The sequence below is a fragment of the Clytia hemisphaerica genome, unplaced genomic scaffold, assembly GCF_902728285.1.
Source record: "Clytia hemisphaerica strain Z4C2 unplaced genomic scaffold, Clytia hemisphaerica genome assembly, whole genome shotgun sequence".
NCBI lineage: Eukaryota > Metazoa > Cnidaria > Hydrozoa > Leptothecata > Clytiidae > Clytia > Clytia hemisphaerica.
The window spans coordinates 453115-711966 of NW_027104613.1; the positions used below are offsets into that span (position 1 = coordinate 453115).

The following is a 258852-nucleotide window of genomic DNA, read 5'->3' on the forward strand; positions in this document are numbered from 1 at the left end:
TTTGTCATTGGTGTGTTAGTAATGGTACGAGTTTGTTTTACATTACATACAGTAGAGGGTGTCCCGGAAAAAATTCTTGTGTCAGAACATGATTGCGAATAGAAAAATTCTTTCGTGGCACAGGACTTTTTCCGGGACACATTGTAGAGTCTCTTTAACTCGGACCTCTACAACTTGACTCGAACAAGTTTGCTCGACTCTTCAATTAATAATGCCTTAAAAACCTTACTCAAATCTCGAAATTTCCCTAACTCGAACAAATTTGTGTTCCACGTGTGAGTTCGAGTTACAAACCCAACTGCATGATCACTTGAGCTCCTTTGGAGTTGTGTGAAATCCTTGCCATACAGGGGGGTGACTAGAGGAAGTTCAAGTCGCTTGATTTCCTAGAGCTGTTTAAGCAAGCGACTTTCAAGGGCATAGCATCTTCTTCAAATTACAGGGGGTATTCTATACCATTTTTCAGCTGGAAGGAACGACGCTTTAGCTCGAATTACAGAAGGATTCAAATTAGGTCGGAATTAGAGAGAACTGGCTGTAGTTGAATGTTTTTGACGCATTTTTTTCATGCCATTTTCTTTTTTGAACCGCAAGGCTACGTCTATAAATCTTTTACTTCTCTAGGTGATAAACCAGAAATCAAGACAGCTGCAGCACGTCCTTACATCAAAATTACCGTGACCGATGAAGATAAACAACAAGAAGAAGGAGAAGGAAAGAAAGATCGTAGCGCAGATGCGAAGAAGAGTGTTCCCACAACTGAACTCTAAAAGAAATAACCTTGTCTAGATTTTTTCATGAAAAATTCTTTTTTCACTTTTCTTCATAACTTTTGAACAAGTAAAAGCAGTTTTATTTAAACCTTCCCTCTTTCAAATGCGACGAGTTTACTTTAGGTTCCTAGCTCAGGATCTTTTAATTCAAACTTTTGACTTCTGTAATGCCCGATATAAAAAACTGGTGGAGCCTTTTACTACTGATGTTTTTACCAATTCCTCAAAATAAATTTAAGAATTCGAGCTCTTTCTTAGATAATGTTCAATATATACCAATTTGGAGTTCTTTCTGAAGCCACTTTAATTCCTAAATTATTTGTTCACAAACGCTAGCCCGGGGGGGGGGGAGTCAGGCAAATTGAGAGACGGTTATGTACGGTGGTTAAGGGCATGTTTTTCAAGACAGCAGAAATGCATTGTAAGGATGGACTTTTGATAAATGCACAAAATAAGTGGACATTTCAGCAAATCCAGAAAAAAAGCTAAAAAAATTGTGATTTTTTTGCTAAAAATGAGTTGAAAATTTGAGGAAATACATTTTTAGGGTATGAATTTCACCGATTATGAAAAGGCCTTCATAAATTAATTTGAGTGCAACGACTGCCTCGTTTTGAAACCGTTACTAAGGCGATTAAATCCCTTCTTCTTCAAGTGTTACTTTTATAAATGAGCAAACTATGAACTCCTTTTGTTGCTTTTAACGTATCTTTTGAAAAGGTCTATTGAATCTTTTCAATCTTGTAATATATTGAATATATGTAGCGACTGTATAATGAATGTTATATAAAATAGTTAGTTTCATCTTCATCTTTGAAAACAAAAAACTTTTTGGAAAAATAAAAAAGTGGACCCTTTATGTAATTTCGGAAAATAACGTCCTGTTTAGTTTTTCCATACAATGTACCTTATTCTGGTACAGTCACTTTCGGTCGGGGTTGTGAATGGTGGCATTTTCCATTCTTTATGAAATTTGTCGTTCTTTTTGTCTATTTTTAGTAAATGTATGATTCTTTAGATAAACCCTCTGCCAAGGTTGTTAACAAGGGCACCTAGCAACCACTTTCTTAATAACAAAATTACCCAGAGTCCTAAATAATTTACCATAAATTCTTTACACATACATGAGTCGTTTGCGGTGTGAAAATGATTTTGCACATCACACGTTTTTTTATAAGAACATAATGCTTTCGGTGGCTAGAATCTTAACAACATCTTAAGGCTTTGTTGGCTCTAAAACACCTGTTTCGTTAGAAAAATGGACGAATGCTCAAAAAATGCTGAGAGTAAGAACATTTCTAGGCTTTTAATCTGAAAAGTTGAGACTATTTGAAAGTTTTAAAAATTTTGGATGTTCTTATAAAAAAACGTGTATTTGATTTCTAAATTAATAAATCAGTGAATCAAGTGAATAAAGTCAATTGGCAAAAAAAAAAAAAATCTCCTGCCTGAAATAAGTAAAAAAAGATTTTTTGTGAATGTTTTTCATGCACTAGAATGGTTTTCAAAATGGCTTCTCATCTTACTCGAATATTGGAATCCTGTATATTTTTCTTGTTATTATTCACAATACAACCAGCTACAACTAAGGTAATACATTTTGACTCTCTCTAGTTCGATCTTCTTGGGACAGAGAATATTCTTCAAATTAAAGGGGTATCATGCATCATTTTTCAGACGAAGGAACTGAAGTTTTATTTCGATTTACAGAGTTTCGAATTAGAGGGAGCATTAGCATTTAGCTTGTCTCCCATCATTCGCTTACATAGCATACTCTCTTTTTTTATAAGCATACGGGAAAATCGGGTCGAGGCTCAGTATGCTTAGCGAAATCTCATTTTCAGCCTTAATTTATGCTTATTTATATGCTTTGTTGATTTTCTTTGGGGTTCATGAACATTTCGAATTTTTAAGTAGGGACATTGATTCAGCTAAAAAAATCACAGTTATTTTGTAATTTGGCGCTGCAGGCGAAAATCTTTGGTCTAAGAAAGCTAAAACAGCTTTCAAAGTAACTCGAAAAAGATCAGCTTTTCAGAAAAGCTGCATAAGTTTTTTTGCATTTCAGCTTGAAGGTATGCTTAGCATTATGCTTATGTTTTGCCGAGTTTGAGCCTAAGTATGCTTACAAAAAAAGAGTGTATTAAACAAATTGTAGTCACTTCAATGATATTCTTTTGGGTTTGCAAGCTGACGGGTTAACTCAACTGGCACATAACGTTCATCTAACGTTATATAGACGTTGTGAACATTAGATGAACGTCGAATCAACGTTGTGTGCCAGCTCGGAACAAATTGTGTACCAGCAGTTCAAGTTATTAACATTTGTGTTATTTGAGAATTAAAGGTTTTATTTTTAGATAAGTGTTCCTGTTTCATATCAGACACATATTTCATATCAGGACAGTGTCTGCATATTGTCATATTATGCTGATATAAGGAAAAAATGTTTTTTTTTCCTCTTTCTGGTCAATCTTACTCTACAGCCGTATTAATCCGATGTGAAAAAGCTTGAAATTAAAATTGATGAGTAAGAAAACGATATCACTCTTATTTAAAAACGAAACCTTTAACTTGTGATATTTTTTCAGGATCCCAAAGATTTCCTTAATCAGATTCCTGAAAATTATCATGGCATCGAACCAATTGTGATAGTGGGTAAAGGTAAGTTTACTTCATTGCAACCTATCCTGTACTCTGTACCAGAGTGTATGTTACGTTTATCGCTTCGTAGCATTGCCTCTACGGAAATGAATTTTGAAATTAGCCGTAGATGGGTCTGTATACAGACAATCCTGAAGCAAGACTGCAAACACAGTAAATTATAAGAATTGATATTTTAGCCTTACAATGTATAGCAATGTGTGCGTATTTTAGCCTTATATTTTTTTGGAAATCAAAAATTAAATATAACTCAAGAATTAGTCGAACGTGCGTCGAAGTTCTCTGTACCAAAGTGTATCTCACGTTTATCGCTACGGCAATGAATTTTTTAAATTAGCTGTAGATATTGGGTCTGTGTGCGTCTAAGGCACGGTAGGGATGTACTCATATTTTTTTATAAAAGACCTTGTCTGTTTCCCAAATTTTAGCTGAAAAGATTTTACAAAGCGATAAAGAAGTTAACATTGGACGTTTATCACCTGAATGGCATGTGGAACTTCATTTCAGAATTGATAGTCTACTCTCGAGCCCTGATTGGTGCAAAGTCATGATGGTTACAAGCGGTAAATACATACCAATTTTCAGCTTGATGGGAATTTTGTCCAGGGTGTGGTGAAATTTTTACTACCTTATCGGCCAAAACTTAGTCGCTCTTAATTTTAGTCGACCTTAATTATTAGTCGGCCCTAATTTTAGTTACCTCGTCAAAATTTAGTCACTAAGGGCCGACTAATAATTAAGACCGACTAAAAATTATATATTATTATGATTGTAAATTCTTTGTTAAAATAATAGCGATATGGAAAGTGGGTTAAGGAAAGCTTGACTATAAACTTTTAATTTGGCCCAAATTTTTAGTCGACCCTAATTTTAGTCACCAAGCCAAGATTTAGTCACTTAGGGCCGACTAAGTTTTGGCCGATAAGGTACTAATTCTACCTAACTAATATTATTCAGACAGTGGATGTACCTATTGGAACTCCTATAATGCGCATGCGTAATTCATCGATTTTTTTTTAAACCGTTAGTGGTTAATCTCCATAATGTATAAAAAGTAGTGAATACCCTCAGGGTTGGGATGGCTAACTATATGTAGCTCTTTATTGTCGTTTTTCCTTGTCATTTCTCGTTATTTCTCGTTTTTATTCGTCTTTTTTCGTTTTTCTTCGTTTTTACATGCTCGAGATTATTTCTTTTTTCATCCCACGCTTTCAATTGCATCAAATCCTGTTCAAGCATAGCCATAGGCACTGGCTCTTACACCTACACACCTTGATTTTATCTCTTTTTTGTTCAAACAACCTAACAAATTATCCTTCGATTTGTTTTTGTTATCACCCTTTTCCCTATCTCTCTTTTGATCAAACCTAACAAATTATCCTTCGATTTGTTTTTGTTATCACCCTTTTCCCTATCTCTGTTTTATTCAAACCTAACAAATTATCCTTCGATTTGTTTTTGTTATCACCCGTTTCCCTATCTCTGTTTTGATCAAACCTAACAAATTATCCTTCGATTTGTTTTTGTTATCACCCTTTTCCCTATCTCTGTTTTGATCAAACCTAACAAATTATCCTTCGATTTATTTTTGTTATCACCCTTTTCCCTATCTCTGTTTTGTTCAAACCTAACAAATCATCCCTCGATTTGTTTTTGTTATCTCCCTTTTCCCTATCTCTGTTTTGTTCAAACCTAACAAATCATCCTTCGATTTATTTTTGTTATCTCCCTTTTCCCTATCTCTGTTTTGTTCAAACCATATAAAATATTCTTCGATTTATTTTTGTTATCTCCCTTTTCCCTATCTCTGTTTTGTTCAAACCTAACAAATCATCCCTCGATTTGTTTTTGTTATCTCCCTTTTCCCTATCTCTGTTTTGTTCAAACCTAACAAATCATCCTTCGATTTGTTTTTGTTATCACCCTTTTCCCTATCTATGTTTTGTTCAAACCTAACAAATCATCCTTCGATTTATTTTTGTTATCTCCCTTTTCCCTATCTCTGTTTTGTTCAAACCATATAAAATATTCTTCGATTTGTTTTTGTTATCACCCTTTTCCCTATCTTTGTTTTGTTCAAACCTAACAAATTATCCTTCGATTTATTTTTGTTATCACCCTTTTCCCTATCTCTGTTTTGTTCAAACCATATAAAATATTCTTCGAATTGTTTTTGTTATCACCCTTTTCCCTATCTCTGTTTTGTTCATACCTAACAAATTATCCTTCGATTTATTTTTGTTATCACCCTTTTCCCTATCTCTGTTTTGTTCAAACCTAACAAATTATCCTTCGATTTGTTTTTGTTATCACCCTTTTCCCTATCTCTGTTTTGTTCAAACCATATAAAATATTCTTCGAATTGTTTTTGTTATCACCCTTTTCCCTATCTCTGTTTTGATCAAACCTAACAAATTATCCTTCGATTTGTTTTTGTTATCACCCTTTTCCCTATCTCTGTTTTGTTCATACCTAACAAATCATCCTTTGATTTGTTTTTGTTATCTCCCTTTTCCCTATCTCTGTTTTGTTCAAACCATATAAAATATTCTTCGAATTGTTTTTGTTATCACCCTTTTCCCTATCTCTGTTTTGTTCAAACCTAACAAATTATCCTTTGATTTGTTTTTAGGCGCAAGTTTTGGGTCTCATGGGTCTAGGGTGCCCGCCTTAACACTTCAGCAACGCCCAAACATGCGTTTAGAAGTTGCAACAAGTCTTAATCACAACGACAACTACCGGACGTTAGAATCAGTTGCTCTAAACACCGACTACCACGTCATCATACAACAAAAATACGTCAAAAACGGAGTTTATGAGATGACAGCATTTTTGAACGGCGTTGAAATCATGAGAGCTGACAACACGCAACCGAGACAATTCTATAATGTAAAAGCGCTCGCTTCGACTAAAATGACGAACGCCTGTGACGTCACAATAAGCGATTTCAAAGTCACAAATTTTGTATAAAGCTGTAAATATAATGTATTTGTTTTTTTTAATTATCGATACTATCATATTATCTGGTCTCCAAAATATTTGGTTCTTCTTACAGGCGAGACCAATTTGATTAGTTGTTTTACGGGCCCCGACCAACCCTGAAATTCCAAAAATCGAAATAAAAATAAAATTCACTACATTTTTATTTGCATTGCTTTACAGACTCCCAAATTTTCAAAAAAATTTCACCAAGGTTTCGAGAATTTTATGTTCAATTTCTAATTTTATCCATGAATTCTACCTTTTTGTGCCTTTTTATTTTCTACCTCGCATTTTTGTCAAGGTGTAGGTAGTTTTTGTTGCCTTTTTAGGAGATTTTATAGGTGAAGTCCTACTTTTATTTCTATTTTTTCGCCGACCGACCGACCGACCGACCGACCGACCGACCGACCGACCGACCGACCGACCGACCGACCGACCGACCGACCGACCGACCGACCGACCGACCGACCGACCGACCGACCGACCGACCGACCGACCGACCGACCGACCGACCGACCGACCGACCGACCGACCGACCGACCGACCGACCGACCGACCGACCGACCGACCGACCGATCTGAGAGCAAAACAGGTTTTAGTTCGTTTTTTAGTTCGAATGATTTTGTGCTTAATTAATAATCTTTCTCTTTTATCACCCCTGAGGGTATATCTATGTACATATATATTACAAACGTTTAAAAATGTCGTTTTTAAAAGGAAAATGAACTTGAATAGTGGTCCTAGGTTATCGACAGAAACTACGGCCCCGGAATATAGAGCTTAATATAGACTTAAGTGTATGGACGAGAATTGTCCAAAAAAACACTACCAGAAAAATTGCCTTCTCCGGTCACATTGCAACTTTACCGAAAAAAATCATCACAATAGCATTTTATAATTCTATAAGGACGCCCAGGCTCCAACGGACATGATCTGTCCTAATCAAAGTGCCCGCACGGAAAATCTACTTGTATTGTGGATTAATGATTCATGACTCCACCTTCTTTCTTGTTTGGACATTGGAGCGCCGTTTCTACCAAAAGTATAAATGTCGCGTAGAGTAGATCGGATGATTCATCGAATTTTTTATCGAATATTTTATTGCGTAAAATTTTTTATCGATTATTTTATCGCGTCGAATTTTTTATCGAATAATTTATCACATCGAACTTTTTATCAAATTTTTTTATCACATAATCGAATTTTTTATCGAATGATTTATCGCATTGAATTTTTTATCCAATATGTTATCACATAATCGAATTTTTTATCACATAATCGATTTTTTTATCGAATGATTTATTGCATTGAATTTTTTATCAAATATGTTATCGCATCGAAAGAGATTATCGAATAAATTATTGCATAATCGAATATTTTATCGCATATGGCAGCTACGGGAGGAAAATCAATTATAACTTACAAAGGAATCATGACGAAGTCAATAGAATCGTGTTATTTCTATCGTATATCTTAATCGATTCTCTCCTATAGATGTAAACCCACCCATAGATTTAAAACAAAGACTTCTGACGCGTTCTCTAGGAGAGTTTAGTAAATTTTTTAACATGCGTGCACTTTTTTGTTCAATTAGGGTGCTTTTCACTACGCTAGATAGAAAAGTGGTTCTCATCAACGGTCCTTTTCATAAATTTCTAAGGGTTGTAAAAAATATACAATGAAGATTCGTGCTTAACATCAGATTTTGATCGCTTCATATCAGCATTCCAGATTTAACGTCGAAAATTGGTCATTAAACCTTTTGTTCTCCAAGAGAGGGGTAGACCTCTTTTGGCTTAATGACCAATTAAGCGAAAAAGGCAGCATAAATAAATTGGTTGCCATAAAAGTAGCAGAATGTGCAGTGGGATTCTTTTGTAAAAAATTGGTCATATGGGAAAAGTGTTTTCTTTCCCGATAGAGTTGAAGAGCAAACTTTCATATGTATTGATTTGATACAAAAGATGAGGAATCTTGTCACAGAAAATGTTCATTAGAAGGCTGTAATTCTAAATCCCTTGATATACGAGTTGATGATTTTTAATAAAATTTTCTTCAAATTCAAAGGGTTGTAAACGCTTTGACAACTGTTTTGGGAGTCAGCAATGCTTTCCTATCAATTTTCTTTGTTTCAGCTAATCGATTTTCGCCAGACAGTCTCAGTGAAAAAACACTCTTAGATTTTCGTCAATTAACATAGCAGACATTTAAAATAATGACTTTTGGCGTGATCTCAAGAGAGTTGAGTGCGTGCGATTTTTAATGACACTTCTTCGTGTATATTAAATGAAGCCAGTTACAATTTAGAGTTCAATGTGATGAGATGTTTCGATGCTGGCAGAGGAAACAAACAAACTTCTCTGCTGCCTTTCAGGTAAGGGGAACTCTTGTGTTTTTTTATCAATATACTTTTTGAAAACTTTTTACATTTCGATTCTTCATTTTATTGATTTTTCAGGATAAAGTTTGTATTTTGTTGTAGATAATGTAATTTCATTCTCAGCATTTGAGATATGATGATACACTTTTTTCTACAATGTAAGGATGCTTATATCGTGAGAAAAACTTAAAAAAAGAATCCGTAAAATCCCAGCCATAAACCGGCATCCGGAAAAATACATTTTTCATAGGATCAAGGTAATGCTTAGCATATGCTTAAATTTTTGCCATATCTGAGCCTAGATATGCTTATAAGTGCAATGCTTATAAAAGAAAAAAACATGTAGTTGAATTATCAAGAAGGGTTCGATTATTTTTCACAATTGGAGATTAGTTTTGTTTTTCTCTCTAAATATTTTGCTTATTTCAGACTTATGAAGTATCAATCTGATACTGGAGACACTGAATGGAATATGATTCATCCCGATCGAAATCCAAGTAATTTGACGTAGTCAACGCTAGGGGTTGGAACTAGTTACAACATAGAGCAGTGTATTCAAAAGGTAAATGAGCAAATTGAAGGTGATATCAAAAGAATCCAGCCGGGATGATACGTGTCGCCTCTATTATTAAGTGAGTTATTTTCTTATTTTCAAAAATTTATAAAGTAAAAAATGTTAGTATGTTTTATTTTTGAAAAGCCATCTTGTAATGTTTTGAGCATCAGTTGCAACTAGGATATACACTGAATATTCAATGCTGGACAAAAGGTTTGTAGACTTCTGCAATATTTGCAAAATACTTCAATATCGATCAAAAACAGGTTCCCAAGAGGCTTTGGGTGCTTTCCGAACCTATCCAAAGCTGTAAGTCTATCAAAGTCACCCACTGCAGTCTAACCGCAAGGGCAAACCACAAGGGCTTGGTTAACTGGCTTACACCAGTATCAAAACGCTGATTTTTTGCTTGTGGTTCCCTCAAAAGCAATTCAAAAGCAATGCAACGACTTCAAAAAGTGTTTTTCTTAACTTCCATCCCCTTTCAGACACATTGAAGAGTCATTTTGGGGGGGGGGGGGTTTCACTTTTACGGTACGACGGTATTGGGTCTTTTTACCACCGGTAAATCGGTATTACGAAAAAAAACCGACGGGATTACGGTATTTCATTTTCTACCGGTATCGGTAAATTGCCTCTTTTTTTGTCGGTATTTCGATATTTTTATCAATAAAAAACGGTATTTCGGTATAAAACTATTTACCTTTTAGTTTCTTCACGAGTTTCATGCAGAAAATTGTTCAAAAAAGATAGGTCTATTCCACTATTTAACCAGTAAAATTTTCTTGCTCGCTTCGCTCGCACAATCTTGGATGTCCTATTGACTTATTGTCATAGTGAGGTTATTCAAAATAAGCAAAAATTTACGATATCTAGCTAAACAAATATTTTCGTTATTTTTCTGCCGGCGCATTTTTTTAATGACAACTTTTGTGATGCAAATACTGCATCCAACGAATGAGTCTAGATAAAATTTTCTCCGTCAGCACTAAATGATATGGTCGTCTCTCCGTATTCACTTATATTGCTACTACAATACAATACACTGATACTGCATAACGTAGCATAATTAGTAAAAGTAGGTAGTTCTAAAAACATCTTGTGCAGCATCGAACAATTAAAAAATAATTCACATCATGATGCACATGATGCGTTTTCAGGCAATCTAGTCATTCTAAATTTTAAATTTTTTCTTGGGCGAAACTCTTGGAACGCCGCACCGGGTACGGCAGGTACTTTGCTCGCCGTACCATATTTTTGCCAACAAATGGTCAGTGTTGAATAAAATCAAACATTGTGAAGGCATACTTGGCTAACAATAGCGTATTAAGGCCGTTTTTCAATAACAAAGGAGAGCGAAAATTGTCGAAAAATTTTCTTTCCTCCCATAGGGAGGGGTTAAACTTTAGAATTCGCGTCCTCTAGTTGCACCACAGCACCACCTCTATGAAGCCTGTGTTGAAGTCTACGGCTTCTTAGACCATGATTGGCCCCAAACCTCGATTTTAAATTAATTCTCAATATAATAGACATCTTACGGGTCTGCGAGGAAGAAATTATTGGGGGAAAGGCTTAATTTTGCATTTGCCTCCAGTAACAAGCAAGTAACTTTGGCACGGCAGACCTAAGATATTGCTTTAAGGCCTTAAAAATTCGACGATATCGAGAATAAGGTCACAAAATAAGCAAAAAACTTTATATATTGGCGAAAATCTTTGGTATAAGAACAGGTCAATCTGTTTAAAAGAGACCATAAAAAGGTTAAATTTAGCCCAATAAGGTCACAATCGTTTAACCAAAGATGTAAAAGCAAAATTGGCGCGTGAACGTGAAAATGGTTTTTATCGCGCGTGAATACGTGAATTGGCAAAAATCTGTGCGTGAATACCTGAATTGAGGGTTGACTGGGGGGCCTCATAAAGTACAAGACTTGTTTGTACGGTTTCTAATTTGTTACTACGCAATAGATTTGATAACTGAAAATTCATTATTTTCGAAAAAAACATAAATATAATATCGGTATCGGTATTAGGCTTCCTTCACCGACGGTATTACGGTATTTGACCCAAAATTTTGTCGGTATGACGGTATTTAAGACCCCTGAAAACCCCCCCCCCCCCATTTTGCTCTATTTTTCATAATTTTTTACTGAAATTTCATTTGTCTACAACCTTTTGTCCGGCATTGTTGCAAGGGATGAGTGAAGCCTTCATATATGTGACTTTATCCACAGGGGAGGTACTTATGCAAAATTGGATATTGTGACGTGCCGCTGTTCACTGTCTCTTTTCTCGGTTATTATGGATAGTTCTCAAGGTGAGAATTAGAATTTTGGGCAATTTATCACCGACCTAGATCAATGCAACTAATTAAAAACAATGCTGTCATTTTAACTAATTTTCATAACTTATTTTTCAGTTCGGACTCACCACATGAAATATTTATCGCATTCAATGCAACAAACCTATCGGACTTTTTTACTACTCTACGTGTAGAGACGATTTCCAAACGTTTTGACATGTCGAGATTTTCCAATTCCCGATCTAAACGAGGTGATCTACTCTCCCTATCGAACCGGTTTGATGGCAGACAAAATCAATTTCCACACTGATATAATATTTTCTAACAACAAGTAAGTTTCTTATGTTTTTTTGTTGAGTTTAAGAAAAAGGGATAGGAAAATTCGTTCACAGAGGGTATTACAGCAGACAAACAAACACTACACCCCTGTGTCATAGACAGTGGCGGCCTGGCAGGGGGTGCAGGGTGTGCAGTGCACCACCCAGAAAGACCTGAGAGGGGCGCCAAAAAAGCTTTTCAAGGGGGCGCCAAAATTTTTTTTGATGTTTGGTTGGGCGATTTTGCGCCCTTTGACACGTTTTTAGCGCCTTCTATAAGTGCAATGTAAATTTTTTTTCGCCTGCGGCGCCTCGTTTTATTTTACGAATTTTTTCAAAACTACTATCAACATTGAATTGCGAAAAGTCAAAGCAAGAGAAGTGTTGTGTATCCACAAGGAGTTAAAGAGGATGCTCACTCCCAAAATGAGAGATTGATCGAAACTGATCGCTGTGGTTTTTGTGGTCTTATGCGGACTAACTTTCTCCTTTTTAGAATATCTTATAAGCTATTTGACCTTTCTTACACCAAATTTTTTTTGCCTGCGGCGCCAGAATTACAAAGAACCCTTATTCTTGCCAACTTTCGCATTTTTGGGGCCTCTTTCAGCCATTGATCTTTAATGGAGAGTACAGTAAGGCCAGGAAATAACAAGGAAATAGATATCAAATTATCATTACCACCACCTTCGTATACACGCTTTTTTTTATAAGAATACACTTTATAAGAATGTCCATGATGAAAATGGCCAAAAAATTAAGAATATGCTAATAATATCACCATCATAGAATTTTGCTACTCAAGCTAAGAATGCCATGTTCAGAGCATTTTCAATTATAAATTGTCAATTACCCCCAAGTAAGGCTCACCCCTTTCACAAAAATGCAATCTTATGCTTGAGACGTATGTACTAAATGTTAAGTCTAGTCTGAATTAGGATCCTAACCTCAGCATGCTGTAAGAATATTTTAGGATGATTTTCCCAAAAAAGTTAAGAATTTCCATGATGAAATGGATTTACACCATTCTTATAAAAAAAAGCGTGTAAATAAAACTTTGTTGACTCAAAGATTCCGGGCGTTACTTTCAACCAGTCACTGCTCTTACCTTAATAGTTTCACTTAATGGTATAGGGCACAAATAAGGACAAAGATACCAGGGGCGCCAATTTCATAGTTTGCACCACCGAGAAAATTAAGCCAGGCCGCTACTGGTCATAGACCCAGCCCCACTGAAAAAATTTGGCAAAAATTTCGTCCCCGGTGGAAAAATACCCTGGTATTTCAGCCCCACTGGGAAATTGACTTTGATTTCGTACCCATTCGAAATTCAATGTTTAAAAATTGCACTCCAAAATTTCTATCCCTATTGAGATTTCCCCAGCTGGCACACAACGTTGTTTCAACGTTTGTTTAACGTTAAATCGACGTTGTGAACGTTATATTAACGTTAAAATAACGTTGTGTGCCAGCTGGGTCAAAAGGAATTCATATTCCCACTGAGGAAAAAGTTCCACCGGGGCTGTGAAACAGGGTTGTAACACTTATTCGCAATGGGTTATGATCAATTAGGAAACGCTTTTACTATCTTTATTTACCATTTTTCGGAAATACTTTTCTGAGTATTTGGGGTATTTTTGGGAGTCAGAAATCTTTATTAAAAAAAATCAAAAATTTATGTTTTCGGTGCTTTTGAAACATTTTTATTTCAAAATTACTAATTAGTTTTGAAAGCTTTTCTTCTCAGCCATATTTTCAAAAATTTAGATTTAAAATTTGGTTTTTAATTTGTCACTACTTTGTGACAACAAAATTTTAAGGTATAAGGGAATTTTCAAGAGTTTAGCGTCATTTTTATGAAGGCTTGCACAGCCTTCAATCTAAAAGTTCCTTCTTTTTTGTAATTTAATTACTCAATGCTTAATTTTCATAAAGGGTTTTATCATTTGGGGTAAGAAATCTTATCCCCTCAGGGTTTGAGGAAGCCAAAAAGCATCCTAAGCGTCTTTAGAGTAGGTTAATAAAAAAAATTCTGAGTGACTTCTCAGTCCTGACACTAGCACCAACACTTTGGACAGACGATAGTATCTAACTAAAGTTTGGCTTAAGGGTTGAGGCGAAGACAGGTGAAGGCTAAAATTGCCCACGTGAGGAGGTTTTCCTCCTCCGTGGTTCATTTGGAAATTCCCTTGGGAGTTTAGAGAACAATAGAGTAATTATCTGAAACAATGCATAAGTGATGGTTTTTTTCTCTTTTTATAGGAAGATAAATAACACTCTGTTAATCTTTTTGATTTAAAGGTTTTATTTTTACATGAGTTTTCTCGTTTCATATTAGACGCGTATTTCATATCGGGACAGTGTCTTCCTATTATATGTTATACTGATATAAGCAAAAAATGTTTTCTTTTCCTCTTTTCTGTGACATCTGTGTCAATCCAATGCGAAAAAGCTTGTAATTTAAAATTTATTTAGTAGTTAGCCCGAAATATTCACATAAACCCAATATTACCTATTTGAACACATAAAGGACTGAGTATCTGTCTTTTATTGTCTCTTTGAAACCAGTTTTGTTTCCACCTTTTAAATTCGTCATTTATAAGCCGAACATATAAAACTCCGTTACTATTTGTTTCATTCAATATTGCTTTAAAAACTTTCATACAGCTTAAAAATTACTTGTATATTTACGAAGAAAGCTTCTCAAACTTGCTTTAAAGTTTGCACGGAGGTGTGCCGCTAAAGTTCGTGGTACTCGTTTTTTGGAAAAAGTGACCCCGAATGGGACTGAAATTCCAAATCTCTCTCATATGTAACATCCTAATCAAGCTTTAATCGAGTTTGTAAAACACAAGGACGGAGTAACTCTCGGACGGGAATTTTATTCACACCGAGCATATTCCTTATATCAAAACATATTAGAAGGGATGCATGCAGCCTGTTTCATCTTGTACACTTTCTTATCATAGATTTGGAGCAAACAACAAAACATTCGTTTTGAGGAATTTTGAAACAAATCGTTATGGATAAAATCATTTATACATACTGTAATATATGTAAAATTGAATATCGTATTATAAATAAAATTATATGCATGTAATAATATTATACAACAATAACGTCACAGCACTAACGTTATTTATCCACACAATCTCATTTATCCCAATCTGGTAAATTCAAATACCGCTTCCGGTATTCAGTACCGTGACTCTTTCAATCTTAGGTGTATTACGACATATTCTCAATAGTCAGTATTTCCTACCATTGATTTCCAAGCCCGAAGGGCTAGATTACGAGACTCGTGGATGGGAAATGCAGCCACTTATTTCCCAACCTTAAACGCGTGAATCGCATGGTTTTCACATACACGCTAGATTGAAATATACTATGATTGAAAGTAGAATATATCGCCAGATTTCGAAAAATATAGCGAGTGGTAACAATAAAGATATAATAGGGGTTGCGAAGCCCTCCGTCCCTCCACTCTGTTTTGCATAGCAAAGACATGTGGGAGGCGAGAGTGACAAAAACAAGCCCCATTTATAGCCCGTCCATGTCTATGCCGTCCAAGTATATGCTGTGCAAACTTTAGAACTTCAATTTTTCTTGCTTGAGAAAGGTCGACAATAGCCCCTTCGGGGAAGGGGGGTTTAAATTCAATAGCTCCTACTCACGGGAGGGGGGGGCAGTCTGGATATCTTAACGTTTCCAGATACAACTTTTGGGGCACAGTGACTATTTTCAAGTATAAAATGACGAGCAACCGTGGCGTTGACAGACCCGGAGTACTCTCAGTTTCAGGAATCTTAGAGCAGTAATATATATATATATGATATTCCCATATGTCTTATGGCTGGGGTTTTCAATTCTTTAGTTGTTAAGTCAGCAAATTCAGTAAGATCGGAAAAATAGTGAATAATTTCGCAGTGTATTTGATTATATTCAGTGGGGACGAAAATTGGAGAATTATTTTCCACCTGGACGATATTTTGACCAATTTTTCCAGTGGGAAGGGTTCTCAGTGGGTCTGTTAGAAGAGGGGGTGTTTCTTAAAGTGTTTCAGCTATGTTTTAAGTACACACGCTTTCGCATTGCAATGGTGGACTGACAGGGGAGCAATATGATCGAAAAGAGACAAAAATTGAAATACCTTACCGGGGAAAACTTCATCGGGGAAAAGTGACGAAATTTTGGCCAAGTGACGAATATTTTCCCCAGCCTTAATGCGTTTACCAACTACCAGCAAGTGACGAATATTTTTCCCCAACGAAAATTTTCCCCGATAAGGTAAATGAGTTAAAATGAACGATGTCATAATTTTTTCTGTGTATTGTATATTTCTACAAATTTTATTTACGGTTTTATTTGCAATGTTATGATATGATAATAAATTCCACCATTTCGCGATAAAGCTTACGCTTACTAGTGCCAATCCGATTCTTACATCAAAATTTCGAATCTACATTAAATGAAATGTTCACCATTATCATTCAAAATATTGTAAAACTAACCAATAACCATTAAAATTATCTATAGGAAAAGAATAACAAAGTCAAACTTGGACAATCGAGTTGTGATATGAATAATCAAACCTGAAATTCAAAAAAAAAGTTTTTTTGCCAGCTACCACTCAGGATTTTCCAAAACTTTTAATAAATCAGGTTTGCGTGAATACATTGAAAAAAAATTGCGTGAATGTGCAAATTCTACTATCATTTTGGCTTTGATTCCGCTTCCGGGACTAAAATCCAACAACCATTCTCTGGCGTGAAAAAAAGCCGGACTTCGACTAGTTGAAAAAAAGAGCTGCAAAATGTTATGCAGTTTCCTGAGCCAACACAAGATTTTTATACCAGTTAGCTCTGTAAAAAAAAGTGGAAATTTTCCGTGAAAGTCAGTGAATTTTTAGTCCAGGAAACCGTACTTAATTAGGGTATTCCTGTGGTTTAACTATACTCGATTTAGGAGCTTTTGATTGTCAAGGGAACTTTTAGATTTATTTTTTGAATTTTGTGTCCGCTGTTTTAAAATTGTTTAGGGGCGGTCCACATAGTATGTACGCCTTAGGGGGAAGGGGGGTCTTCTCAAAAGCGTATGCTTGCGTACAGGGGGGGTGGGGTCAAAGGAAAATGTACGTACGCAGAGAAAATTTTTTCATAGCCCTTTTTTGCTTGTTTTTTTTTGTCAACTTTTACGCTTGTTATACGCATCAAGGAAAAGAAAAAGTTTCTTGATAAACATTGAGTTTCATGTATGAAATATAGGTCTGAACCAAACGATTTGAATTCGAAATTTTCTTCAACCGAGGGGGGGGGGGTGAATGAAAAAGTACGTACTTACCAGAGGGTGTATAGCCATTTGCGTACGCTTGCTTACAGGGGAGAGGGGGTACTCGATTTTCGACATTTTAGTGCGTACGTACTATGTGGTCGGCCTCTTATGGGAAAACGTTTGTTTGAAATAAGTTTGAAAACAATTTAAAAATATTTCAATAAAAGATTTTGGTTAAAAGAGTCAAAATTTACGATATTAATTATTCGTCCTTTGTTTAAGATAATTACTATATTGTTCTCTAAACTCCCAAGGGAATTGCCAAATGAACCACGGAGGAGGAAAACCTCCTCGCGTGGGCAATTTTAGCCTTCACCTGTCTTCGCCTCAACCCTAAAACCAAACTTTAGTTGGAAACTATCGTCTGACCAAAGTGTTGGTGCTAGTTTCAGGACTGAGAAGTCACTCAGAATTTTTTTATAACCTACTCTAAAGACGCTTAGGATGCTTTTTGGCTTCCTCAAACCCTGAGGGGATAAGATTTCTTACCCCAAATGATAAAACCCTTTAATGAAGATTGAGCATTGAGTTTATTCTTTAATTCTTATCAAAAATAAAAGAAAGATTTGTAATAATTGAAGGTTGTAGAAGCCTTCTGACGACGCTGAATTCTTGAAAATTTCTTAGAACAAAAATTTGGTTTATCCCAAAGTAGTGACAAATTAAAAAACTTTCAGTTCCCAGTCTTTTTACCACTGGGTTAAAAGTTCCAAGGGGTCAGTGATTAAGAAAAAAAGTAAGCTTACCTATATTCGAAGAATAACATTCGAATGTCATCCTGCTTGGTTAAAACTATTCCCCTGCAAATTGGTAGCTGTTAAGGTTCGTTTAAAGTCTAGTCGTGTCCAGCCTCTTCTTGCTTATCGTTTTGTCACGTGACAGTTTCTTGTTCGAAGAAAGCTGGAAAAAGGATGTTTAAATTCATTCTCGTGACAGCTTTTCGTCTTGCACTATCCCGTCAGTAAAGGGTACAAACCCATAGGTCTCTCAAATAGTCCCAAAATCATTAAAACCGAGAATTCCCTTCACAAAGGATCAACATTTTAGAAAATATTTTGACAAAAATCTCTCAGAGAGTGCGAAATAAAGATTTATGGCGTTCATTTGACTTGAATACTTGAATTCTTACCATTTCTTACCGTTGATTGGATCAAAATCTTCAACATTTTATCAAGTTCAGTGCGATGATTTTTATCTTTATTTTAATATGCTTTAACTAAAGCATAAGCTTTTCTTCAATTGAAGAATATTAACTTACTTTCAATGATTGTTTTAGCATTTTTCATCGTCATTTCAAATCGTCTCGATTGCCCTCAACTTGAAACAGTCTTCGTTTAGACTCAACTACGTGTAGTATTTGGTTAGTTGGTTAGTTGGTTAGTTACCAGTTTTGAGCCTCGGTTTGATGTGACACATGTGTGATAGACGTGGATGATCAAATCTGATATTCCATTGTGAGAATTCAAACTGAAAAAAAAGACAAAAATTTTATAACACAGCTCTTACTTTGTCTCAAATCGTTTGGTTGAAGTTTAGTAAAGCTTGTCTTGCCCAATGTAGCGATAACCTACGAGGCTGTTATACAAACATTTGCACTAGTGTAAATCTCAAATTCCAAATCCTTAAAACGTTTTGGCTAAAAAAAGTCAAAATAATTTATACATCAGGATTTTACGCTCAATAAAGTAAAAAGATAGAAGCTTCCCTACCAGAGATTGGAGTAGGAAATTGATGTTTCAGAAGTTCGGCAAGAAAACTTTTCAACATTACTCCCAACTAACGTCTTATCACTTTGAACTTCAATTTTCAACTGATTTGCAGCATACACGCGTTGAATTAAGCCAAGTGTCATCGAAAAGTTTGTCCAACTCCCTAGAGGTTGCATTTTAGTGACATTATTTAAAATCTAAATACAATTAAAAAGTAATTTCAAGTCCCCCGGGTAGACGCAAAATCCTTTGAATCCTTTGAAAAAAATGACATCAATAGACCTTTTCATTGCGTATTACTTCCGAGACCTTCGTACCTAAGTGGATAGGGCACGTGTTCAATTAAAATCCGCTAGGATTACATTGTCATTATATTAAGTCGAAGGGGAGACCAATGTCTTTCTTAGTATTTTATAAAAACTTTCAATTCTCAGTTATCCGGCACCCAGATGGTGAAATCTTCATCCGATACGCTAAAGCTCTGAAGGTCGGGCAAATTTTCGACATCTGGAAGGTTAAGATTACAGAATTTTGCAAGACCGCGTCAAGGACTTCGCAGCGGGAGGTCCGGTAACCCAACCCTCGTTTTCGGGGATTGGTGGGTCCAACTGAAATATTTCTAGCTCATGCGTACTTGAACCCGACTCGGGGTGCGGCACATCAAAGGCCAACTATCATTCCTCTCCGATGGGAAATTGGCCGCCAATCCGCCATCGGAATATCAGATAAAGTTCTCAGATACTGGATACTAAAGCTTGTGTACGCATTGATTGTCAAATTCAATGAATGGTACTCTTTACCAAAGAAGAAGGAGCTCGAAGGGATCCCTGAGGTGTGCCTGGTCAAAGGAAATTCCATATTCAAGAAAATAAATTTTGATTGAATCGCACTAAAAAAATATTGCAGATAAAAATTGAATTTAAAAAAGTATAAAAATATTTATAAGAATAAAAAAGTGTATACGATTTTACGTCAAATTTCTGACGAAACTGACTGATTAAAAAAATTAAGAAAATTTACATGGTATACTGTGTCAAATCTTAATTTCTAATATTGTAAAATGGCAAAGATTTCCACAAAAAAGTTCGGTATTTTGCCGCGGTGTGATAATTGAGACCACTGACACAACACCACTATAGTGTATTTCAAAAGAGTGGGTAAGTTTTTATATAAAGTAATATCCTCAAAACTCTTGACTGGGCTTAAAATAATTGAAATGAGATCACAAATCCCTGTTCAATCAATAGACATTCAATCTTCAAGATTATGTAATTGAAATATTGAGTATACGTAGTTTCAATAATTTTCACATGCAGCTTTATATAAAAATTTGACCACTTTTTTGGACACACTGTATTACAGAACAAGATGAAGCGGCAAAAGCCGTTCATTTTCCGATGTGACGTGACGACGTCATTATTATATTCCGTCGAAGGATTTTCCTATTTGAAAGGTGCAAGAAGAGTTCCAACAGCCGTCAGAAACTTCATAGCTTCTTTTACAATTGGTCGGATTTTAGAATGTTTAGAATATAAAAAGCCCTTCTCTAATGAAATAGTTAGCGTCATTCATAGGGTCGTGTCCCATTTAAAACGAACGGCATATACGGTAAGGGGATCGTCGGCCCCGTGGGTCCACCATCTGGGACTGTAAAGAACACGAGAAGAAAAATACAGACCACCAGAACCAGAATACAATTGATGTGGAGAAATTTCTTGGCTGTTGGATCTTGTTTTAAGGAAATAACTTCTCTGATATGGTCTTTCTGCTCGTCCATTGATTTCCGCTCTTCGATGGGATCCTCCGAGAGGCCACAGATGAAATATAAAGCACGTTTACAACATGATGGGCGTGGCTGATGAACTATAACGTCTGCTGAAAAAAGAAAAATTTTTCTCAGCTTAAGATACAGTGTACAGACTCTCCATAACCCGAGCTTCTACAACCCAAATCTCACTCTATCAGATTAGCGAACGATTTTTAGAAAATTCTTCAGTAGCTCCTAAAAACCGTATATCAAAATCTTTACTCGGTATTTCTTCTATAACTTCATGAAAATTTGCGTTTACTGCGATTGTTAGACTTAAGGCTTGGGAACACGAGAAGTTTTTTTTCGCGTTGGTGCAATGCAACATGCTCCATCCCACCAACCTGAAGCGCTTTCTCGTGTCTCCACCTCATTTCTCTTTCTACCAATAAAAGTGAAATCTCAATTTTGTCCCTGGGACAATGGAGCAAAATTAAATCGAATCAATTTTGCTTCATTGTCCCAAGGACAAAATTAGCGTGTCTTTTTGGTATTTCCCTCACTTTTTATCCCATGAAACCAAAAAAGAAACCGTGAGACACGCACTTTTTTCTTGTGTTGGTGGAACAGAGCATGTTGCATTGCACCAACGCAAAAAAAACTTCTCGTGTCCCCAAGCCTTTATGGAAAGAAGATCATGGGTAGCTTCCAAAGTAGACCTTTTTCATGAATTACGTCACGAATATCACTTGCCTCGTATTCAAATCATTTCCATGGTGATTATGTCTCTTGAGACTTTAAATGATTATTTTATGAATAGGAAGTAGTTTTAATAAAAGTTTTTAATAAAGAGTTAATCACCATGGCAATAATTTCAAAACGAGGCAAGTAATGCCCGTGACGTAATTAATGAAAAGGTCTATAGAGCATCGCCTCTGCCTACAAAGATTCTCGAATCTTTATATATTAAAAGTATTAGAATTATTGCTTCATTAATGGTATTAGTAAAAGGTTAACCTTGATTAGTAATTGATTCATTCGAAGAATAGATTGTATGTGACGTCATTAATGGCACCCTACTATTATCATCACTATCTTTAGTTGTCGTTTGCCGTTCCTTCATTTCCAACGTCGCGCCGTCTGTTTCAGATCCGGTTGATGTAAAACGACGTCGGATTTCGTTTTGGTCGTTTTCTTCCATGTCATTTTGTTCAGAGAGTTCATCGGAGCGAATGCGCGAATCGTATTTTGTCCATACGGTTGTACGTATTATCTAAATTTCACAAATATGAAAAGGGTTTACAATCTTATAGGATACATAAAGTGTAAGGACTACAAAATGACAGTGGTGTTTACCTCTGAATTCACAAATACTCCTTCTGTTTTGCTTTGAACCATATTCATATAATTGAGAAAAATCTTTTTTACTGTTTTAAGAATATTTCTCACGCCCCAAAACCATATAAGAAGTTGAACAAGTGCTATTAACTCGAAAAAACAGCAACTGAATCAATTTCTGATAAAGGGAATTAGTTCGAGTACCGAGTCAAATAAATCCAAATGATTTGTAAGAAAATCCATGCCTTTTTCATGAAAAAATTTGGATCCGTTAAAAATGCTGACGTCATCAAATTATGGTAAGCAGTAAAGAAATTGTTTCTACGCAAGGTGAAGCTAACTAAAAACTTGTGAAACCTGTATCTGAGGGTCCCTGAAATTCTAGTAAAACAAGTTTTTTAAAGCATAAATGTGGTATAATATAAGAGGTGGTCAAGGCAAATTTTTCAGAAAATGAGCTAGAATGGTTAGCAACCCCAGCCCTAAAAATTACGTCTATTTACTTACCAGTTCTTCATCAGGGGGTTCGGTCAACAAACTTATCACAACACAAACAATCAAAGTCAACACAAACAACAACAATGCAACATAAAAGTAATGGAACAACAATTTCTTGATGATAGGAGGGCGTGTATCTTGGGCGGCATCTGAACATGAGGGCGCTGGATAAGTAAAATCCAATATCATGCGAGTTATACCAACAGCAAAACCAACCATCATCGCCCAAAAAGTACCCTAAAAATAATTAGAAGGACAGCAAATCCCTCATACTTGTTGGGATAAAAGAATCTGTAAACGACACTTCACCCTTCAAGCATCTTCCTATTTTTTAAATAGGAGAAGCATCTTTGGGCCCCTTAACCTTTTGTGTGCACCGTCTTTTTTGGAAAAGTTGAAATTTTCTAATTTGTTTTTTGAAACTCAAAACTTTAAAGTACCATAAAAGCTTGTAGCCTTTGATTTAGAAGATGGTTTTGGTACCATTAAAAAGCTATTTTCATACTCTATTGAAAAACATTCGGTCTAGCCACTTTAAATCAAGTGGTCAGGAGCTATGGCCTCAAGTCTGAGACTCAGTATTTTGTCTTATTTTGGACGCATATACGCATTCCTCATGGTCTAAGGGTTAAAATCTCAAGATTGACAAGTGCTATGACAATGAAATTTTGACCAGTGGGAGATATGAATAATTAACGGTGATTCGAAGTTTTGGTTCGGCTACACAAAAAAGGGCAATTTCGAGGCGGTCTGTAAAATACACGATACCAACCGGTGGCAAAAAATGTCCCTCTGTACCAAAAGTACATGTCACGTGAAATTGACATAATTTCTTTTCTTCGGCACAAAAGGTAGTACCCCTTGCCTGTTATGAAATATGTGACTGATATGAAATTATGTGCCTGGTATGAACAATGTGCCCAGTATGAAAACTTTAATAAAAGTGAAAACTGCTAGGAAACTACAAACCTGTTCATTACTGCGTTGCCAGAAGATTGCCAACAGATAGACAGCAGCTATTGGAGGTGATAGATAAGCTGAAACAGCTTGGATATAAATGAAGAGTTGACCCCCTTGGAACTCCTTGAGGACTGGTACCCATAATACACCAATCACGCATAAGATTAAAATGAACACCCTGGAAAATAAAAAACAAAAGGGCTACAGTGGGTTCTCGCTTATTCGAACTTTTATCATTCGAATCTTCCTATAATTCGAAATTATTCTCATCTCAGTTCCCGTCAAGGGGAAACCTTCATTAATTACTTTCTATAATTCGAATTTTTCTCAAATTCGAATAAATTAAACTCTCCCGTTCGAGTTCGAATTAGCGAGAGTTAACTGTGTTGGAGCATCTCTTGGGATTGCAATACGCTCACATAAAACTAGAGCAAACAACCGAAACCAATTTTTCCGATTCTTCGAAGATTCGAAAGACACTAATCATAAAATTATCGAAAAGGAACATTAAGGTTTTCGATAGAAAATAATGTTTTAGTAATCGTTGGACACGAACAGACTACGAAACCTAGTACTGAGAAGAATATAGAAGAATAAAGAGAAATTCATTTTGATAAGTTTGAAACGTTCAAGATAATGTTCTAGTTCTACAATCATGGTTCGAGACAAACACAGGAATTTGCAGTAAAAATGTAGAAAACAGACCCTCCTGTGTATAGCCCACCGTTCATTGCACATTACAATTGGAGGGGGGATAGATGGGAATTCGCTTTTGTCTCACAATTCATGTCCATGATTGTAGATGTTGACAGTTTTTTTAAGCTGTAACACTTCTTTATACAAAAGTAATCAAATTTGGGGCCAAAATTTGCAGACCAAACATTGTTATAATGCCTCCTAAATCTTACCGGCCAACAATCATAAGTTCTCTTGTTCCGGCTTGTTTCCGTATACTCCGGTACACGTCCATGGTGAAAATAGTGGAAGCAGAATTAAAGATGGAAGTCAAATCACTCATCAAGGCTGCCATCATGACTGCAAGCATCATACCACGAAGTCCTGAAATTTGTGATTCGTTTTAAATTGTAAATTTTTTGAAAAACTTAGGGGACACCCGGGTTTGAACCGGGGACCTCTCGATCTGCAGTCGAATGCTCTACCACTGAGCTATATCCCCATGTTAGACAGCTTAAGAATTATATAGCTTTATTATTTCATAGAGGAAATGGTCGGTCTCATTAAGCTTACTCAAATGAAAAAATAATTGCTTAAGTAGCTAATTCACTTCCGTAACATGTATTTTAATCAAGGACAAATTCCAACATACAGCATTCAAAGCATACCAGGCTGGCCGTAAAGCATATGCATATTTTCTTTAACATATAGCTTAGTTACCTATGCTTAAACTTTCTTTAAAAGGTCCTAAATCATTAAATACTGTACAATGTTCTGAAGTTTACTCGAGATCCCGGGGGTACTAGGTTTGCGAGATGACGGGAATGTCCGAGCCAAAAATCGACCCTTAGAGAGAAAAAAAATTGAAGTTTTTTGGACCATTTTTTTGTACCCCTTTGGGAGACTTTCGAGGGTGTGCGGGCTCGATACTTAATAATAACTCTCAGTGGCTGACCCCTAAAATGCTGGTCAAATTCATATTTTTTCCCTTAAACATGACTAAGTTAGACCTGCGTTGCCTTTCACCAAGCATTCTCGGGTCCACCACTGTAGCCTAAAAATTTAATGAAAACCAACCCGAAGGCATAATTTCCAAGACAAGTTTCGGAAGAGCGATATTTGTACATCCTGTCCGACTTTCACAGATAGCCATACACTTGTCCGGATCGACACACCCCACCTCATCTGAAATTTGAAAAGAGAATTTGTAGGTGAAAGTTGCTTTCAAGAGATATATCTTCAAATAAATGTTGTTATAATATTAAACATTTTCAACTTTTTCTTTTGAAATACAAAACTTCAAATTAGCATAAAAGTTTGTAGCTTAAGTTAGACAATGATTTTGGTACCCGTGGAAAGTTATTTTCATGCTCTTGTTTATGGTGATGTGAACTGTATATTATTAACAAAAACTACACTACATTATAATAAAAATAAAACGTAAACACAAAAGGGTTTTATATGTACAATTAGAATTTCCTGGGTCGTTACCCGTACTGTAATTTTCTACTTATATATATTGTTATATTTTTTCCCTTATATAAAATATTTACTCCATTCGTGGGAAGACTAGGGGAGTGAATGTTCCATTTTCAACTTGAAGTATTGTAACAGAAGGGTGTCCACCAATAAATGAGTCACACTTTTCCTTTATCGCAGCACATATTTGTAATCAAAGATGATTCAAAACTAAAAAGTAAATACAAAATGAAAATCAAAATCTAAACAAAAATAAATGACACACCTACTTTTATACAAAAAGTTGAGAACTGACCTAAATCCTTTAATGTCTACTTGAAATTGAACAATATTTGAATACAAAAGTGAATAGAAAAGTCTTGAAATCGAAATGTAATAAATATAATATATAAATGAATAATTACCAGTATGCCAGGAATGGGGAGCTGCAAAGTGTGAAGTTAAAAGTGAAAATGCAAACAAAAGAATGATGTGATTTGTATATTTGATGTTGACTCTTCAAAGTCTGAGTGACAACTGAATGATGATGTGTGTTGATGTGGTTTTGAAGTATGATATATAAACAAAAAGCAAAGTGGATAAATACTAAACATAGTTGACAAAATTGATAAATAAATATAAATTAATTAATTTCTATGCATAAATTATCATAAATAAACTTGAATTGGGATTTTTATTTGCAGAACAGAAAAACTACTAGAAAAAGGCAAAGTGGACATGCAATAAAATAATGAAAATGTAAATAGATCCTAAACTGAAAGCTGTGATCAAATTTGAGATGTGACTTGATCATTCGAAATTTTGCAGTCTTGAGAGTCAATTTTGCTCATGCAACAAGTATTCTTTCGTTGTAATGTCTTTTCTTCTCATGCTCTTTCCGTCTTTTAAAAAGCATCCAGTTTATGTCCGTTTGAAATCAAATTGTCAGACGTAATAGCCTTAATATTGGCTAACTTTGAAAGTATATACGCGTCATTCGGGCTTGAAAGGGTTTAAAGGATAGTCTTAACCGATGTTCAAAATATTGACTTAGCTCACGAGAAGACTTCCCAAATTGGGCTCTTCCAGAAAATGTTTGTATTGAAGGGTGAAGAATATAGTGTCCGAGGGTAGTGAAAAATCTACAAAATTTGCCTTGTACGGAGGGTAAATTTGCCTTGCTTTAGGTAATTTACTCTGTTTGAGGGTAATTTTGAATGTCCAAGGGTCAACTGATGCTTGTCCAGGGCGTTAGACCTGTTGTTTGGGGGTCAAAAATCACAATGTCCGGGGGTAAATTTCCCAGAAATGTTATATTCTCTACCCCCCCCCCATATTCAATTTTTTCCTGGAAAAGCCCATTAAACAATTACTCGCTTGGGAATAGAACAATTACTCACTTGGGAATAGGACACGTGATATCATTCCGGGCATGACCATAATAAACATCGGTAAGATTTTGATGTATCCCGCAAGAACTGCCCCGCCCTGTGCATGCGATAAACTTTTGGCTGCCAGAGCACGCTGAACAATGACCTGGAAGAAGAAAAAAAAATGGAAAAAGTTACAATCTCATAGATGGTCTTAGACCACGTCGAACTTATCAGAGGAAGATATTTGTAATGGTAATTTCATTGTTTTTTAACGAGCGTTGCACTCCTTTGCATGTTTCCGACGTACTTGCTCTATTATCTTAAATCCGCCAATGGATCTTCTATTGTTCGTGAAGAAGTGCCCCTGCCTTGTGCATGTCATAAACTATTGACTGCAAAAATACGCTGAATAATGAGCTTGAAAAAGGGAATACACCCCTGTGTCACAGACCTGCTGGGATCCCAGCCCCAATTTCGTCCCCGGTGGGAAAATACCTTAGAATTTCAGCCCCACTTGACTTTTTGTGTAATTATAGGCTTTATCTGCGGTTCAAAAGATTCTATTCTAGCTACTTCGGGGCCTCAAATTTATTGATTTGACGTTCATCATTAGTCAAAGAAATGTTTTTGTCTGAGAGGGAAAATGGATTTTAAAGGGACATAAAAGTACTGACGAAATTTGTAAACAAACCGTATGCAGCGGAATACAGAATCAAAACAGATGTTACATGTCAAAATAAAAAATAAAAACAAATATGGCTGATTTGATTGTTTCAATTGTTTTACAAGTTTGTTTTGGACTCGTGATTTTAATTGTTCTCTTTAATGACACGTGGTTCGCGCAATGTTTACATTTTATTACTTTTATGTCCCTTTAAACAGCAAATTATCACATTGAAATTTCGATGCAGACCTTTGAGACAGAAAAACCTCTTCATATCATTCACCGACACGGAAGAAATTTAGTTTGAGACTGGTAAATGACAAAAAGTTAACGTATAAGTAAGTAAGTCTGCAAACACAGTCGGAAGCGACCGGAAGGCTCCTCTTTCGATAGCTATCTACCCGAAGGTAGGGGAGGACGCCACTCTTTCTCCCTGAATTGCTCCACTTACCCTTGATCCTTCTCTTAATTGCTGAACATCAAGCATAGAGGCATCAAGTATCATTTTGGAAATCTTTGGTATGACCCAGCTGGGGATTGAACCCTCAACCTTGCGAACCGTAGCCGAATGCTCTACCACTGCACCACGGTCGCTTTTAGTTAACGTGAGATAAATTGAAAAAATCGCTATACCTGATCAGCGCACCAATACCAAATAGAAGCAGATGTTTGTCCAAACATGAATCCGGGCCATGGTAAATCGGAATCAATCGGATCTCTTAACAATCGGAATGAATCATGCCGTGGAATACCACAGGTTGTGTTTCCCAGTAACACTTCATCCGCCATTGCATTTGGGTATTTTGCGCGGAGGCCTGAGTACCAACCAATTTCTTTGAAACCTGATGAGACAAAATATAATGATCATTTCTATCTCTATTTGGAGTCTGCATTACATCGGGTCACTCTGTACACCCCTGTCTCACAGCCCCGGTGGAACTCATTTCTTCAGTGGGAGATAAAAACTCCTATTAAAATCTCAATGGAAATTCTATTGTTCCAAAGTTAAAGAACACAGTGGTTTTGGAGTGCAATTTTTAAACACGGAATTTCGAGTGGGGATGAAATCAAAGTCAATTTCCCAGTGGGGCTGGGGTCCCAGCAGGTCTGTGACACAGGGGTGTCTCTGTCAATCAAAAAGCAACAAATAGCCTCCAAGTTAGGAGGAAGACAATTGACTGAATAAAAAATGTGTTTACTGAGAAAATTTATAAGAAGAAAGAAAAGTTTTCATACCGATGAAGGTCATTATTGCAGCTCCTCCCACCATTACAAATGCCATTAATGTGTCCAGGTAGATAACCGTGGCCAAACCACCTAAAATTAAATAAGCCGAGAAATTAAGTAACTTGGCCGCAGTAGAGTCAAGAGTGACCCGAAGGCTTCTTTTTTACGAGCTAAGTATATGTTTTATTATTACTAGCTGTTACTCAATGGATTTAAAACACCATAAAAATCAGGGGGGGGGTAGGTAGTAAAATCTCAGACATAATGACGTTTACTACGGTGGTGGTGTGACGAAAAATCGAAAAATTTTTTTACTACCCAGGGTAGTTAAATACTAAAATGGGTGGTATCTATGTGTTAAATGTTGAAAAAATTTTACTACCTGGGTAGTTAAAACTGGTAAAATTTTTGTAATTCTTTTAATTTTTTGGATGACTTTTCTGAAAAAAATCTGAAAATTTTTATAACTTGAAAACATTTTCTGTTGGAAAGTTGTTGGCTGCAAACAAAAAATTCTCGAGATTTTTTGTCAATATAAAAAAAGACTTTAATTCTAAGGGCAAAACATTAATTTTTGCACAAAGTGAAAAATGTGTCACAGAAATAATCATTTTTTAGCTTTTTTTGTAAAATCAGTCCGAAAAGCAACCAAAAAATAGGTGGTCTTTATGACAAATTGTCCCAAAAACTTTTACTACCAGGGTAGTAAAATACCTCTTCCAAGAGTCTGGGTGGTGGTATGTAAAAATTCATAAAAATCCTTTTACTACTCATATATGTCTGAGATTTTACTACCGACCCCCCCCTGAAAATGGTAGTGTTAAAATTCTAGTATTAAATACTCTCCCGTTGAGGGATAGTATAAAACGCGGAAAAAATTTAAAGCACATTAGTTACACACAACCGCAGTCAGTAGTATTCGACGGAAAAATTAAGCAGCGCTAGAGTTTTGGACAAATATACAATATAAACACCACTCCATCTTAGGTTGTTCCCAGTTCTTAAAAGTATTCCTTTCTAAACTATATGCTCATGTAATACACCTCTTGATTCATTCCCTTTAAGGTGGATACTTCTTTTTGGTGGAATGTTTCTTAATCAAGTGAGACCACAGATGTCTTTAACATAACACTAGATAGAGCTATTCTGTATTTCCCAGGCAACGGCAGGTTAAGCAAAAAAAATCCGCCATCTTTGCTGAAAGTAGGTCACGGTTACCGTGAAAAGCACAACTCAAAATCATATATTTACGCTGTGCCGACGAATCGAGATTCTATTCATCGCGCAATCAGCGAAGACAAAAGTAACCATGACGACCATCCAAGATCTTGGATGAGCGTCATAGTCGATATTTTTATTCCCGTCGTTGAAAACACAACTTACAAAAAGTCATCAATGCTTTGTAAAAAGAGTCAGTGATAGAGAATCATAACATAAAGTCTGTCTATTATTTCGATTCAATTAAAGTGACATTTCCATAGTTAAAAGTTTAGTAATTACTGTTATACATTTGGGGATCATGTAAAAGATTTCTTTCGAAATAAACTCATTTCAACTACACTTGGAGGTTTCTGGGGAATTCGTAAATAGTAAACTGCATACTGATACAGTCTGCTAGACATTAATATGGTAATATTTGCTCTTCATCTTTGATTTTTTCTACAGTGATGAGATTGACACATGCGCGATAAAATTTCTATTATTTGTCTTCAGAGGTTACTGTTTTCTTTGAAAACTTAACCTCTGATACTCAGGGTAGGTCACGGTAGAAACTTTGGTTTTCACTGTTGAAATTTTTTTGACACTGCAATAACTTCAAAATTTCAAGGATCTCGCAAGCTAAATTGTGACGTCACTTCATCCAAGATGGCGAATTATTTTGCTTCAAATAGGGTAGGAAAAGCTCTATCTAGTGTTTTAGACCAAAGTATTAGCGTCGTGGTCGGGTTGATAAGGAACAATACTGTTTTCAAATTTTTCAGAAATGGCCCGGGAAAAAGTAACCTTTGTGTATAAACTTGTTCAGCTTTGTTTAACTCCCGAAACCAACAAATGGTGGAGAGAAACAAAATAAGCACGGGCAAGCATTTTGATAGCGAGCACCTCAGCAAAAACCGGGATAATTCATTCCGTTTCTTAGTGAGCTCCACTTTGACGATTTTTGAAAAATAGAAGCCTTTCAAGTGTATTGACGCAAATTTGAAAACCCGGGCTCAAAACATTCGAAAAAGTCGCAAAGTGGAATAGACGTTAATTGCGTACGTAGAAAAAAACGCGGGTGACGTCTAGTATAAGCAAGCATTTTGACAATTACGGGGAAAGTATTCCTACGTACACTTCACTTCTCTTTCTGCTTACAGTTACCTGTTAAGGTGCATATACCAGTCAACGCCAGGAGACCAAAGATTGAAAGATAGAGATTCCAACCCACTGATTGTTGGATGAATAAAGCACCGGAATACATGTTCACCTGGTGAAAAAAAATGAAAAAATAATAATTGACAAAAAACAAAAGTTGACTCTCTCAAATTCGACCTAAAACGTTTTCAAATTACAGAAAGTTTCAAATTACGGAAGGTGTTTTCTGACGACTGGCCAGCTAAGGGGGCCAACGTTTTATAACGAATTATAGGATTACGTTTATTATACAAATTACGTTTCTAAAACTATCGGAAGCTATATTCTTGTAAAAAAAAATAAAAGTGCATTCATTTAATCAAAGAAATTGATTTAATACGGTAATACGGTAAAGTTAAGTTAAGCTTTACCTTCGGAATAATCTCTGTCTTTTTAAATAATATACGCATTCTATGGCCAGATGTAAAATAGGCTTACCGAAATTTTAGTGAATATGTAAAGAAGCAAAGATAGAACAGCCAAAAAGATTCGAATTCTGTTCCCACCAAATCGCTTGTGGATGTATTCTGGCAAAGTGAAGACCTAAAATGAAAAGAGAGTTTTGTTTATGGAGTGATACCGAGTGGTCTGAAATGTAAGGACCACAGACCAGGGAGTCAGGTTCAAACTCCCCGTTCCTTCCCATGTTCCGTTCAGTTTTTCGTTACTCGACCCGGCTTGTCGTGGATCCCGGGAAATAATCGAAAGACTTCTAATAGCCCTATATTACGGGAAAATCTACTAAAAATATTGACTCTACATTTTTTGACAAAAATCTGAACTTGGGGAGACAGATCAAGTGTTGTGATAAGCTCAGGCTGTAATAAGGCAACAGAAATCTTTCAGGTTTCGGCAAAATCATTTAGCGAAAATCCGCCATTATACAAAAAGACACTGGAATGTTAATAGGTGATTGTTTACACAAACCGTAAGCTTTCTTATATAGAGAGTGATGAACCTTCCGATGAAGGGATATTAATTATCCAGGACAGCAATCATTATCCTAGGATAGGAAAATCATTGCGACTACCCGACTCTACCAACTCGTGCTCTTGACACATCGAGCTGCTGATGTATAGTAACTATACTCAAACGACTTGGGAGGACAGTGCATCCTCGCATGGTCGAACCTGATAAGCATAGCAACCACACCACGATGCCAGGCATATCTCCCCACACTTTTGTATCAGAGCTTTCTTATATAATGGCAAAAGTTATGTTACATATAGTTAGTCTGTAATTAGGCCATTTCGCAGTCGAAATGGATCATGGGTAATCAGGACTGATTGTGCCTCTGTAACGGCTTTCTGTTGGCTAGACATAAAAATCTTCAAAATGTTTCAAAACTTTGGACCAATAGTAAGTCGTCATTAGCGCGCAGTGGTCCTGATTACCCATTACGCTTTGCGACTGTGAAATGACATATGCACCGATGACTCGCTTTAACCAATATCCGGCATAGAGCATTCGAACTTACCCCGCTTGAGATGTACACAGGGAGAAAAACAAATCCAAGAAGCTGTAAAAACATCAATGCCTGCCAACGGAAGAAGAAATATTAATGTAATTTTTGTTGAAAAGTTAAATAGAAGGTTCTAGAGAAAGAAACAAAGGCTCAAAGGTGTAGTCAACATTAATTTCAAGATTTTTGATAAAAAAAACGTCCCTAACGTCCACATGACGTTAAAGATGTGTATCGAAACAAAGTTTTGCGCACAAACTCCGGTTAATTTTTAGCTATCGAAATTCTGCAAGTTGATATCGACTCCTTACTCCCTTACATTGAATTCAAATGCACCGACACTGATTCCAGCAGCAGCACCAGACCCTGATAAACCAATCAGATGCTCGCTACCAATGTTACTGGCAAATAATGACATCCCAACCTGAAAACACAAAAAAAATATGTTTCTTTTACTAAGAAACTTATCTGATGAAATACCTTGAATTCTAAGAAGCAGTATTTCAGTAGATTGTCTATGGCACTCCCAACTTATCTAATGAAATACCTTGAATTCTAAGAAGCAGTATTTCAGTAGATTGTCTATGACACTCCCAACTTATCTGATGAAATACTTTGAATTTTAAGAAGCAGTATTTCAGTAGATTGTCTATGACACTCCCAACTTATCTGATGAAATACCTTGAATTCTAAGAAGCAGTATTTCAGTAGATTGTCTATGACACTCCCAACTTATCTGATGAAATACCTTGAATTCTAAGAAGCAGTATTTCAGTAGATTGTCTATGGCACTCCCAACTTATCTGATGAAATACCTTGAATTCTAAGAAGCAGTATTTCAGTAGATTGTCTATGACACTCCCAACTTATCTGATGAAATACCTTGAATTCTAAGAAGCAGTATTTCAGTAGATTGTCTATGGCACTCCCAACTTATCTGATGAAATACTTTGAATTTTAAGAAGCAGTATTTCAGTAGATTGTCTATGACACTCCCAACTTATCTGATGAAATACCTTGAATTCTAAGAAGCAGTATTTCAGTAGATTGTCTATGGCACTCCCAACTTATCTGATGAAATACCTTGAATTCTAAGAAGCAGTATTTCAGTAGATTGTCTATGACACTCCCAACTTATCTAATGAAATACCTTGAATTTTAAGAAGCAGTATTTCAGTAGATTGTCTATGGCACTCCCAACTTATCTGATGAAATACCTTGAATTCTAAGAAGCAGTATTTCAGTAGATTGTCTATGGCACTCCCAACTTATCTGATGAAATACCTTGAATTCTAAGAAGCAGTATTTCAGTAGATTGTCTATGGCACTCCCAACTTATCTGATGAAATACCTTGAATTCTAAGAAGCAGTATTTCAGTAGATTGTCTATGGGGGGGGCGTACGGTTTTTCGGTATTGCGGAAATCGACCCTTTTTTCTTCGGAAATTCGGAAATCAGGCAAAATTCCTTCGGTATTTCGGAATTTTGAAATTGTTTCGGTATCGGAAATCCATGAATTTTAGCTTCGAAATTTCGGTATTGTAAAGTTTTTATCCTTTTTTTTCGGAATTTTGGGAAATTTGATGAAAAATTAGCAAAAAAGAGGAAAAATACCCAAAAAATTGGTATCGGAATTGCAAGTATTTTTTTACGGAATTTCGGAAATTTTGGCAAAATTATTCGGTATTTCGGGAATCACGAAACCCGTACGCCCCCCCTCTATGACACTCCCAACTTATCTGATGAAATACCTTGAATTCTAAGAAGCAGTATTTCAGTAGATTGTCTATGGCACTCCCAACCTATCTGATGAAATACCTTGAATTCTAAGAAGCAGTATTTCAGTAGATTGTCTATGACACTCCCAACTTATCTGATGAAATACCTTGAATTCTAAGAAGCAGTATTTCAGTAGATTGTCTATGACACTCCCGACTTATCTAATGAAATACCTTGAATTCTAAGAAGCAGTATTTCAGTAGATTGTCTATGACACTCCCAACTTATCTGATGAAATACCTTGAATTTTAAGAAGCAGTATTTCAGTAGATTGTCTATGACACTCCCAACTTATCTGATGAAATACCTTGAATTCTAAGAAGCAGTATTTCAGTAGATTGTCTATGCACTCCCAACTTATCTGATGAAATACCTTGAATTCTAAGAAGCAGTATTTCAGTAGATTGTCTATGACACTCCCAACTTATCTGATGAAATACCTTGAATTCTAAGAAGCAGTATTTCAGTAGATGTCTATGACACTCCCAACTTATCTGATGAAATACCTTGAATTCTAAGAAGCAGTATTTCAGTAGATTGTCTATGACACTCCCAACTTATCTGATGAAATACCTTGAATTCTAAGAAGCAGTATTTCAGTAGATTGTCTATGACACTCCCAACTTATCTGATGAAATACCTTGAATTCTAAGAAGCAGTATTTCAGTAGATTGTCTATGACACTCCCAACTTATCTGATGAAATACCTTGAATTCTAAGAAGCAGTATTTCAGTAGATTGTCTATGACACTCCCAACTTATCTGATGAAATACCTTGAAATTCTAAGAAGCAGTATTTCAGTAGATTGTCTATGACACTCTCCCAACTTATCTGATGAAATACCTTGAATTCTAAGAAGCAGTATTTCAGTAGATTGTCTATGACACTCCCAACTTATCTAATGAAATACCTTGAATTCTAAGAAGCAGTATTTCAGTAGATTGTCTATGACACTCCCAACTTATCTAATGAAATACCTTGAATTCTAAGAAGCAGTATTTCAGTAGATTGTCTATGACACTCCCAACTTATCTGATGAAATACTTTGAATTTTAAGAAGCAGTATTTCAGTAGATTGTCTATGACACTCCCAGAAGAGTTTGTTCGAGTTACACAGTAATGAGAGTTTCAAACTACAGAGAGTTTACTGTACAATATGAGTAGCCATCCCATCATTTGCAATTTACAAAAAGACACAGAGCGAGTGCGCCCCTTTTTCCAACGGCGGGCGGGCGTTCGAAAAGAAACCGATATTAACCCGAAAATCAATACTATGCGTGTTGCATTTTTTCAAATCTTCCACTTTTTTGCAACTTTTCGAACGATTCGAACGTTCTACGGACAAAATCACTAATAAGTACCGTGAGAGTGGGTAACTTGCATCAGTGGAGGCTAACATGCATAGACCTCAAATAAAAGACCTGGCTGGTCATTAAAATACAAAGTTAAATAAAAATAAAAATGGTAAACTAGAGCTGCGAGCGGAGCTGCGTAGTTGTATTTTAATGACCAGCCAGGTCTTTCATTTGTTGGCTATGCATGTTAGCCTCCACTGATGCAAGTTACACAATCTCACGGTAGTCATTTCATCAGTACCGGTAAAAATGTCATGAATCTTCCAGCCAAGAAATATCCGCTGACTGTTCCACGTTTGGATTGAAACATCGACTGTCGAGAGATAGGTAAGAATAAGTTAAAAGAAAAAGATTGAATGTTAATAACGTCCGCATTAATATGTATTTTATATGTTTGTAGAAAACATATCTATCTTTCAAGTCCATATAACCAATCCAGAATTTAATTTAAAGAACATTAAACATCTTTTTAAGAAAACGATCATATATCATGACATCATGATATTATCTATTCAATGAAATAATGACGTAGTCGATAGCACAGTGCCATATATTTTCAAGATGCGGCTACACGCTATACCAATGCTATACTATTCTCTGAAGTTCTTAAGCTCTTGTTTAATCGGCCCACTTTCACCCAGCCTATTCGAGCTGTTAGAGTTGGCAAGAGTAAGCTGAAAGTTGACAATTAAAATCCCAGTAGACTCTCGCTTATTCGAACTTCTATTATTCGAACCTTTCTATAATTCGAACTTTTTTAGCCCCGTCAAGGAAAAACCCTTTCAATATACTTTCCATAATTCGAATTTATCTGTAATTCGAACATATAGATTTCCCGTTAGTTTTTTTCCATTTTTTTGATACATACCCATACTCCAACAGCAATAACACTGACAATATACACAGCAATCACTGAAATATCGGCTACCGTAAGTTTTCCCTGGCTGGTCGTCATGGTGATATAAATTGTGTTTTCAAAATGGTGGGATATTGTATGTGTTGAAGTTTAGGCGACTGGTTTAACTCGTTAGCACATCAATTTTTTTTCTAGAAAAATAGAATGGATATAATATGACAAGTTGACTTTTCTTATCGCAGACAAACAGACTAATTCTTCAAAAATTCCATTGTTGTAGGCACTCCTCTCTCCCTCTGCTATAACATCTACATATACCTACTTTAGCAACATGCATTTCAAAGTGTTACATTTCTTGGAATTACTGCGTTTAGGAGCCTGAAAAAGTTGCTTATTCATGACATATTTTGTCTCCTAACTAAAACGTTCCCTTATTTTATAATTTTATGACTTTCTCTTCACTTCTGCGCGTGCAGTGGATTTCTCACCAATCATTTCCCTAATCCACACAAACATAACCCAGCTGGCACACAACGTCGTTTCAACGTTCTTCTAATATTCACAACGTCCATATAACGTTAAATGAACGTTGTACCCAATGTTGTGTGTCAACTGGGAAGCAAGAAACAGACAACTTTTACTGTATAGAAAGTTTATAAACTGGCTGTCAATCAGAAGATAATGGAATGGAAAAAATTTGCAAAAAGTTGATTCACAGATGAGATTGTATTGATGATTATAAAGTGCATATGTGATAAGATTAACAGACATACTACATAATATAAAGATAAGAAGTACATTTTGCTTTTGATTTGAAAGTGCACTTATCTTTAATTTGCTTGCATTTTTTAAACGTCACTTCTAACATATTATATGTACCGCTGAAAAGATCATTCAGAGCTAGCTAGTCCTCTACCTCTAAATGTAAGGAAAAAATCCAATGAAAATCTGCAAAACGGCGATTTCCAGCATTTTCAACCGGAAAAAATTTTTCCTCAAAAATCAAGCTCGGCCATTTTTTGAGCATTGCGAATACGCATCTTTCTGCAAAAAATCAGAAAAAACTAAGAATGAAAATTCGAGAAAAAGTCAAAAAACCGGTTTTTCCGGCATATTTCCGGCATTTTCGGCCGGAAAAAAATGGTTTTCGAAAATCGGGCTCCGTCACATTTTAGGTATTGTCATATTGCATCAGTGCGCAAAATTTCATAAAAATATATAAAGTACAGCTCGAGAAATTCAAGAAATACCGTTTTTCCGGCGAAAATAGGTTGTTCCGGCAATTTTTAGAAAGTTCCGGCTTTAAAAATCAATTTTATTGAAAATTTAAACATGCTTGATGGCGGGCGTTGCTATTAATAATGTTTTTGAATGAAAAAACAACCAATTAATTATGGAAAAAGTCCAATGAAAATCCAGAAAAACGGCGATTTCCGGCATATTTCCGGCATTTTCGGCCGGAAAAAATTATTTCTCAAAAATCAGACTCGGCCATGTTTTGGGCATTGTTAATACGCATCTTTGAGCAAAAAATCAGAAAAAACTAATGATAAAATCTCGAGAAAATGCCAAAAAACCAGTTTTTCCGGCATATTTCCGGCATTTTCAGCCGGAAATAAATTCTTTTCGAAAATCGGGCTCCGTCACAATTTAGGTATTGACATTTTGCATCAGTGTGCAAAATTTCATGAAAAAATATAAAGTACAGCTCAAGAAATTCAAGAAATACCGTTTTCCGGCGAAAATCGGCTGTTCCGGCGATTTTAAGAAAGTTCCGGCTTCAAAAATCAAATTTATTGAAAATTTAAACATGCTTGATGGCGGACGTTGCTATTAATAATGTTTTTGAATGAAAAAACAACCAATTATATGGAAAATTCCAATGAAAATCCAGAAAAACGGCGATTTCCGGCATATTTCCGGCATTTTCGGCCGGAAAAAATTTTTTCTCAAAAATCGGACTCGGCCATGTTTTGGGCATTGTTAATACGCATCTTTGAGCAAAAAATCAGAAAAAACTAATGATAAAATCTCGAGAAAATGCCAAAAAACCAGTTTTTCCGGCACGGGCTCCGTCACATTCTGGGCATTGCCATTTTGCATCATTGTGCCAAAAATCAGAAAAAACTAATGAGCCAATCCTGAGAAAAGCTGGTAACAGACGGACGAACAGACGAACGGACGAACAGACGAACGGACATCGGTTAATTTATAGGACCTCTACCCCACCGGGGTAGGTCCAAAAATTCCAATAGGGATGACTTTGGAGTGCAATTTTGAAACATTGAATTTCGAATGGGGATGAAATCGAAGTCAAAGTCCCAGTGGGGCTCAAATTCCAGGGTATTTTCCCACCGGGGACGAAATTGTTGCCAAATTTTCCAGTGGGTCTGGGTTCCAGCGGGTCTGTGACACAGGGGTGTAAAACTATACAACTTGAATCAAGAGGCTTTTGAGTATCATCTTCGTCATTGTTCATGTTAATTTTCTAAAAACATTTAATTTTTTTTTTCTCAAAAATTAAAGTGCTCTAGTGAATTATCTTTTCAACGGTATATGATATGTCAGAATTGAAGCATTCATTGGGAAATAGCAAGCAAAACAAAGATTACTGCACACACTACTTATAGCGAATGGACTTTAAAATTATAATATAGTGGAAATTACAAAATTTCTCAATTTTTCGTCAAAATGTTAAAATGGGAAAAGAAAATTTATAGATTTTTCTTTCTGACAGGGTCCAAGATTTACCAAATATTCTTATCTAACAGGGTTCACTTTTCAAACTCAAGCGGCACGCCCCTGTCACGACTTAACTCTGCTTAACTCAGTAAAAAATAGGAAGTAAAAAACTTGACAGGAGCATCAATATAGTCGTCTAGAATATTTTGTGCACAACAAACTTTTCATAAAAATTCTCTTTTTTCATGTTTTTGGATAACATTTTCAGGGGGTCTTGTTGGTTTGTTTTGGTTTGTTTTTTTTTCTTTCACTTAGAAATTCTCATTGGCTGAAATTTTTATTTGTTTATATATTTTGTTGTATATGATTGTTTTCTCACCCCGCAGAAATCTGCGGGCCCTGCTGGAACTCCCGTAGAGGAGCGTATTCTGAGCATAGGCGTGCGCAACTGGCAATGAAAATCTTAATGACTTTTACTCCATTTATTCTTGCAGGTATATTTATGGAAGTTATGTATACATTTACTTAAGATTCTAAAAAAATCTAAATAAACAAAAACATAAATGAATAAAGAATTGATTTATTGGCAAGTTGATCCAAACTAGATAATAAATAACATACCATTTCTCTTGCAAACAAACAGAGCGAATATGAAATCCTACACACATGCAAATCATAAATTCCAACCATAAACATTGATTTTTCTTTACATTACAAGATAGAGAAAAGTTGAATGAATGTAACTTGAGACTGGTGTTATCATTTTGAATGGTCGTCAAATTTTTCTTGTTGTTGATGGTTTGTCAATTCATTTGTTTTTGTGTTTAAAATGTTTATCTTGAGTTAGCTGCTTGTTCCTTGGTAACAACCATTAAATATTTCTGTTTTTACTATATTATATCTTTCATTAAAATATTTTTGTTTACCTGTAATAACAAAATAATACTAGAAGATTATTGATTCGAATTTCTGTAATGACCATTAAAGATTTCTGCAGTCAACTCTCTCTAATTCGAATTTTTATTTTTCGAAACTTTCTTTAATTCGAATTAAGTTATTGGTCCACTCAGCTGGAATTTAGTAAATTACTCTCTGTAATTCAAATTTTTCATTAATTTGTCACCTGAAAATCGAATAAAAAGAGTGTCAACTGAATATTGTTCATTGAAATTATATTTTTGTTAGAATTTTTCCTCCTGTAAGAACAATATTATACAAAAAGATTATTAATTCAGTTGGGTGCTTCAGGGCGGAAAAAAAGGGGCGGGAAAAAGGTTTGAGATAATACCGTTAGTACAACAGTGAAATGAGTGACAATAAATTCTTGGAATATTACTTGGTTGGGTTTACTAAACTATTTTTCCCGAGGGGTAAAATAATCAAATTTTCCAGAATAAAAGAAATCTTAATTTTAAGAATCCTCATAGGTCTTGAATGTAGAAGAGAGGGCCTGGTTCACTGAGGCAAAGACAAAGCCAATATTTCCATTGAAGTGGGCATTTTCATAAAAGAAGTTATCCCCTTTGTTGTCATATTTTCCGTCCAGGGGGAACTATCCTAACTCAAAAGAGGTTTGGGAGAACCCGACGGACTTTTGAATAACTAATTACTCCAGCATAAATTTTTTGAATGCTAACCTCATATAATTGATTTGTCTTTTACAACACAGCTGTTACCTGGTGACAAAATAATTTATCCCGTTTCTATGACTGTGGGAAAGTAATGTATGCTGGAGTAATTTGTTATTCAATACACCGTCGCATTCCCCTAAACGACTGTAACTTCTCATAAATGGCCCCCTTAATAGGGGAGCGATATTCAGTTTTGTTTTCGTTTCATTTATTTTGGTCACACGAGTCCATTTCATTCAAATTCACTCTCGACTTGGAATATAAATTATAATAAATTAAAATAAGTTAAAATAAATTACAATATTGACATAATTTTACAAAATTCACATAATTCATCTACACATATAAATAACTTCAAAAGGCAATGTCTGGCAGATTCCAAACTAATGATGTTGTAATCTAATTGAACGAAAAGGAGCCTTAGCCTTGCTCTAGTATTAGGTAGGTTTTGCATTTAAAAGAGGAGCCAAAAGGGGACAAACTCATACTTCTCAAAACAATAAGTCAATCTTGAATTGTCAATACGCAAAACTAAATAAGATAAAAAAGTGACGAAAACCGAACAACAAGGACTCGACTAGGACTATGACAACAAAAGTATGCGCACTAAGGAAAACCTTGGGATTGAATATTAGGCTTTGATTTACGGGCTTATAATTGGTAATACAATTTTTAAGAATATCTCCAATAACTTGAATGCTAAGAGATTTCTCAATGAAGTCTACAGCAAACTAAACAGAACCGCAAATACATATTTTGGTTTATCATAATCTCAAAAGAGCAAAACAAGTCTTCCCCTTTCATTTGCAGCACACATTACCATAATTATTGTAAACTTAATTACCGAACGAAGGAGATAATGACTTTTTGTCGTAAGAAACATGATCATTATCTTCACATGCATCGAAACACGTTTTGACCCTATCTAGCCGGAGGGGGGGGGGGGGCAAAACATTCCTACTCATTCCTACTTTAGATAAAGGCTGACCTCCAAAAAGGTCCGGACTAGATAGGGTTAAAAATCTCACGATGGTTTGTCTCTCAATTCTGAAACACTTTTTCAATTTCGTTTAAGAGCACTAAAAGCTTAGTAACTTTTTTAGTACAGTTTTGTATACCGGGTGCATCATGAACAAGTTAAAAACACTTTGGAGTATAATATATGGACTTAAAAATTTCTATGGATTTTATCAAAAGTTGCACCCGGTATATTAGAAGTGTAAAGCTATAAACGATTATAATCAAACATGGGCCGGTGCTGCGACCTCTGTCCTTTTATTATCACCATTCCCTACAAAGAATGACAACATCGTTGCAACAACACACAAAGTAATAGCAAGACCATTCACATAGGATGATCCAAAACTCGATAAAATTTCAGTTGCGACAAATGAGCTCATAGTATCATAAATCTGTGATGTTAACACCAACATGACTCCAATTGCAGATGCGGAGACATTGTCGGCTACTTGTGCTCCGTGTGCAAAAGCGATTGTGTAATATGAGGTACTGATGGACATTAACAGACTTAATATGATTGAGATTGCCAGGAAATTATGGATATACTCGATCGCTATATACCATAACGAGGCGAGAATTGTCGTTAAGAAGAAAACGATAAAGGACACTCGTCGGTAATGTCCCGTTTTATCAATTAAAGCACCGACGAGAATGTTCGTCGTAAAACCGAGAATGACCGAAACGAAACCGAGAATCCCGATCGCTCGTTCGCTACCGGGGAAAATGTCAATAAGCATCTCGTTTAAGAGAATTTCGTATAAGCCTTCAATGGACGCGACGATTCCTGAAATAAACAAATAGATTCTAATTAGGAACAATAGAAAGAAAAACAATAACTTTGATGGCGCTTGAATTGTTTTTAAAGAGCGGTCTCCACTTGTGCGCGCTTCGATCACACCTTTTCGAGCAATGCTGCCACGCTATTGGTCAAAAGAAAAATGAGGCAATTCCATTGGCGCGATCTGACGTAACGGTTGAAAAAATTTAAAATCTGTTCAACTTTTTTTTTCGAGCGCCCGCTACATTTTTATTACGTATAATCTTTTCTTCAAGCAAAAAGGATTGAAGCCAAAAGGTGCGATTGCAGCGAGGCACAAGTGAAGGAGGCGAACTTTCTGATGCAAAATTTGACATTGAAACTATATTCATATGGATAGTTTTAATCTATTTCAAAGAGAGACTGCTATTCAAATTTTACGATACGAAAGCATTCAAATTAGAACGATTCAAATTACTGTTTGAGAGGACTAAATTTTTTGTTTTTTAGGTAATATTGCGCATAATAGGTAGGGCCCCATCTTTACGAACCGAGACTTATTTAGGCTTACATAAGCTGGAAGAATCTTACATTCATGAGACATTTATTTTGTTATTTTGAGATTGAACCTTTTTGCCTTTATGATGACAATATCAGAATACACGTTTTTTATAAGAACATAAGGGCTTCGATGACTAAAATGCTAAGAACAAGTTAAGAACATTCTAAGGCTGTGTGGACTCTAAAACACCCGATTTCTTAGGAAAATGGACGAAAATACCCATAAGATGTTGAAAATAAGAACATATGTTAAGAATATTTTTAGGCTTAAATCTCAAAAAGTTAAAAACCTCCAAAGGCTCAGAAAAGCTTCAAAAATTTTGGCTGTTGTTAAAAATTTTTGTCTGGATTAAAAATGTGTATTGTCTGGATTGAAAAAAATGTGTATTGTCTGGATTAGAAAAACTTAAATTGAAATCAATTCACCTTGCATGTGAAAGATGAGTTGGAAATCCGTATTCTTGATCAGTTTGAATAAAGATGACATCAGAATACGGTGTTGTTTGATACACGGAAGACGTCGCACGTGCACTGGTTCAGACACGTCTGAAAATATAATAAGTAAGTTGAAAATTCAAGTCATGTAAAACACAATAAATGTATACGGCCACTAGTGACCCCCAACGGGAATTCCCTTTTTAATAGGATTGGACATAATAGAAATCTAATCAAATTCTCAGTGTGCATGCGATGTATCCGGAGAAATTCAATATTCAAAACATGAACAGTGCGCATATCCCGAAGAGTAGGCTAAAGTAGCCTATTCTAGACGTCACCCGCGTTTTTTACGCATTTAAACGAGTGAGGTGCTCGCTAAGGCTAAAGGAGCGATAACAAAAATGGTCAAACCAGGGGTCCGCGGTTCGAACCACCTCCCCCTCCCCCGTGTTCAGCTCGGCTTATGAAAAACCGAGTCTGATAACCATTGCCTTCGTGAAACAAATAAAAGACTGTCTAATCCACGTTAAATATCAATTCTACATATCGATGAAAAGAAGGGATCACTTACTTCCCTTTCTATCCAAGACCTGTTCAATGTCCAACAAATATTGCAGTTGCACGTGTTTTCTAAACATCTCATCACGTCTGATAGCAAGTTCTTTGAAGTTCGGTGGATGGGGAGGTCTTCTTCTCACGAACAACAAGACAAATAGAAAGACAGCTACCGATGGAATCAGCTGAGATAATAGGAACTGCTTGATGCTACCTTGAACAATGTAGGGGTCTTCATTTCCTTGAACGATGGTGGTAGCTAGTAAGAAGCCTACCCCGGTCCCTAAAGCGTCGAATGCTACACATAGGGATGTAGCCTTCCCTGCTTCGTGTTCCCCGAACCAAGTGGATGCGATGTCTCCTGGCAGGAAGAGGAAGCCTGCTACAGACAAGGCGTGAAATGTGTTACCACAGAGCAGGAACCAGTAGCCATGATCTGCATCATCTCCAAAATATTTGATAAGGGCTCCTGAAATACAAGAAAATCAATAACTTATGAATTTTCATATCAATACAGGGTGTCCGGAAAAAAAAGGAGAAAGTCGTTTGTGAATACCCATTGATCCAAAGTACACAAAATATTCTTACTTAAAAACGAGATGTTTTGAAATTCTCTTCTTCGACCTTCTAAAATTCATTAGGCGAAACCAATTTAATTTGTTGTTCTACGGGCAGATTGTTAGCAAAATATAGGTCGGTCGGTCGGTAAAATAAGAATAAATTTTTCATTTATCAGGGTTGGTAAAGTACCGAAAATGTTTTCCAAAAAATATATAGATCAAAAATTCACTTTTTTTTATCTTCGATGAAGATCATAATAAAATCTTAGTGTATGGAATGCTTGATTTTTTAAATTTTTCAATTTTTTGAATTAATTTTCAGCTTTATTCAAATTGATTCTTACAAATAAGTAGTGAGTAAAATATATTGTGGTGGCAATTCAATATTATTATTTTTTGATTTTAGCAAAAATAGGGTCGGTCGGGCCCGTAGAACAACAAATTAAATTGGTCTCGCCTTACTTGTCTATGTTCTTTTATTCTTTATTGGGGGGACAGGTTCAATTAAATAATTTTTAGATAATTGTTGCCAAAAGGGCACGCTTGAGATTCTAGAGTTCAAGAACCACATAATCGAACAACGGATACATGTGAACCGTTCTAAACTAATCATCTTGGTACAATCGTTTGCAATTAATCGTAGTAAAATAGCAAACCTGTTAAATTGAGAAATGCTGACGTCTGCATTACCACTGCAAGACCATATTTGTTCAACAGCAGTGCAAATGGTATGGAGAAAAGAACTAAACAGATTCCAAATACGATTGAAAGCATATTGATCGACAAGATGCTGATTTGGTAATATTCTCTTAAGATGTTGGATACTGCTGGAAAGCAAAGCCAATTTGAGCCACAGACCAAGGATAGGAGGCAATATGATGCCAGGACGAACCAACGTTGAGGATGAAGCTGAAATATAATATCCTCTTCTGGAGATACTGGTTGTAATGGTGGTTCTGGTGATTCTGTATCATCTTCGGTGATGATTGGGGATGATTGATGAATGTTGTTGAGATTGTCGAAGGATTCTTTGGTGTTGCTTGATGATGGTGGTTTTTGGTAAATAAATGGAGGCTCTGGTTGTTGTTGACACTTTGTGTTTGAGCATGGAGCCATTGTTGTTTTACAAAGTGTTTTGGTATGAGTTTGTGGATTTGATTGAAACCTTCTTTTGTTCTGTGCTTTTATTTGAAACACTCTCTTTTTCTTCCTATCTGAGTTTGACTGGTTATGTGGAAGGATCTCTTGGTTTTCTCTTTAGAGTCGATTAACTTTCCTTGTGATAGAAGCTCTTTGTAGACTCCAATAGTATTGTTTGGTTATATGGAAGAGCTCTTCTTTGGTTAATGAATTTTCCTAGTTGTACAAACTTTTTGTACACTCGAATGATGTTATGCGGTTTAAATCACAAATAACTAAGTCGGTAAATAAATACGATCCAATGTAAAAAATATACAAGTCAAGAGTTGATAAATCTTGATATACGGTTTTTACCAAATGTAAAATGATGAGCAAAATAATCCAAAATTTGAAAATAAAAAATTCAAAATACTGTGCAGCAATAAATCCGAAATGCAGGATTGAAATAAATATACAATATCGGTCAAGCCAATGTTAAAAAGTATTTACGTTGAAAAATAAATAAAAATTGTTGAGAATAAAATAAAGAATGTTGAATTTAATGTCTATTTGGTTTGTCACAATTCCTTGAACAGCGATTGCTGAAGTTAAGAGATCCTTCCAACAAAATTACCAAATATGCTCGTGTCATTCTGAAACCGGAAAAAAAGATGAAAATGAGGTATTAGTTCTTAGAAGTTTCATTTCGGCAGAAAATTGGCCGTTAAAATCTTTGTTTGAAGATATTGAATAAAGTCATTGCATTGACGTCAAAATAGAGAAACATATTGTCTTTAGACTTTCTGCCGGCTTACAAGTTAAGAGAAGAGAAGAAGAGGCAGGGCATAAAGTGTAAGGAGGGTGTGTGAGGGATGTGACATAAACTAAACAGTGCCGAAAGATAGAGAGCTCAATCTTTTTAAGCATGAATATAATTTTTTACAATTAATTTCATCATGCTGTGGTCTCCAGGTAATTAATGTAATCATGTAATCATAATACTTTAATGAAAGCATGTATCAATAGCATATCTTTTCCACACTTTTTTAACCTATGTGTTTTCATGTTTCAAAGAAATTTTTCTTCAGAAATTTCAATTATGAAAGGAATCTTCATGTAAGATTATACAACCTACATATAATAGAAATGCACTCCTACTAAAACACCTCTTAAAGAGTGTTAAAAACAAGACAAATTAAAGAGATGTCTGGACAGTATATTTTTCTACGAAATCTAAAAGAAATACAAGGTCAAAGTTAGATTAGTCTAGAGATAACATTATGACAATGTCCATTTTGAGCCATCCTCTTTCAACACAGAAAAAAAATACTTCAAAAAAACGTGACAAAGAAGAAAAGAATATATGTTTCTCGTTTACTTTTTAAATCATGTTTTTATATAGGACTGTAAATCAGTAAAAATACTCTCAACGACCATTTATGCTTTATTAAAAAGGTATACACTGTTGGAAGGATATCTTTGAGTAGAATAACCTAACCGGTTAAAGAGTTTTGAAATATTGAACAATATGAAAAATGAAGATGAAAATTAAAATAAAAATATTTGAATCTCACGAACTCCAAATCTATACCTAAATATTCAGATTTTTCATATCATCCTTAAGGGCTACATACACTACACAATATATTGTCAGGTAATATATTGAGAATATATTGCTGAGTCTCAGTCACCTGCTGCAAACCATATTGCTAAATATATTGTGTAGTCTAAGTAGACAGATCATTCAAATCAAAATTGAAAATCCTTTAAAGAAGAAATACTTTTGTTATGGGTGATTTTTTCCACTTTACCGAACTTCATCTGAATGTAGTAAAAAAATATTCATGAATGAGGATATCATTTTAAAGAGTAGAAAAAGCTTGTTTGCATTTATTCAGCTTCTCAATACATGCTCAATATATTAGCAGAGGTTTCTAAAAGGATTTTTTTATGTTTGTATGCCGGCAAAAATACTTGATCCAAATTTGATTTTTGAAACTCAATCTAAAATAGAAAAAATATTTTGTAGCAAAATTTAACTTTTTTTGTTGTTTACAAGCAAAAATAACTATTATTATCTACATCTACATATTTGAAAATTCAAAAAGATTTTCGGGAGCTGCAGCCTCTGAACATCAACCAGGGCTTTACCCTAGACCCCAGATTCATTCATGCACAGCTATTCTGAGTAGATGCCTCCCACTCAATCTAAATTTACAAAAATGGCTTCAGCTCAAAGTGCTTAGAACAGAACAATCTCTGATTGGTGCATCTCAATAATGTGTGAATGCTCTTTCAATCTTCTTGCAATAAAAAATGTCTCATTTTAGCTAAATATTGAAAGACTTTTCCGTTTTTTCTAGTTGTAAAGTTACCAAGCAAACAATCAATAAGGTGTTAAGCACCAGAAACTATGTCATATTTTGCAAGTTTTCGGAAATGTTTATTGTATATATAGAATAAAGATATATTGAAAATTTCAGTGTGAAAAAAAACCCTACAGTAGCAGAAATTTTAAGACTGTTGCCTACTGTCTCCTAGCACATTCTTTGTTTATGCGTGTTTCAATTCTGTGATAGTTAATAAGGAAGTAGCCAAAAAATCTTGCCCTCCTTTTTTCTACATTACTGTTGGCAAGAGAGCGTTATTACACCCTTCACACCCCTTCTCGTAACGTTATGAGTGTCATAAAAACGCGATAGTCTATTGAATGACTAATTACTACAGCATATCTTTTTGATGACAATATTTGTCTACTAACAACACAGCTGTTACCTAGAGACAGGATAACCTATCCTGTTTTTGTTCTGGCTGTGGGCAAGTAATGTATGCTGCAGTAATTTATTACTCAATAGAAAGTCTCGTTTTCCTAAAAGGTCTGTGGCAACCAAACTGTTTTGAGTTGTGTACAAAAATAATGTTTCCTTACTATGTGTAGCAAAAGTGTGTGACAACATCCACAGCACCATAACATTTTTATATGTTTTTATCAGATTTGCACGCGTGTGAAAATACAAAAGAAAGCTGAGAATGAGCAAAGTAATTTTCAAAACATTACGTAATCATAACCAGTCCTCATGCCAGGCACGAATGTTGATAAAATGATATAAAAATGTTTTGAAAAGAGAAGTGAGGAAAGTTATTTGTGACCAGTCAATTGCAGTTGGGTACACAGCGTCATTTTTGTTTCCATAAATTCAGCATTTAGAAACACAAATGAGCCAACATTTCTGCAACAGAGACCGAATGACAAATGAAAGTTCACTGTTAGCCTTGCCTTTTTAAATTTTTTGGTTTCCTTAAAATGGCTGACACCTATTGTAGAATCAGAAATCGCCCACGGGTAAACATCTCACCGCTGCAATATACTGAACAAATTATGAGCGTGTAATTCAAAGTCTTTAAGCTAAAGTTCCACAAAAGCAGAACAAAAATCATTTTTTTGAAGTTTGGAAAAACTTTGCTCAATCATCAAACCGCGCAAAATTGAGGAACTTAGCTGTGGTAGATCATTTTGATGGAAGTTGTTAGACTGTTTACAAGGTTCTTGACAGAAATCCTTTGTTTAGTTGTCAAATGATGACAATACTGTTATTAATTTTGTTAGATCTGACAAATTGATGTTTGTGAGTGCACTTTTATGCACTAAAACATATAGAAAATTGTCCATGTTTGTTTTTCTTGCGCAAACCCCTGTAACTATGTGGGCAGATGTTGGGTTGAAATCAAAAATGAAACCACTGAAAACAAAAGTAGAATTAGGCCACACTCCAAATCCCAAAGATAGGAGTCTAAACTGTTAAGGGAGCGTTTGGATTCTAATAGGTAAGTGCGGTAGACAGTTTCATAAGTAAACACAAGATTTTATGTACGTTTAGAAAAAACACTTTCCAATCTCATGCCGGTTATCTCAGCAAAAAGAAGGGGGAAAATTCCAAAAAAGTCAGTGGAATCTTAGTACAGAAAGTGGAATCTTAGAGACCAATTCCGTGTGACGTCAGTTATGATCAGTCATTTTTTCTAAGAAATGGTAGAACAAATATGTATAAACAAAGTGATTTAGTAGCACCTTGATAAATTTAAGTCTTTTAATATTTTCCATTCGGACGTGCAAATATTTTTTGTTTTTTTGGGTGAAATTTATGTCAGGAATAGGCAGCTTGCTTGAGTTTGCTCTCGAAGATAGTCCCTGACTGGATTTTGTTGAATCGGTCTATGCAAAACGAGGGTATTGAATCTTTAAACCTATACATAAACAAAGTTGCTGGGAAAAAAAGAGTAACTCAAGACAGAAGGTCTGGTTGTGCTGTTTTATGTTTTTATATCCTAGCTAAATAAAAAAAGTCTATTCTTTTATCATTTGTTTTCTTGATATAATTTTTGAACAAAATATCCAGTTCAATGGATACCGTCAACTGTTCTGCTATATATATGGGAGTCTGAAAGAGAGGCTAAATGGGAAATCTGAGCCCAACAGGGCAGACACACAAACCAAAACAAACTGATGTATCTAAACTCTGATATATATACCTTCAACTGCTCTAACTTGGGACGATTGGTCGAAACATGGTACTGGTTGATATCTGGCCTGTATTTTCACATACTTTTAAATCTCTTTGACAACAAATTTGTTTTGATAACTCCACCAAGTTTATCAATCATACTTCTTTGTTCCTCTTAGAGTGCACAGACACTTGCGTGTGTTCTACTACAGATTTTTTCATATTTCGATTTAAAAGCCTACTCGGTGCGAAAGAGAAATTGTGTATTTTTTAATACGCCGTTCATTAACTCAAATCAAATGACTTTGGAAGTTCAGTGAAATGGTGGACGAATTGCCGTCCCATGATTTGTCAGATAGTCCCAAATTAGAGCAGTTGACGGTACCTGCATACCGTGAGTGGTCCTAAATCCGACAGCCCTGCCTAAATCCGATGGGGTCTTTCAAAGATAGAAACTAAAATAAAAACAAACCTTTCGCTGTGATGCAATGAAGATACCAAAGTGTCAAATAAACTGAGAGATTTGATACACTGAACCAATTGAACCAAAACAATAATTGCTTCTTACAGTATACAAAACATATTTTTTATTACAAAATTGTTAACATTTAAACACGAGCAACGGATTCAGAATAATAGCAGGTAATTATTTTTACAACTCAAACTTTTTTTTATTACATTAAATTGACATTATTACATTTTAGTCATATTCTTACATGTTTTGTTTCAAGAGTTCTTACAAAATATTTTATTGTTCAACTTGGAGAGGGAATCTTTGTAAACATAGAATTTTGTTCATAGCAGTCATTTGGGGGGTCGGATAATTAGGCAGGGCTGTCGGATTTAGGACCACTCACGGTATATCAGATACCTACGGATTTTTTTCATATTTCGACTTAAAAGCCTACTCGGCGCGAAAGAGTATAGTGTATTTTTTTAATACACTGTTCATTAACTCAAATCAAATGACTTTGGAGGTTCGGTGAAATGGTGGCCGATTGCATGCCGTCCAATAGACCTTTTTTTAAAGAGGACGTCCTGTTGAATAATTATGTAGTCCAGCCATAAAAACAATGATAGAGCCATGCATAATTACTGTACCATGCATATTGTAATAATTATGCATGGTTTTATCATTATTTTTCTGCTGGACTAGATAATTATTCAACAGGGTGGCCTCTTTGAAAAAAGGTCTATGGTTTTGTCAGATAGTCCCAAGTTAGAGCAGTTGATGATAACTCAGTACTTAAATATGGTTTACTGTAAGATTGACAGTGTAGGAAATGCCATCATGCTATTTATAGGCCTAATGAATGTATGTTTTTGCTTACGTCTACGGCAGCAAGCTGCAGAAGGGACGCTTTTTATGGTTGGCAGACGATATCATACTCCAGGATGCAAGTGAAATTTTTCAATCTGCGGACCTAGACGGGGGTTCAGTTATTATCAGTTAGGGTTAGGGTTGGAGCTTGAGAGTCACAATATAAGGCCGAAGGCCTTCTTAGGGGCATTCGTACCCTGTGACTTAACTTAGGATCCCGTAGGGATCCTTGTAGGGGCACCGGTAGGGTTGGGAGCTTTCTTAATTAGGGTCTGTAAATTACACGCTATAAGTATTTGTGAATGACAGCTTTCAGTCGTGTCTCGTTGGCGTAAGCGGTTAGGCATTGGGTTAGTAAACCAAGGTTGCTTGCATTTGGTGGTTCGAGCCGGGGTCGGAGACCTGTTTCACCGCCAGACCCCCGCGCTCGATAGGATTATCGATCCTTCGTTGATCCATTATCGAGCTAGTATTTCAATCGAGTATATCGATTCGTCATCGATCGTTAATCGATTCGTCATCGATCATTAATCGATTCGTCATCGATTGTTAATCGATTCGTCATCGATCGTTAATCGATTCGTCATCGATCGTTAATCGTTTCGTCATCGATTGTTAATCGATTCGTCATCGATCGTTAATCGATTCGTCATCGATCGTTAATCGATTCGTCATCGATCGTTAATCGTTTCGCCATCGATCGTTAATCGATTCGTCATCGATCGTTAATCGTTTCGCCATCGATCGTTAATCGATTCGTCATCGATCGTTAATCGATTCGTCATCGATCGTTAATCGAATATGCACCGATTATAAATCGAATATGCATCGATTATAAATCGATTATGCATCGATTTTAAATCGATTATGCATCTATCATGTATCAATCATGTATCGATCATACATCGAGCCCGTAAATTAATTAGCGGGTTGGGGCTTATTATATTATAGGTACCCGAGAGTACCATATCGGCCATTTTTAAGCCGGCCCCCTCCGCTTTTTTAAGTTCGGAGCTAGGGCTCAGGCGAAATTCCGTAATCTAAACCTTCCAGCAGATGTTGAAAGTTTCTCCGACCTTTTCCCAGAGCTTTCTTAGCGTGTCGAAAGAAAATTTCTACATCGGGGATGCCAGATAAGTACCGATAAGTAAATCCGGTTTTGACGCCATTAGATCGGTATGGATCGATTAATCAATATAAAAAAACGGTCGATATTTTGATTGGATCGATAGAGGTGTCGATAGGTAATCGATAGGTGTCGATAGGTAATCGATAGGTGTCGATAGGTAATCGATAGCGAGAAAGATCGATTAATATTAGAGCTCGATTTTTAGAAAGAGTCGTTCGATGATAGATCGATAACTAATCATAAGCTTAAAAAAATCTTGAGTATCGATCCTCTATCGATCTCCTTTCCGGATCGATAAGTAATCCATCGATCACATATCGATCCGTCATCGAGCCGTTCCGATGATCGATCCTATCGAGCGCGGGGGTCTGGTTCACCGGTACCGGCAAATTTCAGAAAAATACTTAGAAAACAGTTAGAAACACTTGAGAAAGACAGAAAATCAGGATAGAAGATAGGAAAGTAGAAAATAGGAGGAAAATAAGAGACGATGCATCCTGGAGTAGGATATCGTTTGCCAACCGCTTTTTATGGCTAGCTGGAGAGGACGAAAAGTGGGAAACAAATAACTTACTTGGTTGCATCACAAGAAGCTGAAAATTATCCTTCAGTAAAATAGGTACTTAGTAGTGTTTTCAAATTAAAGAATGTCAGGGCCAATACAGTAGGTTTTCAGTTGCAGCTGCCTGGTCTCGTCTGGTTGCAAGATTATTGTCTTTGGAAAAATTGCAGTTTTTTGAAATTTTTTTACCAAAAAATCAAAACAAAGAGCGTGCGCGCACTTACGTGAGTAAAATCTGGATGCCCAAATTAAAATTGAAAATCTATGTCTGACCACGGGTTTTACTGGGATTTCCAGGAGCTCCGCAGTAACGGTGTAACGGTGCTTGCTTTCCGGGACACTAACAAGAGCCGCAACAATGCGAACGACCAACGTGCCCGCGCGTGCGGCTCAAAATTAGGCCTTTTGAAATTGGACCCTTACAGTGCATAAAAAATTTACTCAAATTTTAGTAAATTAGGGCGAAAAATCGATCCTTACAGTTAGCCTTACGGTTCACTTTCACGGAAATTTTGCTTTGGATCATTTTGGGCAAAATATGGTCAGCTTTTCCAAATTAAAAAGTGCCCTGTATGTGGGCACTTTTCTCATCTTTGCTCATTTCAACCCTTCTGTCTGTGCACTTTGGGAAGCTTCGAAAAAGGACTTTTAAGGGTCACACGTAACATAACTCGCACGTAAGGTAGGTCGTTTGCCTTGAGTTACTGTGAGTACAATAGAGTATTCTCCTTTTTTACAGAGGAATTAATAAACTTAGTTAGTTATCAGCACATTTAGTTTCCTATAGTTACTGTTGAAATCTTCAGTCGTAAATAACCGTAAAACTTTAGTATTCAAGCATTTACTTACAAAAATAAAATATGAATATGAATAAGTTGTAGTTGTTTGAACATATTAATACAATAAGACTTCAATGTGAGTAATAAAATATTTTTCAAACGAATATCGAAATCGACAGAAATCGGGAAAAAATTGAAAGGACAGCGTATGAGCATGGAGGTATACAGAAAAACAGGAGTTGGATGTGTCGGTAATTGGTCATTAAAGTCTTTTGATTTCTTTTATAAAATGTATCAAAAGAAATTCTAAGCTCGCCCGATGAAATAAGACTTTTTAGTAGAACTCAAGTTTGCTCTGAACATTCTAATTATCAGTATACACTCTTCTCGAGATGCATAAATTTCTTGCTGTCCTCGTTTTCAAACAGATTTCATTGCTATGAAATTATACATTTAAACCAATTTAAATTCCCAAAAGGCAAACATTAACTCTAAAACAAAAGTACTTGAAATTCAAAATGTCTCATGAGGTGTAAACAACACAATTATCATTGTGAATATGTAATTTTATAGCAATGAAATCTGTTTGAAAACGAGGACAACAATAAATTTATGCATCTTGAGAAGAGTGTATTGAAGATTCTATAACCTTTTAATATACGAAAATTAAATAAAACTTCCTCCACGACACAAGTTTATGTTACATTTCGTTATCCGTTCAATTTTGTTTTGAAAAGATACTTTTTAAGCAAGAAAATGAAAAGTTCTTTATAAGCACACACAATTTCAGACTCAATTTGCAGACATAAAGTCGCTGGAGAATTTTGGAGAAAGTATCAAGCAATAGAGTTCACCTTAAAGAAAACATTGATCGAAAAATCTTATTATTTGACGAGGGATTGCCAAGTTTACAGGCCTTTTTTAGTCCAAATATTTTCTTACACTGATGTCAGAAACAATGAATCTCGTCTCAACTAATTTTTAAAGCTTCAATTAGCCAATAAGATTTCACTAATGGATAAAAGAGCTCATTAAAAATGCACGATATAATGAGATTTTGAGCATACATACATCGTAACTTTTTTAATCGTAGGGCGAGCTTGGTTACAATAGCATACTTCTCCTTTTTCTCCATGGTATGAGAATTAGCATATGAATAATATGGAATAATGAGTGAGTGCAAATAATATGATAAGATAAAACATAGTTCAATTCGTAGTTCAAAAAACTACTAAAACTGTAAAAGATTCCTAAAAAATGCATTCATTCAATTGGTTATGTATTATTATAGTTCAATTTAATTCAATTAATTACATATATGGTAGTTTGAAATTGTATAAAACTCGCGATGATTGCGAATTTGCAATATATATAATATTGTTATAAAGCTAGAATGAACCACATTAAGCTTTTCTGTTGGAAGAAGATTTTTCTTGGTATCGTCTGCAATCTTGGTCAAAATAGAATAAGAATTTTCGAATTCCTTGTTTTTTAGCAAACACTTTATCAAAGCTCGGGCGAGAAAGTCGCTTTTTGGGCTATTTGTTGAATTTAATCGAATACTTCAATTCGGGAGGGGTTTATAGACTTCCAGGCTATATTCTGAGCCTTATTGGATCATTCTTAAACTTTTGGATATCTTCAGATCCTAAGGTTTTGTAAGTCTTAAGTCTAATGTTAAAACTTAGAGTTGAAACTCTACCCTTCCAACCTAAGTTAGAGCGCTTCCAAATCATTTGTGGCAATAAGACTTCGTGTAAATTGCCCTTTTTTCTCAAATATTAGGACCTTCATTGTGGATTCTTGTGGCCTTCACCAGGCAACTTGCCAAAAGATTTTCTTGAAAAGCTAATCAAATAGCATACATTCAAACAAAAACGTCGATAGTCTTTTCCTGTGATCAAATGTGTATATTTCTCTTTCATTGCAATGATAGTTAATCCAAGGATTTATTATACACTGGATATACAAGTAACAGATTTTTGCCGATTTCTCGTGTACTAGCTATGTCCGCAGTAATGATATTATTGTTCACTCTCCTTCCCTTATTAAATGATTTTTCGAAGCATTTTTATTGCATTTCTTATCGAAAATCACTCATCCAATTCCCAAAAGAGACTTCAAACTTTCCTATGAGAGTCAGATTCTTCCACTTAATTGCTAATTATAAGTCGTTATGACGTTTCAAGCTGTGAGAAAGATGCAAAAGACGTGTTGTGTAAAAGAAATTTAATGTTGACACCGGAAATTTTCAAATTTCAACCTCAAAAAAACCACCTTGCCACCACGTGCCTCCAAAGGATTTTCATACCACAGTGGAGCCAAGACACTCAAGTCTTATGTATGTTAATTTCAGCTCTTCTGGGGACAGTCTTGGAAAGATATTTCCAATTGAAAATTTCGTGTCACTATAAGCATTTTGTCTGAATTTCTTGTCTAATGATGTTTTTCTCAAATTAGATCTGATAAGCATATTTTTTAAATCAGACATCTTCAATCCACCATGACAGTTGTCCTTTGCGGACAAAGCTAGAACATCAATTGTTTTCAGAAACAAAGAAAATACAATGAACGCGCTCCATCGTTTTATGAGTCGTTTATCCAGTGTATAATAAATCTTTGGTTAATCATATGAATCCAAGCTTGAAAATTCTAAACACCTTTTTAGGGAAAAGAGTTACTACTTCCGTTTAGGAATTAATCAAGCCAGTACTAAACTCGTATCAAATTCTATTTGTAGTTTTGCCATCTCTTGTTGTCATATTCCTTACCTTTGTTTAGTACTGTCTAAACGAGGGAAAAGTATTACAAAAGGACGTGAAAAATGAAAACATCGACAGTCTTTCCCTGTGGTTTTGGAGTTGATGTTGTTGCTGCAACATCTGTCGCTCACATAGTAAGATTTCCATCAACCTCGTTCCCTGCGTATTATTAGCTTTTTGATGCATACTGATAGAGCTAGACAACACCAGTGTATTCTCTGGCGTCAATCAGTAGCGTAAATAAAACCTGGGATACACGGGGACGAGGTTGGATCTCCATAACTTGTAAAATGTTAAGCATGATTATTTCATAGAGGTCGGTGCTGCAAACCTGGGAAATATATTACTGTAAACAAAGGAGCATTTCATATCCAGGATAACGGTGAATCAAGCTGATAAGAATTCACCATCAAAATGACTGTTCTTTATCCCTGTTGGTGATGACGAAGTCGGTCCAAACACTTGGTCCATTACATATGCATCATTTGTTTGATTGATGACGTAATTGTGATTATGATTGATGACGTCACCATTATGTTGCCTGGTCGATGTTGTTCGGTTTTGTGCAACATACGGATTAGATATTCGCTCCTCAGATCTTTTAGCCTTTGAAATGAATAAAGTTAAAATTATGATTTTTTTTACTGCTTGTTAGTATATATCTGTTAAACTTGAGATAAGCTCTGCTAAAATTCAGGAGGAAAGATACTTGCAACTTTACTTGGCGCTTTCTAATTTGACTCCATTATGCAATAATTTGAAAATCATTGTCAACAAGAAACTCTTCTAAGCTCTAACACTCAATGTGCACCCGTATTTAATGAAAATCCAATGCCCTTTAAAAATGGAACTAGAGAACACCAACTATTTTTTTAAATACATTAAAAACTAGGATAAAAGCATCAAATCAAAGACCGTAAAATCAAGCTAGTATAAAATATGTTCATTAAAGAAACACATGGTACCGGTAGAAAAGACTTGATCTACGATTATATTATAGGTCAACCCCGTCCCAGTGTATTCCAGGCTTTATTTATGATTGTCGCCAAAGAATATTATCTAGCGCTATCATTAAGCATAAAAAGTGGATAATGAGGGAACGAGGTTGATTAAAGGCTACCTGTTCATGAATTTGGATAACCGTCAAAGGATAAATCACGCATATCACAATATCTTCAATGACGTTGCCTTGGATACCATCTCGGTGCCGTAACTTCGTTCTCAGCTGACTCGTCATTGTGACGAAACCAATAAAGAACGCCCATCCAAGATTGTTGATATAGAGAAATCGAAGCCGCAAAAATAACAAGATAATGCACAAATAGAATGGAAGCGCGTATTTTACATATTTGAAAACTCTTTTCGCTCGGGATTTCATTCTCCTCTCATTGTTTGCGATGTTACCAAGGAAATACCAAGGGGCTATGGTTGCTATCGAAACGTTTTTGAGACGTTGGATGGAGTTAATATTTCCATAAATCATAGCCCAATGGTTGAGTTTGTCATACGACCAGTTTGGTTCCAATTTCAACAGTCTAAGATAAGTGGATGTAAAGGATTGCAAATCTTAAATATTATTTTTCTAAGACCCTTTCTTTGGTTGACAGTTGTAATGTTATGGTGTGGGTGAAGTATATATGCCCCCAGCGGTTTGCGTGAATGCGTGAAAATTTAAAAAAATTGCGTGAATGCGTGAATTGGAAAGCTTTGCGTGAATAAAAATTGCGTGGTTAATTTCGAAAATATATTGCGTGAATGCGTGAATTCGGGAATCTTAGAAGACTTTACCACCAAAAACAATTTTCCTATAATCAAAATTTATTTTTTTAGAAAGATTCTATTTCAAAATGAAGGAGAAACATTTTTACTTAATCCTGCATAAATGTATTTCTTAAGTCTTCCATGGTTTGCACCAACTCATCTCAAGAAAATATTTTTAAGGAAATGCCTAAAGCTAAAACCAAGTTTTTTTCAATGTGCCAGGAGCCCGATTAAATTCCCTCCTGTCTCGCTACCCCTGTTTATAAAAGCTTTATCAAGACATAATTCAATACAGTGTCTAATCGTATCTTGAACCATGTTCAGATGTCACGGCTTTATATCGCTCCGAAACGAAACGGCTCCGAAACACTGTGTGAATATCAAAACTCGAAGCGTCAAAAAAGAAGACATTACAAAGCAAAACAGATCGAAACAGTTTCGATCCACTTTTTTCATCGGAGCGGGACTGCTCCGAAACGTTCCGAAATCAGTGTGAACACTTCCTATTCGTAACTAACACCATATAAAAACAATACGAAAACTTAACTTAGACTATGCTCAGACGTTACGGTTTCGTACCGCTCCAGTGTTGTACGTGTCCGTTCCGGAGCGAAACGGAACGTAGCGTGTAAAGGTGGTCTGAACATGGCCTTGGTAACAGAATAAAGAACTCACCTCCATAATGCGACCGCAGAAAGACACAACAAGATAGCGAATGGCAGACCGGCTAGGATTGTAAATCCAGTGATTTCTGCCCTCCCAACTCTTTCTTCGTAAATGAGAAGAACTGATGTCACAGCTGCTAGAGTGATGCACCAAAATATTCGTTGGATCAGAGGAGGCTTCTCTTCGCCTTAGGAGAAATAGTTGGAAACAAAGAAATAATAAACAGGTAGAGCTTTTAACTTAGTGAGTCGGAAGGGCTTATTTCAAAAAGTAACTTGGCGACGTACCGTCGTTTTTTATAAGTCTCCCATTTCTGCACTAAGATTTTTGTCACTTTTCCGAAATCTTTATGCTATTTTTTCCGGGATAACCGGAAAGAGATTGAAGGGGGTTTGTTTCTAAAATTGCGGAAAACCTTATGCTTACTAACTAAACTGCCTAACTTTCCGAAGCTCATTTTTTAACTACCCGAAGTCCTGGTCTTTTTCCAATGAAAATATGGCAAAAGAATCTTAGTGCGGAAATGGGAAAAGGACGGTACTGTAAAGATCCATTGTGTATGTGTAGATTTTACTACCATCTAAGCTCAATCAGGCTATATCTGTCAAACTAAATTTGCCTCTAACAAAATATGATTTAATAGCATACCATAGTGATTCTAAAAATAGACATCAAATTTACTGTTTGTCCGAGTTTTAATCCCATCATCCTTTTGATTTCGCAAGTCAATTACACTTATTGGCGATACAAAAGTAATAGCTTGCACGCATTATACGAATCAAGATGAAAAGGATTGTGGGATTGAATTTCGGTCAAATGTTAAAAGTAATAATTATGACGTTTGCATAGCGGTGTGCTATTCGAAACTCGCATATCAATAAAATATGTATGAAAAAAAATGTCGCACCATTGCTGGAGATACTCCCCATCACCAGGGCTGCAGAATCAAAACTTGTGATGAAATACAGTAAAGTGATCAACAAAGCGATAATCTGCAGAATGATTTTGATATCTTCGTACTTCTCCAAAACAAGAAAGAAACGTCGGTTTTCATCTACGCATCCAAGCCGCTGCACCCAGGTTGGAATTCCCAAATTTTGTCTTTCAGCTCTAAAAAGAATATTTAGGAATTCAGACATAGTATGTATAAGTAAGTCTGCGAACGCAGTCGGAGGCAGCCCGGAGGCTCCTCTTTCGATAGCTGTCTACCCGAAGGTAGGGGAGGTAGCCACTCTTTCTCCCTGGATTGCTCCACTTATCCTTGATTCTTCCCTTGCTTGCTGAGCATCAAGCAAAGAGGCATCAAGTACCATCTTCAAGTCTTTGGTATGACCCAGCCAGGGATTGAGCCTATGACTTTGCGAACCGTAGCTGGATGCTCTATCTTTAAGCTATGACCGCTATAAAATATAGTGTATATCATGAATGCGTATATATAGTCCCTATAAAAAACACCGGTTCAGAAGCTTTTTGTTACTTTCCATTGTTTCGTACTTGAACTTGCGTTGAGAAATGAGTTTGCTTTGCTCACTTTTTGATCATGTGATTGAATCTTAAACCAACCCCAAGAGGAGTACTTGGTAACGTGATCAAAAACTTAGCCTGGATATCCAGACCGTAAACTATTTCACCGTCTAGTTTTTTTATAATCTTGTCTCTGGTTTACGGTCTGGTCGAAGTAACTCGTCTGCAGGGATATCTGTCCCTGCATATGCGAGTGTCTCTAATTGGTCAGTAAGCGCCCAGACACTGAGCAGAATTTTCGCGGGGTTTTTGATATTTTTCGATGCGCGCGCATAATTTATGGAAAAAGCTGACCTTGCAAAAAAAGATAAACAAATGAAAAAGAAAACACAAGTTCATTTCTAAACAAAATGGCCGCTGGAAAGGAGCCTTTATGAATGTGGCTGATGCTTTGATGTACTTTAAAGTGGTTTTGAAAGTTTATTGAGTTTGTAAAAGAGGTTTTATGGTAAGTAATTATGTGTGTCTGCCTGGGTTTCCAAAGTTTTGAGATTCTGTCAACAAGGGTTTACTCACAGACTGTGTCATTCAAAACTGTATCAGACTTTTTTAGTTGCACCAGACTCTAAAATTTTAGAAACTTTGTATGTTGAGGTAAGAGTTTTTTTTTCTGAAATTTTGAGTCTGGATACCCAGGCTATCAAAAACTGTGCAAATCGATTTTTATCTTTTGATATTAACAAAGGAAACAGCTAACAAAAAGTTAAAACGCTTCCAGACCAGGGTTTTTTATAAGAACTATGCTATCGACTAGAGTATAAAAACATTTTTTCAACCAGTCGACTCGTATGCTTGGTACTTGATGCCTTCTTCTACTTTTAGGCAGACAGCCATGAAATCGCCCTCGCTCTCGATATAAAGCTAAGCTCATGGACTTCCGTGCTAAGTTTGATTAGCTAGATTCTCCATATTCTCCACCTTCAAGCGTAAAAAGAATTCAAATTTGCCTCATTTTCCCAAACAAAAATAACAGAGGTTTGTATAGGAAACATACGTTGTCATCCCACACTGGAGATTCGCATCAATCGCTTGATTCTGCATATCAATGGCCACTCCACCGATCACAACAAACCAAATGAAATTACAAAGAATAGGTATGAGGAATCCAAATTCAACAACATTCTTGATGGTTCGGCCTTTACTGATTCTAGTGGCAAATATAGCAACCAGTGGTGCCCATCCTAGCCACCAGCCCCCTAGAGATTGGTGATAGAGGTTGGTGAATAAATAGAAAAATTTCATGTCTTTTAAACTATGAACCCCTTCTTACCGACCCGGTGGGATTTTTTCAGCCAGTTTGGGTAAGAATATCGGACCAAAACTCGATAGGGATAGATATTCCCACGTTTTTTATGGCTGGGGATTGACATTCCCATGTTTTTTTTTATGATTGGAGATTTGAATTCCATTGTTTTCGACCTAGAAAATTCAGGAGAAAATACCACAATATTTTGCAGTGAGGATTTTCTTATTTGATGATTTTCAGCAGGGACAAAAATATATAATTAAATATAAGTATAGTTTTCCATTGGGGACGATATTTTGGTCAATTTTTCCAGTGGGAAGGGGTCCCAGTGGGTCTGTGAGAAAAGGGTGTAAATTTACTTTTTCATCCAAACAAAAAAATTACTGATTTGCTGAAACCCTTTGCTGATCCTTGTGGTGAACATAGGGACTAGCCCCATGAAATAGTTAATGTTAAATATTTTTATCCAAATTTGACCAATTTTTATAGTTCGTTCTTAACCAATTTTTGTTGCAACGGCGTTGTTATTGAGATGTCGAAAATCTGCGAAGAGATGACGCAGGGAAACTGATATCAAGCTTCAAGACAGAAACCACGACTATTGTATGTGAATGAAGGTAGAAAGTCTATCGCCATATTTCCCGAACACCCTGCCTGGAAGAGCTTGAGATTCGAACACAGTCCATTGCGGTGAAAGTCTGTGATCGAAACCTTCAAACTACCAATCGGCTTAGTAAAGCTCAAATTGCAGATGTAGAATGATAAACTCGGTATACACGACTATTGTTTTTTAAATGCTTTTCCTGGAAAATTGTGAGCTCTGTCTGATTGTGATATTATCAAGGTCTTTTAAGAAAATGTAACACGGCGTTAATAGGGCTGGACTTCAGAAATATTTTAAGTGATTCTTAGAGCATAATCTCCTTATAAAAACCTTTTTTCTGAAGACAAGAGACTGAAAACATCTTACAGTAAAACACAGTGTCTATCCATTATTTCCATTATCATCGTTAAATTCTGACCTCTCAGAGTCACCATTTTTCGACCTGTTTACCCCCTGTTACCTCATTTTACCCCATCTCGCCCTTAGTAAGAACGCAAGCTACGAAATCTGTGACCATGCATCCAGAAGGCGGGACCTTACCCAGAAAGACGGTATCTAAACACGAGGGATGAGACTGAAGAAACAAAAGCATTGTCAATGATCCTCGGGAACTCACTTTAATAAAAGAAGACAAGAGAAAACAACTTACAGTAAAACACCGTATTTTCATGCATCCAGTTAATCTCAACATCTGTTTTCCCAGGATAATTTCCTTGTTGAAGAAAAGCACCAGTAAAAGTGGAAGTTCCCACAAAAAATTGAGTATAATGACCGATAGATTGGACAGCCAGATTTAACAAGTAGAAAATGTTGTCACTTAACGCTATTGTGATAGTAAACAAAGCTCCTACAAAGAAAAAGTAAATTGTCAATTTCTTTAATGAAGAGGTTCAAAATTGATCATTAAGAGGGGTTTTTTTATAAGGCTTGAAATCTACAACAGATACAAAGATCTGTTAAAATTAATAGGAATTCCATGGGGGTAACTTTTTAAATCCTTCAAAAATTCAGAATTCAAGAGAGGTTTGAGCCTTAAATTGCCTGGAATTTCAAGGGGTTACAGTATTTCTAACAACAAAACTTTGGACCTCCTCAACAAGTGGTAAACAGTTCTTTTCTGGAAAAGCCCATAAAATAAGAACGATGTCAACTATACCTGTTAAGAAACAAAGTTGAGACATTCTTCTGATGCCGATTTTAATGCCACTTAAGGCTGAAATCATGGATAACCCGGTCACAGCCCATAATGCAATGAACCTGAAACATTGCAAGAAACAACGTTGGACGAATGCGTTAAAATAATTGTACGTTCCAACTTTAAGTTAAGGCGCTTAAAACTACTTGCAATTGTTAAAATTTTGCAGGGAAATTCCCTTTGTGCCAAATATAATAGCCCTAGTCGTAAATACTAAAGATCAATAAATAATTGAGACAACACCGCGCGGGTTACAGGCAGTGATTGTATACAGGTTCACCAGTGGACGTTTGGCTGAAATAAAAGCTGCGTATGACCGCGTGGAAAAGTTGGCGAGAGGTGCTGATTTTAGCCCTTCCAACCGACAATTCTTTTTTCTATGCAAACCTAGCTCTTGCGCTCGCTTTTCCTGCGTGATATCTTTCCAGCCCAACTGGTGAGCCAGTCTATTTTCTATAGTATTTGTTTATTTCTAACCTTGTTGTTCGATTGTTTTCCAGTTCAGGGACGATACTTTGCAGACCGACGACCAGCATAATGGCGCCAAGAATGAACGACGTGGACACGCCGAAACCGATACAAATTAACGACACGCTGTCGACGATATCTCCGAGACGTCCGAATATCTTCTTTCCGAAGACTGGGTATAGTGATGAACGCATGGTCAAAGGTAGACCTTAAAGAAAACAAAAAATCGTTGAATTGAAACATTAGATATCCTGGAGCTACAATCAAAGTCATAATATTTGAGAAAAAAAGGGAAAACCCTACGAAATCTTACAACCACAAACGATTTGGAAGCGCTCTAAATTAGGTTGGACAGGTAGAGTTTCAACTCTGAGTTTTAACGCTAAACTTATACCTTAGGATCTGAGGAACTAAAAGTCCAAGAATAGTCCAATAAGGCTCAGAATATAGCCTAGAAGTCTATAAACCCCTCCCGAATTGAAATATTCGAATAAATTTATCAATTTGCCCAAAAGCGACTTTTTTGCCCGAACTTTAAAATTGCTGAAAACGAGGAATTAAGCAAAATTCCAAATATATTTTGACCGTGATTGTAACATCTTTCAACATCTATTCAACTGTCTTACCGTACTTTTTTTTGTATATTATAGGTGACTTACATAAATTAAGACGGTTACCATATAATACCACGCACAGAAAGTGAAGTTGTGAACAAAGCAGTCTTTTGACCTACACTCAGACCTTATTTTTTGCTAAATATCTAAAATAACTGTGCCTTTCTTATGAAAGAATATAATGCTATTAACAAAGTGATCTCTATAATAGCTTCCAGAACATATAGCATACCCAACCTCGCTTCCAGCGTTGTATTGGCTTTTTGATGCTTACTGATAGCTTCATTCCAAATAATAATACGCGCCCATCAGTTACCGTAAGTTGGTCTAATGTCGACATTCCTCTTCTAATTCCGACACCCTTCTTTAGAGATGGGAATAATATGGAAGGTTGGGATCACTTATAGACAAAATATTTTTCTTCTCTGATTGCTAAGTAAAGAAAATAGTTTCCATCAGCGATTCCAACATTCTGATTATTCCTATCTTTAAAGAAGGGTGTCGAAATTAGAAGGGGATATCGATATTAAGGCCGGTCTCTACTTGCACGCGGTGCGATCGCACGTTTTGGCTTCAATCCTATTTGCTTGTAAAAAAGATTACGTCTTAAAAATCTAGCGCGCGCTCGAAAAAAAGTTGAACACATTTCAACTTTTTTCAACCGTTACGTCAGATCACGCCAATGGAGTTGCTTCATTTTTCTTTTGACCAATAGCGTTGAAGCTTTGCTCGAAAAAGTGCGATCGAAACGCGCGCAAGTGGAGACCGGCCTTTAGACTAATTTACGGTACGTAAATAAGAGCTGGGGTACAAAGACTGACATTGTATACTCACCCTTTCGGTAACAAAGAACGGATAGTAGAAGACATGGAAGTATGTAGACACTGAATCCATGAAATCCCCAATGAAGAAGAACCACATTGAGAGAGTTCTGTGCTTGTGTGATGTGATTGCTCCTGAAAAAAAGAAAGCATCATCAATAACCTCGTTCCCGTGTATTCCAGACTTTATTAACGTTAATGATTGACGCCAGAGAATATTATCTAGCGCTATTAGTAAGCATTAAAAAGTTGATACCTTATCGGCAAAAACTTAGTCGGCCCTTAGTGACTAAATTTTGCCTTGGTGACTAAGATTGGGGCCGACTAAAAATTTGGGCCGACTAAAATTTGGGCCGACTAAAAATTTAGGAATGGCCAAAACTTAGTTATTAGTCGGCCCTTAGTGACTAAATTTTGACGAGGTGACTAAAATTAGGGCCGACTAATAATTAAGGCCGACTAAAATTAAGGCCGACTAAGTTTTGGCCAATAAGGTAATACGCAGGGAACGAGGTTGCATCATCTTGAGATCTTTAGCGGAGGAGACTGGTAACAAAACTTAACGAGCAAAATTGTAGAGTACTGGACATACTTCGGTCTAAAGTGAAATATAATCTTTACTTAACGAATAACATTGTCTAAAGCATTGAAATATGTCTGAACTCTATAGAGGTGTAAAGACGTATTGAATTTTCTGAGGCACAAAGACAGGGGTTTCTAAACCACTCATAGATAAGGATGTTGAAAAACGATAACACGGAAATAGGTGTATCTGAGACAAAAAAACATTAGTTTTGAGGCACAGAGAAGAAAATTGGCGAGAGATGTCTTAGCTCTAGTTTAGACGGCTCACCTTTCACCCTGCCTATTCTAATTGTAAGAGTAGGCACAAAGCGGCCACAAAGTGGGCAGTTAAATAAATTACTTTGAATTGAATTGAATTGAATAAATTCTTTACTTCAAAAAGGTTGAAAGAAGACATTGACGTCAAAAGAGGGCAATGCATTGACTTTAGACAGCCTACTTTATGCTCATCTTAATTGGTCAGCCTAAGCTGAGCATTCAAATAGGTAAAATTTTCTTCTTCTACTACTTCTTCCACCATAAGACGGCAAAAAAAAATCCGATTTCCCGATCTCACTTTGATTTCTAAACTTTCTTCCGATCGGGTTAACTTTTTGGGTACTTTTAGCGTGCGTTGTTTTTACAGATCATAATGTGGTGTTTCAAGATGGCGGCTCAAGCGATAAGTCAGATGTGATAAGTCAGTGCTGTACCAAAGTATTTCCAGTGTAAATCTGTTGCAAGCTTCAATTTCTGTCATTTATTTTTTTAACTCGGCAAATCAAACACATGATTTTCATCAAGGGGATTCTTTTTCTACATCTTTTGAAGGTTTAAAGCCGTTTGCTCAAGTTTTTGTTTATGATGAATTTTCTGATACTTTTTATTGCTGCTTTTATCAGTTTTTGCAATAAAAACATATTTTTCTTGTTTGCCTCTAGGTGGGATTGATGGTGTTATAATGTTATTGGAATTTGATAAAGTTTACAAAAGTACAGCTACTGTCTAAATTTGATAAAGACTGGATGTAATTGTGCTTTTTTGGACTAAGGCGAATCGCAGAAAATTGTTTGGTTCCCGTCATTTCTACTTTAAAAAGTGGGGGTCATTCGGTTGAAAATATTTTTCTTTTAAGAAGCAGCTACTTATTGTTGAAAGGGAATCCGTCGTGTGGACTGATCCGAATTAAGAAATTGAGAAACCGTGGATAAACTGGTTTTCGGTTTACTCTCCATTAGCATGTGGCTCGCTACTTCGATTTGAAAACTTGTAAACACAGAGCGTGCAGAGGTCGACAGTGGAAATCCAGCAAAGCAGCGGAAAAGCTTTCCGACTCTCCAACTCTACCTGCTGACCGTAAATCAGGGTCGGTCAGATGACGGGAACCAAATGATGACATCACATTTCCTATTATTGGACTTGCAAAATTATGACAAATGGTCTTTGGAATTTGATCAATTATATTAATATTAATATATACAGTTCTTGTTGAAATTGATCAAACTATTTTTCATGCAGTTCCGGACGCAGATTGTGTTTTTCTAACCTTTCCTAACCTTGGAGCACCTTTTGACCGAATAATGGAATGGAATGAATGGCGATAGTTTATACATATCTCTTATCAGACTTGCAAAAAGCGGACTGCAGAAAGTTATGAAAAATGGTTTCTAGAATTTAATGAATTATACCGCCAAGTTACACAACATGCACACTCGTCACAACTTGCACAGCCATAACAAACAGATCCATCTGGTCTTCATTTAACATTGTTTTAAAGTTTAAAAAACACTGCCAGTGCTTGGCACAGAAGAGAGGACTCCCAGTTGAAATTAATTGCTACTCCGCTGCCCTGTTGAATTTATTTATTATGCTCGTGTGTTTATTCCGCCAAGGCAGTAAAGCGATCGCCCAAATTCATAGACCAATTAAAAGTGAGTTTAAAGCAAAACGGGGGAAAAATGAGCTTCCCCGCATAGTTATGAATTTTAAGTTTTGCTTTCGATCATCATTTGCGACCGGCAAAGTCTTCAAGATGGTTGTGTGCATGTTGTGTAACTTGACGGTACTAAACTACAAAATTTATTTACGCAGACTGGATGCAAATTGTGTTTTTCAAGATTTTGTGATTTTGCTTCAAGTGCAAAGTAGATATCTTTATTTTGGTTCTGACGTTTTGCGGCAATTTTCTTATTTATTTCTAGCATAACACTAACACTTTGGTCAGATATGGATATTGTCTACATCCAACAGAAAAAATGTATCATAAACTGACTGTAATGAAATTAACAAAAAGTGCAATTACACTATGTTTCTCTTTTATTTTACAGTAATGAACTATAGCTTAATTGTTTGATGTCATAGAAACAGTGCTACAATGCTATAAAGAGAAATATACTTTGAGCTTCTCGTGGCGGATGTATTTGGAGGAGCTCTCAGGCTTGTTTTAAATCAAGTTATCAAATGTTTCACATTTTGTACATTATTCAACATTTTTAGTCTACTCTGTTTCAGTACATCTCTTACATCTGTTAACCCACTTATTAAAGCTATCTAGCTAAGCTCTATTGGCTGACCTTCCAGCCTCGGCTGGTTTATTCACAATTAGAAGAGGCAAGGCGAAAAGTGGGCCGTCTAAACTAGAGCTTACTTTCCACGATAGATGAGCAAGTTGTCTGTGGTGTTTCGATATCCCACAATGGGAGCGTTAGCACCATCATAGAACAATCCATTGCATATTCCGGTGGTGAAAATCATGGCAAAGTAATCGAAATTCCCATATTCTGGTTTGTCTGTGGATAGTCCTGTGATGAAATTAGAATAAAGAATATGATATCAAGTACTGTAATAGTTTAGACGGCCCAATATTTTTCCTGCCTATTCTAATTTTGAATTAAAGTAGACAAAAAGTTGGCCGTTTCTGGTCTAAACTCTTTTGACATTAATGCAATGACTTATCTCAATCCTTTTCAATTTAAGATTTCAACTCCTTGCCTCTTTTTGCTAGCTTTAACGATAAGAATAGACAGGAGAGAGTCGGTCGTCTAAACTAGAGCTAAGTCAATATAATTGAGTTGAATTTGAATTGAAGGTCGGATTGGTTTTTTCAATACTCTTTTCATGGAGTTGCGATACAATCTTGACGACTAACAGGAATTGATCATTGAAAGTCTATATGTGTGACACACCCAGCTGGCACACAACGTTGTTTCAACGTTCGTCTAACGTTATATGGACATTGTGAACGTTAGATAAACGTTGAAATAACGTTGTGTGCCAGATGGGCATAATATGTACGTTTTGTATAAAGGTTTGGCCCACTTGCTAGATATTTGGTCTCCTCTTATGAGACTCTGGAATTACTCAAATTAACCTCCCATTTTATCGAACACCTCTGTCTCACAGCCCCGGTGGAATATTTTTCCTTAGTGGGGACAAAGATTGCTATACAAGTCCCAATGGGGATAGAAATTCAATTCATTTTAGAGTACAATTTTTAAACATTGAATTTCGAATGGGGATGAAATCAAAGTGAATTTCCCAGAGGGACTGAAATTCTAGGGTATTTTTCCACCGGGGACGAAATCTTTAGATAGAGTCGATAATTCACGTGAACAGTCCAGTAATCTAGGACTTTTAGACAGTCTTTTGATTGTTTTCACGGGGTCCACGGCCATCCGACTCGGCTATCTATGAACTGAACGGAACAATGGAAGGAGCGGGGATTTGAACTGCGAATCCCTGATTTGAGACGCTGACGCTTTTGACCACTTGGCCATCGCTCCATATTTGCCAAATTTTCTAGTGGGGCTGGGGTCCCAGCGGGAATGTGACACAGGGGTGTTATTGAGTTAAAACTTACCTAGTTTGAGTTTTCCATATTTGAAATAAACGTAGAAAATGACAATCACCCAAATCAATTGGCTGCTTATGTAGAACCTATGGTAAACGAAATATTAGATTGATTCAACCTCGTTCTCGTGTATTCATTGTTACTGTTTTGACCCCTAAATTGCTTGTAATTTCAAGTAAGCGATTGTACCCTCCAAGAACTCATTAACTATTCAAAGAAATTCTATTTTTAAACTATTTGGGATGTCTTTTATTTTCGTAGAGTAAATATTAGAAAGACGGGTCGGCAATAAATGTTCAAAGGTCTTTTTTAGGTCTGAAAAATGGTTCAAGATACGAAAAAAATTACAATTCGACGGTCTAAGAATTTGGTTCGCCACCTCAAGTACATATTCAAGCTAATCAATACAATGGACTTGCTAAGAATAGGCCGGTCTAAAATCTATAATTTGCCGAAGTTAGATTTTTCATTCAGAAGTCTATCAAAAACAAAGAAAACCCGACCTGAATGTTAGGGGCTGAACGCTGAAATGAGTTAAAATTTGTTATCAAATTAAAGAATTAAGTCTACACCTCAGACAAACGAAATTCTTTATTCCTCAGTCTTTAATCCTCAGGTGTCTTACTCGCATATTTCTGTAAAGCCCGAACGGCTAGATGGAGCGCTTTGGCTAAAAAGTGTGCCGTGGTAAGGTAGGAAATCCTACTAAAGTTACGTGACATTACAATAGGATTTCAGCGCCTGACCAATCAGAAGCTTCGCGCATTTTCAAAAAACAATATCAACAATATTTTTTGCCATATTCACTTTTTTTTTTTTGGAAAATCTTAAAGCATGCCATCTAGCCTTCGGGCTTTGAAATCTGTGATCCCTGTGTGCCAGCTGTGTTCTTACCACGTGCACTTATCAGTGATCCATCTTCTAGCAATATTGAAATGATCCAGACTAGTTTTCCAATCAGCGATCGCCCAGCCTATAACAAGCCATAATACTAATGCGCCAAGCAGAGATGACAAAGGGTTGAAATTGAGATGGATTTTACCAACGCTGAATTTCAACCTCAAACAACTGTAGACAAAAGAGAATTAAAGAAATTATCAGGAGGGAGTCACCAAGCTCTGCCAAGCGCAAATTTCAGTTTTTAATTGATTTTATTAATTTACGAATCCATCTTCACGTTTTCTAGTGTGTGGAAGTCCACCAACTATTACACAAACGAAATGTTTTGGCATACGGCCACAGATATTAATCCTAAATTTTACATTTTTCATTAATAATGAAGACATAACCCTGTGTCACAGACCCGGTGGACCCATAAGTGGAAATTCTATCAAAATGTGGCCCTTGCGGGAAATATTCCCTACAATTTCACCCCCACTGGAAAATCGACTTTAATTTCTCATTTGAATTCCAATGGCAATTTTCCGAGCTGGAAACTGATGAATTTCTCCATTATTCGATATAAATTTGAATCCCAAAACTGTCGGAAAAAGTTTCACCGGGGTAGTGATCCTAGCTGGCACACAACACAACGTTGTTTTAACGTTTTTCTAACATTCACAACGTCCATATAACGTTAGATAAACGTTGAAACAACGTTGTGTGCCAGCTGGGGAGACAGAGCCTTACTTACAGTGACATAAATTCAGCTTTTCGTCTCACGAGGTGTTTTTCATCCATTTCTGATGGCTTTTTATTTGTTCCTTCTATTTCCATCATGGATAACTTTTTTATAAGAATAAACTATATGAGAACATAAGGTTTCGGTGGCTAAAATTATATAAGAACAAGTTAAGAACATTTTAAGGCAATTTACACCAAAACACCCGAATTCTTAGGAAATTGCACAATAACACTCACAAAATGGTGATGAAAACATTATAAGAACATTTTTAGGCTTCTCTAGTGTCCTTATAAAAACGTGTACATCTGAAATTTTAGTAGTAGTCAAGAACAAAACTTCATTGCATAAGAATTGATGTTCAGACTTTAGACCTACTGTCCGGGATGGTCAAAATTCACAATGTCCGGGGTAAATTTAAAAAAAATGTTATATCCTCTAACCCCATATTCAATTTTTTTCTGGAAAAGCGCAATACTATTTCTCACAACGTTTTTAGATTTTTTAACATCTCGATAAAACGGAAGAAAATACGGAAAAGAGCTGTAAAATGGTATGCTTAAGGGCTCTGACCATAGTGAATTTTTCATAATTGCCGTGTTTAAAATGTGTTTTCTGATTGATGTAACCAATAAAACTATGGCTTGTTATACATTTTCTGTTAGACAAACTATTCCTGAATCTGAAAATTCAAAAATTGCATTGAAAAAATTTGATGAAGAAGAAAATGAAGACTTTTGCGAGGAAAAGTATTTCAACTTTGAAGAGCTTAGTTTCGGCGAAGAAAAAATATTTTGAAAAATTTTTCGCAGTAGATGGTGTATCTTTTACTGAACAATAAAAATTTTTGCGGAAAATTTTTGTAAATGCTTCTTTGTCTCGAAATCTTCAAAATAGTGGTTTTTCATCAATTTTTCATCTGGATTTTGCTTAAAAAAACAGTCATAACTATTGACACACCTTTTTAGAAAAAATTTCCGCAAAATTTAAAATAGTTCAATTCTTTGCGGACAGTGTAAAGAAATTTTGAAACAAAAAAGTTAATTACCCATTAAAACTAAGCACTTTTTGTAAAAGAGGGTGATGCAACATATTATTAACATCTTTTTAAAGTTCATAACGTCATTTTTGCAATTAAGTTCTTAATTACTCTTAAGGGATTCGATTAAAAAGCAATTTATAAAGGCAATTCTTTGTTAAATGTGTTAAAGAACCTGAAATATAACTTTTATGTTCAAATACCAAAATCAATTTTTGGACTATGGTCAGAGCCCTTAAGATAACTAGATCATTGAATTTAAAGCCAAAAAAGCTAGAGAGGAACCTTAAACCTAAAAGAATGATGTACATGAAACGTTTAAGTAAAAGTAATAATTACCTTTATTTCTTTGGCGTACAGGGGTTTGAAGCAGCTTAAAATGTTGTAGCAATGAACTTAAATTAACAAACGGTTCAAAATACAACGAATTCACGTTGTTATACACACTTCAAGGATTGTTTTCTCAATGATAAAAGTATTGTTTTACCATCAACACAAAATCAAGTTGTTTTTTTTTTGGCTTGAAGTTTGCTTGAAATACTGTACGATCACGTAATTGTGCAAAGTTAGATAATAAGAGACAAAGGAGAATATCGTGCAATTCTTTGTCCCATATTTTCAAGCACCAGTGTGAATACACCTAGGCTGCTGGCATCCACTAACGGATTCAAGCTTACTTCTATACTACTTAGAGGTTTGCGATTCAGACTAGAATACACCCTAACACCAACATTCGCCAGTACACTAACGTTTCCTTGAAGAGAAATTTCTGTGCAGTTATATTTCTCGAGGAGATTGCTTTCTAAGAATAATCTTATATTAAAGCAATAAAAATTGCTGTATTGCAGTTTTCTTCTCGTAAGATGGTCGTAAAGCTTTTGTCTAACAATGATGCAAAATCATTTAATCTCAACGTATTTAATTGCACTTTTTAATGATATGTTTGAGGTTTCTTATAAGCATATGACAATCCTATGATTAATGTTCTTATCAATTTGAAACTTCTATTTGCAGAGTAGAGAATACAAAAAATGTCTTTATGTTTGTGACAGACGAATATTGTTAAATGTGTACAAAAAATGCAGTCAAAACAGTGACTTTAGTAGACAATCTTATTGGATTAAATGATATGACTGATTGTAGCCAAAATTTTAGCATTGCAACCATTGAGTTTAAAGCCCGAAGGGCTAGAGGAGAATCTTTAACCTTTCTTAGGCAAGAAAAAGTGAAGCCTTAAAACATACGCCGTATTTTCGATGACGGATTGAATCTAGCAATTCCTTTGTTTTCGTGAGATATTTTTTTCGAAATTAAGCGGTAAATATTAGTTTCAATCTGTCATTTGTGTAAAAACCAGGTGGATCGCTCAAGGCCGAGCAACTTTGGTAGGATTTGTTGGCTTCAAATCCTACCAAGGAGATTCGATTCTAGCCCTTCGGGCTTATATTTCATTGACAGTTATTCTTTCTTTAAAACATACACGTTTTTTATAAGAACTAAATATGTGCGAACATGAGGCCTTGATGGACAAAATATTAAGAAAAAGTTTAGAACATTTTACGAAGGCTTTGGACACTCTAGCATATCAGATTTCTTAGGAAATTGCACAAAAATACTCACAAAATGCAAATGGTGAAAATAAAAAGATTTTAAGAACATCTTTAGGCTTAGAACTCATATAAAGTTAAGAACATAAAATCAAAATCTAAAAAAAAATTGGAAGCTTTTATAAAATAAATGTATAGAATTGGACAGCAATGGATGGGCAAAGAAAAATTATGCAAAGAAGTAGCTTCAAATAAATGCTCGAAAGTAAATCCCCTTCGCTTTTACTTTCAATTCGAAAACGAAACTAAATTTACCATAAAAGATAATTCATTGATTGATAATTGAAAATAATTGCATGGGACATCATTATGTCACTGACCCGATTAGACCCCTGCCACCACTACTGGTAAACTTGGCAGAAATATCGTACCCTACTATTTCAGCCCAAAAAAAATTGACTTTCATTTCATTCCCATTCGAAATTCAAAATTTGCATCCTAAAACCTTTCCTACTGTTTTTTAGCTTGGAACAATAAAATTTCTATCCCCATTTGGATTTTGATAGGAATTTTTATCCCCGCAACGGACAGAAGTTCTACCGGGGCTGTGTATTAGCAGCACATAAAGGGAAAACAACTTTTTCGTTTTCATAATCTCTTGAACATATAAGGCAACTGTACTAGACTAGCAAACTAGTCTGTTAATTAATCATGTCAGAGGGCGGGAACATAAAGGCGGCGGGCGTTTGCTAGAATAGGAGCTGCTTACCTAACTCCTACGCTCACTTTTCCCGCGTGATACCGCTCCAGCCCGACTGGCGTGCCAGTCTAAAACTGTACTTACGGTCTTAAAGCATTACTTATACTTAAGGGATTTTCTCTTTATCTTTGTTTTCTAGAATTTTACATAATTGAATCTGTTAATGGTTCTTGGAGCATCCTTGGCACACTCCTGTATCGCTGACCCAATTGAACCCTGCACTACTTATACAAAAGGAACTTTCTTTGTTTTCTAGAAATTTTCAAGTGTATTATTGCAAACTTTTCGAACGAAATAATGATGCTAGATACAAAAGTTTGACTTGCGTGAATGCGTGAAAATTAAAAAAAAATTGCGTGAATGCGTGAATTTGGAAGCTTTGCGTGAACAAAAATTGCGTGAATTGCGTAAAAAAAACATTGCGCGATTGCTTGAATTGAAGGTCCGCTGGAGGGGGCTCCTTAAGCACCATCCTTCGTCCCTGGGAACCACCGAATGATCTTCTATTTCATCTCCATCCAAAAGTAAATTGGGCCAAAGAACCTGTCAAGAACTCCTGAACTCCTGTTTTCATTTAAAGGAAGATATGGGATCCCATTTTGATAACTTTAACTCGCTCAGTACTTCAATCTCGGTCAAAATATATTGAGAATTTTGGTTAATTCCTCGTTTTTAGCAATTTAGAGTTCGAGCTTTTGGGCTGATTGATAAATTTATTCGAATATTTCAATTTGGGAGGAGTTTATAGACTTCCAAGCTATATTTTGAGCCTAATTGGAACAATTTTGAACTTTTGGATCCTCAAACCATAAGGTCGTAAGTCTTAAGTCTAGCGTTACCCTATTCAACCTAGGCTTTTAGGGGCGGTTCAGAACTAGGGGGGGGGGGCTTTTCCTGTACCACCCCTTAACTTTTGATCTAGTGGGTCTTTTTGGATGAAATTTGGCACACAAGATCTTTGTGACGTAAGGTAACTTTTGACAAAAATTTTTTTTGATGACGTCACTCATCATGCCCAAAGTGAGCAAAAACCGAAAATTTCCTTTGTTCTTATAAATAGCTATTGTATTCTAACAAAGGCTTTAGAAAAAAGTTGCCTGAGTTTAAAATGCTTATTTTATCCTAAATATTCAATGAATTACGGTTTAAACGATATATTTGACAATGAAAATAAATTTGTATTGGAAAAGTGTAAATTTTTGTGACACCTTACTGTCAGAAATGTCATCATGCTCAAAGTGTGAAAATATTTAGGTGTCAAATTTTTTTTTATTTTGAAGCTAAATAAAAGTTAGGAATTTACAGAAAATTTCACGGCAAAAGCTCTATTATTTCAGGAGCTATTAGCAATAGTTTGACCTCCGAACAGAAAGAGCCCCCCCCCCTAGTACGAATAGGGTTAAAGCTCAGAGTTAACTCTTCCCTTCCAACCTAATCTAGAGCGCTTCCAAATCGTTTGTGGTTGTAAGATTTCGTGGGAATTTCCCTTTTTTCTCAAGTATTCTGAATTTGATTGTACCCGTTAAATTTGTTTTATTTATGAACAATTCTTTCGGATGCCGATAATTTTGATCAAGAATTTAATTTAATTCCAAAAGAATGGCACACTGAACCAACAAAACAAAACATGATCTATTTAGCGTCCTATAGTACTGAAGGAATAAAGGAAGAAATTTTGGAGGATTTCAAATTAATTTTTCTCCAACATTTATTTTTTGTGCCCTCCACTAAATGAAATTTCCACCACAAATTTATCTATTCAATGTTTTTTTCCAAATTCGAGCTATTACAGGTATTTTTGTTTATTTAATAACAATTTTATTCGAAAATTTTTCTCTACCACCAAATCAAATTCCTATCAAATTTATTTTTCCGTATTTCCGTCAAAATTGTCATCACTCAAATTAAATCTCCGCCACAATTTTGTACCCAATCTTTAAAAAATCAAGATGCACCTAACCATTGCCTATAAACCCCAGGTACAGAAAAATGATCTTGAAAGAGAGGGAATACTAAAAAGCCCGAGGGGTTAGTTATAACACAGCTAAAACTATTAGAAAATAACGGTAATGAAATTAAAATTTATTAAATAAATCATAGACAAGACGAAGGTTAAATGAAAATTCAAAATGAAAATGTTAAACTATTTAAGATGTTGATCTTTAAAAATATTACGTGCTGATAAAGTCAGTGAGCCAGATGTGAGAATTATTTTATTCCAGAAATTAACAGAGTGCAAAACCAAAAGATAAAATGGAATACAGTTAATGCTCTCTAATTCGATCTTCAAGGGGAATTGGATTTTCATCGAATATGGGAGGTTATCGAATAATAGAGCGTTGTTTATGAGAAATCTTGATGACTTGGGCTTTAAATTTTATCGAATAAGGAAGCGTATCGAGTAGTAGAACGTCGAATAAGAGAGCATCAACTGTACTTTAAGATAATTCTATGGCAGGAAGATTTGATGTTGTAATAAATTATGACGTCATTTTGTGTTCTTTATTTTCCTGTATTTTTCCTGTTGTTGTGTTTGCTTAGATCGCTTAGTCTGATGATTTGAACTTTGGGCTTCTTCTTCTTTGACGTTTCTCTTCGGACGCGGTCGTGGTGGAATGGGAATGAGTCAGCTTCTGATTCTTCGACGAGAACTGGAATTCGAAGTGGTGGGCGGGCAGTGCTGGCTGCTGGTGCACATTCTAAAAGGAGGAGATGGAATAAAATTATTTGTTAAAAGAACATAATTAAACTTATACACGTTTTTTATAAGAACAAACTATATAAGAACATAAGGCTTCGATGGCCAAAATGTTTAGAACAAGTTAAGAATATTTTAAGGCTTTGTGGGCTCTAAAACGGCCAATTTCTTAAGAAAATGGACAATAATACTCACAAAATGGTGAAAATAAGAACATGCTAAGAACAATTTTAGGCTTAAAAAATCTCAAAAAGTTAAGAACATCCGAAGGTTTCAAAATTTTTGGATGTTTTGTAAAAAAACGCGTATCTCCTACCATTTGCAAATATCAGTGCTTTTCAATAAAAGAAAGGATGCGAGAATCGGTACTGCTCCATGCTGTGTGTTAAGTCATGAATATCTCTAAGCTACCATAAATTAGGACCTCAACCCTCATCTTTAACTGGGGTCTGGGGAAAGTCTATTTAAAAAACCACTCCAAGTGAGAAAATAGCCTGGCATCTAGACTATGCTATCGTCCATTACAGTCATGTAAAGGCGGGAAAATATGGTGGTATGGCGTTATGGTGGTATCTTCGAATTTTGCGAATCTTCTTCGGCTTTGGGCTTATTTCTTAGATAGTGATTTGTCTTAGACTTTAGTATAGTCCCAGCATAGTCTACCTAATATCTTACATCCCCCGTAAACAATAGAATTCGAAATTCCCATAAATTTAAACAGGCGATTCTCCGCAATCAGTATTTGGCTCCTTCGATCCATCCACAACGTTGTTTCAACGTTTTTCTAACATTTGCAACGTCCATATAATGTTAGATAAACGTTGAAACAACGTTGTGTGCCAGCTGGGTTGCTAAACATTTCGTTCTCATTTTCTAAATGAGACAGGGAAGAATTACCCTCTTCACAAAAAAAACTACTGACCGTAAATTGATGCTGCCAATAACAATGCGAGTAACAGGTACACCTTCATCATCTGAAAAAGAAAAAGAACCTGATATTAAAATTGATTCTCTCTAATTCGATCTTCAAAGGGAATTGGATTTTCATCGAATAAGGGAGCGTCGCTTATGAGAGTTTCTTGTTGACGGGGACTTTCAATTTTATTGAATAATTGGAGCCTATCGAATAGTAGAACGTCGAATTAGAGAGCGCTAATTGTAGTTCTTTAAGGGAGTCAGAATTATTGAATCGCCCCAGTTCCTGGAGATTTGTTGGCCTTGTTTTTTAGTGATTCACGCTAACTTGATCCGAAAAACTGTATGTAAGTGTCTCGCATCTGGCAGGCAGTATAAACTACAGCGTAAAAAGATAATAACAAGATGACTCCTAGACAGCTCGATACAAAACCGGGCATCATGTAAAGTAACCTGAGATCAGATTGTGAATGTTTTCTGCACACCACGTTGAAGCTCTAAAAGGATGTGTGGAAATATAACAATCTGACGAATATGCTATCTCGAAATCGTAAGGACCGCGTTCGTCTAAAAGGACTTGGAACGACAACAAAGTTGCGTGATTGTGTTTATGAATGGGGCGCCGTATCTGTTTTTGACTTTCCGGCGCACAACAAGATTCTTGTTGTAGAATCTTCCGCGACAGCTGTTATCAGGTTAATGTAATGTGAATCTAACCATCATCACTGATGGTAAATTCAGTTACATATTTCTGTGTTCAGGGAACTATGGTATGACGGAGAACGATCTAATTTTCACTGAATTTTTCCTACCAATTACTAGTACATACTGTTTACCAAAGGCAAAAGCTTCTTTGTGAAATCGTCATGCTTTTGTACGCTTTGAAAAGATTGTTCATATTCATTGGCTCAAAAATCACCAAATTTTGTTCCCCAATCAAAAAAGGGAAAAGAACTTTCCAAGATTCTGCTGAAAAATCTTTAATCAATCTGATTGTTATTCTAGCCCGGGGTCCACTTAAAGCTTTTTTTATAGACTGGATGGCGTGATTAAGTGGTCCGGTAGTATATGGTAATATGCTTTTGCTTAGGCGAAACAGTCTGCCAGATTTTAGTTGTTTTTGGAAGGTAAAAACAGTATAAAGCAATGTTTTTGTTTGAGAATAAGGGATTGCAAATCTGATGTTTGTTTCTCATGTTTGATTGTATCTTCCAACTCCAAGTAGTTATTTGGATTTTTTAACATTTTCTCTCAAAATGGCGACTTCGCCAAACGCTCCTAGTCTAATTGGTAGTCTAGTAATCTAAGCGATAAACTTTGTACAGGGTCTAGTTTATTAATGCTTTTGTTGCTGATCTGAAATTTTAGAATTTTGTAATCTGAGTTTTAATTTTTTAATTCTCTTAAATTTTGAGCTTGAATTCCAAGGCTATTTGACTGGTAGGATCCTCTGAATTCATACGTGTTAAGACTTGTTGATTGGTCTAATGACATGTTGACATCCATCATGTAATTCCGTCACCCTTCAAGATAGGATTAAAAGGAAGGTCGGAGTCACTAATTGAAAATAAAGATGTTTTCCACTCTGACCGTTTAGTTGCGATTCCTATTAACCCTTTGTGTGCGGTGTTTTTTCGAAAATGTTGAAATTTTTCCTAAATTTATTTTTTGAAACTCAAAACTTTAAAGTGCCATAAAAGATTGTAACTTTTGATTTAGAGAATATCCTTGTTACCATTAGAAAGCTATTTTTATATTCTTTCTTAAAACATTTGGTTTATGCATCTTTAAATCAAGTGGTCAGGAGCTATAGCCTCAAGTCTATGACTAAGTATTTTAGCTTGTTTTTGACGCATATACGCGTCCCTCGTGGTCTAAGAGTTAAAGAAGGGTCGGAATCATATGAGAGATGTCGACATCAGACCAACCTACGATATTTGATTGGTCTAAGGAAATGTTCTTTCTCTTTCTCTAATTGGTCTAGCGTTGAACCAATCAGTGGTGTTCAGAAAATAGATTGGAAAGTCGAGCAAATTCACGGTACATATAGTCAAGATTTTAAGTATAGTTTTTAAGGATATGTATATCATTTGCTTAGTTGTTTGGTTCAACGTTCAACGTTCTACGGACGTTGTGAACGTTAGATAAACGTTGAAACAACGCTGTGTGCCAGCTGGGTTTGTTGTTTGTCTGATTGGAAGCGTCAAAACGAGCCGCGCTGAGAGTTGTTCGTAATCAGGAGTTTCTATAAGTGTTGTCAGGGGGGCACCCGAGGGATACTTACTTGATTTTTGGATTTATTTCCAAAAAAAAAGACCACCACCCTTTTTAGTACACTGTATACTAACTTTCTTCCATGGTCAGGGCTTTGAGACCACCTGGAAATATCATGAAAATATGATGTTTTAATGAATTTCAGAATTGAAAATATCTTGAAATATGATATTTCCACAACTTTGGAAATATAGAAAAGACATATTTCCATATTTACAAAAGTATATATGGAAATATCATATTTTCAAGATATTTCCAGGATTGGAAATCTCTTATTTCGCCCAATGCATTGTAGTACTTTCAGCACACTGTACTAACTTTTCTCCAGAAATAAGGAAAAATATACATGGGAATTCGCTGGGTTTGTGTGTTTTTACCACTGAAATTAGCACAATGTACAAACTTCTCAGTGTGTATCAATTCAGAACACCACCATTTTTAATACAATTAATGTACTAACTTTTTCATTGTTGTTTACTAAGAGGACCACCCTTTTAGTACATTGTACTAACTCAATTTAACCTAAAAAGTACACCACCCCACCAGCTATGGGTCAGTACACTGCTCGGTACCCCCCCCCCCCTGGTGTAGTGATAACTCGTTTAAGGGAGTTTCATATCATGTCTGACATGGTTCTCTTATCATGGTTCTACATTTTCAATAGTTACACAAAACTTACAAAAGTTGTGATGATTAGGCGAAACAAAAAAAAATTCTTGTTTCCTGAAACCGGCCGGGTGAAAAAATTTTTTTTTCTGACCCGGCCGCAAATTTTCGTTCGTTAGTAGTCCGTACTTGTTGTAATTTAGGGCATAATTTATGCTGTGTTTATACATAAAAATTATTCTTAAACTCTATTTCAATGAGCCATAAATTATCAAAAATAGCAACAAAAAAAATATTTTCCGGCCGGCCGCATGATAACTTTTTTCCTTCACCCGCATTCCGGAAACAAAACATTTTTTATCATTCGCCTTATGTATTGATTTTTACATTTCCTAGATCAGGGCTTTATAGCTTACATGCGGTATGAATAGATAGGGGAGTCGTTACACGACAGATTAAGTTAGAATAAGGTTTGTTTGAATGTCTTACCCGACAGAAATTCCAGGAAGACAAGAAATTTCATCATGACCTATTTAGTCGGTCATTCTAGGGAATTGGTCATTGACGGTAAGATAAGTGTGCAATCAGCTTTTATCAGCACCGGTCAAAATGTTAGATTGATAGAAAAAATAAGTCTTACCTTCCAAGCTAGGCGGTTGTCTTTTTAAAAAGGATTGACTTTTGACAACTTTCAACTGAACGTCTTTCACCAAAACCTCCACGTATGACAAATAAAAATTGAAATTGATAAAAAAATCGTCTCAAATAAGATGTAATAAAATGCCACAGAAATGCTGTGAGACAACAGAACGGTTTTATTATAAAAAATATTGAAATGATGAACAAAAAAAAAAATTTTAGGTTTTTGAACAGACACGGAACATTGATATAAAAACTTATGGTAAACATTTTGTAACATTAGTATTACAGAGCTTTGCACGTTTTTTATAAACACAAATATGTTAGGGACTTCGATGGCCAAAATGTTAAGAACAATGGTTAAAAACATTTAAACCGTCTCTAAAACCCGGATTTGCTTAGGAAAATCTAAAATGCTAAAAAAAATGGTTAAGCTCATCCAAAATTCCGTAAAGATCTTTGGCGTTAAAACTAAGTTAAAACCCACGGCAAACTTTGTGTTCTATCAAAGTTCGCATCTCAGTTTTGAAACAAAGTGGTCAAGTACTTCGTACGATAGTAAAACCATAAATATTTATAAGCACTTATCTAACTCAAATCTTTATTCAGCACTTTTTGTAATGATCATGCTCCGCCTGTGGTTGATAAGAACTCTCGGTGCTTTATACTGCAAAGCACCTCTGACAAAAAACAATTTTTTTCTTTTGACTGTTCCAGGGGTGCTTGAGCTGAGCTTGAATTTGACGGAATTTGAATGGTAGATTTGAATGGTAGAAATAATTTCATAATGCTTTTAACTAGAAAAAATTTTCTTCATTCTTGATTTTTCGATACTTCTTGCATTTAACTAATCAACAAAGAATATTTTTTTGTCCCCTTCTTTCAAATTATAGAACGCAGCGATAAGGAGGAATTTAAGTAAAAAGGCTCCTCAATCAAAATTTATATCATCATTTCCTATAACTGAAAGCTTTGTTGTCAGACACTAGCGCGCGCAAACATTGTCGCAATTTTACTTCTACTGCGCAAACGCAACAGTTCTTTCAACGTTTATCTAATGTTCCGAACGTCCATATAACGTTATATGAACGTTGAAATAACGTTGTGTGTCAGCTGGGTTGCTTCTACTGCGCAAACGCAACAGTTCTTTTATTCAACAGCCCACCCACAAGACTCATCGTGACGTGATACTGGACACAACAGGGGCTTTTTAATAAAGTTCGCTGCGTCATACTACCCAGCCGGCACACAACGTTGTTTCAACGTTTATCTAACGTTCACAACGTCCATATAACGTTAGATGAACGTTGAAACAACGTTGTGTGTCATACTAACGTTAAACCCCACGTTTCTTGATGAAAATATTTTCATGTTTTCCTGTTTGAGGATGAATCACATCATGTATTTTATTGCTACGAAAAAAAGTTTTTATGAACAAAGACTCTTTTAGCTGTGGAGCAATACACCTTTTCGACCGTAGCCGTCAATTTCCGTGCGGGCATTTTTTAAACCGTCCCAGTCTTTTTTTCGCACGGCAATTGGCGGCTAAGGTCGAAAAGGTGTATTGCAAAATATCACCTTTATTCGCTAATATATCAATGTTCTCTAAGGTCCCGAATAGTAGTGGGTTTTTTCCAAAATATAGATAAAGGGGAGGGGGTTCAAAATTGCAATTCTAAAATACAAAACTCCAAAATAAGATAATTATAAGCAAAAATTTGGCTATTTAAAGTCATTCAACTCTTAGTCTTAGTAGCCGAAATATTTTCAAAAATAAAAAAAAAGGGTAGGGGTCCCAATAAGAACGGAGTCGTCCGAAAAATTGTCCAAAATTAATAACCGGGGGGGATATGTTTATTCGGAATCTATGTAAGAATGTCACAGAAAATCATACTTACAAACGTATATTTTGAACTGAATATTAGAAGAATTCAAAACGAGGCTGAATGCGTGATGCGTCAAACAGGATATAGACTAGCAAGCGTCTGCCTTTTCCTTGGACACAGGAACGCGGGAATAGTGCTTATAAAGAGTCCTTACAAATAAAAATCGCCGCGGGAGAGTGGTTTGGATAGCGAAGTTGTATTCAGCGAGCTACGTAAACCCATTGCAAGCGTAGGTTGCAGCGAAATACAACGACGTGGTTTACTAGTCTGAACAGGATATGATACACATTAAACAAGCAACATGCTGAATGGACCTACCTGATGATGAAAGCTAGATAATAAGGCAATAAGGAGAAAAATAAAAACAATCAGTCAGACGATATAGCGTTTTGCAAAAATGCATAACACATTAAATCTTATCATTTATTGTTGATGGGGGAAGAGGGAAGGGGACTAGGGAAAATAGAAATAGAAAGTTCCGGTTGCAAAAATCAGTTTTATTGACAATTGAACCATGCTTAATGATGGGATTTGTTATCAATAATGTTTTTGTGTGAAAAAACAAAGAAATAAGGAAAAAGCCAAATGAAAATCTGCAAAAACGGCGATTACCGGCATATTTCAGGCATTTTCAGCCGGAAAAGAATTTTTCGCAAAAGACAAACTCGGTCATGTTTTGAGTATTGCGAATACGCATCTTTCTGCAAAAAATCAGAAAAAACTAAGGATGAAAATTCGAGAAAATGTCAAAAAACTGGTTTTTCCGGCATTTTCAGCAGAAAAAAAATGTTTTTCGAAAATCGGGCTCCGTCACATTTTGGGTATTGTCATCTTGCATCAGTGTGCAAAATTTCATAAAAAAATATAAAGTACAGCTCGAGAAATTCAAGAAATACAGTGACACCTCTAATTAGCGGACACCATCGGGGAAAGGGGTTAGTGTCCGCTAATTAGAAGTGTCCGTCTTTTAGAAACTTTTGATCTCGGAGCTCCAATTTTGAAATTAGGCCACCCCAGGGTATCGAAAATACTTAAAATTGGGGTCTAAAGTACTTATCTGCAGACACTAGGCTATAGAAGAACAAGAGAAAGGTTATTAAAACGCAACAATTTAGTTTTTAGCAAATAAAAGAAAATCTAGAAATATAACACCAAAATTGAAAATACAATTCGTTGAATGGGTCAAGGGAAAACCGGAAATTTGTAGAAATAATTTGAATAATAAGAGTAATAAGTGCTTGAAATAAAAATATCTATCAATTTTTTTTTCGATTTTGGACGTCTGTGACCCGTTTGATATTCAATGTCCGCTAATTGGAGAGCTAAAATAGGGGTTTTGGCCATTCGTGCGAAAAGATTTGTCCGCTAATCAGAGGGTCCGCTAATTGAGTGTCCGCCTTTTAGAAACTTTTTTATGAGGATTTGACTAGGAAACGGCCGGGGAAAATGAAATTGTCCGCTAATCAGAGGTGTCCGCCTTTTAGAGTGTCCGTTAATTAGAGGTTTCACTGTACTGTCTTTCCGGCGAAAATAGGTTATTCCGGCGATTTTTGAATAGTTCCGGCTTCAAAAATCAATTTTTTTGAAAATTGAAACATGCTTGATGGTGGGCATTGCTATTAATAATGTTTTTGAATGAAAAAACAACCAATTATAAGAAAAAAATCCAATGAAAATCCAGAAAAACGGCGATTTCCGGCATGTTTCCGGCATTTTCGACCGGAAAATTTTTTTTCTCAACAATTGGACTCGGCCATGTTTTGGGCATTGTTAATACGCATCTTTGAGCAAAAAATCAGAAAAAACTAATGATAAAATCTCGAGAAAATGCCAAAAAAACAGTTTTTCCGGCATATTTCCGGTATTTTCGGCCGGAAAATTTTTTTTTCGAAAATCAGGCTCCGTCGCATCTTTATGCCAAAAATCAGAAAAAACTAATGAGCCAATCCTGAGAAAAGCTGGCAACAGACGAACGGACGGACGGACGGACGGACCGAACGGACATGGGTTAATTTAAAGGACCTCCACCGGGGTACCCGGAGGTAGGTCCAAAAATGAATGATTATTAAAAGAAGTGCTTGACAACACTGCGCGACCATGAAAATTTAATAATCAAGGCTTTCATAGTTCAAAGTTTATGGACCTGTTTTGATGGACCTGGTGAGATCCATCCTAGTGGATAACCCGGGGAATATGACACAAATGACCTTATTATTTTAAACCCTAGTTGGATAAAGCGTTAAGCCCGGTCAAAAGTCACTTTGATAAAACCAGACTCACCAATGTTCCCGGTGAAAATCGAGTTTACACAATGAATTATAAGCCCGAAGGGCTAGAATGGAATCTTTAAAATTTCTTAGGCAAGAAAAAGTGAAGCCTGAAAATATGCGCCGTATTTATCTTTTTCGAAATTTAGATGTAAATTTTAGTTTCAATCTGTCATTTGTGTAAAAACCAGGTGGACCGCGCTAGGCCGCGCAACTGTGGTAGGACTTGGTAGGCTTCAAATCCTACCCAAGAGATTGGATTCGAGCCCTTCGGACTTCTCCTTCATTGAGTTTACACCCGCGACTTTATAAACTTTATCATCGTCGGCTATGTAACATTAACACGGGGTTCGGTAACGACTCTCTTCTTTCTTATCTTACAAATAAAGCCACGTGCAAGTTACAAAAACCAAAACCAAGGAATCGACAAGAGCCTCGACAATAAGAAAAAAATAAGGAAAGAGAAATTCCAAAAATGTTATAAACTCGTTACAGCTTGACACATAGAGATTTCCATTTCAGATAAATTGGATTAAATTTGTGATAAGATAACAAGTATCACAGTAGACGAGACAAACGCTTTCTTTCAACCTTTGTATGCATTGATTGGGCTCTTCTAGAAAAAATTGAATATGGGGGGTGGAGGATATAACATTTTTTGGAAATTTACCCCCAGCATTTTGACTTTTTACCACTTGGACAGCAGGTCAAATCTCCCAAACATGGTAAATTTTGTAAAATTTTCACTACCCCCATTGTACGAACATTTTCTGGAAGAGTCCATTCTAGCGCCGTTATCGAAGTAAATAGAGTAAATTTAAAAAAAGTAATTTTTGTACTTCTTTGCAAACGAAATTCTAATGCTGGAGAGCCTAGAATATCACATTTCGTAATACTCCTACAGGAAAGAAAAATTGAGAACACAAATATTTCCAATTTGAAAATAACATTAAATTATATTTTAGGGCGTGTATTCATGAAGTAAACTATTGTAAAAATTTTTTAAAGTTGAAGTTTGCTAAAAAATATCTACTGTTACCTGGATTTTAACTTCCACTATTTTTCATTCAAAAATTTTATAATCATAATAATTCGTCTTACAGCGGAAAAAAGCTTCTTTAAAACTTATGATAAATTTGACAAATCTTCAGACTACTTAAACTCTTGTCATGCAAGAAAGAAGCAAATGTTTTCTAAAACCTGTACATACTACCTATATGCTGCAGAACGTCAAAAGAAAAGAACATTGTCGACTTGAGATAGTTCATAGTTTGATAAGGGATACTTAGACTAGCTGAAGGGAAGAAATTTTCGCGGTTGAGAGAATTTTTTGTATACAATAATTTAACAGGCAATTTTCTTTAATTCTGAGAATATTCTTGTTTCGTGGAATTTAATTTCGCGAATTCATCAAAAAACCGCGAAATTAAATTCCGCGAAAATTTGCCCCGCAAAAATTTGTTCCCTTAAAGTACGCAATTATATTGGTGAACAGGTATTTGGGGACGGTACTCGCCAATATTTTGTCTTACAATGTTTTGTGTCGTGTATGCAACCCCTTTAAACATTCGGTTCTCTGCACATTCCATTAGACCAGATTTTCATTCGATTTAAAATTGTAACAGAAACAGAAATATGCAAAAGAGGCCAAAAATGCTTATAATTTAAAAGTAAAAAAATAATAATAATTATTTAAAAAATTCTCTTTCCTTTTCGTTTAGTTTGTGTTCATGATTTCTTCGTTGGGATTTTGAACTCATTTTACGATCGATCGTTTAGACTTTCATACCCATCTTGGCGTTTGTTGCCTGGAAAAAAATCGTGTAAAAAAGATGAATAGATAGTTTGAGGATTTTAACTTAATTAGATTATTCCCTTCTACGATCTAAAGAGATATTTGGTTTTACTCAACGCCGTAGAAGAGCCTTAAAAATTTATCATACTCGATACTGCAATTTGTATCCGTTAATATCTGTTAATATAATAATATTCAAAGAAAAAGCCACGTTTTCTAAGATAATTCAAATTGAAATACATTGCAAAGAAAGAATCGAGGAAAGGTTAACTTTAAGTACTTGAGCACAGATCTCTGGGGTGATTGATTGCATTAAATGTAAATACGTGACAGAGAGTACTGTAGAAGACTCCATTTCCCGCACTGAGATTCCACTACCACTTTCCTAGCGAAAACCAGGACTTCGGGTAGTTAAAAATTAAAGTCTGAAAGCAAATAACGCTTTTTATGTGAAATTTTTACGAAATTTTTACGTGCTTGTTGCATGACATTTACTTCTGATTGGTTCGAATTTTTTGACACTAATAAAGTTATCAGCTGTAAATTGTAAAGCAAGTAACATGGGAATAAAATCAAGTGAACTTTTTCGAGTAATCACATGTTTTGACTGCATTGATATAATTTTGCAACCAGTGTATTAACACAAGATTTTCCGTACCTTTAGAAGAGAAAACCTCTTCCAATCTCATGCCGGTTATCCCGGGAAAAATAGCGGAAAAGTCCTATTGAAGTCAGTGGAATCTTTACGCAAAACGATGGTATTAACCTACCTGTAAGATACCGACGATGACTCCGAAAAGACCGATAGCACTCCCGAAGATCTCCACGACTAGAACCTAGAAAGGGAGAAACGAAAAGATTATAATATAACTGTCGAGTTTACAGTTATCTGTACACAGACCCAGTACAGTATAAACGGCTAATTTCAAAATTCATTACCGTAGAGGATCTGGTGTCATTGTCTTTTCTCATTTGAGATTTTTTAAACCGACTACTGCGATGGAGTGTTGGTGAGAGAGGGGAGGCGATGAGAGAAGCGTGTTATTTATAAATCATACTTCATCGCAAAGGTCTCCGTACGGGAATTTTTTTATCAAACAGACAATGCGCACAGAGTGTACTACGAAGCGATGAACTGGTGCAGAGTAAGTTTACAGGGGCCGAGTACACATCGCTCGAGATAAATTAACAGCATTACAGGCCTCGTTTAAAATTAAAATGGGCCTCATTAAAACTCGAAATAATTACTTCAAACGATATTAACACATGTCATGTTTTCCCAAAAGACTGTTTTCAATTTTGAGACGAAACCGCAAACGCTTGCAAACATTAACGACGACGTTGAAGTATCGTAGCAACAAGACTTTGATAACGAGGTTTGAAATTGTCAGAACTATTTCATAGTCACGGATATATAAGGTCTGCCTTCTATGCCACAAGATTTTGATTTTTTCCTCGTGCAAGATTTAATATTTTCATTTTTAATGAAATTTTTTGTATAATAATTATTTTCAACATGGAATGTACGAGATTGAGGGAACACCTTGTGCAATTTGAGGTATATCACTATTTTAGTTCATATTGTGGTTTTTAAGATTCTAACCACACTCAATTTTACAACTATTCTTCAAAGTAAAAAGCTCCTCTCAAGTCGCTAATATGAAAAAATTGAAAATAGATAAGACGATCCCAGGCATTCACCCAAGAAACAAGTCTGTCTGATTTCACCCACACCCATGGCGTTCCAAATTTAGAACGCCATGGCCACCCTGATCATTTTTTAATCTTCAAATTACCACAAAGTATTCGAAACACAATGAAACATAAACAGATGGAAAGAGAAACAGGCAGACAAATAGACAGACATCAGACAGTCTTGTCGAATGCTGAAAACTTCACTTTTTGATCCATAAAATTAAAAGTTCCATTTTCGGAACTTTTTTTGATATTAGATCGACACGCGATCTGTAATTTGTAAACAAATTTCACTATTCACCACTAATTTTCAAAAAACCGTACCAAAGACGAATAAAACCGTACCTTTCAAGATTTTTGATGGCTTAGAATTTTAAGGCACTGTCGTTAGTTTTTTGAAAAAGGATATCTTTTTTTCACTAAAATTGATTTGAAATGACCCAAAGTTGCAGCAAATCCAGGCAAAAAGTTTTTGTAAATAAAAAAAAGTTCCGTTTTCGGCATTTGACTAGACTGTCAGATTCTAACTAACTCTGCACAAACTAAGAAAAAAATACCTTGACAAAAAGTGAGCCATTTTGAGCATCAGCCAATGCTGCGCCACTGTAAAAGAAAATAACATGAATGTTTAACAAAGCACCATCTATCAGTCTTCAAGATAGCCTAGCCATACTCGACTATGGAGGTGAAAATTGGTGTGCAATGCTTTCCATATTCGACTATGGAAGTGAAAATTGGTGTGCAATACTTTCAATATAAGCAAGGGAACTATAGTACAGTGTATCCCAAAAAAGCGGACAAAGTAAAATCCTCATAATATCATGCAAAGTTTTATGACTTGTATATGAATATTTCAATCTCAAAAGCCTATTCAATCATCTCAGGAATTGGATACCTATTAATTGAACAGAGAATTTTAGCGTTATTTCAACTATTTCAAGTTCAGTTTAGATAGTGAGTTTTGAGGATTTTACTTTATATTATACACTGTATCATAGGTAGGAGAATGGAGAATATAAGTGAACCCACTTTAAATAATGAGTTTTGGGAAATTTATTTTTTGGGATATACCGTACATAAACGTTCTTAAGTTAGATTTCAGTTTGAAGAAAAAGTTCATCAACTACCAAGGCTTGGCGAAAAATTTCATACACGCTTTTTTTTATAAGAATAACTTCTATAAGAATATCAGGGTGAGATTTCAGAGTTAGAACAATAGGCATATTGTTTAAAAGAATAGAAAAATAAGAATAATGCTCACCCTCAGCCAAAGTACACTATTCTTATATAAAAAAGCGTGTAGTGGCACATCACCCTTTAAAATTAAAATCACCACCACCTACCTTCCAACGAGGCCAACACACAAGCCACAAAACAAATTGGAAAAGCCGACAGTTAACCCAGCTCCAAAAATCATTAGACCTTAAGAGACGAAGAAAAAATAACGTGTTCTAGTGAAAGTTTATAAAATTTAGAACTATTCATGTCTTTAAACACATTGCTTACCTGGTTTGCAGAAAACACCACACCACACCACACCACACCACCTCGAGACTGCTCGAGAGGTGAAGTGTTTTTGGGAAATATTTTTTGCTAAAAACACCCAAAAAATCATGAAAGGTTAAAAAAAAGTGTTTTAGACGTGTTTAGAAGTGTTTTCAGGGTTTTCGGGACTTTTTTGACATGAAAGGTTCAGGCTCTTAGCAATGAGGAGTTTGAGAAACAACAAGAAATCAAGATATGCATCCCTGCAATGTCTTCAACATCATACCGTAAACCCAACAGCTGATTGGTTGAAAGTGACGTAAAATCAGTCAATCTTGAAACATTTAATATATCTTGAACTCTGCGTAATATTATCAAACATTTAAATGAGCATTTATTAAGCGTAGATAACTCTGTAAAAGCAATCAAAAGAGAAGAAAACATACCAGCAGAATAGTTCTTTTGAATTTTGATGGGGTTGTCTTTCAATAATGCTACCTCGTCGAATCTCTAAAGTAAAAAAGAACAAAAACATGTTTAGAATATCATATCATAGATTTATCAAGACCTTTTAAGACAAAATTTCTACACTCTGTAATTGCACAATATTATCAAAGCAGCGTGAAAAAGCTAAGACCTGGAAGGTCTGAGTTCTAATGAGAAAGAAGAAGAATATTTTTAAGAAAGGCGAACGAAATGATGATATACTTTTACAATAGATATCTTATATAGAACACTAGATAGAGCTTTTCCTATCCTATTTGAAGCAAAATAATTCGCTATCTTGGATGAGTTACTGTGACCCACCTTCAGCAAAGATGACGGATTACTTCACTTCACCTGGTCCTGCCGTTGCTAGGGAAATATTGAGTAGCTCTATCTAGTATTTTATATAAGATATCAGTACTTTCATGTGAATAAAATAAGAAAAAACTTACTTCAATGGTAGAGTACAAGACAATAGCCATAATAATTCCATAAATGGCTACAGCTTCACAGAAAATGATACTATAAGTTAGAAAAATAAGATAATTTACATCAGACTTTCTGCCAAGAGGCAGTGCTGTGAAAGCCAACCATCTACTAGGCTAAATAATGTTCACATGCCAATTTTGATAACAGAAGCGGTCTTTGGCTAAATATTTTTTTTTATTTGGTCTTTGGTCCTCGTAATTACCCAAAACATTTCGGCTTAAATATTTCATAAGTCAGGATAGTTAAGACTAAAAAGTTTAAAAAGTTTTTATCTGAAAAAGCTAATTAAAATTCAGAAAACGCGTGTCAAACTAAAAATCAAAAACATTCAAACAGAGCGAGAAATCATTTTCACCAACTTAACGCAACAAGGACAAAAGTTGAACCAACAAAACAAAACAGCGACAAACCTTAAAACCAACAACAATAACAAAATAAAAACAAAGAACCAAAAAGTAACAACCCACAAAAAAAAAAAAAAAAAAAAAAAAAAAAAAAAAAAAAAAACAATCTTACAATAGACAAACAATCAATATAAATCTACAAATTTAGCGGAGAGAAAACCGGTAAGTGAATTTAAAGAAAGTTGAGAAATAAATAGAAAGCGGATAGATGAAGACCAAAGTCTGGCATCAGGTGTGGCCATGAGTAAGCTTGCCCTGCTACTCTAGAGTCACCCGTCATCTAACGAAAGGTTAGAAAGTGTTGCAATCACAATCTAGAAAAGAAAAGATTTAGAAAGAAAGACGCATAATCGAAGAGTTTGAAAAGTTGGCCCAGAGCCCGGTTCGGCGTGCCGTATCCGAGTGGCCGTACGAAAGGAAAAGAAGAAGGAAATGAGGACTTCAAACAAAAAACACACAAATTTATATCAATACGCGTGAACTTCTTTAACCAAATTTTTTTACTAATGTGAGTTGCTAATTCACATATCCTGCAAACAAGTGGAGCGCTACCAACCACTAGACTTTCTAAAAAGTTCAAACGAGACATTCACAATTTTCAAACTAAAAATGTTAAAATAAAACGACAAATCCGATAAATGTTTTAGATGATGATGATAATTAAATAAAACTAGAGAAGACTTTCTAAGAATAGTGTTATATTGCTAGCAAGGGGATGGAATACCTGCTGGCGTCCATATATTTTTTTCAATGTCTTTTGTAAACGAAAGACTCTTCCGCCTTGTTTCAAAGCACGGTCCATTAAAACTCTACCCGCCAAGCTAAAATTTTCCAAAGATGAACTAACCCGTGCTATCCGGATGATTTCAGCACCAAAACAAGAGTAAAACATGGTTGAAGGCAAATTACTAGTGCAAAAAGGAAGACGTACAATCTCAAAGGAAAAACTGTCCCTCCCTTTTATCAAAAAGTCTAACATCTAGACGACCGTTGATGTTTCTCAATTCAATGTCTAAAAAAAGTAATTCGATCACCAGAACTTTCAAGATTTAATTTTAATTCTGGAGGATAAATTGACTCAAAATTTTCCAAGAAGAGATTGTTATCGTTGATGGTAAGAAGGTCATCTATAAAACGAAATGTGTTGCTAAATCGTCTGGCTTTTTGAAGATTTTCTTTTTTCAAGCTCTTGATCCACTTCGACTCAAAATGATAAAGGAAAAGATTAGCCATAAATGGGGCTGGGTCCGACCCCATCGGTATCCCAATGATCTGACGAAAAATATTAACCCCAAAAGTGAAATAACAATTCCCCATAAGATATGAGAGGGCCTCCTTGAAAAGATCTTTTGAAAATTTTACACCGGCATTACTTTTCTTTGTCACCCATCTTGCACTAGTACCAGAAACAGAAATTAGACTTTCAGCTTTGTCATATCTTGATTTTAGAAAAAAAGAGCTAAAATCTTTGGAGGTTTTTCCCGAGGACTGAAGATGGTTTATTTGTGTCCAAAAAATGTAAAAAGGACTTGTAACAATTCACAGTTCAATACACGACGAAATGAAATGTGAATTGCTTACCTAACTAGATTTTTGGTTTTGATTCTTGGAGCTTTGACACCACCACCAACGATGCTTGCACCAGTAATGAAGATTCCACTGAGAGAATAATTATGCGAGAAGTCATCAACTCAAAAAGTTTCACAACTCACTACAGTTTTGTTTAGTTCTACAGTAACTCTCTCTAGTTCGAGCCTCTATAAGTCGAATCTTTAAACTGTAATTCGATCTAAACCAGCTTAAGATTCTCTGTAATTCGAACCTTTTCCTTATTCAAAGAAAAATCTTTGACCCTTTGACGTTCGAATTAGAGAGAGTTGAATTTGTTTGGCTGTACAAAAAAATAAAAACTTGAATCCATATCAGGGCTTTCACTAACCACTTTTTTCGGTATTGGCAAATTGAAACCGCAATAAAGTGAGCCAAAAATTTGTGTGGGATTGATGCATTATTCATATGTTTACATGTCATGGGTATTATTCTGCTGCAAAATGATGCTTTTTGGTTAATTTTGGATCTTATCAGATCTTATATTCATTTCTATTATTTTATCATCATTGAAACAGAATCGTAATGCAATAAAGTCTGGTATTCAATGTGAATGTTTGGTGTGTGTGAAGTTTAGAAACTTGAAACTGTATGATTAAAAACCAGGCAAAAAATACTCTTGACTTACAAAGCAGCTCCAATAACAGAAAGAGCAATAGCCAGAGCGATCCCAATGGAGGCCCACATATAAGGTGATGTACGACCTAAAAACCTAAAAATTGTATAGAAATCCAATAAGAATGAATCCAATAAAATCCTGCATTTTTTGTGAGAATCACTTAAACTAAACTTAACAAGGTTGTACATAACATTCCGCTTACTATGTCAGTATGATAGCGTGGCAGGAAATCTAATGGAGGCCAGTCCTGGCCAGTCAAACCAATTTTTGCAATAATGGTTATTTAAAAAAAAAAATGTACATTCCAACCAAAGTTGAAATGTAAGGATTCTGGAAAATCTAGAGCACCCTTGATGGCTAACAACTCATTCCTTCCAGGTACTTTCTCTTTGGTGGCCAAAAAGGGGACTTTTTCCAGTGTTTTTCCACTAAAAAGGCTGTTTTTACCAATATTTTAGTAATTTCAAGAGAGGTAGCGTCTGATAACCGGCCGCTTAAAAGACATGAAAAATGGCTTGCCTTAATCATTTTTGTTATTGTATAATGTCAAGCTTTACCCATGATACGTACAACAACTTGTAAGAGGTTAGGTTAAAATATTGTTCGGAAAACAAAAATGTGCTATGTTCCATATTACAATAGGTATGTTCACTTACCAACCAATATCAAAACGCCCTCCTTGGCCAGTTAGTGTGTAATACAAACCTACAAAGAAATATAATGGAGAAGAAATTATTCCAGAGAATATTTATCTATTGTCAACCCAAAAAAATACCAGCGTTTAGATTGGTCAAGAGCATCGAAATATTTGCGTTATTTCATTTTTTTTGTGGTATTTCATAATTGTGACGAAAGTATTCCAGATAAAAAAAATTACGAATCAATTTATATAAGGTAGATTCTTCATTTTTTCTTTTACTAGACACTAAATTTATCCTAAAAGTTCAAGGCCTTATCTATTTGCCTTAAACTTAAAATGTAATTTCTAATCGTGAACAGACTATGTATTCTAGAATCACAGGCCCCCATTCAGCACTTGTGGCCAGAACCTTGTGTCTGTGTCTTAGTGTTTCTATAAACATGGCTGTTTTTACTGCAATTTTTGCTATTTCAGGAGGGGTTTGCATCAAACAGCAGGATAGTGAAAAATGAAAAATTGTCTAAAATGAGATAGCCGCCAAGGTATTGTTTTAAGACCAATATAAGGTTCAACTTCAAATTTTCTGGTTTGGACATTTATTTTGTAGTTACAGAGATAGCCTGGAGATCCATGCTTTGATTTCTTATTTTATATACTGATGGCGAAATATATAGCATGGTTAGGAGAGAGAATTTGAATTTCCCAAATCCGAATGACGGTTGAAAACACAGCCAATCAAATTCTGTTATTCTTTCACTGGTCACTTTCTTAGAGAAAACGCAAGTTCCGAAATTTGGCTTTTATTTTAGTCAGTGAGGACAGCGCTAAATTCAAATTTCCCACTGTAAATTTTTTGAGGCAGAAATCTGTACGTTTATATTGGTTAGGGTCAGGGTTGGAGTTCGAGAGTCAAAATAGGGTTGGGAGAGTAGCATTGGTAGGTAAATAAAGGGCCCTCTAGGCCCTGGCAAGGATACCCCTAGGGTTGGGGCTAACCCTGGTATGTCAATATATATAGGTCTGTAGAATTTACACTATAAGTAGATTGTGAATTCGAATTTGAGCCGTGACATCGTGGTCTAGTGGTAGCATTAGGAGCTCCTGAACCGAAGGTACTTTTCATGTGTGAGTATCCCACACGAAACTCAACTTTGGCAAATTTCAAAATATCAAACTGAACTCTAAAATTGACTAAGTCCAACTTAGAAACATCCTAAAGGTTCAGAAACTCCAGAAAACTGCAGATCAAAGATAGAAAAATACAAGATCTACTCACACCAGTACGAAGAAGCCAGAGAACCACTTCAAATACAACAGCATGTGTAGATAGACAGGAGGGCACACACTTGTATTTTTGTGTCCATAAACTCAGTATTTAATTTAACAAAATCAAGCCAACATTTCTGCAACAAAGACCATGACAAATGAAATTTCACTGCTAGTTTGCCCTAGCCGATGCTGATTGAAGAATTACAAAGCGCCCACCTCCCCAATATAATGCACACGTGTTCCAAAAGGCAAAACAATGGAAATATACGTTCAGCTAATCAAAATGATACAAAAAAGACAAAATGACTTTTTAATATCTTTTTGTTTGGTAAAGCAAAAAGATATAGCCAAACAGAATTTCCTTTAGCCTTTACCAAAAAATTATATTAAAGGTCAAATTTCGGCCATTTTCGGCCAAATTCAAATAACCGGAATACTAGACGAGCAATAAAAAGTTATGCAAGAAAAACCATCATTTCCACCTAAAAAGGTAACTTTCCTTGTCAATAACTTTTAATAGAATTGTTCCCCTAATTTCCCAGTTTCAGAAGGTCTTCCTTTATCTTATGTGCTTCAGAAAAACCAAAGACATTGTCTAAAAGCTTAGCCTTGCAAAGCCCCAACAGTATAGACTTAAACTTGTATATCAAGATTACAGGACTTCGAGTACGGGCCGATTTTACTTTCATTTTCAATTTCAAGCCAACATCTTAGCAACGAGGTGCTCGCCCATATAGTTACAGGGGTTTGTGCAAAAAACTAAACATAGAAAATTTTCCAAATCCCCCATTTCGATTAATGCAATGAAAAATGAAACTTTTCTATCTTTCACTTTTTTGCACCTATTCTTCAAAATGAAAATATTTAAGATTTTAAGTTCTTCTTTTATTCAATGATTTTTTACGGCACTTTGTTGACAATCTAACTCTCGAATCAAATTCTCGCTTTCTTCAGTAAATTAAAGATGAGAAAAAACCTAAGCCACGGATCACGGATTGAAACAAATATATGAAGGGTGGGATTTTACAGCCACCCGTCGTGCAAGGCATTGAAAGGCCACAGGTGCCAAAAAGAAGGGCCGTTTGAAATGCTGCAACCTCATTGGTGGAAATTTGATAAATAGCTGCGAAGGAGCGCTGGGAAGCAATCAGTAGAAGAGACCACCTTCATTTTTGTTGCAGATTTCTATAAAAACTTCTCTCAGGGATTACCGTGAGTGGTCCTAAATCCGACAGCCCTGCCTAAATTGGACCCCCCAAATAACTGCTATGAAAAAAAATTCTATGTGTACAAACATTCCCTCTCCAAGTTGAACAATAAACTATTGCAAGAACTCTCGAAACAAAACATCTAACAAGATGACTATAATGTCAAGAGGTCAATTAATGTGATCAAAAAAGTGTGAGTTGTAAAAATAATTACCTCTATTATTCTGAATCCATTCAGTCTGGCACATCCTTGCCATTGCTCGTGTTAAAAACGTTAAAAACTTTGTAATAAAAAATTATGTTTTGCATAAGAAGCAAATATTGTTATTTGATTCAATTGGTTCAGTGTATCAATCTCTCAGTTTAGTTGACACTTTGGTATCTTCATTGCGTCACAGCGAAAAGTTTGTTTTTATTTTAGTTTGTATCTTTGAAAGACCCCATCTGATTTAGGCAGGGCTGTCGGATTTAGAGACACTCACGGTACTTGTCAATGTACATGTACACATGTGTTATGTCAACTTGTCAGCATTGTATTGTTGTAAAGGAAAAGATAAAAGAGGTAAAACTAGCCTAGTTTCTAATCCTTATTTATATAGAAGTTTAAGTTTAGACTGCCCAACTTATAATATAACCCCCTTGTTGAATCTTTAACAGAACAAACAGCCATTCTTCAAAAATTTGCTGTCACGTGACTTTTTTATGCTCACTGTGCTAATCATGTGAAAACTAACTGCACACGCGCGTATTTAAAAAAAATCACTATAAGACTATAAGTATTTTATTTGACCAAAGTCCATCTTCTGGGGACAAATATTTTTTGAACTTGTTGAAAATCACTTGCTTCGGAAGCACTGGAAGAGCTCCGGAACTTCCCGGAGAGGAAAATAGTGTTTTTTTTAGCTGCTTCGGAAAACCCTGGAAGTTTCTGGAGCGCCTGGAGGGTCCTAGATTCAATTGCGTTTGACAATTGAATCGCAATTATTTGATCGCGTTTGATTACATTTGATTGATTCGATCGCAATTATCGTTCAAACTTGTTGTTTGATTGACACTGTCTGGAAGTTACCTGACTTCACGGTAGAATTACCAGACAATCTCAATCGAACGAAATCAACGATCGAACCAGTCGAACCAAATCGAACGCAATCGACCGATTGAAATTCGATTGTCGAACGCAATCGAATCTCAATCGAATATTACCGCAATTTTCAGATTCCATTGATATTCGATTGCGATTGACCCCCGGATTGTTCATCGCATAATTTCTACGGGAAATCGAAAGTAATTTCATTCGGCTTGTGATGTTTGAGAGCTTGGATGTTGGGAAGCTGCAAGAATAAAGCCAGACGATCTCAATCGAACGGAATCGACGATCGAACCAGTCAAACAACAATCGAACCAATCGAATATTACCCAGAATTTTGACGTTCGATTGAGATTCGATTGCGTTCGACAATCGAATTACAATCGGTCGATTGCGTTCGATTTGGTTCGACTGGTTCGATCGTCGATTCCGTTCGATTGAGATACGACCCACGGCATGGCCCGAACATGTTCGGGCCTGTTCGGACCATGCTCGGGCCACAAAAAAGTATTATTGAATCGGCCTGAACATTTTGTTCGGACCATGTCCGGGCCATGTATTTTTATTTACCTTTCCTGGTTTATCATCATCCATTGTTAAATATTTTCATTAGACAAATTCAAAGTTCCAAATACCAGTTTGATTCACAAAGTTGTATAACAGTACAAAAAACGATCCAGAAAAATTCTGCTTCGAATAGGAGAAGACCACGAGAAAAGGGAACGGGATAAAGAATAAAAAGAAGACCATATTATGTAAGATTCAAATCATTCTTTTTAATAATTTTCCTTAAACTTAATTGGAAAATAGATGATTAACTTCTATATTTGAACAATATATATTTGAATAAAGATGAAGATTTTTAAATTTGTTTGCTAAAATATAAATATTGGGTCCTGAAATTATATTACACGCGCGATCGTAGCAAGTTTTCGAAAATCTGGCCCGAACATGGTCCGAAACTGCGCGGACGTAAAAAGTATTAATCAAGAGGCCCGAACATGTTCGGGCCATGCCGTGGGTTGTATTGAGATCGTCTGGCTGGGAATTAAGACAGAAAACTTTATATTATTAAAATCAGCACTCCAAAAAATGATTATTGATTTAAAATCTCTGAAGGTAGAGCGTCAGATACATTTTAGTAGCTTGATTCAGTAAGTTGAAGGCTTTCTCTACTTTCTATCAAGGCAAAATAAAATAATGGGATTTAATAAAGATTTTTAAAACAAGAATCTAAAAACATACCTGCAGCAGCCAACAAAAAATACACCTATCGTATAAACGTAACCATAATGTTGAGCATACCCCATCCTTCTAAAAAGGGTCAAAGGTCTTTTTCTACTTCTCTAAAACAAAATGTATTCTACCCTTGACTTCTGCCAGTAGTGTTGTCCCAGCTTCCAGTGCCCAGCTTCAACTTTTAGCTTTTTTGGTCTTGTGAAAACAAAATGGTGTCTATCGGGATGATATTTTCTCGGAGCAAATCCCGTTCTAGGCTGGTTTCTATATAAGAGCAAAACCTTTAAGAAATCGCATTTTCAATAACTTTCAGCAATAGAAACCGGAATTCAACCAAATTTAGTACTGGGAACTAATTTCTCGGAACAAAGTTGAAATGGAAAGTGAAATCATTTTGCACAGCAAGCACAGCAAGCACGACAAGCAAAGCAACTAAAACACAACTGACAACCCACACAGGCAATCAGAGACTTATCAATCATGTCAAGATATTTCACTGATATTCTAATTGATATTGTAAGTATTTTTTCTCCTTTCACGTTTTGATCGAGTCTATCTATGATGAAGTGAAGCCAATAACAAATAAAGTCAAAAGTTTGTCAAATCTTGTTGGTTAATAAAATAGACCTTTTTTCAAAGAGGCCACCCTGTTGAATAATTATGTAGTCCAGCAGAAAAACAATGATAAAACCATGCATAATTATTACAATATGCATGATACAGTAATTATGCATGGCTCTATCATTGTTCTTATGGATGGCTGGACTACATAATTATTCAACAGGATGTCCTCTTTGAAAAAAGGTCTATGATGCAAGATATGTATGGTTAGACCACAGCACAGCAGTGCTGCAAGTAAAGAAATTTCATTTGGTTGGTAATTTTGCGTGGGTGTGTGAATAATTTGAGCAAGAGAGTGGGGGTTATAGGAGACAGAGCCCCCTTCAGAAAATTATAAAGCCTAAAATAATTGGCCAAACAAACACACCTATTTTAATTTAAAATATGTTCTTCTTGTAATTAGAAGCGGTATCAAGTGCAAGACGGTACCAATCGAACGTTCAATTTTATCGGTCATCGAATACCGTGAAGTTGAGTAACTTGCATCAGTCACACTAGCATCCCGCCGAAATGTGTATCAAAGATTAATGCTGCGGAAGCGCTAAATCGTTTACTTGACTTGCAGGAAAAATAATGCGCTGCAAAACCAGGCAAAACTTCTTAAGGGATTCATGAAAAAAATAACCTGGTACTTTTTAATGAAATTAACATTTTCAGAAACTATGAGAAATTGTCTAAAATTTGATGAAAAAATGAAAATTAGATGAAAAAATTAGAGCCAAGCTAACCTTGAAAACTAATTTGAAGATCAATTTCGCAAGGAAAAGATCTGTGGGGGGAGACGGAACCCACCTAGGTCCGCGCACCGCTGGATGATAGGCTATTTCCCAGAAATTTAAATTTTATTTAACCTTACACAGCGATCTGTTATCAGATTCAAAATTTTGTTGGTTGATATTCTGGCTGCTGCACGTTCGCAATCGGTCATTTTTTCTCATTTTAAGTTTTCAAGTCTTAATCAATTGTCTTGGGAACTTGAACTTGATTCAGGTAACTCTCATCCTTGTTATTACAAATACATCCTGTAGATGACTGATGTTGTTTTTTCTGAAAGCTCCATTTCCTAGTGTGATTAACTGTCGTCAGTGGAGGGAAACTTGCATAGCCCTCAAATGAATGACCTGGCTGGTCATTAAAATACAAAGTTAAATCAAAACAAACCTGATTTACAAAATTTGCGGGTGGTAAAATGTATATCTCCTAATCATAAGTGATGTCATGCATAGTTATACTCAATATCATTACACATTTTTTTTTTAAGAAACACACTTTTAAGAAACATGAGGCTCAGAATGCCTAAAAACTAAGAAACATCTAAGAAACATGCTGAGGCTGCAGAATGAGAAAATAAAATTTTTTAATTTGGTTTTTTTAAGAACCTTCCAATCCAGCCTTTCACGAGGCTGATTATGTCAAAAAGTTTAGAAACGTGTAAGATAACATTTAAGGCTCAAATAGCTGATTTTTTAAGAAACATTGAGGCTGCTTGGTATATAAAACTAGTTTCTTAAAAGAAAAAACGTGTATTAAATTTGAGTTTACACCTCCAGCAGCCATTCAGAAACGTCTGAATTTCCTGAAAAATTTTTCAAATTTATGATCTTGTATGATTTTTTATTATCCAACCAGCCACGCTGTTTTATTCACCCCCCAATTCTGTCGCTGGAGTAACTAAAATTTCTCATATTGCAAATATGAGATTCTAAAATGGTAGAGTAGAGCTGCGAGCGGAGCTGTGTAGTTCATTTGTTTTGAAATTTTGCTGCATTGATTGGTCAGTCATTTGATGGTTATGCAAGTTTCCCTTCACTGATGCAAGTTACCCGACTTCACGGTACTCACTCGACTCCAGATTATGGCATTTTCTTTGACCATTTTAGATTTGTTCAATCATTTCAATTACTTTTCAATTACCTCTGATCATATTGAATATCTTTGATTGTATCAAATACCTTCAATTTTATCAAATATGTTTCCTGTAGCAGCATGTCAAATAATCTGAATTCGAGTTTATCTTGCCCAATTAAAACACACAATTCACGCTCGAAAACCACTTTTGTTTTCTTCGACCAATCAGAATGCGGGATTTGAGTTACTTGCAGAAACCCAGGGGAAAGGCACACAGAAGAGCGGAAAAATAACTGGTCAATCTTATGGCCGGCGCTTCTTTTTGTGGTTTGGTTTTAGGTCAATGTTTTTGGTTTTTCTTAAATATATATGATAGTAATTGGTTATCGAAGTAATGTTTTGGACCTAAGAGTGTATTCTAGAAGCTTTTAACCAAAAGAAAAACAACCCTCAATTTAGTAGGGGAAAATTTATTTTTTTGAGGTTGCTTGATTGTTTTGGTCAAAGTACTTGTTATACATTTTTGGAAAGCTAAGGGGTAGGGGAATCAAAATCACTTAATAGGTTACAATTTTTTTTTCGGACACTTTACAGAAATCACCTATACTTGCAATATATCTCTAATCTTAATTTTTTGAGAGCTTTCCAAAAATATACAACAGGTCTCCGTTTTCTCAAGCTAAAATTTTCATTAATTTTTGACCCTATGATTTTTGCCTAAGACCGTCATATTTGTCCAAAAATCACACCAAAATGTCCAAAAAAAATTGGAAATAAAGTAATTTTGATTCCCTTACCCCTTAAGGCCAGGGCAAACCGATCCAACATTTCATCCAACATACCTTTTTTCTGATGTTGGATGAAATTTTGGACCGGTTTGCGTCAATTCAAATTTTTGGGAAAAAAATGAAAATTCAAAAAAAGAAGAAAAAAATTCTATTGGACGGTGTTGAATGAAGTTTGATCGCCATCAAACATTTCATCCAACATTTGCGGCAAGATCAAAGAAGCTCCCTCATTGAATTGTGTAATTTTTCGTGTTGGATTGGTTTGGTGCTACTTTTTTCTTTATTTTTTGAATTTTCATTTTTTTCCAAGTCATCTCGGATGAAATGTTGGATCGGTTTGGCCTTGGCCTTGATTTTTGACCCTAGCCTTGATTTTCGCTTCATCCAACGCAAGTTTTTCCATCAAACATTTCATCCAACATTGGAAAATCATGTTGAATGAAATGTTGGATGAAATGTTGCATGAAATGTCGGACTGATTTGCCCTGGCCCTTAGCTTTCCAAAAATGTATTACAAGTGCTTTGACCAAAACAATCGAGCGATTTTACAAAATACCCTCTACTAATTGATAAATTGAAAAAAAGAATCATCAAAATTGATCAGTACGTTATTTCTCAGGCTCAACGACAGCATCCACCTTCATTGTGAACATGGTCCCTCTGTTTTACCTTGGGTGTTTAAGTTTTTAGACATGTAAATGTACCTTAAAGCCTTATTAAAGAATAATTAAAGATTGCACTGATGAAACTTTCTGAAAATCACTTTGTGGAATCTTTTCTTTTACTTTTTCCAATGGTAGTGTTTGGAATTTGTGCTGATTTCACTGTTTCTAGATGTTAGCCCTATGACTTAATAATGACATCAAAATAGCTTTATATTGGCGTCCCAATTAGAATAGTTGAACATTATCTGATTATGCTGTACAATGTCCCTAATATCTAGACAACTTCAATCTAATCCCTTACCTCTTCTTATCAGGTGCTTTCAGCACTTTTTATTTTACTTATATGATATTTGTTTTTTGCTAGGCTCAACTCATGCTAGATAATTAGAAAAACTCTGGGATCAGAACAATAACACATTGTTGCATGATTATTATTGTGTGCATTAAATATTTTCTTATCATTGTTTTAATGCTGGAGGTTTTAATTATCTGACATGACATCACGCCCAGCAAAAGGTCGATTCGTTTTTTGCACCCAAATTAACTGCGATCATTATCTGATTATACTGTAAAATGTCCTAATGTAGACAACCTCAATCTAATCTCATCAGCTTTCTTATTCTTAGATATAGGAATTATGAAAAGGTCATAATTTCAATCAGCAATGCTGACCTTTCTATTATTCTTGTCTCTAAAAAGAAGGCTGATAAAATTAGATCGGGGTTGTTGACGTAATGTCATGGATCTAAGATATAAAGGTCAGTGTCCAAAAAGTTATTAAAGAAAAAAGAGGAAATTTCGTAGTGACTAACAAGAAGAAGACCACAAACGGTATTTCCTCAACCAAAAATTATGTCGCCAAAAAACTGATTATGGTGCTGAAAAGCAGAGGCGTTGGAAAAACCGTCCGAAGTCCGAAGCTATTTTTTTTTTTGCAGAGTTATTCAAGACAAGATATTTTCGAAAAATCCATTAATCTCTAACTACTTTTGAATCTACCTTCTCAAATTAAGAAGTTTTTACAATATCAGAGTCATGTAGTCTGCCATAAACATTTTTTATTTCAGTGAAGTTGTAAATAAACATTAAAAAGTATTAGCATGATGGATGGACTCATCCGCTCTGCAATTGGAATCGCTGCTTTGCCTAAATATCTAGTATACACGTTTTTTCATAAGAACAAACTATAAAAGGGCATAAGGCTTCAATAACCAAAATGTTAGGAACAAGTTAAGAACATTTTAAGCTTCGTGGAATCTAAAACACTGGATTTCTTAGGAAAACGGACAAAAATCTCAAAAATTGCAAAAATAAGAACATGTTAAGAACAAAAAACTCAAAAAGTCAAGATCATCAGAAGGCTTCAAAAATTTTGGATGTTCTTGTAAAAAAACGTGTATCTCACTACTAGAATATCTCACTGTAGACTTTATTAATTTCGCCTTAGCGAAAGTATTACAATAGGCATGGTGCGGCGATATCGGAAGAAAATTTTGAAAACGAAAGTAGGGTGGACGAACTCACTAAAATCAATTTACAAATTACACGCTCGTATAACCACGGAAGGTTTTCTTTGGATTACGTCATTATATCTTTGTGTCTTTAGCTTCACAGTTTTGATTTTTCTTTATTTTCTTATAAGCATATACTTTATAAGAATCAAATCAATAACTCTTGTAAAGCGGTGAAATACCTTTCGGTAATCAGTTCTTACAAAGTAAACAAGGAATGGGGCACAATATGAGCATATTTATTTTTGTTAAAAGCATTTACTTGATAAGAATCAAATCAATAACTCTTGATAGACGGTGATATACCTTCCGGTAATTAGTTCTTACAAAGTAAAAAAGGGTTGGTGTACAATATGAGCATATTTATTTTTCTTATAAGTATTTACTTTATAAGAATCAAATCAATAACTCTTGATAGACGGTGATATACCTTCCGGTAATTAGTTCTTACAAAGTAAACAAGGGATGGTGCAAAATAAGAGCATATTTATTTTTCTTATAAGCATATACTTTATAAGAATCAAATCAATAACTCTTGATAGACGGTGATATACCTTTCGGTAATTAGTTCTTACAAAGTATACAAGGGACGGCGCACAATATGAGCATATTTATTTTTCTTATAAGCATTTACTTTATAAGAACCAAATCAATAACTCTTGATAGATGGTGATTACCTTCCGGTAATTAGTTCTTACAAAGTAAACAAGGGACGGCACACAATATGAGCATATTTATTTTTCTTATAAGCATATACTTTATAAGAATCAAATCAATAACTCTTGATAGACGGTGATATACCTTTCGGTAATTAGTTCTTACAACGTAAACAAGGGACGGCGCACAATATGAGCATATTTATTTTTGTTATAAGCATTTACTTTATAAGAATCAAATCAATAACTCTTGATAGACGGTGATATACCTTTCGGTAATTAGTTCTTACAAGGTAAGCAAGGATTGGGGTACCATATGAGCATATCTATTTTTGTTATAAGCATTTACTTTATAAGAATCAAATCAATAACTCTTGATAGACGGTGATATACCTTCCGGTAATTAGTTCTTACAAAGTAAACAAGGGACGGCGCACAATATGAGCATATTTATTTTTCTTATAAGCATTTACTTTATAAGAATCAACTCAATGACTCTTGATAGATGGTGATATACCTTTCGGTACTTAGTTCTTACAAAGTAAACAAGGGATGGCGTGCAATAAGAGGATATCAATTTTTTATAAGCATATACTTTATAAGAATTTTTAAAAATTAAACAGCAATTGTTCTTAAATTGGTCTTATTTTTTTAGCGATTTTAAGACTACTTGTTCATGTTGTAAAAGTGTTTCATCAAGGCTCGATGTAAAGTAGATTTCAGATTAGCTTCATCTACTTCTTGTTTTTCCCATGTAGTTCTAACTCTAGGCGAAATTTTCGACTTCAAGTCGTCTTGTTTTGTTTTGTTTTAGTTTTTATACAGTTTGGTGATAGTGGGATGGATATTTGTCATTTATGCTGGACATTACATTGGAATCAACCAACTGGGAGATCTGTGAATACTAGAAGTCATATCCTAGAATATCAAAATCAACCAAATGATGATTCAATTGTTTCTTTTGCTGAACCAAGTTTTTGTTCTTTACACTGATTACATTGGAAAATGATGGGGAAAGGCTTGTTTTATAATTTTGTTGCAATGATGCTGAAACAAACCAAATAATAATTCAATTGTCTCGTTTGCTGAACCAAGAGTTTGATAACATTGGAATCAATGGAAAACTTGTTTTACCTGAAATTTTGTTGTTAATATACAAGATGCCATTGTAAACAAATTTGATGAACAGTGAAATATAATATGGTTATTACGATATTCCATGATGATAAAGCTACAGTACCATTGGCATTACAGAATATTTTTATTTTTGGTATTATAATAATTGATACAATAATTCATACTAAATCATATTCAGATTGATATTTCTCTTTAATAATAAAAACATAACCATCAATGTCCAAAAGTCATAATATTTGAAATAAAAACCAAAACTGACTTTTTAAAACTACATTCTTGAACCTTAAACCTGGAGGTACTAGGGTTTGAGAATGTCAGGTATCTGCGGGTCGGATCTGCGAAAACCGACCCTTGAAGGGACTAAATTTTTATGTAAAAATTACCCTTAGAAAAACAAAATTTAGGCAAGAAAATGACCTTTAAGGAGACAGTTTAGACCCTAGAGAGATTTTCTTATTATGGTTTTCGTACCCTTAAAAGAAACCCAAAAGGGGGAAATACCGATCCTAAAGTACCCAATGTTAAACTCTTTTTTTGAAGTTTTTTTGAAATCTTTTTGTTCACTTAATATTTTATGTATACATGATGAAGCTGACGACTACCAACAGCTAGCTTTCAAAGCTCGTTTTTTGAAATCATTTGCTTTTTGTAATTTTCTGAAATTTTCATTAAATTTCTATGTGCTATATTGGAAGATTTGAATGCCCAACTATCCAGATCAAGCAGTATCCATTCTGAAACTCACACTTAATTTGGATGTGCTTATAATTTTATCGCTTTTTCTATGATCTTCATTACATTTCTTTCAACCATAGTGGCTCTTTAAAAAAAACTGGTGTATCAGTTTCTATGCACAAATTATTCTAAAGAAATCTGCATAAATTTGTCTACATTGAGTTATATATCAATAATTTAAATAATTTCTCATTTTTCATTTCATATACAAAAAAATACAATAAAAAAAATCTTCATACATCGATATTGAATGCAGTTTACCCTGAATTGAAAGATAACTGAAAAAAATTTGTTTGGAGTTTTTGAATTGGTTATACTTGAGAGAAACCACATGAAGATTTTCGTGTGTTTGTTACATGGAACTGTATGTATTCAAAAATGTATAATAACAAAATGGGATATCGAAGCGTCGTGGTAGCTGGTGTATTTAAGATATGAAGTGATATCAATTTACTGGAATGGTGCAGGGTTGGGTTAGAAGATTGAATTGAATGATTGAGGAATAAAGGACATCATTTCAAATTTGTTGGTCAGGAAGGCAAAAAAAGGTATAAAATTATGCAAAAATCCTTTTTCCTTTATTTACAATCCTCTTTATGGGAGATTCTTTATTTTTGCAGAAGTTATAACTTTCGATACTTTTTGGAATACACTCTTGACATTATTCTCTATGTAGTTTTCTTTTTATCTTTGTTTTTTGTTTTACGAGGAGAAAACTGAGTCCACTGCATTCAGGCCTCTACATTCTTATACAGGAAGTGTTTTACAAATTTTTTCTTTAGTTTGGTATCCAAAAAATTATTTTAACCTTATGAGAACATAGGTGGTTTTAGACCACGTCGAACTTATCAGGGGAAGAGATTTGTAATTGTATTTTCATTGTCTTTTAACGAGCGTTGAACTTCTTCTCATGTTTCTGATGTACTTGCTCTATTGTCTTACATCCGCCAATAGAAAAAAAGGGGACTAGAGAGTGATATTCGAAAGATTACTTTGCTACCATTTTAAAGGTTTTTGACTCTTATTTCACACCTCGAGATATATATTATTCTGATTTGACAACTAATATGGAAACCGAGAATATTGGCACTTTGAAAAAAATCAACGTTTCGAAGTTTTGTGACAATCAAGAAAGTCGTAAAAGTCTGATGTTATCTTAATTGTGTTTTTCAGTAAAAAAATTGAGTTTTTTATTAACAATTTTTAGAGAGATGTAGATACTTTTTTTTTTGGAAATTTGTTTCTTGTTTTTTGCATCGTCTTTTGTTCTTTGCATCTAAACCTAAGAATACTGTAAGAATATTTCAAGATGATTTTGTGTTCGAAAATTGTCACTTTTAGATTTGATGAACTCTTTTACCATGGTTGACTGATATACACTTTTTATAAGAACAAATTAATTGAGAAGATCTAGCTTCAATGATTAAAATATTAAGAACAAGTTAAAAACATTTTAAGACTTTGCAGACTCTCACTGCAGATGCCCAATTTATCATGAAATTGCAAAATATTCTCACAAAAAAGCGAAAATAAGAACATTCTAAGAACATTTGTTTCCAGGCTTAAAACTCAAAAAGTTAAGAAAAACCGAAGACTTTGGACATTCTTGTTAAAAAGGTTTATCCTTCAACATTTATTTTGTCTAGCTTGTTCAGCTATGTAAGATAAGAAAAGACACGACAAAATCAATTAAGCATTTTTTGCTTTTTATTTTTTTTTTCTCAACAACTTATCCCATAGTGACTTGTAAGCTGATAATCAGCAATAAGTGCTCAGACAATATGCCTTGAATGAGATTTAAACTCTATTTACATTGGAAAGTAGTAACCTCAAAGACTGGGTTCCGTGTTTCCTTGCAATGGCAGAAGCTCTGGCTATGTACTACTGGAAAGTCATAAAACTGAACCATTGGTGCGCTTAGACGATCGAATGTATCATCTCACTTTTCTGATGACATTCTCTGTATTTTCTAATATTCTTGTTGTATTTGCATGTTATTTTTATAAGAAGATCCAAAGCCTTCATATGTTCTTAACTTACTGAGTTTCAAGCCTTAAATCTTCACCAATTAATGAGTTTTTTCATCAAAAATCAAAATCAAAGTATATTTCGAAACCAAAAAACGTTTAAGTTTTTTTATGAAACTTCCTAAAAATGAGTGTTTTAGAGTTCGCAAAGCCTGTTTTTTTAAGAAAATTGACAAAATACAAAAATACAAAAAATACATAAAAACTGAGGAAAATAAGAGCATGTTAACCCTTTAAAGCTAAAAAAATTAAGAAATCTGAAGGCTTCAAAAATTTTGAATGTTCTTATAAAACAAGGTGTATTAAGCTCTATGTTCTTAAAGCCTTATTCTTCTTCAAAGTTGTATAAAGCATTAAGTTATGACGATGACATTACATAATCACCTAGTGTAGAAAGAGGCTTAAAATTCAGATAGAGAAAGTAAATCAGAAACATGCCTTGTTATCATTAATCACGTTTGGTTTCTCACGTTGAAGTCTCGTTCACGGTTTTGTCATGGCTTTTTTTGAATGTTGGTTTGAATGGCTTGGTTTGAATATGGTGCACGGTAAATCTAAAATTAACCATCTGAGGAAAATAGTCCTCCCGCGGAAAGTTTTACAGCAAGAATCTTGTTGTGCGCCGGAAAGTCAAAAACTAAATTTTCCTGATATGGCGCCCTACTTTCAAACACATTCACGCGACTTTGTTGTAATTCCAAGTCCTTTTAGACAAGAGATAGCATATTTGTCAGATTGTTAAGTTTTCACCCATCTCTTTAGAGCTTGAGCGTGGTGGGCAGAAAACAATCACAATCTGATCTCAGGTTATGTTAAAGGGCAGCTATTTCAGACTACAAGGAAATTTTATACAGCCAGCTCAAAATGTTTTCCAGTCATCGACCTTTATGAACCCTGCACTAAGCTCACTGACCTTTATATACCATGTACCAAGTTTCTCAATCCCGGCAAAGCAAAATCTTTGATTGAAGTTTTTTGAAAAGTGGTACCCTTATGATGGCGGCACTACTCAATAGCGGTGTGAATGCATCGAGAGCGCTAGATCTACTTTCCCTCGAAAACTTTTGATGACGTAGTGCCGTTAGACGTTAATTTTTAACACTGCAATTGCTTCTTCTCGGGTACCAATTTAAAAAAGCTTCGATCAAAGATGGCAGATATAGCTTGGTCCTGGGAAATATAAAGGTCAGTGACTAAGCTATATCCGCTATATTTTTGAAAGTGGTACTCTCGCAAAGCCATAGTAGTGTTAAAAATTAACGTCAAACGACGCTACATCATCGCAAGTAGATCTAGCCCCTCCGATGTATTTACACCACAATTGAATAGGGTACCACTTTCTAAAAAACTACGATCAGAAACTTGGCCAGGATTGAGATGCTGTCTCCAGGGTCTATATGAAGGTCAGTGCTTCCGACGAAAACAAATATTTTAGCTTACATTCCACCTATGTATACATTGTTTTGACGTCATGAAACCCTTGATGCATGGAAAGTTTACATCAATTTCGCCTCGATATACCAACTCTATTGTTTTGTTGTCTCATCGAGGCAATTTTATTTGAGATTGGCTTGCGTTTGCTTTGTTTCAGGCTCGAGATTATTATAAAGTTGAGTTTGTTAAAGTTTTATTGGAAAATTTTTCGAAATAGACAGTAAAAACAAACTTGAGATTCAAGAAAAGGAATTAATTTTTCACTGTCTTTCATATTGCATCGTCTCATAACAGAATATTCATTCTGCCACCACGGTCGGTCAGGTTGTAGAGCCAATGCGCACGTGTGTCGTGTACAAAGTAATCAGGATTTGCTCGGAGATTGGGTTTATATGAAAGACTTTTTTTGTCACCTCAACACAAAGTTACATGAACGTTGTATGGATATCATTCTGACGTTCTGTGTCAGCTGAGACTTTTCAGGTTCGCTTTCCACCGGGGTATTTCGAACCACCTTTTTTGACATTCAGCAGGTAATTGTATTGCGTCTATAGTTGGTTCTTTTTAGATGGTCCAGGCTGGCTTCTAAGGTGTTGTGTTGGTTAAACTTTTCAACCACGCAACATTCTCTCAACGTTCATCCAAGGTTATGGACGTACGATGGACATTGAGAGAACGTTTCTGCAGTTTGGCATCGAATAATCTTCTCTTGACCTACTACAAATTATAATCATAAGTATTTTAATATATATGTCTTGTCTTGTTTGACCAGATGAGAATCAAAGCATTTTCTTAGAAATTGACGTTAGGTAATCGAGACAAGTTGTTTGTTTGAATAGTAGTGAAGAATAAGAATACGAAGAGCGGTGAAATTTTTGTTGTTGATTTTTGCTTTTGAGAGGTATTTTGCTTCTCTTCTTCTCTTTCGTCTAATGAAAGATTCTTCTTTTTTGCACTTTGTTGAGATATACGTACGGTATGTATGTATTATGGCGATATTGATGATTGGAAATATAAGTGTTGTTATTTTTATATTCCATTTCTTCTTAAGTTGCTTATATCTTTCTCAGCAAAGAGAGTGCTTGACCCGGAGGAAGCATTTTACACAATCAATCGAAGTTGAGATTAAAATTGTTTGATTCTTATCTCAACTGCAATAAAGTGTATATTCCATTTTGGTAGTAGTTTTTGGACTAGTGGATGTTCTTACCCCTCATCTTGGCTTCTGGAACTGTCTGATCTTCTATTCATGATATGCACCATTGCAATGTCTTCCATTCCACCCAATAGCTGATTGGCTGAAAGTGATGTATTGGCTGATTTTACATCACTTACGACCAATGAGCTGTTGGTTCCGTGATGTAATGTCAGAAGACATTGCAGTGGTGCATATCATGAATTCTGTTTTTCCTTTTAATTCGCAAAAAATATAATTCGTCCGAGAAAAAGTTCGAATTTTAAAGAAGCGAACTCATTTGTCAAAATTGACGTCATTTCAGTCTTTGCTGTCAAACAAGGCGAGGGTTAGACTAGTAAATTAGTCGGTTATTACTTATAACCTTATAATAAAACTGTCAATCAAATAATGTAAACACTAATTAAATATTCAGCGCGCGTGAGAGAAAAGGAAAATAACCGACTAGAAGCTACTTCCAACGCCTTTTTTCTTCACCTAAAATCGTAAGGAGAGACGTACAGATTTCTGTATGTCTGACCCGTGCGGGATTGCATTTGTTTTTCTTTCTGTTTGTTGTATTTTTGGAAATACTCATTTATTTATATGCTCCCATGTTTAATATTACTATGAAATATCATTTAGTCAAAAAAGTTGGATGGATTCTCAAAAACCTAAAAAAGGTAAATAAAAATCAGTTTTTATTTGACGTCAGTTAGTCAACACGCATTTTGTGCAGTTCTTCAAAAATGGTTGAAATTTAGCAAAATCAAAAACATGAACGAAAAACCCGACAAAAAGCAAGAAAAACAACCATTTGAAGAAGCTAAACAAAACCAAACATGCACTCCCACCTCCTGCTCAGATGACGATGACCAAAACCGTCTAAAATGCCGAAAATGTCACCGCATGGTACACTACGAGTGCACACAATTACCGCTTTATCAGCTGCAAATTTTTGCCAACACTTATAACGAACAATATCTATGTCAGAATTGCGTGCGGATAACACGATCTCTAATGAGTAAAATAGGTGAGAACTCGTATCATATGATGCAGAGGGAGATTGAGAAGAAGGACGACGTCATTAAAAAGCTCAAAAACCAGCTAGCCAAGAACCGCAGCCTTAAGAACGATATCGAAAACATCTTAACCAATAAGATGGCTGACTTTGAAATAAAAACCCAGCAGATTATAAAAGAAGAAAAATAAAGCAAACGACGAATTACATAGAGAAAACATCAGAAAAAAAACATACGCTGAAATAACTAAGAAACACAAGGATAATTTCAAATCAGCAGTGAGAGAACACCAACAAGAAAACAAGAATGAAGAAAGAGACATCGAATCAAGAAAACGAAATATTATTATACATGGAATGGTGGAATTAGAGGTAGACAACAAAGAGGAACAACAGGAACAGGACAAAATAGATATTGAAGGTATACTAGGTAACATTGGCGTTCAAGATATCAAACCGTCCCACCATCATCGCATTGGACAAAACCAAAAAGGGCTACATTGGCGTCCAATCAAGTTGATCTTAAAAAGTATAGAGGAAAAAGAACGGATAATGCAAAATCTGCATAAGCTGAAACGATTCAATGAAATTGGTGGCTTTAGCATCACAGACGACTTCACCATCAACGAAAGAAAAATCATTAAAGATATGTGCCAAAAGGCGAAAAAAATGAATTCAAAAAATGACGATTTCGTTTGGCATGTAAGAGGAAGCCCTAGAACAAACCTTCGCCTAGTTCGAAAATCTAGGACAAAGACCAAAACAACGTCTTCTCTTCTGTCCATATCTTCTGACGACTGGACGACAGATGAAGAATTAGACAATTTATAAATCTAAAATTATTTCGTAGAGGTCGATAGACCTGTGAAATATAATTCTATGAATAAATAGGTTGTAAAATTAAACAACGTTTTTTGAGGGAAGAAGCTTCTAGTCGTTGAAATTCAGAAAAGACACGCAACCTCACCTCTTCGGAATTTTTTGTATATGGGTCTGTTTTCAACGACTAGTTTACTAGTCTAGGCGAGGGTCAACCTCGTCCCCGTGTATCCCAGGCTTTATTTACGTTACTGATTGACGCCAGAGAATTACGTAATCTTACGCGTTCGAAAACCAGCCAATGCCAGGGTATTATCTAGCGATATCAGTAAGCATCAAAGAGGCCCCCCAGCGGTTGGCGTGATGGCGTGATGGAGGGTTTTTCATGGCGTGATGGCGTGAAATTTTGAAAAAAACGGCGTGATGGCGTGAAAATGAAGTGCCGGCGTGATCGTGAAATCGACGTTTTTTAGGCGTGATGGCGTGAAATTTGCAGTTCAGCGTGATCGTGAAAGTTATATTTATTATTTGAATCGTAATTCTATGTCCATTTTAGCCAATTTAGAGGGTTTAAATTTCAAAATTTTCTTGGTCGGCCCCAACTATGGTGAGCCTCCTATAGCTCTCATTTTAAAACATAAAAGAAGCGGTGCAAACAGTTTTAAACATCTGCCATTTATCCTTGTAGCATCCAATTGTCTTTAGCAGTTGCTAGCTAGTCTTCAAAATAAAGCGAATGCTATGAGAGGCTCAAAATTTAAAAATTTTCCCGTCGGCGCAAACCATGGTTGCGTTTCCTCCGTAACTAACATTTTCCTCTCTTTCTTAGATGCTTATTCTTAGAAGCATCAAAGACATCAGGTCCTTTATTTATTTTCCTGAAAATTTCAGGAAAATATCTATTTATAGCAAAGCCTTAAACAGAAAGAAGCAACAGGTTTATTATGAGGTGTTATTTTGAGCAGATTGGCATTGATCAAAGGAATCCTGTGATGTTTAAACCATATTTTGGAAAAAGAGAGTAAACGAGGGGGATTGTAGCCATACTAAATTGAAAATTTCTCCCGTCGGCGCAAACCATGGTTTCGCCTCCTCGTTCCCCATTTGAAAACTATTCATGCTAATTCACAATTAATGCCCATGGGTCCCGTCAACAGGGGGCCAGAGGGGGCATGGCCTCTCATGTTTTACCAAAAAACTTTGTACTTTTAAAAGATTTCCATTATTTTTACATGAATCATTTTTCAAATTGAATTGAAATGGGTCCTAAAATAGCACTTTGAACCCTTCAAAATTCAAAAATTTTCTCCGTTGCCCAACCATGGTGGGCTTTGTCAATTTGCTCAAATATACCTCAGCCCTAAAAACCAGGGCCCTTTGATGTGACCCACCAGTTGTCAAACAATTTTTGATATGCATAAGTCACGATTACGTCATTATTCCTATCGGAAACACCCGAAAAAACTTTAATTTGACCCCTGTGTATTACTAAAAGTGGAAAACAGGTCAAATTCCTTCCAGATTTTTCGGGTGTTTCCGATAAGAAAAATGATATATTCTTGACTTACGTGAATGAGAATGCCAAAAAACTGATTGACGATCAAACACATACCTATTTATGGGCAAAAATTAAGTTTTTATAGCGGCATTTTATCCATACCAATGGGTCTAAACGTGGTCTAAAATAAAACTGAATCAATCCAGAGAATATGAGCGTGAAAACTAAATTTTCTAGGCGTAATGGCGTGAAATCGAAAAAAATTGGCGTGATCGTGAAAATCAAATTTTTCAGGCGTGATGGCGTGAAATCGAAAAAAAATTGGCGTGATGGCGTGAATTTGGGGTCCGCTGGGGGGGGGGGCTACATTTTTTTGAAATCTAGAGATAGATTTTAGTTTCAATCTGGCATTTGTGTAAAACCTACGCGCGGGCGTTCTGGATGGGAAATAAGTGGTTTTATTTCCCATCCAGGAATCTCGCCTCTGGCCCTTCGGGCTTGAAGCTCAACGAAAAAGGTATCACGGCCAGCCTATTTGGTTTTCTTATCACCATTTAAATACCATAATTTTTGATTTTGTCGAATGAGTTGCATTATTAATGGACCCTGCTTTCCACACCGCCCAAAAGCAGAAAAAGCTGCTATGGGTTAAGTGAAACAATAATCTGTAATACTTCTTATCTAAGTGCAAATTATAAAAGTGCATGGTTTTGACAACATATTCCCACTCCCAAAGGGTTTTTGTTGTACAGTTAACGCTCTCTAATTCGACATTTTATTATTTGTTTTGCTCCACTTGATAATAACGAGTTTATGTGTCGGAGGATATCGATGGTGACGGCGAATCGTGAAGTCGACGCAAAACAAAGTCGATAGTTGCTATACGGCTGGGCTGTATATAGCCTTTGCTCTACTAAAAAGACGACGGTGTTTTGGTGTTTTTACCGTCGCCGAGCAAAGCGAACTGCGATTTTAACCGCATTTCAACTTTGCTTTATACCGTCTCCTTTGATCTCTTGGTAATTTTGAAGTTCACCGTCAACGAGAAACTCTCCTAAACGACTCTCTACTATTCGATACGCTCCCTAATACATTGGGCTTTTTTTCCAGAAAAAAATCGTATACCCCCTGTTGAGGAGGTCCATTTCCGTTTCAAGGGGGTAATGTTTGATATGTGCTGGAATTCAATAGGGAGATACAAAAATCTAGCAAAAACAACTGGAATTCCATGGGAGTAGCTTTTTAAATCCTACTAAAATGCAGAATTCCAGAGGGGTTTGAACCTAAAATTGCCTGGAATTCCAAGGGGTTACAGCATTTCCAGCCACAAAATGATGGACCTCCTCTACAGGGGGTATACGGTTTTTTTCTGGAAAAGCCCATTCTTCTCGAGATGCATAAATTTATTGTTGTCCTCATTTTCAAACAGATTTCATTGCTATAAAATTACATATTCACAATGATAATTTTGTTGTTTACACCTCATGAGACATTTTGAATTTCAAGTACTTTTGTTTTAGAGTTAATGTTTGCCTTTTGGGAATTTAAATTGGTTTAAATGTATAATTTCATAGCAATGAAATCTGTTTGAAAACGAGGACAACAATAAATTTATGCATCTCAAGAAGAGTGTATTCGATGAAAGTCCAAACCCCTCCTCGAAAATCGCTAACGTCACGTGTCTTCTAAACTTTCCAATAACTGAAACTGTTCTCTAATCTCTTAATCTATACGGTTGTCTATAATTGAAATGGTTGCAATAGATAAAACTGTTACATAAACATTACGTTCTTATTACATAAGTTATGGTGACTTTTTTTGGATACAGTTGACCCTTGCAAATTCAAATTCGAACTGTTTGATCGAATTACAGAGAGTTAGTTCGGATAACGGGAAGATTCGAAAATGATAGAAGTTCGAATTATAGAGATTCACCCGCATCAGTAAGATTCTTTTTTTTAATGACGTCATTCTCTTTATAACAGTGTAAATGACACCTTAGATAATAGTCTAGACAGGGCCTTATTAATATTATATTATCTTAACTTATACAATAATAAAAGCCGGAGGCATTCCCGGTACGCTATAAAACAATTCTAATAAACTTCTTTTAAAAATAGCTAGTTTGGGAAATTTAATAAATAAATAAAAATTTAGAAATTAATTTTGGAAATTGCTTCAGCAATTTCAATGTCATTTGATTCAGTGAGGTTTTGGTCTCTCAATGACCGTGAACCTCTAACACACATGATAATACAATTGTTCAGGGCAAATGAAATCTTTCGATTTATCCAATTTGTCACGATATTGTAGTTAATTCCACGCTTATCAGCAATCATTTGGCTGAGTCTCTGATAAAATTTTCTACATTCGCGTCCTTTACCTCCATTTGAACAGAATACAAGGGGCGTAAAGCTCCCATGCTCAATCTGAATCACACGCTCATTGTATGCCCTCTTCTTCTCTTTTTCGTTAATTTCGTGAGCTTTCTCGATATCCATATTTCCATAACGTCCGGCTATATCGAAAAATGCCTTCTGATATGGAATCCAGAAATCCCTAGCACTCACATCCAATCTTGCTTCATTTGACTTTTTAGAGCCTTTTGACATCTCTTCACCAGTGATCGCCTGAAGCGGAGGTTCAATTCGTACGTCCTTACAGATCTCAGTCAGAAGATTGGCGGTGATGTTTCTTAAGATGTTATGACGCAATGTAACAAAACCCCCTTTCTTACAGGATAAGGCATGCTGAAGATCGAATCGTGCACCACATGAACATGTTTCGGGAAGTCTGCTTAGCGGTTTCCCGTAGCGTATCTTGATGAGATCCCAAAACACACCTTTGTCGAGTTGGTAACCCTCCTCTTTGAGTGGGAGAGTCGAGAGCCAGATTGATGCTCCTTTCGTCGAGTTTATTTCGTGTAAGCGTTGCTGCGTTGTTGTCATGTTCTCGAACACGTGATCTGCCTTCGTTCGATGGTTTTCTCTGCGACAAGCCTTGATGTTGTTCTTTATTTTTCGCTGTTCGTTTTGATCCAGATTATATGATCGTTCTTGGTTGGCTATGTTGTTAGCCAGACTTTGTGTCATCTCAATTGAGTTTTTGAACTCGTTCTTGGCTTCCTCAGCAAAGATAGGTATTCCCAGCCCACCCATGCTTGGTGGAAGAGAAAATAGCTTTCGTTCATTGCCTGTTGGCTGGATACCACCAGTGATGTTTGGTATGAAAAAGCAACTCTGTTGTAATGATGTTATCGAGCTGGTGTAGAAAATCGTCAATGCCATCTATTGTTCGCATAAAGTACGTGATTTTATGCTTGTAGCCATTTATAAAGCATGCATAAGCTTCATGTGGAGCGAACTTTGCAATGTTAGATAGCGTTCTGATTTCATTTGACCAATTAGCGATTTTCTCCATCATGAAGTCTCTGCGGAATTGAAGAGAGCCAACAACTGCGCCAAGATGTTTACGTCCATTTGTTGTGATTTTGATATCTGAACCAACGAATACAGTTTGAGCTAGGTCAACATTGTGAGGTTTAACGATCAACCATGACTTTGAAGGTTCAGGAAAGTATCCATATTTAGGACCAAGTCGGCAGACTTCATCCCAATAGAATCTTAAGGCCAACCAGCTTGCCAACACCAGCAAGATCATCTGCGAATGCTGCAATCTTTGCATCGGCTGAGATTGGTTGGATTCTTTCGACACTTCTCAGGATCAAGGGAATTATAGCAATAGCATATATGAACATTGCTATGGGATCTCCCTGTGTGGTTCCCTCCATTGACTTGATTTCAGCACCACCAATGATGAACAATCTTGCTTGGTATTGGTAGCAGTTGGTGACAAACGTTGAGAGGGACGGACAAATGACTTTGGCATTATGGATGAACGCCATGCGGTTCACGCTGTTAAATGCATTTGCCGCATCGATGAGCAGAACAGCTTCGGTTTCTTCATTGGCAAATATTTGTCTGATTGCGTGAACAGCAGCTTCCGATCCAGCTTCTTGACCAGCGCAGACTTGAAGGGAACCAACACTTTGAAGGACATCGTCTTTAACGACGGAAGCAATGACCTTTCCAATAATACGTCGCAGTACTTCACCAACACCAATCGGGCGGATGCCAGGGTTTTTGTTCAACGGGATAAGACGACAGGCTAAGATTGGCTGAAGTGAGTCTTCAGAGTGAATTTCTGTACAAATAGTTCTAGCAAATCTCGCCAATGCTTTGCACAAATCAGTAGACTCTTGACCATATTGTTTGGATGTCAGCAATCTCTTCCAGCCATCTCCATCCATTCCAGAGGGTCCAGAGCCACCTTTAGTTCTTGCTGCTGCTTGACGAATTGCATCAGCATCGATTTCTTCAAAGATAACAGGATGGACTTCGATTGGTTTGTCTGTTAAGAGAACATCGTCTTCAGCTTGTTGTGGCTCAGGATGTTTCTGACGAAGTATCTCCAGTGTCTCATCATTCAAAGGGACGATACCATCGACCATGTTATCACTTAGAAGTTTGATGGCACCATTGACATTGCCCTTTGACATCCGCTCAATGAATTTTTTCGATGTTGATTTTATCGAACTCACAGTCTTTTTTGGCGATTTTAGACGATCTTGAATCGTTGATCCTTCTTTAAGAAGATCAAGGATGAATCCTTCACTCCATTGTTTCATTCTTCTTTCCAGTGCTGCTTTGTGGTCTTTCGACTTCGACTTTTTGGATGGCTTTTGAAGGAGAAGCGCTGGCATTATCATGATGGTCTTTAGGGCGATACTTTTCAGTGGTGAGTTCTCTACCCATGCATTGATCAGCCTGGTTAATTCGTGGATGTATTGTTTACCAGCAGCACCTTTTGGAAGAAGAAATATGTTTTTCTTCCAGTATACAATCTTCTCGTACGAATGGTTCACCTTTTTTTCAAATGAATCACCATCACAACTTCCCCATTTGAAATCATAAGGCTTCACTGGATCTGGCGCAGATGGTGGTGGATCAGGAGGTTTTGGGGGCAGCTTGTTGGTATCTGTTGTGGCTTGTTGAAGGACCTCGTCACTGATTGATGTCATTGTTGTGTTTGTGGTCTGAACCTTGGTCTGGACAGTATCTACTTCTGGCGGGGTTTTTTCCTTGCAAGCTTTTGACTGCATATGTCTTTTCAGCCCTCCAGTGGTTTTGCAAATTTGTCCACATTTTTCACATTTTATGGTTGTTGAGATCTCTGAGTCTTGACTGGATGCCATTTCTCCTGTCTTCTCGTAAAACACCAGGTCTTGATGTATTCTAGACTCTTCACTCTGTCGGAGAGACGCGTCTACCTCCTGGCTGCAGAGGATTTTTCTTCTGGCTATATATTCGAGCCAGTCAGTCTATTTCAACTGACCTTCTGCACCCTTGACTACAGGCGTCTTTTCTTCGAGGTAATTGTTCGCCCTCTCACTCCGGCTACCTTGCAGCGGCAGTCTTTTCTTCAGGATTTTTCGACCTTATCTAGCACCTTGACCTGGGTTGAGTTGGTTGAGTTTCGTTGTTTTTGTGTTGAAACGGTTATTAAATTGTAGCTTACAGTAAGTAGTTTCCTTGTCAAGCAACTTTGTAGAAGAATCAGCTTTCTTTTGACTTTACAATCGCGTTCTTCTTTACATGTTTACTTCTGCGACATTTTTACTTCCGCCATCTTGAACCGTCAACCGTCAAGAAAATTTGAGGCTGCAGAGTAGAGATAAGAAAACAAATAAAATGAAAACAATACGTCACTGTATTTCCAGGCGTTCAGTAAGATTCTAGCGCTTTAATTGGTCAAAAGACATCACGTGGAGGTGCGATATTAATCGCGTTCCATTGAGAGAAAAAAAAGAAGACATTGCATATTGACGAATGCGCTTTCGAATGTGTCGATCGAGATTCGAATGTTTTGTTTTGAAAAGACTTGAAATCGAAATTGAAATGGTCGGGGTTGAGAAAAACAACAAACTGCAAACTTTTCTTGAGTTGTTATGGATACAGCAAGACTTTTAATTGCGATGCTATAAAATGTCACTTTCACAGACCCCTCTTTCACAGTTTGATTTTCTTCGTAGCTCTTTGATGTAAGTATCTACTTGGAGAGTTCTGAAAGTTTTTTTGCTTTTGGAAAACATGCAAATAAGGGATTTCAACGGGATAAATGCGTTGCAAGGGGGTTGCAAGATCGTCTCGGGGTGGGATACGGGATATACAGGAATCAAGAAAACCGTGTAACTAATAGTATTTTATACTACTCTCCATCCGATAGAACCAATGTGTTAGTTGGAATTACAGAAAGATTCAAATGATAGAAGTTTGAATTAGGGAGAATCCACTGTAGTTTTAGTTTTTCTAATAACAGAGAAATTTGCTCAACGAAGACAGATTAGAAAGTCTCTACAACTAGACAGCCAATCTGTTTGAAAATTACGAAGAATATAATAGCAAAGCGTATTATATTGTTATAAGGAACAACCCTCTTTTTTCATACTTTAAAGGACTAGGAGGGGAGAAATTTCTTTGCTTTGTAATAGTATATATTTTGATGGAAAATAAATGAAAGCTTACCAAACTTGAACTATTTTATCTTAATCTGATTGAACTCTAATTTCAGGATTAGAAGGCGCAGCTTTAAAATTAAATACCTTATCGGGGAAAAAATGTCAGAGTTTTATTTAGTCGGGTTTTTTTTTCGTCGGGAAAAAATTTCGTCACATTTTCGTCACTTTCCCTCAACCAAAATTTCAAAATTCGTCACTTTTCCCGACGAAATTTACAATTTAGTCACTTTCACCCAACTAAATTGTCCAAATGAAACGGTTTCCTTCACTAGCTCGAAAAACAATCTTGTAATTCGACTCCAATTTTGGTTGGAATTTAACCCTTTGAGTGCCAGGGTCCTTTTTTCTAAGTTTTTTTTTAAAAATTGCTAGTTCAAACTTTAAGGGCTTATATCTTCTGATCTAGAATGAATTAGAAGCTCGTATATAGCTCGTTGGATAGCTTAGAGTCTCCTCTTTCTTTTGGGCGCCTTCGGCGCCGCCCGATTTAGGAAGGGCGTGTTGGGCGGCGGCCCAATGGGGGGGGGGTAGGTTAGGGAATTAAAGCAGTCAGGCCCGCTGCGCGGACCTGACTGAACTGATGGAAAGGTGCCCAGTGGTAAAACTTCAAATCGACTCACTAGAAGACAGAATAAAGTAAAACAGGGCCAAATTTGGAGGTTCTTGGATCACTCGTTGACCAAAAATAGTCAAAAAACGGTCAGAATCTCAAAAAAGTGAATTTTTGTCAATTTTTTTGCATTTTTTTGACTTTTTCGCTTAAAATCTCGCTGGAAAAAAGACTCACCTTTTGAAATTTTTTTTGCTTGACCATAAAGGACAATCTAATTCCTACGAGTTCGACCAAAAAACAAAATAACGATTTCTAAATCAAACTGGGCATTACAGGAGGGCTTCGCCCTCCTATATAGCCCATGTCGTATATATACGACATCGGCACTTAAAGGGTTAAACAAAGTGAAAAAAAAATTTGAAAATGTGATTTTTTGGTGTTTTTCAGCATTTTTGAGTGATTTTAGGCCAAAAATTGAGAAATTTAAGAAAAAAAAATAATTTTTGCAATTTTTCTTTAACCCTTTGAGTGCCAGGGTCCTTTTTTCTAAGTTTTTTTTTAAAAATTGCTAGTTCAAACTTTAAGGGCTTATATCTTCTGATCTAGAATGAATTAGAAGCTCGTATATAGCTCGTTGGATAGCTTAGAGTCTCCTCTTTCTTTTGGGCGCCTTCGGCGCCGCCCGATTTAGGAAGGGGCGTGTTGGGCGGCGGCCAGGGGGGGGGGGGGTAGGTTAGGGAATTAAAGCAGTCAGGCCCGCTGCGCGGACCTGACTGAACTGATGGAAAGGTGCCCAGTGGTGGTAAACTTCAAAATCGACTCACTAGAAGACAGAATAAAGTAAAACAGGGCCAAATTTGGAGGTTCTTGGATCACTCGTTGACCAAAAATAGTCAAAAAACGGTCAGAATCTCAAAAAAGTGAATTTTTGTCAATTTTTTGCATTTTTTTGACTTTTTCGCTTAAAATCTCGCTGGAAAGACTCACTTTTGAAATTTTTTTTGCTTGACCATAAAGGACAATCTAATTCCTACGAGTTCGACCAAAAATAACGATTTCTAAATCAAACTGGGCATTACAGGAGGGCTTCGCCCTCCTATATAGCCCATGTCGTATATATACGACATCGGCACTTAAAGGGTTAAAAGATCGGGTAAAAGTTTTGGTCGGGGATAAAAAAATCGGGTAAAAGTTTTGGTCGGGTGATAAAATATTGGGACAAGCTGGAGTTTTTACAAGCTCTTATTTGATTTGGTTGGTTGTTAACCAGTAATAAAACAATTTTGTTACTTTTTCTAAAGAACGCGTCATCTCTATCAATTCAAATGACCAATTAGTGAAGTATCTTATAAAAGCTCATCCCAGAATATCAGGGAAAAAAATCGTCGGGGGAAAATTTCGTCACCCCCTCAAAATTTTCGTCACTTATCCCCGACATCTGAGATATCTCAACATCTCGAAGGAGCCGGGGGGGGGGGGGGGTACTTAGGCAAAATTGGGTACGGACGTGCCGCTGGTCAGGATCCCTTTTTTAGGCTCTGCCTTGTTTGTACACGTTTTTTATTAAGCATATGGTTTATTTGAGGCTAGGGATATACTTAAATTTCTATTGTTCTATAACAATGGATTTGTCAGGACCAAATGTCAGTCTGGCTATGCGTTGCGTTCTGTTTTTAAAGGAAAAAAGTGCATTAAAATACTCAGAACATCAAGGCTAACTTCCGGCATCTTAACCCGCTCCATTTTGAGCTCTGGCTAATTACGGAAAATCAGATAAATCTGGACAATAAATCGCTATTCTCAAACGTGTAAACCCGGGTATTCTAGTCTTTATTTTTCAGACCCGTGAATTCTTTTCAATGATAAAAATAACAGTAATCTTGCTTAACATAAACCAAGATAAAACTATTTCGTTATCTTAGATTATGATTGTTATACGAGAAAACTTTCCTGTTATTTTGTTCTCCTTTCACTCAAATTTATTATAAAATACATTTTTCAATCAAATACTTTCGTATTTATGATTTTAGTGGTCATTATTACTGACGCTTAATGTCGAAAGACAGGGCTTGAGAGAGATAGTAAAGTAATTTGGAATCTTGTTGAGGGCACTTTGGAGCTTTATCAACGTGACGAGGAAGGGTTTGCAATATAAGCTAACTTTTTTTATCTTAAGAAACACCTCCAAAGTTTTTGACACAAAATACACGTACGTAAAGACTGTGTAAAGACTCATTTTTACTCAGCTTTGGAAAAAAATTGGGTCAAAAGATTTAGACGTGTCTCTCTGGACAATGAAAGGTATCTCTAAGCCAAATATCAAAAATCATCTGATAATCCCTTTTAACTATTAAGCTTTTGTATGGAAGGTGAAAAAGGGTATACAGTTGACTTTCGGGATGACATGATTAAGGGAACTCGACGAGTAGTAGACTCTTAAAATCGAAAATTGACGTTTTTGACCCTAAGAGAGACTTTAGAAATTTTAGTTCATTTTCAATCGATTTTTTTCCAAATTTTGTAAAATCACGACCCTTTGAGAGAGGAATTTTTTAATTTCGTGAATTTTGGACCCTTACAGTTAGAGAGACTCTCGATGGTGTGAAAAAGGGACCCGGGTATCTAATTGGCCTCTGCATCACTGAGACAGGGGATGAATTTAGATTCTTTCTGAAAATATGTCCAGTTTGCAGAGTACATTTTTTTATAAGCATAACGCTTATAAGCATATGAAGGCTCAGATTTGTAGAATTCCTAAGCATAACATAAGCATATGTGTCAGCCTGAAATATTTTTCAAGTTGTCATTTTTTATCAGTTTAAAATGGTTTGGTTGAGGTCAAGTAAAAAAGAAACATTCCACGGCTACCACTGCTCCCAAATCTGAATAAATTTTTACAAAATTTCTAAAATTTCACTTAAACTTGGCTCGAGGTGAATTATAAGCTTGATTCATAAGCTTATAATAAGCATAATGGGCTCTTCCAGAAAAAATCCGTTCATGGGGGGGTGGAGGATGTATTACTTTTTTCTCTCATTTTGATTTTTAACCCCCTGGACACGGGTTATACCCCTGGACAAACATCAAATCAACCCCGTGGACACAAAAAATTACCCCTGGACATTGGAATTTACCCCCTGGACATTGCAATTTATCGGCATTTTTTCAATACCCCTGGACAATTCATCCTTCCCTTCATGGGTGGCCCCCATGAACGGATTTTTTCTGGAAGAGCCCAATCTATGCCTGGATGCTTTGAGAACTTAAGCATACACGAGCCTGACCAAGGGGCATACACTTGCTTATAAAAAAACAACATTGTATGACAAGGCTGCACTGGAAGAAAATTTGGAAATACCAAGTTCCGCACTGGAAGAGCGCACCTGATAAGTTTTGGTGCGGAAAAGGTACACCTATACCTAGCAGATATTCGCTTAAAGGCAAAAAATGGCTAAAATTAGCTGCACCTGAAGTTAGAAAACCGTCTGCACTTGCACCTGAAAACCTCAAATTTTGCACCTGCACTTGACTTTTTCCTAGTTGTGCACTCGAGATCTCGAGCTAAGGTGCCACTCTCTGCAAACTGGAAATATGTGTGGATAAGCTAGATTTCTCGATCAACTTAATCCGATTTGAATGACAAACGGGGTGCAATTGTGTTGGTTGTTTGACTTGACCTCATGCCTGTTCAAAGGCTGTACAAGAAATCTTTCTGATGATAAAAATTAATTTGTATGACCCCAACTGGCACACAACGTCTTTTCAATGTTTAATTAACGTTCACTACGTCCATATAACGTTAGATGTACGTTGAAACAACTTGGTATGTCAGCTGGGACAGTGTATGACTCTGTTGCTAAACAGCAGGGATTTTAATTCGAAATACTTTAACTGTTTCATTTTTGTAGAAGTTTGTTAACTTCCAATATTCATTTTTGAGAAATTCGTTTAGCATAAGTAAAAGTATTGGTAAACTTAGCCTGGAGTTCACTTAAAGCTTGACTGCTAGACTGGATGTCGCAATTAAGTGATCCGTTGGTATATGACTGGACTGTAGAATAGTCTACCAGAGTTTAGTTGTTTTTTTGGAAAGTTAAAATAGCATGAAGCAATGTTTTTATTAGAAAATAAGGGATTCCAAATCTGTTATTCATGTTTGCTTCCCATTCTTAATTATATTTTTCAACTGCAAGTAGTTTTTTTGTTATTTGGAATTTTTGTGTGTATTTCTTTCAAAATGGCGACCTTGTCAAATGCTCCTAGTCTACTTTAATGGACTCAGCGTCATAAAAAATTGTCAAAAAGCAAAGTTCAGCCATAAGTAGACTTCAGTCTATGGTAAATTCGGTAAACGTGTATTTAACAATCTTTTGATTTAGTAAGACCCAAACAACAACTATTGGAAGGATTTACGGAACTCTTGACGTCAGGGGAGGGGACAGCCGTATTCATAGAGGTTGAGAAGGCTTTCTTGAGTGTCTTGTAAGGGTTGGTCAAAGATTAGAATCTGAGCTCATTTGAAGGCACTTAATTGCGCTTTTCCAGAAAAAAAAACCGTGCACCCCCTGTTGAGGAGGTCCAATCTTTTGTGATCTGCCCCCTTGGAATTCCAGGCAATTTTAGAATCATACCCCTCTGGAATTCCGAATTTTTACAAATTTTCAAATATTACCCCCTTGGAATTCCGCTTATTTTTGACGGATTTTCGTCTACCCTTATGGAATTCCACTGCATTTCAAACCTTACCCCCTTGGAACGGAAATGGACCTCCTCAACAGGGGGTGCACGATTCTTTTCTGGAAAAGCCCATTGCGTGAATTTATCATTTACTACTGCCAGAATTCGAAAAATTAAAACCCAGCGCTGACGGGAAGTTTCTCTCTATCCTACGGCTTGAAACTCGATGCGTATACTTGTCCGAACAGCTCATACCTCTTCATTTAGATAGGCATAATCGAATCTTTTTTTTAAAAAAGTATGAAAAAACCTTTCAAATATAGTACCAATCCATTGTCTAGCTATTTTATATTTTGATTTAAAAAAAAAAATGAGATTTTTCAAAATATTTTGGGCGTTTAAAAGTTACAACCTTTCCAGCGTTCAACATTTCTTGTAAAATGTGAAAATTTTCAACTTTTTTTTGAGATTCAGAATTTTAAACTGGCATAAAAGCATGTAACTTTGGAGTTAGACAATGGTTTTGGTACCATTGCGGAATGAATTATTTGCGGTTGAAACCTACTTTGTCAGTAGACTTTTCCTTTCCTATAGATTTTTATAGATTTTCAGTTAGCAGAACAGACCAAAAACCGCAATAATTAATACCCGCGAAAATCTCTTTCGCGGAATTCAATCACCGTGTAAATTCTACCTTACTCTTGTTTTTTTTTTACAGACTCTTGAACAAAAACAAAAAGGGGAAACGTTAATGAAAAGTAACCAACGAATTCACATTCCTTGGTTTAACAGCCCAAAAATACCCAAGATGCATTTCGATAGCATCTTTCACAATCAAAATATCAAAAAACAACATCAATCGTAATTCTGAGTGAGACCAAGGATATGGAATCTCAACAAATAGATCAACAAGTCACAGCTTTCCATGGTCCAACACTCCATGATCAAAGTCAACCAACTTATCATGACTGGGCGGAAAATAATGAGGACCCTGAATTTACTTCCCAGAACGAAATTTCTGGAATTGATTCACCAAAAATTTTGTGTGAAAGGAGCATTTCTAAGGACAGAGAGACAAACTCGGAATCACCGTCTACTGTCTTTAGTGTCGAAAGCCAAGCGTCACCGACTTTGAGTATTTCCAAGACCAGAATTTCAGTAATTGACTCACACGTAACCTCTTCTTTGATTTTGAAATCATCTGGTCCTTTAAATACACATTTAATCGAATCAAGTACTGGACCGATTCTATTATCCAGTGAAGAACTTTCTCCTTCCCACAGGACTTTGCGAGCTGTTTCTGATCCACCAAGACCATGTAATGAAAATTCCTTCATCTACTCTAAATCTGATACAAATCCACAAATTTCTGGTGAAGACCATGCATCTAGCAGTGATTCTATTATTTCAAAAATATTGATTTTCTCCTCGACAAAACAAGATAATGCAATTAACAAAGACAATGATTTTTCAGATTCATCGAAAGTACATTTAGCCAAAAATGGCAGAGGTTCTGGGAGTTGCGATGGAACAAATATTTCCGACATCCCCGATAAAGAGAACAGTTTAAATAATCAAGATCATTTATGCTGCATATCTTCTCAGGATGAAACAATAAGTGACAAGACCCAACATATTATTGAAGAGCCTCTTGAGAAAACCGATAAAGGATGTTCAAATTATCAGTATAACTCTTATAGTGGAGACCGCAAAACCGTATCTGATTCAAGCGAGGAATCCTACTTATATAGAAATCAGCAAGGAGGAGGAGATCCTTATATCAACGAATATGGATATGTGAAAAATCGAAAACACTCCTACGCAGATGTTCGGAAGACTGTATCTGACTCCAGCGATGAGGTGAGTCTTGAATTGAATTGAATATTTTCTCTACAACGCAGCAGGATAACCCCCTACAAAAAAATAGATTGCTCTAATACAACGAGGAACCGAGTACCTAGAACCGAGAACCGAGAACAAGTCTATAGTCTCATTATCCAGTTTTCCTATTTTGCTTTAGAGGTTTTAGTTATGTTCCAGGAGTAGTTTATCCCTGATTTGTTTAGTAGCATTAAACAATCTTCACTATCCCGCCTCCGTTTCTAAGCTTTGCTTACAAAAACACTCCTTTGCGGGGATAAAGTTTTTTAGTAAGAACAGGAAGAAGTTTTTACTGCAGTCAAAAGATACCCTTTTCTAAAGTTAAAACCAATAATTTTTATCCCTCCAGGATCTTGTAAAAAGCAGCCTGTACGTCTGGTACATGCAAGGGGAGGGGGCGATACGGGAAGCGTAAGCCATCCTTTTAGGTTGAAACTCTATTCATTCGATACCGTGCTTTTTTATCTGTTTGTGTAAATCTTGATGATACACCCCTGTCTCACAGCCCCGATGGAACTTTTTTCCTCAGTGGGGATAAAAATTCCTATTGAAATCCTAATGGGGATAGAAATTTTATTGTTCCAAGGTTTAAAAACCCAGTAGGGATGGTTTTGGGGTGCAATTTTTAAACATGGAATTTCGAGTGGGGATGAAATCAAAGTCGATTTCCCAGTGGGGGTGAAATTCAAGGGTATTTTCCCACCGGAGACGAAATTTTTGCTTCTCTTTCTAGTGGGATGGGGTCCCAGTGGGTCACAGGGATGTGATGATAAAGACTAGTGAGCTTAGTTTGGCTTGATTTTGGCTTGGAGTTTCATGAATTTTAGCTGTGTTTTCCTCAGATTTACAAAAATTGACCATACAAAGGAGATAAACACCCCCTTCTCACAGACCTGGTAGGATTTTTTCAGCCAGTGGGGGTAAAAATAACGGACTGAAACTCGATGGGGATTGATATTCCCATATTCTTATGTCTGGGGATTTCAATTCTTTTGTTTTCAAGTCAGAAAATTCACTAGTAGGGATGGGGAAAATAGCATAATATTTTGCAGTGAGGATTGGTTTATTTGCAGTGGGGATGGAAATTGGAAGATATAATTTTCCACCGGGGACGATATTCTGGCCAATTTTTCCAGTGGGAAGGGTTCCCAGGGTCTGTGAGAACGGGGTGTAGATGAGGAGGACTGATGTTTCTCATTCTCCTTGATGTTTTTATGATTCGTGGGTGTTTTCTTATAGATTATAAAAAATCATCCATGTGAGAGAAGGCATAACGAAAAAAGGCTATGTGGAGGAGGATTGGTGCCTCTCCTTCTCTTTGATGTTTTAACGATTCGTAATTGTGTTTTCCTTAGATTTACAGAAATCGACCATGCGAAGGAGAGCATCACGAAAAAGGATATGTGGAGGAGGACATAGATGAAGATGAGGATGAAGTATTTCAATTACGTCATTCAAGACGGAGACGGATTCAAAGTTGTGTTAGTCTCACGTTGCACAATCCAAGGGTAAGTTTGTGTATATTTTTCTGCTTCAATTGGGCTTTTCCAGAAAAAAACGTATATCCCCTGTTGAGGAGGTCCATCCCTCTATGGCTGGAAATGCCGTAACCCCCTTGAATCCCAGGCAATTTCAGGCTCAAACCTCTCTGGAATTTGCTAGGTTTTTGTATCTCCCCATGGAATTCCATCACATATCAAACCTTACCCCTTTGGAACGGAAATGGACCTCCTCAATAGGGGGTATACAGTTTTTTTTGGAAAAGGCCATTTCTTCCTTTATTTTCAGATAATATTCTACTCCTCCTCTATTTTCAACAAGCACAAAACCGCTATCTAATTTGAATTCTATCAAAAGTTACAGCCTTCTCTGTCTCCGACGCAGATTATATTGAGAAAGACTTTAGCAAGAGCGTCTTCCTTTCCTGGTACACAGGAACGCACAAATAGCTTGTGATATAAAGAATACACGGGTTGCAACAGGTTGCAAAATTATAGCAGTGCAGTTAAAAACATGTGATTACTCGAAAAAGTTCACGTGATTTCATTTCCATGTTACTTGTTTTACAACTTGGCCGAGCAAAATCTTTGATTGGAGTTTTTTGAAAAGTGGTCCCTAATGGCGGCACTACTCAATAGCGGTGTGAATGCATCGAGAGCGCTAGATATACTTTCCCTCAAAACTTTTGATGATGTTGCGCCGTTAGACGGTAATTTTTAACACTGCAATGGCTTCTACGGGTACCAATTTATAAAAAACTTCGATCAAAGATGGCAGATATAGCTTTTGGTCCAGGGATACAAAGGTCAGTGGTTGTCCACTAGTAGATTATGCTATAGTCTAAGACAAATCACTATCTAAGAACAAAGCCCAAAGCCGAAGAAAATTCGCAAACGGTGTTTTTGCCGAAATAAGTTTACAGTCGGTAGAGTTCTTCGAAAATCTCCCGCCAATTTTTTCTCCGTTTACCGCCCTAACGCCATTTTCCCGTCTTTACTATCACTGTAACGGACGATAACATCGCCTAGTCCACTAGTTAACTAATTTATGAAAAAGGCTCACACAGGATTTTGTATCACATTGTATGTGACGACAAATCAGGGTTCTATCAACGCGTTGAAGGCCGTACCAATCAAATCACGAATAGAAATCTTCTGAAAATTATGAAAGAAAGACAACCCAAAACATAACACACATTTAGGATTTGATTAAACTAATTTTGAGGACTGAAAATTTATTAGCATGGGAGTCAGGGAAAGGATTTCATTAGTCCCGGATTATAAAGAATAGCGCAAAACTAGACATATGTAATAATTCAATCTGCTTTAGCTTAACATGAGGATATCTGTTTTCATAGACTTCGATAAGTAATTTAAGTTTTTTGATAAGTAATCTGATTGAGACCTCGGAGGGGGGGGGGTACTAGGGTTGTGAGCTGACGGGTATGTGCCGTCCGACGTTCGACCCTCGGATCCTTAAAGGAGAAAAAATAGGAAAATTTTGCGATTTTTACGACCCTTATTGAGACTAATTTGACCAAATTTTGATATTTTAAGGAGCAAAAGGTAGAAATTTTCCTCTTTTTTTGACCCTTAGTTGGACTTTAAGATCCCAAGAAAGGCACTCTTAAGAGCGGGACATACCTGACCCCCTGGGATTGAGACATACGTGATAAAATTCTAATTGTCTGTCTCCACAGGTTGAATTTCAAAAAAACTGTGCGCTGAAGGCAGACAGAGAGCAAAGCTCGACTTGGCATTTTCGAAATTTGATTCCGAAAACAGGATAAAATGAAATGTTGAAGACTTAAGTTTCAGCAATACTCTTGGTACCTAATAAGTGTCCCCCTCGCTAATTAATTTTTCAAAAATTTTCCACCCAGGACATTCTTATTCCAACCCCCCTACTTATCAATTTTTGGGAAGTTTTTTTTGAAAGTTCCCTCTTTTACCCTAATTCTACTGTATTAGCCTCCTTTTCAAAATTATTCCACCCAGAACATTTTAACCCAGCCCGCTTTTTAAGTTTTGAGAATTTTTCCACCCACTTCGCTTATTTCAAACCCGAGGTACCCGAGAGTAGTCCTTCGATATTTGTCCCTTTTCGCGTTGTTCATGAAATTCGTGTTTATCAAACAAAATACTTTAAATTCTGATGCTTTCTTATTTTCAATAAAAATTTAATAAGTCTCCCTTGTAATTGAGTTAAAGAGCAGTTTCAGTGCTTCCACTTTGCTTCATTGGATTTTTCAATTTGGGAGGGGTTAAGTAGCTTCCAGGCGATATTCTCAACCTTATTGGAACATTTTTGAGCTTTTAGATCCTGAGATCCTAAGCTCTTAAGTCTCAAGTCTAATGTTAAATCTCTACGTCCGAACTGAACTTCAAATCACTTAAAAATCACTTGCGGTTTTAAAGTTTTGAGGGAATTCCCCTTTTGTGCCAAATATTTCATAGCTTGGTCGCGTATGCCTGATATGCTTATAAACCCAATGGTTTATACTCTACCTCTCTGTATACTCCGTGAGTTTAAGGAAATTATCTCTTATGGTCCCGAGAAAAATAAACCTCCAAATTTTTTTATCTCATAAATTTCCTATCAGAAATTGGGTTCTTACACTACACGATTTTACATCAAAATTTCATGGTTTTAATCTGATTAAAAGCATACTAAAAGTAACAAAACTTGAGTAAGTCGCATAGCTAGAATGTAGAGAAGATTTGAACTAAAACATTTGGGGCTTTTGCTCAGGATCATTGGCCATAAAGAACCATCTCAAACCAACGAACTGACATGAAGATATAACACATTTTTACATCACAGATAGATGGATAGATATGAGCCCTCCGAATGGCATTCGGGATGGGTTCTACCCACGAAGGAGTAGGAATCACGGCGTTGACAGACACTGCGACTTGACAGACGCGAGCTGACAAACCATGGCGTTTACCATGACACTCAAACGAACACTGGAAGAGCGATGCTCACGCAAGGCCGAACCTTATGAGTGCCACGGCACTTCACAATGTCTGTCTCATCTACCCACACTCTTGTATCAGAGTAATGGTACCCAATTCCTTTCACATGGCATGGGTTGACCCGGGCGAAGGTATATTCACTTGCCAAGTGAATCAAACTCGGGCCTCCCAGGCGGGACTCAAGGATGATAACTACTATACCACTACGCCTTCTAACATCACAAACAATGAATAAATAATTGAGAAGGAAGTTCTGTCTAGACCTTCATAACAGAATGCGTGATAAATACATTCTTTAATTAATTATGACAAGAAGGATCGAAACGGGCAATGTTCATATTTACCTACCTGTCACGTAATTCGAAAACAAGACCTTGCAATTTTATTTCAGGCGATCATTGTATAAGGAGTTAGTTCATCTAATGTTGCCAGCTCATCCAAATAGAGACTTATATGCATGCGTAATTTACCGTTCTTTTCAACCAAATGCAGTTAATTCAATCAATCTGTAGGGGTGGTACAAGTCACTTTCGGTCGGGGTGGACGGGGTTTGTGGTGGGCGGCGAAATATGTCGTTCTTTGATAGTTAGGGTTTGTCGTTCTTTTTGTCGCTGTTTTATAGTTATTTGTTGTTCCTTTTTAGATGGTCTGGAAACGTTAGATGAACAATCTCTAAATATTAAGAGTTTGTGAGTAAATTGAGCAGACTTAATCTTTTGGGTTAAGACATCACGCGAAACGTTAAGTTAGCAAAAAGATTGCGTAAAATTCTACGTAAAACTTCTTTTGTTATAAACCGGGCAGGAAGAGTTCCGGATATGGACTCCGGTTATTTTTAGACAACCGGCTTCCCGCGCGTTTGCGCGTGTAGAATTTTTCTGTTCAAAGCGCATGCGTCGATAAACAAAGTTTTGTCTGGTCTACAAATTTGTAGCGAGTAGTAAAATATTTGGGATTGAGGATCTGTTTTGAAAACAGGTGGCTGTTGTCTTGGAGAGTCTAAATTGTCAAACTTTGAAAGGTTTGCTCTCTTGGTTACAGATCAATTTCTCTGTCGATACTTTTGTCTGTCTGCTTTAAATTTCTTTGCTTTTTTTTTGGGAAAATATCTTATTTTTGAGAATTTTCCCCAATTTCCTGGCTTTTACCCTCATGGTGATCGTCAGTGATGACAGTGACTCCCTCAATCATTATATACCAAAAATTATGTATGGAATGAATTAATCAGGCATTTGCTGATTTGCCAACTCTGTGTGATGTTTTGTCAGTTTTACATTACACTTTACATTACTCTTTGATTTTATAAAAGCTTCTCATTTTTCCTCTCTGTTGTCCTGGGATACTTTTTTCTATTATAAATTCCATTAACACAACATTTTTGAATGAAGTAAATTATTTTAATTTTAGAATAAAATAAATCTTAATGTACGAGGCAGTGAGAACAGGATAGGAAAGAGGTAGTGTGTGTATAACATACACCACACTGGTGGGACTTGTTGCGTTGTGACTGCTGTGCTCATCATCCTCTCAATCGAAAGGTTTGAAAATTGCAACTTGAAACAAACTACAACAAAAATCTAATGGCTGTGTTTTGATTTATGTACATACCCATTTTTGGCTTTGCGAAATAAAAGAAGAAGACTGGCTGGAGATTTAGGATTTGTGAAGTTGGATTAGTTGAGATTTGCTAATTTGTTGTTCTTTTTTTAAACAATGTTTTGAATAACATCTTGATGGTTATATTTATCAACAATTAAAAATCCTAAGACAATATTTCATAAGTAGTCAAAGAAAATATCTTAAAGCTTTTATAAACATCAATTTAGTAACTTCCATAAATTTTAGAGAATACTTTTGGTGTTGAGTTCATTTTTGTTGAATGAATGGAGTATTTGCATAACCAGAGGGTAGACAAGAAATTTAACTGAAAATGGAGATCATGTCTCACAAATCACAAATAATGAAATCGTTATCCTCACCATAAAACTTTGAATAAAGCTTGAATCACAAATCAATTTTGGAGCACTTGCACTTTTCACACATCTTGCCAATATGGATTTTTCACAGTATAACTTTGAGAAGCCCAAAATCACATCAGACATGATTCCAGGTCGGAAAGATCTAGTGGATTTCTTTTGTCGTAAAGGTATCGATAAATACCTGGAGATCTTTCCCAAGACCGTAAATTTTGCTTATTTCAAAACTATGGATGGTGACGATTTTGAGGAATATGGTATATCCAATCGTGAAGATATGGATATTTTGGTAAGTGCAGTCAAACAAGCACAAGATGAGGAAGATGCTGAAGAGGAAAACTGCGGAAATCAAGATGTAAGGATTTTAACATCTTAGCATTGTTTTATAGACTTTTTGCAAGGGGCGATGTCAGGTTGGATGATTAAAAACTCCAACATCAAAACAATGATAAAAAATATTTAGCACACAGGTTTACTAGAAAAGCCTTCATGTATAATTGTTGCTTTGCTGGAGTTTTTAATTATTCAGCAGACATTTCACCCAGCAAGACGTTTATTAAAACATGCCTATATGGGTGGACCTGAGTAAGCCATGACTGTCTTTTAATAGAAATTCTAACATAATAATGAAATAGTTAACATTGGTAAAACCTATTAGGTCAGCTAATAATTGTTGAAATGTGCATTTTCATTGAGTGAAAAAAAGTTTAAGAACCACAAGTTGTATGAAGGGCTATGCCTTTCAAACAACTTTCACAACTGATTTTCTAAGTAGCAAATTTTGGTAAAGCACCATTCTGGCAGCAGGTTCCAATAGGCTTTCACTATAGTAATTTAAAAGTTGATTATGCTTAATATCACGTTTTGATCAGTAGTAAATGCTATAATAAAGAGTGGACACAATATCTAAGTTTCAAACTCAGCACCGATCATCAGTGAAATGAGATGTATACGCTAGAAAATACAATATATTGTCTTCAAAAAATGTTTTTGACGTCACGTTCAAACGTCATCAGGTGTTTCAAATATATCAAGCTGAAATTTTCGTCTGTGTCTACATTTGGCAATAATTTCAGATCTCTTATTCAGTAAGTTCTTGCCTGGGTAGTTTGCAATCTCAAATTTCTCGGTTAGAAAATGCAGTGCATTGTTGGTTTTTGCATCTTGAAATGGATTAGTTTTCAATTTTTAGCTAGTAAGCTATCCAAAAACTCATTTGATCCCTGAGTACCATCCTCAAATAAACATAATTAATTTTATAAGGGTTCATAATTATTTGAGAAATTGAAGGTTTTGTTTTTATTTTGTAATTATCAAAAAGGCTTTAGTTCACCAATGGAACCACATCATGATTTCAGGGGAGTTTTTAGTTTTCCTTTCATAAACACTTTTTTCTTAACTCAAAATGTTCTAATTTTTCCCTGTTTTCTGTCTTCTTAGACATCCTTTTTAGCATAATATTAACTCCTTTTACATATAAAACACACAATGTGTGAAAAACATTGAGAATAGAAATATTGAAACATAAGTTTGCTTTTTTGTTTGCAAGAAATGAAATATGTACGCCTACACCCTTTGATAGCACCCACATTATACTGAAAAGCTGGCTTTCTTAGATTTCTATTTTGTTATAAACAAAGCTGAGTTCAAATAGCAAGTGAGGCTGAATGAGGATTCCTTTTAGTTTTCAAGCCTCCTACTACTAATCATGTACAGAATACAGTTTCCTCCCCTCCATTATACAACATTGGGTTTTCAGTATTTTTCTTACTCTTTTCTCCTTATTTCATTATAACAAGTAATTTACCTGTTTTTCTTTCTTGATGGTATAATTAGTTATCTGAATGTAAGAGAAGGATTTCTGTTCCCATTAGGACAATTACTGATCTAATATTCATTTTATCTTTCACTACACAAAGGTTTATTTCTTATTGAACTCAAAGCCAAGGTTTTTCCCATTTTTATCAAAATTAAATTTATTTTAAATTTACTCAACGTTTTCCTCTTAAGAAATTTATCACTTTAATTGGAAAGTCAAAATGTTAAATTTTTTTTCCCATCTGCTCTTTCACATATGAAATTCCCTTGAAACAAGCTAGTTCTCAAACTGAAATCTGGATCGAAAATATCTAATCCTTATTTTTCCAATTTTTCATTGTAAATTGAACTTCAAGACTCAAAAACTTATTTTATTTGACAGCAGTTGACAGCCCTTTTAATTGCTAAACCTGACTAAACGGCCATTGTTTATCTGTATGAATCAGGATCAAGCGATTCCTAGGTTATTCAGGATAAAGAATATTTAGAAACAATGATTATTGAATTTCATACGTAACCAACCATCCAGTCAAAAATCTTATCAACAAAAGGTTTAAAAAAAGTCTACACAGCTGGCAGGCATTAATGGCAATAGCCGAGATAACTGGATGTTTGGAAATTTCCCTAAAACCAATTCTTTGAGATTTATCAGAGAATCTTTGGTCTGTTTTATTTAGAATTTTTTCTGAACAACTTGAATTTCAAGACTTGTTAAGGCTATCCTATTCACTGACTGAAAAAAAGATTGTGTTAAATTCCTAAAAAATCTCATTTATTTTTTAAATTTCTTAACGCTGGGTTGGAAATTCACCTGCAAAAACCTGTAGGTAGACAAAAAATAAATTAAAAATCTAATTGTTCTTTTTCGCAACAGAAAAAAAAATAAGCGATAGAGAATGAAAATGTTATCAGTCAATTAAGTCCAGTCTGAGATTAGTCCAAGTGTTTAAACGACACTTCAAAATGGATGCTAAGTTAACTGGGCGTGTCTTTTAGTAAATTTTTACCACTCATTTACCAGTTTGTAAAAGACCGTTTAAAGACCAGTCTGATTTTCAGGTACTTAAAACCGCTTGAGAAGTCACATTAATGTGTTCCTGAAATAGGTTGAGTTATCCCAAAATTTCAAATCTGGTACTGTATATAAGGTTTTATTATGAGAACAATTCAGCTTGTCGTTAAACCATGTGATAGCACGCCCACGCATCCACACACCTAAAATCTCTGAGGACTGCGATCAACCACCACCATAAATTTAGATTTAGATTTTGCTATTAAATATGGTAGCCCATGTCTAAAAAAACCTGGGATTATTGTAGGATTGTGATTGACTAAGGTTTCAAATGACAAAGCCTGCTTAAACCCCATGTATTTGGGGAAAACCCAAAAAATAAAAAACAATTTAATTTTTTGAAAGTTTCTGATTTAACCAAAAATTAATTTTAAAGGGCTAAAATGTCTACCTAACCTCTTATTATTGCCAATATCTTGATGAAGTTCAACACTGCTTTTTGATAATTTGTGTCATGCCAATTCCATTGTTATTCAATAATTCACAGGTTTAAATAATCATTTTTCAAAAAACTCAGTTCCTCAAGGCACTTAAGTCAATTTAAAGGAATTAAAAAATTGTGTTTCAAAAGTAATTCCTACGTGTTGAATTTTCACTTGTTTCAAATTTTAAAGAATTCAAGCCATTTTTGTTGAGAGTCATTCTGAGTCATTGGCAATCTTTCGGGAATGAAAACAATTCTTGTGTGTTACAAGGCTCGAAATAACGATTTCAAGTGGGTCGGACAAAATGTCCGATCAGGGTTGCTTTTGCTTGAAAATTATGATTTTTGGGTCGGACATGCAGCCATTTGGGTCGGACAATGTCCGATGTCCGACTGTTATTTCGAGCCCTGGTGTTTTTTTTTCAGCAAACTGACGGAGGAAGTACTACATCCTCCCCAACAACACCTCAACACCGCATCTTACAAATCATTGAATCTAGTGGAGGAAGAAAATCATCTCTGTTTGGTCGTGCGACAAGTTATGATCCTCATGCGTCATTCTCACCTATCCGCTTGGAATCTACAGAACCAGGCTCCAATTTGGTTCGGATGCGCACAAATACTCTTGGAAATTCTGACCCTTCGCTTTCTTCTAGCTCAGTAAGTCCATATACGATTATGATCTTGAAATTCTTATTCACATAGCTTCGTCCTGAGATTGGGGTCGAAAAATATTGTATACTCGATGCTGTAATTTCCAAAAGGGATTTAATGGAAATGTAATTTTTTCTTGTTTAGCTATTTCATAATCGCCATTTGCTACTGAGCTTCCAGGTTATACTTTCTTCCTTAGTCAAATTAATGTGACATTTAACAAGGTTTCTGGCAATTCAGCACTATTAACAGTGGAAGTCATATGTTTGTTTTGATAAAGTACAAATTTTATTCAAAATTTTAAAAATTTCATTTTTATTTTTCAGAATGACATCGCTATCAGGAAATTCAGGTATTTTATTTTTTATTTCTCTATAATACAGTTTGATTTTCCTCTAGTGGTTTAAAAAATCTCTCCTCTTTCTTCAATCGCATCTGGGTCGAGTGACTGAATTTTAACCTCAGATTAGCAGGAGGCAGAGGTGTTTTCAACCCTTTAAGTGCCACTGCCATTTTTTTCTAAGTATTTAAAAAAAAATCACTAGTTCAAACTTTAAGGGCTTACATCTCCGGATCTAGAAGGAGTTAGAAGCTTGCTGCGCTGAAAAAACTGAAAAATGACCATTGCTAAAACTGCATTGAAGGATATCTCTGGCCAGAGTTTAAAAAAAGTAGTGTTTGTTTGTAAGACCATGAAACTAAAAATTTACAGAATACTTTTGTACATAGTGTGTACCCCTTCTGGAGGGAGTGTTGAGGATTTTAAGATTTTTAGAAATAGTTGGGGGCTTGGTTGATGAGATTTTTCAGGGTCAGGGTGACATTCTTCAGGTTGGGGTTGGTGTTGGTGTTGGTGTTGGTGTCGCCTTCTATGCTGTTTATTCCAGGAAAGCATTTTAATCTTTGCATCTTTGTTCTTTATTTCAATAACATCTCGTTTCTTCGATGTATTCTGAATGATCTAGAAACATAGGTGTTTTTTTTTTGGAAAAGTTTGGTGAAAATGAGGACAAAAGCCGTTTGCTTCACCATCCTTGAAATCCTTAGTTTTTATCTTTTTTATAAAGAGTTTGTTTTCTGCAACTCTTTCTTTTCTTAACGGAAATGATAATAAAAATCTGGATTAAGTTTTAGAAATAAAACCATTTTGATTGGCATTTGATAAAGTCTCTCTTTTAAAAAGTTCTGTAATCAGTGTCCCACTAATTATTGAAAAATCGCTGTAGATTAAAAAGAGATAATTGCTTTTAAATTAGCTCTCATTTTACAATCTTTAACCACATACCTGTTCATTGTTTTCCATTTTGTACAACTCTGTATTCCTTTCCAAGTGGTGGCCAAATCAGTTCAGTTATATCAGCCAAATTCGAATGAGTTACAATGCAAACACAAATTTGTCAAACATCACCCTTTGTGGGTTTGTGTAGCAATCAATTCAATAACGGCCATACGCGAGGCCAATCCTTATGAGATCAATCCCTTTATACAGTGCAGAGTGCAGAGGAAATTTAACCAAATATGGGTAAATTTGTCCCGAGTATCGACCATTACGGTGCATTTTCTTGAAAGGTTTTGACGATTTTGATGCAAATAACGGTCAGATTTTCCAAACTTTACACCCTTTAGTTTATAGAGTTCACTTTTTCTCATCTTTGCTCATTTCGACCCTCACAGTGAACTTTGGGAAGCTTGTACTGACTGCTAAACAACCACTGTTGTAATTTTCCCAAGCGTTTCACACTAAAAGCTAGTCCCCGCTGCGTAAACATTCCAATTAGCCAAGAAGAAGACACTGGTCATAAACTCCAAGAACTGCAGAGAGCTATTAAAAAAAAACGATATAAAAAATCAAGGCTCGAAATAACGATTTCAAGTGGATGGCATTCAAAAATTGTGTGAGGTTTTCAAAAACAGCAAAAAAAAAAGAAATTTGAATATCCTTTTTAAAAATAACTCTTTTCAAAGGAAACTTCACAATATTGGTTCTAAAGTAGGTTGAAAAAAAAATTTGTAATATGGGCCAAAATTGCGGCACAAATCAAGAAAAACACTATGTTGATAAAACAGCAGCCACAAATTTGTTCAATGAGTAAAAATCATTTTTTTCAGATGAAACTCGTAGCAAAAGGGTTCATCCACAAAATATCAAACATACCAAAATTATTGGGTCATTGGGCTAGAATTGCGGCTCAAAGTTGACGATTTCTTTTCATATATGCTTTGATTGAAGCCACATTTCAAGCCCATTGAAAACCCCGCAGCCACAAATTAAACCCATAAGTATCTTAAGACCTTAAACTACCAATTTCAAGAAAAACGGTTAAAAAATATTCAAGTCTTAAAGCAGGACAGCACATAAGCCAACCCTAAAAATGCCAACTAATACCTAATGTAACAGCTCAGAAGGTTATTTACAAAAAATGGTATTTGCAGCCACAAAATGTACACTCTTTCTTAAAATAACACTGTATTGTGTCAGATTGTGTTTGTTTTGCTTTAGGCTTTGCAAATATTCATGTTTCGAAAACAAAACCCAACCTGGAATGTGTAAATTGATAAATTAGTGATTGAAGTATGAAGTATGATTGAAGCCACATTTTAAGCCTATTGAAAACCCTGCAGCCACAAATTAAACCCATAAGTATCTTTATCAGACCTTAAACTACTAATTTCAAGAAAAACTGTTAAAAAATATTGAAGTTTTAAAGCAGGACAGCACATATAAGCCAACCTGTTGAGTGAGCCACATGACATACAGCCACAAAACCTGCCCTCACTTTGCCATCTTATATTTCAAGACTGAATCACTCAACTTCAAAGAGGGACACATTTTTGGAAAGCTCATCAATTTCCTTATTTTATGGAATTTTGTACTACACAGCAGCCACAAGAATGTCAACGCTGTGGGCTAAAAAGTGGTTGTGATTGAAAACCTCACTTTTTGGGGTTCTATTTTTGAATGCAATCAGTGGGTCGGACAAAATGTCCGATCAGGGTTGCTTTAGCTTGAAAATTATGATTTTTAGGTCGGACATGAAGCCAATTGGGTCGGACAATGTCTGATGTCCGACCATTATTTCGAGCCCAGAAAATAGGACGTTGTTAGCTTGACGAAGTAAATAAACCGTGATGAATAGACAAATCAAATTGACATTTTTTGAACTTTTATATCGAAAAGTCAGGAAAGGGTTTTACCAACAGGGTGTTTTAAACGACAACTTACTATGACCTTTTAATGAAGGAAAATTAGTTTTACTTTTCACCTCTCACGGTTAAATTGTTTTTTCAAAACACTTCTGCTATGGTAACTTTCGAACCCCAATAGACTTTTTCATAAATTACGTCACGAACATAGCTTGCCTCGTATTCAAACATTTTCCAGATTATGTCCCTTTTCCCTTGATTTTTTAATGAATGGAAAGTAGTTTTAATAAAATCCGCTGGGAGTTAATCACCATGGCAATAATTTCAAAACGAGGCAAATGATTTTCGTGACGTAATTTATGAAAACATCTATTGAATGCGTTTTTACCTTTTAGACCTTCAATCTTATTGAAGAAGACATTTTAACCTCAAAATGCCAAAAAAATTCAAAATGAAATGTAAATTTTTGAGTGAAGTCTTTTATCTTGAAACCAAATTTCGGTTTTCTGTGTAAATGTTAAAGAAAGAGAGAGAGGGGAACAACCCTATCGCCTTCAGTGGTTGTTACTACTTAAATTTATTATACAAAATTTCTTTCAAAGATTTTTATCATCATAACTTCCTCCTTTGATAAGAAAATACCAAAGTTAAAAAAACGGTGGCCTAGGTAGGGGTTAAAATCATGTTATTCTTTATGTTTCAAATGTAACGAAATTATTATATAAAATTCTTTATATATGAGCCGTATCAAAAAAAAATTGATAGAGGGCTTAAAAATAGTTACAAATTATCTTGTTGAGCTTATTTTTTGACTCAGCTGGAAGCAGTTTTATTCTCTTTTGCGATTAAACCTTTCTTTTTTCTAACGAAATATGCTTGAGAACTCTTTATGAGAAATACTGTTACAGGACAAAATCTCGTGCTTTTTCTGTTGAATGAGAGAGCAGATAGAGGATTTGCTGGAATGATATTATGTTTTGAATTAATTTGATAGCATTGCTATTTACGACACAGCCACAAGATATTATATTTGTACTGGGTTTTTTTGTATGTTTTTTTGTTAGTTTGACTAAAATATGATGAAGGCCAAAATGATAATTGAGAAAAATTATTTGAACAAATTACAGATGATGCTCTCTATTTCGATTTTCAAGGGGGATCTTCATCGAAAAAGGGAGCGTATCGAATAGTAGAGTAGTGAAAGTTTCTTGTTGGACGTCGAATTAGAGAGTGTCAACTGTATGCATTATTCGATAAAGGCGAACAACCTATTAATGACGTATACTTGTAAAAATAATGATTGGTATCCAAGAAGTGTCCAATGTCTCCGGTTTAGATTCTGATTTCGTTGGAGTTGGAGTTGTTAGCATTTCATCTTTTTTGTTGACATCATGGCATTGGGTATTAACGATCTTGAGCAAATGTAAGCATTGGGTCATTTTCATTTTATCCATATTTTATCCATAAATCCAGGGTGGTGGGCGAACATTTCCGTGGGGTAAAAAGTTATCCTAAAAGGGGTTAAAAGACTAATTTTAATCCGTCCACCTACACATCATTATCACTCTGTTGCTCTGGGGTGTCCACACACATTTTCATGAATTATATTTAGCTTATAAAGGTTCCTTCACCCCCTAGCAGGCCATTTCTTAAACCCTCTTAGCGTCAGGTTATCGGACGCTTCCCTCCTGAAATCACTAAATTTTTGGTAATGCAGTATTTTTAGTGGAAAACACCAGAAAAAGTGCCAACGGACGCTGCCCTGTCTTTCTGAAATATTGCCTGAATGGATATTAAAAGTAACAGCCCATCTTTTCATTCTGGAACTTTCAAAATGGTAGCAAGAACAGTTATCTTATTGGCTTTCATACTACAAGTTACTATATTTCTCTATCAATTAACATTAATGACATATTGCCGACAAAATTATATCAATAAAAATGTTTGAAGTGATTGATCGATTTTTCTTGTCATTGGATCAGTAGCCGAAAAATGATCAATTCTGTCTAGATTTTATACATTAGTAAGGATATATTAATCTTGTGTTTGTTGACATTGGAATCTTATGGATTAAAATTCTCTAGACGTCACCTCTTTAATTCCATTTCCTTATCATATGATGAAGATCACCATAAAGTGCTATTTGTTAATTTTGAATTAGAAGTTTTGCATGTAATATTCACAGGCTCTGAGGGGCAATTCATATGGAGGCGGGCTGGCCCGGCTAGGTGAGGTGGGATAGCTTTTCGAACGTCACGTGATCTATTTTTAATTTCGCCTAGCGAAAGTATTGTTTTCAGCGTGTTTCTGCGGCGACGGCGGCGGTTAGGAATTTTTTTCGGGTGTAACGGGAGGAATGAGGGCGTCACATATAGGGCGTCCCAGGATACTTTGCTAAGACAAGGCCCTGTCTATACTTTAACTTGAAATAAGTAATGCTAATTACCTTGGGATTTATGATGAAATGTAACACGGGTCCAAATCTATCGCTATTCCCCAAGCTTCTGACCGCTGAAGTACAAATTAATAGATTATTATGTGTATGGCTGAAAATGATCCTGTTTTGTATTCATCATTGTCAGATTTTTTACAAACATATCACTATGAGAATTCAATAAAGGATACTAAAACACAATTCCTGTGTAAATTTGAACAAGATTGGAGAAATCTTCACAGTTCAGTGTTATGGTTGAAAATTATCGTTTTTGGACTTTGTCGTAATTTCATCGTGACTGGCGACCGTTCCTTTTGATTTTTCAAACCCGACACAGATTTTTTACATACATATCACTATGAGAATTCAATAAAGGATACTAAAACACAATTCCTGTGTAAATTAGAACAAGAGTGGAGAAATTTTCACAGTGCATTATGGCTGAAAATGATCGTTTTTGACTTTGTCAATTTTATCGCGGCTGGCGACCGTTACTTTTGATTTTTCAAACCCGACACAGATTTTTTACAAGCATATCACTATGAGAATTCATTAAAGGATACTAAAACACAATTCCTGTGTAAATTTGAACAAGATTGGAGAAATTTTCACAGTGTTATGGCTGAAAATGATCGTTTTTGACTTTGTTGTAATTTTATCGCGGCTGGCGACCGTTCCTTTTGATTTTTCAAACCCGACACAGATTTTTTACAAACATATCACTATGGTAATTCAGTAAAGGATACTAAAACACAATACCTGTGTAAATTTGAACAAGATTGGAGAAATTTTCACAGTGTTATGGCTGAAAATGATCGTTTTTGACTTTGTTGTAATTTTATCGCGGCTGGCGACCGTTCCTTTTGATTTTTCAAACCCGACAATGATTTTTTACAAACATATCACTATGGGAATTCAGTAAAGGATACTAAAACACAATTCCTGTGTAAATTTGAACAAGATCGGAGAAATTTTCACAGTGTTATAACTGAAAATGATATTTTTTGGACTTTGTCGTAATTTATTGGCCGGGGCGACCGTTGCTTTTGAAGATTTTTCATAACCGGAAACAGGTTTTTTCCAAATATACCACTATTTATTACATACACACTATTGTACCATTTTATTTGGTTTATCCTACTCTCCTCCAAGAATTATCCCAACAGAAAAAATAATGCTTAGCTAAAAGCCGTGGCCTCTAATTAGGCTATTTTTCTCCCCAAAATTTTATCCGGACAATCAAATTAACGGCGCATCATGGCTTAACTATTGGCAAGTTTAGAAAAAAATAAATTTATAAGAACTTGAAGGTATTAACTCCTAAATGTTTATCTCCTTTAGCTCCAATTGAGTGGGGGGGGGTGGGGTTGGTTCTTTAGGCAAGAAAGTGCATGTGTAATCACTTAGAAGAGCTAAACTTTCAGCTGTTTTTTTTTATATTCGTTAAGATTATTTCTCATGCTCGCCCTGGCTCGCCCTGTAATAGAATTATTACTTTGCTTTATGATTTGTTCTGATTAGTAGTTTGTGGGCAACGTTCTAACTCAACAAACTCATCTTTCACATCTTTTAATCTCTTTAAGCCGGAGCTTCCAGCGCAGCCGGCGCAGCTGGTTTATTTGTGTTAATTTCAAATTGTAAAAATTTCATGACTGTTAAATACTTGACTAATTATATTTGTGTAATTAATAAAGTAGTTTGATTTAGCGGTTCAAATTTCTGCCATGCTGGAAAAACGGACAAATGATGTCCACTAATTGCACAAGTTTGAGAGAAGACTGTTAAATTTTTGCGAATTCGGCCTATTATATTTTTGTCTCTTCGGGGGAGAGGCACGAAGAAGAGAACTGTTTATCTCTCTGCAAAAAAAAAAAAAAAAAAACAAGATATACACAAATTCAATTAATCGTTTAATCTATACTCTCGGGTGCCTAATAAACGTACAGACCAAGATAAACGTACAGGGGGGAAATAAAATTGGAATTAATAAACGTACAGGCTGAAATAAACGTACATGCGAGAAATCAGACCTAAAATAATTAAACGTAGAGGCTAAAATAAACGTAGTACATCATTAGTACAGTATGAATCGGGCGATATTGGGTCAAAATAAATAAACGTACAGGAGAGAATGAACGTACAGGTGGGAAAATTCTTAAAAATAATTAAACGTACAGGTTCTAATAGGGTGCGTACAGGCGGGAAATTTGACACGAAAAAAATAAACGTACATGTACGTTTATTAGGCACCCGAGAGTATTTGCATTAGCATGCCTACATTTACTCATATATTACTGATAGTGTATAATATCATAAAAGATGCTAACAAAGTTTTCCAATCAGCTGAATGATGAAAGAGATTGATTGAACCACTGCGTCGAAACTCGGAACTCTTGTGAACATTATCCCATAACCACAAAACGATGATTGTAGATTTGCACATGAAAAAATAAAAATAAATTAATTAAAGATAAACATCAATCAGTCCCAAAATGAACCTGAATCTTTAACCTTTCTCAGGCAAGAAAAATTGAATTCTTATATTTTTTACGCCGTATTTTGACGAGACGTATAGGATTTAGTGATTTCTTTGTTTTTTAAATGGTATATTTTTTGAAAGCTAGTGGGAAATTTTAGTTTCTATCTGTTATTTGTAGAAAAACAGGCGGGTCGCTCAAGGCCGCACATTTTTGGTGGGATGGGAAGGCTTCAAATCCCACTGCACTAAGGAGATCCAATTCTAGCCCTTCGGGCTTACTTCATTGATCAGTCCCGACTCAGGGCTGTTTTTAAGAGTGAAATGCATGCAGGGATTGGATTTGTTTCAAAATAATCACACAGGTGTGTTTGAAAGTCTTTTGTTTAAGCACTTTATTAGCGCATGTACCTCATATTTATCGATATACAGTATTTATAATTATCGATACATATTTTCAAGGCGAAATTTTCGACTTTTCAGTCGTCTTGTTAGCCATTCGATTCGCCAAAACATGTGACGTAACGTTCGAAAATCCATCTCACCTCACCTGAATTCAGCAAAATTTGAGCAAATTTGAGCGAAAAATCGACCCTGAGAATAGAGTCAGAAAATCCATCCCACCGCACCTAGCCGGGCCGACCGCTTCCATATGAACAGTCCCTGAACGACTCTTTATCTGGTAAAAGAGCCAGATTACACAACCCTTCTCATAACACTACGAAGTGACACAATTATACCGGGTGGGTAAAAAAAACGCCCCTATTTTTCGTTTTTTGACATACAAATTTCTATCCAACAAAGACAAATGAACTTTTTAGGGAAGATTTGAGATTTAATTTTTTACCCTTGGCGAAAATTATACATTTGTATGTTCATTTAAAATGACTTTATGACTTTATGACAATTGCGCTGACTTACGTCAATTTTTCACTGTTCATAGATTTTTTTAGTTAAATTTTCCCGTATGGAACAAGAAACCAAAGTACGCTTCGTTTTACCCTCTCATTTTGTCTCGCACTTTTAAAACATCAAAATGGCATTATTTTTTCATTTCATAGGTTAAGTTTTGTTCCAAGGTCAATAATTGACTCACCCGCCGGTAATTGATTTTTCGTTCAGAAGAGAGTTTTTGTCTTTTCAACATAATTGTTTTCTTCAGATTTCTAAACCAATCAAATATATGGGCGCATTATTTACCATGTCTGTAATGTCAGTTGTTTGGCAACAAAAAGTTTTTTCCAGGCCTTATTTACGGTCCCTCCCTTCATTCATCTACTCTCTATTGCGTCCCACAAAGATTTATGAGATATTTTTTATTGCAAGTCTTTCGGATTTAAAAAAATAATCTAGACAGACATCGAAAGAGAGATATTTTCCTGTTCCTTGTTATCAAAATAACGATTTGATATCAATCAACTTCTTTAAGAAACCCCTCTGTTCAGACTCCAATAACGGTGGTCGAAAGTTGGCTTTGGTGCATATAGTGAAAAAATCTGCGAAGACTTTCAGGAACCTTCCCTGGTTCTAATAAATTGTTCTTAAATTGTTCTTATATTTTGGTGTTTTTCAGCTTTATTGTTCTTATGACATTGTTGTGCTGGTCTACCCTACACATATCCTGTCAGATGAAAGTATTTCAAAAAGTCCTGTTGTGATAGCAATACACGTTTTTTTAATAAGAACATTCAACATTTTTGAAGCCTTTGTGTTCTCAACTTTTTGAGTTTTAAGCCTAAGAAATGTTCTTTATACATAGTATGTTTTTATATTCACTATTTTGTGAGTAATTTTGTCCATTTTCCAAAGAAATGGGTTGTTTTAGTTCATCTTAACTTGTTTTTAATTTTTGGCCATCGAAGCCTTGTGTTGCTAAATAGTTTGTTCTTATAAAAAAACATGTACATAAAGCTTGCACCTTGCATTTATTGATGACGTCACCAATTCGGGTGATGTTCTTTCTCACACAGATTTTGTGATATTTTTATAATCATATTTTTATGTTTATGTTTCTCTAGGCTCCTGTGTGAGACTTTCAATGTTTAATCTATGATGGCTTTTTTAATTGTACTTATTCTGTTTTCGTTAAATGTTGAGAAATCAAGATATTATGTGTGTACTCCAGGTTAATCTGAGTGGCGGCTTTACAATCAAACTAGACTCAGTGAGTGAGCGATGTCAGGCTACGAATACGAAGGGGACGTGCTTAGAAAGCTAGGGATGAAGGACCTAATCTTAACCGTAGACTACAAGACCGAGCAGTTACAATGGACATCTAGAATATTGAGTAGCATGACATTCATAGTGGGCGCCCTCTTGGATTCTGGGGGGCGGGGCGGGGCGGGGAGGGGTTGAGTACCTTTTTAAAAATGGTGGGGGGGGGTTGGGTTGATGAAAGATTTTAGGTGGGGTTCTTCTTTGTAGGTGGGTGACATTTTTCAGTAGGTGGGGGGTTGCTGTTTGATTTTGTACAATTCTGTCTTTTAACAGATACTAGAGAAAAATAGAAAAAACAATGTCAAAAATTGTGATTTAGATTAAAAGTTCATCTGCTCCCCATTCTTTTTGTTCTCCAGGTACAGGTCCGAAGATTTTTAAAATTTAAATGGAGGTTCCTGATTAAGGTTAGGTTTAAGATTGATAAGAGGCTTCAAGTGGGTGTAACCCTATGTTATTGGGGGTGACCTATTTCAAGGGGGGTGGGGGTTGGGGGGTGCTGCCCACTAATCTCATTCCCTTCCTAACTATAAGATAAAGATCATACAGCTAGTCCGCTGCCGATCGCTGCTGAGTGAGGACGAGGATGTTTGAAGGGCATTAGATGAGTGAGTGGTTTAAAGATATAGTCGAAGAAAGTGTCTGTCCTGTCCGAAAACCTCTGGGCAATCTACAGACGTCAAAATGGTCCGATTTGCCTGAAGTTTGACGGACTTGATTCTTGACTATCTGTGGGCGTTTTTTTCGTTAGTTTTTGCACTTTAAACAAAGAAAGAATATTTTCAGACAATTAAACGTCTCGAAACCCCAGACTTTGATCAAACTCAACTTTTGGCCTAGTGATGCAAATAATACTGAAGTTGAGCCCAGTACGCTTCGCACGTTCAACCTTTGTTCAGTTCTAATTTGATAACAAGAATAGAAAATCTGAGCTTTTTACCTTTCTCAGTTGACTGGCTTTTGGATGATTTGTTTTTGATGGTTTGTTTTTGTATTCAAAGATGGGTGTGGTCTCAAAGTCGTTAACATTTTTTTTTGATTTGCTACAAATTTATTTTTATTTTGTATTTTAATACAGGATAAAATACCTTATCGTATCATAACATTCTACACGTTTTTTTAAGAACAAGTTAAGAACATTTTGAAACTTCGCGGATTCGAAAACACCAGATCGATTTTTTAAGAAAATAAATAAAAATGACCACAAAATGGTCAAAATAAGAACATTTTTAGGCTTAAAACTTAAACAGTTAAGAACATCCCAAGGCTTCAAAAATTTTGGATGTTCGTTTATCGAAATGTCTACTTTGGAAAAGTAAAAGACGGGTGGAGTGTTGCACCATGACAATAAGAGTTTCATTTTCATGTTGGTTTCGGTTTTCTTTTCAAATTTTATTTTAAGCAAATAGAGAATAGTCAAATTCGTTACACTTCAGGCGTTACATGTGTAAAGATTTCATCATAATCTCGACTCTGCTATTCTTTTTCAAGAACAATGCCGAAAAAAATAAGAACTGTTAAAAAGAACAATAATAAGCCTGACTGAATTTTAGACAAATTAAGGATCAAGTTAGTAAAAGAATAGTACAGTGCTAAGATAGATATTGTCCTAAAATAACAAAGAAAACAAGAACAATTTTAGCCTCAAATTGCCGAAAAATAAGAACATTCAAGCCTCAACAAAAATTTATTTGACTCTTATAAAAAAAAGAAAAGAGTTTAAGGAAAGTGAAGAGAAATCAAGCTATATTAGTAACATGACACACTAGCGAAGTAATTGATAAAAATGAAGAAAATTGAAGAAATGAAAAAAAAAGAAATTTTGAAGAACTTGATGATTCACATTTTATGTATCAATCTTTCTCTATTTAGAGACGTCTGTTGAAGACATTTTTTCATCTCATCTCTATCTTTGGATATTTAGTTCTTTGGGTATATAGTTTTGTGAGATGGCTCGATGTTCTACTGACGTTGAGGTTTTGTTTTCATTTTTAGTTGAACTAGAATCTGACTACACGTTTCTTTTTATAAGAACAAACTATATAAGAACATAAGGCTTCGAGGCCCGAAAATCTAAGAACATTCTAAGAACATACTGAGGCTTTGGAGACTGAAAAACATGCAATTTCTTAAGAAATTACATCAAAATGCTCAAAAAATGCTGAAAATAAGAACATTTTAAGAACATTTTTAGGCATAAAATCCAAAAAAATAAGAACATCCGAAGGCTGCGAAAATTTTTGACGTTCTTTTATAAAAAAAAAACGCTTAAGTGTCTTTGGTTTTAAAGAGTTTGGCTTTGGTCAATATTGGCTGAAATTGTGCACATTTTGTTTCTTGGTTTAAAATCTGAGCTTCTTTTTCTATTTTCGAAATTTCTTATAATACCTTGCTGCTAAAATTCTTCCACTCAAAATCATAGTTCCAACGAGGCCTGACGAGGCATTACTTTTCTAGTTTCCTTTTTTTACTTCAAGATCAAAAAAGATTTATCACGATATACCGATTGAATGAATCTATATTTCGTTTCGGAGCACTTCGACTTCGACCATAACCAAAACATCGACATTATACCCGACACGCTCTTCCAACCTTGAGCAATAAAAATACCCACACACTTTCTTATAAACTTTTTTTTTCATAAGAACATCCAAAATTTTTGAAGCCTTCGGATGGACTTTTTGAGTTTGAAGCCTAAAAGTGTTTTGAACATGTTCTTATTTTCCCCATTTTTTATGTATTATTGTCCAATGTTTTAGAGTCCACAAAGCCTTAAAATGTTCTTAAATTGTTCTTAACATTTTGGCCACCGAAGCCTTATGTTCTTATATAGTTTGTTCTTACAAAAAAAAACGTGTCGTTAATAACATAGTCAAATCCCCTAAACCACTTTAATTTCTTTTTATCATTTTTCATTTTTCATTTTTTTGCTTCAATTATTTTCTTTCCTCCCTCATTTCTTTTAAGCTTTAATTCTTTGTATACTATCTGTTATAAGAATCCGAATTCGTCCCTCACTTCATGTTTAGGGTCAGGTGTCGTTAATATTTCAACTATAATTGCTTAAAACCCAAATCGGTAACCGTTTTAATTTTCTTGCCTTTGCTGACCAATTCTTGTCAATGGATTCAAGTGTGAAGTCTTTTAGTTGTTTCAAAGTTCCTCACTCAATCTCAATAGCTTTTTGAAGTTTTCTTACAAAGATGAAATTTTTGAACTTCACTGTAAACCTTGCTTTACTCACACTGAGTGGAACGAAAAACATTTTTAGTAGGGTTGTTAACAACACTGACTCTGTGAACATTTGAAAAACTTTTTTTCTGTATATGTTATGTGTAGTAGAACAGTTTTTTTCACCTTCTTTAAAAAAAATATACCTTATTACACAAATAATAGTAGGCAAGCATTTAACGGCCTTGAAATTTGCACGATCTGAAATTAACACGAATTTTTCTGCCTTTCAAGAACACCACGGCTGGTTTAAATTTAGTTTTTTTTATTTTAACACAAAATTTTTCAATTCGTGTTAATAAAAAGACTAGTGATATTCGTGTAATAAGGTATTTTTTTTAAAGAAGGTGAAAAAAACTTCGTAGCACGTTTTTACTTTCAAATTGTGTAGTTTTTTGGTTAACATTTTCTAAGATGGAAAATTTTGTTGTTTTAAACTTTAAATCCTGATGTTTAAATTATATGCTTAGTAGCCAGTGTAGTGAATGTGGCAAGGGCTACTTGTATCATTATTAGGATTGTTAGAAGCAAATTGCATTGAACCATTCCATTGTATCTCCATACAGGGGGTTGGAGGAACATTTCCAGGTGGGTAATCTGAGGAACATTTCCAGGGGGTAACCTGAGAAGAATTGAGAAAAAAAAGGGGTCCAAAGGATTTCTTTTTTCGTTTTCCAGCAGGTAAATAGTTATTCTATAATTTCCAGGAGGTAAAAGACAGGTTTTAGTTCGTCCACCATCACTTTAAAGTATTAAAGAAATTTTCCGAGGGTTTTTTTGCAAATTTTGCGATTTTCCAGGGGGTATCCTCACATTTCGAAGAATTTTATTTTGACTTTAAAAAAGGTTCGTCCACTCCCCTGTATGGATTTTTAATGAAACAGCCCATTTTGAATATTTCAGTGAGTCGATGTAGATAAAATAAAGGGTCGCAACTAATACACGCTTTTTTTATAAGAATACACATTATAAGAATGTCCATGATGAAAATGGCCAAAAAATTAAGAATATGGTAAGAATATCACCATCATGGAATTTAGCAACTGAACCTAAGAATACCATTTTTAATGCATTTTAACCTGTAGATTGCCAATTTCGATCTTAACCTAAGAATATCGTAAGAATATTTTTAGATGATTTTCGCCAAACTATACCTTCTGATATATTTTGATATAAGGGATGCTCGTCGTGTATAACATTCCCGTCTGAGATTTACCCCCGTCTTTGTGCTTTTGAATTTTAGAAACACAAAGTTCAAGTTCGAGTTTAAGAGACTTGATAAGCTTGATTAGTAAGTTTTATATGAGAAATCTTTTAATTTCATTAAAGACTGGAATGGCTAGAGGTTAAATAAAACCGTTGGGGCTTTAAAACATTTCCAAGAAAATTGAAACAGGTTACCCAAAAATTAGGGTAACTCTCGGACGGGAATGTTGTACTTGATACGATCACCTATATCAAAACATATCAGAGGGGATGCGTGCATCTTGACGACTAAGATGATGGTACACGTTTTTTTTATAAGAACAAACTATATAAGAACATAATGCTTCGCTGGCCAGAATGTTAAGATCAAGTTAAGAACATTTTAAGGCTTTGTGAACTCAAACACCCGATTCTTCGGAAAATGGTCAAAAATATTCACAAAATGGTCAAAATAAGTTACGAACATTTCTAGGCTTAAACTCAAAAAGTTAAGAACATCCGAAGGCTTCAAAAATTTTGGATGTTCTTATAAAAAAACGTGTATCTTTCGTTCCCATCCTACCTTATATTACACTCAAAGTCTGTCTGAGAAAAAAGCATATCTCAATATTGTTTTTCATTTCATTTGACCCCTCCTCTTATTAACATCAACTTGCAAAAGTGACTAAACAAAATTACTGACAAATAATGAAGCATTTTAATTGGTTCTTTTAAGTGAACTTTGCCTTCTGATTGGCTCAAAATGATGTAATGATATATGTTATGGGTTCGGTCAGACTATGCGAAAATAAAATGTTATTTTATAACACATTGTCTCATAATTTTAATTTTCAGTCACTTTGATCGAATAAGTGATTTTCGACATTTCCGTAGCACTTGAGTATTAGGCAGTATTAAATTCTACCTAGCTTAATAACATAAATTTTTATTTACAGGGCTATTGCAGTAAAAAAGTACAGGGGTGCCGTAGCGATTGAGTCTTTAAGTAGTCATTCTGTTCGGCTTGCTTGCTTGAAATAAGTATTTGCAGGAAAGAAAGTACAAGTACAAAGAGAATGTTGAACAGCGAATCCAAAATCAGAATCAATTTTTATTACCCCCTAAATTTCTTTTTTCAATTTTCAGTACAAACATATCTGGGTATTATGGTAATGCTGAGTGATTAAAACGAATGAATATAATTTTCCTTGAATAAAACGACTTTATTAATTTCAGTCGAAGAAACGGTGTCAATACGAACAAATCTGGATCTGAGTGGGATACTATCAATGAAGTATAAGCCCGAAGGGCTGGATGCGAATCTCCTTGGTAGGATTTGAAGCCAACAAATCCTTACAAAGTTGCGCGGGCTAGCGTGGCCGCCTGGTTTTCACACAAATGGCAGATTTAAACTAAAATTTACCGCTAAATTTTGAAATAATATCACTTGAAAACAAAGGAATTGCTAGATTCAATCCGTCGTCAAAAGTACGGCGCATATTTTGAGGCTTCACTTTTTCTTGCCTGAGAAAGGTTAAAGCTTCGCTTCTACAATCATCCACTAAATAGCGAGCTTAAGCAGCGGCGGCGGTGAGTAGAGGGAGGCGGTCGTAATTGAACACCGCCTTCAAACAACCACCCTCGTCCAAAATATGTTAAGCTTCGAAACATGGCGGAGCTTAAAAGAGGCGCGAAAAAACATAAACAAATTTGGCAGAGTTCAATATTCGATTCACATCATAACCATAATGCCAAGTTTTAGAGAAATTAGAGAAGCTCTTTTATTTGGTTACTATGATAATATTTTAGATGATCAAGAATTTTTGTTGTTGTATGACTTACATAGATCAAGAAACCCAGATTTTCCATACTGGAGACATGCTGAATTTGACTTGGATAAGCTAAATGAAGATGAATGTATTGCTAACTTCAGGTTCAAGAAAAATGACATTTATATTTTGAAAGAACTTTTTCAAATACCAGATGAAGTAGTTTGCTATAACAGATCAAAACTCGATGGTATTGAAGCGTTGTGTATTTTTTTGGGACGATATGCATCTCCAGTAAGATATGGATCCATGATACCAATTTTTGGAAGGTCAGTTCCTGAGTTGTGCATGACTAATTATAACATTTTAAACCATATTCATAATAACTATGGCAGACTTTTATCAGGATTTAATCATCCATGGATGTCTCCTGCATCTCTTGAAGAGTATGCTCATGTCATCCATAATAAAGGTGGTGCTTTAGATTTTTGTTGGGGTTTTGTTGATGGTACGGTGAGACCAGTTAGTCGACCTGGACAAAATCAAAGAATTCTCTATAATGGACATAAACGTGTTCACAGCATTAAATTTCAAAGTGTCGTTATCCCAAATGGACTTATAGCAAATTTATTTGGACCAGTGGAAGGGAAGAGACATGATGCAGCTATGCTGGCACAGTCTGGTCTTCTTGGGCAACTTCAGCAACATTCCCATGCTACAGATGGACGTATACTTTGTATATATGGAGACCCTGCCTACCCTTTGAGAAGGCAACTTCAAGCACCATTTAAAGGACCTAGATTAACAGCCCAACAAACTGGTTTCAATAAAAGTATGAGTAAAGTTAGAGTTTCTGTGGAATGGGTTTTTGGGGATATTGCAAATTTTTTCAAGTTCATTGACTTTAAAAAGAATCTCAAAGTTCGTTTGAGTGCTGTTGGTAAAATGTATTTGGTGTGTGCCTTGTTGCAAAATTGCAGGACATGCTTATATGGAAACATAACGTCTGGTTACTTCGATTGTGATCCACCAAATATCAACACATATTTAGCTTAAATATATTCGCTGTTCTGACCTGTTTTATTAACTTGGATCTTATCATTTGTACATTTTATTTACCACTGTTATTAGAAAAGAATCCTAATGTTCAACTTTCACTTTTTTTTAAAAAGACATCAAATAAACATAAATACATACTGCGATAAAAATTAGATAAAAAATACAAATATTAACATAGTAAAGCAAAAAAAATTCAATAAAACACAGCTTTGGCTTTTTACTGAAAATTGATAAATCAATGAAATCAAAACAAGAAACACAATCTTTTCATAGGGACTGATAGGGACTAAAAAATAACCCTAAAACATCTTTAAGTCTCAGGACTTTACAGCACTAAAAATTATGGCAAAATCATGGTCTGCACTTCTATCACATACATTCAAGAACCATTTCTTAAAAAGTTGAGAGCAGTTTTTCAAAAGAAAAGAACAAAATAAAACAATTTTTCTTAAAGCAAGATAATTTATCTAATGCTGTACTGGCACTTGTTCTAAGCGTCAAATGTGGCCCCAACAAGTTAAAAACAGTCTGACAGTTATAAACAACTCAGAGCTTAAAAACTACGTTCAAATTTTAGAACAACTGAAGTAAATGTCAACAATAAAGAATAATTTCAACGCCAAGAAATTCCATTACAAAACCAACAATACAGTAATCTATTGGTTTTTTGTGTCTCTAGCCATCAATAATTGGAGCATTGTCTGATTTTGTCTTTGCTGCTGATCTAACAATTTTTGCAAGTTTTCTTCACGTTTCGCAGCAATCTCAAGTTCTTTCTCCCTCAAAGTTTTATCTATATTCATTTTCTCTCTCATAAAACACAACGTATCATCTCCTGATCTTCTTGTTCGTTTCGTTTTTGAATTTGATTCCATTGCTGGTTCATCGCCTTTTCTTTTGGTCGTCTCTGAGTGAGTCTCCATGCATTGCCTTCGCATTTCAGTTGCAGTTTCGCGTTCTTTTTCTGCTGCCTGATTATTCTCTTCACGTTCTTTTAGTGTTAAAAGCTCAATTTCTTCGAATTTTGATACAATGTCTTCCATTGCAACCTCAAAATCAGTTGGTTCTTCTGGAGCTATTCCAGTTGCTTTTTCCTCATCTGCTTTTTTGCGCTTGAAATTTTTTTCCATCAATCCATATCGTTCTCGTACAGCACGGTGATTAACTGTAAACTTTGGGTCATCTAAAGTATTTAAAGTCTCTGCAATCAACTTCCACGACTCACCTCGCTGTGTGGTGCCACTCTTGTGATTGTAAGGTTCATATGTATATATTTCTCGTACCAGAATCTCCTCGTGTTGGTGAGTCCAGATCATGGGAGACCTAAGAATAGAATAAAAGAAAACTAGCAAGAATACCAGAAAACAAAGACACCAAAATCAAAAAAAAGTTGTTTTTGGGACTAAGCGATTTTGTTTTGTTTTGATCTTCAGCTGTCTCGTTTCAAAAAGGGCAAAACAAAACAAAAAACAAGAAAATAGATGAATGAAATGAGTAAGGCAACTGAAAAAAATCAGAAATTATTAAATACAAGTTGTGATGAGAATGTATACTAACTTTCTTTTTTGTTTTTGTTCAGCTGCTGCAACAGAAACTCCAACTTGTTCAGCCATTTTGTTTGAATTTCTGCACGTTTTCAAGAGAACGTCATTTCAGAGAATTGAAGTCTCAAGATTTCGTGGAACGGCTTTCGCAAGGGGTTTCCCCTGTTCTGAGCATGCGCAGTGATTATTTTTTCTCACGAAGACCGCCCACGAACGCCACCGCCGCCGCTGCTTAAGCTCGCTAATATTTGAGACGAAGGGGAGTTCCCGGTGTAAATTTTGAACATCACAATTGATTTTTAAGCGCCTTAAACTACAGTTGGAAAGTAGAGTTTTAACTCTGAGTTTTAACATGAGACTTAACACTTAGGACCTTAGGATCTCAGAATTTAGAAGCTCAAATTTGCTCGAATGAGGCTTGGAATATAGCCTAGAAGCCACCAAACCCCTCTAAAATCGAAATATTCAATGGAAGAAAGTGGAAGTGCTAAAATAGCAATTCTCGCCCGAACTTTAAATTCTGAAAAATGTTCTGAAAACCTTCGAACTTATAAATACTTCATTGGATACTATATTTGGGAATGTAATGTAATCTTTCTTCTTCATTACTTTAATATTTTGAGTAGAATTTACTACTGTCGTATAAGAGATTTGAGTACGTGGGTGGGGCAACTTATGTTATTTTGGGGGAAATACGGAATAATGAAGTGGATTTAAAAAAAAAGAGCTTTCTTTTTTTCTCCTATGCTGATACGTTTTGGTTTTGTAGTTTTTCTTTAAATCTGCTTTTCAGATTCTTTTGGAGATGTTATTTTTCTGGTCCAAATCTAGTATTTTTTTTTGAGTGATATTGAAATATTAACAATCGACTCTCTCATTTTCATAGACTAGCAAAATAGTCTGTCAATTAATCATGTCAGAGGGCGGGAACATAAAGGCGGTGGGCGCTTGCTAGAATAGGAGCTGCGTAGGAGAACGAGCAAAAGTTGGTGAGAGGTTGCTGATTAACAGCTTTCAGCCCTTGCCGCCGACAAAATTTCTTCCTATGCTTACCTAACTCCTACGCTCACTTTTCCCGCGTGATACCGTTCCAGCCCGACTGGCGTGTCAGTCTATCTAATTCAGAGAATCTTAGAATTAAAGATTAAAATTACAGGGAGTATCGTATATCATTTTTCGGTTAAGGGACCAAGGGTTTGGTTCGAATTATAGAACGATTCGCATACAGAAGTTCGAATTAGAGAGAACTTTCTATTATTCGAATCTCTCTCTTATTCAAACGGATTGAACTTCTCGTTTGAGTAACCAGAGTTTCCATGCTTGAAAAATAAACACAAATCTTTCTACAACAACCGGTTTGTATTCTATCTACAGACATTCGTATTTTCCCTCCCTCCCTAGAGTTTTGGAAAGAATTACCTCGTTATATCGGCTTCTACCAAACAACATCCTAATAGTTGTAATTACAATTATTGAGATTTGTTTATCGTTGCTGCAGTTTCTCTATCAAGATGTAGCATTAGAAATTGAATTCAAGCAAGCAAGACTTTAATATTATGAAAACTGTATATTTAGAGTGATTAAAATGAACGAATAAAAGTTTTTTGTTTGTCTATACCGATATTGGATATTCGTCAAAAGTTGAAATGCACTTTCTTGATTAATGATCGATGTGGGTGTACCTCGAAGCTCAATGTTGGTACTAATGACGTCATACTTTGACGATTACAACAATAACGACGTCATACTTCGAAGAAGTCCAATGAGAGAACGGAATTTCACATTGTATGTGTGCTTTTATATCAATTCTCAAAATCGATCAGTTTACAGACAGACAACTAATATTCATGATAGCACCACTGCAATGACTTCACGAAATTATTCAACTTTTCTGTTTTTGTTCCACCCAATACGTCACTTTTTCTATTGTTTAAGTGACGTATTCATGATATGCACCACTGCAATGACTTCACGGAATTATGCAAATTTTCTGTTTTTGTTCCACCTAATACGTCACTTAAAGAAATAGAAAAAGTGACGTATTGGGTGGAAAATTGTAAAAGTTCTCTCCAGTGGTGCAAAATTTTTGATATTTTTATAAAAAATGTGTATGACCTTTAATGAATTTACTTTTGAAACCTAAAAATAATCTTCCAAGAAAAGACTATATGGATAAGGAACCATTGGATCCCATCAATCAATTTGTCATGCTCTTTTTGGATTTGTATTGTAGGGATTTTGATAAATGATTATCATCTTAGACAAAAAAGTTAAAATATAAATTGTACTAGTGCAAAATATGAGAAGGAAGGTTTTGAAGAATAGACGATTAGTATACTTAAAGAAGACTTTTGTGATTTTATTTGTGTACGTTTTGATGTCCAAGGTGGCGAGATTCTCACGGTACACCTTTTCTTTTTTATAAGAACATCAACAATTTTTGGAGAATTCTTATGTTCTTATAACCTTTTGTTAGCCTAAGAAGCCTAATGCTCTTAGATTGTTCCAATTTTCGTGCAATCTCGTAATAAATTGAGTCTTTTAAAATCCATTGCTTTAAAATGTTCTTAATATTTTGGCCATCAAAGCTTTGTGTTCTTATATAGTTTGTTCTTATGAAAAAACGTGTATCAGGATGAAACCTTTATAACGAAAATGAATATAAGTTTCTATCTGGTGATTTCTTCACTTGAGGGTAAATGTTCTTTTATCGTAGTTTCATATCTTTCTTCTTAATATTACCTCAAATAATTTTCTTGTAAATGAATAGGTGTTTTTTTTGGTGCTACAACAAACCTATTGAAATCCTTCTTGTTTTAGATTTGCTTTTTGGGTTTTTTGAGTTGTTGTCATGTTCAAGAACAAACAATATAAGAAAATTTTAAGGCTTTGCAGACTTTAAAACATTCGATTTCGAAAAATTTTGAATGTTCTTATAATAAAACGGTGTATATCGAAGAATCTTCTGAAATGGCTATACTAAGCCGTCTGTCCATTTTACCATCCGGGACTTTGTCTCAGTTCAAAAACTGGGACCTAATACGGTGAGGTTTTTATAAAGCAGCAGTTTCCGATTTTGTTGATTTTCTTTCCAGTTTGTTCTACGCCTGCGTAATTTGTCGTTTTTTAACATTTTGTAGTGAGTCTTTGTAATAAAGAATACGGAGTCAACCATTGGGTGAACAAACTATTCGGGTCGGGGCTGTGTATGACGAAATTTGGCGTTCTTTTAAAATCTGTCGTTCTGTTTGTCTATTTTTAGTAAATGTTTTTAGTTTTCTATAATTATGTTTTCCCAAATCGATTTTCATGTAATTTCCAACAGTTTACTTTTTCTCATGCACTAAAGAATATTCAAATTCAATTTTTTTATTTTTGATTGTTTCGAAAGAAATGTCTATATTTGTTTTCTATTCATGATATGCACCATTGCAATGTCTTCCATGGACCCAACAGCTGATTGGTTGTAAGTGACGTATTGACTGATTATATGTCACGTACAACCAATCAGCTGTTGGGTCCGTGGTGTAATACCATGAATTCATGATATGCACTAGTTGATCGCTAAATGGTTTTCCAGTGATTTTACGGTTGGCTGATGGGTGAACATCTCAATATGTTATAATGCTTTCATTCGATTACATTCACAGGTATTCACTTAGAGTTGGAAATATATTTAAAAGTGGATTATCGTTTTACTTGAAAAACGCTCTCATCTCCAGATTTGGTCTAAGAAAATTTTGATAACAGGAATGCCTCGAAATCGGGTCCCCTACTATGTCATACATATTTTTAATAAGAATTTCCTCTATAAGAATATTCATGATGAAATTGGTCAAAAAAGTCTCCCCCTCCCAAGTAAGGCTCAAAACTTTTTGAAAACGCCATTTTTCTGCCTTGTGTATGTATTACATGTTAAGTTTAAGTTGAATATAGATCCTAACCTCTCACGATACCGTAAGAATATTTCAGGATGATTCTTCCCAAAAAGCTAAAAATATTCATGATGAAATGGAAAAATATACCATTCTTATAAAGAAAGTGTGTACAGTATCAATTTAAAACATCTCTTTTTGTAGCTAAAACAAATTTCCTCTAAGCGTGCTTCCTTGCATTTCAACTTCCTATACCAAGAGTAGTTTCAAAAAAAACCTAGACGGGACGCCTATCTCATCACATTTCTCCATATTCATTAATTGTGGTTTTGTTAAGCCTCTTCTTAAAATCAACCACACCTATTATTCAAATATAAACCTCGCTAATATTTTAATTATTAATCTGAAGAAGTTTTTTACTTTCTTTTTCATTTTCTAGAGAAGTTCTTCCTGTATTTCATTACTTTTGATTCTTTTATTCAATCATTGATAGTGTTCTATTTTTCTGTTATTTTTTTTGGGTTGAGATGGATATAACATCATTCTTAGCAAAGTATGGCATTAACCCTATGATTCTAGCTCTGAAACCTCGTCTTTTTCAATGAGCATAACTGGAATAAAGTTTATTGGTACTTTGGCTATGGTTTATTGCGGCTTTAAGAGCATCAGAGCATTTTTGGCATGCTTAGAAAGAGTATTTCAAAAAACAAGAATACGAGGGATAATTTCACTGGACGTGTTTGAGTAATGTTTTTCTATTTTCTTTACTCGTCTAGTACATGTGGAATCAGCCCACGTCGCCCTCGAAGTTTGCTGCCTCACTCTCCATCGCCTCCCCGTGCACCTTCGCCTGCTGCTCTCAATGGTAAGTTCAAATATCAACTCATTTATTGAGTCACTCACTCGAACTTTGTTTCCTCATTATTCCCTCACCTCTCCTTGCTCCTTCGCCTACTACCTTCAATGATAAATTATTCCGAGTTATTCCGAGTATCAACTCATTTATTGAGTCATTTACTCGAAGTTTACTTCCTCACTCTTCCTTGCTCCTTCGCCTGCGGCCCTCAATGATAAGTTCTTCCGAGTCTTTCACTCATTTATTGAGTTGTTTACTCGAACTTTACTTTTAACCTCCTTCGCCGTCCTCCCTGAATTGTAAGAAATGTTGAGGCACTCGTAGCTTTGTTCGGATTGTTTACTTTGATTAACTTGTATTTGGCCTCCTCATCTTCCGTGTTTCTTTGATCTGCTTGTAAGATGTAACCAACTACAATTATTGACGCTCTCTAATTCCATCTTCAAGGGGAATTGGATTTTCATCGAATAAGGGACCTATCGAATAAGGGAGCGTCGTTTATGACAGTTTCGTGTTATTGGGGACTTTCAATTTCATCGAATAAGAGAGCCTATCGAACAGTAGAACGTCGAATTAGAGAGCGTTGACTGTACTACAAACTGTTATATCGGTGTTACCCTTTTTTCACGCTATGTTCATTTTCAGATTCGGAGAATAGTGGCAAACATGTTTCTCCAGTCAGTTATTCCGCCCAATCCGCCCCAATTGGTTTCCATAGTAACAAAAGGTAAATTGACCCCCTCACATTTAGATATTTTCTTTTGTTGAAAAATTTGCCTGTGTAAAGCAGTATTGGGCGACCTATTAGTCGTTCAGTTTAAAGAAAATGTCATAAGACAGTGACGTCAAAAAATAGGCGTTCTCTTTTTTCCACTTTCCACAATTTTTGACGTCAGTTTATCCACGTAAGACCCACTCTTTGTTTTCCTTAAGGCCGGTATCCACTTGCGCGTGCTTCGGTCGCACTTTTTAGAGCAAAGTTTCCACGCTATTGGTTTTATTATTTGATTATTGGCTATTGGCTTGATCTGACATAACGGTTGAACAATCTTGAAAATGTGCTCAACTTTTTTTTCGAGCGCGCGCTTCATTTCTATGACATAATCTTTTTTCAAAGCAAAAAGGATTGAGGCCAAAAGGTGTGATCGCAACGCGCGCAAGTGGAGACCAGCCTTAAGGCTTATTGAACTTCGTGTTCTTATAAAAGTGGTAACAAGAGACCGGCCTTAAGACCTACTACTCTTTCTTTTCCTTACAACGGAATCTTTTTTTTTTTCAGTTTTCAAAGTGGGCGTCGTTGGTCGGTGGCGTCCTCAGGTTACAGCACAAATACGCCGTGTTCTTCTGGCCTCTCCGTAAGTTAACTTTTAGACACTTTCCTTTTCCTAATTTGGATATGCATAATAAGGTCTCATAGGGTTTCTACTCGACCATAGTATATGAGGCATTGTAATAAACATTTATGAAATAATACTACTTTGAGTTTTTCAACCAAACTGTGTCACTTTTTTCTAAAGCTTTAAAGTTTTTTTGTAGAAACCTTTTGCTAGATTTCGAAGGTATTACCGTGCTTTAAATTACATGAATATTCCTTTAATTTTGCAAATCCACGATTTATTGGTTTTATGACTTTATCTCAAAAATGTATTTTCCCTTACTCTTATACTTTCATTTATTTTTTTCTAGTCTCGCACTTCATCCCAAGAGAAACTCTCTCAACTGGTAAGCTACGTCTACTTGGTTACAAACTTTTTGTTTATTTCTTGAAAAAGCACGTGAAGCTGCGTGAAGCCCTTTTTTATCCTTACTCTTAGGTTCTAAATAAACGCCCCCCCCCCCGTTTGTTAATTTTTCGAAAATTTTCCAACCCCCCCCCCCCCCGAACCTTATTAGGACCCTCCGTTTATTAATTTTGAAGAATATTTTCAGCTGTCAAAGAGAGTCCCTTTTTTTACTCTAAATTGCCTGATTTTAGCTTATATTTACCTTGTTTTGGGGTTTTCAGAAGCACAATTTCCACCCCCCCCCGGCAATTAGCAATTAGCCCCCCCCCCCCGTTTAATAAAATTTTGAAAATTTACCCCCCCCCCAGTTATTTGGAACCTAAGAGTATGTGACTTAGACATAAAAAAGATTCATTTTGATGGCAATTTTAAGGCATATCAGAGAGTCTTAACTTACAATTTTCTCCCGTTTGCACAAACCTTCTTTGTCACTATGGTATTAGCCCTCCGCCCTCGAAATCAAGGTGTTGGCCCATGGCGTTCTAATTCATGATTTAGAATTAACGATTTAGAACGCCATGCGTTGTCCCTAATTGTTGACCTTTACATCTTATCATTTCTCAAACTCCAATTTTATTAAATGTTTCATTTATTTCAGATGTTCGATGATCCACCTTTTTGTCGGCAATATTCTCAAGACTCAACATACTCTGATATTGATGATGATGTCCTTATACGCGCGCGCTCGCCCAAAGCCTTCCGCGGACGCTCGCGCAGTTTAAGGTAATACACTCAAGTCTCCATAACTCGAACACTCACGGGGAACACTAATTTGTTCGAGTTAAGGAAATTTCTAGTTTTGGAGTAAGGTTTATAAGGCATTGTTAACTGAAGGGGTCATAAAATTTGTTCGAGTTATGGAGACATTCAAGTTATAGAGGTTCGAGTTAAAGAGACTCCACTGTATAAGGATTATTTATTATATAAGGCGCTTCAAATTTAGGTCTTGCTCCATAAACTTCACTTCATGGACTTCCCATTAGCGTGGTAAATTCTAGCTTCTCACATTTTAGACTTTTGCTAAAATTTTGAGCTCCACTTGTTCATCAACAGGAGTAATATTATTGTTTCTTTTTTCTCCAGTCCAACACGCAATGAGAATGAGATCGCCATTTTGACTAACATATACAAAGATCGCTTCCCAAAGGTAAAGAACATCTTTTTCGGACGTCTGTGTATTAAACCAAAACTTGAATTCGGTTAGTGGATCATTTCGATGATGCTTACAAGGACTATTGAATCTATTCAGTTTTTAAATGTATTAAAATGGTTTTCATTTCTCTACAATCATTGTCATAAAATTTGGCACAAAAAGGAAATTCCCTCAAAACTTTAAACTGCAAGTGATTTTTAGGTGCTTTAAAGTAAGGTAGACAAGTAGAGTTTCAACTCTGAGTTTAAACATTAGACTTAAGACTTTAGGATCTAAAAGCTCAAAAATGTTCCTAAATGGCTGAGAATATAGTCTGGAGGCCACCTAACCCTTCCTAAATCGAAAAATGCAATGAAACAAAGGGGAAGTACTAAAATTACAATCCTCGCGTAAACGAGTATATTTATATAGTATATATTTCGGCGCTGATTGTAGTTAAAACCCTTCATCTGTATTTCATTCCACAGGCTAAACAACAGATGGAGGAGAAGCTAGAAGATTTTATCGAGAAATATTCAGACGAGAATGTGGAAAATAAACCGTCAGACGCAGCCATCAGTTTCGTTTCGCATCAGGTATTTTACTTCGTGCCCCCTCCCGCCCTCATCCTTCGAAATGCTTAATCAAAATCCAGTTTCGTAATTTATACACCTATATGTTGTAATCTTGCTTGTAAAATTATAAATCTTCCAGAAAATAGCGAGATTGAGTACCCTCCTTATCGAGGTTATAATAGGGAGTTTATTTAATGGGGTTTCGTTTCGCTAAAGCATTGCTGAAGTGCGCAAAGAGACAAAGTCGATATTATTTCGCGCGGGGCGTGTCAGCTTTGCTTCCCGGTAAGTTAGCCTGGCGCCGAAGCGTAAACGAAGGCTATAAGAACTCATTCAGTCTTCTGATTGATCTCCCTTGCTAAGGGTAGACCAATTTGATTTGTTGTTCTATGGGCGCGACCAACCCAGCATTTGCTGCAAACGAAAAAATAATAATATTGATTTTCCTATGCCACAAATTTCTAATACTACTTAGTCATTTAAAAAATTTACACTTAAAGTAAGTTGAAAAGAATCTAGAATCATGAATTCTTTGCACGAAAGATCTTATTACAAACTCCATCAAAGATGAATGATGAATTTATGACCAGGATTATTTGAAAATATTACTTATAGCCTGATTACCTTCCTTGATTAATGATAATCTTATTTTTATTTTACCGACCGACCGACTCATATTTTGCAAACGATCTGTCCGTAGAACAACAAATTAAATTGGTCTCGCCTAATAAAGGCAATTAAAGGAACAGTTCAATGACAACTGATACAATGAAGATACTGCAAGCCCCTTTTTGCTCATGTCTATCATTTTCATATTTCTTTCAGATGGTAGAGTTGGCACGAACGGTCTTGAAAGTTTCTCTGAACCCTGGCGGGCCGATCAATAGCGAATTCTTCTACACAATTTCCGATTCGGTTGAAAAACTGCTTTTCGGGGTAAGTTTGACAATTTTTTGATTTTGCACCATAAACTTCTACTTGTTTTCGCGTCTTGAAAATACCAAGTTCCATACCTTGGGTCCAAGCTCCCTATGACTTGATTTAAAGAGGCATAAACCGGATGCCATTAGTAGTATTAAATTACCTTTCAAATAGTACCAAAACGATTGTTTATAACTCTCACCTCCTACAAGCTTTAATGCAACTTTGAAGCTTTGAGTTTCAAGAAGAAAATCATGGAAATTTCTCTAGATTTTCAAAACTACTGCGCGTTCAAAGGGTTAAAATACCTTATGGGCCCTTTTTAAGCCGGCTATAATTTAACGCCGGCCCTTATTACGCCACAGTCTTATTTTGGGCTTACGCCATTAGGGCCGTTAATAACGCCAAAATTTGTAAAAATGACTACTTATACTTAAAATTAATAGATAATGTTTAAAATTTACATTAAAATGTCATGTTTCGGTAGTAAATTGTTGAAAATTCCATCGAAATCACCGAATTTCGTGAGGTCTTAGATATGGAGTAAAACAATGGATAATTTTTGTTTTCGAATCATACCTAAAATCCTTTCAATTGAGAAATAATGATCGAAAATTAACGCCACTTTTTGGTAAAAGTTGCAAATTCTTGGCCCTTTTAACGCCGGTCCTTATTACGCCACGTGCCCAAAAATAACGGCGTAAAAAGGGCCGATAAGGTAGTTTAAGCACTAGTTCTGACATTCTGTGAAAAGCTATGTCACATACTTTAATCGTAGAAATTTTAGCGAGACTAATTTTAGCGTATATTACCGAGTCAGGAAAATCTTGATTTTTTTTGGATTTATTTTAGCGAATCACGATTTCAAAAAATTTTAGCGAATACTCGTATTAGATTATTGACTGAATTCGTTTTCTAGCATTTCTTTGCACTGAAACCCTTCCTATTGATAAAAATATATCAAGGCAATATGACCAGAAATTTCGCGCGGATAAATTTTAGCGATCTGTCGATTCAGCGTGTTTATTTTAGCGAAAATAGGGAAAACTCGCTAAAACGCTAAAATTAGTCCCGCTAAAATTTCTACGATTAAAGTAGTGAAGTGAATCCAGTTTATGAATTTTCGTTTTATTCCAAACTTATTCAGGTCAAAACAAAGACGACCAGTAAAGAGTTGGATCACATCAATAAAGTGGCAAGCGATCTCCTCATGATTCTCTCGCGGCCCGCGCGGCTTCTTGAATGCTTAGAGTTCAACCCAGCGGAGTTTTACACGCAACTTGAATTCGAAGAACAATGTTTAACGCAACACAAAGAACAGAATACAGACGGCGTTGAGATTGAAATGGGTGACTACATACGGAATAAACTCGGTATCAAACCGCCGGAAAATGAAGAAAAACCGGGCGAAGGAGAAAACGGAAATGATGAAAAACCGGCAAATAGAAAGGTACTTGACTTACATTTTCTTTTGAATATAGAGTTTAGAATTAGAATCTGGAGTCTAGAATTGAACTGAATTATTTCTCTTTTTCCGTCAAAGATTTGCAGCAGATGAAGTATTTATCTCTCAATTATCGGCTCTTGTTTTATCCATTTTCTTTTTCATAGCAATCAATACTGGTGGAACCGAAAGAAGAAGACTTCACCTACATTAAACTCATCAGTAACGGTGCATATGGGTCAGTGTTTGAATATATAATAATATAAAAAAGTCGACTTTTTCTAATTCGTTAACCTCTATTATTCAAATCTTTCTGTAATCCGAGCTAACTTATTGGTCCCCTCAGCTGAGAAAGTGGTTTGAATTACCCTCTTTAATTCGAATCTTTCTCTAATTCAAATAAAATATTTGGCCCCTCGAACACCGAATTAGAGAGACCCCATAATATATCCATTTCGCTTTCATTGGAAAGATAGTTCTGTAGTTTTTGAAGAAAATAAAACATAAATTCACAAGTCAACAGCTCTGTCAGTTTTGTTTAGAATTAAAAGATAAAGGATTTAATTTTGAACAACAGTGAAGCCGGTTTTTTGTTTCTTGAATTTGTTTACTTTGTGATGCAAATAGGCTTTTTCATGAATTATAATGAGTGTAATGACTGCCTCGTTTTGAAACCGTTACTAAGGCGATTATATCCCTTCTTCTTCAAGTGTTACTTTTACAAATAAAATAAACTTCTTATGAACTCCTTTGGGAATCAATTACCATGGCAATATTTTAAAAACGAGGTAAGCGTTGCTCGTGACGTAATTTACGAAAATATCTATTGTAAACCCAAAATTTATATCACGCTTATCCATACTATTTTAACAGGTCTGTGTACTTAGTGAAACATAAGACATCGAGACAAAGATACGCCATGAAGAAAATGAGCAAACATCACCTCATGCATAAAAATCAGGTAACGTCCATATAACGTTAGATGAACGTTGAAACAACGTTATGTGTCAGCTGTAGAAATCTGCCTCTTGAAATCCCTAGGAACATTTTTACAGTACCTTTTGCTATGTTCACAGAAAGTTGGCTGTCTACCAACTCACAACCCACTTTTTGCCTACTCTAACAATTAGAATAGGCAGTGCAGAAAGTCGGCCGTCTAAACTAGAGCTTTAAACTTGGTATAAGGTTGGCTGTATAAAGTCAATGAATTGCCCTCTTTTGAGGTCAATACAATTACTTCATTCAATCTTTTTTCCAGCAAAGAATAAATGCCAACTTTTTGTCTACTTTTGGCCTACTCTAACAATTATAAAAACTAGAACTTTCATTAAATTTTGAGTTTTCCTGATGAATTAATTTTTTCTCTGTTTTTTTTCCCCACAGGTTAATCAAGTGTTCACGGAGCGTGACATCATGACGTTCGCTCAAAACCCTTTCGTTGTGACTTTGTTTTGTACTTTTGTTACAAAGGTAAGACTTCTGACCATTCAATTAGTGAGTTTGTGTAACTGCCCTTTTGAGTATCGCAGAGTGACTGAAACGATTTGGAACAACCCGTAGTTTTGATCTGAAAGCAAAATCGAAGTGCGAATTTACTCAGTTGGGACGGGTGAAGATCTATATCAAAAGCTAACTAATACACTTTCGAGAGCCATTCTTGATAACTTACTAGAAAACAATGGGATTTCCTCTAAACGTTTTTAGCTTCATTTGCCGAATTCCACTCTTAGCATATTCCTACTTTTTTGGCAAATCTCACCATGAATATTCTTACAAAGTATATTCTTATAAACAAAAGCATGTAGCTTGTGAATCTATTATTTTTTTTACTTAGAAATATCTATGTATGGTAATGGAGTTTGTCGAGGGTGGAGATTGCGCTTCGCTCCTGAAGAACATCACCGTTTTTCCGTTCGATCTTGCAAGGCGGTATTTCGCGGAAACACTCCTCGCGGTGGAATATATTCATGATTACGGAATCATTCATCGGGATTTGAAACCGGATAAGTAAGTTGTGGCCATAGTTCTTCTATATGGTCCTGCTACAGGTGCCTCTGACAACTATAGACGCTTATAATAGGCTCTCAATCAGCACCTTGTTGTACCAACTAACCAAGGGTTGACTGAGAAAAGTGACCTACTTTCAGAAGCTCATTTTTTAACTAGCTAGGAAACTGTTCTTTTTTCGATACAACGTGGCAGCGGAATCTTAGTACGCGAAGCGAAATCTTACCCAAACGGACGGTAGACTGTGATCGTTTTAAAACGTTTTCAAAATTGATTCCTTCCCTTTGTTCCAGTCTATTGATAACGGCTATGGGACATATCAAGTTGGCAGATTTCGGACTCTCAAAAGTTGGTCTCATTAACAGTAAGTCAGTATGTTGTTTGTTTTCAATGCCCATGTTACCATGCCAACCTATTTGGTGATGCCTGGAGAGTCTTCTGAGAACTTTTAACATTTTCCACCCAATACGTCACTTAAACAATAAAAAAAGTGACGTACACTACTAACCCAATCACCATTCCTCACGGACATCTCCATTCCTCTTCTATTCTTCACCATTCCTCAGCGTTCCTCGAACGTTCCTCAGGAATAGAGATATTTCAACTTTGTTTTAGCATTCCTCATCCATTCCTCGAACGTTCCTGAGGAATGGACATTTCTGACGTAATTTTTAGGTGTTCCTCACTCGTTCCTCGAACGTTCCTCAGGAATGGACTTTCATGACGTTATTTTCAAGCGTTCCTCACTCGTTCCTCAGGAATGGACATTTCTGACGTTATTTTTAAGCGTTCCTCACTCGTTCCTCAGGAATGGACATTTCTGACGTTATTTTTAAGCGTTCCTCACTCGTTCCTCAGGAATGGACATTTTTGACGTTACTTTTAAGGCGTTCCTCACTACTTCCTCGAACGTTCCCCAGGAATGGATGACGTTATTTTTTAGCGCTCCTCACTCGTTCCTCAGGAATGGAGATATTTCTTCTTCACTTTATCGTTTATCATCTTTTCCTCACACGTTCCTGAAGAATGGGCTTTCATGACGTTATTTAAAAGTGTTCCTCATTTGTTCCTCAGGAAAAAACATTTTCGGAGCTGTTAATACATTTTCATGGATAAGATATTCAATATCAAAAACTTTTATGTTGCTTAAAATTTTAGGCTCTTCCTCCAGAGAAAAAGAGGGCTAGAGAAATACGTTTGTCCTTTAGAACACATTAGTAACGGAAGCTCACAAACAACTAGGGCTTTTTTTTAATCCTGTGTTTTAAGTTCATTGGAAATCCCAACCCGATGGAGGTCCTATAAATAAACCCATGTCCGTGCGTTAGTTACCAGCTTTTCTCAAGATTGACTTATTCAAAGTTTCTGATTTTTGCACAAAGGTGCATGACTATAAACCCTCGAATGTGACAGAGCCTGATTGGATCATGATTTTTTGCACGAAAGTAGGGTATTATCGTAGGTAAAAGATGGCTGAAGCAGATATTTTTGCAAAAAAGATTTTTCGGCTCATGAGGAACAATAAAGTGAAAAGGAAATATTTCCATTCCTGGGGGGCCTTCCTGAGGAACGTTCGAGGAACGAGTGAGGAACGCTTAAAAATAACGTCAGAAATGTCCATTCATGAGGAACGTTCGAGGAACGAGTGAGGAACACCTAAAAATTATGTCAGAGATGCCCATTCCTCAGGAACGTTCGAGGAATAGATGAGGAATGCTGAAACAAAGTTGAAATATCTCTATTCCTGAGGAACGTTCGAGGAAGTAGTGAGGAACGCTTAAAAATTACGTCAGAAATATCCATTCCTCAGGAACGTTCGAGGAATGGATGAGGAATGCTAAAACAAAGTTGAAATATCTCTATTCCTCAGGAACGTTCGAGGAATAGATGAGGAATGCTAAAATAAAGTTTTGAAATATCCATTCCTTAGAAATGTTCGAGGAACGCTGAAGAATGGTGAAGAATAGAAGAGGAATAGTGAGGAATGGGGATGTCCATGAGGAATGTTGATTGGGTTAGTAGTGGTATTGGGTGGAACAAAACAGAAAAGTTGCATAATTTCGTGAAGGCGTTGCAGTGGTGCATATCATGAATAGAGCCTACTTCACTTTCTTAGTTTTTGTGATGACGCTGAGTCCATCCAGTGAAGTAAACTAAGAGCAATTGACGAAGGCGCCATTTTGAAAGAAAAGACCAAAAATTCGAAATAACGAGAAAACTACTTCCACTCAAACAAATGAAATCTTCAATGAAAAACAACATGAATAATAGATTTTCGGTACCCTAGACAACTAGAGTCCAACGTACTGTTTTTTACTGTATTACGTTCAGCAAAGCTAGGAAAATGATAGCTGCAATATTGAGTTGGGTCATAAAAAAGGGTATCAAGGACATAAAAATTGTAAACACACAGAGGATTGGAGTATCCACGGAAGAGAAAGAGGAGGAAGGGAGGTATCGACCAATCAAGGTAGTTTTCGAAAATAAAGAAGACAAGAACAAAGTCTTGAGAACCATCACGACATACAAAGGCCCTCCTTCATCCTATCGAGCAACAGAAGACCTCACAATTATTGAACGATTGACAATCAAAGAATTTAGCAAGAGAGCACGCGAGCTCAACGCTCAAATGAAAGACAAAACTATTCAATTTAAAGTCAGGGGAAGCCCCAGAACAAAATTATACCTAAAGAAAACTGTAACAACAAGCGTTTGTAAAAAGATAGGTTCTTAGAGGCCCACCGCGAGCCTTGAACCTCAATCCTTCAATAAATTTAATCGCGCCATCCAGCCTTAAGTGGAAGCCGGGCTAGCCATGGTACAGCTTTAATTAAATGTTTGAAAGTTACCAAAATAAAAAATGAAAAGAGAAAATTTAAAAGTTAATTCATAATTATAGTGAAGTTATACCGGGTGACCCACGAAAAAATTCAGACGTTTCTCGACTTCTTGAGGCCGAACAAATGTCCCAATGTGCTTGGAGTTTAGATATTTAGAAAGTAGATATCCTAACTTAAAATTTGAGCTATCACTTTTTAAATTTGATCAATTTGTTCTCTACTTATGAGCTTTTAAAGTCAAAATTCACTTTACGGAAAGTGTAAAAAACACGTAAAAAAGGGGTATCAAATTTTTGATATACAGTTTTTGAAAAAAATCTGAAAAATCTAAAAAAGCGCCAATTTTTATAAAAACCAGCCTTGTTTTAAACAAGAATTACTTTTAAAGGTGTTTTTATTAATTATTAATGTCATAAAACTCGTTAAATAAGTCAATTTGTAAATGATTTTCTAATTGATTGCATAAATTTAATACCTCTTTTTTACGTGTTTTTTACACTTTCCGAAAAGTGAATTTTGACTTTAAAAGCTCATAAGTAGAGAACAAGTTAGTCAAATTTAAAAAGTGATAGCTCAAATTTTAAGTTAGGATATCTACTTTCTAAATATCAAAACTCCAAGCACTTTGGGACATTTGTTCGGCCTCAAGATGTCGGGAAACGTCTGAACTTTTTCGTGGGTCAACCGGTATACACTGAAGAAAATACAAACTAGTGACTAAAGGCTTGGGGGCACGAGAAGTTTTTTTCTCGTTGGTGCAATGCAACATGCACCGTCCCACCAACCTGAAACGCTTTCTCGTGTCTTCACCCCATTTTTCTTTCTTGATAAAAAAATGTAAAAGGTAAAAAAAATGTTCCAGAGTCAGACAAAGATGTGACATATTAGAAATGCTCAATCAAACACAAACTGAAGCAACTCAAGAATTGAAAAATATTTCTTCAACTTTTTTCTAGTGACAACGAACATTTGTGAAGAGACCGTACAACAGTTCAAAGATGTTCAAGTATTTGGCACTCCGGATTATATCGCACCCGAAGTTATCTTACGGAAAGGATACGGTAAAGATGTTTTTTTATAAACACAGAGTGTTAAAGCCCATCTATGATCTATTAGAGTAATTCCTACGAGATTTCTATTGTAATACTCCCGAAACAATCCCACAATACATCGCTTTTTTAGAAAAATCAAAAACTCCGATAAGATCTATTGACTAATAATGATGTATTATACCAAAGTTCAACTCCGATAAGATCTATTCCGTTTTATTTCCAGGTCCTGCTGTCGACTATTGGTCTCTTGGGATTATCTTGTACGAATTTCTGATTGGTGTTACTCCGTTCTTTGGCGAAACTGTCTCTGAAGTTTTTGATATGATTTTAACTGGTAAGTTGCCAACATTACACTTCGATTAAGAAGGGAGTTTATCTAAAGAATCCTGCATTACTAAAAATAGACAAAAAAAGAACGACATATTTCGCCGTCCACAACCCCGGCCGAAAGTGACTGTACTCCGACAGATTCATTCCTCTTTGTTTATCACGGGAATTAACTACATGTGGTTTAAAAGAACGACAAATTATGCATGCGTGTTACAATGCAGGATTCTTTAGAGGAACAGACTGGAGGGCTGTGATGAAGCTGTACCATTTTATTTTACGAAATTCCTCGACTTACAGCCAGTTATTATAGCTATTCATGAGTCTGTTTGCTTATTCTGCAAAAAACATTTCACAGCTCCATTAAAAACGCAGACAATTCATTTCAATTCTTATTCGACACTTTGAAGTCAAAACATTGTAAACTCTTTGGTCATTAACACATTGAAGTGTTGAATCGAACAATTCAGTTACGTCACGCGCTATCTTTTGTTTTGATGATTGGTTGAATAACTGCAATCTTTATGCAAGCTCAGCGTTTTTGTAGCAGCGATTCAAACTTCGGAAAACATAATGTCAATCTGGCTTTAAGTTGCAGTTCACAGCCCTGACTTTCTGCTTTTGGAAATTATTGAAATCGAAGAATCGACAATAAGTATGAGATTCTTTGGGTGATAAAAAATTTGTTTTCATTATTGATATTGAGATCAACAGCAATCAGCTACACGTTTTTTTATAAGAACAAACTATATAAGAGCATAAGGCTTCGATGGTCAAAATACTAAAACAAGTTAAGAACATTTTAAGGCTTCGTGGAACATTCGAAGGCTTCAAGAATTGTGGATGTTCTTCTTTCTGGTTATTCTTAGCGAGTGTTTTATGCTTCTATATGAGGAAGATTAAGGTTCTAATCGTTTTAAGAGACAAACAAACAAACAAAGTTTCTTTAGTCTAGCCTTTGGAAAAGTTTTCGGAATAAAGACTTTGTTTTTTAGTGAGAGTGAGATCGTTTGCTTACTCATCAATTTCAATTTCAGTCTACAACCTTTTTTACTTTGAATTGACACGGATGTGGAGCAAAATTGGGCAGAACAAGGAAAAGAAAAATTTGTTTTTGCTTATATCAGCACAATATAACAATAAGCTGACACTGCCTCGATATGAAACATGTGTTTGATATTAAACGGGAACACTTGTGTAAAAACTAAACCTTTAAATTATACATTTCATGATAACTCTTCTCCCTTTTCAGGTGAAATTGAATGGCCTGAGGGTGACGAAGCCTTACCTGACGAAGCAACCAATATCATTAAACACTTACTGGTTCGTCAAGCGACCGAACGTCTAGGAGCGAACGGAGCGGCGGACGTCCGCGCGCATTCCTTCTTTCAAAACGTCAATTGGAATTCTTTGTTACGTGAGAAAGCAGAGTTCATCCCAGTGTTGGATAATGAAGAGGACACGAGTTATTTCGATAGTAAGTATCATTGGGTTCGATTCACAGATATCTTATATAAAACACTAGATAATGTTATATTGTCTTCAGCTGAAGCAAAAAATTTCGCCAACCTTAATAAGCAGACCATCGAGACTGCTTTGTTTGAATGAATTGCCGGTACCGAACTGTGGTCTAATTTCAGCCAATATGGATCGTTACAACCACATAAGATCGCGTCAGCCGCTAGATCACATTATCCATAGTAACCTCTGTTATTTCTCATTCTAGCGCGCGAGGATGGTTACAACCACTTAAGATCGCGTCAGCCGCTAGATCATATTTCCTATAGGAACCTCTGTTATTTCTCATTCTAGCGTGCGAGGATGGTTACAACCACTTAAGATCGCGTCAGCCGCTAGATCATATTTCCTATAGGAACCTCTGTTATTTCTCATTCTAGCGCGCGAGGATGGTTACAACCACTTAAGATCGCGTCCGCCGCTAGAACATATTTCCCATAGTAACCTCTGTTATTTCTCATTCTAGCGCGCGAGGATCGTTATAATCACTTAGTATTCTCATTGAGCTCACCTTAGGACACCTGCGTTATCGTTTGACAGATGTGCCGCCCCAGCCCGCGTCAGCCGCTAGATCATATTTCCTATAGTAACCTCTGTTAATTCTCATTCTAGCGCGCGAGGATCGTTATAATCACTTAGTATCGCTTCAGCCGCTAGATCATATTTCCTATAGTAACCTCTGTTATTTCTCATTCTAGCGCGTGAGGATCGTTATAATCACTTAGTATTCTCATTGAGCTCACCTTAGGACACCTGCGTTATCGTTTGACAGATGTGCCGCCCCAGCCCGCGTCAGCCGCTAGATCCTATTTCCTATAGTAACCTGTGTTATTTTTCATTCTAGCGCGTGAGGATCGTTACAATCACTTAGTATCAGACGAAGACGAAGAAGATGACGACAATGACGTCGACTTTCTCAACTTTTCCACGTGTTCACCAAGATTCAGTCGACTCATATCAACGCATGAGAATTCCAAAGACTTTATCAATACTTCGCAACTCAAAGATTTGAAAGAGCAAACATCAAAAGAAGTCAGTAGCGCTGATAACTGTTCAGACGATCAACAAGATGACGAGGAGACTAGCCTGGATTCCTCAACAGTAAAAAGTGAGGCTAGTGCAACACAGTCTATTGATATCCCGCCTCCGAATTCACCAAGCGATACCGTCCGTATGAAGTTGGACGCTATTTTGTTGAGTTCCGATACTGCGACTGATTCCGGAAATGATTCCGGAACTCATACATCATCCGGTAACAGTTCTCTAAATAATTCGATGAATACAGGATCGCCGAGAAGTCCGGGCGGCCGCGTGGCGACATCGTTGCTGAAGCAAGTTCACGTGGACGTGATGAAAAGACAGGAAGAATCGGACAGAGATACTGAGTATGTTTTTTGGACCTTTTTTTTCAAGCCCCGTTGTAATAGCTTGGACCGTACTGTTTGTTTTGTTTTTCTACGTTATTTAAGTTTTTTTGTACCTTCGTTTAACTTTGATTTTCAGTTGACGTCATTTTGATTTTGATTTTGATTTTGATTTGATTTAATTTGAATTTGATAGTAATTCCGTTACTCTTAGGTTCCAAATAAACGCCCCCCCCCCGCTTGTTAATTTTTCGAAAATTTTCCAACCCCCCCCCCGGACCTTATTAGGACCCCCCGTTTATTAATCTCTAAGAATATTTTCAGCTGTCAAAGAGAAGGCCCCTTATTTTGCTCTAAATAGCGTGATATTAGCCTATTTTTACCTTATTTTTGGGTTTCAGAAGTATAATTTCCAACCCCCCCCCCCCGGCAATTAGGTCCCCCCCGTTTATTAAAATCTAGAAAATTTTCCAACGCCCCCCCCCCCCGTTTATTTGGAACCTAAGAGTACGTTTCACACGACATTCAAATCTCCGTAAATTTTGACTCAATTTCTTTAAATGTCTCTCCTTACCAATTTTCTCTTCCTCTCTCCAGTGCCAGTACAAGCAGTTGTGACGTTTCTCCGCGCCGCTTCTTGTCGGCCTCGTTCACTGCGACGCGTGTGCCAAGTCCGAAGCAGCCATCTCCGCTAGTCCTCGATTCTCTCTCCATACAATCAGACGATTCCGCTTCAACACAGCCATCGCCGAACAGCGAATCGATTGTCTCTGAACCGAGCACGCCTTTACTGACAACTCAATCAGCTGAGAAAATAGACGATAGAAATCGAACAGGTTTGTTGAAATTCAGTGGTTTCTCCATAACTCTAACACGCACGGGGAACTCAAATTTGTTCAAGTTGAGAAAACATTCGAGTTATAGAGGTTGGCGTTGAAGAGACTCGTCTGTATTCATATTATATTCATGATATGCACCATTGCAATGTCTTCCATTCAAACCAATAGCTGATTGGTTGAAAGTGACGTATTGACGGGTTTTATGTCACTTACGACCAATGAGCTGTTGGTTTCGTGATGTAATGTCAGAAGACATTGCAGTGGTGCATATCATTAGACGTCAAGTAACATAAACTCACAAACCAAGATATGGTCGTTGTCAAGGCAACAACGGCAAAAGGGCAAATTTCAAAATTAGTATCTTAGGAAAATGAGAATTTTTTCTATAAGATAAATCTTTGACAAAGAGATTCGGCCTTCGGTCATGCGGATGAATCTCTCCTCTGTAAAATGAAAGGTCCAATTTCATTGTCAAAGGGTCATCTTATAGAAAGATTCTCAACATGCTAAGAGACTCGTTTTGAGATTGGTCCTTCTGCTTTGACAACGAGGATATGAAATTAAAAATCTTAGTTATTTTTATGTTCCATCAAAGTTAAATTTTGTGGCTTTAATGAGACTTTTAACGGCAAACAAATAGAATGTAGGCTACGTCATGTCTTTCTTCGATTCCAGAGTAAAACTCCTACACTTTGAGATATGTGCACTGCTCTTGTTTTGAATATTGAAATTCTCCGGATACATCGCACGCGCAGAGGTTTTAATGAAACAATAGAGAGTTTCGAAACCTAAGCCAATCAGCTGTGTTTTAAACATTCTTTTATTTTAAATCTCTATTGATAACCTTCATTTGTTAAAAATTTCTATTATGTTTAATCCTATTAATAGGTGAATTCCCGGTGGAGGTCACTAGTGGCCGCCCATAGCAGTGCCTGTAGACCAAGAGTAAGGCCTAAAAGCCTGGTTTCATTTTTTTTCACAGGGGTAGTGCGGACACGGTCAACTCCACCTTGTATCGATTTGAGCAAAATCTCTGTTGGCGTACCACGATTAGAACTTTCTGGTAAGTGGGAATATACTCTGATGATTGAGTGGTGTAGAGTGGTCTTGGTTAGATAGAGTCGATATTTTACGTGGATAGCCCAGTAATCTAGGACTTTTAGACAGTCTTTCGATTGTTTTCACGGGGTCCACGGCCAGCCGGCTCGGCTATCTATGAGAGCGGGGATTCGAACTGCGAATCCCTGGTTTGAGACGCTGACGCCTTTGACCACTTGGCCATCGCTCCATGTTAACCCTGACAAGTAGTATATTTGGGTTTTTTGTTTTATTTTCTCATTTTAAGGTCCCTTTGTCCCGGTACAAGAGCTTTTCATTTTTCGATACAGCCAGTCATACGTCCTTGATGATCATATAGGTCATATAGCCAAGTAAAAAACTTTTCTACGAGAAATTCCAATTCTTCTTTTTTGATACTGTAGCTTCTGAAGATGAAACTTCTTTGAAACGAACTCCACGGAGGAGGCCACGAAACTCTCTTTCTACAAAGAAAAGACCAAGCGCCGACGCCATCCGCACTCCACCGTTGAGTCCAAGTGAAGGCTCTGATGATACGCCTCGCTTCAGCCCTTCCTCCCTCCGCCCGCCAATTTTAATAACGCGCAACAATCGTGGTTGGGGCTTCACTTTTAAAGCGATTCGAGTTTACATTGGAGATACATCGAAGTATACTATGCAACATATGGTGGAGGTAATCAATTTGTTTTCGTGTGTTATGGAGATAGATATGATCACTTGTCAATTCATCAGATAACCATAACATCTGAAGGAGACTGGGTTAATAATTTCAAATCATCAGGCTCAGTACGCTAATGGCCTTGATCTTCGTTCAAATTTCGCTTCTTCCTAGATCTTCGGGTGATTGGGTTTCCTACTTTTCTATCTAACTGAAATTACTTTTCTTCTAAATTTAGACTGTGGACACACGTGGACCTGCTTTCGAAGTCGGGTTAAAAGAAAACGATTTGATAACACATGTGAACAATGAAGCTATCCAGGGTTACCAACACGTCGACGTCGTCCGACTCATTTTACGATCCGGAGAAACAGTCAAACTGACCGTGACCGATATTGAAAGGACGTCAATCCGTACAGGTTCGAAACGAAAAACAGTCGGGAATCGCGTCCAATCAAGGAAATTACGCGGGAGAAGCCGGAACAGTTCAGTTGAAGATAGCGGGCGTAGTTCAGCCGGCGGTGCCATATCACGGAAATCGGCTATATACCGGAAACTTCGTAAACCGTCCTTACGTAGGAATTCATCTTTAAAACGAGCTAAGAAATCTAACTTGTTCATTCCGGGTGCATCTTTTGACGCCCGCCGTGCAGCAAGTGCAATGGAGGGCGGTGATCAAGCCAACGCCTCATCCGCCACTAGTCCGACGGGCGGAGGATCGACATCACCAAACTCACCCAATACTCATAGCTCAAAAAATGGTAAGGTTTTGGCATTTTGATTATTTTCATTTCAAATAAATACTTTTTAAACAAACTTACCATTAACTTAACTTACCTTACTTAAAGCTGTTAAAATTTATTTGAATTCTTTAGTTTTGAAAACAATAACATATTTTTTTAAAGATCAATCCTCTTAAAAGCATTTGAACTAAAGTTAGGTCTATGAAGGGTTGCAATCCGTTGCAAGTCTCTTATTACGCTGATATGATGTTCACTTTGTAGCAAAAAAAGAGTACGTTCTTAAAGCGAACGGACTCCAGGCCAAGACGTTTCACTTTTCTAAATCATTTCTCATATTATCTTTCTCATCTTAGCATTTCTTCATGGGATGCTTCCGAAGTTGGCTCGTACCGTTGGTGCGCATTCCCGGCGTCGCTCCATTTCCTGCATTCCGGTTTCGCCATTGGCACGCACTCCTTCTATAGGGGCTGCTTCTGTACGAAGCCCTTCTCCCTTAGCAACTAAAAATGGTGGCACAGTCATGTCACCAACGAACAATTTTACGAGACCGAAATCATCGACAATGACACCCGGTTCACCATTACTACGGCGTGCTTTATCGCCGGATAGACTAAATGCGCCGGTACAGTTCGAAGACTTAGTGAATAGTAGAGATGGAACGCTTCTCGTTCCTGCAAATGAAACAGGGGTGGACCGTAGACTGAATAGAAGTCAATCAATGAAAGAGAATAAAAGGAAAAAACATCGGAGGTAGTCAAACGCCCCTGTACCGCCCTTATTCTTAAGGTAACCGTCAAGTTGTCACTGGAAAGTTTTTCGACGCAATTGTAAATTGATAGGATACATCGCACCATTTTTTGTATATTATGAAAGCGGAAGGAAGTATTCGTTGGAAAGATATCAAAGAGAACAGATAGGGGAATGATTTTTTGGAGCTCTCCGGTGACCGTACTGTACATACCGAATATAATTTTTTGCTACCGAAATTGTTTTTTATATTTATTGAAAAAAAATCGTGTGTTGTGTCGCGGAGCATACGTCTAAACAAAGCTTTTGTTTACAAATTGATGAGAGAAATACACTTTGTCACAGAGTTGAAATGACTTCGGACGAATATCGTGTGTGGCAATCAGCCAAGCAGTTCCTTGCCCTTGATTGAGGAATTTACGAAGACTTTGGACGAAATGCAAAACGACAATAGCGTCTACCCTGTTTCGCGATGAGTGATCGAGACAAAGCACAATAGTGTATACCCTGTGATCTTGGATTGGATGTCTGATTTCTAAGATGTTATCTGTGACTGAGCAGTGATCATCGAGATACAAATATTGCACTAACATCCTACGAGGAGTGATATTGTAAAGCAGTTTACCGCCCTTGAGGTACTTCCACCCTCTGGGCGGAATATAGAAGTCATCCCCATTTCTTAACTTATCTACGCATACATACTGTAAAAAGTAATTCAAGAATTATGCACCCCTGTATCGCTTAACCGAACAAAAACGAATATCTCAGTCTGGATATGAAAGTGTGGTTATATTATTGATAATATTGAATATCGGTTAATTAGAGTCGTATCTTGATCGGGTACCATGCTACTGTTAGTTGCTCTAATGTCGACATCCATCTTCTTATTTCGGCACACTTTTTTAGAGATAGGAATAATAGAAAGGTCGGGATCACTGATTGAAAAATGATTCTTTCTCTGATCGCCAAGCAAAGAAAAATAGTTTCCATCAGCGATTCCGACCTTCATTTATTCCTATCTCTTAAGAAAGGTGTCGATATTAAAACCAACTTACCGTTTTTGACTGTCAACTGCTGATTGGTTTAATCTTAAATCCACTTCATTCAGAGTTTCTTTATCATCTTTAAAAGTTCAATGTTCAGTCCACATTTTGTTTGCTTTACCCTTCTTCAATCATTACTTCTAAAAAACCGAACTTACCGTACTTTCTTCTCAGCTGCCTAGTAAACGCCCCCCCCGTTTATTAATTTTTCCACTCCACTTAGGACCTCTCATTAATTACAATTAGAAGTACAATTTCAAACCCTCCGGCAATTAGGTTATTAAAGTTTAAAAACTATTCCGACAACCCCCCCCCTTCCGTTTATAAGGCACCTGAGAGTAATTTTTAGAACTTCAAGTCTCCTTCAGAAATGAAGTCGAATCTTTAGAATATTTGAAATATGTCCGAAAATGTTTATTTAGTCGTCCGGAAAAAAAATACTCTTCTCGAGATGTGTACGTTGCTTATTGTCCTCGTTTCGATACACGCAAGCGCAATATTTTCGCAAAAGGCAAGTTATAACTCTAGGATGAGATCGTTTCTCATGAGTCAAGTAGTTAAGTCAAATATACAAATGACTCTCAAAAACTCTTCAACTCAAATGTCTCGGAAGGTTAACTGGCTCTTCTATTTTGCCTCTGTAACTTGAATCATAGTCATTTTAAAAACACTGGTCTGGAAGGCTTTTGTCTCTTTTTATTGTTAAAAGATGGAGCTTACGTACCAAAATCGATTTATTTTGCAAACTTTTTGATCATGTAATTAGAAAATAGACCAATCTCAAGAGGAGATTAATTAAAATAAAATTGAACAAAAAGCTAAAACAATACATTGCCAGACCGGGGTTTTTTATAACAACTATGCTTAAATATCTTCCATGTACTTAAGTTATGGAGCCTGGGGCGTGTCTTGAAACGAGGCTAATATGATGATTTATATAATATCGAGAAGTGTAAAAGATTAAAAATATTTGTAAATAAACTTGTTTATATTTTGCCCAAAAAAAAGGTCGACAGAAAATAAATGAATAATAGAATGACGACCGAAACAAAACGGCGTTAAACGAAGAACACTTCTAATATGTTGTTAAATGCACCTTTTCCCGGTTAGCCGTTTCGTATAAAAAGTCACCAAAATTTCGAGTAAACAAACCATCTCATTGGCTAAAAGCAAAAACATATAAACAAAAAACAATTTTTCTCATACTCTGCACATTTTTTGTTTCTGTTTTTGCTGTTAGCCAATGGGATGGTTTGTTTATACTCGAAATTTTGGTGACTTTTTATACGAAACGGCTAACCGGATAAAGGTGTATTGTATTTTCGTTCCCTAAAAGTAGCGTAATTAATAATAGTTCGAATTAGCGAGAGTTGTAACTGTAAATACTAAAGGGTTCTTGGTGAATCAAACCAAAGTCTGTCTTATTGGAAAGATAATCAGAAGTGGAATATTACCGAAAGATGTGTGTATGTTCGTTCAAAATTAACCAACGAAAATCAACCAACGAATCGAGGCCCCGATTTTGGGCTATAACTCCTGACCCCTTGATTTAAAATGGTTCGAAAATACACGTTTTTTAAGAAACACACTTTTAAGAAACATGAGGCTAAGAATGCCTAAAAACTAAGAAACATGCTGAGGCTGAGAATGAGAAAATAATTTTTTTAATTCGTATTTTTTAAGAACCTTCCAATTAAAATTAGGGCCGACTAATAATTAAGGCCGACTAATAATTAAGGCTGACTAAGTTTTGATGTTTCTTAAAACCTATTCACAAAAGTAAGCCCATTCTGGAAAGCCCAACTATCCTGCTTTCCAAAAATGTTAAAATAAAGGATTTTCCTATATCCAATGGAGACACAGTAGTAGTCTTCTCCCTTAGACTTGAAAAAATTTCAAAACGCATTTTGTCATATTTTTCAAAATTTTAAGTTTAGCTTTAAAAAAAAAAGTGGGGAGAATATTTGCGATACCATAATTTTCTGGCTTATTGTTTCCACTATAAATTCAACTACTAACCAAAAAACACAATCATACCTTTGCTAGAAAAGGCAGAATTCATTTTTAGGGCGGTAGGGAGGGCGGCTTTTCTTAAAACCGCACGAAAAACGTATATTTACGGCCTCGGCTATCGCTTAAAACGTAGATTTACGGCCTCGACGTGGTAAAGGTTAAGATCTGAGGATCAAAAAGTACAAATATAGTCCAATAAGGCTCAGAATATAGCTTGGAAGTCTGCCAACCTCTCCCGAATTGAAATACTCGATTAAATTAAAAAGATAGCCCAAAATCGACTTTCTCGCCGCGGAACTTTAAATCTAAAAACCTTAAAATAAAATAACCGGAATTCTCAATATATTTCGATCGTGATTGTACGGGGATGTGCCACTGGTGAGGGTACCTCTTTCACCTCCGTGAATGCCATGAGTCCCAGGGTAGTGTCGTAAAAACACCAAAATAAAACAGTCCCCCTCTCGTGTAGATAGGGTACAACTTTTTGGGGGAATTATTAGGAAAAAACATGGACAATTTTCGCAGAAAATGACCCTATCACTTTTTTCAAAAAAACGAGTCGCAGCCCACACGTGCAGGGTTCATCTTGTAGCGGACATTTATTCGAACGGGGCGTTTATTTGAGGGGGGCGTTCATTTAAATTTTTCCTTAAGGATTGGCGTATTATCGGTCACGTAACAAAATGATTTAGCGCGATATTCGAATGTTTTGATCACGTGACATAAGCATGCGTACAAAAATGAACCTCGTGTTAAGCACAGTGGAGTGGAATAGAGTGGACGATACGATGGAGTTGATAGTTGAGGTGCTTGGAAAGGGCAAAACGTGAATTTGGACTTTTTGGTTTGAGAAATCGACTGTCAATTCTATCATTTTGGCAATGTGTCGGTACACAAAAAGGGAGAAAGTCGGTTTGATGTTTAAGTCACCTTTTGAGCTGAGTCTATCCGATTTTTCTCGGCTCTCGGTCAACACAAAAAGAAAATCGGCTCTTCTCCCAATCCTTGATTTCATCAGTTTTTAAAAGGATTTGCTCCTTTCCCTTTGGACCTGTGATGATAAACTATCAAAGTAGTGATTAGATTCGGTATATTCCTTTGAAATCAATCGGTTTAGAAAGTCTAAGTGCAAAAAAATGTACTTTGTTTTTGTTTCTCTTGTTTCAATCAAATTATAAGAGGAAATTGCCGACACAAAATTGTTTGAAATATCAAACATGATTATATTGAAATAACTACTTTTTAATGTTGTGTCAAAAATGTTGAATAGAATGAAATGATTTGATAGTATTCCCTAGTGTGCTTAAACCCCCGTCCTTATGTATATTGATTATAGATCAAGCTAATTATATTTCAGGGAGAGAAAAGAAAAAGCCGAGTTTTTATGCTCTACTCATAATAATAGAAAGAGAGAAAAAAGTGATTTGTGTTATGTAGTGTCGTGTGTGTATATAGTCAAAGAGCTTCATGAAATGCTGATGAGATCAGAGTAATTAAAAAAATAGAGCATAGTTTGTTCTTTTGGAAAGCTGATTCTATGAAAGTATTGTAAGAAAAGCTGTTGTGTGTTGTATATTTCATACATAAAGACAAACTATATAGAAAGAAAAAAAAGAATGCTATAACTTTTTTGATGATGATGATGGTGATGTGATGACAATAAGAGCTTATGGATGTATGACATTTTAAGAGAAATTATTGTCATTTGGCTGTAGTGTAACTCCTAGATGGTAACTGATGTATTGCCGATAACTTTAGCCTATTCTTCATGGTGTCACAGTCAGGGAAATTATGTTATTAGCCACTGCAAAGAATCGGTTTTTGGCGTTGTCACTTCTATCAAAGATTTCCATTTTCAAGATATGAATTTTACTTTATGTTGGTTTTTGTTAGTATTCAATACAATGTTTATCCTAGTGAGTACATAATATTTTTGAATTTTAGCATTTTCTTTTTGAGAATTTTTCATGATTTAGCTTTAGCTTTTATGTCTGCAACCACAGGCCAGTTTTACTAGATAAGATTTTTTTAACTTGACCTGTAACCCTTTTCTATATTTTATTTTATCTGTCTTTTGCAAAAAAATAAGCTAAAGATTATATGATATGTATATATGCCTGGGGTATTTCGTACAATTGCAGTTTTAAGTATTCAACCTATAAAATCGAGTGTCCTTATCTCAAACTAAAGTGCAAAATGCTTTTTCGTGTAATGCTAATTTGAAATCACATGCTAATTGAGTTTGCTCTGTTTTAAAGCAAATCAGAGTAAATACATTTGTTTAACTTGTCAATTGGTTCAAAATTACTCAGTACAGTAAATCATTTCTCTACTATTTGTGAAATCCCCAAAGGATTTCTCTGTTTCAAACTGTAAGAATGAAAAAGAGCAATCAACTCAAATTCTCCGATCTGATAAATACAATCATTATATAAATAATTTATTTTTCTTTTTTCCTGCTAGCTCACATCTCTTTTCCAACCATGCACTGCATCAAAAGATGATGATTCAAAGTTCTTTCTGGATAAGGATTATTGCGAACACAAAAGATTGGAAGAAGGAGTATGTAAAATCTTAGTTTTGTAGCAGGCCATATTTTAGAAAGGCAGGACACCGTTCGTTGGTGACCAAAAAGGGTACTTTTTGTTTTTTTTTGTAAAAAAAAAGGCTGTTTTAGTGATTTCAGGAAAGGCAGCGTCCAATAAGCGGACACTAAAAGGGCATTCAAAATGGTCTGGTATGATTTGATCATAAATCTGTTCTTATCTTGTGTAGTCATGAAAACTCAAATTATAGATCTTTAGACTTCAACATTAAAATAATTCACACTCATTTTGCTTTTTAGAAAAAAGAGTTGAAGTACAATTCCTTTCTATGGAGCATCGAGCGAGATGGATCTCCACCTAGCTATTTATTTGGAACAATACATGCACCTTCTCATCTTGTTTGGAGGTATATACCTCAAAACTCCCAGGCTGCTCTGATTGATGCTTCCCATGTATATACAGAGGTTAATTTAGAAGACCCAAAAGTCATAAATGCAATACGAAAATGTAGACAACTACCTGGAAATAAGACGATAGAGGATGTTTTACCAAAACAAACGTACAAAGAGTTCAAAAGGATTTTAGCAAAGTTTAAAAGTAGTCGTAAGAAATGGATTCGTAAAATTTTGAAAAGTGTTTATGCTTTACGTTTATTGGAAAATTCTCGCTATTATGACATTTATGATGATTATTCAAAACTGAAACCAATGTGGTTGACAAGTACCATTTTGCAGCAGTGGAATCGTTTTTATGTTAAACAACAATTAAAAGGCTCAATGATATCGTTAGACCATGAACTTGTAAATTTAGCAGCAGATTCTTACCGTGGAGGTATTGAAGAAGTTTCCTCGCATTGTGATCCAATGGACAAGTTAGGGGATGATAAGGTACGTCATTATTTCTGTATATTCTTCTCAAAGTGTTTTAGTGGTTGGACTAGGTCCTTTCCCAAAAATGATTTTACATGAAAGTACAGACTTGCACCCAGCAGAGGTAAGTAGGTTCTCAGTTTTTTGCATTATTTAATACATTATAAGATATGTCAGCTTAAGAATTTGAAGTATCAAGAAAATATATTTTCTTGAAATCAGAAACTCATTTTCATAATCGTCAAACAAATCTTGGAGTGAAAAATTTAAAAACCTATGAGAAATAAATCATTTACAAAATGGTGCAAGTGAAACACCAAATTGAATGGTTCAATTTTTTCAAATTACATCACCTTAAAAAGTTTAAGTACAATCTTTCACTCTCTAAACTGGGACCATCTTTCTAGGGACCATCTTTATATTTTAATCTTTAAATATCATCAATTTAACTCATTGAGTATTCAGAAAATAAACTGCTGTCTAGAACTTATCTTGTTAAAATTATTCTTAATGAAATCAAAGGCAGATATCAAAGCTAAAGGTTTTATTTTTAATAGATTTTTTGGATAATTCTATTACTTCAAAGCCGCCTGAAAGTCTTGAATAGCTTTGGAAATTTCCTCCTCTACACTAATATTTTTGTGTGTAGAATAAAAACTTTTGATGTGGCAATATGCATGGAAAAAGTATGTAATGTGTGTATTACTTTTGAGAAACAGAATTTTTCCTTATAGAGTTGGAAGGAGTGAATAGATAAAACTGACTTACTGAAGTTCAAAAATGTTTTCTCATTTTTCTTTTTTTTTTGTAAAAGCTTTTGGTGTATAAAGTGGTAAAAACTAATTGACTGATATCTTTTTAACACAAAATGGAACATGTTTCTTATTCTTTTGTTTACTTTTCTTTTAATGTTACAAGGTGTCGAATTATAATATTGGATTCCATTTTCAATCAGAGTGTGGAATTACAGCTTCTCTCGTTTTCATTGAGATTTCATTTCAATCCAATTGTTAAGATTTATTTTAACATTATTGAATAATTATTACTTGTTAAACTTGACTAATAGCACAGGTGCCATTAATTAGACTTCTCAACTAACCCATTTCAGTTAAGGGTCTTTAAAAACAGAGATAGGGAATACTGTACCAAATCCAGAAACAGAGGTTAAACAGCCTTAAAGGTTTTATTTTATTACATGAGTGTTCCCGTTTCATATCAGACACATATTTCATATCAGGACAGTGTCTTGCTACTGTTATATTATGCTGATATAAGCGAAAACTGTTTTTCACTTCCTTTTTCTGACCAATCTTGCTCCACATCCGTGTCAATCCAATGTGAAAAAGCTTTTGAATTAAAATTGATGAGTAAGCAAAAGATATCACTCTTATTTAAAAACAAAACTTTTAATGATCTCTTCCGTACCTTCGAGGGATTGATAAGGCTGGTTTAAATAATTTAGACAAAAACATGTATTTTCTTTATCTCAATTCAGACACTCTCGAGTTACTTCGAGCAGCACCCAGAGATTAAGAATGCTATAATAGGATCTTGTGCTTGCGTAAGAGGTTTCAAGTAATTTACTGATTTTAGGGATTTTTTTCTCGATTTTCAATGAAAAATAATGTTCATGAAAACACGTAATCAGCATTCCAGGCGAGTTTGAAGAACTTATTGTCGACGCTTTGAAAGGATTACACTGTGACTGAAGGAACTGAGTCTAAAATGAATTTGTAGTTGATTAGCCTCAATCCCACTGTTTAATCCTCTTCGCATCATTGCGAACGACATCAGTTCTTTTCTGTTTTTTATATTTAGTTGATTTTCTTTAGTGAGCTCTAATTTTTCTTTCGCCGACTTTATACCGGCTTGATGCGTCCGTTTTATTCTCATATTTCCTTCTTACGAGAGTTTTAAAGAACTTACCGACTTCTTTGATACTCAAATTCTACCTTCTTTAAAGTCAATCACAAAGATTGCCGCCATTATTATCTTTTGATACCAACTTTTTCCGAACGTGCTCCCTTAAGATTCTTAAATTTTTGCTGATCGATTGATCTTTTTAAACTAACTTTAAAATGCGCATTCCATTCCGCCGATTTTAGCGACCGTAGCATGAAGGTAGAGCACCAAGCTACGGTGCGCAAGGTTGTGGGTTCGATCCCCAGCCGGGTCATACCAAAGATTCCCAAAATAGTACTTGATGCCTCTCTGCTTGATGTTCAGCAACTAGAGAGACGGATCAAGGGTAAGTGGAATTATTCAGGGATGACACGTTCTTAAGTAAGAATAAGTAACAAGTAGACACTGTAAAAACTCCAACTTGTCCTTTTTACTAGAACTCAGATAAATAAGATGGTATTTTCTCTCGAAAATAGACCTCGTTTTTCGCAACTTTCCACCTTCCTAATCATAACGTCCCTTGCGAGACCCCATTTCCATACGTTTTTACGTTTTTTTTATAAGAACATCCAAAATTTTTGAAGCCTTCGGATGTTCTTAACTTCTTCGGTGTTAACCCTAAGAATGTGCTTAAAATGTTCTTATTTTCTCCATTTTGTGACCTTCTTTACCCATTTTCCTAAGAAATTGGATGAGTCCGCAAAGTCTTGATATGTCCCTAACTTGTTCTTAGCATTTTGGCCATCGAAGCCTTATGTTCTTATATAGTTTGTTCATATAAAAAAACATGTACATATTATCAATATTTGAAATTTATTTTCTTTTCTCAGGCTGTACTTGCTCTTACCGTCACTCTCCGCGCGTTGGACAAAAAATTATCCGGAAAATTCAGTATGCGAGAAAACGACATCAGGCGGATCATAAACCTCTATAAATGCGGTGATCCGATGGATACGAACCGGTTAGAAACGCTGTTCCGGGACCTCGTTGATACGGATATGCAGGGAAAGTTAGCGGAAATTGATCAATACATGGCCCGGGAGTTGATGCTAAAACGTAATGTCTTGATGGCGGATACTATTGAGAAAAAATTGAAGAATAAAGAACTGGATGAAGCTAGAATGTTTTTCGCTGTCGGTGCTGGTAAGCCTCGTTTAACCAAACAGTTTTAACAGACTATAGTATTAAAAAAAACACATCCATTCTCGTTTAACCAAACAGTTTTAACAGACTCTAGTATTGCAAAAAAGAAACATTTATTCTTGTTTAACCAAACAGTTCTAACATGCTATAGTATTGCAAAAAAGAAACATTCATTGTATCAATAGGCCTTTCCATAAATGACATCACGACCAACTAGGAAATAATGCTTAATGCTTAATACGTCCCAACGGAATTTTTGAAAGATGCACTTTTTTCATTCATTTTTCATTTATGAAAAGGTCTATAAGATGAGGGAACCGTCTGCTTCCTTTCACTATATCTAACATTTCTTTCGTAGCACATTTGTTGGGGAATCAATCTATTGTGACATTTCTCAAGCAAAAAGGATACAAAGTCAGACACATTAAACCAGATGAAGATATTCCTGCGTAAGCCTTCATTCGTTCGTTCGTTCGTTCGTTCGTTCGTTCGTTCGTTCGTTCGTTCGTTCGTTCGTTCGTTCGTTCGTTCGTTCGTTCGTTCGTCGTTCGTTCGTTCGTTCGTTCGTTCGTTCGTTCGTTCGTTCGTTCGTTCGTTCGTTCGTTCGTTCGTTCGTTCGTTCGTTCGTTCGTTCGTTCGTTCGTTCGTTCGTTCGTTCGTTCGTTCGTTAGTTCGTTCGTTCGTTCGTTTCGTTCGTTCGTTCGTTCGTTCGTTCGTTCGTTCGTTCGTTCGTTCGTTCGTTCGTTCGTTCGTTCGTTCGTTCGTTCGTTCGTTCGTTCGTTTCGTTCGTTTCGTTCGTTCGTTCGTCGTCGTTCGTTCGTTCGTTCGTTCGTTCGTTCGTTCGTTCGTTCGTTCGTTCGTTCGTTCGTTCGTTCGTTCGTTCGTTCGTTCGTTCGTTCGTTCGTTCGTTCGTTCGTTCGTTGCAAACAAGACTGAGCAAGAAGCTATTTCCCAAAAAACAGGATTTAGGGAATTGATACAATTAAAGTTGTTACTCCATTCCATCTAGATAAAGAATACTAGAATAAGGTTCGTCTCGTTGAAATACGTTGATCATGCCAATATAACGTATTTCTTTCGTATTCTTTAGAACGCTGAAGATCAAAAGAATCCGTGAAAATGAAAGAAAGAAAAACAACCATACGAACATGTAAGGATTGAATATCATTTTCATTTTTTTACCATAGTAGACGAGTTTCTTTTCGTCCTGTTACGCTCGTTGAGCTTGGTACTCACGTATTAAGAAATTAGCGCTTAACACTAACGCTTAACACAAAATCTTTTAATATGTCCGTAAAGGCGTTTAAAACTAAACGCTTGGGACTAATAAATGTACTCGCTGGGATGATTTTTCTTAGTCACTTGTGTCTAGTGTTCAATTTTTTTCAATCTTTAAGCTAACGAATAAACGAAAAAAAAAAGCCCAATTCTTTTTAACTTACTCAACAGAAACAATAGAAATTCCAAAAAAAAAAAACATCTTTATTATTCCCCCCTTGTACCGTCAAAAAAATACAAACAACCACAAAAAAAAAAAACTTCTTAAAATTGAAAATAACATCTTTTCCCCTAAAACAAATTTCTTCGTCAACGAAATAAAAACACCAAAAACCCCAAACATTAAAAAAAAAAAAAAAAAAAAAAAAAGAAATGCGTTTACCTTAACGTTGGTAGCGAAAAAAATCGAATTAGCGTTAGAACATTTGAAAGGCTTCTATTTTTCGAAAATCATCAAAGTGTAACTCACCAAAAACGGAATGAAAAAGCCCGGTTTTTTGTATAAGGTGCACGCTTCCACCCTCCCCCCTTGTGCTCAGAAAACAATAGAAATTCCATCATTTAAACACGGCCGATTATTTTGGGAGCGCCGAAATACAAACGCTACTGATATCGACATCCCTTATCTAATTTTTCATATTTTAGGAAAATTATGAAAGTTTGAATCACTGATTGAAAAAGTATGTTTCCTCTCTGACCACTAAGCAAACAAAAATAGTTTCGATCTTTCTATTATCTTAAGCTCAGATGTCGACATTAGACCACCGTAACTTAGTCTATCATTCAACCACTTCTATCCTTTCTTTCTAGATGGTGGAAACGAGTTGAAAAACCAGAAACAAACATGGTTGAAGACACGACGACTAACAAAAACAACAATCAAAATATATACATTATTACAAAATATGAGAAAAACTATGTGTATTACTACAGCACTTCAACGCAGTCCGTACCATGTAGGATTTCTCTATTGAGTACAGCTTTCGTGCTACTAGTTGTATGGATGTTAAGTGCTGGGTAGATGTGTCTCATTTGGTACGGAGTAGGAGATATCTTACAACCATAGTAAGACGTGATGTAATGGGTTTGCTACCAATAGAAACCAAATAAACATAACAGCCTCGTTGTGGCCCGCTATATTGGTGTCCTAGTACATGAATACATAATCCTTCATGACTTTGCAACCGCTTTTGATAGCAAAACTGAATTGAAGATGAAAGAGATAAAATATCAATTTTGCAAATAAAAATGAAAAACCAAATCCTCGTTAGAAACTCGAAAATCATATAGCCCTGAATGATTTGGCTTTCAATCACTGGATGGGTTGGATTCACTGACCTTTATATATCCTTGGACCAAGTTACTCAATGCCAGCCAAGCAAAATCTTTGATCGGAATTATTTTGAAATTGGTACCCTAATGGTGGCACTACTCAACAGCGGTGAAAATGCATCGAGAGCGCTAGATCTGCTGTTCTTCAAATACTTTTGATGCTGTAGCGTCGTAACGTCGTTAGACGTTAATTTTTAACATTGCAATGGCTTCTTCTCGGGAACCAATTCCAAAAAACTCCGATGAAAGATGGCGGATATAGCTTGGTCCAGGGATATATAAAGGTCAGTGGTTGGATTATATAATCTTCATTTGACGGATGGCAATTGGCGCAAAAAAAAACTGGATTATAATTTTCGTTCACAGTTAATCATTCAATCTGCAACGGTACGGAAGAAATTTGTTGAGTCAAATGTCTGTTAAACTAGTTTGGGAATTCGAGACATGGTGATTTTACCTTGATGAACCTGACAAAACTAAGAAAGTTTTGTATGGAGAAAAATAATGTAAAAAGATATATATTTAAGAATTGGCTCTATTTTTTGTATGTATACAGTGTATATATTTGTTATTTATCCGTTGTTTTATACTATATGATAATTAATATTTTCCCCTAATTTTATTTGGTCTATTCTGTATTGTTTGGCGTACGTATTTCTACTAACTTAAGGGAAAACATTTTGCGGAATTTAATTTCACGGTTCACAGCTCAAAATTCGGAAATTTCGCGGTTTGAGAGAATTTTTTGTTTATAATATGGCCTATTTTGCCATAAAAAGACCAAAATCGGAGGTGTTTTTTTCAACTCTGAGATTATTCGTGTTTCGTGGAATTTAATTTTAAGGATTTGCCAAAAAGCCGTGAAATAAGATAAGGTAGACTGGATTAAGCGAGATTGTCTCCTTTTATAGACTGCAGATTCCGCCATGTCGATTCTCGTTGAGTTAACGCTAAAAAGAATCTGACATTTGGATAAAATATGGATTCTGTTAATTCATAAGAAATTTAGATTTATAAATCTATGCAGAGTGCAGACAGATCAAAGGACACTAGCCTTAGTCAGTAGTGAAAGTGATTTAGCTCGAGTCGACCTGTGCAAAATAGATTTTATCGGAGTTTTTGATTTTTCTAAAAAATATATTAGACTTATATAAAAGACCTTTGAAGAAGTCGTAGACTAGACAGAATAGAACATCGTTGTAGATTTTCTCGATTATTAGCCTTTTTTGCCCAATCTCATTTAGTAGAACTTTGTATAGGAAAAGTTCTACTAGTTCCTATTTTACAGGTCTTTGTATATAGAAAACTTTGTACGGCGGACGGAAAAATATTTTTTGATAACCGGAAGTAGTTAATCCTATCAAGATAGAATGGTGTCGCAACTTGATTGATATTCTTTACATATTTTCTCCTTATAGAACTCACAAGAAAATCAAAAAAAAAGACGCTAATTGGTGAACAACAGCTAAATGCAATGGAATAAAGGCTATAATACTGAATGAAATCAATGTGAACAAAGACTAGATAATCCGTACAAATCACTTAGCCCAACTACCGCGTCAAATCTTGTAAAACCTTTCAAAAGAAAACGGGAAATTTCACTGAGATAATCCGGAAGACGATAATTGATTCACGCGTAGATCAAACATATTATCCCCGATTTTTACGGTGATCGGAATTTCGGATTCATGCTGTTATGACATTGAATGCTTAAATGACACGGTACATAATAACTTTTTTCATCTTTTTTATCTTTTTTCCTCTTTATCGATCGGTTTTTTTTATAAGAAACTCAATGATTCAATTTTTATTGAGTAACCTTGCTTTGTTCCATAACTTTGGGCTAAGGTTTAAAAGGAACGAGCTTCGAAGGCGTTTTTTTATTCGACCAATTTTTAGGCCTAGTTAAATGTTTGAGTAAGGAGTCGATAAAACTTTCTTTTTTGTTACCGCCTTTGAATTGACCCATGTGTATTCCAAGTCTTCCAGCAACTCCTTCGATTAACTCGATTAACCTGCGCCTATCTGGTCGAGACTTTCGCCCTGCTTATTGGCCTTCTCTCTACAGATATCTTATACAAAGCGTTTTGTGTTTTGACTATATAAAGCCCTATATAACATAGCATATACAACTGTGTTTTTAATGTTCACTTAAAATATAAAGCACTAGATACTGCTAGCTACTTGATCTCCTCCAAGAAGCCATTGCAGTGTTAAAAATTAACGTCTAACGGTGCTACATCAAAAGTATTAGATGAAAATTATATCTAGCGCTCTCGATGCATTTTCACCGCTATTGAGTAGTGCCGCCATTAGGGTACCAATTTCAAAAATACTCTGATCAAAGACTTTTGGTTTGCTGGGATTGAGTAAAACTTGGTCCAGGGATAGATAAAGGTCGGTATATAGCCCATATCCAATATACTCAACATAGGGTTAACTTGTTCTTTATATTTTCGGCCATCGAAGCCTTAGTGCCTTATAGCTTGTAGTATATAGTTTTTATAAAAAACACGTGTAATTTAGCTTAATTCTTCTGTAGTGAGAAGACCATTGTTAGATAATCATGTCAATAATTTGGCAAACCAATCGAGTTTATTATAATCGAGTTCTATAATATTCGCCTATTATACAGCGCGGCTCTTGGATCTCTGCGGTGCTAAAATAATATTGCATATTACAAAGGATAATCATGTAATACTACATTTATAATACTTGATAATACTTAATAGACGGAACCTTCTTTTAACATTGGATTATGCAATTAAAGTACTGTGCATTTGAAACGATTCTTTAAAAATCTTTTTTTTTTTGGCTTTTGGAAGAAATATCTGACCTCCTTGATCAGCCAATTACGTGTTTTTTTTTATAAGAACACGAGCCTGAAAATCGGTCAAAACCTAAGAACAAATTAAGAACAATCCTAAGCCTCAGATGTCAAAAATTACTTATAATGTACTGATTTTAACAGATTTTAAGCCCATTTTAAGTTTTAAAGCTCTTAGAACATTATTTTTACCTGTAAATTGCCAATTATCTTCCACAATCATGGACAAAAGGTTGTAGACAAATGAAATTTCAGTGAAAAATGATGAGAAATAGAGCAAAATGACTCTTCAATGTGTCTGAAAGGGGAGGGAAGTTAAGAAAACCACTTTTGTGTCGTTGCATTGCTTTTGAATTGCTTTTAAGGGAACCACAAGCAAAAAATCTGCGTTTTGATACTGGTGTATAAGCCAGTTAATCTAGCCCTTGTGGGTGACTTTTAAAGACTTTGAACAGCTTTTGATGGGTTTGGAAAGCACAAAGAACCTCTTGGGAACTTGTTTTTGATCGATATTGAAGTATTTTGCCAATATTGCAGAAGTCTACAAACCTTTTGTCCATGATTGCAGCAATGCTGAAAAAAATTAAAAAATGCCACATCTTTGCTCGAGGTATGTATTACATGCAAGATTTAGACTGGGTTGGATCCTAACCTAACAATATACCGTAAGAATATTTTAGGAAGATTTTTCCCAAAAAGTTAAGAATTTCCATCATTACAAAAACACCAAAAAAACGCGATTCTTATAAAAAAATAAAGCGTGAAGAAAAGGTATATTCGCACGGATTATGAGGACTCTCAGATTGATTGAGTGATGGTCTACACGTCTTTTATAAGAACATAGTGCTTCGATGGCCAAAATGTTAAGAACAAGTTAAGAATATTTTAAGGCTCTAAATTACCCGATTTCTTTGGTTAAAAATACCCACAAAAAGGAAAAAATAAGAACAAATGTTAAGAACATTTTTAAGCTTTAAACTAAAAAAGTTAAGAACATCTCAAGACTTCAAAAGTTTTGGTTGTTCTTATAAAAACCTTGTTTGAAGGTTGTGTTAGAAATCAGGGTTATCAAAGTTTTTATAGTCAAATGATCAATATACAAAAGCTTCAAAAAGATTCGAGTTATGGAGAGCGTAGTATATTATTTTTTAACAATTATGTAATGAACATTGCCAAAGTATAAGAACAATTTAAAGATAATGCTGAGCCCGAAGCTACTCAATTTCAAGCAATTTTTAGGGGGTCAGAGTAGTAAAAATTGGTCAAAAAGCATAAAATACCTCAATTACACCCAATCAATAAGAACAGGATAAGAACAATTTGAGGCTCAAAGTGTCAAAAAAATAAGAACAGTCGAGCTTCAGCAAAGTTTCACTGGTTCTTATAAAAAGAAAAGAGTGTAGATTGTTTTTGACTCTATTGACATATTTTTAGAAAAAATGGACGTGTAAACACAGACTTAAGGCGCTATCAAATTGAGTTCTTGGTTTAAACCCTTGGGTTTTAAGGTTTTTAGTTTGTTGATCCAAAAGTTCTCTCGTGATAGAATGGTGTTTTTCAGCTGGCTTTCATTTCCTTCGATATTTCTTAGCTGTTCAATGATCGTAAATTTAGCATCTCTATTGAAATTATGTCCTTCCTTGTTGAAGTGTTTGCACGCTGGGATGGTGTCTTCTTTCGGATGAAGTGCATTGCTTCTGTGGTTGTTTAAACGGACGTTGAAGGGTGTTTCAGTTTTACCGACATATTTTTAGAAAGTTTATATTAATTATGTGATCTTGTTAATTAATCTGTCATTAGTAAAGTGCAATTGACACCTATTAAAACCGTTAATTAGCTCACTATACGAAAATTTGTTTCCATGACTAAAGAAAAAGTCGAAGGAAAATCTGACATTACCCCCTGGTTAACTTCTACGTGTTTTTTTATAACGATACCCCAAATCTTTTAAGCATTATGGATGTTCTTAAATTTTAGGTGTTAAGTATAAAAATGGTCTTAGCATACATGTTTTTTTATAAGCATTGCACTTATAAGCATATCCAGGCTCAGATATAGGGAAAAATTAAGCATATGGCAAGCATTGCTCGAGTCTAAAAAATATTTTTCTCATGATTTTGGCTTTTTTTGGCTGGAATTTCACGGATTTTCAGTATTTCCCTAATTTATGCTTTAGATTTAAGCATCCCCTCAAGCATTTTTCAGCCTTATTAAGCTTTCGACCTAAGCATCTCTGAGCCTGTTTTCGGATTTTTGTATGCTTATAAAAAAGAACATGTATTCTTATTTTCAGCATGTATTGAGTATTTACGTCCATTTTCTTAAGAAATTGGTTATTTTAAAGTTCGCAAAGTGTTTAAATGGCCTTTACTTGTTCTTAACCCTGTATGTGGCACGGTCATTTTTTTTCTAAGTTTTTTAAAGAAAATCGCTAGCTCAAACTTTAAAATCTTTTATCTCCAAGAAGCTCGTTCATAGCTCGTTAAATAGCTTAAGAGTCTCTTCTTTCTTTTAAGCGCCTTCAGCGCCTAATTTAGGTAGGGTGGGGTGGGCAGTGGCTAAGGGGGGAGTAAGTAAGGGAATTAAAGCAGTTGTTAGACCCGAATGATGGAAGAGCGCCCAGTAGTAAAACTTCAAATGAATTCGCTAGAGGACAGAATCAAGTAAAGCAGGGCCAAACTCGGAGGTTCTTGGGTCACTCGTTGACCAAAAATGGTCAAAAAACGATCAAATCTTAAAAAAGTGGATTTTTGTCAAATTTTTGCACTTTTTTGACTTTTTTGCTTAAAATCTTGCTGGAAAGACTCACTTTTGATTTTTTTTGCTTGACCATGAATGCCAATGCAATTCCTACGAGTTAGACCAAAAGTGATTTCCAACTCAAACTGGGCATTAGGGCATTACAGGAGGGCTAGGAGGGCTTTGCCCTCCCATCCCATGTCAAATATACTCGACATTGGCACTTCAACGGTTAATATCTTGGCCATCGAAGCCTTATGTTCTTATATAGTTTGTTCTTATAAAGAAACGTATGACCTCCATCTTTACGCTCTTTTCTCTACCACGGATTTTTTTTTTAATCTTGCCGGCTGTCGGTCTGTTATAGCTAGCGCCTTACCACAAACCAAAATCATAATTTGTCGGTTACACCATGAATCGTTCATTTCAACTTATCGTGCTACCCCATAATCTGTACCTCACGTTTACCGCTTTGTAATACACTCTGTGCGCATTGTCTGTTTGATGAAAAAATTCCCGTACGGAAACCGCTGCGATGAAGTATGATTTATAAATAGCAACACGTCTTGTCGTCTCCCCTTTCTCACCAACGCTCCATCGCAGCGGTCGGTTTGAAAAATCCCAAATGAGAAAATACAATGACAACAGACCCTCTACGGCAATGAATTTTGAAATTAGCCGTAGATACTGGGTCTGTGTACAGACAAGTTACCCAACGGTGGAGGGCGAAATCGATTCCGTGCAGAGTGCATAAAAGTAGGATTCAACATATATACTAAAATTTCGACAGTTCGATATCTTTGTGTCTTTACCGCTCGAAGCAATGCAATGACTTCTTATAAAACGTGATAAAACAGCACAGGCAGGCGATAGAACTGAAAATCTTGGACGGACCGTTCATCCGAACCCATTCGATTCGATTCCACGGCAAAAGTAACACACTAACCGTCTTCGTCTGATAGGTATGTTACGGTTATATGAATTTTGTGTCTCGCTAGTATTAAAAACCTTTTTGTACTAGCAAGTTTATGTATTTGCACTTTTGAAGGCCCATAAGATTGAAGACGGTTAAAGTGCTTATTAACCGTCGCCCTCAGTCAATCAGGATCTAGTCAAATATGAAGCTAATGGCCGCTTTCTCGCGAAATGAGCGTAAACTTTTTAACGTTTTTGGTCGGTTGAAAAATGAAGCAATTCCATTGGGAAAATTTGACGTAGTTTTATGAATCCAAGATTAGGCGAGAGTATTCCCAGTTTGTTGTAGGTTTTCGACATTTTGTACGTCGTTCGGTTTGATCGTCAGCTTTTCTGAATCCATCCAAGATTAGACGAGAGCATTCCCAGTTTGTTGAAGGTTTTCGACATTTTGTACATCGTTCGGTTTGATTGTCAGCTTTTCTGAATCCATCCAAGATTAGACGAGACTATTCCCAGTTTGTCGTAGGTTTTCGACATTTTGTGCGTCGTTCGGTTTGATCGTCAGCTTTTCTGAATCCAAGACTAGACGAGAGTATTCCCAGTTTGTTGTAGGTTTTCGACATTTTGTATGTCGTTCGGTTTGATCGTCAGCTTTTCTGAATCCAAGATTAGACGAGAGCATTCCCAGTTTGTTGTAGGTTTTCGACATTTTGTACGTCGTTCGGTTTGATCGTCAGCTTTTCTGAATCCAAGATTAGACGAGAGCATTCCCAGTTTGTTGTAGGTTTTCGACATTTTGTACGTCGTTCGGTTTGATCGTCAGCTTTTCTGAGTCCAAGATTAGACGAGACTATTCCCAGTTTGTTGAAGGTTTTCGTCATCTTGTTTGTCGTTCTGTTTGATCGTCAGCTTTTCTGAATCCAAGATTAGACGAGACTATTTCCCAGTTTGTTTGTAGGTTTTTCGACATTTTGTACGTCGTTTCGGTTTGATCGTCAGCTCTTCTGAATCCAAGATTAGACGAGAGCATTCCCAGTTTGTTGTAGGTTTTTCGACATTTTGTTACGTCGTTCGGTTTGATCGTCAGTTTTTCTGAATCCAAGATTAGACGAGAGCATTCCCAGTTTGTTGTAGGTTTTCGACGTTTTGTACGTCTTTCGGTTTGATCGTCAGCTTTTCTGAATCCAAGATTAGAGGAGAGTATTCCCAGTTTGTTTTAGGTTTTCGACATTTTGTACGTCGTTCGGTTTGATCGTCAACTTTTCTGAATCCATCCAAGATTAGACGAGAGCATTCCCAGTTTGTTGAAGGTTTTCGACATTTTGTACATCGTTCGGTTTGATTGTCAGCTTTTCTGAATCCATCCAAGATTAGACGAGACTATTCCCAGTTTGTCGTAGGTTTTCGACATTTTGTGCGTCGTTCGGTTTGATCGTCAGCTTTTCTGAATCCAAGATTAGACGAGAGGATTCCCAGTTTGTTGTAGGTTTTCGACATTTTGTACGTCGTTCGGTTTGATCGTCAGCTTTTCTGAATCCAAGATTAGAGGAGAGTATTCCCAGTTTGTTGTAGGTTTTCGACATTTTGTACATCGTTCAGTTTAATTGTCAGCTTTTCTGAATCCATCCAAGATTAGACGAGACTATTCCCAGTTTGTTGAAGGTTTTTGTCATCTTGTTTGTCGTTCTGTTTGATCGTCAGCTTTTCTGAATCCAAGATTAGACGAGACTATTCCCAGTTTGTTGTAGGTTTTTGACATTTTGTACGTCGTTCGGTTTGATCGTCAGCTCTTCTGAATCCAAGATTAGACGAGAATATTCCCAGTTTGTTGTAGGTTTTCGATATTTTGTACGTGGTTCGGTTTGATCGTCAGCTTTTCTGAATCCATCCCAGATTAGACGAGAGCATTCCCAGTTTGTTGAAGGTTTTCGACATTTTGTACATCGTTCGGTTTGATTGTCAGCTTTTCTGAATCCATCCAAGATTAGACGAGACTATTCCCAGTTTGTTGTAGGTTTTCGACATTTTGTACGTCGTTCGGTTTGATCGTCAGCTTTTCTGAATCCAAGATTAGACGAGAGCATTCCCAGTTTGTTGTAGGTTTTCGACATTTTGTACGTCGTTCGGTTTGATCGTCAGCTTTTCTGAATCCAAGATTAGACGAGAGCATTCCCAGTTTGTTGTAGGTTTTCGACATTTTGTACGTCGTTCGGTTTGATCGTCAGCTTTTCTGAATCCAAGATTAGACGAGAGCATTCCCGTTTGTTGTAGGTTTCGACATTTTGTACGTCGTTCGGTTTGATCGTCAGCTTTTCTGAGTCCAAGATTAGACGAGACTATTCCCAGTTTGTTGAAGGTTTTCGTCATCTTGTTTGTCGTTCTGTTTGATCGTCAGCTTTTCTGAATCCAAGATTAGACGAGACTATTCCCAGTTTGTTGTAGGTTTTCGACATTTTGTACGTCGTTCGGTTTGATCGTCAGCTCTTCTGAATCCAAGATTAGACGAGAGCATTCCCAGTTTGTTGTAGGTTTTCGACATTTTGTATGTCTTTCGGTTTGATCGTCAGCTTCTCTGAATCCAAGATTAGAGGAGAGTATTCCCAGTTTGTTGTAGGTTTTCGACATTTTGTACGTCGTTCGGTTTGATCGTCACCTTTTCTGAATCCATCCAAGATTAGACGAGAGCATTCCCAGTTTGTTGAAGGTTTTCGACATTTTGTACATCGTTCGGTTTGATTGTCAGCTTTTCTGAATCCATCCAAGATTAGACGAGACTATTCCCAGTTTGTCGTAGGTTTTCGACATTTTGTGCGTCGTTCGGTTTGATCGTCAGCTTTTCTGAATCCAAGATTAGACGAGAGCATTCCCAGTTTGTTGTAGGTTTTCGACATTTTGTACGTCGTTTGGTTTGATCGTCAGCTTTTCTGAATCCAAGATTAGACGAGAGCATTCCCAGTTTGTTGTAGGTTTTCGACATTTTGTACGTCGTTCGGTTTGATCGTCAGCTTTTCTGAATCCAAGATTAGACGAGAGCATTCCCAGTTTGTTGTAGGTTTTCGACATTTTGTGCGTCGTTCGGTTTGATCGTCAGCTTTTCTGAATCCAAGATTAGACGAGAGTATTCCCAGTTTGTTGTAGGTTTTCGACATTTTGTACGTCGTTCGGTTTGATCGTCAGCTTTTCTGAGTCCAAGATTAGAGCACATTCCCAGTTTGTTGAAGGTTTTTCGTCATCTTGTTTGTCGTTCTGTCTGATCGTCAGCTTTTCTGAATCCAAGATTAGACGAGACTATTCCCAGTTTGTTGTAGGTTTTTGACATTTTGTACGTCGTTCGGTTTGATCGTCAGCTTTTCTGAACCAAGATTAGACGAGAGCATTGTAGGGATTTGGGGTTGATTGGAATGAATGCGATCAGGCCTTGTTTGTAACGACTGTTCAAACTGAAACAAAAGTTGAATATTTCTAAATTTTATGAATTGAAAATTTGACAAAATCCAAATATAGGACTTAAGTTTGCACAAATTTGGAAAAATTGAGAAAAAATTGATTGATAAGTTAATTTGAAAATTGAAATATGGAGAAATTAACTCCTTGAAATTTGGCTAAGTTGACAAATCAAACTTAGGAAAAAATTGAAAATTATTTAGAAAAATTAAAATACGGAGAAATTTACTCGTTGAAAATTTGGCTAAGTTGACAAATCAAATATAGGAAAAAATTGAAAATTACTTAGAAAAATTGAATGAAAAATAAAAACTGTTCTTACCAGATAGCCTAGGGTAAATGCTGTTTAATAAAAGCATTCATGGATCTTGACAATGTACGAAATCAAAATCAAAGTAAATCAAATCAAAAATCAACCAAAAAGTCCCTACATTCAAACAAAATCGCCTCGAGTTCAAACAGCCACTAATTACATCAGCTGTTCAATCGTCTTCATCGCCACGCCCAATCAACAATTCGCCGCTGCGCATGCTACGTCGGAGCAAAAAGAAGTACCAACCATGCATAGGACCTCGAAAGCCCAATCCGAAAATGCCAACCAAACCAGACGATTAAGTGATACCAAACCAAGAGCAAGACGAAACTATTCCATCAGAACTCCATCGTGATGTACCAAAATCAGACACCGCAAAGGGAGCTATCCAAGAAGACATTGAAGATTTCATTGACGAGAATCACATCATTGATTTGGTCGGTATTGACGAAATAACTGATTCCCTGAACGCCATTGCGCATTGGAACACTCAAAGCAACGTATAAACGATTGTATACCGAGCTTCAATTTGATGAAGATCAAAGCTACCAAACCACCTTGCAAACCATCAAAGCATACACCAAAGAAGGTCTCGCCAAGAAACGTACCTTAAAAAGTGCTATCACTCAAACAAGCCAAACGGCACAACTCAAATCTATCGAATTTGCCACCAAAAGTATTCATCAGAAACTCAAACTCGTCGAAAACAAGACATCCTTTGTTCCATCTCAATCACCAGATGCTGAACTCAAAAACGCACAAAAAGGAACAAGTGACATCTCCAAATCACTCGAATGCATATCTAAAGATCTTCAACCACTCATCAAAGAAGCCTTTGGTACCACCAAACAATCCGAAGTTTTTGGCCTTCAAACACGGTATGAAGCTTCACTCACCAATCTTCGCATACTCGTCTCACTTATCGACAAAGAAGTCTCATCTCGTGAACTTGAGAAACATTCAAAATTCAAGGACTCCATCCTCAAAATCAAGCTTCCAAAGTTCAGTGGATTCGAATCAACTATGGGCATCTACACCTTTCAAACTGAGTTTGAAAAGATTCACCTTCGTGATAAACCAAAAATCTTCCTACCAGACCTACTTCGAAATAACTCCCTGGACCAGCCAGCACTGTCAATTATCAATTGTCAAAGTTGACACCGACATTGATGAGATGTGGAAACGCCTCAAGTCATCCTATGGAAACACAAAGATACTACTCGACAACAAACTTTCTGAGCTCTCCAAACTTGACATCCTCTCCAAAATCAAATCACCATCCAAAGCTGCAGAAGTCATCAGCAAAATTATCAGCACCATGAAGGATCTAATGCTACTCAGCAAAAGGCATAAGATCGAACAAAAGTTGTACAATGGAGATGGACTGCAACGTATCTACCTTCTCATGGGCACAAGCATGACAACAAGATGGCTCCAATCAACGTGTGAGGACGAACTTGAAGAGAATGATCTATGGGACCAACTCACATCAAATTCCTTGAGATCGAACGCAAAATCCAAGAGCAAAAACAACTCATCTACAAGCAAGAACCACAGAAACCTGAACAGAAACCACACAAACGAGATTCACCTTCCTATCATTCTGACGTCAAAGACGAACTGGTATGTCATATCTGTGGTGATCACAATCACGTCGCAACCAATGGTCCAAACAACACAAAAATCGTACAATATTTTGCATGCCCAAAATTCATCGAGATGTCACTACTGGAAAGATTCCAAAAACTACGATCAAAGGGTCTATGCTACCAATGTTTATATCCAGGTGCACAACGCAAATCCGGCAAGCATCAAGATGGTCAATGCCAATCATCTGCAAGCATCCGTATCACGACCCATTCACAACCAAAATGCACGTCCTCGTATGCGATTCCCACAAAGATGACCAACAAAATCTACTCAAACATTAAAATCAAGATGTATCACACGCCAACGTCAACTTCCATCATTCTCTAAAGAAATCAATTTATCACATCTTGCAATTGAAGAACATCCACCAATCAAAGACGAAGCCAACACCGTCGAAGAATCAAACCTAATCATCAAAGCAATCTACATGCTCCAAACGATTAAAGTCGATGGTAAGGAATATACAATATTCTACGACACCGGATGTGCTAACTTCATCACAAGATTTCAAGCAACTCAATCGTTCTTCCACTGGCCAACAATCAAGACACAGAGATGGTCGGAGTCTGCATGGATAGAATTACAGCTACGTTTCCATTCTATCCTCTCCAAGGAAAAGTTGAAAGATATCCAGCACTTTTACCAGGAACAGGGTGGCGATCCAATGGAGTTACCAAGTCTTCCAAAACGAGTCGGTGGAGATGTTCACTTCATGATTGGGATTCGACATCTTTCAAATTTCCCAGAGAAGATCTTTGAACTTCCATCAAGATTAACAAGTCAAAGTTCAGAAGCGTCGATGGCAGCCAAGGAGTTATCGGTGGTCCACATGAAGTATTTGGAAGAGTCCATGCATTCCATTCCTTCAAATCAAGCCAGTTTATCAACAACCAACTGAAGATCTATCGCCAAGGATACAACATCAATCCAGACATCGGACTATTGGGTTACGAGGACATCAAACAAGACTGAAGCTGAAACCAGCTTCAGATGTGTCAAATGTCGAAAATGTACCACCTGCAAAGAACACAGTACTGAAGACACAATGAGTATCAGAGAAAAAGTGGAGCAGGACCTAATCAATCGTTCTGTGAAGATCAATGTCAACAAGTGCATAACAACTGCTACATTACCATTACTCCAAAATCCTGAGAATGCACTTGCACCGAATCGAAACATTGCTCTACGTGTGTACAATCAACAAGTCAAACGTCTTGCAAAGAATCAGCAGGACAAGGATGACATAATCCAATCGGAATCCAAACTTCGATCACTTGGTTATTTCGAGTATGTAAAGAACCTACCAATTGATCAACAAAGAATGCTCCAATCAAACCCTGTGCAAAACTTCATTCCCTGGCGTGCAGTCTGGAAACCATCATCAATCTCCACACCATGTCGTGTCGTCTATGATGCTTCAATGCCAACTGAATCTGGGAAATCACTGAACGACATCCTACCCAAAGGACGAAATGGTATGAATAAACTTCTTGAAATCTTCCTTCGGTGGAGGGGACATAGATTTGCATTCCACACTGACATCCAGAAGATGTATAACACAATCAAGCTCGATCAATCTCACTGGTGTTTGCAACGATACCTATGGCATGAATCACTTGCCCATGATGCATCACTAGAGGAAAAAATCATCAAGACTCTTATATACGGAGTTAAATCAAGCGGAAATCAGGCATTGTATATACAAATTTGACTTGATGTAGTTACTGTTGAGTCACAATCAGAGTTGATGGAAGGAACATCTTGAACAAGAACATTCTGGAGTGGAACAGTATCATTTGGAATGTCGTGAGCTGGAACATCTTGAACTTGGACGTATTGAACTGGATGGTTCTGGACTTGGAAATTCTGGATTGGCCTTTGAACGCTCTGAATTGGCATGTTTTGTACTGAAGATGGAACATTCTGAATTTGGACTGTTTGGCTTGGCAAGGTTTGGCCTGGATCGATAAAGCCCGATTGAACTTGACTTGACATAATGCGATCAGAAACAGCTTGGCCATGAATGGTGTGGCTTGGAACAGCTTGGTTTGGAACAGCTTGGCTTGACACGGTTGGACCTGGAACAACTCGGCCTTGAATGGTTGGGCCTGGAACGACTCAGCCTTGAATGGTTGGGCCTGGAACAACTCGGCTGGAGATGAATGGTCGAGCATTAGAGCTCAGAACTGATGGAATTGGACGATTGGAAGGCACAATACTGGTATTTGGTTTGTATTGAGCTGAACGATTATCTGAAACCGGAACTGAGGGATTGAGTTCTGGAACTGTGTAAACCGGTACATATCGAGTGGTGTGTCCGGACGTGGACGTGAAAGAATTGAGAGAAACGTGTTGAAGGACGTTTCCGGGTACGACTTCCGCATTTTGACCGGAATACGGAACTGACGTGGTCTCTGACAGCTCTGGTATCGACTGAGCATACAATACAGTGGAATTCACGATTGCAGAGATCGTACATATTGGCGTGGAATGTGCACCGACAAGAGGAAAAACTTCACCTCAATGTAACAAATTTCTTTACCAAAACAAGAAATTGCTTTTAGTTTAGAGCATGAAAATCTCTTCTTAAAATATGTCAAAATTTTCTTCTCTCCTCTCTCTACAGTACAAGAGTTTGAACACAAAAAAGACACGAAAGGCAACACTGTCAAACGCCTTCAAAATGCTACGTCATAATTGCCTAATTATAATATAAAAGGCTAGAATAAATTCTACAATAGAAAAACAGTATCAAAAGTCTCAAGGGACTACGCGAAACACTAATGAGTTGAGACGCTACGCTGGAGAACAAATTAGAGAGCTAATTATTAATTAGTACCGACATCGGTATCAAGACAAAACCAAATTGACCAACATCAAATCCAAAACATAAGGTGCAACCATATGCACCGACATCTGGCTCCCCTCAAGATATCCAATCATATCTTGAAATTCAATGTTCATAAGGCTCCCTCGATGGGGAATCGATACCATAAGCGTTTCAAGTTCTAATCATTGATTACTAAAAATTCAACATTCATTGCCATCACCATAACAAGTATAAGAAGGTATGCATCAGTTCATACTTATGTCCTGAAATCAATCATTATCAATCTGGTAAGCATGTTGTCGTAATTAGCAAATCATCCAAGTAAACGAATCAAATCGAAAGATAACATTTCACGTAGAATGACTTCAATTCATTCTTTTGACGACGAAATATAGAATGACTTCAATTCATTCTTTCAACACGATATATAATAGAATGACTTCATTTCATTCTTTCAACAACATAATATAGAATGACTTCAATTCATTCTTTCAATAACATATAATACACTACACGTATTTGTAGACGCTGTTTCGATAGCTCAGTCATCGCTCAATCGACGAGAGAAACCAACTTCGTAATCGGACGTACGAATTCACCAGATGAAGTCTTCAATTTGGAGCTTCGAACGTTGCCATCATCGCTTCGATTGACATCAATAACTCGTCCAAGTTTCCAGTCGTTTCGATGACTGCTCTCATCGTTGATGATGACGATGTCGTCGACTTTGATGTTTCTTTGTAGTTGATTCCATTTTGATCTGGATTGTAGGGTTGGGAGATATTTCTTCCTCCAGCGGGTCCAAAACTCGTTGGCAATGTGTTGAACTCTTCTCCAGTGCTTCCTACAATATAAATCAGCCTTCTGGAAAACTCCAGGAGGTGGCATGATTACCTTCGATTTCATGGTAAGCAGATTTGCAGGGGAAAGAGGCAATGGACTGTTTGGGTCATTCAAGCTTTCAACAGTCAGGGGTTTCGAATTTAAGATTGCCTCAACTTCAGCCAGCAACGTCCTAAAGGACTCATCGTTCAAACTTTCGCCATGAGTGTGAAGAAGGGAAGAAAGAATGGAACGTACTGACCTGATTTGTCGTTCCCAGACGCCACCCATGTGGCTGGTCTTTGGTGGATTCTTCTTCCAATGTAGCCATTCTCCTCCGTTGCCTTGAAGGAAATCGTTGATTCGTTCGTGATCGAGTTCATGGATGGCTTTCTTCATCTCATTGTCAGCACCGACGAAATTGGTGCCATTGTCTGACCTCAGTGATCGAATGTTGCCTCGTCTGGCGATGACACGTCTCAGCATCAGAATGAACGCGTCAGTATTCATGGATGTTGTACTTTCCAGATGGACAGCTCTTGAAGACATGCAGGTGAACAAACCGACGTAGTTCTTCACAGTTGCCCTTCGCACTTTGATTGCAAAGGGTCCAAACATGTCGACTGCAGCGTAGGTGAATGAAGGTTCTGGTTCCAGTCTGTCTTCTGGTAGGTCTGCCATCTTTTGTTGCATTTGTTTTCCTCTGAATCGACGACAGAGGACACAGCTTGTGATGAAACTTCTGGTTAACGAGCTGATTCCGATGATCCAATAGCCAGAGGTTCTTACTTCGTTGATTGTCAAACCTCTGCCGCTGTGCGCTGCTTTGATGTGGCACCAACGCAGTATCATCTTTGAAAGTGGATGAGCTTTGGGGAGAATGATTGGATGCTTCAATTCGATCTGAAGACTTGATTTCTTCAGACGACCACCGACACGTATGATTCCTTCGTCATCTTTGAAAGGTTGAAGTTGTAGTAGTGAATCTCCTTTTGGTCGTTTCGAAATAGATTCAAGATCGAACGTGAGACCTTGAACAGCTTTGATGACCTTTTTGCCGGCTGTCTCCAACTCCTTTGTTGAAAACAATGCTCTTTTTGGTTCCTTGTTCCTCCATCTGAACATGAGGGCAATAACACGTTTGACCTTCATCCAGTCGTTGGTTCTATTTAACAGCTCTTCGACGGCATTGACAGTTGTAGTTTTTGTTGCGAAGACCTTCTTCAGCTTCTTGACTTCAGGGTCATTATGAGGAATGTCAAACTTCTTTGTTGAGGGGAGGAGGGTTAGCTTCTCTCTCAGGAATGATGGGCCATTGAGCCACTTGCAATCAGTTGTCAATTTATTTGACATCAATCCTCGAGATCCAATGTCACTAGGATTGTCATCTGATGAGACGTGATCCCATTGTTCATCTTTGGTTGCATCACGTATGATCTGGACTCTGTTTGCTACAAACAAGTGAAACGCCTTCTTGGTGTTGGCGATGTATGCAAGCACTATCTCACTGTCTGTCCAATAGTAGATACCTCTAGGAATCACCTCAAGTTCTTTGTCCAACATGCTGCTTACTTTTACCGAGGTTACAGCTGCTGTCAGCTCTAGTCGTGGTACTGAAACTTGTTTCAATGGACTGACTCGTGACTTGCCCATGAGAAAACTGACATTGACTTCTCCTCTTTCATTCTCAAGACGAAGATAGCTGCACTGACCATATCCCAGTGTCGAAGCATCAGAGAAGTGATGAATTGTGACATCAGTGACTTCTCCAAACGAGATTGGCTTGAAGCAACGATTGATCTCTACCGATTGCAGTGAAGGTAATTGATGTCTCCACTTTTCCCAAGGTGTCCGTACTTCTGGAGGCACTTGATCATCCCACCCAAGCTTCTCCTTGGTCAACATTTGCAGAAGCTTCTTCATTGGTAGCATCACTGGAGCTGCAAAACCGAGTGGGTCGTAAATGGATGAAATAGTGGAGAGTATTCCACGTCTCGTCAATGGTTTATCTTTCAACACTATTCTAAAATTGAAGACATCATTTTCGATACACCAAGAGACGCCAAGTACGCGTTCGACAGGTAATGAAGCAGTTGATGAATCGAAGTCTTTTATTCCCTTCATCCTCTTTCCTTCAGGGAGGGAATCTATCACATCACGAGAGTTGGATCCAAGTTGAGTCAGGTTGAAGCCTCCTTCAATGCACAAACTTTGAGCATCTTTGATCAACTTCACCGCACGATTGGCTGTTCCTGTTGCTTTGAGCATATCGTCTACGTAGAAATTCTTCTTCAGTATGTCTGATACCTCATCGTCATACTTGGTACCATAATCGTCAGCTGTTTTGCGTAGAGCAAAATTTGCAACGCTTGGAGAAGACGTTGCTCCGAATAGATGAACTGTCATTCTGCATTCGACAAGCTCTTTAGTAAAGTCACCATCTGGCCACCACAGAAACCTCAAGAAGTTTTGATGCTTTTCCTCGACGTTGACCTGGTAAAACATCTTCTCGATATCGCCCACTATCACGATATCGTCTTGTCTGAAACGTGTAAGAACGCCAACGAGTTGGTTTGTCAAGTCCGGTCCTTGTAATAAAGTGTCATTTAAAGAGACACCCCTGTATCTTGAACTGCAATCAAAGACGACTCTAAGCTTGTCAGGTTTACGCGGATGGTAAACGCCATGATGTGGTATGTACCATACGTCGCCATCATCGGGCTTGTCTTCAGAGGAGTCGATGTACACTGCATGTCCATGCTCGAACAACTTGGACATCGAAATCAAGTAGTCATTCCTCATCCTTTCCTCCTTCACGAGCTTCCTTTTCAAATAACTTGCTCTTGAAGCTGCTATATGACGATTGTTGAACAACTGTGATTCCTCTCTGAAAGGTAATGGCATGACATACTTTCCGTCAACAAATTTGCATTCATCGTGCATCATGTCAATGAATGCCTTCTCATCTTGCGAGTAATCACGATCGAATTCTGAGGTTGATTGTTCGTTGAAGTCATGTTCGTACATTGTCTGAAGCATCTCGTGTAGCGAGCTGTCTTTCAATCTTTCTTCATATCGGTAGTAATGACATGATGGACAAGTCATCTCGTCGGGTTTGGAATGGACTAGATGGCTTGAATGTGACAATGACTTGGATTCACTTAATGGTCCGACAACACACCATCCAAGCCTTGACTGGAATGCATAAGGTCCTTCACCACGACTTGGTATGACTTTCAAGGGTTCTAATGCCTTCGCGCAATTGGAACCGATCAACAAACCAACCTTGAAATCCTTTAGTGATTTTGGTAAGTGGCATAAGATTGAAGACAAGTGACTCCACTTCTTGACATTATCGTACGTTGGAACATCTTCTATGTCAATTGGAAATTCTCTTTGGGTATACAAACGTGGAAGTTCGATGAAGCTATCGCTTGTTGTAGAAGAGACGCAAAGATTTTCGATTAGCTGGTACTTGTTGAGCTTCTTACCATGCAAAGTCTTCACAGTAAGAGATGTGTGAATTCCTGAAGAACCAAATGATCTTCCAATCTCGTCACTGATGAAAAATCCGTTACTTCCTGGATCAAGCAAAGCGTACGTGTGGACAACTTTGTTTTGATTGACATGACGCAGTTTCACAGGCACGACACAAAGACCAACATTTGTAGAAGACGACGAACATGCGTAGCTGATGAAGTTACTCAACACTTCACCAGAATCGTCAGGTGGCTTCTCAGGTTCCTTTGGAGAATCTTTGGATTTGTCATGAAGTAATGTTGGATGTTTTCCTTTACACGTCGAGCAGGTTTTTGGCTTTTTACACGAATTTCTTCGATGACCTTTCGCGAAGTATGAAAAGCATAGTTCCTTTCGATACAAGAAGGTTCGACGTTTATCAACAGGTAATTCTTTGAACTTTTTGCATGACTCTAGTTTGTGTGATTCGTTACACTTTGGACAAGGTGTGCTGACTTGGGTTCCGAAACTTGATCTTCCTCCTCTTTGAATTTTGAAATCAGATCCTTTCTTCTCCGATCCTTGAGACAGAGCACCAAACGAAAACATTGGATCATTAGCAAGTGTTGTTTCGATTTCAACATATTGAATCAAGTCTCGTAGCTTTGGTTCCTTTCCAGAACGACGAATTTTCAACGCCTCTCTCTGTTCCATTTGTTCTGCATAAAGGGAGGCATCTTCCGAAGGACTGTTTGGATCAATTCAGGACTGTCATAATTCCTGTTTTGGTAACATTTCATGTTGAATTCGAACTTCACAAGAAAAGCGTAGAAATGACGAAACGCCTCTGCATCATTTGATTTCAGTCTGGTCCAATTTTTCAACTCCTTCAGATAATGACTGGTAACCTTGTGTGGATCACCGTAGTGCTTCTTCAACAACTCCTTTGCATGGAAATATCCATCGTTAGAAGATGAGAGATGAACACATCCTTTAACCAACTCTTTCGCTTCTCCAGTTAGACAGTCCATCAGACGAAGCAAACGACTTCCAGGGTCCGAAATTTTCATTTCCACAGATTCGACGGATGTGGCGAGAAAATATTCAAATTCAAGTGGGTCACCACTGAATGTATCTAACTTAACGCTTGAGGCCTGCAGATACCCAAACATTTCGGATAACATTCTATCTGGACGAATTTGACTTGATGGAGTTACTGTTGAGTCACAATCAGAGTTGATGGAAGGAACATCTTGAACAAGAACATTCTGGAGTGGAACAGTATCATTTGGAATGTCGTGAGCTGGAACATCTTGAACTTGGACGTATTGAACTGGATGGTTCTGGACTTGGAAATTCTGGATTGGCCTTTGAACGCTCTGAATTGGCATGTTTTGTACTGAAGATGGAACATTCTGAATTTGGACTGTTTGGCTTGGCAAGGTTTGGCCTGGATCGATAAAGCCCGATTGAACTTGACTTGACATAATGCGATCAGAAACAGCTTGGCCATGAATGGTGTGGCTTGGAACAGCTTGGTTTGGAACAGCTTGGCTTGACACGGTTGGACCTGGAACAACTCGGCCTTGAATGGTTGGGCCTGGAACGACTCGGCCTTGAATGGTTGGGCCTGGAACAACTCGGCTGGAGATGAATGTTCGAGCATTAGAGCTCAGAACTGATGGAATTGGACGATTGGAAGGCACAATACTGGTATTTGGTTTGTATTGAGCTGAACGATTATCTGAAACCGGAACTGAGGGATTGAGTTCTGGAACTGTGTAAACCGGTACATATCGAGTGGTGTGTCCGGACGTGGACGTGAAAGAATTGAGAGAAACGTGTTGAAGGACGTTTCCGGGTACGACTTCCGCATTTTGACCGGAATACGCAACTGACGTGGTCTCTGACTGCTCTGGTATCGACTGAGCATACGATACAGTGGAATTCACGATTGCAGAGATCGTACATGTTGGCGTGGAATGTGCACCGACAAGAGGAAGAACCTCACTCAATGGAACTAAGAGATTGGTCTGAGTATTGATTGGTATAGGTGTATCGAGTAGAGTTTGAGAAACTGTGTTGGACACAAAGTATGGATGCCCCGTGGTGCATGGAACATTAGCTGATTCACCGAAAGCAATCTGATCTGGATAGGAAGAGACAGATTGCTGAAGATTTGTCATGGCAACGGATTGACGTTTGTCAGAGTTCTGGTCTTCGAGTGATGCTACGTACTCTGCTACATAGTCTCCTTCCACTTTATCATCCAAAACTATCGACTTTCGTCCAAAACTTCCGTTCTCCGATAAAACCAGCAACTTTGCCTCTGCCATTGCGATCTGGTACTCATTCTCAAGTTGCAATCCTTGAATTTCTGCATCTCTGATCAACTGTTTTGCTTTCATTTCTGATTCCTCTCTCAATCTGTTAGCTTTCAACTCAGCGTCCATCTTGACTTGGTCGGCATTCTTGGTTTCCTTCAGGAATTTGGCTTTCAGCTTCAATTCTGCTATTCTGGCTCTCTCTAATATTGCCTTCTCCTTCACAGATCCATTTGAGCTTGCCGATCCCTTCTTGGAACTTCTAGACGACTTTGAAGATCCGGACTTTGATTCAGAACTTCTGTGAGTTGACTTTTCTTCATCTTTCTGAACTTGACTTTCTGTCCTTTTCATCTCTGCCTTTGTTTGATGGAAATTGGTCTTTAATTGACATATTCTTTCGTCTATACTGTGTGCTAACCGATCCTCCTCCCCGCGTCTTTCCTCTTCATCTGGTCTGAATAACCCCTGACATTCTTCATGTACAGCTACGAAGCTACGATATTGCCTGTCTAATTCTTCAAAGGCCTTCTCGATGTCTTGTGATTCAGCTTGAGGCTCATTTAACGCAGGCTCTAACATTTCGTGGATTATACGGTCAATTTCAATAACGATTAGGTTTTTATGCTCAAGTCTCGACTCAAGAGTGTACAAGCGATAGTGCTCCGTCATCTTGAACCGCCCACTACGCAGATGCAAACCATGGGATTAACATATGGGAGGTGCACTAGTGTTTTTACTGTAAACGATTCACGTTTGAAGTTTTGACTCAGCATATATTCATTCGATATGCAGGCTAAAAAATAAGTACAAAAGTTTTGCTTAGAAAAATGTTTGACAAGGCCTAAAAATTTGCTTACAAGACATCAAGAAATCTAGCCTAACGTCCAATAACAAAGCTAAGTCTAGGTGAAAAAATATACTTACTAAAAACACTTTGGCGTGACAGTGGTAAAAACTTCACCTCAATGTAACAAATTTCTTTACCAAAACAAGAAATTGCTTTTAGTTTAGAGCATGAAAATCTCTTCTTAAAATATGTCAAAATTTTCTTCTCTCCTCTCTCTACAGTACAAGAGTTTGAACACAAAAAAGACACGAAAGGCAACACTGTCAAACGCCTTCAAAATGCTACGTCATAATTGCCTAATTATAATATAAAAGGCTAGAATAAATTCTACAATAGAAAAACAGTATCAAAAGTCTCAAGGGACTACGCGAAACACTAATGAGTTGAGACGCTACGCTGGAGAACAAATTAGAGAGCTAATTATTAATTAGTACCGACATCGGTATCAAGACAAAACCAAATTGACCAACATCAAATCCAAAACATAAGGTGCAACCATATGCACCGACATCTGGCTCCCCTCAAGATATCCAATCATATCTTGAAATTCAATGTTCATAAGGCTCCCTGATGGGGAATCGATACCATAAGCGTTTCAAGTTCTAATTATTGATTACCAAAAATTCAACATTCATTACCATCACCATAACAAGCATAAGAAGGTATGCATCAGTTCATAATTATGTCCTGAAATCAATCATTATCAGTCTGGTAAGCATGTTGTCGTAATTAGCAAATCATCCAAGTAAACGAATCAAATCAATATACAATGATATTCACGATTCACGTTTGAAGTTTTGACTCAGCATATATTCATTCGATATGTAGGCTAAAAATAAGTACAAAAGTTTTGCTTAGAAAAATGTTTGACAAGGCCTAAAAATTTGCTTACAAGACATCAAGAAATCTAGGCTAAAGTCCAATAACAAAGCTAAGTCTAGGTGAAAAAATATACTTACTAAAAACACTTTGGCGTGACAGTGGTAAAAACTTCACCTCAATGTAACAAAATTCTTTCCAAACAAGAAATTGCTTTTAGTTTCGAGCACGAAAATCTCTTCTTAAAATACGTCAAAATTCTCTTCTCTCCTCTCTCTACAGTACGAGAGTTTGAACACAAAAAAGACACGAAAGGCAACACTGTCAAACGCCTTCAAAATGCTACGTCATAATTGCCTAATTATAATATAAAAGGCTAGAATAAATTCTACAATAGAAAAACAGTATCAAAGTCATCAAAAGTCTCAAGGAACTACGCGAAACTAATGAGTTGAGACGCTACGCTGGAGAACAAATTAGAGAGCTAATTATTAATTAGTACCGACATCGGTATCAAGAAAAAACCAAATTGACCAACATCAAATCCAAAACATAAGGTGCAACCATATGCACCGAGTCATGCAAAAAGTTCAAAGAATTACCTGTTGATAAACGTCGAACCTTCTTGTATCGAAAGGGAACTATGCTTTTCATGCTTCGCGAAAGGTCATCGAAGAAATTCGTGTAAAAAGCCAAAAACCTGCTCGACGTGTAAAGGAAAACATCCAACATTACTTCATGACAAATCCAAAGATTCTCCAAAGGAACCTGAGAAGCCACCTGACGATTCTGGTGAAGTGTTGAGTAACTTCATCAGCTACGCATGTTCGTCGTCTTCTACAAATGTTGGTCTTTGTGTCGTGCCTGTGAAACTGCGTCATGTCAATCAAAACAAAGTTGTCCACACGTACGCTTTGCTTGATCCAGGAAGTAACGGATCTTTCATCAGTGACGAGATTGGAAGATCATTTGGTTCTTCAGGAATTCACACATCTCTTACTGTGAAGACTTTGCATGGTAAGAAGCTCAACAAGTACCAGCTAATCGAAAATCTTTGCGTCTCTTCTACAACAAGCGATAGCTTCATCGACTTCCACGTTTGTATACCCAAAGAGAATTTCCAATTGACATAGAAGATGTTCCAACGTACGATAATGTCAAGAAGTGGAGTCACTTGTCTTCAATCTTATGCCACTTACCAAAATCACTAAAGGATTTCAAGGTTGGTTTGTTGATCGGTTCAATTGCGCGAAGGCATTAGAACCCTTGAAAGTCATACCAAGTCGTGGTGAAGGACCTTATGCATTCCAGTCAAGGCTTGGATGGTGTGTTGTCGGACCATTAAGTGAATCCAAGTCATTGTCACATTCAAGCCATCTAGTCCATTCCAAACCCGACGAGATGACTTGTCCATCATGTCATTATTACCGATATGAAGAAAGATTGAAAGACAGCTCGCTACAAGAGATGCTTCAGACAATGTACGAACATGACTTCAACGAACAATCAACCTCAGAATTCGATCGTGATTACTCGCAAGATGAGAAGGCATTCATTGACATGATGCATGATGAATGCAAATTGTTGACGGAAAGTATGTCATGCCATTACCTTTCAGAAAGGATATGACAAATTTAAAGTTTCACAGTGTTCAACAATCGTCATATAGCAGCTTCAAGAGCAAGTTATTTGAAAAGGAAGCTCATGAAGGAGGAAAGGATGAGGAATGACTACTTGATTTCGATGTCCAAGTTGTTCGAGCATGGACATGCAGTGTACATCGACTCCTCTGAAGACAAGCCCGATGATGGCGACGTATGGTACATACCACATCATGGCGTTTACCATCCGCGTAAACCTGACAAGCTTAGAGTCGTCTTTGATTGCAGTTCAAGATACAGGGGTGTCTCTTTAAATGACACTTTATTACAAGGACCGGACTTGACAAACCAACTCGTTGGCGTTCTTACACGTTTCAGACAAGACGATATCGTGATAGTGGGCGATATCGAGAAGATGTTTTACCAGGTCAACGTCGAGGAAAAGCATCAAAACTTCTTGAGGTTTCTGTGGTGGTCAGATGGTGACTTTACTAAAGAGCTTGTCGAATGCAGAATGACAGTTCATCTATTCGGAGCAACATCTTCTCCAAGCGTTGCAAATTTTGCTCTACGCAAAACAGCTGACGATTATGGTACCAAGTATGACGATGAGGTATCAGACATACTGAAGAAGAATTTCTACGTAGACGATATGTTCAAAGCAACAGGAACAGCCAATCGTACTGTGAAGTTGATCAAAGATGCTCAAAGTTTGTGCATTGAAGGAGGCTTCAACCTGACTCAACTTGGATCCAACTCTCGTGATGTGATAGATTCCCTCCCTGAAGGAAAGAGGATGAAGGGAATAAAAGACTTCGATTCATCAACTACTTCTTTACCTGTCGAACGCGTACTTGGCGTCTGTTGGTGTATCGAAAATGATGTCTTCAATTTTAGAATAGTGTTGAAAGATAAATCATTGACGAGACGTGGAATACTCTCCACTATTTCATCCATTTACGACCCACTCGGTTTTGCAGCTCCAGTGATGCTACCAATGAAGAAGCTTCTGCAAATGTTGACCAAGGAGAAGCTTGGGTGGGATGATCAAGTGCCTCCAGAAGTACGGACACCTTGGGAAAAGTGGAGACATCAATTACCTTCACTGTAATCGGTAGAGATCAATCGTTGCTTCAAGCCAATCTCGTTTGAAGAAGTCACTGATGTCACAATTCATCACTTCTCTGATGCTTCGACACTGGGATATGGTCAGTGCAGCTATCTTCGTCTTGAGAATGAAAGAGGAGAAGTCAATGTCAGTTTTCTCATGGGCAAGTCACGAGTCAGTCCATTGAAACAAGTTTCAGTACCACGACTAGAGCTGACAGCAGCTGTAACCTCGGTAAAAGTAAGCAGCATGTTGGACAAAGAACTTGAGGTGATTCCTAGAGGTATCTACTATTGGACAGACAGTGAGATAGTGCTTGCATACATCGCCAACACCAAGAAGGCGTTTCACTTGTTTGTAGCAAACAGAGTCCAGATCATACGTGATGCAACCAAAGATGAACAATGGGATCACGTCTCATCAGATGACAATCCTAGTGACATTGGATCTCGAGGATTGATGCCAAATAAATTGACAACTGATTGCAAGTGGCTCAATGGCCCATCATTCCTGAGAGAGAAGCTAGCCCTCCTCCCTTCAACAAAGAAGTTTGACATTCCTCATAATGACCCTGAAGTCAAGAAGCTGAAGAAGGTCTTCACAAAAAAACTGTCAATTGCCGTCAATGCCTCGAAGAGCTGTTAAACAGAACCAACGACTGGATGAAGGTCAAACGTGTTATTGTTCTCATGTTCAGATGGAGGAACAAGGAACCAAAAAGAGCATTGTTTTCAACAAAGGAGTTGGAGACAGCCGGCAAAAAGGTCATCAAAGCTGTTCAAGGTCTCACATTCGATCTTGAATCTATTTCGAAACGACCAAAAGGAGATTCACTACTACAACTTCAACCTTTCAAAGATGACGAAGGAATCATACGTGTCGGTGGTCGTCTGAAGAAATCAAGTCTTCAGATCGAATTGAAGCATCCAATCATTCTCCCCAAAGCTCATCCACTTTCAAAGATGATACTGCGTTGGTGCCACATCAAAGCAGCGCACAGCGGCAGAGGTTTGACAATCAACGAAGTAAGAACCTCTGGCTATTGGATCATCGGAATCAGCTCGTTAACCAGAAGTTTCATCACAAGCTGTGTCCTCTGTCGTCGATTCAGAGGAAAAAAATGCAACAAAAGATGGCAGACCTACCAGAAGACAGACTGGAACCAGAACCTCCATTCACCTACGCTGCAGTCGACATGTTTGGACCCTTTGCAATCAAAGTGCGAAGGGCAACTGTGAAGAACTACGTCGGTTTGTTCACCTGCATGTCTTCAAGAGCTGTCCATCTGGAGAGTACAACATCCATGAATACTGACGCGTTCATTCTGATGCTGAGACGTGTCATCGCCAGACGAGGCAACATTCGATCACTGAGGTCAGACAATGGCACCAATTTCGTCGGTGCTGACAATGAGATGAAGAAAGCCATCCATGAACTCGATCACGAACGGCCGATCGAATCAACGATTTCCTTCAAGGCAACGGAGGAGAATGGCTACATTGGAAGAAGAATCCACCAAAGGCCAGCCACATGGGTGGCGTCTGGGAACGACAAATCAGGTCAGTACGTTCCATTCTTTCTTCCCTTCTTCACACTCATGGCGAAAGTTTGAACGATGAGTCCTTTAGGACGTTGCTGGCTGAAGTTGAGGCAATCTTAAATTCGAAACCCCTGACTGTTGAAAGCTTGAATGACCCAAACAGTCCATTGCCTCTTTCCCCTGCAAATCTGCTTACCATGAAATCGAAAGTAATCATGCCACCTCCTGGAGTTTTCCAGAAGGCTGATTTATATTGTAGGAAGCACTGGAGAAGAGTTCAACACATTGCCAACGAGTTTTGGACCCGCTGGAGGAAGGAATATCTCTCAACCCTACAATCCAGATCAAAATGGAATCAACTACAAAGAAACATCAAAGTCGACGACATCGTCATCATCAACGATGAGAGCAGTCATCGAAACGACTGGAAACTTGGACGAGTTATTGATGTCAATCGAAGCGATGATGGCAACGTTCGAAGCTGCAAATTGAAGACTTCATCTGGTGAATTCGTACGTCCGATTACGAAGTTGGTTTCTCTCGTCGATTGAGCGATGACTGAGCTATCGAAACAGCGTCTACAAATACGTGTAGTGTATTATATGTTATTGAAAGAATGAATTGAAGTCATTCTATATTATATTGTTGAAAGAATGAATTGAAGTCATTCTATATTTCGTCGTCAAAAGAATGAATTGAAGTCATTCTATGTGAAATGTTATTTTTTCGATTTGATTGGTTTACTTGGATGATTTGCTAATTACGACAACATGCTTACCAGATTGATAATGATTGATTTCAGGACATAAGTATGAACTGATGCATACCTTCTTATACTTGTTATGGTGATGGCAATGAATGTTGAATTTTTAGTAATCAATGATTAGAACTTGAAACGCTTATGGTATCGATTCCCCATCGAGGGAGCCTTATGAACATTGAATTTCAAGATATGATTGGATATCTTGAGGGGAGCCAGATGTCGGTGCATATGGTTGCACCTTATGTTTTGGATTTGATGTTGGTCAATTTGGTTTTGTCTTGATACCGATGTCGGTACTAATTAATAATAATTAGCTCTCTAATTTGTTCTCCAGCGTAGCGTCTCAACTCATTAGTGTTTCGCGTAGTCCCTTGAGACTTTTGATACTGTTTTTCTATTGTAGAATTTATTCTAGCCTTTTATATTATAATTAGGCAATTATGACGTAGCATTTTGAAGGCGTTTGACAGTGTTGCCTTTCGTGTCTTTTTTGTGTTCAAACTCTCGTACTGTAGAGAGGGGAGAGAAGAGAATTTTGACGTATTTTAAGAAGAGATTTTCGTGCTCGAAACTAAAAGCAATTTCTTGTTTGGAAAGAATTTTGTTACATTGAGGTGAAGTTTTTACCACTGTCACTCCAAAGTGTTTTTAGTAAGTATATTTTTTCACCTAGGCTTAGCTTTGTTATTGGACTTTAGCCTAGATTTCTTGATGTCTTGTAAGCAAATTTTTAGGCCTTGTCAAACATTTTTCTAAGCAAAACTTTTGTACTTATTTTTAGCCTGCATATCGAATGAATATATGCTGAGTCAAAACTTCAAACGTGAATCGTTTACATATATTTTATATTGTAATGTTCTTTTTGGTTTTTTGAAAACACCCCTGTGTCCCAGACCCACTGGAAAATTTAGCGAAAATTACGTCCCGGTGGGAATTTCAGCCCCACTGGGGAATTTACTTTGATTTCATCCCCACTCGAAATTCAATGTCTAAAAATTGCGCTCCTAAGTCATCCTTACTGCGGGATTTGTTAAAGGGGCATTAAAGTAGTAAAATGTAAACACTGTGCGAACCACGTGTCATTAAAGAGAACAATTAAAATCATGTGTCCAAAACAAACTTGTAAAACAATTGAACAATCAAAGTTAGCCATATTTGGTTTGATTTTTTATTTTGGCATGTGACATTTGTTTTGATTTTGTATCCGCTGCATACAGTTTGTTTACAAATTTCGCAAGTACTGTTATGTCCCTTTAACCTTGGAATAATAGAATTTCTATCCCCATTGGGATTTTAATCGAAATCTTTATCCCGATTGAGGAAAAGAGTTCGGCCGGGGCTGTGGGACAAGGGTGTTTGAAATTACCAAATCTGCTCTAAATCGGAGTTGAGAAGTTGAAAGTTTCACTCTAAGTGCTCTTATAAATCGGGTTCTTATAAATGAGGGTGGTTCTTGAAAATGAGTCAGATTATTTTTTGATAAGCAATTACTAAGAATTTGTGTATGGCCATATATGGTGAATTTATTACGTAGTCTCTCCTTATAGAGCTCGAAAAGCTTACAAATCAATTATTCTGCACTCGCATACTGTGATATTGATAAAAGTAAAAGGGGGATTTGTAGTCTAGCATGCTAGACGACTTAACTCAGTAAAAAATAGGAAGTAGAAAACTTGACAGGAGCATCAATATAGTTTATTTTAACCATATCTCGACATAAAAATTTCCCGCTTTCAACAAAAATGTTATAAACGACTGGATTCCCAGTCTAGGGGATTTGTGAATATTTTATAATTTTATGTTGTGAACTTTAAAGCCTTGAAATGAACAACAAAAACATCTAATATTATTTATCTATTTATTTATTTACTTTATATTTTATAGAAACATATTTCACTGGTCTATAAAACAAAACTGAAAGCAAATCTGATTTCGATATTATGTGCTGTTGGAGAAAAGTCACGAATCATAAGGGACGGAGGATTTGAATAAATTTTTTTTGTAAAAGAAAATTATCGGTAAAAAATTCGTCACTATTTCTTTGATAACATTTACAATATAAGTAAGGTGAAGATTAGATACTTTGATGGATTAATTTTCGCGGGTATTAAATTTCGCGGTTGAGCTCATCCGTGAAATTTTAAGATTTTGCGGGTACTTAACTTCGCGAATGGCAGCTTTGGGAGACAATATTTTCACGATTTTGCACTTTTTCTGCTTGTCGAGCCGTTTGAAGTGAGGGGACCAAAATTGTAGACCCATGTAGTAATTAAAATGTCATATCGTAGGCTGCCGTTACCTTATCGCTGAAAGACTCGTCGGCAAAAAATAACGATAAATGGCTTGATGACGCTTTTATTCCTTGGTATTCAATTCAGTCTTTTACAGTTTTTACGCTGTTTTATGTTTTGAAAAGATTGCTCAACTTTCGGATCAATTTGATTGGTCAAATTTTAGAAGTATAATGTAATTAAGTTAAATCAACCAACAAGTGCTGTTCGAAAAACTTGAAAGTTTAGACAGAGTCTTTGAAATAAAGTTAAAATAAAAAGCTTTATGCTTTTTAAGTCTCTATGACTTTTTTCTTAGACCACGTTCACACGCTACTGTTCCGTTTCGCTTCGAGACAAAAAGAAGCCATTCTATTGGTTGCATTCAAGTGTTACGTCACTTCTAACCAATATATAATGGCTTCATTTCGTTTCGGAGCGAAACGGAACCGTCACGTGCGAACATGGTCTTAGTTCTTTAAATTGCATGCTCGATAAGTTTAGTGCAATCTGTTGTTTCGTTAGAAGAGGGGCAACTTCCATAATCTGAAGGTTCACACCCTTACGGAAACTAAATGCTCGTATTCCATTGAAAACGAATATAGAATGCATTAAAAATAGAATAAAAATCTAGGTTCAAAACTTTGATGAATTTCTAATTCATTGGGTATCAAAATGTATTTAAATTCTAGACTTTAAATTACATATAAATGTATAATAAATGATTACGTTGAACTTGAGCAAAGAAAATACAATTCAAATGTTGTTTCAATTATATTCATTTTCCATTAACTTTTTCAAACGTAGTAAAATTATATTTTTAATGTGAACCACGGATTCACTAAAATAAAATGCAATTCAGATGCTCTCACAAATAAAATGCATTTTTTATTCGATTTTTTAAACGCATTTAAACTAAATTTTACGATATGCTGATGAATTGACAAAAAAAATGCAGTTCAAATATTTTAAAAAATAAAATGCACTTTCCATTCGATTTTTTAAACGCATTGAAACTAAATTTTTCGATATGGTCATGAATTCGATAAAGTAAAATGCAGTTCAAATAGTTTTACAAATAAAATGCACTTTCCATTCGATATTTAAACGTATTGAAACTAAATTTTTCGATATGTTCACGAATTTGATAAAATAAAATGCAGTTCAAATAGTTTTACAAATAAAATGCACTTTCCATTCCATGCTGTTTTAATTTTTTTGCTGAAATTCATTTTTTTCTAACTTTTTAAAACCAAAAAATAAGTAAAAAGATAAATTAGTAAAGATTAATACCAGAGTAAATAGTCACGAGACTAAATGCAACCTAATATATTTTAAGTAAAACTATAGCCAGTCTATTCGATATTCAGAAAAGAGATAGAATGATTAATGGTACAGGGATTACCAAAAATTTCCATTTTCACCTATTTGAATTCATTGCAGAATGGAGATTTTTCGCAAGCTTTCAAAAAAAATGTTACCAAAATTCTTGAAACTTAATAGACGATATCGCGTTTAGATAAATGCAATGCATTCTGGTTTCTCGGGGACCCTCAAGGGAATTATAATCTATTCCAGATCATTATATAATCGACATTATAATTCCTTTGAGAGTCCCCGAGAAACCAGAATGCATTGCATTTATCTAAACGCGATATCGTCTATTGAAATCCCATGTTCTTTCTTTCAGTGTAACACTCTATTTCAAGCTAACCTTTTCCGTGGTGAAGTGAAAGACCCAGCGTTTTTGTAATCTTAAAAGCATATTTACCACAAAAGAATGCGGCTATCGCGAAATCGCACCCTTACAATGAAGATCGTAATCGTCAAAAATAAGGCACGCTGATGACAGTACAGTATTTCGCCATCAATTTTAAATCTTTAATCCATGTTTATCATGTTTTGTTAAATCTCCTCCTTGATTAACTCTCTTGCAGCTGTTCACAAGCTAGAGGAAACAGCCCCTAGAAACAGACTCGGTGGGACCCCTCCTCACTGGAAAAAGCCGCCAAAAAATGGTCCCGGTGATAAAAATACCCTGAAATTTCATCCCCATTGAAAAGCTACAAGAGCTCTCATTGCCGCTGGGAAAAAGACACTGAGGCCATCCTCACTGGATTTTTGAGATGTAAACATTAGAATTTGAGATCCCCACTCATTTAGAAACAAGCGGTTTTCAACTCCCATTGGCATAGCTCATTTTATCTTCACTGGCTAAATAACTTTAACAGGGTCACTAATATGCTATTTTTCATGAGTTAAAAATTACAGTTCATTGTGGTAAGGTTTCAAAATTAAATGATGTCAGAAAATAGACAAGTACTTTTCAGGAGTTCTGTCTTTTTGAGAGCACGACCAGTGCACGAGTTTTAAAAAAATCAAATACAGCTTTTTGTGCACAATGCAGGGCGGATCGGGAAATCATTTAAAATTTTGAATTTTTAGTGACCCAGCCGCCCTCACGATTAATAACGAAACTTTTTTTCTCTGAACCAAATAAACTTTCGATAAGTTTTTTATCGGACAAAAAGTGAATATTTGTCTAACAACAAATTATTTAAATATTCGAAAAAACTTGGAAAAGCGAGCGCGTAGCAGCCATTTTAGAAGCTCTACGCGCAAGATAACAGAATATGTTAGCTTTTAGTTGCAAGTAGCGCATGATCCTATGAAGTAGGATGAATTCTTCCGCAAATTATGAACAAAAGTTTTTGATGTTATTATTATCACATATCATAGTATTTCACAATAATGGCGCAACTTTTTTTCTGATTCTAATCATAAGTTTTTTGTCTGACAAAAAAAATGAAAATCTATGGTTTAATTTTCTGTCTTACTTGTAAAAACGAGACTAGCGCAGTATTTCCATGGATTTGTAAGTTGAGTTAGTTCACAATAATATAAGGACAGAAATTTTGTTTTTATCACAAAGAAAATATCGTTTTTGATGTTTGATTTATTCCTCAATGCAGAAGAAACTTAATCAAAATTGTAAAAATTTGTGATATTTTTTTTACGCTCAAAATTCTTAGATACGTTTAAAATACATTTATTTTTTTCGAATAATTTGGGTAAATTGCTCTGCTCCATTGATAATTGTAGCAAATTAGTTAGCTAAATTGTTTTGTGTATTGGCGGTTTAGTTTGATTAAATTACGAGCAATTAGAACACAAAAGATTTGAGAAAATTGATGTTTAAAAGTTTTATTTTAACAAGCCAAGTTGTCAGTTGTGTCAGTCACATGTCCGTCAGGCCATGAGCTATGTTTAGAAATGCTGTTAAGGAAGAGTCTCTTCTTGGCTTAAATTTAACAACTCCAATGTTATTTCCAAAATTTATCTATTAATATTTATTTTCTTTCTAACTTTCAGGTAAAACCATAATATACCGACGGAATACTGACACACAATTGAAGAATGATTAAAATCACGATACAAAACAAAAGACGAAGACGCCATCTTATTTTTCAATTTTTCAATTTTTAATCTTTTATTAGAATTTTCGTTGTAAATTTTAACTTTAACTTCTGTTTATTCTACTAAATAAAAAATTCCATTTGCAACTCAAACGGTTAGACTTGTATCCTGTATCTCAAAACGCAGTTAATCTGAGTGAATATTAGCCAATAACCCATCGAATGCAGCTCAACAATGTATACCCCTTACAAGCATCGATAAACCTCGGAAAATAATCAGAAAATCCCCCGATAAAATCCCAATAAGGACCCGAATACTGGTAGTGGTATTCTTACAAAGAAACGAAAAATAATGCATTACAAATTCTCAATTCTTATGAAAAATCTTTCCTATAAGAAATATTTGGATATTGAAAAGACATTTTAAATTTGGATTTTCAATTAATTTGAAATCTTGTCCGCTATTTAAAGTGCATTTTAATTTTGACGCCGTTCATTAAAAATGTATTTATAATTTTCCTCAATTCTCTTTTTCATGTTAAAAATGTATTTGTAATTGTGAAGTATCAAAAAATTATAAAATTGTTCAAAAAAGTATATGCATTTTAAATGAAATCCTAATGAATTATATTTCCTATTTTTTCAAATGTTATTTCAATGCAATTAAAGTGCATACTGTATGCTATTCCATAATGCATTTTATTTACAAAGTTTTTACTCTAGCAATGCGATTTAAATTCGTTTAACATTTTTGTCCAGGTCCAGGTTTCACTACATTTAAATTGCAATTAAACTCAAATTTCAATGAAAAATTCGATGCATTTAAAACGCGTGGAAGTTCCGTAAGGGCACATTTCGTTTTTATTCTCCTTATAAGGCGTCCCATCACCTGGATGCTTTTCATCTTCTCCTTGCGCTGTTCATGATTTCGTAGTCGGCGGGTTTTTTGAGTATCGGATTTTTATCCAAGTCTGGGTACTCGTAACTGTGCTCGCCTTGGATGAGACCTTGGTAGGCAAGTTCGTCTCCTGAAGTGAACACGTCTGTGTTAAGTTCCGTGTAGCTCATGGTGGCAGTCTTTTGGTGCCCTATTGTCAAAAAAAATTAAATAGTTGTTTACTAGTTTAAGGGAACTTGATTTTAGCGGGAAACCAATTTCACGTTTTTGGGTGTCTACCGCGAAAATTAGTTCCGCGAAATGCGATTTTTACTAAAAATCCTTAGAACCTCCTAGAAATATGAAAGAATTTCCGCAAAAAGTGGGTGTCAACCGCAAAATGCGCCAATTTAGTACCCTACTCTTCATACTCTGAAAGAGAAGATCAAATGGTTTGAGATTTTTCGCCTGTTGATAGATTCCATCTCAAACCTCTAAATGACTTTGTCTAACTATTATCTTAAGATATTCAAGTAGTGTTCACTTTGGTATGTGTACACCTTTTTTCCGATTTTTTGTCAAAAAAAATTTTTTCAGTCAAAGTGGAAGAAAAGTTACTGGATTTCATTTTGGTAAAATCGCGATCTTAAAATCTTTTTTTGATCCAGAGTTATAACCATTTAAATTTCAAAACAAAGTTCGTCTTATGATGGATTATTTACTCAAATAATTGTCTCTTTCGGAAACAACAAAGACAAAAGAGAGAATTCAGCTGATGTTTATTCTCACCTCTATTGAATTGTAATATTTTTGACACATTTCACTGATTACTCAAATCAAAGAGATAGAAAATAGAGGAGGTTGCACGCAACTGCTTTAAAGCCGGGCGACTCTTGTTTTCTATTCAATTTCCTTTGTTTTGCAACAAAGAAAAATCGCCTTTGACGCGAGCTGTGTTATGCCGCCAATCGAGAAGGAAGCAAACATGGCGGGTCGAAGCGGTGATTTTTCTGCTGTTATTTTTGTTATGTCTATTCGAGTTATGACTAAAACAACGTCTACAGCAAGTACTACATTGTTTAAAACATCTCAAATGCTTTTGGATATATTTATTTCAACCAATCAAATGATTTGTTTACGTTTTGACTAAGGATACAGTGAAATTATCATCGAAGAAAGAAAACCTGTCTTGTTTAGTAGCTAACAGCACCTACTGATGGAATTCACTCGAAATCGAAAAGATGGACAATTTTTTTCAAATAGGGAACAATTTTCCTTGGTAGAGGATGCCTTGAGGTATGTATATCTGAAGTTTCTAGTGTGGTCTGGCTCTTTTCACTGTGGTCTGGCTCTTTGAGTTCAGCCCATTTTTAAATTTCATGTACTCAACCATCGACTAGGTAGTTCTTTCAGTTCTTGTTGTCTTTCACTTTGTTTACGTGATCAGCTAAAAGTTGGCGGTTAATTTCGAAAAGTTTGCTTCTTGGTAATAATGAAGGAAGAGATGGAAGAAGAATTTGAATTTCGTCGCAAACAAACAGCTGCCTTAGTAAAGTAGTGTAGATTATTATGCGGTTATGCGTCCGGTGCGTGATATGATAAGCCGATTCATCATAAAAAGTAAGACTGTAGAAAACTTAAAGAGACAGCTTCTTTTAAAGATGCTTTCAATGCTTTGGGAGTTGATATTACTAATGATGCTGTTGATGTTCATCCTGAGAGAAAATCTGTGAAAAGTGTAGAGTTGTTTGTACGAGTTTGAATCAGCATTGAAAGGCACCCAGAGGCACCCAAGCTGAAAGTAGGAAAAAAGAGAAAGCTAGGCATAAATCAACACAGTGTATATAAAACAACAACAGCATCAGCTATTGATACCAGTGGTTTCGCAGATTGTGTTGATGGGAGAGAAAATTTCAGAAATTAAAGAGACTATGGCTTTGTCTAATTATTGATGCTGAAGATTTTATATTTGTTATTGATTGTTTTTTTTTGAATTGGGTGAAATAAATGAGGAAATCAATAAGTTGGAAAGGCAATGCGATGAGGAGGGCCAAAAAGCAAGACAATCAGCCTCGCATGTTTTAGCTTTCATTGTACGAGCTATCTACACTGGATTACTTTTGTTTTTGTTTTTTCCCTACTGCCATCTGCTTCAAGTGATGAGTTATTTCCTGTTGTCTGGGAGCTGTTGAAGTGTTGGAATATTTGAGTTTGAAAGTCAGGTGTTTGGTATCTGATGGAGCCTCTACAAACCGTTCATTTTATAAACTCAAAGAATAAGGAAGATACTGTAATTTCTTCAGCATTAATCTATGTGCTTTGGATAGAAATAAGCTCTGCATATTTCATTTGTCTATTATTTCCAGAGGAAATACCTTAAATGATATCAATGATGATTTGTTTGAAATATTTATCACTACCAGGTGTTGAAATTCAAAAAAAATTATTGAAATTATATGGTCTAATTCCTTTCCTTTTAGCTGGACAAACACTCAATCAATTGGAACCATGTGGTACAACTCTGGGAGTTCAAGAATACTAAAATCCCAGGGCTTTATACATGATCAAATTAACAAGAGAACACATTGACTAAATATGATGAACGTTTAAACTTGCAGCTCAGGTAACTTAGATGATTACCATATTAACTCAAAAAAAGTGCCTATATGTTATCTAATCAGGCTAGGTAAAGTCTGAGAATTATATTTGTCTGAAATAAAATGGCCTTTTTATGACAATAAAAATCCCATGATATGTATTCAGGTATTCAGTTGTTGTCAATGACATTGAAATGACTATAGCTACAAGTCTGGTCTCAATAATTTTAGTTTGATGACTAGCTTGATATAAACAGAAATTTTGAATAATTTTTCTGGGCTCAACATCAAAACTTCTTGAGTGGCTTTTTCAGCTGTGTAAACACAAATATTGAATGTTTGGATGGTGACAAAGACTCTAGCTTATTTTCATTATTTGTCCTGGAGGATTCCTTTTGAAAAAGTTACTTCATTTTTATTTTAGTGTCTCAGTACTAGAGCATGCTCTTCAGTATCAAAGGCAAGCCCAAAACTAGAGGTACACAAAAGTTTGTCAGGATCTGCAACAAAATTTTTGATTGCCTAAATGGACAGTATCCTAACCAAGATATGGCAACAAGAAAACCGGCAAAACCTGCTCTCAGACAGTACACAGAAACAAAAGACAAATGTTTTGAGGTAATTTTTATCCTATATTTTTCGATGGGATTAGTTGTTGTAGGTATTCTCACTAGCTGCTAGTTCCCTTCAAGGGTTATGTAGGTGTTACTATATCCAGATAATTCTACTCCATACAATATGTGAATTGAAATAAAATACATCTCATGATTTTAAAGGAGCATTTTTATTTATTAGAGATGACGTGACGAGATGACATGACGGTTCACTTGTGTGTTGTGACCAAATTATAACTTTTTATCATTTTAGTGGCTGACGGATACATTTTTGAAAAGTGGGAAAACAGAGGCACCTACACCTGGCTTGCAAAGGAGGAAAGAAAAAAGGAGACTGTACCTGGCTATTCAAATTGTTGAAAGGCTGCATGCAAACTACAGGTTTGTAATGATTTTGCATTCAAAGGTCTTTTAGTATGAAATAGTACAATGTTAATTTTAAGCAATCAATGTTTCTGCGAGTGCTCCTGGCCTTGCATGTTTTAAAGGTGGTTTTTTTTTTCAATATAGAAAACCGACATTTTCTCAGTCTTTTATTCTTTCAATCAGACCTTTTTCACTTTTTATCTTGCAGGAGCTGCTTGTTGAATATCATGGATTTTACATTTTGGATCATGGTCGTCTTAGTCAGCCAACCTCAACTTATGTGGGCAGGTCGTTCTGATGGTTTTTTCTATTGTTTAAATTATTGTTATTTAAAAAATTGTTTTTTCAGATTTTAGCTGAATTTGATTTGGATAAATTCCAAATACTTTTTGTGGAATTTCGAACAAAAATTCATTAAGCAGAAAAAGTAAATAAACAGAAAGGATACCTTTTACCTTTACACTTGTGACAGTCTTTGACATGAGATGAAAAATTTGAAGTTATAGTCTTAAAGTTTTTGATCATCTTATATCTGTATATCTTCTCTCTTTTCTCTCCAAACTGATCTAAAATTATATGATCTCAATACATTTGTTAGTAGATATTTATCTTTTGATGATAGTTCATTATGATCAAAATATATTATGATTTTTGTTGAAAAATATACATTTTTAGCTGATAGAAAAAGCTAAAATTGACAACTGGTGCTAGATTTCTCCCTATACATACTTACCTTACCTTATTGGCAGCTATATAGACTTTCATTGAAGTAAACCTTTCTTTAGAACGTGAGAAAGTGAACGGTATATTTCAAGAGAGCTAATATCTAAGAATAAATTTCCAAAAGACTCGAGCTGTCAAGGAAAACAGCAGCCTCCATTTTTTTCATATTTGTCTCTCTGCCCGTTCTACTTTCGTTTTCAAGCACTTTTTTTACGGCATAGATTATATCTTTTTGAATAAAACACCGATTGTTTCAATTTAGTCGGTTCCGTAAAACTTTCCCTCTTTTTTTCTTCCCTAATTAATTATTCATGATCATAACTAACATAGTATAATAGAAAGAGAATCGTGCAACCTCCTCTATTTTCTATCTCTTTGCTCAAATTGATGTAGAAAAAAACGAAATTTTACCACACCATACTACTCTTAACGAAGTTAAAGTCACCCATAGCATTTAGATATCGACTTCATTCTTTTTTTACGAGATTCCCAAAAGATCAAACTTAAAAAGTGTCTTAGGATTTTATTTCTAACCGAGTTGTTTTTCCTCAATTTACAGATAACTGAAAAAAATCACATTTAAATTTACTTTTTTATCGATATTTTTACAGAATTTAGGATTTAAAGAGTTAAAGTCAATTCCAAAAAAAATCCCAAGACACTTTTTTAGTTCAATCTATTGGGAACATGGCATCGAAATTATTTTTTCAAAATTCAAAAGCTATGGGTGACTTTAACTTCTTTGAAGTAGGTAAGGTTAAGTTTCTTAAGATTTTAATTATATCCTGCCCAGTTTACATTCAGCTGAAACTTTTACCATTAGAAAGAGAATATTATTGGCTTTCAGAAAATATATACTTTTGATGTATAAAAATTTGTTGTTCTAAAGATATGATCAATTAAAGAGAATGTGTCAAGAAAGGTGAACACATACCTTAAGCAAAAAAACAATACAATTCTGCTCTGCTCTGCTCGCAATATTTCTAATTATTTTTATCAAATTACCTACCTTAAAGGAAGAAATTTTGGCGGGAATTTAATTTGGCGGATGCACGAAAAAACTAAATTTGGCGGGAATTTAATTTGGCGGTCGCTTAAAAATTTAACCTTAACCCTATTCGGACTAGGGGGGGGGGCTCTTTCTGTTCGGAGGTCAAACTATTGGTAATAGCTCCTGAAATAATAGAGCTTTTGCCGTGAAATTTTCTGTAAATTCCTAACTTTTATTTAGCTTCAATATAAAAAAAAATTTGACACCTAAAAATTTTCACACCTTGAGCATGATGACATTTCTGACAGTAAGGTGTCAAAAAAATTGACACTTTTCGAATACAAATTGATTTTTTAATGTCAAATATATCGTTTAAACCGTAATTTATTGAATATTTAGGATAAAATAAGCATTTTAAACTCAGGCAATTTTTTTCTAAAGCTTTTGTTAGAATACAATAGCTATTTATAAGAACAAAGGAAATTTTCGGTTTTTGCTCACTTTGGGCATGATGAGTGACGTCATCAAAATAAATTTTTGTCAAAAGTTACCTTATGTGTCAAGGATCTTGTGTGCCAAATTTCATCCAAAAAGGCCCACTAAATCAAAGGTTAAGGGGTGGTACAGGAAAAGCCCCCCCCCCCCTAGTTCTGAACCGCCCCTAAAAGCCTAGGTTGAATAGGGTTAAGACGGCGTCAAAACAGCGAAAAAATAGCAAAAACACCTTAAAAGAGATCATATTTTCAAAATGTTTAATTTGGCGGGAATTTAATTTGGCGGATGGCGGAAAAAAGAAATTTTGGCGGGAACTTAATTTGGCGGATTTCAGTCAAATCCGCCAAATCCGCCAAATTTTCTTTCCGCCAAAATTTCTTCCTTTAAGGTATTCTAGCCGTAGATTCATTTATATCTTACATTAACATAGGTACTTATTTTTATAAAAATTTCTGTGTACAGTATTTCTTGTAACTTAACAATTTTGCGACCACCTCCTTAGTTTAGATTTTTTTTCTATGAGTGTGGTCGCTAGTCTTATTATAGACAAATAAATAAACACTACATAAAAACTCTCCCTCAGCTTTAGTCGACCCACCACGCTACTGATTCAAGCGCAAGAACCGTTTCAGAGCCCAATTTTCAGACATATTATAATTTTTCGACTTGGAAAGAAATTACAGGCCAAAGATCTCGAACCATCTGAATGATTATCTATTTGAAAGTTTAAAAAAAAATCCGTTTTTTAATCACAGTTTGAATCACGACTTAAGGGCTCTGACCACAGTCGAAAAATTGATTTTATTATTTGAACATAAAAGTTCCACTTTTAACAAATTTCAAAAGTTATGGCCGTTATTTTTCTATGACAAATTGGGATGAAAAATTGGTCAAAAAGCACTATTTTCAAGATTTTGAGACAAATAAGCTTTTAGAAAAATTTTCCGAAAATCTATTTTAAGTTCGGTTAAGATACAACCATCTACCGCAAAAAATTATTCAAAATGTTTTTTCTTCGCCGAAAATAAGCTCTTCAAAGTTGAAGTACTCTTCGCAAAAGACTTCATTTTCTTCTTCATCAATCTTTTTCATTGCGATTCTCAAATTTTCAGACTCAAGGATAATTGACCTAACAGAAAATGTATAACATGCCACAGTTTTGTGTGCTACATCAAGTAGAAATTTATATTTAAAAAATCCACTATGGTCAGAGCCCTTAAAGGAACTTCATATGTTTTTTGGTCGAGAGTTCGCTTCAGTTGGAAAACAACTTTTTTTACCTTCATTTTCTCTTGCATTTTTCTTTCCTAAAAAAATTAAGAAAGAATTGGTAAACTTTTTCGCTGGCAGCTTGTAATTCAATAAAGGAAAGTTCAATCCTAGACATATAAAGGTTCTCTTACTCACTCATGCTTAAAAACTCGCTTCAAATCGCTGAATCGAACCTATATTATTCAAATCTTTCTATAATTCGGACTTATTCTCAGTTCCCGTAAGGGAGAAACCCTCACAAAGTACTCTCTATAACTCGAGTCTCTCTGTTATTCGAACAAATAAGATTCCCTGTTTGAGTTCGAATTAATGAGAGTCGACTGTAGTCCAATCTATTCGAGAACAATGGAAAATTCGAATCGCGACTCGAGTTATAAGAACCGTTATTCAAGGATTTCTTCTTGATGGACACTGAGAATAAATTCGAATAAACCTTTTCATAAATTACGTCACGAACATCACTTGCCTCGTATTCAAACAATTACTATAGTGATTATGTCTCTTGAGACATTAAATGATTTTTTTATGAATAGGAAGTAGTTTTAATAAAATCCGCTAGGAGTTAATCACCATGGCAATAATTTCAAAACGAGGCAAGTGATGTTTGTAACGTAATTTATGAAAAGGTCTATTATAGTAAGATTCGAGTAGCAGTTAGTTCGAATTAGCAAGCGTCTACTGTATCACGGTCACGTTCAAAGAAACAAAAAATCTCATGTTAAGTTTTCTCGAAATAAGTCAATAAGCACAGTTAGCATATTTAGAAGATTTAGAAAATAGAAATAGTTAAAAAACCTGCAAATTACAGCCGGACCTTTAGAAAAAAAATTAGCATTGTGTTTTAAGTAGCGTTTGGTTTTCTAATCAGACCGCCAATGCTTTTATATGCTCCTCAAAAACTGCCGTAACTTACCGTGACAATTTTTGGAAACCAAAATGGCGGTCAAAGTTATGACAACAAGTAATGCTCCCATGGCAACGAGGATTATTATAACTGTGTGCGAAAATAGAGGTTTTTTGATCTTCGTCGCCTTTGTTTCTTTGGGTTTTGGTGGTTCTGCCACTGCAAACAAGATTAAAAAAATTCATTGTATTGTTGATAAACACTGGGGGTCTGGAGGTATTCTCAATCCCAACCAACTAAGATCTTTGATCGATTTATTTTTCAAAAGGGGAACCCCTAATCGGAGAGAGCGTTAGATCTATTTTCTCTTCGACGAAGACGCAATTTCTTTTCCAAATTTCACACCTTCACACAATTTTCAAAATTCACACTATTTCTGTTCACGCAACATTTTCCAATTCACGACTTTACGCAGCTTTTTTTTAATTTTCACGCATTTTCGCAAATGAAAAAGCCCATTCACGCATTCCCGTTAGAGGTCGATGCATTCACGCAAATAACTGGGGGGGGGCTCTGATACTTATGATGTAGCACTGTATTGCCTTCTTTGCGGGTACCTTTCAAAAAAAAACTCCGATCAAAGACGGCCGGTAAACCTACTCAATGGTTTTATTAGACTATAGTCTACTTCTTGCTGATTTTTGCTTTTTGATAATTTTTCATGATGCTGAGTCCAGTGAAGTATTTGAAGCATTTGACGAGGTCGCCATTTTATAAGAACAAACTATATAAGACCATAAGGTTTTGATGACCAAAATATCAAGAACAAATTAAGAACATTTTAGGGCTTCGCGAACTCTAAAACACCCAATTTCTGAAGAAAATTGACAAAAATACTCAAAAATGAAGAAAATAAAAACATGTTAAGAACATTTAAAGGCTTAATACTCAAAAACTTAAGAACATCCGACGGCTTCAAAAATTTTGGATGTTCTTATAAAAAAACAGTGTATCTATCGAAGTCTTAAAACTACCTTGTCTTTCGTCTGTTGTTTGAAAGAATTGAGACATCTCACCAAGCTGGCCATCCCAACTAACTGCTTGTATCCTTGCAAATTTGATCCGTGTAAACAAGGCCTTGTCATTACAATTTGTCAGTTGATTCTCCTCATGATACAGCTTTGTCATGATTAAGGTTTTATTGACATCGTATGCGAAAATGCTAAAGGTCTGTTTACACTGTGTTTCAGGTGCTGGTAATTTGAAGATGGTACAACAGGTGCCGGAAAATGTCGATAATTTGACAATGGTGAAATTTTTCGTCACTTTTGATGCTTTATCTAAAGGTTAGTGAATACACGTTTTTATAAGAACATGAGGATTCGATGGCCAAAATATTTTAAGGAAACACGTTAAGAACATTTTAAGACTTTGTGGACTAATACCCAAAAATACTCACAAAATCGAAGGAAATCTTTGCATGAGAGTTTGTATAGCTAGTTCATAAATATCTCAATTCCCAATAGTAAAATAAGAACAAACTATATAAGAACATAAGGATTCGATGGCCAAAATGTTAAGGAAATAGGTTAAGAACATTTTAAGGCTATGTGGACTCGTAAACACCTTATTTCTTAGGAGAATGGGCAAAAATACTCAGAAAACGGTGAAAATAAGAACAATTTTTGACCTTAAAACTAAAAAAGTTAAGAACATCCGAAGGCTTCAGAATCTTTGCCCACCCCTTCTTTCTTTTTTGCATTTTGAGCCTAAAATTGTTCTTTAATCATGTTCTTATTTCTAGGGCAAAATTGGGGTATTTTAGAATTTTATATCACATTTTTATTTATTCGGTCCTTATTTTGCTCACCTATTTTTCGCGGAAATTATTTTCGCGAAACAAATTTTCGCGTTTTTGGGTGTGTACTGTGAAAATTAGTTCCGTGAAATGCAATTTTTACTATAAATTCTTGTAACTCATAGGAAAGAATTTCGACAAAAAGTGGGTGTCAAGCGCAAAAAATCTCCAGCCCTCGCAACACGAATGTAAGTTCCACGAAAATCAGTTATTGCAAAAATTACACCCCTTAAGGTAAGTAATCCTTCAGTCTTTTACAGTGCTCGATAAATAAGTAGAGCGATGTCAGTGTCTTTTCTTTCTGACATCTCTTAAGGTATAACTCAGCCTTTCACGGTTCTGCTTTTTTCTTATACTTTGACATTTTTTTAGCCTTCTTGTTCTTATAAAGTTTTTCTTATAAAAGAATGTAAGCAGAACTTTCAATTTTGAATCAATCGAACCAAACTGATTGCAATCGATCGCAATCGAAACTGAATCGAATAGTTTTAGAAATCTTTAAAAATGAAATTCTATCTGATTCTATGGGCTCGATTGCTGTTTTTGTTCTCTATCAATCGAACGAATCGAATCCGAAAAAATAGTAATAATTATGCGATAGAGTTTCGACCATTACGTACACTAAAATTCATAATATGCACCAGTGCAATGTCTTCTAACATTACATCATAGACCCAACAGCTGATTGGCTGCAAGTGACGTATTGACTTATTTTACGTCACTTACAACTAATCAGCTATCATCTGTTGGATGATGCAGAAGACATTGCAGTGATGCGCATATCATGAATTCATGATATGCATCACTGCAATATCTTCTAACATTACATCACGGACCAAACAGCTGATTGGTTGTAAGTGACGTAAAACCCGTCAATACGTCACTTGCAACCAATCAGCCGTTGGGTGATGCAAAAGACATTGCAGTGATGCAGAAGACATTGCAGTGATGCAGAAGACATTGCAGTGATGCAGAAGACATTGCAGTGATGCAGAAGACATTGCAGTGACGCAAAAGACATTGCAGTGATGCAAAAGACATTGTAGTGATGCAAAAGACATTGCAGTGATGTAGAAGACATTGCAGTGATGCAGAAGACATTGCAGTGATGCAGAATACTCACATTTGACCATCAATCTGGAGGAAGCCATCCATATTTTAAATCCGAAAGCTTTAAAATGGATCTCACTTCCACAATGTTTTCGAGTAATGTTATACAAATCGATATTATATCGATATTTTCTTGTCTTCGCATCTTCAAAATCATGATTGATCCTCGCTAAACCATTGCTCTCTTCAGCCCAAGTGTATTTTAATGAAGGTGTTGGATTTCCACATAAAGTTAATGAGATATGTGAAGAATATCTATTTTCTTGGATCTGGTAAACCTTTTGGACCACCTTACCGCCGCAGTTCGTTACTCCACCTTAAATACAAATATTAAAATAGTAATACAAGTCTATTTTCTTCTATCTGCAGAAAGTGCTCAGTGATATCAGAGCTTGTTTAAGTTGTTAAAGAAAGTTATATAAAATACTTAAGGGATACATCATTTATTTTCAAGGTTTAACAAATGATGGTTTTAATCCACTAGTCTAACTAAGTGACTGGGTCGGGCTTCCCATATAAAAGGAAGCGTGTTCCAATTTAAAAGTTGCCTAAAGCGCCGTGTTGTTTTCAATTCTTGTCGTCAACAGCGCGATTCGAATGTTTTGAAATTCGAACGTTCCAAAATCTAAGATTAAATGAAAAACAACATGGTAGACTAGTTGACTTCAAAACTGGACACTGTAAGCAGTTAACCTATCTAGTGTGTAAAAGAATATGATAGATATCTGTGGTTTGATCAAATAGTGCCTTGATTTACCGATCCTGACGTGACGAGAGGGTGGTAAAGGAATGTGGGAAGAGTTGACTGAATCCCGGCCTCAAAGGGGAGAATTTTCTGTTAATTGCTTAAGAGGTTTTGGGTCAAGTACATTATGCATCATCCCTTCTAAAATCGTATCTGTGGTACGCGCATGAGTGTGAATTCTTCATACTTCGTGGACGTCCCCCTAAAATATGGAGCGATCTAATCCAAGAAGACACAGGGATCCCACTTCCTACTGCTGAGCGCCGTGCCCGTAACAGAGAAAAGTGGAAAGAGTTTGTCTCCAAGGAGTGTGCAAAGATCCCCGTGCGATTATGCACTTAATTCAAGTAAGTCAAGTTAATACCTTTCACATTTTGAAGTAAGATAGTCTTTCTTGTGAGACTGATATTCTTGAAAGACGCTGTCTGGCCAAAAGCCTCAACAGAGCAATTCAAGTGTGCAAAGATCCCCATGGGATTCTGTACTTAATTCAAGTTAATACCTTTCACATTTTGAAGGAAGATAGTCTTTTTTGTGAGACTGATGTTCTTGAAAGACGCTGTCTGGCCAAAAGCCTCAACAGAGCAATTCAAGTGTGCAAAGATCCCCATGGGATTCTGCACTTAATTCAAGTTAATACCTTTCACATTTTGAAGTAAGATAGTCTTTCTTGTGAGACTGATGTTCTTGAAAGACGCTGTCTGGCCAAAAGCCTCAACAGAGCAATTCAAGTGTGCAAAGATCTGCATGGGATTCTGCACTTAATTCAAGTTAATACCTTTCACATTTTGAAGTAAGATAGTCTTTTTTGTGAGACTGATGTTCTTGAAAAACGCTGTCTGGCCAAAAGCCTCAACAGAGCAATTCAAGTGTGCAAAGATCCCCATGGGATTCTGCACTTAATTCAAGTAAGTCAAGTTAATACCTTTCACATTTTGAAGTAAGATGGTCTTTTTTGTGAGACTGATGTTCTTGAAAGACGCGGTCTGGCCAAAAGCCTCAACAGAGCAATTCAAGTGTGCAAAGATCCCCATGGGATTCTGCACTTAATTCAAGTAAGTACCTTTCACATTTTGAAGTAAGATAGTCTTTCTTGTGAGACTGATGTTCTTGAAAGACGCTGTCTGGCCAAAAGCCTCAACAGAGCAATTCAAGTGTGCAAAGATCCCCATGGGATTCTGCACTTAATTCAAGTTAATACCTTTCACATTTTGAAGTAAGATAGTCTTTCTTGTGAGACTGATGTTCTTGAAAGACGCTGTCTGGCCAAAAGCCTCAACAGAGCAATTCAAGTGTGCAAAGATCCCCATGGGATTCTGCACTTAATTCAAGTTAATACCTTTCACATTTTGAAGTAAGATAGTCTTTCTTGTGAGACTGATGTTCTTGAAAGATGCTGTCTGGCTAAAAGCCTCAACAGAGCAATTCGAGTGTGCAAAGATCCCCATGGGATTCTGCACTTAATTCAAGTTAATACCTTTCACATTTTGAAGTAAGATAGTCTTTCTTGAAAGACGCTGTCTGGCCAAAAGCCTCAACAGAGCAATTCAATTGTGCAAAGATCCTCATGGGATTCTGCACTTAATTCAAGTTAATACCTTTCACATTTTGAAGTAAGATAGTCTTTCTTGTGAGACTGATGTTCTTGAAAGACGCTGTCTGGCCAAAAGCCTCAACAGAGCAATTCAATTGTGCAAAGATCCTCATGGGATTCTGCACTTAATTCAAGTTAATACCTTTCACATTTTGAAGTAAGATAGTCTTTTTTGTGAGAATGATGTTCTTGAAAGATGCTGTCTGGCCAAAAGCCTCAACAGAGCAATTCAAGTGTGCAAAGATCCCCATGGGATTCTGCACTTAATTCAAGTTAATACCTTTCACATTTTGAAGTAAGATAGTCTTTCTTGTGAGACTGATGTTCTTGAAAGACGCTGTCTGGCCAAAAGCCTCAACAGAGCAATTCAAGTGTGCAAAGATCCCCATGGGATTCTGCACTTAATCCTTAATAATCTGATCCTCAGCTGCATCGAAACCCATGCCCCGTTAAAACGCATGAAATTAACACGTCCAATCGCACCATGGATGCGTGATCCAGCAATCGAAACTTGTCGAGCTAAACTTGAACTTATTCGTCAGCAAGCTCGAATAGATCCACGACTCAAAGCTTTATACAAAGAGAGGCTTACTGAGTATAAAAAGACACTGAAACAAACCAAAAATAACTTCTTCAAGAAATCTTTATCGTCTAAAGATCCTAAAGCTGTATGGAACACCATCCATCGAGTACTGAACAACCAAAAGTCAAGAATCAACCACCATCCCTCCGAGATGAATGAATATTATAACAAACTTGCTTCAGAACTCACTGGTAAACTTAATGTAGAAGCAACGTTACCGCCCAACCTTGAGGCATTGAATGACCAAACCTCGTTCAAAATCCAACATACCACGTATGATCAAGTAAACCAAATTCTAAAGAATATAAAGAATGACTGCTCTTGTGGCTCTGATAACATATCTATCAAGTTTGTTAAACCAATATCAGAGTTCGTCACATCACCACTCGTTCACATTATTAATAACTGTATCGACAAAAAAATCTTTCCTCGCCAATGGAAAGTGGCTCGAGTATGTCCAATTCCAAAGATTGATTCACCTATAAAGATCAAAGATTACCGTCCTATATCCGTACTTCCTGTACTTTCTAAAGTATTCGAGAGAGTTATCTTAGTCCAACTTTGCAAATTCATCGAAGACAAAGCACTTTACCACCAAACACAGTCTGGATTTCGTAAAGGTCACTCCACCACAACCTTACTCGTAAAACTGAGGGATGATATCAAGAAAGCGATGGCGAAAAGTGAAGTTACTATATCCATCCTAATAGACTACTCAAAAGCCTTCGATACTATTGATCACACCAATTTGCTTCTGAAATTACGAGACATGAATTTTTCCATTGATTCTCTGCAGTTATTATCGAGCTATTTAAAAGACAGAAAGCAATATGTCCAAGTCGAAGATAAAACTTCATCAATTAAATCTATGTTTTTCGGAGTTCCACAGGGTAGTATACTAGGCCCTGTGTTATTCAATCTATATGTCGTTGAACTTTCCGACCAAATATTATCCAGTAGCATTCAGTATGCCGACGACACCACCCTCTATCGGCACTGCAAAGTTAGAGACTTATTGCAGACTATCAAGGAAATGGAGAAAGATGTCGAAAATCTTCGATCCTGGTCGAAGGATAGTAATCTACTTTTTAACAGTGATAAACTGCAACTTATCATCTTCCATTCAAATCGTATAAGGAATTACCCAAAGAATCAAAGTCTACTCTTTCGATGCTCTGGGAAATCCATCGAACACAAAGTCAATGTCAAACTACTTGGAGTTCAACTCGACGAAAATCTTACTTGGTCGACACACATAAACGGTATCATTAAATCATCTCAAGGCACCCTACGCTCTCTTCGAAAATTCAGTCGTTTCACACCCTTTAGTGTACGTAAAACACTTGCTGAAACATTGATACTATCAAAACTGAATTACAGTAATGTTGTCTTTGCACAGATTCCGAAATACCAACTTGATCGGCTACAAAAAATTCAGAACATAGCAGCTGGTTACGTTCTATCGCGATATGCTACCCTACACGATGTGATTGAATTAAAATGGTTACCTGTGAAAGAGTATTTTGAGCTCAACACATCAAAAATTGTTCACAAATCCCGTCGTGATGCTAACCACCCCCATTATCTGAAAGTTGAGTTTCGTGATCAAAGTAAGGGTCTTCGATCCACAGATAAAGAATCTTTGGTCAAAGTTGTAAATGATGGCACTTTCCAATGTCAAGCACGATGTTATGATGATTTGCCGGAAAATATTAAATCTTTAGAAACTCTAGATGAATTTAATTCAGAGGCAAAGAAATTTTATTTTGACAAATCATTAGCTCGCTCTTTGTCTCTATGATCATATTTTTTAGCTTAGAATTCTGTCCTTTTTCTAGGTTCAATTTTTTTCTACCAATTTCTGTCACTATTACAACACTTCGACCTTTGATCCCCAATTCCATTCTTACATTGCTATCCTATTCTAGCAATCTTATGCCTATTTCAGTGATTTGAGTTTTGTGTTCTCTTTTGCTATTTTAAGTTAATAATTTATCTTAATTTATCATTATTTTATTTTTCTTAGATCTTAGATTAACTAAATATTTTTTTTTTTTTTTTTTTTTTTTTTTTTATCACAAAAATTTTTGCTGCTTTAGGCAGATATTACACATTTAGACCTTTTCAATCACTTTAGACTCTTTGCCATTTTACTCAATATACTGATTACTCAACTCCGGTAGTTTCACTACTCTCAAGTCTTCATTCTAGCCTCGTTTAGCCTCTGGGTCGTTATAATCCTTTTTAAACTTATATATTTAATAAAAATTTATAACTATTTATTCTATTTATTCTTTTGTATTTTCATTTTCATTTTTAAGTTTAGGCGGAAGAGCAATTTGTACAAATTGAAGCCAAATAAATGTGAAATAAATAAATAAAAAAAAATTCAAGTTAATACCTTTCACATTTTGAAGTAAGATAGTCTTTCTTGTGAGACTGATGTTCTTGAAAGACGCTGTCTGGCCAAAAGCCTCAACAGAGCAATTCAAGTGTGCAAAGATCCCCATGGGATTCTGCACTTAATTCAAGTTAATACCTTTCACATTTTGAAGTAAGATAGCCTTTCTTGTGAGACTGATGTTCTTGAAAGACGCTGTCTGGCCAAAAGCCTCAACAGAGCAATTCAAGTGTGCAAAGATCCCCATGGGATTCTGCACTTAATTCAAGTTAATACCTTTCACATTTTGAAGTAAGATAGTCTTTCTTGTGAGACTGATGTTCTTGAAAGACGCTGTCTGGCCAAAAGCCTCAACAGAGCAATTCAAGTGTGCAAAGATCCCCATGGGATTCTGCACTTAATTCAAGTTAATACCTTTCACATTTTGAAGTAAGATAGTCTTTCTTGTGAGACTGATGTTCTTGAAAGACGCTGTCTGGCCAAAAGCCTCAACAGAGCAATTCAAGTGTGCAAAGATCCGCATGGGATTCTGCACTTAATTCAAGTTAGTACCTTTCACATTTTGAAGTAAGATAGTCTTTCTTGCGAGACTGATGTTCTTGAAAGACGCTGTCTGGCCAAAAGCCTCAACAGAGCAATTCAAGTGTGCAAAGATCCCCATGGGATTCTGCACTTAATTCAAGTTAATACCTTTCACATTTTGAAGTAAGATAGTCTTTCTTGTGAGACTGATGTTCTTGAAAGACGCTGTCTGGCCAAAAGCCTCAACAGAGCAATTCAAGTGTGCAAAGATCCCCATGGGATTCTGCACTTAATTCAAGTTAATACCTTTCACATTTTGAAGTAAGATAGTCTTTCTTGTGAGACTGATGTTCTTGAAAGACGCTGTCTGGCCAAAAGCCTCAACAGAGCAATTCAAGTGTGCAAAGATCCGCATGGGATTCTGCACTTAATTCAAGTTAGTACCTTTCACATTTTGAAGTAAGATAGTCTTTCTTGCGAGACTGATGTTCTTGAAAGACGCTGTCTGGCCAAAAGCCTCAACAGAGCAATTCAAGTGTGCAAAGATCCCCATGGGATTCTGCACTTAATTCAAGTTAATACCTTTCACATTTTGAAGGAAGATAGCCTTTCTTGTGAGACTGATTTTCTTGAAAGACGCGGTCTGGCCAAAAGCCTCAACAGAGCAATTCAAGTGTGCAAAGATCCCCATGGGATTCTGTACTTAATTCAAGTTAATACCTTTCACATTTTGAAGTAAGATAGTCTTTCTTGTGAGACTGATGTTCTTGAAAGACGCGGTCTGGCCAAAAGCCTCAACAGAGCAATTCAACACGTCTCCATAGTTCAGCTTGTGGACTCGAACAACCACACTATTCGTGTCAAAGAGTACACTTAATCCTTGTTCCCATAACAACTCAATGGCTTTTTTATTGTTAGGACCAACATGTACATAATGGGTATCATTGAAACTCAAGTTCAGAAATGAATGCTTGTAAACTTCTGCTTTTGTGTATGTAATATTCCAGACAAGAATTGCTGATTTTCCAACTTGGTATACTTCGGGGGATACCGTCTTGATTTCAACTCCTAAAAAATGGACTTAATGTAGATATAAAAAAGCAATGCATTTTGTGGGATTGTTTCGAGTGTATTACAATAGAATTCAATCGAGGAATTTCTAGGAGATTTCTATTGTAATACACTCGAAACAATCCCACAATGCATCGCTTTTTTTAGAAAAATCTAAAACTCCGATAAGGTCTATAAGAACATGTTACCAGTGGGTACCCCTTAAAACCCACAATAAAAAGTGGTACCCTCTATCTCATTGTTTAGTTGGAGTGTAAGGCTGAAACTTTTTGTGTTGAAAGTACGTTGTCTATGATTGTCTTCCCTAGCAGTGATGTTTTGTAGAAAACAGTTTTCAGTTTTTCACGAGGAAGTGAAAAAGTGCAGTTTTAGCTATTTACCCCTTAAAACCTACAAAATGGTTTTTCTCGAATAACTTTTTACAAAAAAGTTCTTTTGACCTCAAATTTTGAACAGTGATTCACTGTAAAGTTACTAATGTTATGAATATACCATTAGTACCTAAATGATCTCAAAAATATGTGTTAAAATCAAAATACCCCTTAAAACCTACAAAAATAAGGCTAAAAACCAAAAAGTCCGACCCTTGCTAACGGGATACTCAAGCTGATGGATACAAATTTGGTGTTGCTTCGTGATTCAATGGTTCAAAGACTTGCTAGAAATTCATTCCCACAACAATATTTTCATTTTTCAGGATTTCATGCCCATAATGCAATTGTATGTGGTTTTTTCGTCAAAAACGGCTACGAAAGGCCAAAACCTTCATTCGCTTCATTTTTGACCCATGGTTCTAATGTTTTTCTAAATCTCCATCAAATTTGTGACATTTTGGTATGCAACATGACCAGGTTTTGAGAAAGTCGATTTTCAGATTTTATTGATCATCACCATAAAAGTGCTTTAAAGTAGAATTTTAAGGGCCTGTCATTTTCGTTGGGGTCTATTCACGAAGATGAAAATGATTTTTTCATACCTACCATATAAGTATAGGTATCTAAAAAGTATAGGTTTTATGACCTTAAATTCAATTGTGTAATTTCTAGGTGCAAAAAACCTGATTTTTTGAAGGGATTTTTGATAAAATTTTGAATAACTTCGAATTTTAAGATACTTTAGCATCTTTAAAATCCTTAAAATTTGGTATTTTATGAAAGAACATTTATAAGAGGTTGTAAAAAAGTGAAACATACCACATAAAATTAAATCTGGTAGTTATGAAAGCCAAAAATGCAACATTGTGGGTTTTAAGGGGTATGTGGTTTTAAGGGGTATCCACTGGTAAGAACATTTTTAGGCTTAAAATTCAAAAGTTAAGATTTTAGATATTCTTATAAAAAAAACGTGTATTCGCCAAAATTTCTTGCATGAAGATATCATGACTTAACCTTACCTGAGGTCAATGGGGTTGAAGTCAAAATAGCTACCAAAGAATATATCAAGTGCATATTAGACATTCTTGGAGATGAAATGTTTCATTGGCCCGTTTGATGAATACAACTTGATAACTTCTTATATTTCGACGTTTGAAAGTCTCTGCATATCTGTTTTTGTGCACAATGATATAAAACCAAAGGTTATATATAAGGCGAATTTCCTTTTGTAGCATTTGAAACTACTTATTTCATACGTGCGGCCCGCGTGCTTTTCAAGCAAAAGCTGGATTGAAAGTAAAATTTACCATGAGAACTCGAAAAATGCGAAACTGAAAACAAATAAAAAAACTGCTAAATTCGAGGACGGTAAAATTGCTGATTTACAGTCGTCCCAGGATATAGATAAATTGGAACCTTACCGTCTCCGTCGCAGAAAAATACGCATACATAAACTCGGTTGTTTTCGTTAAGGGGTGCGAGTCAGACTCGAAAAGTGCTTCCACTATAAGCTAACTTTTGCCAAGCTAATTTTTCTGTTGTGACCCTTTTTGTTCAACCTTTTCACAAAGATTGAAAAGGAAAGTAAATTTATAACCTATCCTTTTTCACTGAAAAGTTGAAAGGAGTTTCTAACCAGATATGACTTTTTTATGCAATTATTTTGCATAACAAATCAGGGAGACACTGGCAGCCTAGACCTACTACCGAGTTTATGTATGTGTGTTTTCCTGCGACGGATTCTAATTCGAATAGATCTTGACAAGCTGGGGATGACGGTAAATCAGCACTTTCACCGTCCTCGATTTCGTGGGTTAGAACTGTGGGTTGCTCCAAATCGCTTCAACCACTCTATCGTCCTCAGCAGTGCAAATACTTAAATTCGCTAATAGGGGCGTCCATATAGTACGTACGCAAAGATTTTCCAAAAGTTTGATACCCCCTCCCCCCTTGTACGCAGAGAGCAATAGAAATTATGTCATTTAAACAATAGATGTACGCTTTTGATAAACCCCCTGTCCCCCCTTCACTGCGCACGTACTATATGGATGGCCTCATATCGCTTTTTTTGTCCCTCTCAATCAACATTTCCCCTTTTCTTTCAGAAAAACAAACAACCGTCTAATGCCTCCTGAAAGTAAAAGTAATTAGCCCTTCGCTCTAAAACGATATTCATTTTAGGTAACTATGCCTTAGATTAGATGGTATGCTAATTTATAATTAGGCTCACACGTTTTTTATAAGAAAAAACAATATGAGAAGATAAGTCTTCGACGACCAAAATGCTAAGACTAAGAGCAAGCTAAAAACATTTTTAGGATTTGCGGACTCTGAAACACCCAATTTCTTAAGACAATGGACAAAATACTAACCAAATGGTGAAAAAAAGAACATGTTAAGGACATTTTTAGGCTTAAAATTCAAAAAGTTGAGAACATCTAAAGGCTTAAGATGATGTTCTTATGCAAAAAAACGTGTATATACCAGACATTAGATGAGAATTTATCTTAAGCTCATCGTCATCAGTCGAGAACATTCACTTTTTTTATAAGAATGGCGTTTTTTCAATTCATAATGAATATTCATAACTTTTTCAGGAAAATCATCCTGAAATATTCTTACGGTATTCTTAGGTTTGGATGCAATGGGACAAGCTGGAGTTTTTACAAGCTCTTATATTTGATTTGGTTGGTCGTTAACCAGTAATATAACAATTTTGTTACTTTTTCTAAAGAACGCGTTCTCTCTATCACTTCAAATGACCAATTAGTGAAGTATCTTGTAAAAACTCCAGCTCACCCCGATGCAATACCAGCCGAAATCTAACATGTAATACTCATACCTCAAGCAAAAACTTTGATATTTTTGTTGAACCTTTTAACATTGCTTGATAATGATTGGCAATTAGGGTTTAATTGTCAATTTCCATCATGATGGTGGTATTCTTACCGTTTTCTTAATTTTTTGGTCAATTTTATCATGAATATTTTTAATAGCTATAGTAAGTACTAAAACTGCCCCTGCTTAATTGATTTTCTTGATTTAATATGCGTTAGTCAAGATTACATTTTCTCTTTGAAAACTTGACCTCTGGAAACTCAGGGTAGTGAAGGAGAGGTACGGCCCCAAAGAGCCGAGGTGCCAGGCGCATGTAAATTTACTTAACTTCCAGGGTTACGATTAAATTCAAAATGGTAGCTGCTTGTAGTGAGGAGGAGAACTTGGCGTAATCTATAACCTTGCTTGAAATGGTATTGGATGAGTGTCCATGTCAAGATTACCTTATTTTTCCTTATCGAAAACACTCGAGCGAAAAACCGGATTTGATCCCTAGTGTTACTAATAATTGGACTGATTATAAATTTTTCAATTTATAGATCAACAAAGTAAAAAAAAACGATAGCATAAAATCTAGTTTACTTGTTATCATCCATTGACAAAGAAACAACAGATCCTGAGACCATGCTGAGACTAAGAGAATAGGAAATATAAGGTTTAAAAAATAGTGGGCAGATGGACGTCAGTAAATCCCAACTTCCAATCGTATAGATAGCGAGTTTTAAACGCTTTTGGGGAAGTTAATATTTCTCAATATTTCTTTTAATCTTTTAGATTATTCAACTCTCATATATCTTTCCAACGATGAATGATTTTTACTTAAGCATAAATGGGTCCTGAGAAATTGTTTGAAAAGTAAAGTGTCTATATATTTTTGAGACAGACTTTAATGACATTCGATGGCATCTAATTTGGGAATTTAATATATTTTAGGCAAAATATTGCTATTAGATAAGAAAAATGACTGTTTTTAAGCTCAAAAATGCACAAATTTTGAAAAATACATGAAATATTTTAAATTGGCTGAATAGGGTGGGAAGTTGGAATTTCAGGACAATTTTAAGTTTAATTTTCTTGCTGCATAAAAATGTCTTCCCTTAAAGCTAAAACTTTTTTAGTGCTGTTGTTTGCCCTGGATCCATACCGTGGTTTTTTATAAGATTCTCATTTCCGCACTATGTTTCTTGTCATTCTTCCAGAATTTTTAATGACTGAACTGAACCTGCATTGCAGGGAAAAATCTCTCTGTAGGCGAGTTACCCGCACCAAGCGTTAAACAAGAAGCAAAAATATCATAAAATATACTGTGAACAAAATTTAACGCTTGGATTCCCAGTTTATTCTCAACTTCAGTTGAGCTACAATCTGACAATGTCTGTGTGTCTGTGTGTCTGTGTCTGTCTGTCACAAAAACTTTAGGGCAGCCTGGAGACTTCAAAAATGCTTGGATTTGACTGAAATTTGAGCTATGCTGCCTCCTCGCTCGCCCTGACTAGGCTCGCTGTGGGGACAATAAAGTAGATTCTTATAAAAAAGCGTGCATTCTTTCGGCTTATGATCATTTCCCTATCGTGACCTATCTGAAGTTTCCGGAAGCTCCCATTTTTGTAATCCTTAAGATATTTTAACGGTACAGTTTCATAAATAAATCAAGGTCTATAATTATCGATCTTGTGAATTAATTGGCTCATTACCTAGACTAGAAAAGTAGTCTCCTAATTAATCATGTCAGAGGGTGGAAACATAAAGGCGGTGGGCGTTTGCTAGAATAGGAAATGCATAGGAGAACGAGCAAAAGTTGGTGAGAGGCTGCTGATTTCAGCCCTTGGCGCTGACAAAATTTCTTCCTACGCTTACCTAACTCCTACGCTCACATTTCCCGCGTGATACCGTTTCAGCCCGACTGGCGTGCCAGTCTATTCATTACCTCATGAAAAAGCTACTAAACAAGAAGTTGATTCAATTAAGTTTGATTTGATTAGATTTAATTAGGTTTTTATTTATTTTTTATTTTGTTAGGGGTAATTGCTCTCCATCTTGCACCTTGCATCGCTCTTTTTTATACTATTACCCTCCTTTGCATCATGCTAGGACTTTCGCTTTTATAGGTATTATTACTCTCTTTTATTACTCTCTTTTATACTTAATTTTTGTTCTTTTTAACGACTTTCTTTTAGAATTTTATGGCTCTAATAATGATGATGTATTCACAATTTTATGGATTCTATAGACTTGTTTGTATGAGTTTGTATGAGTTTCCATTTTCTATATTGATGATATACTTTCTTACTGATGATGGCGCTTGGATAAGGTCGAACCGTTTATGAATAAATTTTAAGTTAACACAAATCAAGAATGAAGCTTCTGTGTTTGAATTTTCTTTTAAAAACCTTCGGTGGAATCAACCTATATGAAGGAGTTAATAAGGGGGGTTGTATTTTTACGGTGTGACGGGATTGGCCTTTTTTTAGTACGGTATTACGGGATTTGACGAAAAAAGTGACGGGAAAACGGTATTTTAAAATCAGACGAATGTCATGTAACAAGCACATAAAATTTTTGATTTTGCAGCCTGTGTATCAGTTAGTTAGACTAGGTCATGAAGCGGTGGTGATCGTTTTTATTGCCGGCACCGATAAGGAGGGTGAACATTTCTCCTTACTAGAGAAATACGCCATGTATTTCTTCGGCGCCCCTTTTCCCTTTTCTCACCGTAGCAGGAATAGAATTTTTTGGCAAAAAAGGGAAAACTTCACTCGTAAGTCTTTGTTAAATGGAATAATCAAGGTCAAAGTCTCTTTAGACCCTTCTATTGAATTAGGCTGGTCAACAGTCATACCGCTCCTTGATCAATGGGCGTGTCCTGTGTTCGAAGGGTGGATCCTCGGATCAAAGGGTGGGTTGGCTCTATGAGAAGAAACTTATGGCATTCTTAGCTTGAGCAAAATTCCATGATGGTGATATTTTTAGTATCATTCTTAATTTTTGGCCATTTTCATCATGGACATTCTTCTTATAAAGTGTATTCTTATAAAAAATAGCATGTAAATCAGATTTTTTGGTTGATGAAAATTTTGTCAATATTGAAAATAAGTTCTTCCTGTTTAGCTCTATACTGCGCGGTAATTTCAATACACGCTTTTTTTTATATAAGAATACACTTTATAAGAATGTCCATGATGAAAATGGCCAAAAAATTACGAATATGCTAAGAATATCACCATCATGGAATTTTGCTATTCAAGCAAAGAATGTCATTTTTAGAGCATTCTAAATTATAAATTGCCAATTACCCCCAAGTAATAAGAATGCTGTAAGAATATTTTAGGATGATTTTCCCAAAAAAGTTAAGAATATCCATGATGAAATGGATTTACACCATTCTTATAAAAAAAAAAGCGTGTACAGCGGCGGCGCGCTTTGAAAAGCTGATAAAAAGATTCTGACCTATCGAAAACCGACTCGATATAATGTATCAAGAGTTATCATTTTCAATTACTTTCATTGGGCTTCTCCAGAAATAGTCCGTGTCCCCCCCCCTGTTGAGGATATTGGACATCCAGGGGGTTAACGATTTTTGATCAAAAGTGCATATAAGTGAGCGGATATCCCCAGGGGGTAAAGTGTCTTTTCAAGTAAAAAATACGATATCCAGGGGGTAAGCATCTTTATAAGAGAGTATATCCAGGGGGTGTGCATATTTTTAAGATTGGATATCCATGGGGTCTTTACTAATAAAGTAGGATATCCAGGGGTAAGCATCTTTATAAGAGAGTATATCCAGGGGGTTGTGCATATTTTTAAGATTGGATATCCATGGGGTCTTTACTAATAAAGTAGGATATCCAGTTCAATACTTCGAAATACAGTAGGGGTAAAAAGCCAATTTCAAGATTTCTAGAACTTTAGGAAAATAAAGTTATGAAGACTTTTGTAATGGCAATTATTTTCGTTTTAAGATTTTTAGAACTTTAAAGAAAGAAAATTATGAAGATTTTTCTAATGAAAGGTCCACGTTATTTGGTTGCCGCCGCCATTTGTTCATTTTTACAATTCAATGAAGGTATTTTATATGTTTTTTTTTGTTTTCTTGAAATATTTTGATTAAAAACACCCCTGTCTCAGTGACCTTTAGGGGAATTATTTATCCAGTTTAGAAAATGAAGGTGTCAATGGGGGTTGTTTAAAATGTCTCACTTTTGGGTGAGGGTATTAATTCTTTTACTTAAGGGAATCCAATCAGTTTTGCGTTATACAAGATCTACATCACCACAAGAAATTACCGTTTTTTGTTTAATGAAGTTTTAGAATCACTTTTTTTTAAACGCTTTCTTTGGTAATTTTCAAAAGTTGTTTAAACTAAAGCCTCCCTGTGTGGTTTCTATAATTTCTGATATTTCTCTGACCTTTTAGCTCTTACAATCGAGACATCATCACCAGAAAAATATGAATCTGGAAAACCAGCCACTCTGCGATGGGATGTTACGTACATAGGAGATAAAAATCTCCACTCAATGAGACTAGATGTTTACCTTCAAGAAAATGGGACGCGAATACTTGTGGGTACCCACGCTGGTGTGGAAAAAGACTTCCCCGATTTTGATACTGAAATCAGTCCAGCATCAAATTCAATATCAGTCAACGTGACCATTAAAAAACTCAAGTCTGGTGATTTTTACAACTTCACTTTGGAGGCCGTCGAACAAAAGAAAACACCGCCATTTGAGATTGTCGGCCGACAGGAAAAGGCGATTGTCGTATCTGTCGTATCTGACGTCAAAAGTAAGAATATCTGAAACAAAATAATTTGACTGCAAGCACTGACCTTTATATACCCTGGAGCAAGTTTCTAAGTCCAGACAAAGCAAAATCTTTGATCGGAGTTTTTTGAAAAGTGATACCCTAATGGTGGCACTACTCATTAGCGGTGTAAATGCATCGAGAGTGCTAGATCTACTTTCCCTCGAAAGGAAAACTTTTGATGATGTAGTGCAGTTAAGGCCGGTCTCCACTTGTGTGCGCTGCGATCGCACTTTTTGGCTTCAATCCTTTTTGCTTGGAAAAAAGATTACGTCATAAAAATGTAGCGCGCGCTTGTAAAAAATGTTGAACACATTTCAACTTTTTTTAACCGTTACGTCAGATCGCACCAATGGAGTTGCTTCATTTTTCTTTTGACCAATAGCGTGGAAGCTTTGCTTGAAAAAGTGCGATTGAAGCGTATGCAAGTGGAGACCGGCCTTTAGACATTAATCTTTAACACTGCAATGACTTCTTTACGGGTACCAAGTAAAAAAAAACTTCGATCAAAGATGGCGGATATAGCTTGGTCCAGGGTATATAAAGGTCAGTGGCTGCAAGTTGTAATTTTATCTTAAATAATATTTTTCTCAATCATCAGCCACGGATCTTTTTCTCGGCAGTATTGGAGGCGAAAATCGACAAGTCAATAACAGTACATTTATTTGCTTGATATTTCCAAATCTGAAAAATCATATTTTCAAAATATTTCCAACTTTTGGAAATATGCATGAAATATGATATTTACAAAAGTATATGGCATTATCATATTCTCAAGATATTTCCAGGATTGAAAATCTCTTATTTCGCCCAGTGTGATGTTTGCTTTATACATCCAAACTTACCTTCTAGTACTATCAAAATAATTGTATATAAAAAAAAAGGAAAGGAAAGTAGGAAGAAAACTTATTATCTCCGTAATATTTGAAATATGGCATACACTAAAAACCAAGTTTCCAAATTTACGGAAGCAACGGAAAGCAATGTATGAGAAAAATAAAAACGAACGTATCGCAAAGGTCTTCAACTTTTGATCTAAAAGTGGTATGAAAAATCGGAATATTTATCTAGAAGAACATCCAAAATTTTAAAAAATCATCCAAAATCAGTTTTAAGTTTAAAAATGTTCTTAACCCTTTAAGTGCCAACGTCGAGTATATTTGACATATTTGCTATGAAGGGGGCGAAGCCCTCCTGTAATGCCCAGTTTGAGTTACAAATCGTCATTTTTGGTCCAACTAGTAGGAATTGGGTTTTGCTTTATGTTCAAGCAAAATAAATTCAAAAGCGAGCCTTTCCAGCAAGATTTCAAGCCAAAAAGTAAAAAAAAAATGGAAAAATTTGACAAAAATCCACTTTTTTGAGATTTTGACCGTTTTTTGACCATTTTTGGTCAACGAAATGATCCAAGAACTTCCAAATTTGGTTCTGTTTTACTTTGTTCTGTCCTTTAGCGAATTGATCTGAAGTTTTATCATTGGGGCACCTTTCCATCATTCAGTCAGGTCCACGCAGCGAGCCTGACTGCTTTAATTACCCTAACCTAACCCCCCTTAGCATTTTCTTTAAAAACTTAGAAAAAAAAGGACCGTGGCACTTAAAGGGTTAAAATGTTCTCATTTTGACCATTTTGTGGAAATATTGGGCGATTTTCTCAAGAAATCGGATAACTTAGAGTTCCCAAAGCCTGAAAATGTTCTTAACTTGTTCTTATAATATTTTGGCCATCGAAGCCTGATATAGTTTGTTCCTATAAAAAACGTGTTAGTAAACAATAGAAATTTTTTACTTAACAGAGAAAATGCTCACTCTATCTTCATTTTTTATTTCTTTTTAAATTATCCAAAGCTTACATTAAAACACTTGAAATTTTCTTTTCAACGAGGTATTAAGTTTAATTATATATTTTCTCAACCTGAAGAGTAATGTTTATAAAAGGCACGGACTTCCAATTACTCTATGAACACACGTTTTTATATAAGAATATACTTTTTCTGAAACTTTTTTCGTTCTTTTTTTTTTAGACTTGACATGTGCAAAAGGATCCAAACTCTCGTCAGATGGGAAAAAGTGTGAAAAGATCAAGGATGGAAGTAATTCCACTGCCATTATTCTGGTCAGCGTTCTTGTCCCCCTTTTGATTCTAGTGGTATTGGTATTGGGTATTGTAGCGTTTCGCAGGTAATACAAACATAAATTAAAAATATTTAGCCGTATAGAGATGTAGTGGTATAGTGGTTAACATCCTTGACTCCCGCCTGGGAGGCCCGAGTTCGATACGCACCATGTCTCTACGAATCACTTGGCAAGTGAATATACCTTCGCCCGGGTCAACTAATGCCATGTGAGGGGAAATGGATACCATTACTCTGATGCAAGAGTGTGGGTGGATTAGATAGACATTTTGCTGTGCCGTAACACTCATAAGGTTCGGCCTCGTGTGAGCATCGCTCTCCCAGTGTCGTTCGAGTGTCGTTCAATTTTTTAAAATATAAATATAAGATATTTGGACCAAGTGATATACATCGGCCGACAGGAGAAGGCGATTGTCGTATCTGACGTCAAAAGTAATTTTATAATTTCACTTTTTTTGCTGATCTGTCCAGTAAGCATGTTACAACAATATAGGTAGTTCTCGGGGCATTTGCGCCCTTCTGTCTGTCTGTCTGTTCCATAAGTTGGCATTCACGCCCTGTGGGCTTCATCGTGTTATTAAAATATCACCT

The 258852-nt window shown here is 36.1% G+C and overlaps 15 protein-coding genes, 5 long non-coding RNA genes, 1 other non-coding gene and 1 pseudogene across 26 annotated transcripts in view; 10 read left to right on the plus strand and 12 right to left on the minus strand.

Annotated features, from left to right (window-relative positions):
- The window catches only part of LOC136824327 (myb-like protein X), a 9455-nt gene extending 8594 nt beyond the window's left edge, over positions 1-861 (plus strand). Inside the window, exons 9-10 of the mRNA XM_067080482.1 lie at positions 1-24; positions 625-861. The exon at positions 1-24 is cut by the window's left edge and continues 39 nt beyond it. Of these exons, the coding sequence (XP_066936583.1) occupies positions 1-24; positions 625-770 (170 nt within the window). The 3' untranslated portion in view covers positions 771-861. The remainder of the gene's footprint in view (positions 25-624) is intronic.
- Positions 862-2282: 1421 nt separating this feature from the next.
- On the plus strand, positions 2283-6595 carry LOC136824361 (uncharacterized). The gene is made up of 4 exons (XM_067080516.1): positions 2283-2363; positions 3365-3437; positions 3866-4000; positions 6070-6595. The coding sequence occupies exons 1-4, from the start codon at positions 2283-2285 to the stop codon at positions 6405-6407; spliced, it is 627 nt and encodes a 208-aa protein (XP_066936617.1). The 3' UTR covers positions 6408-6595.
- An 11433-nt stretch (positions 6596-18028) lies between these two features.
- Positions 18029-19148, minus strand: LOC136824370 (uncharacterized). Its single transcript, XR_010849126.1, has 3 exons — positions 19014-19148; positions 18563-18771; positions 18029-18204 (listed from the first exon to the last, which is right to left on the minus strand). It is a non-coding gene; the product is annotated as an uncharacterized lncRNA (long non-coding RNA).
- A 769-nt stretch (positions 19149-19917) lies between these two features.
- LOC136824348 (sodium/mannose cotransporter SLC5A10-like) lies at positions 19918-40407 on the minus strand. 5 transcript variants are annotated; one of them, XM_067080503.1, is made up of 16 exons: positions 40107-40407; positions 36816-36994; positions 36189-36260; positions 33132-33236; positions 32828-32887; positions 31789-31893; positions 31318-31423; positions 28963-29043; positions 28360-28568; positions 27090-27225; positions 25309-25416; positions 24465-24615; positions 23566-23734; positions 22606-22833; positions 21841-22033; positions 19919-20885 (listed from the first exon to the last, which is right to left on the minus strand). In XM_067080503.1, the coding sequence occupies exons 2-16, from the start codon at positions 36900-36902 to the stop codon at positions 20578-20580; spliced, it is 2118 nt and encodes a 705-aa protein (XP_066936604.1). In that variant the 5' UTR covers positions 36903-36994; positions 40107-40407; the 3' UTR covers positions 19919-20577. The 5 variants fall into 5 exon arrangements, with proteins under 5 accessions (XP_066936605.1, XP_066936604.1, XP_066936602.1 ...); XM_067080501.1 differs by having other exon boundaries at positions 19919-20888; XM_067080500.1 differs by having other exon boundaries at positions 21778-22033.
- Trnac-gca (transfer RNA cysteine (anticodon GCA)) lies at positions 24662-24733 on the minus strand. The gene has a single exon. It is a non-coding gene; the product is annotated as a tRNA-Cys (tRNA).
- On the minus strand, positions 25875-26546 carry LOC136824352 (uncharacterized). Its single transcript, XR_010849125.1, has 2 exons — positions 26115-26546; positions 25875-25920 (listed from the first exon to the last, which is right to left on the minus strand). It is a non-coding gene; the product is annotated as an uncharacterized lncRNA (long non-coding RNA).
- An 866-nt stretch (positions 40408-41273) lies between the features above and the next one.
- Positions 41274-53805, minus strand: LOC136824349 (uncharacterized MFS-type transporter C09D4.1-like). Its single transcript, XM_067080505.1, has 5 exons — positions 53653-53805; positions 45664-46779; positions 44464-44916; positions 43881-44000; positions 41274-42920 (listed from the first exon to the last, which is right to left on the minus strand). The coding sequence occupies exons 2-5, from the start codon at positions 46121-46123 to the stop codon at positions 42358-42360; spliced, it is 1596 nt and encodes a 531-aa protein (XP_066936606.1). The 5' UTR covers positions 46124-46779; positions 53653-53805; the 3' UTR covers positions 41274-42357.
- A 3467-nt stretch (positions 53806-57272) lies between these two features.
- Positions 57273-72230, minus strand: LOC136824319 (glycine betaine transporter OpuD-like). Its single transcript, XM_067080476.1, has 13 exons — positions 72128-72230; positions 71389-71562; positions 70504-70580; positions 69292-69445; positions 66094-66215; positions 64655-64853; positions 64139-64239; positions 63632-63829; positions 62127-62328; positions 60516-60718; positions 59618-59795; positions 58302-58716; positions 57273-57787 (listed from the first exon to the last, which is right to left on the minus strand). Exons 1-13 carry the CDS (start codon positions 72211-72213, stop codon positions 57569-57571), a joined length of 2328 nt encoding a protein of 775 aa, XP_066936577.1. The 5' UTR covers positions 72214-72230; the 3' UTR covers positions 57273-57568.
- Positions 72231-77522: 5292 nt separating this feature from the next.
- Positions 77523-82756, minus strand: LOC136824328 (uncharacterized). Its single transcript, XR_010849120.1, has 3 exons — positions 82595-82756; positions 79082-79133; positions 77523-78160 (listed from the first exon to the last, which is right to left on the minus strand). It is a non-coding gene; the product is annotated as an uncharacterized lncRNA (long non-coding RNA).
- A 4919-nt stretch (positions 82757-87675) lies between these two features.
- On the minus strand, positions 87676-100982 carry LOC136824351 (V-type proton ATPase 21 kDa proteolipid subunit c''-like). The gene is made up of 10 exons (XM_067080507.1): positions 100777-100982; positions 95984-96032; positions 95337-95420; positions 94682-94759; positions 92660-92729; positions 92168-92231; positions 91580-91658; positions 90794-90839; positions 89312-89377; positions 87676-88554 (listed from the first exon to the last, which is right to left on the minus strand). The coding sequence occupies exons 3-10, from the start codon at positions 95393-95395 to the stop codon at positions 88522-88524; spliced, it is 495 nt and encodes a 164-aa protein (XP_066936608.1). The 5' UTR covers positions 95396-95420; positions 95984-96032; positions 100777-100982; the 3' UTR covers positions 87676-88521.
- Positions 100983-109143: 8161 nt separating this feature from the next.
- Positions 109144-183680, plus strand: LOC136824346 (microtubule-associated serine/threonine-protein kinase 3-like). Of its 2 annotated transcripts, XM_067080497.1 has the most exons (28): positions 109144-109279; positions 129230-130371; positions 131748-131900; positions 140587-140820; positions 141141-141166; positions 164525-164613; positions 165250-165331; positions 165884-165959; positions 166291-166326; positions 166987-167111; positions 167472-167535; positions 168009-168116; positions 168921-169031; positions 170164-170466; positions 170628-170698; positions 171334-171421; positions 171844-171930; positions 172295-172467; positions 172761-172831; positions 176264-176368; positions 176583-176693; positions 177939-178163; positions 179049-179589; positions 180166-180404; positions 181390-181470; positions 181889-182157; positions 182381-182903; positions 183239-183680. In XM_067080497.1, exons 2-28 carry the CDS (start codon positions 129397-129399, stop codon positions 183637-183639), a joined length of 5367 nt encoding a protein of 1788 aa, XP_066936598.1. In that variant the 5' UTR covers positions 109144-109279; positions 129230-129396; the 3' UTR covers positions 183640-183680. The 2 variants fall into 2 exon arrangements, with proteins under 2 accessions (XP_066936598.1, XP_066936599.1); XM_067080498.1 differs by lacking the exons at positions 109144-109279; positions 129230-130371; positions 131748-131900 and adding an exon at positions 136271-137201.
- LOC136824338 (uncharacterized) lies at positions 157276-158612 on the plus strand. The gene has a single exon (XM_067080490.1). It carries the CDS (start codon positions 157580-157582, stop codon positions 158324-158326), a length of 747 nt encoding a protein of 248 aa, XP_066936591.1. The 5' UTR covers positions 157276-157579; the 3' UTR covers positions 158327-158612.
- LOC136824337 (caldesmon-like) lies at positions 158632-160067 on the minus strand. Its single transcript, XM_067080489.1, has 2 exons — positions 159887-160067; positions 158632-159652 (listed from the first exon to the last, which is right to left on the minus strand). Exons 1-2 carry the CDS (start codon positions 159940-159942, stop codon positions 158986-158988), a joined length of 723 nt encoding a protein of 240 aa, XP_066936590.1. The 5' UTR covers positions 159943-160067; the 3' UTR covers positions 158632-158985.
- A 4443-nt stretch (positions 183681-188123) lies between the features above and the next one.
- LOC136824317 (metalloprotease TIKI homolog) lies at positions 188124-195540 on the plus strand. Its single transcript, XM_067080474.1, has 7 exons — positions 188124-188604; positions 189152-189250; positions 189534-190121; positions 192836-193148; positions 193507-193597; positions 194239-194298; positions 195237-195540. The coding sequence occupies exons 1-7, from the start codon at positions 188416-188418 to the stop codon at positions 195445-195447; spliced, it is 1551 nt and encodes a 516-aa protein (XP_066936575.1). The 5' UTR covers positions 188124-188415; the 3' UTR covers positions 195448-195540.
- A 15491-nt stretch (positions 195541-211031) lies between these two features.
- LOC136824362 (uncharacterized) lies at positions 211032-217213 on the minus strand. Its single transcript, XM_067080517.1, has 2 exons — positions 215604-217213; positions 211032-215508 (listed from the first exon to the last, which is right to left on the minus strand). The coding sequence occupies exons 1-2, from the start codon at positions 217211-217213 to the stop codon at positions 211032-211034; spliced, it is 6087 nt and encodes a 2028-aa protein (XP_066936618.1).
- A 22-nt stretch (positions 217214-217235) lies between these two features.
- LOC136824323 (uncharacterized) lies at positions 217236-219157 on the minus strand. Its single transcript, XR_010849118.1, has 3 exons — positions 218894-219157; positions 218012-218763; positions 217236-217880 (listed from the first exon to the last, which is right to left on the minus strand). It is a non-coding gene; the product is annotated as an uncharacterized lncRNA (long non-coding RNA).
- A 1315-nt stretch (positions 219158-220472) lies between these two features.
- Positions 220473-221465, plus strand: LOC136824363 (uncharacterized). The gene has a single exon (XM_067080518.1). The coding sequence runs from the start codon at positions 220473-220475 to the stop codon at positions 221463-221465; it is 993 nt and encodes a 330-aa protein (XP_066936619.1).
- Positions 221466-221621: 156 nt separating this feature from the next.
- On the plus strand, positions 221622-222107 carry LOC136824364 (uncharacterized). The gene has a single exon (XM_067080520.1). It carries the CDS (start codon positions 221622-221624, stop codon positions 222105-222107), a length of 486 nt encoding a protein of 161 aa, XP_066936621.1.
- Positions 222108-222114: 7 nt separating this feature from the next.
- On the plus strand, positions 222115-223074 carry LOC136824365 (uncharacterized; annotated as a pseudogene).
- Positions 223075-229877: 6803 nt separating this feature from the next.
- LOC136824350 (uncharacterized) lies at positions 229878-241286 on the minus strand. The gene is made up of 5 exons (XM_067080506.1): positions 241212-241286; positions 239265-239570; positions 238300-238449; positions 237395-237421; positions 229878-230539 (listed from the first exon to the last, which is right to left on the minus strand). The coding sequence occupies exons 1-5, from the start codon at positions 241237-241239 to the stop codon at positions 230352-230354; spliced, it is 699 nt and encodes a 232-aa protein (XP_066936607.1). The 5' UTR covers positions 241240-241286; the 3' UTR covers positions 229878-230351.
- Positions 230887-234343, plus strand: LOC136824340 (uncharacterized). The gene is made up of 5 exons (XR_010849122.1): positions 230887-231624; positions 232809-232951; positions 233350-233543; positions 233793-233920; positions 234114-234343. It is a non-coding gene; the product is annotated as an uncharacterized lncRNA (long non-coding RNA).
- A 14001-nt stretch (positions 241287-255287) lies between the features above and the next one.
- LOC136824343 (uncharacterized) lies at positions 255288-258307 on the plus strand (the record flags this gene model as incomplete). Its single annotated transcript, XM_067080496.1, is given in 3 exon segments — positions 255288-255389; positions 255740-256108; positions 258151-258307. Coding segments are annotated over 3 exon segments (602 nt in total), but the record flags the coding sequence as incomplete, so codon positions are not given.
- Positions 258308-258852: the final 545 nt, after the last annotated feature.

What these genes read in the sequence shown, in the direction of transcription:
- LOC136824361 (XM_067080516.1), top strand. Translation starts at nt 2,283, where the DNA reads ATGGCTTCTCATCTTACTCGAATATTGGAATCCTGTATATTTTTCTTG. An exon ending in TACAACCAGCTACAACTAAG is followed by an intron (nt 2,364 to 3,364) that starts GTAATACATTTT and finishes ATATTTTTTCAG; the next exon opens with GATCCCAAAGATTTCCTTAA. An exon ending in AATTGTGATAGTGGGTAAAG is followed by an intron (nt 3,438 to 3,865) that starts GTAAGTTTACTT and finishes CCCAAATTTTAG; the next exon opens with CTGAAAAGATTTTACAAAGC.
- LOC136824348 (XM_067080504.1), bottom strand. Translation starts at nt 36,902, where the DNA reads ATGACGACCAGCCAGGGAAAACTTACGGTAGCCGATATTTCAGTGATT. An exon ending in GAACTTATGATTGTTGGCCG is followed by an intron (nt 23,735 to 24,464) that starts GTAAGATTTAGG and finishes TTTATTTTCCAG; the next exon opens with GGTGTTCATTTTAATCTTAT. An exon ending in TGAATCAATTACTAATCAAG is followed by an intron (nt 20,889 to 21,777) that starts GTTAACCTTTTA and finishes TTCTTTTTTCAG; the next exon opens with CAGACGTTATAGTTCATCAG.
- LOC136824349 (XM_067080505.1), bottom strand. Translation starts at nt 46,123, where the DNA reads ATGGCTCCATGCTCAAACACAAAGTGTCAACAACAACCAGAGCCTCCA. An exon ending in GGTCTTGGATAGAAAGGGAA is followed by an intron (nt 44,001 to 44,463) that starts GTAAGTGATCCC and finishes TTATATTTTCAG; the next exon opens with ACGTGTCTGAACCAGTGCAC. An exon ending in ACTCATCTTTCACATGCAAG is followed by an intron (nt 42,921 to 43,880) that starts GTGAATTGATTT and finishes TGTTTATTTCAG; the next exon opens with GAATCGTCGCGTCCATTGAA.
- LOC136824319 (XM_067080476.1), bottom strand. Translation starts at nt 72,213, where the DNA reads ATGATGGAAATAGAAGGAACAAATAAAAAGCCATCAGAAATGGATGAA. An exon ending in TTGCTCATCTATCGTGGAAA is followed by an intron (nt 66,216 to 69,291) that starts GTAAGCTCTAGT and finishes TCTTTTTTTCAG; the next exon opens with GAGCAATCACATCACACAAG. An exon ending in TCTGCGGTCGCATTATGGAG is followed by an intron (nt 58,717 to 59,617) that starts GTGAGTTCTTTA and finishes CACTTATCTTAG; the next exon opens with ACTGTTGAAATTGGAACCAA.
- LOC136824351 (XM_067080507.1), bottom strand. Translation starts at nt 95,395, where the DNA reads ATGTGGGCCTCCATTGGGATCGCTCTGGCTATTGCTCTTTCTGTTATT. An exon ending in AAAACCAAAAATCTAGTTAG is followed by an intron (nt 92,730 to 94,681) that starts GTAAGCAATTCA and finishes TCTAACTTATAG; the next exon opens with TATCATTTTCTGTGAAGCTG. An exon ending in TCAAAAGAACTATTCTGCTG is followed by an intron (nt 91,659 to 92,167) that starts GTATGTTTTCTT and finishes TCGTCTCTTAAG; the next exon opens with GTCTAATGATTTTTGGAGCT.
- LOC136824346 (XM_067080497.1), top strand. Translation starts at nt 129,397, where the DNA reads ATGGAATCTCAACAAATAGATCAACAAGTCACAGCTTTCCATGGTCCA. An exon ending in TATCTGACTCCAGCGATGAG is followed by an intron (nt 130,372 to 131,747) that starts GTGAGTCTTGAA and finishes TGTTTTCCTTAG; the next exon opens with ATTTACAGAAATCGACCATG. An exon ending in AGACGATAGAAATCGAACAG is followed by an intron (nt 180,405 to 181,389) that starts GTTTGTTGAAAT and finishes TTTTTTTCACAG; the next exon opens with GGGTAGTGCGGACACGGTCA.
- LOC136824338 (XM_067080490.1), top strand. Translation starts at nt 157,580, where the DNA reads ATGATACCAATTTTTGGAAGGTCAGTTCCTGAGTTGTGCATGACTAAT.
- LOC136824337 (XM_067080489.1), bottom strand. Translation starts at nt 159,942, where the DNA reads ATGGCTGAACAAGTTGGAGTTTCTGTTGCAGCAGCTGAACAAAAACAA. An exon ending in GAACAAAAACAAAAAAGAAA is followed by an intron (nt 159,653 to 159,886) that starts GTTAGTATACAT and finishes TTCTATTCTTAG; the next exon opens with GTCTCCCATGATCTGGACTC.
- LOC136824317 (XM_067080474.1), top strand. Translation starts at nt 188,416, where the DNA reads ATGGTAACTGATGTATTGCCGATAACTTTAGCCTATTCTTCATGGTGT. An exon ending in ACAAAAGATTGGAAGAAGGA is followed by an intron (nt 189,251 to 189,533) that starts GTATGTAAAATC and finishes TTTGCTTTTTAG; the next exon opens with AAAAAAGAGTTGAAGTACAA. An exon ending in ACAAGTTAGGGGATGATAAG is followed by an intron (nt 190,122 to 192,835) that starts GTACGTCATTAT and finishes TTCTTTTCTCAG; the next exon opens with GCTGTACTTGCTCTTACCGT.
- LOC136824362 (XM_067080517.1), bottom strand. Translation starts at nt 217,213, where the DNA reads ATGGACGCTGAGTTGAAAGCTAACAGATTGAGAGAGGAATCAGAAATG. An exon ending in AAATCAAATGATGCAGAGGC is followed by an intron (nt 215,509 to 215,603) that starts GTTTCGTCATTT and finishes TGATCCAAACAG; the next exon opens with TCCTTCGGAAGATGCCTCCC.
- LOC136824363 (XM_067080518.1), top strand. Translation starts at nt 220,473, where the DNA reads ATGAGGAATGACTACTTGATTTCGATGTCCAAGTTGTTCGAGCATGGA.
- LOC136824364 (XM_067080520.1), top strand. Translation starts at nt 221,622, where the DNA reads ATGGGCAAGTCACGAGTCAGTCCATTGAAACAAGTTTCAGTACCACGA.
- LOC136824350 (XM_067080506.1), bottom strand. Translation starts at nt 241,239, where the DNA reads ATGGCTTCCTCCAGATTGATGGTCAAAT. An exon ending in CTCCAGATTGATGGTCAAAT is followed by an intron (nt 239,571 to 241,211) that starts GTGAGTATTCTG and finishes ACTAACCTTTAG; the next exon opens with ATAAAGCATCAAAAGTGACG. An exon ending in AACAACAGACGAAAGACAAG is followed by an intron (nt 238,450 to 239,264) that starts GTAGTTTTAAGA and finishes TCTTGTTTGCAG; the next exon opens with TGGCAGAACCACCAAAACCC.